Genomic DNA, 251,408 nt, shown 5'->3' on the forward strand with positions numbered 1-251,408 from the left:
GTGGTTTAGTGGTACAACAGTTGCCTGGCATGCACTTGGCCTTGGACTTGACTTTCAAAACATATTATGATGCAACAGTTTAACAGATAATTCCTCTGCTCTGAATGAAGCATAAAGTCAACAAAAAGCTATCCCTTGTGTTCTGCAAACCTGTGGTATGACAGAAAGCTCACTGACATCTCTTGAAAGTTTTAGATCATTTTCCTAAAATTAGTAGGTTTCCTAAATTCTTGTCAATTCAGAAAAGAGTGGTTCTTGGAGTGGAAATAGAATCTTTCATCTCTCTCCCTCCCTCCCTCCCTTCCTTCCTTCTTCCCTTCCTTCCTTCCTTCCTTCCTTCAACAATATGTATATTTGAGCCTCTCTCTTCCTGTTATTTCTATTGGTTTGAATATGGAAGAGCAAGAATAGAGATCTGAATGCATTTTGCTTCTGTTTCATATGAGGAAGCATTTCTGATGCTATTGATGTGAGTGGAGAAACTCAGGGAAATATGGTTTTACAACAGAAACAGTGACAGCCAGTCTTTCAAAAGTGAAAAGAAGCAAGAAAAGAAAGAAAGAAAGAAAGAAAGAAAGAAAGAAAGAAAAATAAATCAGGATGTTAAGGTTAGTTTTTCAAACTTTTAAAGGGAAAACCACTTTAATTTATGGCTATTTTGGGGGAAAAGATGCCATATTTATTTTTTATTATGAAATAGTTATGTAGATCAGAACATATACAGACATAAAATTGTTTGAACAAAATTGCCTAAACCATCTACAAAAGCTAAGATTAGAAGTGCCAGCTTCATTTTATGGCTACATGAATTCACTTGATTTCTCATTAGTACCCAATTAAATAATAGTGGTTGATTTTTTGCACGTTGGATGATTCTAACAAGGTAAGAACATACATAAGTAATTCAGTAATTTTCATCAAAAGACAATGCACATACTAATGTCCAGCCACAATGATGATAGAAAGTGTCTGTTTCTATAATTAGAACATTCCTACATAGTATGAGATAAATCAGAATAGTTCTATCAAGTCAAGTGGTCCCTAGGGCAGTGTGTTTGTACAATAACTTAAATTGTTTAAAAAGATATCTTCATATAAGTAAGAAGTGGAGAGGAAGAGAGGAGAGAAGGAAAAGACTAAGAGAGACCAGAAGAGCAGGGGGAAAGGCAACAAAATTTCCTGTATATTTAGTCTATGGAGTTTATAGGAATAAAAGAGAATTCAGTTTATAGGATTATAACTAGAGGTTTAAATGTTAGTGTCTTGGAAGATACATTGTTGCTTCTGAGCTGATGGACTGTATTTAAAAATGAATACATTAGAACAGTGGTGAATAGGAAAATCAGATTCACCTAGTCCCCTCCTGGTCCTAAACATAAAGATCACTATACTTCACAGGGTCAGAGATGAGAGAGATGTATTGGCATTCCATATTGTTGGTTGCTTTTGACCTGAATTGAAAGGTCAAACTTCCATTCAAGATGTTCATAACTCAGAATTGAGACCAAAATATAAAGAGTGATGTAATGCTTTCTCACTTATAGTAATGTCATATATGACTGGCTCAAGGGAAAATATTATGTATATGCTTTAAAATACTTTCAAAATACAAGGTGATTATGAACAAGTAATTGTTTTTTTAAAAAGCATCTTTCATGCAGAGAAAACAAAGAAGAAAAAAATTGCTAAGAGTCTTTCTTGACTTGGGGTTTGCACAGAGGTGAGGCAAAGAGGTGATCAGGATAAGACACATAGACAAACAGCTAGTTAGCTGAACAAACAAGTTATAATTCTCTCCCACCATGACATTTATAGGAATGGTCTATAAATTCTTCCCAAGCTGATAGAATATCCACAATTCATAAACATTGAAGTAAACTGCATATTCTAGAGATATGCGCCAAGGGAAAAGCCTCACAGTGTAACCAGACACATATGCATCATACATACTTTCCTTCTGACTTACAACCCCCTCTTTTTCCCAGTTGGGAAGATGCATCTGTTTCTTCTCCCTCACTTGATAGGATCCAGTAAAACCCAAGCTTTGGAGATATTTCTCTGGAACATCAGTTGAGGTCTCAGCACATAAATCGAAGACTAACCCTTCTGGCCAGATATAAGGAAGTAATTTGGCCTGTGGCATCATCTGCTCTCTGCTTCTCTCTACCCAGAGATGCTTTGCAAGGGGCCCACTGTCGAGTCTTCCTCAACTGTTTCCCAGAACCTCATGACAGGAAGAACACACGTTATTTAAAGGACAGAAGTGCCTGTGGAGGTCTGTGTGTTTGTGCATGCCATCACTGCCAACAGTCAAGTCTGAGTTGAATTAAATTATATAGCACAATGCTTTAAGGGTTTAGCTGAATCCAGGAAGCCAGTCCTCTCCCAGAGCCCCTCATTAATACTTTCATAGAGTTCATCTCTATGTCCTTGACTTATATTCCTTCTTTTTACCTCTTCTTTTCATTATTAAAAGGTTTTACATATTTGTGACATTTTTTCTTTGACATTCATACATTCATAGTCACATTTTGGAGATTCTTATTTTAGGTCCAGAGCATTTCCAGGCCTTGCTAGTAGGGCAGGAGGTAATGATTATCTGAGGTCAAATTCTGTAAAATGCTATTGTTTTGGTTAGATACACACACACACACACACACACACACACACACTGAATTGGCAGGGACTAAATAAAGAGCTACCTTGACTTGACTTGTGGAATTATATGGCTGTGACAGTGCCATGTATGATCCATGTTTTTACGTTAACATGTTACAAGCTGGAGTCATTTGGGGAAGAAGGATTTTCAATTGAGGATAACCTTGTATGAGGCTCCTCTCTCGGAGAAACACCATTTCTCTTTCTCTCCGCACTCCCCGTTTGACTGTAGTTCTCTGGGGTTGAAGCCCCTTGAGCTTTCTCCCTTCTATGTTACCATACCCATTGGTGTCATCACTGTACAGATCTAGTTTAGGCAGCCATGTTTTTTTTCTCCTTTATTAATTTATTCTTGTTACATCTCAATGGTTATCCCATCCCTTGTATCCTCCCATTCTTCCCTCCCTCCCATTTTCCCTTTATTCCCCTCCCCTATGACTGTTCCTGAGGGGGATTACCTCCCCCTGTATATGTTCATAGGGTATCAAGTCTCTTCTTGGTAACCTGCTGTCCTTCCTCTGAGTGCCACCAGGTCTCCCCCTCCAGGGGACATGGTCAAAGGTGAGGCACCAGAGTATGTGAGAAAGTAATATCCCACTCTCCACTCTACTGTGGAGAGTGTTCTGTCCATTGGCTAGTTCTGGGTAGGGGTTTAAGGTTTACCGCCTGTATCTTAGGCAGCCATGTTAATAATACTTCATGGGTGTAGGCTCACTGACATTTCTGGAAGAAATCATCTCCCAGCAAACTTCTTGTTCCTTTGGCTCTTGAGATTTTTCTTCTTCTTCTTCTTCTTCTTCTTCTTCTTCTTCTTCTTCTTCTTCTTCTTCTTCTTCTTCTTCTTTGTTTTTTTTTTCCTACATTCTAAACACTTATCCTGGTACCCACAGACAAATGTAGTTCCCTCTCCTCATTGAAGAGGATTCTCTTTGTAACAGATGGTGACTCTTTCAGGAAACCACAACTGGTCAAAAAGCAGAGAATGAGAGATTATGTGGAGGCCAGTCTTCACTGATACATCTACAATGCAGTTCCTGCACCTAAGGCTCAAGGATCACTGTATAAGCATTTTGGAAGACCACCCCAAGGAGTCAGAGCACAGGGTACTAATTTGCTTTCTGTTGCTGTGGATAAGAAGCATGACCAAAAGCAGCACGGGGAGAAAAAGGGTTATTTGACTTATTTTCCCCGGTCATAGTCCATCAGTGAGTGATGCCAAGGCAGAAACACAAGCAGATTTTGAACCTAGAGGCAAAGCATCTAATATGGCTTCTCTATTTCCCACCAAGAGAAAAGGTAGCATTAAGTAATTCTTGCATTGGGTTTTGTCAGAAACATTTCCCCTAATCCCCTGAGAGTGATAAAGCAGTGTACTGCCTCTGGATTTGGGGAGTTATCAAAGAAATCTTTAAAGATAATGGTTCACAGAAAGCATAAATTCTAAAGCCATTCTTGCCTTTTGATTCTATCTTTGAAGTGTTGCAGCATTTCTTTGCATTTTGAAAAGGGCCAGAACCTTTCTAAAATAATAAACAGCCTGGCATGTTTCTTGGAATCGTTTGTGCTTCTCGGAATCTCCTGACTGTCTTTGTAGCTTCCCAGAATCTACCAGAACTTATATATGAGAGTCAAAGTATTTTGACTTTAAAACCTAGATGTCCTTTTCTGGACTATGTGGGCTTTTGTTAAAAGAAAGTGTACCATACTCATCAATAAGGGAATTCTTTTTGAATTTTGATGAATAATCAAAATTCTTCTAGTCCCCACTATTAAAGATGACATTATCTTTGTCCCACCTTGGAGATGACAATGCCTAGACTTCACCATTGAAGATAAAAACACCTGGGTCCACCATTAGAGTGACGCCTCGTAGGACTTATTATTTAAGATGCCGCTACTTGGGACCCACCATTAGAGATGACATCACCTGGGCTGCTCCTATTGGAGATGTCACTGTTGTCCACAGATGTCATTGCTTGGAGAAATGTATTTTGGAGAAAGGTCAGGGAACTTCCATGTCTCCACAAAGCTGAGGTGTCGCAGCTCTGCCAGGGCCAGATCTGCCCTGTCACACTCTGGGCAGTTGCTTTTTTAAGGGACCCAAGGGTCAATCGGGCATCAGATGTATTTTATGGCTTCATGTTCTCTCTCATCATTTGCTCATAATATGACATGTTCAAATATTTAACAAATGTTGGCTAGTTTAAAATTTTCTGTTTCTAGAAATCTGGAAAAGACTTCATCTAACTTTTAAGTAGGCACTACGATAGCGCTACAATTGACAGCATTGCATGATTAGGCAGTTCTCTGAGCATATGTTACAATTACATTACAGAAATGTGTCTCCTCTTCCTCCATAGAAAAGACAAGAAGCCAATTAATGTATTTGTTTAATTCTAATAATTATTTTTACCTTTGCTTAATGAATGTTTTTGGAGCAAAGTTATGTTTATTGTTATAACTTACTAGTATGTGATCTTGATCTGAAAATTTCAGCATATAGCTTCCAGATTCTCACAGTGTGCTTTTTTTGGGTGATGGTGGTGATATTTTGCAAATTAATAGGTACTTCCATGGCCTGTTGTCCTATGAGTGAAGATTATAAAGTTTTTACTATAGCAGATATCCTGCTTAAACCCAAGCTATGGGCATGGTGGTACATTTAATCTCTGACTGCAATAAGGCTGGGATCTTTTACTTTCTGCAGCAGTAGCCGGAGCACTTGGCGTTATTTTCTGCAGACTGGCATGGTGCCATTACCGTCTATCCTCCTGGAAGAACACTTGGTGTAGCTGTGACTGTTTCCAGGGCTCTTGCACTGTTTCAAGGCTGGCAAGAAGTGGCCCAGTGCCAGCTCTAATTAGGAAATAAGACACTCCAGGCAATATGTCTCAGGATTACTGCATGTCTGCCTTAAGTGTGTCACTACTCAAGAAGTGCAATCGTGCTTTAGAAACTGTGTTCTCTGATGTGACTTATTGGCATTCGGAAGGAGAGAAAACGGAAGGAGGGGCAGTCTTTCCAAAGCATTGGATGGCAGTCTTCTCTGTGTGACTTTCTAATCCCTGATATGAAGGAAACAACGTTGGCCCCAAAACATGACAGCCAGACGGTGAACAGACCAGATCTAACACAACACCAGCTAGTCCTGGGATTTCTCACTGATGCTTAGTAAACAGATAAAGTGATTGTGTGTGTGTGTGTGTGTGTGTGTGTGTGTGTGTGTGTGTGTATGAACGTTTATCCATATATGTGTATATGTATGCATAGGGGTGCAGGTTTGGATGGTAATATTGGATGATTTCTTAATCACTCTCAACATGATATTTTTGAGGCAGGGATTCTCCTTTAGCTCAGAGCTCAGCATCTGGCTGTACTAAATGGCCAGCTGTTTCCGAGTCTGTGTCTGTACTAACAGACAGTGACCATCACCACACAGTTAGCTTTCATATGTGTTATAGGCATCCAAACTAAGCTCCTTGGTTTGTATGGCAGGGATGTTACTGACTGAGCAATCACTCCAGGTACCTCGTTTTTAATTTGAAGTTTTTGTTGTTGTTGTTGTTGTTGTTTATTGTGTGGGTTTCTTCATCAGACAGACCTTTCGACATTAGAAGTCTTTTGATGTTTCAAGAAACACAAGATGGCACCAGAGTATGTGAGAAAGTAATATCCCACTCTCCACTCTACTGTGGAGAATGTTCTGTCCATTGGCTAGATCTGTGACCATGTCCCCTGGAGGAGGAGACCTGGTGGCACTCAGAGGAAGGACAGCAGGTTACCAAGAAGAGACTTGATACCCTATGAACATATACAGGGGGAGGTAATCCCCCTCAGGAACAGTCATAGGGGAGGGGAATAAGGGGAAAATAGGAGGGAGGGAAGAATGGGAGGATACAAGGGATGGGATAACCATTGAGATGTAACAAGAATAAATTAATAAAGGAAAAAAAAGAAAGAAACACAAGATGGATTTTGATGAACTGATAATAATCATGTGACTCTAATTCTCATGGCTGAGAGGCACAATGTTTAGAATGTTGTGGAGCCAGGCTGCACGGCTGGATTGTAGGCTTTGAATGAAGGACAGACCCAACTCCTTTTAGGTTTTTGGTCCTGTGGAAGTTGTATTAATACTTTTTAGTATTCATTTTTCTCTTATCTGTAAGATAAAGTAAGGGTTTACAACTTGTGGAATTGTTTAGCACACTAAGTGTGAGACATAAAGTGCTGACATTGCATGTGGTATATAAAGTGTCTAACCTTTATTTCTTGATTTTTCTTTTGGTAGGTGACGATAATCATGATTGTCAGCCAAGCATGGTATCTCAGAACTTCAGAGACCGAGGCAGGAGAATTACCAGTTTAAGGCCAGTCTGAGGTATGTAATGGTTTCCATGTAGCCTCGGGTATGCAGCAAAACCTTACCTTAAAACCTTAACATATTACCTGGTGCAGGGGCACATGCCTGTAATCCCTGCACTCAGGGAGGCAGAGGTAGATGTATCTCAGTGAGTTAGAGGCCAGCCAGGTCCACAAAGTGAGTCCAGGATAGCCAAGGCTACACAGAAAAACTGTCTCAAAAACAATCCTAAATATCTCTAAGCGCGCGCACACACACACACACACACACACACACACACACACACACACACCAATAACCTGAAAATATATTGAACATGTACTCAGATCTCCTTTACCCACTTTGAAAGTGTATTATTGAAGAAAGCGCCATCCCTGGCTTTTAGGCAGTTTGTGATGTACGAAAAGAATTCCTGTTTGGTCTGTTTCATTGTGTCATGTCTTCACTTTGTGTGTGTGTGTGTGTGTGTGTGTGTGTGTGTGTGTGTGTGTGTGTTTGTGGTGCAGGTGCTTGAGTTTCATGGTACATGTTTTGTAGTCATAGGACAAAACACAGGAATCAGCTCTCTCCTACTCCAAGAGGTACCAGCGAGTAAAGTCAAGTCTTTAGGCTTGGCAGCAAACACTTTACCTGCTGAGCCACCTCAGTAGCCCATGACTTATAAAGAGAATATCTTGTGTATTGTGTGGAAGCATCACTTGCCAGTAAAAAGCTAATGGCCTATAGCTGAGGTAGGAAATAGGAGGTGGGATATCCAGGGGGCAGAGAGGATGCTGAGATAGAGCCAGGCATGGAAGAGTTTGTTTGGCAAGATGTGAGGAGGACGGGTGTGTAGTCCCTGAACAGAGATAACCAGGCATGAGGCAGAACATAGATTAGAATAAATGGGTTATTTTAAGTTGTGAGCTAGTCAGAGAAGAGCTTAGCTATATGGCCTAGGTATTTGTAAATATATTTTGAATCTTCTGGAGCCATTATTCCCGGAGCCTAGGGCTAGGAGTAAAAACCACCACAACCAAGACTTACATTTTTAACAGTAATGATTTACATTGTAGGACTATTAATTTAGCGATGAATGCTGGTAACGAGTCTTTGCTTCATTTGGATGCTAAAACAAAATACATGATAGTGTAGCTATAAGAAAGTAAACAAACAAACAAACAAAAAACAACAAAAAAGAAAGTAAACAAGGAAGCTCTCCATAAGAATACAAGATTTAACTTAGTATCTAAAAGAGTAGAAGGAGAAAACCAAGTGAAACTGGGAAGGACTGTTCCAGCAGGGACCATGAAACTTGAGGCTGAAATGGCTCTGGTCCTCAGAAACCTCAGTGTGGCCTTCTCTAGGTCTTTGAAAAATGTGGGTGATTATGTCTGGTGGAGGCAGGAAATGATTTGGGTGTCCCAGCATACCTTGGTACAATCTGGTTCCAGTTTCATCTGCTTTTTGGTTTAAGTTGGGAAGATGCTTGCCAGCAGGAGCAAAGGGACGGGAAATAGCAGCAGGAAGGCTACTTATTGACATTAGGCTCAGTAAAATACTAAAATGTGTTTAACTTTGGGATAATTGAGACAAAGATGATAAAATTCCATTTATAAATATTATATTGTATGAACTTTGTTAAAGTTTCATGAGAAAGTCAGTGTATTTAAGTATTAGAGGCAAAAATGTGATTTTACTGGTACCACTGGGTACCAGCCCCATGAATCACTGCTTTCTGCATGACTTAGTGCCAAGTACATGTGTAACTGTACACAGACATTGTATGGAGACAAACACACATATGTATGCGGATACCAGGAAGCCTGTGTGTACACATTGTGTATGTGAGTACGTATAGACAATGAGGGAGAGATACAGGAACATATGAATGTAACCAGATGTTAGCAACTGGTCAGCCCAAGGAGAGACTGTGGTTTATTATACATACTTCTTGCAAAATTTCTGTAGATTATACATAGTTCCCTGTAGGTTACATATGTTTTCTTGAAAATTTTCTGTAGGTTTGGAGTATTTAAAAATTGTTGAAGGGAAGAATGGATCATTAGTGCATGTTTATTCAAATCTACTTTTCCTTCAATAAATATACTATGATAAAAATGAAAAAGAGGTGCAGTGGTGCCCAGGAGCTCTTTACTCTAGTGTTCATAATCTCTTCATTAAAATTCAGTAACGATGAGTCAGATCACTTATTTTTGAAGAACTGGCAATTTCCTAGATTATCATTTTACCTTATGAGTACTAACAGAAAACATTATTTACTTTTAAAAATAACTAATGTGAGGAAACTTGCTACAAAAAATATGAGCATTTAAATTAGGGAGAATATAGGTATGGGCCATTGCCGAGAAACCAGTTCATTTGGTAATGTGTAACCTGTCCACTACTTAAAAAACAAAACAAAACAAAACAAAACAAAACAAAACCAGATTGTGGGATAGAGATGGCCCAGTGGTAAAAAGCAGTTGCTGCTCTTGCAATGGACCCAGGTTCACTTCCTAGCACACATGGCCATTTGCAACTGTTTATAAGTTCTGCTCCATGGGATCTAAGTCTCCGAAGTGGCCTGCAAGGGCACCGTATGGCTTAGGGCACTAATCTAACTGGAGGATGTGGGAGTGAAGAAATCACAGACACACAGAGAAACTGAGATCGGGTGGGTTATGCACAATGATTGAACAGGACCAACAGTAGTCAGGAAATTCAGTTTATTCTACACAGCGTGAACCAGGAGGTGGTTTAGCTAATTTTGGTAGGAGGTCTGAGTTGGGGAGTGGTCTCAGGTTGGAATCACCCCAGAGGAGGAAGCTACTGGTGAGTTTCTGCCTATAAGGCTGACATCTTGAACAAGAAAACCACAGTTGACAAGGAATAAAATTAATTATCTGAGTATATAGGAAGTGCAGATGAGGTTGCTTACCAGATAGTTTTACAATTAAGCTTAGTAGTTTGGGGGTTAAGATGCTTTTAAGTCTAGATAGATGTTTTAAGGTGATAAAGAAGGGATACAATAGATATGACTTACATTTAGAATTTTAGATGCACCATGATAGGAAAGATGTGTTCTTCAAGGTTGCCAAATGCAAATAGCCAAAACACTACGAGTGTAACATTTATATAATTCCTGATTGGTTCGTGGTTCTTCTTGCTGTAGGTAGTTTATTGTATATATATGTAATAATATAAATGTATATATAAAAATGAAAAATGAAAAAAATAAAAAAAGAAAAGAAAACCACAGTTGACATTTTCTACACTCGCTGCTCTTAGCTAAAGGTCAGTGTTGGTCAGCATTTGAGCTCAGACAAAGCTAAGGCATCGCCCTTCCTCTGAGCCTGACCAAAGCAAAGCCTTGGTATTCCCATGGGTCTAAGACATTTGGGGTCCTTGATATGGGCATGCTTGTGTGAATACTCTACATTTATTCAGGACTTCATTTACTTCCCCACAAGCCCCTCTCATCCTCCCTAAGGGTGCAGACTCATGGGACCCTTTTATGTTGCCCAATCTCTTAACTTCCTTTTCTGTAGGCAGCTAGTGAAAACAGACTGCTTTAGAAGGGGCCATATGCTTAGCACAAGACCATCCATATAATCTCTTTGTTTTAAGGTCAATTGATTTGAGACCTTAATTATATCTGCAAAATCCCTTCACAGCAGTATCTAGATTAGTGGTTGATTGAATAATTGGGAGAAAGTGCATGTATAGCAGAGGTCAGAATCCTGTGAGTGTTTTTTCCTAGAACTTTGTCTGTCATGTAGCACACTCCTTAAACCGTTCTGAGTATGAACCATGCCAACATCCTATAATATAAATAATTAATAATAATAATAATAATAATAATAATAATAATAATAATAATAATAATAATAATTTGGTGCAACATACCTTTTGAACTATAAGCTTGTAATTAGCACATGCATTCAGAGGGAAATGAAGTAAAATTTGGCAGAAATTCAACTTCGCCAACGATGACATTATGTCACAGTTAATTGAGAAGCCAGATGAAAGTGGAGATGTTAAGATGAAGCAGCAATGGATTAGTCTGACCTCTAATTTAAGGGACAGTGGCCTGTGTGCCAAGGGCTTCATGGGTAAGGTGTAGGAGGGAGCGTTGTTGCAGTGCTATCTCAGTTATCTGATTACACTGCTCACTTTGTGTAAGAACTGAGCCTGAGCTGCGGGAAGAGTGGCTGCTTTCTTTTCCGTGGTGTTATTCCTTCCTGGTCTGTCCACTGCTTCTGCTTTCACAGAGGTTTCTTACCTCAGGACACCAGGACTGCTGCTGTCCCGCTCCCCACCCCTTCTGCCCAAGGCTGTCTCCTGTACTTTAGCCTCCTTAGGCCATGCAGGGAACCTTCTTAAAATGTTGCTGCTGTCCCAATAGGCCTTTTATAAGGCAGGAAGATGAATCAGAGGGGCCAGGGCATCTGAACTAGTGTTCTGGGTCGGCCTCCACCAGCCAACTCACTTGGACGTGTCCTTTCAAGACCCATTTCCTTCTCAGATGAATGATTCCAGTGTATTTCAAGGCACCTCCAACTCTAAAATTCCATGTGTCTGTAATAAAAAAATCTACAGCTTTATGACTGAGTTTGCCTTAAGCCTAAACTTGTCCCTCACTGCTCCCTGTTGAAGTCACTTCTGCCTTCTCTTCACAATCTATAACCACAGATATAAGCCGTTAGCCCTGCTCTGGACTATGACGGGCACTTGCCAGTTGAATCAAATCCAAATTCCTTCAAGGAGCATTCAGAACATTCTTAAGTCAGTGCAAAGTCTTCAGGGTGAAAGGCAGCTTTCCCACAGCCTGGTATATCGGAGGCTCTTGCCTAACAATCTTTTCCTGTTTTGCCAATGCTTCCTTTTAATGTCTTGTCATGCCCACCTCTATGTCTTCACTTCCCCTCACTTACGCTCTGCACCTAACATTGCTTCTTGCTCCTCTTATCATTCAACCTGACTTTCAAATTCTCCCTTATGGCTCATCTTTATGACTTTCCTGAGTGTGTGTGTGTGTGTTTTTAATGTAAGTGCGTGTCCTAATCAGGGTTACCATTACTGCAATGAAATGCCACATCCAAAAAGCAGGTTGGGGAAGGAAGGGTTTATTTGGCTTACATTTCCACTTTATGGCCTGTCACTGGAGGATGCCAGGACAGGAACTCAAACAGGACAGGATCATGGAAGCAAGAGCCAAGGCAGAGGCCGTGGAGGAGTGCTGCTTAGTGGCCTGCTCATCATGGCAGCCTGCTTTCTTATGGAATCCAGGAGCATCAGCCCAGGGGTAGCATCACCTATGATGGGCTGGGCCCTCCCTCATCAATCTTTAATTAAGAAAATGCCCCCACAGTCTTGTCTATAGCCCAGTCTTACAGAAGCATTTTCTCAATTTAGGCTCCCTCCTCTATGATCTCTGTACCTTGTGTCAAGATGACATAAAACTAGCAAGGACGACACTCTAGCACTTGCATTTACATTTTCATCTCTCTCTCTTATGGATTGTCTAAATGATAATGACAATCCATAAATTAAGTGTATTACATACCTATCAAGTGTTGAGTATAATTCATTCCTTAAATGCTTTGCTATCCCTATGCTTTATGGATAAAGAAACCAAGACACAAGGAAACTAAAGGCTCCTCTAGGTCTTTGTGACCCCTGGCTTCATATTCCTATAGATCAGAACTCACCATTAAGGGGCACTGACCGTTAAAAGTGCTGTTGATTTATGTTTATTATCTTGTGCTGTATTGCTACATTTGGTAATTAAAGTACTGTCAAGACTCCATTTTATATTCTTTGACTCCCAAACAGATCTGATCCTGGGGCTTGATAGGTACATGTGGACAATCAGCAATAATCAGTTGTTTAAGAGGGATGAAGCCACACTGCTCAGGGCACCTAGGTCTAATGGGTTAAACATAATCAGGCAGATATAAATGTCTTGTACATGTGGACAATCAGCAATAATCAGTTGTTTAAGAGGGATGAAGCCACACTGCTCAGGGCACCTAGGTCTAATGGGTTAAACATAATCAGGCAGATATAAATGTCTTGCCTGGGCAGGAAATTTACAGGGTCTTAATAATACAAAATGTTGAATACTATGATAAAATATGTGTATATTTATATATTATATACAGAAATTTAAAAACCCAACAAAATTTTATTTTGTGTCTGTAATACTAAGTGAAAGATTAAATTATCCTTTGAATATGTATTTAATAAATACTAGCAAGATTATGTCAGTTATTTTAACATCAACATGAAAGGAAAATAGAAAGCTACATGCTACACTTTAACATTGATTTGTAATATGACATCACAGAAGTTTTTGAGGTTGAAAGCTAAGAAACAATTATACATCGAAGTGCACTTTAAAGTTTTTTTTCCTTTTTAAAAATTTATTCTTTTTGGGTATCTCAGGCTGGCCTGGAGCTTTTGTATGACCTGAGCTGGCTTGAAACTTATGGTGATCCTCCTGCCTCAGCCTTTCAATTGCTAGGATTACAGGTGTTAACCACCATATGTATATGTGTGTGTGTATGCATATACACAAATTTTTATGGTGTAGAGTTGTCACATCAGCACGATTCTATACGTACATACATGCAGATGGTAAAAAGATTAGTATAACAACATAAGGAATCTACCCACCATCGCCCTTCACAGCTCATTTTCAGTTTACTCTTTATTTTGGTTTTATCTGGGATATTGTTACAGGACCCTTTTCTGAAATATGGCTTTAGTCTAGGTGCAGTGTAGCCTTGGATGACTTTTCGCAAGCTGAAGCAGGGTTTGCCTGATATTCATTTTGAGAAGGCTGCACTGTTCTAAGTGGAGATTAGAGAACCCGTTGGCACGTGTCAAAGCACAGCTTGTCACAGCCTCGTACTAACTGTGAGGCTGACATTCAGGACTATGAACTTTACCTCCCAACGCGTTCAACCATGCTGCCTGAGAATGCTGATGCTCATATATTCTCCACATGAGAGATTTGATTTTAATCTGTTAATTAATTCAAAAGACTAGTCATGAAAAACCTTTCTGGATCCTTTTACTTATAATTTTCACCAACGGTGAATGCCAGAAAACCAATATTTGAAGACAAAAGCTAAATTTCTGACATGTACTATTCTCAAATATTGTCTGTGAAATCCTCATAATTGGCACGACCCTTGGAAAATGTCATTAGGCAGTTAATGAAACAGGATGGGAGCTCTGTCTTGCAAGTAAGGGTGAGGGTGCAGGTGTAAAAGTACCAGAATGATGGGACTGGACACAGGACTGTAAAGCCACCACAATGGTGCCTGGAGTGGGACTCTAAAACTACCTACAATGGTGTCTAGGGATTTTCAGTGACCAGACAGACTCTGAAGGAAAGGAGGACATTTGTCCATCTTGCCTTCTTCTAGCAGACCTGCCATTCGGGTCAATATATTTTCGTCCCCAAATCTTACTTTTTCCAACATAACACTTTTATTGACTATTTGAGAATTTCACATGATGCATTCCAATCATACTCATGTCCTGGCCCTCCGAGGTCCTTGTGACCTCCTCCCAGAGAAGAGAAGAAAGAAGAAGTCCACATACTCACTGTTGTGTTGCCCATATACTCACTGGAGCATGGTCAAACTCCTAGTGGCCAGCCCCATAGAGAAATCTGAGTCCTCCCCATCCGCAATCCCACTGGAAGCCAATGGATAACATTCTCTAACAGTAAGAAGACTGTACTTTTGGATATGGTATTTTCAATCATGCTTGATAATATAAAGGATTAGAGAAACAAAATCACCAACTTTTTTATGGGAACAACCACATATTTTAAGAGACTAAATAGAAGTAAGTTGAAATAGGAGACCAAAACTGCACTATTTTATTAAAAAAAAATCAAATCAAAAGCAATTTCTTCACAAACAGCTTTTCGAATGGTGGTTGTTTCAGTAACCACAAGCCTCTCATCTTTTGTCTTTTGTAAGTCTTGACTACACATTGACGAAAAATCAATGCCTCTTTCATAAAGATAAATACTTATTGGAAAAGGATAAGCTTTTAAAGACGTGTGTTATATTTTTGGGCAGAGTGAAAAATTGGCACCATAACCATGGGTTTACTCTTTGATTAAAAGTATTTCTAGAACAAATAACCTGCGAGTGCGCATGTGTGTGTAACTAATACAATTAATCTTCACGCTAGATTAACTTGATAAAATATTGACCTAATTTGGGATTAAAAGATTACCAGTAACATTTTGCACTGGAGGCTGCAACATGCCTCATGTCAACTGAATAAAGACAGATTTAACCCCACGCCCTCTTCAGTTGGGGCGTTTCTGAGCTTCTGCTTGGGCTGTGTTTGGATGACCGGCAGGAGTGGAGCAGCAGGCTGCAGGACACTTTCCTAGGTCGCTCAGCTGCCCATGATGCTCAGAACCTCGCAAAGGGGAAGCACAACTCAATGCCAAGCTACACATGTCCAGCTTCTGTTTGTCAAGGGAGTGTGCTATTTGACTCAAAAAACAGATTGTCTGTGAGCCTTTAAAGCATTTTTCATTATGAGTCTATACTGTCCTTTAAAAATATTGTTTAATTGCTTGAAGGTGTCAGGCATTTTTCTATTACATTTAAAACAGATAAAAAGAGATTCCAATTATTTTTCGTCTCAGAAACAGTACTCTTATTTTTATTCCACACAGATTCTTACCAATTATACAAGTCTGGCTTACTATTCACAACACCCTTGGTCTCACTTCTTCAGTGCTGAGATTGTGGGTGTGGCTACTGCCGGGTGGATGTTTAATTGTTTTCTATGATTTTGGTTATAATTTTTTGGAGAGCTAAGAAAGATTTTTACCGACCGGTTACTGTGGACAGAAGAAAAGGTGTTTCTTTTTTTTTCCCCCTCATGGACAACGGTAAAACACGTAAATTCTGCATTACCCATGGAATCTGGGATAAGCCTGTAATAACACATAAAGTAAATAACTTTCAAGAATAGCATGAAAATTATAACTTTGAAAAAATGTGCATCAAACCTTTACATGGAGGGGGGGTTCCCATTCTACCAGCTTTTAGGTCAATAAATGCTTTGTATGTATTGATGGATGGATGAATAGGCCAGGCTGGCCCGAACACGTAGGGAGAATAGAAACTATGATCATAATAGTGCTTTGAAAGATTATAGCTGAGGGCTTCACAATGTTAACTATGAACCTATCCCCAATCTCCCGACTACCAGAACCCCCTCCTGTTGCATTTGAAGGCTCTTAGAAAGTAAACATATCTCTTAGAAAATTACTTCAGAGTTTCATAATATCTCTTATCCTATTTGCTTTTCTCATAATGACACTCACCATAATTAATTTAGTATCTGGAAATTAGTCAGTTAGCAGCGTGCAGTTAAGACATACAGATACACATATTTTCCTTGCTTATTGATGCTCACTTTTATTTTTAACATGTTTATTGAAATCCTTTGATGGGTCATGTTCTGTGCTATGTTTAACCAGGGATGTTTGTGTGACCATGGGTTTGGAACTATTTCCCTGGAATATGGTAGGCTCATTAGCGGATACATAACTGAAAACAATGTCTGTCCTTATCCCAGAATCCATAGTTTGACAAGGATGAATAGGGCTTCTACCACTCTACTTTCCCATCCCCAACTCTAATGTAAAATTTCCTGTTCTGTTACTTCTCTTTTTCACTTCTTATACTACTACACCCTATCACTCCTCCTTTTGAAAGATCCATCATCCCATGATTCTTACTAATTTTCCAACATAAGTGGGTATTCCAAATGAACCATACATGTCTGAAGAATCAAAGCTAGTGTCCACAGGTGAGAAAAACACAGAGAAAGCATCTTTTTGATCTTGGTTACCCAACTCAGAAGGATTGTTTGCACTTCCATCCATTTACCTGCAAATTTCATTTTTCTTAAGCCTGAGTAATATTCCATTGTGTAAACTTACCACATTTTCAGGATCCATTCATCGGTTGATGGACATCTAGGCTGCTTCCATTCCTAGTTGCTATGAATGGAGCAGCAATGAACATGGATGATATACAGAATCCTTTGGGCAGATGCTCAAGCTGGGTCCATGTGATAGATCTATGTCTATTTTTAAAAGGCACATTCTCACTGATTTCCATAGAGGCTGCACAAATTGGTATTCACACTGGTACTCAAAAAGGGTAGAAGATTAGAATAAGGGTACCCCTCGCCTGACTCCCTACACTCCTACAACCATCTGATTTTTGACATTTCACAAAACAATCCAATAATACACATCAGAGAAAAGACATCATCTTCATTAAGTAGCACTGGTAAAACTAGATAGTTATCCGAATGGATTCTTGATCCCAGCAGAAGATCTAACACCCTGAATGTGATAAAGGAATAAGGTGATATACCCTAACTCCACTGCACAGGAAAGGACTTTCTGAACAAGACCCCTGTAGCACAGGCACTAAGATTATCAATTAATACATGGGACCACATGAAACTAAAAAGCTCCTGTACAGTGAAGGACACCATCAGTCAAGTGAAGAAGCAGCCTACAGAATGGGGAAAAATTACTACCAGCTATAAATCTGACAGCAGCTTAGTATACAAAGATGTCATAAAACTAAACATCAGGAAAGTAAACAACCCAATTAAAAGGTGGGGCATGGGACTAAGCAGAATTCTTAACAGATGAAAAACAAAAGGTTGAGAAACATTTTAAAGATGCTCCTGATCCTTAGCCATCAGGGAAATACAATCAAAACTACTTTGATGCTTTGACTCACTCCAGTTGGAGTTCTAAAATGCACATTCTGCTTTGACTTACTTTGAATTTAATTGCTTTAACTTAAAATGGTATCATAGCCTCTTTAGAAAATACGGCCCGGTAAAAAGTAAACACCATCTACCTGGGCTCTGGTTGCTCTGGGAATGGTTCTTGCACTGGAGATGGGGGTGGAGAAAGATGCAGTTTCCTTTGCAGCACATTTACTAAAATGGATGGCCCCGAGGAAATAACAGCTTTTATAATGACTGAATGCTCTCATCTGAACATGTAGAAAATAGTATCTGTTACTTTTATAATTAGTAATAGCTATGGCATTTAATGCTGATTTTTTTTTGGGGGGGGCTTACATTCACAATTCAATATATATTAAAAACGTGCTTTAAAATCTACAATCAGGGCTCTGAACCACTATGGATGGTGGCCACAGGGACAGCTCTCTCACTGACTTCTTGCTTTCTGTTCTTTCAGTACTATTAGTCATTTCCTCCCCCTGTTCCCAGATATTTTTATTCATAAATAACAAAGTCATTTTGGAGTCTACATGGGTTTGCCATTTTATCTCTGCAAATGCATGACACACTGACCCTTTCTTCATTGTTTTTCATGTATAGAGATGCATAAAAAAAAAAAAGAAAAAAATAACAGAAGAAACGGCTATTTCTCAGAGATCCCATTATTCAAATCCATCGACTCTGTCACATATGGTGGGTTAGACTTCAGATGTTTTTTGCAGATAAACGTGCTTGCCTTTTAGCAGGTCAGAAACAGATTAATAGGAAAAATGAGTGGTAATCTTTCTTTCAGCATGTGCACTTGTGTCCGCAAGATAATTAGTGCTCACAGTACAAGAAAGGAGCAGAGAAGTACAGAGTCATAATTTGTACTGGTACAAAGTTCCAGTTTTGTACAAAGCACAAGATTCCTAGTGCGTGCCAAAGCAAAGGACAGAAAACGTGTTTCTCCTGACTGAACTTATCCTTGTGTACTATTAATATTGTTCAGTCTAGCAGAATTTATTGGGCAAGTGGCCATGACATTTGTACTGGCTATAACATAGAGACAAAGAAAGTTCTGTGGTAAGAGGAATTCTACTACTGTTTTCTGCCTGTGTCTGCTCAATGTGTTCATGAGTTTCTTGTTTCTATGTTTGACTTAAGACCCCTTTTCTCTCAGCATTGTACAATGTTTTTGTCCCAATGCTGTTTATGTTTTGGTCCTTACTCCTTGTCCTTACTTTAATTTAGGAATCTTTATTTTATACACCCCATAGCCTTTGGAAATTCTTTCATCTCTCTCTGTTGGTAGAATATTTTATTCTCTTGACCTTGACTAGTATAGGTAGGCCAATAGCATCAATAATTAACCCATGTTCTTAACATTCTGTTTCTGCCTTTTTCACTACCTTTGGCGTTTTTGCTGGCTTCAGAAGAACCAGTTTCTGGAAACAAGAATAAGTTTCTTGGTCTTTGGTTGCTGTTCTTGCAGGACACCATCTCTGGGATACTTAGTCAACAGGACTCTTCCGTTTTATAGCCTGTAACTATCTCAAGCATCATTATGTTGCTCAGATGATCAAGCCAGGATCACACCTCCAACCAGACACATCCAGGTGTGAAAGGGATTTTGTTCCTTTCTATATATGTGTGAGAATATTCACAAAGAGGGGGAAGTGATGATCTGTAATACAGGTATTGGATCCCACTATTAAAGCCAGTTAGTTTAAGGACTTTCAAGATTTTTTAATGTCCCCTTTATCCTTCAGCTTCTTTATTCAACACCGAGGATTTATTCCCATGACTAGTATAGTCATGAGGAAGGCAGATCGCCTTAGGCCTACAATATTTGGCGTTTCCCTTAGGTTTGAGAAAATGGAAAAAGGGTGCAACTTACTTTGAATTCTTCCCTACAGGGGGTTTTGTTGAGTGACTCAGTAATTGCTACCTATATAATATCTTTCGAAGCGTCTTTTTCCTCTGCCAGTCTTTTAGCATATTTAAAATTGTAAATATTTGGAGTTTTTAATATGACTCCAAACCATAGCCCATTTGTTTGTTTTTCCATTGCTTCTTCTGTGTACATAAAGTGAATGGCAGTTAAATAATGTTCTCTCATTCTACAAACATCCTTTGAGGTTTTCCATACACTTTCCTTCTATTTCAACATGGTTTTCTAAGTAGTTATACACGGGGTTATTTTCAATATTATTTTACTGCTTAAGATGAAATATATTTTAACTGCTTTTTTTTTAGTGCTTACATATTTTTAGAAACAAGCAAGCAAACAAAAAACTAATGTCTCTATCTTTGGCTAGCTTATTCTGAGATTTATAAGAAAAATTAATATATGACCTGAGATCCTCCTGTTTAGGGCAGTGGTCCTCAGCCTTCCTAATGCTGTGACCTTTTAAGACAGTTCCTTAAGTTTTTATGACCCCCAACTATAAAATTTTGTTGCTACTATATCACTGTAAAGTGCTCCTGTTACTAATCGTAATGGAGCTGCTGTGCAGGATTTGCTGATGTAAAATGTTGGGACATGTGGCTCCTGCCTAGATTTTAAAGGTGTGCAACAAAGCTGAGGCTTTTCTCATCATAAGAGAGCAAGGAGTCCGAGGCCACCAAAGCTTTCCCCTCAAACCAATGTGAAGGAAGAAATAATTTCTCTGTGTACTATAGCATACAGACAGGCAGGAAACACAGGAAGCAGGGTTCCCAAGGAAGGACAACATGTCTTTAGAGATCTTATTAGTGGGAAATCCAAGCCAACCATTTCTCTGCAGCTGTGTTCAGGACTACACATACATGATGGACCTAAAGTCTCGTTAGAAACAAAGAGGCCAGAGTTGTTTTTAATGGCCATTCATGGGTAAGGAAAGCCTGCATGTCTCCTTGTGCCAGTGCATCACACGCACCTTTAAAGGTGACATGACTGATGTCACTGATTCATTTTTACATAATGCATTATAAAAAGGCGGTCAATGCTGAAGTTGTTTACAAGTAAAAGCAGATCTGAACATTAGTTTATAAGGACACTGGATTAATTGACTATAGTAAAAAAACAATTGCATATCTTCAGGCCCAAAGCTTTTCTGTGTGTTAGAATTCCAAATAAGCTCTAGTGTGTTTATTTTTCTGGCCAGTTTTCCTATGTACTTCATATATGAATATTATTCTCGAGGGCAATACTGTGAAAAATAAGATTTCTAAGAGCATTACTTACTTTTAAAAACTCAAAGTGAATTAAATAGTTTTATACAAAAGCTCATTTTAAATTTTATAAAGTGGGAACGATATTTCAGATCAAGCCCAAAATGTTCAAAACTTGCAGTTTCTGATACTTTTGGAAACATTTAGAAAGCTTTTTTTTTTGTTTTTACCTTAATCAGAGGACCACTGACTACCAATAGCTAATGTTTACTTTAGGAAATGTTAATGTACACTGTTCAATTTGTGAGAGAGAAAAAACTGAGGTTATTATAGAAGGTTAGACATGTTAATAAACTGAAGTTTTGTTGCTACAAATACATTTCAATTCTCAATGAAAGTTTTTGCTCTTGCGTTAGAAACACACACACACACACACACACACACACACACATAGAGAAAGTACATTTCTTTCTATTAAGTCTGTTGAATATTCATAGCTATTAACTACCTCAGGTTGCTCCTGAGACTAATTCACAAGTCCTCTTACGAAGAAAAAGAAAAAGGGGGCAGGGGCGGGTGGAGGAAATATACCATTTACCACATTTTATCACCATAATAAGTGTGTTAACAGTGCTGTGATAGTTATTTTATTTTGGCTACTGTTCTAAGCAAGCCTGTCTGTTAAAAATTTATCACAGGAGGGAAAGAGAGAACATGTGTACTTGGCTATCTCAGTGTCAAAGTTGCCTTTCATCCCGAGTATGGAGTAGGGGGCAGGGTGGCATTAGGAGAACAAAGTGTCTTTCATAGAGATGGAGGTATTATTTTATGAATCCAATTTCATATCTATCTCACCATCTGTCACCAGGCAGAAGAGATATAGGACAGTGGCGAACTCATGTTAAAAAGGCTGTCTTGGGAAACAAAGAGAAAAGTTAATGGACACGGATTTACAAATTATTAATGATTTTTCTTGTCATGTCTTGAAAAATGGAAGCTATGCACGCTGCCTCTCTCCCCAAACAGATTGCATTTTATTCCTCTGCAGTTTGTCCATCAGCCTTCACTCTGACAACATAATCCAGAGCTAATCCAGAGCTTGTTGGCTCTCAGGCAGCCTGCTTAGACAAATCCTGCTACCTGTCAGCTCTCCTGTGGGTGCCAAGCTGGCTGCCAGGTTAACCTCTGGGGAAGCAGGAAGACCTGCGGATTTAACCCCTACTTCCCTCCCTGTAATCCACAGTAAATAGGGGGATGTGGGTAGGCTAACTGTTTTAATCAGGGCTGGATCCCTTGAAATCTGTTTCATACACAGCTTAAGAACTCGGGTTATGAACATCCTGATATGAAATCACATGGTACTTCCTCCCAAATATGGGCCCTAAAGAAACAGATGGATCAGCAACACTGAGTGGTCTTAATCTGCCAAAGTCTTCTGTGAAAAAATATACACCCCTTCCCTGAGCCCCGAGGTCACCCACCAATGCTTCCTAATTGTCATGACGAGGTCAAAAACAACGTACAGAAGAGAAAGGCAAAAGGAAAACCCAGTTTGGTTGTTACAAGGACTCACTCCTTGTTAATTCCTAATATTACTCTTCTAATTTACCTTTTCTTTCCTTCCTGCCTCCCGCAATACATGTATACGCACGCACACACACTAATTCTGGTGGCATGACAGTGAATTTGAATATTGTTTACAGTTAGGTCTCAAATGAGTCTGATAGGAACAAATAATTGGATGAAGTTTCCAAATGAATAAAATGTAAATTAATGTTGCCTGGCATTTAAACGACATCAAACTGAGCAAGAATTAAAATGGAGCAATTCAATTAAGAAGATAAAAAGTCCTTAAAAAAACATTCATCTCATCCTTTCTTCAAAAAGAACAACCATGCTACCTTCCAAGCAGATCTGAGCCCACCTGCTTCTGCAGCATCCAGAATCCACAGCAGGAAAGATCTTGCGTGAAGACACAGTTTCCAGGCATACTGGCAGTTCCACTAAGTTTGGCCTCCTAAGAGGTGTAATGAAACTTCACTCAGCTCTTTGAGAGTGGAGAAGGTGAGCCATCCCGGTTTCTCTAGGAAGAGATGAGCTCAGATCGCTCTCTGGGAAAGGAGTCTGAACTCTTCCTCAAAGCCTGGTGGGAATCACTATGACTACTAATGAGCATTTTTGGTTTTCTCCCATTTAATCACAGGCTTTCCTCTAAGAACAAAAAGGACTAGGCTTACCCCTCCCCACCAACTCCCACCCACAGAGCAAAAGATGAAAGACAGGAATGCGCTGTATGCAAAATAAACACCCAGATGTGGCTTCAATGAAGTAAATGGACTTGCAGATATATAAACACACACACACACACACACACACACACACACACACACACACACAGCACTTTATGGTTTCTTACCTAACAGGATTGAAGTTTTATTAAAATTTAATTATTTTGATGATGGATTTATTTTTACATGTCTAATTATAGCTTAAAGTTTATGCAACATAGACAAGCATTTTGTTCCCTTGAGTAAATAATTTTAAAAACAAACATGTGGCTTGTTTCTTATTTAAAAGGTAAAAGTAATAATATACTTAGAGAGGGGATTGTTATCAAACATTTTAAAATTGTTTTCGTTGGCATTCCTTTCAACTCCTCCTTTTTCTTCTTCCATGGCCTATATCCTTTCTTTTATTCCTTTTTAATTCCTAGAGTATTTGCTTTACTGCTGTTGGAACTCACAAGGTTGTGAGAAGGTAACCTAATCACTGCGGCTGACTTCCATGCTTCAGGCGACACCAGGGACAGATTGTCAACCACACAGTGTCAGATAAAGCTTGTTTTAGAGCTGTCCAATTTGTGTGTGTTTCTTTTGATAACTAATGAAATTTAAAACCAGAGAGACAAGATGAAATTTCAAAATTCAGCCTCTACAGTAAAAGTCTTCAATGAGTTTGTATTTAGCACCGCATAAAATAATTGTTGTTGTTGTTGAAATCTAACTTTATTACCACAATGAATGTAAAGTCTACGTTAAGATGCTTCAGGGGTCTAATCTGAGGATGAGTTATGGATATTAACAGAGTCTTTCCACTGGAGTCAGGGTCCAGGATATAAGATAGATTTTTAAAAAACAGTTTTGCACCATAAAGCAATCTCTGCATTATACTTATAACTTCTAAGAATATACTTTGACAGAATTTTAACACATAGACTCAAAGTACAAGAAAATTGTGTTACTAGTTCTACAAAGGCACTGGTGTGAAGGGCATGAACTGGCGAGAGAGACAGTCTAGTTTCAAACTTAACCCTACCGTTCTCTGGCTGGAACTTTTTATCCTTTATACCCCTCCCCACAATAATGGGGAACATCTTTCCCCCAGTGGCATTACATTTATTATTGGTGTAAAGCTTAGGATAAAGCTGACACACAGAATAGGATCAGTGCAGTTCAGCAATTGCTCCTTCGAACAAATATACTTAAACTCAATTAAACTCTCAGTGTTGAACTTCATAATCATGAATCATGGAGGGACACATTTTTAAAGGAATGTAGCCAGTTGCTTAAGATTCACATAACAAAGAATATATGGTCTCCAGATTAGAAGTATGTCTAGAGCTTTGTTTGTTTGTTTGTTTGTTTTTAAATAAGACTGAGTAGCAGGCAAGGTGACTCAGCAGGTAAAGGTACTTGTCTCAAGCCTGATTTCCAGGAAATCACTTGGTCAAAAGGAGAGGACTGACACTTGCAAGTTGTCTTCTGATCTGCACACAAAATAGACACATTTTAAGGTGAATTTAATTCTTTGAGATACTGAGAGAATTAAGTTTAAAACACTCACACTGAGATATAATTGAATAACTTTTATTTGCATTTGACTTAGGGACTGAAGAACATATTTTTAGAATGGAACTAAGGTAAGTGGCAAAATATATTATTGAAAATACTTATTAAATTAAAACCACACACACACACACACACACAGAGAGAGAGAGAGAGAGAGAGAGAGAGAGAGAGAGAGAGAGACAGACAGACAGACAGACAGACAGACAGACAGACAGACACAGACAGACAGACAGAGACAGAGACAGAGACAGATGCACACACAGGCACACACACTTACTAAAATCCTCCAATGATTCTGGGTTGCTGTTTGACAGTAACGCTGTAAGGAACTTTGGCTTAAACAGCCAAGCTGTTTAGAAGACACTGACTCTTCTTTCACCATTGATCAATAGCTATAAACAAACACTGAGAACATCAAGCCATTTTTGCTCATCTCCCCTTTTACAGCACCAGCTGTAAGGCATTATCTGGCTATTGATCACATCTCTTATCAGCTCTGCACATTATGGTGTGTTTGTAGTTAGTTCAAAATCTAAACAGCACTGGCCTAATTCATGGACCTTTGAAGTCCTGGTCTAAACGGTGGTAAAACAAGAACGATCACATTTAGGTCTTCAACGAGTCTCTCAAAAATTTGAAATAATTAGAGGCTTCAAAATAAACTAGATAGGACATTTTGTCCAAAGAGCAAAGGATGTTCAAAGAAACCATACTTGCGGGTTAGAAGAAAGATGAGGAAACCAATTTCTTTCAGGATTTTGTCTTTTTTCTGACAATGAATAATGGGGCAACTTTAGAATACTGGAGACCGAATGTAGATGCTTTCACTGGAAATGAAATCCCTCCAGGGAACTCGTGTGATCTGGGGCTTCCCGCAAGCAGGTTTACCCAATATTTGGGCCATGTTCTATCCAGGAAATGAACACATGATCCTTTGATGAAACGAACACTATTTGTGTTCAAAAATATAAATGAAATTACAAGCAAAGAATAGGTGCAAAGCGGGGAGAGCCTGAACTGAGTAGAAGGGATGAACAAAGAGGAACTGCTGACAAATAGGATCCTATTTTTGATCAGCCTCCGCCAGTTCAACATTTTGACTTTCTTCACAGGGTTATGTAGTACTTGATGTATAATGTGCTCTTAAAAATTATCCTGCATACCGGTTGCTTATATTTTGCAACTGTATTCTACTGTAAATGTATACACTGACAATAACTCAACATTGGGATAGATACATTGGCTTTCAACTGTTTGTTTCTCTGGTTCTACACTGTTCACATTTATTATTTCCTCGGGATAAGTTTTTTGAGGTGAAATGGATAAATTAGATCATATCTGTGTTTAAAGCTTCAGCCTACAGGGACAAAGTGTCTTTAAAAAGGGTGCATCTACTTGTGTCTTCACTCCCTTGTACGTTGCCGTTAGCCCCCATGCTCTGCTCCACTGGCCTGCCAGTCATTCTTTTTGTTGTTGTTGTTTTTTAATCTGGTGCATATGAATTTGTATTTGCTTGAATTTAGAGTACAAAAAATTTGCCATTATCTATTTTATTACTTTACTCTGACTTCTTTGCTTATTTGACATTATTCACTACTTGACTGAATTGCAAAAAAAAAAAAAAACCAAAAAAAACCAAAAACCTTTTTCTTACTTTGAGAATGCTCTTTATGTGGTAAGCATATTCTACTACCTATATGAAAAAAATCTTGCATGAATGAACTAGGCATTTTGTCATTATTTATTCTGCTTGTTTATCCTTTGGTATTTTAACTATTGCTGTTCTTAATTATAAGTTTGTTAAATGATGACCACAAACATGGTTATAAAATTTCTGCTTCTAGAATTTTCTGCTTCCTTGGTAATATGATAATACAGTAAAATGGTAATGTGCAACCATTTAAAAACAAGTGTCTTAATACTTAGAATACATTGTGTGTTGCCTCTGGATTTACTGTAATACAGAGGATGAAGAAGCAAATATGACTTTCTTTTTTAAATTTTATTTTATTATAATTTATTCAGATTATATTCTGATTATTATCCACTTGCTTGTATCCTCCCATTCTCACCCTCCCTCCCTCTTCTGCCCTATTCCCCTCCCCTAGACCTCTGACAGAGAGGACCTCGTCCTCCATCATATGACCACAGCCTATCAGGTCTTATCCGGATTTCTTAACAACTTAAAGATAACTTTACTAGTTGGAGAAATGAGGTTGATCTTGAACTCACTGAAAGAAATAAACCTACTTCTAAATACTACTTTACTTACCAAATAGAAAGCAATATGAACTGGAATTGCCATATCAACTACATTAAAGAAAATCTGTAAAAAAAAAAATACCCTACTGTCAGTGTTAATAAATAATTGTAAAATTAACTAGAATTTAACTATGATATCAAAATATGCCCATATTTTAAAAAGCAGTTAAATAGAGTATAAATGCATTAATTTGAATATATCAGTAATGGCCTTGATAGCAGACCAGGAAGCCTTTACATAGGCCAGTTGAGCTAAAGGAGCCATTGGAGTCAAGCTATGAAGAGAGTCATTATTCAATAAGTGCTATTTATTAGGTGGCCACTTTGGAATTGTACTAGGTGTTATTTGATAATTGTTAAATACCAATTTAACAGGTGTTAAATTCCAATTGGCAGGTGGTTAAACATTTTGAAGCTCAAGTTTTAAAAAATTACAAAGTCAATTATTTGCCAACTACATAAGCGCCTAAAAATCAATTGAATGGAATATTTAGCAGACTTATTTTGGTTAGAAAAGAGCACGTGACTGGCAAATTCTAGAAACTGCTAAAATTACCACACAATTGAATGACTATATCAGATATAAATAAGATTTATTGTCAACAAATGGGAATAAATAAACAAATTATAATGCAAGAGGAATTTGAAGGAGAGAATTAATTTTGTACTGCAGCAGTCAAGAAACATATATCAACTCTGAAGTTGGTCCTCAATGGAGGGAAGAGGTTTGTTTCCCGTGTGGCAAGGGACAAGAGTGTTGAGTATGTAGTGGCCTGGGATCCAGGGAGATACCGGGAGGGCAAAGAGCAGAACTGCAGCTCAAGTTTGGAAGAGTCCAACAGTGTCTGGAGTGCATGCATGTGGCTCAAGGTTATGTATGTAGCTCACAGTCAGTCATGCATGTGGCTCACAGTCAGTCATGCATGTGGCTCACAGTCAGTCATGCATGTGGCTCACAGTCAGTCATGCATGTGGCTCACAGTCATGCATGTGGCTCACAGTTATGCATGTGGCTCACAGTCATGCATGTGACTCACCGTCATGCATGTGGCTCACAGTCAGTCATGCATGTGGCTCACAGTTATGCATGTGGCTCACAGTCATGCATGTGGTTCACAGTTATGCATGTGGCTCACAATCAGTCATGCATGTGGCTCACAGTCATTCATTCATGTGGCTCACAGTCATGCACGTGGCTCACAGTCAGTCACGCATGTGATTCAGTCATGCATGTGGTTCAGTCATGAGTTGGAAGAAACATGAAGAGGAGAACTTGGGCTTGCTTTGGTTTTCAGTCTATTCCCTTATTCAGTTTCACCCCAAAACTTTGTTTCTCTGAAGAAACAGCCCATTGTCATCAGTAGCTCTATGGGAAAAGGCAAAAGGGCATGTTATGTCACCTCAGGAGACAAATGGCAGAGTAGAGCAAGTGTTTGCTGACTTGCACCATCTAGCAGCCTTCCTTTCTAACTTCATGCATTTCCACTAACAAACCCAGCGTGTTATAGCCATCTGGCCACATCCCATCATGCATACTGACCTAAAGGCAGCACTTATTAGCATCTGCCACTTCTGTAAATTATGATCTCCATCTTCACCCTTTTGTTCCTTCTAGATCAGGGCAGTTAGCTGGCACAAAGTAGCAAGGAATGCAAAAATCTGGAATGGATTTCTTTAAAGGATTTGGAAAGTTCTTGAAATGATGTATAAAGTGACTAACCTGTATAGCTATGTGTGCAACTACAGTAAATCAATAACTTACAAGTACTTTGATGTTTAATTATTTAAGCAGCTCCCTTTGCATACAGGAAACTAAGGCTTATACAGGTGAGTCTCTTGCCTTGATCACAGCCCTGGGGTGTGGTAGAGTTAGAGTTTAAATACAGACATTTGCAACTTTAAAATCCAGGCTCTCATAGCTCCCACCTTTTAGCATTGAATCATCCTTGTTAGTTAGGTTTAACCTTGTCTCTGATGGCCCCTCCAGTGTGGGTATTTTTGTTTGTTTGTTTGTTTTTTGTGGTTAGTACTTTTGACTTACAATTTTGTTGTAGACGTGCCATGATGCAGTTGATTCTGTCTTCTGTTTTCTATGGTTTGCAAATGGTATACTGCATTGGACTGATTATCTCAAGCTACGGGTACAATATTTTAAAATGTTTTCTTCGAATACATCTGTGAAAAGTGTGCAATCTATAGTTGTTTACAGTTCCCGCTTGCCTCAATGATATCCATTTAGCTAAGTCAGAGTTTACATTGCCTTCATGTGCTCCCAACCACCTTTGCTTCTGAGTTTTGTGTTGTGTGTTTAGTTTAATCTTTCCTGTTCTGCTCATTTTTCTTCTTTTCCCTCCCACATCTTTAGACTTTTAGAATAACAGATCTAGAAAGACGGATCCTTTGTTGTTCCTTCTTCCTCCTTCTCCTTCTCTTCTCCCTTCTCCTTCTTTTAAATGTCACCAACACTTGTCGCAGTGCCTGTCATGAAGTTAACACATGAAGAATGTTACTTTTACCATTTCCTAGGCTGGTGTTCTTGATGCTTAAGATTATAGTATGTAAAGCACATAAAAACAGAAGTGTTCTATTTCAATATTTCTTAGAGAACTTGCATAAGGCATTGACCTGATGTGAGCTATTTTAGAAGGTTTAAATGATGCTTGTAAGTTGTACCTTTTGAACTTTGTCTCCTCCTTTTTGTTTAAAACTATATAAATAAATGGCCCTCCTCATCAGAATTGTTTGAATTTGCTCAACTGTCTGATCGTAATCTTCTCCAAACAGCTACTTGAGAAGAAATCATCTTTCTCCAGCACTTCACCAGTCTAGATACAATTAGAACAGCTTTATTTTGCATCTGAGACATTCCGTTTTCCTACTCTGTATTGACATTGAAAAAAGTCTGCAGAAACGCCACTTTGTTATTGGTGAATTATAAATTAAGTGACACCTTTTACAGGATTATACAATAATTGGCCATTTTCTTCCTCGTTAGTGGCAAAACCGTGGTTTTAAATTAGGACGCTATAGCTGTCACCCCTGTTTCTTTATTGCCATTTGAGGGGCAAAGCCAGAACAGGTGGGTCTCTGGTGTACTCTGCGGCTGACACTCACTGTTGTTTGTGTGCTGTGAGTGAATTGACTTACACTTTTGTTGTAGGTTAAATTTTGTCAGGCTAAATAGATACTATATTTTGAAAAACTGTACTAATTCTAGCATCAATATTTATAACATTCTAGGAACAATTGCCTGAACTAGATTTATGCCATAGATTATGTCCATGAACACACTGTGCTGGAATAGATGACTATACCTGTTGAAGATATATATATATATATATATATATATATATATATATATATATATATATATATATGACATGCTACTTCTAATCATTGTTATTGATTCAAATTATTATCCAGCAATTGAGCAAAACTTGAATTTATAAAGGTTTGAGGGAGATAATATGCTAAAACAGAAGAAATACAAATATTCTAAGCACTACATTCAAATGTGGGACTAGGGTTTAATTTCACATATAATCATAACATTTTTTATTGCCGCATGCCATCCATTTGCAGTATCTGGGATGACCAGCTTCGTTTACTGTGAACATCCCCTGGCTACTGCTGCCAGGGAACGCCTCTCTCCCTGTGGGATGCTGCCAATATTTTTGGCTCTAAAGAGGGAAAAATGTAAAGTCATAAGACCTATACCTTCACCAAACTTTTAACAGTGTGGGTTTAACTGAGGCCTATTTCAACTGCATTTATGGATTGAAATAAGTCATAAACTTTCTTTAAATCTTGGGGCAAACCATTTAAAAACGTGAAATTAAAGCTGCACGGTGATTGTCATGCAGGGCTGGAAGCAAGAACCACTTCAGCCCTTGAAAGACACTGCGATTGGTGTTCATGTGGATTACATTTTAATATTATCCTGGAAGCTTAATTATAAAGGATTATTAGCAGATCATAAGAGGACTACAATGAAATAGGGTTGTGCAGAGTGGAATATTATTAGCTGCCTAAGCTTCAAGGCATATCTTCCTGTCAGGGTTACATCTTTCTCCCTGTGACCTGTGGTCTTGGTTTATAAGGACTACACACTCTCCCCTCATGATGTGTTTGCCACAGTGTCCATCTCTGCACTGTTACTGTCTTGAATTTCTTGTCCACCAGCGGTGTCCCTTCTGCTAATCTATGCTTTGTAGAATCACAGTTTTCTTTCTCACAGTCCCTCAAAAACCACTTGCCTGCATTGGCTAAGGAGTGTCAGGTGACAAAGCATACACAAGACATAGAATCAGGGCATCTCTACTTTATTTTCCTGACAAAGGTAACAAATGAGATAAATTAATGCATTAATGCATGACCTTGTATTTGGACTCCACATTTTAAAATCACAATTAGGCAAAGAATTGGGGGCATCTGGTAAGCTTTCAACAGGCGCTAGGAGGAGCCTGGCTTCATCAGCTCTGTCTTTCATAATGTGGTACAGCATTGTCTTAAAATACCACATGTTGACTTTGCCGTGTTAACTGTGGGAATGTTGGAGGAAAGACATTTAGGCACTTGAAGACCATAAGTTAAAAGATAAGGCCAGCTGATAGCACGAACAGTGTGCCTGAGAGGTAAATTGCACTGAGAAACTAAACATGACAGGCTTAGATAAAACACTTATTATGATTAATACCAGAAGTAGTAACAAACTCATTTCTTTCTGCGGCTCCAGGAAACTCACTGTTAGCTGATAATGTTTATGGCTCCAACTCCATGACCCAATGCCAGGCACTTCTTAATGGCAGGCCACTAATCTGTGAACCATCAGGGCTTTAGGGTGGCTGTGCCTCTGGTTTTCACCTTTCTTTGAAAGATTTACAAATGGTTGCTGTCCAGGTTCCACACCAAGAGCTTAAACGGCACAAACAGGAAGCTCAGTATCCATGGATGCAAATGAGATTGGGCATCACTCCTTTTCCTAAATAGAGTTGAAGGTTGCCAATGGCTGGTTCTTAAAGAACTCCGAGGAAGAGATCGCTACCCACGGCTGATGGTAACAGATGAAATAGACCAACGAAACTAGTGTCTGAGAACTTGCTTTTGGGCATGTCTGAAGTCACAAGAGATGCAAACTCAGAGCACTGTGAATGTACACAGAAGGCAAATTCTCCTGTCCTTGTCCCTGTCATCCACAAAGAGAGCTCCATCTTTTCAGAACCAGTGGTGAGACATCAGAATTAAAATCCGTGCACTCTAGCCCTGCTCTCCTGATCCTGTAGCCTCACACTTGTACGCGGCTCATTGTTTTCTGGAAGCACTTTAGTTCTCTGAAGAGCTTCCTGTCTTGTTCAGTTCCACCCAGGATTGACCTGACGCTGTTGTTTTTTGACCCTCCTTATTCTAGCTTGGGACCTCAGCATTGTACAGGAAAGGCAGGATTCTTCTTTGTTAAGGCGACTTCTCAAAATATTGTTTTTCCAAGGTGTGTGTTCTACTTACAGAAAATGTCCAGTTCCTTGGACTGTTGTTCAGGGAAAATAGTCTTTGGGTAGACACATTGTTTTTTTTAAGACTATGCAGCACCATGTTCATTTTCCATGTCATAAGCAGGGTTCAGAGTGAGTATGCTACCTTGTGACCAATGCAGATGCCATTTATGACCCTTCTTTCCTTAGTGAGCTATCAATTGTACATCATGTTTTGGGCATCCATTTCCTGAGAGACTCAATTTCAGTGAAATGTGCTCAACAGTACTGAAGTGAAACAAGCCCTAAGGCTCTCCCCAAAAACATGTATCAGTATCTACTATTTTTGTTTGGGCCTCCCACTAAAATTGTTTTATTTTAAAAAGTCTAAATGTAAGTCCTTAAAGTCATCTCCTCTATGTGGTAGAAATGTTCCAGTAATTGGGACTTGCTTAAAATCTTTCCCTTTAAGTTCACATTAATGCGTGGTTAATAGTCTTTGGTTTTAATTGTACATGTATATAATCTTATCAACTACATAACCTTTTGGGCACATGGCATTAGCAATCATTGCATGCAAGCTGCACAGGATGAAGGAACCTTTATTGATTACATTTGTTATTGTGTCATTAGGTCTTAGAAAATTAGCAATTCACTGCTGATAATGAACACTCAACATGCACTAGTTGAATAAGTGACTTAAGGAACAGATACAGGAAAATTGCCATGTCTGAATACTAAATGAAATGTATAAATAGTGAGGCAGGAATTGGCAAGTCCTGGAAAGCAGATGTACTTATATGAAGTTTCTCTCGTTTCCCAGATGACAGGCCAGGGAGATGGTTTATATGAGAAAAGTGGTCAAGTAAGTGGTGTAGACCTTTGTTTCCATGTTTATTGCCTCTCCTCTGCCCATAGTATGTAAAGGGTCAGAATTCTACACTCTCCTAATAACTTCCCTTACCTCAGGAGTAGCAGGGCATTTCCTACAGGGACAGCTTTCAGGGAAAGTTGACAGGCATTGTGGCGTTCTGGGGACCAAGATGATGATACAGTTGGGAGCAAGACGTTCAGATGTATTTCCTAGGAAGATAAGCATCGAAGAGGCTGTGAATGCCAGCGTGGGTAGAAGGTGTGTGTTCTACCAGTTATCAGATCCCTCCGCTTGGTAACATTTTTATCACATGAAAGGGGCTTAACATGTAACCTCTTTGAAATTCATGAAAATGAGCCTTGCAGGTTTTGTACAGTTTACAGTAAAATTTTGTAATCTGGAAACCACCCAAAGTAGGAATTTGGGACACCAAGCATCCATGAACACCGCAGTGAATCATTACAGGTTAGATAATAAGAAGGGTTCAATACTGACAAAGTTTGATGGCTACAAAGAGGCTTTACCCTATGGCGCATTGCCTGCATCTCTGATACAGCATTGTGCTATCAGTGTTGTCTGTTTCATACAACGAAATAGATTCTAGAATGTTTAAAGAGAAAGGGATAGTTTAGAAGAATTACATATCACACAGAATTAAGGGAGGATGGTGAGACTGGAGGTTAAGCCACCTACAGCTGTTACCAGAATCATGGCTGTGGGCCCTGATGCCACCAAAAACTGAGTGCTATGACTGTACCTCAAGTTCAAAGACTAGGACCACCAGTGGCAAAGGACCCATCCTTCTGATCACACACTGTGGTGCTGTCAGCAGCCTCCGAGCCCCTAGATCCCACACCACCTCTGCTCACTGTGATGTTTTTCTAAATCATAGTGACTCGCTGTATAGGTCTTGTCAAGCAGGCAGGAAAAGCTCTGGGGTTGGTCTCTAACACTAAAAACAGGGAGGCAGTGAGCCTGGAGGATGGGAAAGAGCATTGCTTTAAATGTATGCATAGAGTGATAGTATCTAAGTCCTTACTGTTGAAAACAATTTTTAATTTTTACACATGTACTTTCAGGCCCTTGTGCATTTGCCTAATTTTTAGGAAGGGCTAATTTATGGAAATTCAGTTAATAGGAAAGATTTTTTAAGCCTTTAAAAATAACACAGTATGGATCACCAACAAGAGATTAATGTATACCATGACTGATAGTAAACGAATATTTGTCCCAATGTTCTTGTTTGCACAAGAATATCTAATTTTAGTAAAACTATTTTTCTTCAGAAAATATAGTATAGACTGAATAAAAGATATACAGAAGGCCCTTGCTTGTATGCTTGGCACATATTAGCTTTTTGATTAGCTGGTTAATTATTCTATCACAGAATTTATGGAAAGAGGATAAATTACCCATTTTAAAATGAGTTCTCTATTTTCTTTTCTTTTTTCTTTTTTTTTCTGGACAGAGTTCTCTATTTTCTATATAACCTTAGCTTTCAAGAAAATTTGTCAAAATAAATAGACAGCTCCGGTGTGCTTGTCGTAGTATCTGTTTGTAGCTTTTTGCTTTTAAGCTTGAAATATAGTTTTTAAGTGTAAAACCAAAGCATGCTTTTTATATCAGTCCAACTTTTACTAATTGGCGTTAAATAAAATGTTAATTAGAGAGGATTCTGAAGCCTTAAAGTGAACTGCACAATTTTGCAAAAAGTGACATATAGGCAAAAAGCCAAGAGAAGATTTCAATAGCACTAGACTGATGAGCTTTTCTTTATGTTCTGAAATTGTTTCACTCCTAAAAAGTATTAAAAGTATATACAATGAAAGCTTAGTTGTTAAACCCCCTTCCACTGCCGTTTTAAGTGGCACCAGTCTGTGTGTTGGCCCTTCACACATTCGTTCTTCCTCTGATGACCCCAAGGATAGCACAGTAGCTTCCCAGAAGTTTTTACTGAGTGCAGCTTCTGGGAATGTGTTTTTCCAGGCATGGGGACCAGCCCTGCTTGAAAAGCAGCTGAATCATTAGCTTTTAGCTCCTTGTCTATTTTGAGTATGATAGTCCTGGCATTATCAGCTCTGTCTTTTCCCCACCGTGATCACATCTGAAGCCAACAGCATTGTTCTAGTGCTCTCAAAGACTGGGCCTGGCCCCTCTTATGTGTCCTTTCTTCTCACTGAAGTGCACTACACAATGCCTAAATGATCAACTGTCTGAACAATAGAACCCTGACAAGCCCCTGAATGCTTAACGACGCAATCAATGCTGTTGTTACTGTTGCTGTGGACATTGTTGTAATCTCAGCTTGGCTTGGCTTTCATCTTTTCTGTGATACTCCCAAGAAAGCTAGTCCCAAGTGCTTCCTCCTTTCTGTTCACCCTTTCTTTAGTTCATCTCACTGTAGATCAAGTTGCCTTTCATGTCCACGGTTGTCGTCTATAGACTCTCACCTGCCTTGATCACTTACTGCTTTGGGATTCCCACTTTGATCCACCTTTCACTAAACTGAAGAATGTTCTCTTTTAGTAACCAAGATAAACATTCCTTTCTCTCTGCAGATAAGTTGTCAGTGGGGAACCTGTCTGCTAGTGCTCTGCCAATTCTTTTCGTTTTTCTATTTTATGCCATATTCGTTTCTTCATTTCTCAAAATGACTACTAGGAGACATTTGCATGCAGATTCTTTCTAAGAGATATCTTTATACAGAATAAAATCTCACTTGGATCCTATCCCACAGGTGTATACTCTTGTATTTACATGTGTCATTGCAGGGTAAACTATAAGAAGATGTTAGTCTCAGCATCTTGGTATGGAAATTGCTATACAGAAGGAGACACCTTCAATCCAAGCTGAAGATTGCATTGAAAGTATTCTCTGAAGCGTTTCCACAGTGGAAGCTCTTGCATTGCATCCAGCCAAAGCAACAGCACAGAAAAATTGCTGGAAAGTGAGCTTTAATGTTTAGTGAGAGATAGTTTGCTCATTTGGGTTCTATTGTAGATCAAATAAAAAGAAACATCAGGAAAACAGCTTGCAAAAATATGTTGGCCCAGGGGCTGGAGAGATAGGTCAGCAGTTATGGTCACTTGCTTTATGATCCAGAAGACTGACATTGAGGTCCCAGAAGTCACTGACAAGCCAAGTATCCCACAAGCACCTGTAACCCTGGCTATGAGGGAATTCAATACCCTGTACTCACACATATGTGCACATATACAAACAACAGCAGCAGCAACAACAAACACAAAAATATATAAGGAAAAATTTACAAAACTTATAAAAATGTTGGCTTAATTGAAGACTAACTTAGGCTAAGCTTGTTAGGTTTCATATTGAAGATATCAAAAAGATGCTGGAGATTTTGGTTTTATATCAAATCCAACTTCAATCTGGAGGAAGAGGCTAAATGGATCGAGGGTGGTGCAATGCAGACTGGAGGAGTCAGGCTGCCTTTTAGAGAGGTGAAAACCATAGGATATGTAGTTTAGGTTAGTTAATGAAGGGGTCCATGGGTTTCAAGAGAACAGTACAGCCATCTGAAGTAATAAGTAGGGAGGGTTGGAAGACTTAACAGTTTTATAGGTAATAAATATGCATTAAGGGACGGGGACTTTACAGAGAGTTTGCAGTTTACACACTAGGTAAAGATGTTATACTGCTGTTCAGCCACAAGGCTGCTGCTTGATAAATCCCATTTGTCTTGAAACACTCTCTGATGTCCTCTGCTCAGTTTCCTGGGGACCCAGGCCATTTCTCTTTTCCATGCCCCACCCCCTCCTCCATCCCAATAGCTAAAGGATTGACTGCTGGGCCACGGAAAGCCACAGAGACCTGGCTGTGGGTACCCACTCACTACTGCTTATTAAATAGTTTGAACATCACCTTTGACTTGAATGGATTTAGTAAAATTAGGTTCAAAATACCATTTCTCCATTCTCGCCTCCTTAGCTTTCTGAGAAATGAAATTATCAGAAAGCCGAAGCAAGACAAGGCAGGGATTTATCAGACGTGCTGCTCTAAAGGATGAGAATTCCAAGTGGTCGCCAGAAGGCTAAGATTTTTCCATCATCAATATATCAGGCTTACGTGTCAGCTTTGGAATTTAGATTAGGAAAATGCCAATTCTGCTTTCTGCCCAGCGAGCTGCGCCCATGGCTGTAAGCAGGTCAGTTACCCTAATATTAAAGCTGCTTTGTGTTCCCTTTTAAGTCATTTTTTTCTTCAGACTTGAACCTCTAGAACAACAAAAGCCTGTCTGAATTGTTATAATAATAATTTCAGAGTTTGAATAGCATGGACTCACATTATTTGTTTCTTACTTAAAATGATCAGGAAGCACTTTAAGCCAGAGGACAAACGCTAAGCACTGACACACTTTTCCCTCCTGCGTTGTGAGTTACTTTGAATAAGTTTCTGTTTCCTTGTGGCCTGTTTCCCTTGAAGTCTGAGGGTGATACTTGGAGGTGATGCTTTTGTGTTCTGAGACATGGCATCCTTTTTATTTGTTTGTTTGTTTTTGTCCTTTGAGGCAGGGTTTCTCTGGGTCACCTTGTCTGTACTGCACTCCCTTTGTAGACCAGGCAGGCTGGCCTCGAACTCACAGAGAACCACCTGCTTCTACCTCCCGTGTGTTGGGATTATGGACGTGTGTCACGTCACTGCACCTGGCCGAGACACTGAATCTTTTTATTTCCTTTTTAAAAATTTATTATAGTTTATTCAGAGTATAGCAGATTGTTATCCCGTCCCTTGTATCTTTCTGTTCCCTCTCTCTTCCATCCTATTTTCCCTCCCTAGACCTCTGACAGAAGGAGACCTGCTCCTTCACCATATAACCACAGCCTATCAGGTCTCATCCTGACAGCTTGCTTCCCCTTCCTCTGTTTGCTGCCTGGTCTCCCCACCAAGGGACAGAACACGGGTGGATCTGACCTCAAGTCACCTGGGCCAATACTCAGAGACACTGCATCTTAAATGTAGCAGTCCACAACCAAGTGGCAAAGTCTGGATGCTGTAACTCACACTTCCTCACAGCAAGGCACATGAAAGTACTAAACACAGCAGAACTTTTGAGACAATTGGTACAGGAATGACCCTTAGAGTTGAAGGAATTTATCACCTATATTTTAATAAAGCTATAATTGAAGAGCTTTTGGTGTAATTTCACTTTAATGTAATAAGAAAGTGATATAATTAATTACTGTTTTACGGAAATGAATGTGTAGATACACTATTAGGTCTGTCTTCTTTTGTTTTACATTCATACCACACTCAAAAAACAGATCTGAGTATATCAGGGGAAGATAAAGATAAATAAAATAGGTGAATGATAACACAGGAAAAAAAGAAACAACTTTGGAGTTACATTTAAAAATATTGAGATAAACACACACATACATGGTTAAAGAATAAATAATTTTTAGATTTAATGTATTATACTTTGAAAGCCAAAGCAACATATTTGAGGTAGTTATCTTTATAAAGAAAAATAAATTTAGCTCATTGGTTTAGAGATTCAAAGTCCAAGATGGAGCTAGCCATATTGGGTTGGCCCTGGCAAGGGTCATGTGTGCTGACGTCATAGCTGAGGTGTGTGTACGAGAATTTACCTTACTAAATAGGGAGCCTGGGAGACAGCGATACCCTAAAAACTTTTAAAGGGCACACCTCAAATGTCCTAAGAACCTTTCCCTAGGCCCCTCTTTTCTAAGTTTCCAAGAGCAGCTGTCTCCATCAGAGTCACCCTGGAGACCCAAACTCAGCAAACAAATAAGCCAAAGCACACTAGTGGGGGAAAGGGTGATGCAAACAGCATCTAAGGTGTTAGGGCAAATGTACTGGTTTAAATCCTTAGCTTTTTAAAAGGAATTGCCAAATAATTGTGTATATGTATAGGGTATAGTGTGATGTTTTCATCTATATATCCATTACAGAAAGACTAAATCAAAGTAATTAACAAACCAATTTCTTCATTGGATTGTTTTTATTTATTTTTATGTGTGTGCGTGCAGTGCCTGAAGAGCCATAAGAGGGCATTGGACCCCTGTAACTGGAGTTAGAGGCACTCGTAAGCCACTTGAGGAGGGTTCTGGTCCCAGACCTCTGCGAGAACAATAAGTGATTTTTAACCCTCAGCTATCAATTCAGCTCATCAGGAACTTGTTATTATTACGTTTTATTGTGGTTATTTTTGAGTCAGTCCTTTCTCTAGCCCAAGCTGGTCTGCAACTCACTATCATGCTGAAGCTAACTTGGAACTCACAACAATCATTTTTTACCATCACTCTGGCATCGACTTGTTTCTTGTGGTGAGAATGCTAAAAATCTATTCTTTGCAGTTATGAAATATGAAGTGCATTATGATTAGCTATGGTCACCATGCAATGTGGTAAATCAATAAACAGAATCCTTCAGTGTAATTGAGATTTTTTTGTACCATTAGATTAAGGCTTTTCTGTATTCATCTCTTTTCAGCTTTTGTTAGCTGACATTTTTAGTCTCTGTCCTATAAAATCCACTTTTTAGGGACCTCATGTTTATGAGACCTTACATTATTTAAGTGCCCAACTTAGCTTGCTCACTATACTATCTCCTACCACAATCCAAGTTTTGTTGAAAGACATTGTGTTCATTTTAAGACATTCCACAAATGCCATCTTTTCCCTATTTATTGTCGATAGAAATGCAATCTTATGAGTTAGAATGAACATGAAATATAGATACATAGGTTACATACTCATTGCGGTTATTTGTGTGCTGGGTAGAATGGCTGCTCATTTTATTTTTAATCATTAATTCATCTCTCTACCATTTCCTGGGATCTATTCAATGGATGTTTCTATGTCCCTGTCAACACCCGCTCTCACTCATATTTGATGAGAGCTGTTCTGACTTGGAGGGAAGTGACATCTCATTGTGTTACATTTCTCTGATGACTGGAGATGCTGGGGATATTCAGATGACTATTCATGCACAGTCTTTGGAGGACTGTCCCCAGGTCAATTGTGTCTTTTTAAGTGGTATTGTTTGTTGTCTTGCTAAGGAGTCATTTGAGTCCCTTACATATTTTACACATTGGCCTCTTTTGAGATGCACATTTTACAAATGCTGCTTCTCATCCTGCATTTCTGCTTTTATTCCGTCAACTTTCCTTTGCTGGGTAGAATGTTCTGTATGTTTGTTTGCTGAGATGTCTGCTTTTGTGAATTTTTGTTTGTACACTTTTGAATCCTAGCCATGAAATCATTGTCCAGAGAAATACCCGGGATTATTTCTGTGACGGCTGCTTTGTGCTGTGGCCACAGAATCTCTGCAGCCCAGTATCAAACTTTAAAAAATTATAGTAATAGTAACATTGAAGTGTATTAAGAAATTGTGATGCCTCCAGCTTTTTGGGTTTTGCTCAGGATTGCTTTGGCTTGTCTCCACTGCTCCCATGTTGTACCATTTACTTTTCATAACATGTTGTAGTGGAGTGACAGTCACATCACTACTTTATGGGCAAAAATGAAACAATTAGTGAAATTAACTTGCTCAAGGTTTAATGTACAGTAATTATAGAACTTGGGTTTCACACCCAGGCAATATTACAGCTAAGTTTGTATTGCTTACCATTTATTTTCCTACCTGACATAAAGTTTTAAGAAGATACATTTTGAATAAGTCAGGGTTTGGGACTCCATATGTATAAGGGATTTTCAAGTACCAAGCCCCTACAGTTATTTAAAAAATCATCTATTTCTGTAATTGTTCAGAGGTCAGTTTGGGAGATAATAAGTTCCTGACAGATCTAGAATAAGAATGACGTTTTTAAAGAGCTCCTTGTTGAGCTAAGTCTCCAGAGATAAGAAAGATTATTTTGACTCTTAAAGTTTTTCCACTGACAGAATTCTGCCTACAAGTGGGCAAGCTTGGAAGCTGTCAGAGTCTACGGGCAAACTCTCTCAAGACAGGGTAAACAAGTCCTCAATGTTTCCTGTCTTGCAAATATGTTTGTCAGATATAATGGGTCAGAAGGCTCAAGACAATGCTCCAACGTTTAGAGTGTTTTGGGTGACTGCTCAGGTAGCAAACTGTCTCTGTCATCTTCTCATTTCGGAAGCTGCTACGCTGCACTCCCTGTATACTCAGGTAATTAACTTTATTCCTTCTCAAGTCTCTGATGGGGGTTGAAGAACAGTTAGTTTTACAATTAAGCTTGGTTGTTTAGGGGTAAAGATGTTTTTAGATCTAGATAGATGTTTTAAGTTGATAACGACAAGATATGGTAGATAATGATTTACATTAAGAATTTTAGACACACCAAGATAGGAAAGATGTTTTTTTCAAGACTGCCAAGTACTAATAGCCAAAAACACTAAGAATGTAACATTTATATAATTCCTGATTGTTTTGTGGTCCTTCTTACTGTATGTAGTTTATTGCATATATGAGTAATAATATATATATATATGTAAAAAATATAATAAAAGAGAAAAAAGTTTTTCCTTGTGGTGAGGGATGAGAAATCGAGTGAAATTATGCTATGCATTTGTGAAGGCATGATGGGTGAGAGCTGTGAGCAAATCTTGTGGAAAGCTGGAAGTGTGACTGTCAGCCTTCTCTCATTACATTTACAACTATATATAGTTACACACACACACACACACACACACACACACACACACACACACATATTTTAAACAAGTCAGAACTGACTTCTGTGAACAGTTCTAGATATAGAAATTCATCATTTTTTATGTGAGTTGATTTTCAATAAAGGATGTATTTTATTTTTAGAAGGAAAACAAGAGAAAAAATGCTTAGAATCACAAACTTCTGTAGGGTATATTCAGGAGAGGCAAAGTGGATTATTCCCCAGTATTAAATTGTTAACCAAATTCTACTGTGAATGTTGGACGAGTGTCTCTTAAAGGTCAACAGAAGAAGAGCCGCAAACAGTATCACCAAAGGCACTGCTCTCCAGAGGTTGACATGAACAAATAAATGTGAACAAATGCAAATATACAGGGTGATGTCAGTGCTGTAGAGAAAATGCAAACACAGCTACAGAGGAAGAAGAGGGACACCTTTAATACAAATGGAGGTGGGGCAGTAGAGATTGGCGTTGCAAATTGACTGATGGTTGTGCTATTTTCTGCCTCCATGTCTTCACACATTTCATGATAAGATATGAGGCAAAATCCACTGGCATCAGAGGACACAAAGAGCCATTTGTCTTTGCAGTATGGGATTGCGAAATTTCACGGTTGCTATGTCACTAACCCTGTTGAATTTGGTCATGTCTGGATCAACTGGGTATGAGAGCTGTCTAGTCCCCTGTAATAGAAGAATTTATAAAATTGTTAGTCCGTTAGTTCTTAGATGGAGGACTTGAATAGTATTCGTAAGAGGAAGCATTTTATTTTAAATGACAGCCCTTTCATAGTAGCCAGAACCTGGAAACAGCCTAAATACCCTTCAGTTGAAGAGTGGATAAAGAAACTGTGGTACATTTACATTATGGAATACTACTCAGCTATTAAAAACAAGGAAATCCCAAATTTTGTGGACAAATGGATGGGAATAGAGATAACCATAATGAGTGAGTTAACACAGAAGCAGAAAGACTCACATGGTATATACTCATAATTGGGCACTAGCCAAAAAGGCATATCCCATGAAAGTCTTCACTTACCAGGAGATTGGGATAGATGTGAGAACATCCTACAGAGACTCTAGGTAAGAGAAATATAGGAGATGGGGTAATAGAAGGACACAGAGGGTCCTAGAAACCTACAATAAGAACATCATGATGGGTGGATCGGAGTCCAGGGGGTTCTGCTCAAACTATTGCACTAACCAAGGACAATACAAGTAGTAAACATCGAAACCCTACTCTGATCTACCCAATGGACAGGACATTCTCCACAGTAATGTGGAGAGCAGGGACTGACTTTGACATGAACTCTGGTGCTCCATCTTTGACCACCTCCCTTTAGTAGGGAGGCCTGGTGGCACTCAAAGAAAGAATAAACAGGCTACCAGGATGAGACTTGATAGCCTATGACCATACAGTAGGGGAGGAGGTCCCCCTCAGTCATAGACCTAGGGAAAGGGAATAGGATGAAAATGGGAGGGAGGGAGGAATGGGAGGATACAAGTGATGAGATAACAATCGTGTTGTAAGCTGAATAAATAAATAAAATTTAAAAAAAGAGATGCTAATATTCACAAAAAAATAAATAAATGACAGCTCGAGGGGGTGAGATTAGTATATACCACCATTAGGTGTCCAGAAAGTTGCAGAAGTAGTAAGATGAGACCTAGGCCATGACTAAGAAAAGTTTAAGGTATTTTGGTTAATATTTCTATTGACTTAGACTCACTTTATGATGAGGACAGAGCTCTGTGAACCTTGTCAAGCTGAGAAGGCTAACCTCTCCTGGGAAGTTTGAATTCTGTAGAATGAAGAACAGCACTAGGCATGTCCATAAGCAGTGAATGCTTTACTAGTAGGAATGCTATGGATTGAGAAGGTAAAGAAAAAAATAAGTATGGGAAGGGTCAGGGCCAGTAGCTCAGTGATATTGCACTTGCTTGTTCAATAGCATATGCAAGATTCTCGGTCCAATCCCTAGCACTGTAAGGAAACAAAACAATCTAAGACAAGAAGCAAAGCATAGCAAATGAAACATAACTCCCAGTGTAATAGTATATAACTTTAAACCCCTAATTCAGGAGACTGGAGCAGGAAGATCATGGCTTCAAAGCCAGCCTAGGCTATATGGGGAGTACTTTTTTTTTCAGGTTCAATCTTTTTATTGGGCATATTAACAAAAGAGGTTTAGTTAAAAAAGAGCAAAGCCCACGTCATCATCAGACTCCTCAATTTCTTCTCTACTTGCTTCCATTTTTTTTTTCCTTAGCTGGGCCAGGACCTCCTGCTGGTGCAGCTCCAGCTGCTGGAGCCTGCGGCCCCTAGTCCCTCCTACATTGCAGAGGAAGCTCCCAATGTTGACATCGGCCAGGGACTTTGCAAACAAGCCAGGCCAGAAAGGTCGACACCGACTGCTTTAATGAGGACATTGATCTTATCCTCCATGATTCTCACCTCCTCTCCGAGAAGGATGAGGGTGGAGTAGATGCAGGCAAGCTCCTACACGGAGGCCATGTTGTGGACTGCTAGTCACGGATTGAAGTGAAGGTCTCACCACAACAGGGCCTTAGCTTCCTCTTAGCAGCAGCTGAGGAAAAGTACATGGTGAATTTTTGATCAGGCTGAACTACAGAGTATGACTTAGGTCAAAGAAGCACAAGGCCCCAGACAGACAGACAGACAAACAAACAAACAGATAAAGCTGAAGACCACAATTCATAGTTCAAATAAAATTCAGTGTGGAGATGAGCTCAGAGTTCACTGAGTAGAAGTATGAAACAGCTGTGAAATTTCTATGGAAGGAACACTTCAGAAGTTGGTATTTGAGAAACAGGATGTACAATTTCTTCTCTTCATTGGGTTCCTTGTAATAGAGTATGCTAATTGGTCAATTAAAGGGAAATGCATGAAGATTAGAAAGCATTGTACCACATAGCTGGCGAATGGCCTGATGATGGGCACTGGGTGGGTGTGGTTAGTAAGGACCCTCCCTGGAGTGAACTCCTTCTCCACAGGTTTCCTGGCCTCAAAGTTCCCACATAATTTATAGAAACCCACACGTCTGAGGGCCTGTGAAAGATAAAGCAACTCTGCTTGTCGAAGCTTTAGAAAGCACTAACTTCTTCCAGAAAAATGCCACTTCTGTACCACACAGACTGTTTATGCAATTAATATCTTTGAATAAAGTTTCAGAAATCATGAAATATCAAGGCTCAGTCAGGTGCTTACCATGGCCATATGCCCGCCTTGACAGTCTTTTCCTCAAGACTTCTTGGCGATATTCATTTTGAGAACAGGAAACATTGCTGTTACAAATACAATAAAAATGTGTTTCGTGTGAACAGCCTATTAAAACTATTTCAGTGAAACACAATTTTTGTTGTTGTTTTTTTTTAATCTTCTAGATAATAGATGTAAGCTCTACTTGGAAAATAACTATGAAAATTGGCTGTGACAGTTTGTGTGATAGGTTTAGCCAAACTACAGATTCCTCATCACTTGGACTGTCCAAGGGAGCAGGGGTCTTAAGAGGGAAAGTTTGTTGCCGGAAGTGTCTGACACCCTGTTTGTTGGGGAGAGGCATAAGGTTATACATTACACAAATGTTGATTTTTTTCATTTCTGGGAAGGAAGGAGTGTTAGCAATGCTGACTAACTGATGGGACACTGGCTGGGTGCATGTCAGATCATCGTTAGCCTTGGGTAGTGAGTGGAGAAGACTGAATGCCATTGGCAGTAGTGTGCTCAGAAGTCCCACACTTGCAACTTACTGTGAGGATTCCGGACACGTCTCAAAGTGTCGTTGATCTTGTTATGATGACACCAAGATTTTAACACAGGAGAACCTCCCAAGTGATGTGGCCTGATTGTAAACACTGTGTAGACATCAGAGAGCCATGGTATCTTGTGAACTGTCAAGATGGGTCACACACATGCCCTTGTTAAGATGAAAATGAAATGGATCCAGTGTCCCAACTGTTTCTGTGATACCAGGCGGGTGTGAGTGCTATGCGACCTAACAGGGACTTGTCAAAATAGCATACTAGCTAAAGTTCATATTTATACAGTGGGTGACAGAGTAAGTGCTATTCAAAATAAATGTGTGATCTTAGAACACCTATTTTGATAATTTGATTTTAAAAAGTTCAAGGCATTGTGTGATTTTATTGTCAAAATGAGGTGCCACCTATAACAGCTCCACAGAGCCACAGTTTAAATTTCTCTAAAAAGTAGGAACTTTTAAGCTATACGAGTTTCCCAAAGGAAGAGTTTCAATAGGTTTGAGTTATGTGCTTAAAAATATTAAAGGAGAAATCTACATAGTTTGGAAGAATAACTGGTTTTCTCAAGAGAAACAAAACATTCACAGCAAACTTAAATAATATTTATTCTGAGTTACACTGGTCATCTGTAGCACCATTGTATCAGACAATGGCATCAAGTCTAGTTGCAGATTGATAACAGGTAGTGATCACACATACACTATCCTGTGATGCAGAAGAGCATGTATTCCACGCTGATTGCAGAACACCATGTCAAGGACTTATACACATAGGTATGAAGATTTGGTAAGTGCAACCACACACTTGCATGAGCATGCCTTCACCTTGAATTGAGCTATCTTTTGGCATAACTCTTCTAGCTATGATTGGAAATAAAATCAAATATATGTTCAACTAAATTTAAAGACAGAACATGTTTCTTTTTTTTTTCTATTTCTTGGATATGTGTGTATGTATGTGTCTGTGGTATGTGTCTATCTATGGTGTGTGTGTGTGTCTGTGCTATGTGGTGTGTATGTGTGTGTGTGTGTGTGTGTGTGTGTGTGTGTGTGTGTGTGTGTGTTGCAAAATAGAACCTAGGGCTTTGTGCAAACTATGTAAATGCGTGGACTTAGTGACCTTCCCCACCCATTGTTCCTGCTTTAAAATGGTGGCGTGAGTCAAGATTTTTGTGGGAAAAAAAAGTCCTTAATATTGTTAATAGGTTTATAGAACATTATAGAAAATAATGTTTCACCTTATTTTCAAATTAATTAACTTAAGTGAATATATTTAAAGTTTTAAAATAACTCACTAAGACTAAATTCATATAACTTAAAATGAACACAAATTAACTCAGTGGCAAATACTGCAAAGTGCTGTATGAATACCAGACACATCTATTTAAAATAATTTTTTATCATTCAAAGTGAGCTGTCCATTCCTTCCAGCCCGTGGGAATCACCAGTATGCATTCTGTCTCTGAGTATTTGTCTATCTTGACTATTTAACATAAATACACTTTTGTAAAATGTTACTTTGTTTGCCTCCCTTCTTCTACTTAATGTTTTTTGAAGTTTAACTCATGACGTGGCTGAAAGACATTACACACACACACACACACACACACACACACACACACACACACACACCGTACTTATCTATTGTTAAGCATTTGAAGTCTCTCTCCCATTTGGCTATTGTAAGTAATGCCATCATGAATACCTGCACATCCACATTTGACTAGATGTTTTCGGTTCTTCTGGCCACACACCTAGTAAGTACAACTGAAGAGTCATAGTTTAGATATAAGAAAGAAAAAATTCGGATAATCTTTTTTGAAGAATTGCCATTCTGTTTTCCACAGTTGCTCTGGATAGTATTTCAATATGTACAGGTTTAAAATCATTACATTGTAATCATTCTGGCCTGATGTTATTTAGTGACTAAGAATGAAATATTAAGGGCCCCAGAGCCAATCTCAGCGGGCACTTCTATGGACAGTGAGTGTGCAATCAGGGGCTACAGGACTGGTGTGAGGTGAGACCCTGTAGGTAGGAGTGGGGTCTGAGGCTCACACTTAAGCTTCTCCAGCTGGGATTGGGAAGGGCTGAGACCGAGCTGTCTTTCCCAGGCCAGCTTTTATCTATATTACTAATGCAGCTGTTTCTATGCCACCATACAACAAAGGTCAAAATGATATGGAGATGTGAGCTTGAGTGAAGCACGGAATGCATTATTTGCAAACATAATCTTCCTTGCCGTCAGGACCCATGGAATTAGGCACTACAGTCTCTCCTTTAAAAGGGAAGTAGAGCCCAGTGCAAGTGACTAGGCTTGCTGTGAGATGAGGTAAATGATCTTGAACAGGAACCTAGGTCTGTCCATTCTAACAATAATTTCTCTTGCCATTGTAGAAACAAATAACTTTGATGGTTTTATTAAATGTTCCCATCAATCACTTATGCCCCAACTTTGACCTTGGCTTAACTGAGCTTTGCTGTTGAACTCTAAGGAATAATAGCTAAGGGACTTTTGGAGTCCCTTCCAAAAGTCACCGATAGCATGCTGGGCAGACTGCGAAGACTCCATGATTCTGCCTTTCTCCTGGGAGGCAGGTGCATGAGGATTCTGTTATTGCTTTTCATTTAACTCCATGCTTCTGTGAGGCCAGCTGTGGTCTTGCTGAATAAGCCCAATGCAGGCTAATGATAGTCTCTTTTGCCTTCATAGCAAGCACCATGCAATAGCAGCCAAAATGATGCACATTGTGAACTTGAGTGAAGCACACTGTGTGTTATCTGCAAACGTAGTCTGTGTTCTGGCATCACTAGAGCCCCTTCCCCTCATGGTTCATTTCTGTTTTCCTGACATTCAAGTCTAAAGCTACATTTAGAAGCAAGCAGCAGTCAGTTGAGTGAAGAGGAAGTCCTCAGAGCGGGAGAGAATCTGTGCCGGGTATATATCTGACAAGAGCTTAATATTCAGAATATACAAAGAACTAAAAATTCAAGGGACCAAGAAAACAAATGACCCAATTTTAAAAATGGGTTCTAGGTCTGAACAGAGAGTTCTCAAAAAAAGAAAAAGAAAAAAAGAAATAAAATGGCTCAGAAATGTATTAAAATTAAAATCCTTAGCATTCAGGGGAATACAAACACAAAAGCTTTTTTGAGATTTCCTCTCACCTCTGTCAGAATGGCAAAGCTGGAGAAAACCACTGACAACCAGCGCTGGTGAGGATTCTGGGACAGGGGAACCCTCAGTCACTGCAGGTGGGATTGCAAATTGGGTGGAGCCCTGTAGAAATCAGTGTGGAGAGTTCTCAGAAGGGTAAAAGTTGATCTATGATCCAGGTAAACCACTTGCCATCTACCCAAAGGAATCAATATCCTACTACAGAGATAATTGTTCAGCCTTGTTCACTGCCCCTTTACTCATAATAGCTAGGAAGAGGAAACAACCTAAATGTCCTATAGCTGACTAATGGATTATCAAAGTGTGGTACATATTCTGTGGTAGAATTCTGTTCATCTGTAAAGAAAATAAGATAATCAAATTTGAAGGTAAATGGATGGGACTAGAATATTATACTGAGTCAAGTACACAGAGCCAGAAAGACAAATGCAGCATATTCTTTCTTATTTGTGGCTGCTAGATTTTTTAATATGGATAGATTTTTTTCCCAGAATTGTACAGATATGACTAAGAGACCAGGAGCTAGACAGATAGCTTGGTAAGCAGAAAGATAAATAAGGAAAGGAGCCAAAACTAGGTAATAAATGTGTTAAATTTCCAATATGGCTGTCTTTTTCCTTACCCTCCTGACTTGAGACAAAAGCCTGGCAGCTTAAAGCAAAGTTTGTATAGGCTTTTTTTTTCTCCTCCTGAACAAGTTTGAGCACTGATTAGGGCATGATAGAGAGCAGCTGTGGGCTAATCGGCCATCTTTCTTCAAAGGGACCAACTCTAGAGTAGGGAAGGAAAAGTCTTTAGAGGCTTAAAACAAAATATAACACACAAGCAAACAAACCTCCAAAACAACACAAAACAAAACACACACACACACACACACACACACACACACACACACACACACACACACACACACACAAAACAACCAAGAAGAGCTTGGATTTTTTGGCATTCCTAGTTTTCCCTCTGCTTTTTCTCCTTTTTTCCATCCTCCCACCATACAAAAGGTCTTTTTCTCTGAATATCTGCTGTTGTGTATGTTTTCCACTCCCAACAAATGCCTTTCTTCCACTGTTGGTTCTGCTTCTGTCCACGAGAGATTACTCTGTGCTACCTCTGGAGCTCAAGGTTTTTCCTAACTTTTAATTCTTTAGCTGGCAGGGCAAATGAACCTTATCAAGACCCCCAGACTGCATCACAACCACATCCTTATAACTCTAAGGGAGAGACATGGACAGATGGTACTTATCTCAGTCACCTCTCATCTGCCTCTCTGGCCTGTACTCCACCCCCTCCTCCCCTACTGACCACTCATCTTGCTGTTAAGGCATGGATGACATCCACAGGTTTCCTTTTCTGTGCCAAACATATGTGAGACCCTGGGGCAGCACCAGGGTAATGTACAGATAGAAGAAATAGAACTGGGAGAAAGAGGGAGGGGTAGAAACAGAGAAAGGGCAGGGAAGAAGAGAGGAATTGAGAGAGAGAGAGAGAGAGAGAGAGAGAGAAAGAGAGAGAGAGAGAGAGAGAGAGAGAGAGAGAGAGTGAGTCTGGCTCCAGGCAAACAGCTATGCACTTTGGTTTGGAGACAGTGTATCAGTATTACAAGGCCCTATGGGGTACAGAGTTTCAGACAAAATATAAAACGCATTTTCTGGATCCAGGTTGAGTATAAGAGGATTTAAGTGCATTTGTAACAAAAAGGCTTTCAGTGTAGGACAATTCCAGAGCACTTGAAACAACCTCTGTGGAGCAGGCAGGAAAAGGAGCCCCTCTGTGGATCCTAAGATCCTAAGGGAGGAAAAGAGGACTAAAGCAACAATGATGATTTCATGATTGCAAATGTTTTCCTCCAAAAACAAACAAACAAACAAACAAACAAACAAACAAAAAACCAGATAATCAGTAGACATCATTTTACTGCATTTACCGGGAACTCCTTTGCTTAAACAACCTGAAGCTCTGTTTTGTGTAGCAACCTTGTGTATATAAACATTTTCTTCAGCTACTGCAGTATCAGTGAGGTAGCAATCATTTCAGCACAACTGCTGTTTTCAAATAGCACTGTGTATGCTCTGTTTCTTGCCCCTCCCCCTTTCACTTCTGCAGGGCACAGAAGACAGACATGAGGGCATGGTGTCCAGTCACCAAGGGTCTTTCTTTTTGTTTTCCTAGATAGGGTTCCTTAGTTATAGCCTTGGCCGTGCTGGGACACACTCTGTAGACCAGGCTGGTCTCAAATTCACAAAGATCTGCCTGCCTCTGCCTCCCAGTGCTGGGATCAAAGGCATGAGCTACCATTATCTGGCCCGCCTGGTATATAATTTATTTTTAAGATTTTTTTTGAAAAGATGGGCTAAAGCTTGGATTATTTTTTCTTTTTCTTTTTATTAATTTATTCTTGTTACATCTCAATGGTTATCCCGTCCCTTGTACCCTCCCATTCTTCCCTCCCTCCCATTTTCCCCTTATTCCCCTCCCCTATGACTGTTCCTGAGGGGGATTTCCTCCCCCTGTATATGCTCATAGGGTATCAAGTCTCTTCTTGGTAACCTGCTATCTTTCCTCTGAGTGCCACCAGGTCTCCCCCTCCAGGGGACATGGTCAAATACGAGGCACCAGAGTACATGTGAAAGTCATACCCCACTCTCCACTCAACTGTGGAGAATGTTCTGAGCATTGGCTAGATCTGGGTAGGGGTTTAAAGTTTACCGCCTGTATTGTCCTTGGCTGGTGCCTTAGTTTGAGCGGGACCCCTGTGCCCAAATATGTCTATCATAATGTTCTACTTGTAGGTTTCTAGGACCCTCTGGATCCTTCTACTTTGCTATTCTCCCATGCTTCTTTCATCTAGAGTCCCAATAGGATGTCCTCCCCTCTGTCCCAGGTTCCTGGTAAGTGAAGGCTTTCATGAGTATATACCATTTGAGTCTTTCTGCTTCTGGGTTAACTCACTCATTATGATCATTTGTGGACAAATGGATTATTTTTTCATTTAGCAAGTTTCAAAATAACTCACCTTCTGGGTCTGCTCTGAAGATGAGCAGCACCTGTTCCTGTCCTTTGTCTCCTGAGTTCTAAGATATGCCTTCAATAATTACTGAACCCTTCCTAATGCAGGGCCAGGTACGTCCACTTCTTCTCCACCCTGGAGGTGGGATCAGCTATTTTCTCCAAGAGCCCAAATTTCTTCTGGGAATCATCTGTGTTTAGAGAATATAATGAGACTGTTTGGAAGCCAAGCATTTTTTTCTAGGACTGATTGTCATGGTCTATTTCAAAATTCTTAAAAATATTGCTCTTTATTATAGGCCTTAGCACCTAGCATAATTTAGACTAGTGATTTTCAGCTTTTTTTTCTTTATATATACTTATAAGTACAGTACGCTCATGGCGCTCTATTATTATAGATATGTTTGTTCATTAATGAACAATACACAAAGTATTATTATGTTAATTCACATTATTAAAAGATTATCTCAAAATGGAAATGAGGCTTATATAATATTTTTGTGTCCCATTTACAGGCATTGTGGAATGTGAAGATTTGGTCTCCAGTCCAGGAAAGACTGGTATAGACTATGAAGGTCAATGTCACAGACTGTACTTTATAGACTACAGTAATCCAGACACTTGCTCATCTTTCTCACCTTAGATACTGAATCTGTAGTGGTGACTCACTTTTTATTTGACACAATCGTGCAATGATGACTATTCCTGGTCAAAATGTTCTTTAGACCTGTACATCCACACTCCTGAGTGTGGCTGATGTGTCTATTCTGCTTAAGTGCAAACATGCAAATGATAACAAGTAAGAAGCCACTGTTAGTCTCTACGCAACAGCACTGCAGAATATAAGAGATTTGTCAATCTTTCAAACATGCCTCTTACATTCAGCCAAGAGCTGAAGTTCATATAGTCCTGGGAATTTAACACATGGAACTTTTGTTTAAAATTAAACTTTGAATTCTTACCTGAAATATACGGTTAATCATTCCTATATAACTTTTCTTCTCTTAAAGGGGTTCTCACTTTCTCCTTACAAGCACTGAGTGAATTAGGCTCGAAATCAATTGGGATGGTCAGTGGTGGTAGCTGTCATTTTTTTTAATCCATGTAGGAAATGGAATTATATAGAATGTTCTCTGAACTGTATTAATGATGAACAATTTCATAGCACTTTAACTTTTGATTACTTTAACAAATTTGTCTGTGTCTAAGGCTTGTGAGGCAAATATGGTTATTATACCATTCTCAGTGGAAGAAATTCAGACAAATTTAAGCAACCTCAAATAGGCTAAGAGAGTAAAATGACAACCTGAATAATTTCTCTTTGCATTCGAAAACTTTCCATAGTGTGTGACCATTATAAAAGTCTAATCACACTCTAATATATAAGCAGCATGCTTCATAACCTTAAAAAACCATCTGCCCTTCACATGCTCGAGAAGAAATCCCAAACAGCATGGAGAATTTATTACATGAACATGAACTAGGTAACTTGAGTCATTTCTCTAGTGATTTTAAAGAACGTCTCCTCAGTCGTTCTTCTGATTCAGAAACCAGGTTCTGAATAATTACCAATACAAATCCAGGAAGCCAGCATTTTCTCAAAGAAACCCATTCTCTTGCTCATTTTCCCCTAGTTTAGAAAATGTTTTTCTTTCTGTGGAAATATGGGCCAATATTTACGACTGTGAAGGAGACATGAAGAGGGGTTGAAATGGACAACACACTCACAGGTACACAGAATCAAAACTACTTCTGGAAAAAAGTCTCTTTAGATGCTTCCACTATGAAAAGGGTATATACGTATGGGCAGAGAAAATCTGTCATTACTAAGATAATCTGAATTAAATGTATTTTTTTTTCCAGAGGCAACACATATCTTTCCATGTGAAATGTAACCCCCATGGTTTCTTTCTTCCTTTCTTTTTCTTTCTTTCTTTCTTTCTTTCTTTCTTTCTTTCTTTCTTTCTTTCTTTCATCTTATTATCCCAGAGATTGTCTATCCCAATTCATTACATTTTGCACTATTGCTTGGGTATATTCAGTTCTAAACACTGGTCTCCATGGGCTCTCATTCTCTTGACTAGAGGCCTGACACAATATGCTCACATCTACTAAAATATAAATAATATAAATTGTCCTTGCAGGTTATGTCAGTGGCAGAGCACATGAAACCTTGGCATCAGGCTTTGGCTTCATAAATCATTAGTACCCAACCCTTCCATCCTGTACTGCAAAATTCATTAGGACAAGCGGTTATGGTCAACCATTACAGCCTTATTTTAACAAACAAACAAATAAATAAATAAAGTAACTAACTTCTTTCATTGGCATGCTTTGCTTATATAAAGGGTATTTTACAAATCAAGTCACTAAATTTAAAAAAGAATACTTTTTAAATTTCTTTCTTTTCTTTTCTTTCTTTTTTTTTTTTTTTTTTTTGTCTTCTCATTTTACCAAACACAAGAAAATTCAAGCTTCACTTGGTAACTGTTGCTAAATTGCTTGCCTGTACTGTGGAAAGGGTGTACCAGTCTATCTATCTAGTTTTCTCTTAAAAAAAAAAAAGAAAGAAAGAAAAAAAGGAAACAAGACCTTGGGAACATGTGGAAACACTAAGCCAATGCTATGCATTAACAGCTTCCCAGGCTTCTAGGGAGAGGTGGGTTTAGAAAGCAGCTTAGCACTTGAAGTTGGAGAAGGCTGCTTAGGCAAATGCAGAGGGACCAGTGGCTGCCTTGCTTTTTCTCCAGCTATTCTTCCCATTTCATTTCAAGCTGTTGCAAGAAAATTTCTAATACTTTTAGACAATGGATTCATTGAAAGGTTATTTTCAAGACTACGTAAATCACAGAGATGGCTAAAACGTTTATTTCTGACATATATTGTAGCTTGCATTAATTCACTTGAATGAGAGAACTCAGTAATTAAGATTATTATCGTAACACTTTACGACTAAATCATGTATTTAGTCATGTTAATTTACTACTCTCTTATATGCTAGAGGACTTGGTCCAGAATCAGGTGGATTAACTTAACTGTGTTGTGGTTTATCAAGTCACGTGGAACATCTCTGCCAGTCTGCTGTTTTTCTGCACCCAATTATATATGGAGTCAATTCTTCTCACTGTACTTTATATCATTCTCCTTCAGCTTTTAGCTTGGGAGATATGATCATGAGAAACTTAAAGAAATGCATTTCATCTTCACTTCTGGCTGTTAGCAGTAGTCCATAAAACACTCAGCAACCGCATGTCGGCAGGGCCGCTACAGTTCTTCAAACCATTTTTTTTTCAGTCTTTAGGTTCCTGGGGAAACTGATGAAGGGACTTATTTGATTAATGTTACCTAAGCTTTCAGCAAAAGTCACGTGTGTCTGCTCACTAGAGACGGCACACAGACTCCAGAAAACCGATTAAGGGCGGGCACAGGACCATACTCTTCTTACGTCTGTCGCTCAGCTCTGCTCAGTGCTGGAACACTGAATGTTGCCTGCTTCCAACACTGCCTCTTTGCTCCAGCACTTGCTAACCCTGAAGGCCTTTGTGATTATGACTCTTTCCCAGACCCGTCAAACAACTGAACAGCGAGCGTCTGTGACATCACAAGTCCGGGTTTAAAGACGAGGAAGTGGCGCGACCCATTGTGACTGGCATTCAAGTCTTGTCCCAGACTTGAGCATTTGTTCAAAACCTAGCCCTGTCCTTGGTGTATCGGCACTGTGGCCCTGGTCTTAAGATGCTGGCTGGGCTGTCAGTGATGCATTAGGAGGGAAAGCCTGGGAAGCAAACCACAAAGGCTTTTGTCCTTTAAGCTCGGAGATTGACTCTTAACACATAGTGTATCTTAATTTAAATCCAAATGGGATCAATTGCGGATCACATTTCTTTCCCTTCCACATCCATCCTATAGAGCCCTTCTTAAAGGGAAAATGATTAGGTCTAGACCTGCACCCTGGCTGTGCTGGTGGTATTTGAAGCCGAAAAGTCACTCAGCGATTATGAATGGGAGGGCTTTTGAGGATTTACACAACTCAAGGATAAAAGGGGTTTATGGAAGTTCCTTCTCCACCTCAGCAAGCAATCACTCATTTTCATCTCTAATAGTGTATAATATCAGACATTTTTAACTTTTCCTCTCTGAGGCATTAGTGCAGTCCCAGTGGGGTACAGAAATTTGGGGTATTTTAATAGCTAGCAGTCATATAGTTTTTAAATTACTAGTCAAAAGTAGTAGGGACAATTTTTATTATTAAAAGTCCAAAAACAAGATGGTTAAGAATAATAGATAGTGATGTGCCTTCCTAGGCAGCTAGGATAACAACCTTGAGTATTTAGGCTATGTTGTTTAATTTCTCTAAGATTTGTCTGTTAATTGAACAAAATAAATTTTGGTTTTCCCCAACGTTATTGGTTATTTATTGAGTTTAATGAAATATGGTCCTGGAAAGGCACAGGTGTGTAAAAACTATCCTCTCTCTTCGTGTCAAATCTTTGGTGATGGAGGCAAATACTAGATGTGACCAAGAAGCATTTGGTTTGAAGAAAGCTCATCAACAGAATAATGCAATGAATTTTATAATTTCCTGGAATTGCTTCTTTTGCCAATAACCATATTATGTTCCTACCATTTTTCACAATGTGGGTTAAATTTCTTAGAATAAATGTGTCAAGATACTAGTTTTAGCAGTGCCAGATAATATTATTCTGTAGGCCCAGCAGCCAGACTCTCAGTCTCTCCAGGACAAGCTACTCACTCATAAAACGGAGATAATGCTGTGCTATTTCACAAAGTCATTGGAGAGGTGCGACGAGGTATTACACAAAACAACGCAATTGTTATGTCAAGTTAAACAAAGAATTAAAGGTGTGCACATCTCAGAATATTGAGAAATTGAATCAAAATATTTCCAATGCACCAGGCAATTCTGCATGCTCAGATTTTCCTTTTATGTGGAAAATAAAGTGTTAATGAGCATGAACGTGAGGATGTCCAGTCTGTTGTTTAAACACCTTTTGCTACGAATCTTTCAATATTGATTATATACAAGAGTTCTCATATTTGCATCTTGATATAGTGTCTGTTCTCCAGTTTATTATAACAAATACTTAATGGTATAATAAACATAACCCTGAGCTGAGAATTATAGTATTAAATTAGAAGTCCCAATCTATGTCTCTTGTTTGAGTTGTAGAGCATTCTTCTGGAAAGAAAACAAATAAGACTGATTATAATATTTACATTTTTCACTAACTGGAAAGAATAACTGACCCCAGCCTAGGCACGACATATACACAAGGTGTTATATCTGGCACTGTAGCAGTGCACACCAGGGACAGCAGTGAAGGAGTTAAAACTGTAGTAAATTCAACTTTCTGGAATGTGGAACTCCTTCAGATAATAGAAACTTTCCTGGCATTTCTTTCATGTCAGTTATTTATATAGGAATAATAGCCATGATTCTCTGCCTTCTCATGGGTCCTGGGAGGCGGGAGCCTTCTGAAGAGCATGTAGATGTGTCTGCATGTGGGCAGAGCTGCTGCCAAGAGTGACGGTGTCGAGCTAGATACTTGGCAATGGTCCAGCTGCAGAAGATTCCACTTTTAAAGACTTAAAAACATGATCAGTCCCAATGCAACTTGATGAGCAGGGGTGGGGGGGTGGGAGGGGGGTGGGAGGCGGTCCCTTTTTCTGAGGACTACGGGAGGGGAAAAGGGGAAGGTAGGGCTGAGAGGAGGGGAGGGGCTACAACTGGGATGTAAATTGAAAAAATAAATTAATAAAAGGTGAATTGAATATGAACATGGCATAAACACATGCTTTGGTCAGATCCAAGTGGCCATTTCCAAGGCTACAGGCATTATGTGGTCTAAATAATTCAGAATAGATTTGTGTAACAACATAAGGTCCTAGAACAAAAAGCAACAACCATTTCTAGCTAGAGCTATACTTCTTACAAAATGACTGCCTAGGGAATATTCAGAAGCCTCAGCCATATTTATATACTCTGAAAAACTGGTATGCATTATTTGTTATTTTGAGTCATGAGGTGTTACGATATGTTTAACGTCTTAGCAGAATTCAGTTATACATATTAGGTCTTCAAGTAATGTATAAGATATATTCAGATCCTTATTAATTTATGAAAATGCAATTAAAAAGTAGGTGGCTTGAGATGGAGCTGTATTAGGTGGCCAACAGAGAGAACATAGTGTGTGAGTTGGCTGGGGGCTGTGCATAGCATATCCTGATTTTCTTGTCTCATCTCATATTTCTCCAGCAGTCTAATTTCAATTTCACATGTTCCCACACTGTCATTTGGAACTTATCGAGCATGACAGACTTTGTTGAAGAGAATAATCCCAAAGGACACACAGGCATTTCTTTGGCTCCATCAACCTATCAACTTAAATCTAAATTATTTTTTTATAGGCATGTTATATAACAAACAGTCTAGCAGTCACATATTTTCTGTGATATATTTTTCATTTGGTAATCTAGGGTGGTTTAAGGGGCGTATAGAATTCTTTGTTTAGTTCTCGTACTTTATGAGCATTGTGCAACTACATGGAAGAATTGAGGATAGGATCAGCAATCTGAGATGCTAAGAGGAATCCCGATCAATGGTTCTCAACCTGTGGGTCATGACCCATTGGATGGGCTATCAAATGACCCTTTCACTGGGGTCTCATATCAAATGTCCTGCATCTCAAATATTTATGTTGCAATTCATAACAGGAGCAAAGTTGCAGTTATGAAGTAGCAACAAAATAATTTTATGGTTGGGGGTTTACCACAACATGAGAAGCTGTATTTAAAGGATCACAGCATTAGGAAGGTTGAGAACCGCTGATATAGATGAAAAAAGTACATTTTCCTTCATAAGGCCTCCTAAAGAACAGGGATGAAATACCAAGAAATTTAGCATGTTAACGTTAATGAGTCAGAGGGGCAGTTTTCTGGATGTGGTAGAAAAAAATAGCACTGGAATGAAAAACTCTAGTGTTTAATCTAAATGTATGTACATACCTTTATAGGCGACAAAGGCAAAGCAAACAAAAGGCGACAGCAATATTCTCTCAGTAATCTCAGGCACAAAACACTTGTGTTTTAAATCTATGTGATTTTTAAACACAGCCAACCTCCTGGCACTTGTAAGAGTTTCCTCTGAGGAAAGAAAAGACGTGGTGGAAGAAGTTTCTAAGTGAAAAGAACATGGTTACACGTACACAAGGACTGTGGGTGGCTGGATTCAAGCCAGCGTCTCCCAACTTTTCACAAGTCCCTCAGCTGGCAGAGAAACAGCCGTCTTGATTATTGACACTTCTTTGCACATTGCATCATTTGCTTACCTTCTCTGAAATCTAAAAGGTAGTAGTAGGTTTTCCTGTTTTCTTTAAAGAGGCTGGAATGTGAGATGGATGTGTGGTAAAGAAAGATAAGTTACGCTGACTGAACTTTTTCTCGATAAAGTAGTTTGAAAACACAGCATATACTACACTCCAACTGCACATCAGGATTGTCATTTTTTTTTTCATCCAGAGACGTTAAACCTTTCTTTCATTCTTGTGACGTGGCTACTCCCTTCCTACTATTTCCCACAGCTGTAGTAAGCTAACTTTATGTGTGGTTTCTTTATCTTTTCATTTACTCTTTTCTCTTCCATCACCTTCGGCCTTTCGTATACAGCTTTGTTTTCAGTGCTGCTGTGACAAGGATGTATACAACTTGGAAAGATGTATCACGTCTCTGTTACAAACTCCCAGTGCCTGTCCATCAGAGGTGGACGAGCCTCTGTCATTATTACTCTGACTTTGATGTTTGGGATTGGCTTAGGCTTCTTCAGTTGCTTATTATATAACAACTTGCGAGTCTGGTATTTGTGGTGTGTCTGATCCTACATACAGCTATTAGATTAAAAGCCCTTAATTTTGTTCCTTAAACACACATTCGCTTCAAATAGCCTATATGCTTCTAGGGAGAAATGAGGGGAAATCACTTTGAAAGTAAGGAAATTGTTAGTTTTACCCTGTTATGTTACCATGCTTCGCTCTAAAGGATTTGAAGAAACATTTCATATAAATATTCATTCTTATGATTGTTATTACTTTTGGAGTATTACCTCTTTTACTATTTTAATAGCATCATGTTAGCTTTCTATTAGTTCTTGTCTTTTATTTGTCAAAATCAAACATTATTTTGGTCAATATTAGTCAATATTCATCATCATTTTCTGCTAACATTTGTGTTGTTGTGTTGCATACCTGCATTTGGTAATGTTTTAATCTAGAAGGCAATCGAGCCTAAGAATCTACTTGAATAAGCTTAATTAATTTTTGTATTTGCCCTTGCTACCATATTTGATTATCATTCATTTACCTTTTTCTCTCCTGTCTAGATTTTGTTGTTGTTGTTGAAGGTTTTGCTGTTTATTTATTCTCTGTATTGGTTTTGCATATTTCATGAACACAACTTTGAAATTAAACAGATTCTACTTTAGTCTTCTGTATATGAACTATGGGCCGGAGCTAGTATGCCCCTGTGGTATTTATATCTTCTTAAGTGAAAGGAGCCAGGGATGGTCAAAACTGTGACAATAGAATTTTCTTCCCTAAGTTTATTTCCGTAATAACCTTAGAAATTTAACTGTTTCTTGAGCACTTTTGTTTTCTTCTTGATGTACTATTTCTTTGCCTTGAGGGCAAATGTGAATTTGTATTCTATTTTCTTTGTTTATGCTAGATAGCAGTTGTAGTTTAGAATATGTAACTCGAATCTCCATTTCATCTCTGTGATATTGGTCAGATTTAAAAATTAAATTCGTTTTCATCTTTTCAAGGATGAGAGAATCTCTTTCTGGTTTCTACATTTGTAGATAAACATTGGTTTCTACATTTTGTCTTTTAGCCTGAATATGTAACATATGAAATGTTGGTGTATGTTCTGACCTGTTTATGAAAGCTCTGTCTTAACTTAGTGTACCAGTTTACTTAATTGTATATTGGAATATTTATTATCTTTCTAAATATATCTACTTATCCGTCTTCTATCTTGATAATCATTTGTAATTAATTCATTTACATATAAAATGTTTTCCTTTTTCATTTCTTCTGTTAGTACAATTTTAAAATCTCCTTTTGTCTCAGTTGAAGACATTTCAATTTTCATTATTTATAGTTAAACATTTTTTATCATTTTTTCTCTACATATTCCTTCAAGGAATCATTTTTGTTTTAAAAATTCATTTAAAGTCTATGTGCCTATTTATAGGAAACATAGGTGAATATTAATGCAACTGGTGTTTAGGATGATAGTAGAGATGCATACATAGACACAGAGAGACAGACACAGACACAAAGACATGCATATACACAGACACACAGAAACACACACAGAGACACACACATATTAGAGTGAAATAGATTTCTAACTAGTTTAAATAAGACTATCAGTTTTTTTGAAAAGTATTAATTATTAATTTATTGGTGTGTTGTGTGCCTGTGTCTGTATGTCTGTGCATGTGGCATACCTTCCTGTGGAGGTAAAAGGACAAATTTCGGGAGTCAGTTCCCTCCTCTCATAAAGTGAGTCCTGAGATTGACCTGAGGTCACTAGACTTGGCAGCTAATGTCGCACCCACTGAGCCTTCCCAAGGTCAAGCTCTCATTCAGAAGTACTATGTCCATACAGGACATAGAAGAGTCCATGCACAAGTCAACTGCACTTCTTTTGAGTAACAAAACAATGACAGTCACTACCCAGCCACATCTATATGTCTTGATTTCTGGAGGAATTTCTACAAACATTGGATTTTCCTGGTCTATGTACCGGGCTCATATTGTGAGTAAGATCACATGTTTGCTCTAGGAGACATAAGAGTCTAGCTACAGGTATTGTGAATAATTTTCACCTGTCAGTTTCCTACTGTCCTTCAAAACGTGTTTTGTGCAGATTTCTCCCTAACTCTCTAGATGTTTGAATAATGTATTTGATCCAATTCTCCCACAGGAGAACTCACCAGCAAATATTTATTGAGAGCGGACTAGATCCTGTATAGAATATAGATGCCAAGGAAAGGGTTGAGCCAGACATCATTTCTATTTTAGGCAGAGCTCCTTATTATATAATATAAGGTCATGTGATGACATAATTTCTCCTTAGATAATGAGGATAGTGATGATAATGGCTGACAGTACTTAACAAATACCACCGCACCTAATGCAGGTTACAGAGAAAAAAGAAAAATACAGAAAAGGCTGTTAGGCTCAGTAATCTGCAACGATCATTGTGCTATGTATTTATTTACTTGTTTATTTATTTATGTACTTACTCCTTATTCACTTGTCATGGGCTAGAACCATGTTGCCCAACTGTCTTAAACTCCTGTCTTCAAATGTCTTCAAATTGTCCTTCCACCTTCACCTCCCAGTTCACTGGGGTTACAGTTGTGCCTCATGTGCCCACTCTGGAGCTTTATGCTTTAGTGAGAACACACATTGCTACTCTGAAATGACCAAGATGCTGGAGGGACTTTGAGCCACATTATGCGAACAATGGACAAAGGGATTGGAGAAACAGAGTTGCTCGTGATAAAGGCCAGTACACTTGCATTCATCAGTCCCTACACACCTCTCTTCATGCAAGGTGATGATATTCAGGATGAAATGCCTGTAATTGTTCTCTTCTTTAAATGCAAAGGCAATGTTCACTGTTTGCTAGATACGTCTTGTGCATGATGAGATGGTCCCAGCCTAAGAACGGGGATCAAGACCTTTTCCTGTTTATTATTCACCAAATACCAATGCCAATGGTAGGCTCGTAGGCTTGAGTTCTGTTTACTTAAAAGGATCCCAAAGCTATCCTCATACCCCAGGGAAGGCCTTTCACATTTGTTTCTGGTCAAAGCCAAATGTGAATGGTCTTTAATTTATTTGTTTACCAAGGAATAAATTATAGCTTTTCACACTAAGAATAAACTCTTTCCATCTGTCTCTTTTCAAAATTGTGCTATGCCACGCATGGGGCCCTTCTGAGCCACAGATAGAGTCACATTTCTTTCTACTAACCAAGAAAAAAAAAAGTCAAAAGCTAGCCATCAGAAAGTTAAGTATTTGTTATGGGTTCTACAAATGGAAAATATGGACACGGAATCAGTTTTTCTTTTTCTTGAAAATATGATCTGTCTATAAAATAGTAAGATGGGAATATAAAAATGATTTCAGTGTATGATAAATTCGTAGCTCTCTACATCAATTTGGGGGAAGAGGTAAAAAAAATTGGAATTTTGGCTTGTTATCAAATTTAAATCATTACCAGACAAGATCATGCTAAAGCTGAAATACTGTGGTTTGGAGCTAGCTCAATCTACTCCAAATTACCCAACATGAGGTGGATTTAAATTCATTGAGCTTATATAAAAATTTATTCTTTTCTTGGATTATTCTGACTGTTCACAGTGAACACACTCCAGAAGTGCCTGCTGTCTAGAAAGGGTGTTTCCCAGGTGCACATGGGCCACTTGTTGGCAGTAGACTCACAGGGATTTCTCTCGAGCTCTGGTTTTAAGTTTGACTCTTAGTGCACCAAAGAGAGAAGCAGAGATGAAAGGGAAGAAGACTTGGCTTCTCAACATCAAAAATGTTATGTGTATTCTTTTCTCTCTTTATCCCCTGAAGTATTTGGACCTATGAACTAGTTTATACTCAATACTCCAGTCAAAGCATCTCTGCTCATATGTTGCTTTAGGTCCTCTTGGATCTGCTGCCTCTGTACAGGGTTGTGCAGGTTAGTGATGAAGATGCAGAAAGCTGGGAAGACAGACAGTGTGAGACACTGTGTCAGAGAGTCATTTACAGACTCATCTTGGACAGAGCACTTTGATCACACTCCACAGGTGTTTTGTATATTGGAAACCTTTAAAAATACGTTAGCACTCAGAATATCCATCATCCACATGCAAATATTCCTATATTACAGAAAAAAATATTAAGTCTTTCTCCCTATGAACTGTACATTCTTCTGTCTCACATAAACATTTAAATTCCATTAAACCTTTGGAACAATGCATCCTGTAAGCAAAACAAGATGAATGCCCCTCCCTGTCCTTAAAATCTCATTTGCTTTATCTCCCACTACTGTTTTTGTCACCTGGAATTGACCCATGGCTTAGAGCAGTGGTTCTCAGCCTTCTTTGTGCTGCAACCTTTTAATATAGCCCCTCATGTTTTATTGACCTCAACCATAAAGTTATTTTCATTACTATCTCATAGCTGTCATTTTGCTGCTGTTATGAATTTTTATGTAAATATCTATGTTTTCTGATGGCTTTAGTGACCCCTGTGAAAAGGCCAAACCCAAATGGGTCTCGACCCACAAGTTGAGAACCACTGGTTTAGAGGACCACAAAATGTAACATTTTTTTCTGGATGAATGTAAGTACATAGATGCTCAGTGCACTAGCCAATGTGCTGTATGAATGTGATGGATGCTGTCTTTGTCCTTTTATTTTCATCTCTCTCATTTGTGTCTGTCTTTGGCATAAATAGGAGAGCAACGTAAAATGGGGGAGCCACAGCATCTGCATTGTTGCACAGGCCAGTGGACAACAGTTCATATAAGAATTTTCCCCTTGGAGTTGTTTGATGCAAGTGCTTTTAAAAACTGTTCTCAGAGGACTTTGTCAGGCATGACTACAATGTGGGTGACCTTTCCAGCTGAATTTGTATATGTGAGAAGTAAGATCTGGGCAAGATGCACAGCATTTTACTATAAACAATGTGTTACACATGCTATAGCTCAAAACATTTTATGTCAAATTACAAATGAACATGAATATATAGGATTACAGAAAGCAACTGCTAAGCCCTGTATCAACAGGTATAATAGTAAATTAAATTATTATTATACTACTGGAATGTTTCAAATCTTTCCCTTCTTAGGAAATAGACATAAAGTGAGAACTCTATAACATGTCATAGAAGCAGAAACCAAAATACGTTGGTGATGGGAAGCCGATGAAGAGACTGGAATAAAGGGATAAAAGTGGACTATAATAAAATGCAAAATGGGGGAGGCCTGGGAAATGGCAATACAGATGCCAGAGGAGGCCCTGGCTCTGTGTACTCAGAGTCTGTGGGGCGGGTAGTTTGTGCTGTGAAATCACGACGTGAGTTTTACTTACGTTTCACAAGTTACTCATGCCTTTTCGCCACGCAAGTGAAAAATCCCTGGCATATGTACACATATAGTTATAACTTATCTTTCATTATTTAAAAAATTGTCTCAAATAGCCCTCTACTCTCTCTTTTTTTTTTTACAGGAAAAAGTAACCGAGTAACTTGAAATAAATATGATTTGTTTAACAAAACTTCAGACCCATTTTGCATCAGGAAAGAATAATTTGCTCTGAGTTTTCTCAGAGCTAATTTGACATGATTATGTGATTGCCTGATGATTGCCTATAGTAATCCAAGGCCATTTTTTACTTTTTTCTTTATACCATTGGGAGAGTCTCCTATATGTTTATGTTAATTTGTGTGGATTTAGCCTATTTATTTGATCACACTTTAATATAGATGTAGTTTTACTTCCTGTGCAGCCACTGTTTTTATTCTTAAAGGCAGTCAAGTGTTAAGACAAGTAATATCCTTTAAATAGGGAGCTTTGTACAGTGTGATGTGCTAAAGTATGTGTGCTTAATTTTCTCAAGAGTCTGTAATGGAGGTGGGCTCATTAAAACCTAACATCATCTCACCTGGGACTTGTTGAACAGATAATTGAACATAGCTTTTATTATTTCTAATTCTGAAGTGTGATGTGAATGCAATTTTTTGGATGTGTGAAACCTAAATTATACAATGTTCTGGGTACTCCTCACAAAAGCAATCCAAAATAACAACTTTAAAAGTTAGTTTTAGAAGGGAATAATTACTAACCAAGAATAATACTATAGTAAACATCGAACCCCTACTCTGATCTACCCAATGGACAGGACATTCTCCCCAGTTATGTGGAGAGCAGGGACTGACTCTGACATGAACTCTGGTGCCCCATATTTGACCACCTCCCCTTGGTGGGGAGGCCTGGTGGCACTCAGAGAAAGGATAAGCAGGCCACCAGGATGAGACCTGATAGGCTGTGACCATAAAGTGGGGGAGGAGGTCCCCCCTCAGTCATAGACCTAGGGGAGGGGAAATAGGGTGAAAGTGGGAGGGAGGGAGGAACGGGAGGATACAAGTGATGGGATAACAATTGAGTTGTAATCTGAATAAATTAATTAAATATAAAATAAAAGAAAAAACAGACAGAAAAAAAGAAGGGAGCAATTGTTCAAAGTAAGAAGAATTATCATGAATACAACACTTCTTAAAAGCCCATAATTCGTATTTCCAAATTCATATTGGACTAGAAATTTCAATTAACTACATAGCTATTTTGACTTTTTTAATGCTAAGCATCTGCACACTTTCATCTATCTCAGAATAGTTTGTGAAAAAAATGTTTTTAGGTATCTGAAAAGTTCAGTTTGCCAATTTTGTGATGTCATGTAAATTTTAGGCCTACTGTCAAGTGTGTGTGTGTGAGAGAGAGCAACTTTCTTCCATATTTGTGCTATAAAATTTCATGTCCTCTCCAGGACACAGATGAGTTGAGAGATCTTGTTCCCTCCTGTACCACTTGGCTCTTCTCCCTGAGTCCACGCTGTAAAGCTCACTATCACTTTTGGAATTAATTTGCTCATATCATTAGTTTTTATTAAATCGGCAGAGCATGTCTTACTCTGGAATTTGGCATGTAGTTAAGTATTCCAGTGAATATTTATCATTTATAAAGCCTGCAGAGATTTATTCCTCATTTGCTGATTTCAAAATATTAAATCTATTCATGATTTATCAACATCCCTACCTTCCTCTTAATGGATCGTTCCTATTGGCATCACCTATTTTTTTCCAGACAGGGTTTCTCTGTGTCGCCTTGCCTGTCCTGGACTCACTTTGTAGACCAGGCTGGCCTCGAACTCACAGAGATCCTCTTGTCTCTGCCTCTTCTGAGTACTGGATTATAAGTGTGCACTACCTCACCTGGCAGCAAGATCTATCTTGTTGTCCTGATTTACTTTTCAATAGCAGATGACTGTTCTTCATTCATCTTACCATTGGCTTGTATCCTAATAATATTTGGACATCACTTGGGTATTTATTTTCTTCAACTTCACTGAGCTGTTTCTTTGTGTCTTAAAAAAAAAACTCTTTGAGCTCTTTGGTAGAGTTTATGATTGTTCTGTTAAATTCTGTGTCATGGGGGCCATCTAGGAAATTCTCGTTGGTGAACATTTAGAGGGCAGCACATTGCCTTGCTCTTTTATATTGTTTGGTTTTTTTTGGTGATGAGAGCTGGGCACTTTTCTTAGTTCTGAGTCTGGTATGTATTACCAGTACGTTGAGGCAGAACACAGCCTCTGTGGGCCTGGTTGGGCCTAAATAAATGTTGTCTGTGTCTTCAGTGGAATGAAGTCAGGTTAACATAGGGTGCTGAGCTGGCAATGCAGGATCTAAGCCTGACATTTAGGGGACAGTTCTGGGGGTTGTGGAGGATGTATGAAGAGGAAGATCAGTCGGACTCACTTGGCTAGATGCTGGACTAAAAGTTTGGGTGTAGCGCAAGAAAAGTCTATAGGCTGGAGGGTGGTAGCAGATATACTGACTGGCCACAGCCCGGGAAATGCGAACAAGGTGTCCAACCTAGGACAGGGCACTAAATGTGGAACCCTGACTAGATGTGTGTGCTTAGGAAGGTGCATGGGAGGAAAGTCTGGATGACTCACTCTTCAGACACTGACACAGGATATAGGGACTGGCTAAGTAGGATAGAGTCTGGCACAAAAGGCCTACCATACTAGTTTTTAATCAGACTTCTATGAATAAGGTCAAGTCAGAATAAATCATTTAAATTTAAAAAAAATTAAAAAATATTACATGCGAAGAAAAAAAAAATAATGCTGCCATTCATTTGTTCCAAATCAGAAGCCTTGATTTATTTACTAGATATGTAACCAAACCCTGGTGTTCCATGCATGGCCCAGTTGAAGGTCGTGTGAGGAATGTTGTTGGCCGATAGTTTCTGCACATTGGCTCGCAGAGTCCAGAGCAATTTCATATGCTTTTCCTTTAGGAACCCTGAGATTTCATCAGGCCACAATGATTCAGATACATTCAGACGTGAGGCAGTGTATTGGCATGCTGAACTTAGGTGATTTCACTCAGAAACTTGGCAACTGAAGCAGAGCTTCTCAGTTAGTGTTCTACAAACAGGACTCGTGGTAACATCTAACACCATTCTCAGACAGAAACTGCTTGCGGAGCTTAGAGGTCATGAGCTGGAGTTCTGCGTGTTCTCTTTTTCTGACTGAGAGAATGGAGGCTTTGTTTGGCATTGGTGAGAGGCAAGTCTTCCACCTAGAACTCCATGTGGTGATTGGGAAATTATTAACATATAATCTCTTTCTTTCTTTCTTTCTTTCTTTCTTTCTTTCTTCCTTCCTTCCTTCCTTCCTTTCTTTCTTTCTTTCTTCCTTTCTTTCTTCCTTTCTTTCTTTCTTCCTCTTTCTTTCTATCCTTCTTCTTTCTTCCCCCTTTCCCACCCATTTTCTTTTTCTCATCTCCCCCTTTCTGCCTTTTCTCATATGCACATATTTTTCATGTTTAGTCTTGAAGGACTTATTTATATCATGATACTACATCTGGCTCTGTAAATTTTGAGTAGGAGGACTTATGAGACATTCCTATGACTAATAATAACTTAACTGCACAGACGTTTCTGAAAATCTGCACTATATATTTCACTTAATCTCAGCTAAACGTTCCTTCAGGTAATTTTCCATTAACTTGATATAAAAGTGTCCTTGGGTTTCTGGAGAGATAGCTCCGTGGGAGTGGGCATTTGCTCCACTAGCTTGAGGACCTGGCCTTGGATCCCCAACACTAGAATAAAATCCAAGAGTGGACATGGACAATTGCCACCCCAACCTTGTTGGGGCACAGGCAGGAGAGCCTCTGGGGCTCAGCCTCGCTCTTATCTCAAAGGGATAAGGAGAGTGACAGAGCCGGGTGGCATGGAGCTTCCTTCCTCTGGCCTGTTACTTGCGCACAGCATGCATATAAACCACCCATGTGTGTTCTGCCCCACCCTTGGGTGTTTGAAGTGGACAAGTGCTGTTGAGGATTTAGAAAGCAGGGGATAGTTGTGATAATTAGTGAGGACGAAGATAAGACTAGATGGAATTTCCTCAGAAGAATTAATAATATGATGGCTATGAAATAGCACCATCTCCTCTCTCCCTCTCTCTATTCATATATATGAGTGTGTGTGTGTGTGTGTGTGTGTGTGTGTGTGTGTGTGTGTGTGCCTATCTATCTGTCTGTCTGTCTGTCTGTCTCTGTCTGTGTAAAGAAGTGAAATCAGTATATCAAAGACACTCATGTAATCTTGGAATTTCTGACACTAAAGTTGAAGTTGAGGAGGGTTGCATGGCATGGTATGAGTGAGGTGCAAAAAATGTGAGATCCATGCACTTTTATCCATCTGTGGGATATGGATTTCATATAAGCTTAGCAGAGAACGCTGGTTTTTCCAGGCCGGAACTAAGAGATGGGAAAGATTGACCAACTGGTCAAGTTATAGTCAGATAAAAGCAAGAAGTTCTGAGGTGTTCCCAGTAGGGTGGCTATCCATAACAATATGTACTGTTCTTTTTAAATAGATGTATTTTGATTGTTTTCAGAGTAAGGAAATGGTATCTGATGGCATAGTGATACTTAACTTTATTTAATCAATATGATATATACTCATATACATACATATATGTATAATCATAATGTCTCATTGTACCGAAGTATATATAACCTTTAAACTTTCATGTACCATTTAAATTTATAATTTAAACTTCAAAAAGATGAAAGAGACAAATTTCTTAATAAAATTAAGTTCTAATACTTTGCTTTGGAATAATTTTCCACTTCTTTTATTTAATAAATATTATTTTTATTTCTTGTGTATTGGTGTTTTGCCTGAGTGTATGTGTTTGTATTTGTGGGGGGTACCACATCCCCTGGAAGTGGAGTTGAACTCCATGAGAGTACTAGGAATTGAACATGAGTCCTTTGGAAGAGCAGTCAGTGCTCCTAAGTACTGAGCCATCAAAACTCCATAGCCCTTGAGGTCATGGAAGTGTTTAGTGCAAGGGAAAGATGCCAACGTTTTCACAACTTTGCAGCAAAATCTGCAGTGCTATCATTTTAAAAACAAAAGCATTCAGTTTGAGCTTGAAATAGTTCAATGCCATTGTTCTATAGAAGCATAAATTGAAACTTTTTATTGAGGCTGTTTCTAAGGCTAAGTTTGGATATTTAATTTATGATCTGATTTATGTATTCAGTTCTGTCTTGCCTCTTTCAGAACTGGATGCATTCTGCATTGCATTATGCATTTGAATTGTTTGTTGGCTGCTAATACATTCAGAAGTTAATGGCATGTTTAGATTCTAAACAGGTTCCCCCAATGCTAGTGACTTCATTCTGTGCACTTTATCAAGTATACCAAGACAGAGTTAGAAGGTCATTTGTATTCCTTCGTTTTTCTTCTTAAATCTATGAATTTGGATTATCTTGCAATGAGTAAGCAAAAATATTGCTGAGTTCCCTGCCTGTAGTATGCATTCCTATTGATAAGCATGTAGTATTTAAAGGGTTATTTTTATCACATGAGCGTGCACAGAGTTGAATGTGTTGCATGTTGCAGATGCATACATGCCCTCATGCAGTCACACGTTTCTTTAAACTTCAGTAACACTACATATTTTGTCAGCTGAATTCCAAAAGAACAACACCATATTCTCAATAGGATGCTTTCTGCCTTAGTCTATTGAAGTGAGTGCTGTACCGTCTACATTATGAAATATTGGAATAAAATATCTTTTCTTGATTAATCTCTTCAGCTCAGTATTTATTGAAAGTCTTACTGGACAAGAGTACAATTAGGCTGAAAAGTCTCCTTAGAAGCCTGGTACCATGACCCCAAATTTCACACATTTTTTGATGCTGGGAAGAAAACATAGTTTTTCTGGGGTTAGTTTATAATAGTTGGTGGTGATACATGATAAGGGCTGGGTGTTTATATTAACCATGTCAGGATCCCCTTAGGTCTATAATTAACACACTCACCAAAACACTATAGAATTTCCTGACGAAGGTGCTCAGCCTTTTAACTGACTGACTCAGGGATTTGATGCTTTTTAATCCCCACCTGACTCCCACATTCGCTTTTCCCAAACATTTTATTTGGCGTTTATCACGTGCGGTATCCTCCCATCCGTTTCATCCTTCCTGTTTTATTGATGAACAATGAGACTGTTAACACGGCTTATCTTGACTTGGGCAAATGGAGAGTGGCTTGTCTAAGAGCCTCTTGTCTGAATCAACGGGTGGTTTCTGTGTGTTTGCTTCCAGTTTTAAGCTATGATTGCTCGCACCCAACAGTAGTTATAAAATACACATTTGTGGGAAAGGCCCTAATCTCACAGTCAACGAAAGTAATCTTATTCTGTGATGTGACTGTCAATGAAATCCTACATTATAGTGGCTAGTCTGATGCCCGTGAAGAACACCAAGGGTTTGCAACACAGCAGAAAGAGTTAGCACAGCAGGAATTTTACCTATCCCTCCCTGTTTTTTCATTTCAATAGCTGCTGAGGTGAATATTTTTTATGACATCCATATAGTTTTTAAGTTTTGAGTTTTATTTTTTCTATTTACAAAATCAAGACCCTATTAATCTACTTAGTCACACTGGACTGTTGTTTTGTTATCATCTGTTTTTTTTTTTCAAGATAGGATTTCTTCCCTTGCTGTATTGGACTCACTTTGTAGACCAGGCTGCCCTTGAAATTACAGTGATTCCACCTGCCTTTGCCTTCCTGAATGCTAGGATTAAAGGCGGGTGTCATCACACCCACCTGGCTATCATCAGACATTGTACTTGGAGATGGAATGAAGGCTGAGTTGGTGTAGTGCTCGTTGTGCACACATGAAGACCTGAGTATGACCCCTGGGCCCACGTTAAAGTAGGGCACAGGGGCGCATACCTATAGTCCCAGTGCTGGAGAATTAGAGATAGCAGAAACCCAGGGCCTTGCTGGCCACCAAGTCTAGCCAAGTTAGTGAGCTTCAGGGTCAATGAAAGATTCTTTCTCAAAAATTAAGGTGAAGATCAGGGGCGGAAGGTATCCAAAGTCCACTTCTAGTGGCCATTCACATGGTACACGCATGTTAGGTATGCACACACACATACATGCACACACACACACACACACACATACACACACACACACACACACACACACACACACACACACACACAAAGATTTTATTGGAGCAGATCCAGCGCACATCCATTTACTTTATTTATTTTTATTAAATTTGGTACTGTTCTGAGAAAAATTTATTAGCAGATGTGAGAAGCTGTTTTTTTTTAACTTTTAAATTAATTTCTGCTTGTCTTTTGTAGTGTGGAGCTTTAACTCTGCATATACTCCATGTAGCATTTGTTGCTTTAAGACAGATTTCATGTGCTCTCTGGAATTTGATGAAGATTTTATGCAACATATATAAATTTAAGCAACATACATTAAAGTAAGAGAACCGAGCCAATGAGAAAACTGGCCATGTTTAAAAATAACACCAGTATCAAAATTAAAGAATCTTCTTGAGAAAATACATGCTCTCTGTATGCTCTAAGAACTTGCAGAGAATGCTATTAAAGGGAGCAGAGCTGAGAATAATGTACTCTTGGTGCTGTCTGTATTGTTAAAGTGAGTGTAGAGGTTTGTGGAGGAAACCCATCTTCACCTGTTTTATTGCTTCTGGAAACCCTGGCCCTGTCCTGTGTCATGTGTAAGTACCTCTAACAGTGTAAACTGTTCTCTGTACTCTAAATAGAGATTGTTGCTTTTCTTTTTGGTCCAGGAAACAAAATTATATTGCATCTATAACAATAAAGCTATCATTTCACAAAGTATTTATAATTGTCTTTTAAATCTCCTAGTTCTCGTAGGTTCTATTTCAACTGAACTTTAGGCACGTTCAAGAACTATGTTTCTGCTTATACAATGCACACTGCCATATCATCAATACCATGAGCCCACCAAATTGTTTTTTAAAAAGTAGAAACTTTTCCATCTGCATCAATTAGGTCTTTTGTTTTATAGTTTTGAGCTTGAGCAGAACACTAGAAATAGTATATTAGTGAAAATATCTGTAATCGAAAAACTTGGGTTGGAGTCTGGCTTTATCACTACTTAGGTGACAGTTTGGCTGTCTAAATTAGAAAGTGTAAGTGCCATAGTGTTTGATTTGCACGATGGTTGAGAGAAAGAAGTAACATTTATACCATCTTATGTACGCACCATGATGGTTTGATTTGACAAGAGCTAGAATCATCCAGAATACAAGTCTCTGGAGACACTGGTGAGAGACAGTCTATATTAGGTTTTTCATGGTGGGGAGGTAGGCCCTGACTGTGGGCATCAGGATTTCTAGTTCCTGGACTGAATAAAAAGGAGAAAGCTGAATGAGCAAGCCTGCATCTCTCTTAGCTTTTTGACTACAGACTCAATATGACTAACTGCCTCAAGCTCCCACTACATTAAACTCCTGGCCATGATGGACTAGGCTCACCACCAACCGGGAGCCAAAATGATCTTCTCTTTCCATAACTTGCTTTTTTCAGGAATTTTCTTACAGCCACAGGCAAATGACCAATAAGTAAATTGTGGGTATATTATGCATATGTGCATTACCTATAATTCTTTATAAAAATAACATATTTAAGACATTTTGATTGGTATTGGCAATCATGTGGTAGTCCACACCTGGTTCCACTCTCGTGTTTAAAAGGAATAGATCTACGTAATTATGTGCGAAGCCATTCAGCTCGATCCAGGAGGGGAGTGTCTGAGAGCGCAGGGAGGAGATACGGTTACTCCAGTCAGGGGAGCGCCTCTAGTCAGCCCTCACACAGGTGGGCAAGCAAAGGCTTGAGCTCAAGTTTAACTCTGGCTTTAAGATGGCATTCTTGATGGAGATGAAAAAGAAAGGAAATCTGTTTCTATTTTGTCAGTTCATGTTAATAATTATTATTTGTACTAATAGGTCCGTAAAAATTGTTCAAAATGTCTTGAGGAGACCAAGTACAGCTGTTTGGCACACTCTCTGCATTGATAATAAATATGTTTGATAGCCACTGATAGAAAACAGCAGGCAGGAGCTGAGCTTAAGCAGCCCACCTTTGTATGCCAAGGCTGTAAATCTCCCTGGGGAATCCTGTTATGTAATGTCATAGGAAATCAGCTGGGAACAACACTGAAAAGTACTAACCCAGCAGGGCAAGTAGCTTAATTTTTTATCAATGTCCTCATCTCAGCTTTGTGTTGCATTTGTGTAAGCATCGAAAACAAAGAGAGCCAGTTTGGCAGTCTTTAAAATCCATTTGTAATTTCAGGACCAATACATAATCTGCGAAACAGTACAGCTTCTTGACTACCTTTGAAATATAAGCACTGATTGTGCTTATTTACATAATTATGCAGATGTTTATGAACTGTTTTTTTAACAAGTGGAACTGTTCAGCAGAAGGGAAATACATAGATTTACTATATGTAAATGTTACTAAGGTATAGCTCTGGAAATGATGAAGTGGGGTGTGTGTATGTGTGTGTGTGTGTGTTGTTGTTGTTGTTTTGTTTGCATGCTCACATGCCATGTTATGTAGAGGTCTAGGGACAGCTCCAGGTGTTGGTAATGAGCATCCACCTTGTTTGATGCTGGCTTTCTTGTTCCCTGCTGCACATGTTAGCTAGGTTGGCTTGTGTACTTCTTGTACTGCTCACGTTTCTACTTCCTGTCTTGCCACAGGAATGCTGGCATTATAGACCTGCGCTGCCACATCTAGCTTTATGTGGGCTCTGGGGTTCCTCTCCCGGTCCCTGTTCTTGTATGGCAATTGCTCAGTGCACCCAGCCATTTCCTCAGCCCTCACCACATGGATTTAAAGTGTCCTGTTAATTTTGTGTCAGAGTGACTTAGCCCACTGTGACGTTCGCAGTTTCTTGAGCATTTGCCTTTGGTGTGGCTGCTCTTCCCAGAAGCTCACTAGGAGTATATCATCTCACAGAGAGGCTTCGTGTTTTGCTCCTGTAGCAAGGATGTTGCTGTGTTTTCTTTCCAAAGTGCAGTGTGCAGTCTGTAGGACTTGGCAGTCAATCATCTCTTTTCTATAGACATCTATAGAAGGACATCATTTAGAAGTACACCCAAGCATTTAAAGGGAGAGATAACCAGCAGTCTCCTGAGGATAATCAGATCAACAACAGACAACCACTGAAGGAAAGGATTCTGTCCGTCCTTAAATCTGTCCATAAAAGTTGGTTTAGCAAATGGGGTTTGTGACTCCTTCAGCCCTTTGTCCACCTATGCCTGGCTGCTGAGGGAGCCCTGTTTTGCAGACAGAGCTCAGTCATTGAGAGTTGTGATTATAATGACTGTATATTGACTAGGGAATTCATTTACCTTCTCTCTACCTTCTGGCTAGACCTTATATTTTTTCTACCTGCAACATTCCTTGGCCAGAGATTTATAGCTTCACAAGGTCTTGAAACTATGTGAAGGTTGAGTGCTCAGTCTTAATGTGGAGTTTAACATCTAAGCTTTGAGCTCTCATTTACCTTAAATCATGTTCTTTCTATGTATTATATTATATATGAAGAAAGTTGGATGGGCAATCCATCTATTTGTAGTTTTATATTTTCTTCTCTTTGAATGGTTTGGACTTTCCCTTACAGTTGTGGGTATGAGTGATCGCATAGCAGACAGGGGAAGTGGACTGATTCCAGATGTCTCTTAAGCAAGACTCAGGAATTTGGCTCCAAGAAGGAAGGCAGAGACTGGGGGTACCCTCATCCTAGCTATTGATGGCAGCAACTCCCAAAGGTATGGAGATGGGCTGGGAGGAACGTCTGATGGACACATCAAAGACAAGATAGGGAAAGCCTAGTCCTCACTAGGAATAGTGGCTGCATACAAGAGGACAAAGTGGGCTGGGAGAAAGGGCTCAGGTGTGCAACATAACATATCCAAAAATACCTTAGAGACAGCAGAATGAGGAGGGGAAGGAGGGCACAGGTATCCTCCCTGGATCCCAGCCAGGTATGTTGGCTATGCGATTCTTGGTAGTGAGAGGTCCTCCAGCCAGCGGGGAGTCATAGAGGAATAGAAATGGTTGGGAGGGATGACCAAGGCAGGTGATATGGAAGAGCTAGAGCGACCATGGGTCTGCGCCTAGAATGTCAGCTGATTCCCAAGGGAATGAATAAAGTAAGTCTCATGTGCCCCATAGCTCTTCTCTAGCTCTCTCTCAAAGACAGATTTTCCTGTTTGTTTTACTTGGTTATTCATCTAGTTTTGAAAATGAAGGACAAGGTAGGCATTTCACACAGCTCTCGAGGACGTTCTGTTTTTTTTTTTTTTTTTATTAAAAAATTTTTTTTTATTGTGCAGGAGATATATCTGAGGTAACATTTTCCACTCTTTGACAGGTTTGATTCAACCTACAGACCGATGGATGGACTTCATATTGTCATGTAGGATGATGGTCAAAACAGACTGAGGGGCTCCTGAAAAACACAGACTAACTAAAGGTTGTCAGTTCCAACAATTGAGTGTACCCATGTGGAATGCTGTCCTGTAGGTATGAAATGACCATTGCTCCCTCGAACTCTCAGGAGCTGTGATTATTCACATTAGATGTGGCAGATTTTACCCATTAACATCCTTTCAGGGAGAGCCCCACCCCCCCTTCACTCTCCAAGGATAATCAAGCAGTTAACAGTTGTTGGGATGCGGGGAGATGGCTTTTCTTCTGTGGTGTAATCGCCCACAAGTGGTCCACCCTCTTGTCATTTAATGTCAGTTAAACACATTGGTACAATAAGCTATATGTTGGTAGAATAATTTCTTTGATCTGTGGCTGCTACCTGGTCTCAAATGACTAGGTAATTGCTTTTATTTCCCAAGGAAAATTTAACACAACACTTGGCACCCAACATATTCATGACAGAGCCAAAGGTGAGTTTAGGAGAGGCATTTACATTGTCTTGCTGGGCTCATGACATTTGCAACTGAAGCCAAGCTATCTGAGGACAGAAGATCCTTGAGGGCAATTCCAACATGGGCATCATTCCCCATGTAGTATGAACAGGCATGCCTTCTTGTATTTCCCTGTAATGGATGAGATGGCATCAAACAAAACCTGATATGTCTAAGAGTACAGTGTCCATGAGAGAAAACCACAGGTTGGTCTTTTTTCCTGTAATAAGGATTGGCCTGTTTTATTGGTAAGTAGGATCTGGCTCATAAGTATAGGGATGCCCTCTAGCTGGATGATGAACTATAAAATATATTGTAATTTCTGAAAGTGGTACCTATGGAATAGTTTCACAAGCAGGCTCTGGATTCAGGTGAATGTCTCTGAGAGAAAAGGTTCTCAACTGAGGCTGAGCTGTTAGTCCAAGAAGAACTTGCTCAGGTGAGGAAAGAAATACAAAGAGAAAAGAACTTGTGGATTCTGTCTCTACACTAGCCTCATATCTGGCAGAAAAAGTGAAAATAAGGGACCATGAAGATGGAGGTGTTGGCTTATCATTCTTTCTGGCTGAGAGAAAAAGAATACAAATTCAGTCTTGGTTAAATAGCTTCTCCATGAATCTTAAAATATAGAACCACTGAGAAAAATGAGAGACAAGGTATACAAAAAAGCATGCCTGTTCATACCACATGGGGAATTATGCCTATGTTGGCATGCCCTCAAGGATCTTCTATCTTCAGATAGCTGAGCTTCAGTTGCATATATCATGAGCCCAGCAAAGACAACATAAGCCTAGACTCACCTTTGGCTCTGTCGTGCATGTATTGGGCACCAAGTGTTGCACTAAAATTTCCTTGTGATATAGTGAGGCGGATGTGTTAGAAGATGCCTTTTAGGTATATTACTACAGAAGAAGGACAAATCCAAGACACAGCATGTAAATGGGGTTTTTAGTTATAGCCATGTATAACAAATTATGCCAACCATGGATCTATCTTCCTTTTCAACACTTGAGTTGGGAGCTTTTCAAATAAGATGTATAAGAGATGCTCACAGCCTGTCCTATGAGGTACGCGAACAGATGTGATCAATTTGAACACCATGGAAGCAGAGATGCTAAATAATGAAACTATCGATTGCTCCTTGAAGCAAATATTGCGTAATCTAAGTCAGTAGTAGGAAAAAGTATTAGATCACATGAGCCATTGTGGGCATTTGGTCATCACCAGCTGACCTTTAAACATCCCTTTAAACATCAGGGACTGGAGGAGCATAGAGAAAGAGCTCTTTTCTTCAAGAGGCAGTTTTCTTAGTTTGCCCTTTTTAAGGCAGAATTCTGTCTGTGGTAGGAATGAGAACATTTTGCCCAGTGGCTGGTTTGCTGAATTTGAAGCCATCTCCATGCTCCATGAACATTCTTTGATGCTCATAGTCTTCTTTGAGGTAGGCTAGGTGTTGCCAGGAGTTAACCTGTCTCACTGTCAATGAATCTTTAAAATAATAAAAACATTTTAATGCTGTATTCTGTATGTCTTTGAGGTTTTTGAAGAGCTTATCTAACTATTTTACTTTATCTATCTATAGAATCATATCTATTTGTTGCACTTGAGATGTATATTCTTGTGATAAACATAAACTTGTAATTAATATGACATCATTTGATCAACTAACAATTAACTTGTATAATTTATTTATCCTAAAAAGCCTGCAATAGCACTTTCAAAGTATTGGACTTAAACCTTGTATTATAATTGAGTTATGTGGGTACAACACCTCATATTAGAGTATATATATATACATATATATATAATGTATGTAAAGAATAATCTTACATTTGAATACTATACCACTGTATCTAAAGTTAAACTTGTTTTGCATCTATATACAAAATTCTATAGCAGTGAATTGAAAATAACCCTGTGAGTGACATTAAGGCATTAAGTTGAGGAGTAGATTCACTAATCTACTCTTTGTTCTAGCTTCCCTATATATTTCTATATTTCCCCTTCTTTCTTTTCAACTCTTTGTTAGGTTTGGAGATACAGACCTAACAATTATCAGTTACTCAGGACAGACAAAACTTTTCACAGGAGGGCTAAAGAAAAGAAAAATTCATCAGGGATTTGGGAACTTAGATGGGACTTAAGTGGCTTTGCTGAACTTCATTGGAAGACATGATCTTTATGATTTAGGAAATGCTCTTCCAAATTTTAATATGATAAATTGGTATGCAAATTAGGCTCATTAAATGCTAAAGAAATCAAGAGGAGAAGAAAATCATTTACAAAAAAAATCCTGCTCAGATAGAGACACGAATATTATACTATTAAAATGCCAAGGTATAGTAGTTGATTAACTGTTATGGGTAAAATCAGTTGTTGATTTGAGGTACATTCCACAAGAAGAAATTTATGTCTGCTACTCTAAACCCAGACAAAGTATGTGAAGACATAAGCCCTAGCAGGGAAGCTATTGCTGATACTTTGTTCAGTGGAAATAATGTCACTGACAAACTACCATCTACATATTTGATTTGTAGCCATGAGTTTTTGCTGCTGTTAGCTTTAGTCAGGGAAGTTGCTTCATGCAGTAGGCAGCATCTATTGCAGTCTTAACCCTGGTCAAAGTGCTGAAATTAGTGACTGTTTAATTTTGGAATTAAATGAAACATCTTTCTCACACTCTATAAAACTCAGTGAACACTTCACAAAGAAGGGAAAGAAAAACGGAAGCAATGAAATGTTATGGAATGTTGTTGTCTGGATATAAAGATGGGTTTCAGGCTTAACATACACATTTAGTTGAGGTACAAACCAAAATAAAATAACATACTGACATGTCTGTATTATATTTTGTGAAAATAAAACCATGCTTTCATTGTCTTTTTATGATTGTAACTGTGGTGGTTTAATAAGAATGGCTCCCATAGGAACATATATTTGAGTGCTTAACTCACCAGGGAAGGAACTCTTTTAAAGAGTTAGAAGGATTAAGAGGTGCAACATTATTGGAGGAAGTGTGTCACTGGTGGTGGGCTTTGAGGTTTCAAAAGCCCATGCTAAGCACCGCTCCATGACCCCTGCGAACCCCCACCCTCCTGCCTGCTTCCTGTGAATCAGGATGCAGAACTCCAGGAGCATGTCTGTCTGCATGCTGCCATGTTTCCCACTATGATGACTATGGCCTAACCACTGAAACTGTAAGTAAGCCCCCAATTAAATGCTTCCCTTTGTAAGAGCTGCCCTGGTCATGGTGTCTCTTCAGAGCAATAGAAGGGGAGCTAATACAGAAGTATCAGGAGCTGGGTTTGTGTAGATTTATAATGAAAAAGAGGAAGCTAGACAAAAAGAAATACAAAGTGTAGTTTAAGGAGAAAGGAACACTAGGAAACAAAATGTCGGAGCCAAGCCCTGTGCTCAAGGAGATGAAAAGTTTAAAGAAAAACCTGATGCTGAATGGAATAAAGAAACGGTGACCTCAGGGCATGATCCCAGCCAGCTAAGCTTCCAAGTTGTGAAAAGGCATTAAAGGGGAACCTTAAGCACTGACAGAAACCATCAACAACAGAAAGCTGATGTAAATGTAATTGAACTAAGGGGCCAAGTTCCAGCTCCATCCAGCAGGAGAACTTGGCAGTTTCAGCCATGTGCTTCTGGGTTTAGAGTCAGGAACACACGGGAAGGATTGTGGAGTCTCTCTGGGTGGCTAAAGAAAGCTCCTGGGGCCAGGTACGTGTCAGGGGTGCCTATGCTTAGAGGTCCAGAGAGGCCATTGCATGAGTCTATGAAGGTGAAGTCTGGATTTTGTTGGAGACTCCAAGATGTTGGAGGTGCCAGAGATGTGAGATGCTTGTCAAGAAGAGCTGCAGACCAGGCTTGGAGAGAAAATTATGTTGATGTCAACAAAGCTGAAAGGAGCCTGAAATCTGAAGAGTGCTTTGACATCAGACACAGAGATGCAGTGCTTGGAGTTTGCCTGGCTAGTTTTAGGTTTTGATTTGGCCCAGTGTTTTCTCACTAGGCTTCCTTTTATCCCTTTTGTACCAGTAATGTATATTCTGTGCCGTTGTATGTGGCAAGTATGTGATCTGCGTTTTGATTTTGATTTTGGTGGGGTTGAGGAGTTATGGTTAAAAGATTGCTCAGAAGAGGCCTTTGAACTTTGAACTTTTAAAGTAGTGTTGAGACTACAATAGACTACAATAGACTACGGGGACTTTTGAAGTTGGATGGAATGCATGTTTGTATGACAACATGGATACCAGACTGTGGGGGCCAGGTATTGGAATGTGGTGGTCTAGGTAAAAGTGGCTCCCAGAGACTCATGTATTTGAATGCTTAGTCACCAGAGAGTGGCACTATTTGAAAGGATTAGAAGGAGCATGGGGTATGGCATTGTTAGAGGAAGGGTATAAATGGGCGGGGGTTTTGAGGATTGAAAAGCCCATCTCAGAAGCCGACCCTGACTGCCTTCTGCTACCTGTGAATCTGCTTTCAGCTACTGCTCCAGCTTCACGTGCGCCATCGGGCTCTTGCTGTGATGGCGATGGACGAAGCCTTTGAAATGCAAGCAGCCCCTAATTAAAGGTCTTGTTTTTCTGAGGTGCCATGGTCCTGGTGTATCTTCACAGCAACAGAACAACGGTTAAGAGAATACTATCTTTGATTGAATATCATTGTTCTTTGTATGTCATCCCTTTAAAGAATTGGGGAGCTTAGGCACAAAGTTGATGAAGTTAGCGCTAAAACTTGGTTGGTACTCTGTTGACTTATCCATGGAAGACCACACTGTGATTGCACTAACCACAGAACAGGAGAAACAGTAGTGACTCGTTCGAATTTTGAAAACATCTTCAGTTGACGGTGAATTTTACTGCTTTTAGAATTACTGACGTGGCTGCAAAATCAGGGATTTGACTTTTTCCCAGAGGGCATTTAACTGCCTGTAGCTCTCACACTCACGGATTAGTCTTTTTTTATACTGATTGTTTTATTTAGTTTAGCAGGGTTTTCTGTTTATTCGTTTTTTGTTTTTTAAAATTCGGATCTCTCCATTTCAGAGTGTTTTTTTTTTTAATGAGGTAAAAGGCATATTTTGATCTCAGTACAGTGGATAGTTGAGTTTCTGAGGAACATGTTTTTGTTAACCTACAGCAAAATAATAAATAAATAAATAAATAAATGAATCCTGGAACTGATTAAGTTTCCACTCTGAAATTGTTACGTAAAATCTTAAGAACCAACTTTGTTAGCTATCTCCCAGTAGGCATTATTTACAGTAAATCTTATTTCTGGCTTCTTTTTCATCATCTTTATTGTATTTTCCTTTTGTTCATATGTGCACTTAAATACAAAATACCCAGATAGAATATCTATCAGTTTGAATCACAGAGAAGAACTATCTTACTGCTAAGACTAGGAGGAAGGAGGGAAAGAGAGAGTCGATGAGGAAAGAAAGGGAGACTGAGCCAATGGAAAAGGCTGCATTCCCCAAACAATTATCTTACCACGGATTCTGGTGAAGTCATTTTTGGTAGTTGTTTCCTTTTGCACAATAACAGGGGCCGAGCTCTACAGCCATGGTCTATGTGACATTCAACAGGGAAGGCTCGTGGGTGGGTATAAAGTGAAACAGAGGTGCAGCTCATGACAAATATTTTATGGTGTGTGTGTGTGTGTGTGTGTGTGTGTGTGTGTGTGTGTGTGTGTGTGTGTGTTATTTCTATCTTAGGCATTTTATTTTAAAATTTTTCTTTGAAAACTATACTTGTTGCTGCTACGGAGATAATTCCTCTGTTAAGAAAAAAAAAAAACTGAAAGAGGAAGTACGAAAATTTAAATACCAGTGGAGAAGAAAGCACAAAACTTCTGAGAAAACGTAGAGTCTTGGAAGAGGGAGCAACAGTGTTAGGATTCTTAGACAACTAAGTGGACACGCAGATTAGATCCAACACTGCACAGTGTGCTTGTGCATGCGGTTGTATATTGTGAAATTGTAGCAATCCACAAAACCCGTCAAGATCTATTTTCAGCTATCAAGATATTCATGTCTATTAAGACATCTCTAGATAGTTGTTCTACCTTCATTGCCTCCTGTGAACTCAAGGGCTGGTGCCCAGATGCTTAATTGAATGGCTCAATTAATCTTTTATAGGGAGAGTGGACATAAGTAACCTTTCAAGGAGGGAGAACATGGATTGCAACAGGTATTTTTCCATACCCTGCCTCCTGTGAATTTTAGAAAGTCCATGCATCATATCCACATAGAAGAATTTGAAATTAGCAAAGAATCTCACCCCAAATCCCCTACATGAAAAATCAAAGGTGACTAGCCTTTCCCCGCTAAAAATAAATGTAGTAAATAGACAGATAGCTATTGCTGCAGCAGAGAGCTTGATAGTAGAGGCAGGGGGGGTCAAAACAAGCCAGTTGCCTCTGGTGGCATGATTAGCACTGAGGGGCCTCTGACAAGCTGGCTAGTCAGACTCAGGGAGCAGGAAGATAAGGCTGAGTGCTAACAACTTAGCAACAGCGTGCCAGGCATTGTCAATAACCGCCGCATCAGTGTGAGCTGGGGCCAAGCCATCGGATGTGATAATAGTGCTCAATTGAAGCCGCACTTCAGTATCTAATCTAGGGATTAGAGAAGATCTGGGGTTCACACCACTGAAACCATGTCAAGGTGGAATTTATAGCTCTTCTCCATTGATAGTAATAAAAGGCACAGATTATGGGAGGCAAGCGTGATATTGCAAATGGCATTATTTCTGTGATGATACAGCCTGGAAACTTACTCTCTCTTAACCACGGGCAGACACAGGACCCACCTCCCAGATGTGCTACAGCAGAGAAGGAGGCATCTGGTTCTCACTAGCACCATGTTTTGTATAAATGTTTCCAAAGATCTAGCTCCTTGATAATGGCCTTTGGTAAATTCATTTAAGAAACACTTGGCCCCACACCCACGTTTCCCTCCCCCCCCCCCACCTCTCCCCACCAACAATGGCTTTACATATGTGAAAGCTGATTTCCAGCCCAGCCTTCCAGAGTTAGCATAACGTTGAGACGATTTGCATTTAGTTAAGTAACAAGCAAACAGGAAGATCTTAGGGAAGTGTGTTACCTACCACTCCAAGGACAGTTGGCCAAGAAGCCAGGCAGGAGGAGGAGAGGTGAGTGGAGAAGGGGAGCCAGGAGCCAGGAGAGAGTGGCTCACAAGAGGGACTGCAAATGAGAAACAGAAGCTCAAAGGGGGAAAATGCATTTTGAGAAAGTAATCTTTTAAATTCCGTTTTTAAAGTCATGCCGAGAAACTGTCCAAACTACAGCCAAATAATAAGATTATGTCTGATTCGTGATCCTGGCACTGTCAGGCTCGGTTAGTGAGATGCCCGTGATGCATTTGGTGTGACACTTTGTTTTGTGGCAGCAGCCCGGGTCCTCTGCTCTAGACATAAACTGTTTACAGGGTTTTCTTTTTCTTTTTCCTTTTGGTTGCCGAATTTGCATGAACATTTCAAAAGGAACATTTTTACTTCACACACTCACTCACACACACACACACACACACACAGTCCAACTCAGAGACACAACTACTTGAAAAGCTATAACAACCATTGCACAAGAAACTTCATATTTTATACTGATTTTACATCAGCCAAAGAAAAACCTTGTTTACTTCTTAGAAGCACATCTCTGCCCCATTATTAAAAAACCGCTAATAGCAAATACTGGTATTAATAGCTCTAACAGCACAGGACAATGGAGTCATCTTGGGAAGACTGCTGTCTTCTAGCGTGTGCCATGCCTTCTGCTCGTGTCTTCATGTTATCTCAGGAAATGTTTAGTTTTGAAGTTAACAACAGAAATAGTTGTTAGAAGGAGATACTGGGCTAAAGCATGTGACACTGACTTGAATTTTTGAGATTGAGATTTTACTAATTCATTTCCACAGAGAAAATATTCCACTCTTCTGTTTTCTGAGCATGCTCACAGGACTAGTCTACAAATTCCCTGATGTCCAAGTTGTCATAGTGTGAAGTGTGTTGACTCCCCATACTTCAAATCATTACTAGGTAGATAAGTCCATGCAGGAGTGCCTGGCACATTCTATATGCTTGCTGCTTGGGTCGACACAACTTGACAAAACAATGTCCATGTTTCTAAGTAGATAAAAATGTCATGATATTTGTTGTGATTTTCTATTTTGGTCCTTTTCTTTTTTTTTTTAATATAAATATTCTTTAAAAATTATACCGACAATGTCTGAGGATATGGCTCAGTTGGTTGAGTGACTGCCCAGTAAACATGGAGACCTGAGTCCAGATACACAGTGCACATGTAAAAGTGAGGTGCAGCAGCAAGCACTGTAACCCCAGTGCTGTGTGGGGGATAATGACAGGCGAATCCTAGCAGTTCACTGGCTAGCCAGTCTGCTTAAATCACGTGAGTGGCACAGTTTAGTGAGAGGCCCTGTCCCAAAACACAAGGTAGAGACTGACTAAAAGAGACACCGTACCAAGCCCTGTCCTCTACATGAACACACACACACACACACACACACACACACACACACACATACACACATGAAGCTGTACACATCTACCTGCCACATATGCCCCCCAACCTCCCAATTATATTGTCAAAGCCAGGCATGGTGACTCATGCTTGCAAATCTAGCACTCTGGGTAATGAGACAGAAGGTTGTCATAGTGTGAGGCTGCCTTGACTACACAGAAAGTCTCAGGCCAGCCTGAGCTATAGGTTAAGAACTTGTTTCCAAACAATAAGAACAACAACAACAACCAGACAGACAATCAAACAAACAAAAATAAAGAAAGCCTAAAGAAATGAACAAATAAGTTAATTAAAAGTACATTCACATTTTTCATTAGATAAAATGTCAACTATTAAAATGTTCATTACCTTTTGCTATTATTTTTTACTCTTAAGTAGGATACATTTTGATAAAAAGCACCAAGGAAAATGAAATGTTCTAAAGACCCCAAACCTCCCTGGATTACTGCATTTAGTAACTACGCTTTTCAGTGTAAGTTCTAATGATCATCTGGAATGTTCTGGGGGGACTTTGTAATGAATTAGCTTCAAACATTTCTTCACTCCTTGGTGACAAAGACTTTTAGCTTTCTTGCTTTGTAAATCTGTAGTGTTTCTTTTTTTGTCAATAGCACACGGAAAGCCTTAAAAAAGACACATTTATTTCATTTATGAGAAATTAAATCCAGATTTAAAGTTCTTGTCTCACCCACTACTGTTGGCTCTCTTTAGAATGGTTCTGTAGTGGTGCTGGGCCCCAGGAAGCATTGTAACATGTGTTGGCAATCTTGCACACTAAATTTAGAGTCCCTTAGATTCAATATCAGGACATTTATTGGGAGTAAAGCTTGCCCGGAGCTCTTTCTGTGGGTTGATGTTAGGCCCCGGGCAGCACCCCTCTGATGACTTTTCTTGTTTATTCTTGTGATATTTAATGCAAAGCTAATGTACTTCCTGGGACATTGAACAGAGGACAAGCCATTCTCTCAAAGCCCAGGAAGCTGGACTTTGAATTCCAACTGGGCTATGGAATGAAAGTCTGTACTTCCGTTCACTTAAAAAAACAAAACAAAAACAAAAGCACAAATCGAAAGTGTCTTGGGACAATAGAGAAAATATGAAATGGAAAAGTAAAACTTTTGTTATTTGTGATATCTTTCTATACATTACGTTAAATGTATAAGCTGCTTTACATGAGCTTTAATTTCTTGTGATTTGCTCTCAAAATCAGTTCTAATATACATATATACAGATATATATGATATAAGCCAATCACAATTCAAACATTCCAAAAGCATTGCTTAATATTCTCCCTCCCTCCCTCCCTTCCTCCTTCCCTCCCTCTTTCCTCCTCCCTCCTTTCAACCTGCCTCTCTCATGTGTGTGTGTGTGTGTGTGTGTGTGTGTGTGTGTGTGTGTGTGTACAAGAACATGAAGGCGATAGGTTTGTGCTGGGCATTTTACCCAGACTTTCTCCATCTTAATTTTGAGAACAAGTCTTTCATTGACCTTGCAGTTTACTGTTTCTTATAAATGGACTGGCCAGCATGAGCCACGATTGCTCTCCTCTCTCTCCACAGTGGGTGGCTTTTAAGTGGGCACTGGAAATCTGAACCTAAGTCCCCATGCTTGTGTGGCAAGCACATTGCTAACTGAGCCACTGTCCCAGTCCTTTGTGGCTTAATACACTGCAGTTGAGTTTCAATATAAAGACCACTGGTGTGACATTAAGTTTTAACAACTGGTCATTAAAACAAAAAGCAGTTACATAATTGGTAACATTTGCAAGTTTACTGGGTGTCAATGACCTTATTATGATTGGTTTCAACCTAACAGCTTGATGCTAATTGTTTTTTTAATATTCCTATTAATAGTAGACTCCAGCTACCATTGACTGACTCCAATGTATTTTATTTTGTTGTTTGTTTCTGAGACAAGTTCTCACTATGTAACTCTGACTGTCCTGGAACTCACAATATTGATGAAGGAGGCATTGGACTAACAAGCATCTATTTGTTTCTGCCTCCAAAATGCCAAGATTAAAGGTGTGTGCTACCATACCTGGTATGTTTGTTGTTATTTTTATTGTATTGTTAAGTGCCAACTTTAAACTATGAAGTCAGATATTTTACTGATTGAAAAAAAAAAACAAAATTGAAGTTAGACTTCAAAATGATAGTGATGGCTGCAGAAGCAGGCTACTTGAAAGTACCAGCTTTGAATTACATCATAGGATTCAGGTTATAGAGGTGAGAAGAGCTTCTGGCTTAAAAAGTTCATCTTGAGAGACTGGGGTATAGAGCAAAGGGATATTATTTTCAAAACCACAATGGCAACAATAAAATTTATACAAATTATAACAATCTCTGTTCAGTGTCCTTTCCGTTGACATCTTTTGGCTCTATAATTGAATCACATAGATTATCTGACAGAGGAAGTTCACTGTTCCACAGCTGCTAGCATGAGTTCTCAAAGCCCAGGAGAATTAAGGCATGCATAAAGAAGTGATTTTACATTTACTTAGGGAATCAAGATAATGACTATGAGATCTAAAGACAAAACAAAAGCAAAATATAAAGCCCATATAAGGAACATATACGCCTATGGGGCTATAGAGATGAGTCAGTGGTTAAGAGCAGTTGCTGCTCTTTCAGAGGATCAGAGTTCAGGTCTCAGCACTCACATTCTGAGTCTCACCTGCAACTCAGACCCCAGGAGGCCATCTTCTGTCCTTAGCAGCCACCCACATGCATGTGTACATATACACAGACACATACACATAAATAAATAACATAACAAATCTTTTCAAAAGAGTACATGGTCTTATAAGACTGGTGCTCTTTTCCAAGTGAGGGCTTCAGACAAGATTACTGATATTCAAAGTGGTGGGTGTGGTCAGAGTCCACCTCAGGCCTTTAACATGTCTTGCATTTTGATTTCTATATTTTATTTATTTTTAATCACTTTTAGCTAAAATGCCAATTTACTGTTTCATCCAAATTCTTGAGCTGCTGATTCTATTAGCCATTGCCCTCCTATGTGTATCTTCCACTATATCATTAGTACGTTATTGACCCCTCCCTAGTCAGTGCCATCACACTATTTTCCTGCTTCAAAGAGTCAGGGAGGACTTTTCCACCATCAAATAAACCCGAAACTTTCTTCCCTGAATTCCTGATGACAGGAGCCTAGTGTGGTTTGCTCACTTAAGTCTCCAGTGCCAGAAAAGCTCCTGGGCCAGGCAATGTTAGCAGTGGCCTCACATGCCTTGTCTATCCTGCTTTTAGGGTAGGCACACCTACCCTGCTTCATACATACAGAGATGAGTGCAAGCAACATTCTCTGGAAAAAGTAGTAACATTCTCTGAACTTCGACTTGCCTTTTTACATTATACCTTTTTTATTACATTTTTTATTAATTTATTGATATTACATCTCGATTGTTAGCCCTTCCCCTATTTCCTCCCATTCTTCCCTCCCTCTCACTTCCCCCCTTCTCCCCTCCCCTATGTCTGTGATTGAGGGAGACCTCCTCCCCCTATATATGCTCTTAGAATATCGAGTCTCTTCTTGGTAACTTGCTATCCTTCCTCTGAGTGCCGCCAGGCCTCCCCATCCAGGTGACATGGTCAGAAAAGGGGCACCAGAGTTCGTGTGAGAGTCAGATCTCACTCTCCACTCAACTTTAGGCATCTTGTCAAACTGTTTGTGGGACTTTATGAACTTGCTTCGTGGTTTGATCTAAACCCAGGCCCCCTACACATATGAAGCAGATGTGCAGCTTTTTCTTCATGTGAGTCCCCTAATAACTAGAGCAGGGGCTGTCTCTGACTCTGTTGCCTGCCTGTGGACCCTTTTCACATAGCTGAGCTGCCTTGTCTGGGCTTAGTGGGAGAGGATGCACCTAGTCCTGCTGCCACTTGATGTACCAGGGTGGGTCAGTACCTACTGATGGTCTCCCATTCTCTGAGAATAAGGGGATGGGAGGATGGAGGAGGGGATGTAAGGGTGGGACTGGGAGGAGAGGAGGGAGGGTGCTGTGACCAGGCTTTAAAGTGAATACATACATACATACATACATACATACATACATACATACATATATACATACATATATACAAACATATAAAAACCGTCTTCCTATATGATGTCTTTCTAGTCTCTGGATTACTTGTTTTAAGCATCTGACCCTGTCATATGGTCCAAAAGGTGTATGGAACACCATGCAATTGTTAGGTTTGTTCTGTTCTTTTATTTATTTATAATATGTTTTATTAATGTATTCATATTACATCTCAATTGTTATCCCATCCCTTGTATCCTCCCATTCCTCCCTCCCTCCCATTTTCCCCTTACTCCCCTCCCCTATGACTGTGACTGAGGGGGCCTCCTCCCCCTGTATATGCTCATAGGGTATCAAGTCTCATCTTAGTAGCATGCCTATTCTTCCTCTGAGTGCTGCCAGGCCTCCCCATCCAGGGAACATGGTCAAATATGGGGCACCAGAGTTTGTGTGAAAGTCAGTCCCCACTCTCCACTCAACTGTGGAGAATGTCCTGTCCATTGGCTAGATCTGTGTAGGGGTTCGAAGTTTACGGCACGTATTGTCCTTGGCTGGTGCCATAGTGTTCTGTTCTTTTAAATTCTCCCCTTTCAACTTCAGTGCCATCCTGCTAAACCTTCCTTCAAAGTTGTCCTTAGAATTTTGCTTTAAATTTCTCCTCAATGGATGCTCATCTCTCATGAACACCCTCCTTTATGATTGTGTTTGTCTCTACATGTCTGGCTTTCCCAGGCGTGGAAAGATTTGGACTTCTTGGAATGACAACAATGGACCGGCATCCTTTTACTGTCTGCTGTGATATGCATGCACCATGATATAACCATTTATATCATGGCGATTGCATTTTAGTGGATTTTGATGACTGTTTCATTTAGAAAGGTTTTCACTAAGCTGGATGTGATGCAGTGGTACAGATCTTTCAGCCCAGCAAAGGCAAAGACTGCTGGAGCTCAGTGAGTTCGAGGCCAGCCTGGTTTACATAGCAAGCTACAGGACAGCCAGGACTACAGAGACTCTGTTTTCAAAAACATAACAAAACAGAGCAACTACAACAAAATGTCTTTGACAAGCTGAGTGGCCCTGAAAGGGGCCCAGCATTTCAGAGGAAGGCTACAGTAAAAGAAATATACTGGAATTAGAGTGGAGATATGCAGGTGGCCTTCATGAGCTACAAATGAAGGAGAGCAGAAGTCTCTGCCAATCCTCTTGCTAGCTGTTGCTCAGGTCAGCCCTTCCGAGGAATAATCCACCAGCTCAGAGTTGTTCTCTTTCTGTGGAAGTAATGAAGAAAGGATTGCCACAGTAAGAATTCACATTGCATTTTACCCTTCAAAAGCCTGCAAAACCATAGTCATAATTTTGCAAAAACCTGTTCTCAAACCAACCCAGAAATGGTGGTGGTTCTTGTCTGTAGATTTCTCATGGCTTTCAAGTTCCTCTTTGAGCCCTGTTTGGCTGTGGGCATCCAGGGGTAGCCACAGAAAGCTCATCCTATATTGTAAGGCTGTAATTCAGGGACAGACAGTCCTATAGGGTGGGGCATGCCCATCTGAGACTACAGGACTTGCCAAAGAGGACCAGAGAGCTGAAGGTATAAAAGCCTTTTGTAAAAATTCTGTTCTCGTTTCCTTTCAATTGTTTAATCAAACCAGTGCTTAGCCACTGCACAAAAAACAACATGGAAGAGACTGATGCTACCTTTAGTCTCAGGCAAGAACCTGTTCAAGTAGCCTACACGCTACTGGTGGTCAGCTTGGGGAGATATTTTGGGTGTGTAGGAATGTCTTCCTGCTGGAATGTCTGGCCTTCTGATGCGGTTTTTAATAAACACGGGGTGATCTTTATGGATTTGGTAACTTGCACACTCATTCTCTCTGATGACAGTTTTCTGAAGTACCTGTTACTTTACTAGTAGATAATGAAACAGAAGTTAAATATCTATCTAATGCGAAATGGCTAACATATTATCTATGTTTTTTGGTCATACTACTGGATTATTGAGCCATACAGTAATTCCTTTTTGGCAAGGTCAGCAAACAGTTTTTATGAAGAGATTTCTTTCTTTTGTTTTTTTTTCTCTTTAAAAGCAAAAAGATGCTAAAACAAAACTTTCAGAGACTAGCACTGTATTCTACCGTTGTGCTGACAAGTGGGGGGATCTAAGTAAGACAAATAGAGACAAGTAAGATATACTGTGGATTTGAGTAAAATAGAAGATTCTAGGTGCTAAGAAAAACATGGTAATCTGGTCTATGTGTTCTGGAGGTGCTAAGGGAAGCAGGCCTTACATCCTTGCAGATCCTGGTCTGTGTTCTGCTACCTCCTTTACTGTCACAGGTGGTTTGCTTACTCAATATCATCATTTCCTTTCCATTAGTGCTCCCAAGCTTTCCTAAAGTGTTGGCTCTTTCTCTTCAATGGGCCTAATGGTAGAATAACTTTACAATGATCCTCCCTTAAATGGCTATCTCTTGACATACTAATTTTTTTCCCAGGCTGAAACTGCAGCCTGCTAAAAGTAAATGCATTCCTTCCAGGCTCCAGCACTGGATGGAAGCTCAGATGACCCCTTGACATTCTGCAGGCATTGATGAGGTTCTGTCTTCTCCCTGGAAATAATCTAAACATTGATCCCAATGCACTGAGTGGAGCCCTAGATAAGCAGGAGAAAATGTGTTTATGGACATTTTCAGGTCAAGGGAACTGTATTTCTGAAGGTTAAATACTTACACTTCAGGGGAGTGGTGCATCTTCTAACATAATGAAATGTATATATTTTATCCTCTCATGGAAAGCGTTCCTTGGACATTCTACTGTCCAACTTAATAAATGCGAACACTGCATTCTTTCTGTGGGTGGTGATGATGCTTATGCTGTTGAGGGGGTTGGGGATGTTTGAGGGATGGGGTTTGGGGACAGTACATCACGTTACACCAAATAGAACTCTCATTCACTTCTTAGATATTCAGGAAAGATAGAGAAATAGACATTTACTTCAAATGGGCCAGAGAACACAGTATACACTAGACTTGCTTGAATCCACACACTTTTACAATAAAATATTGTAATGACTTCTGCACTCATAAAAGGACTTAATCATTTAGAACTCACACACTGGCATGCATGGCTTAAAAATTTTAGATACCTGGCAATTTACAGTTCTTAACCTCGTTTTACTTGCTGATTTCTAATGGAATGGTTACCATTTGAAGTGAAGTGTTTATGCTATTTTTCATATCCACATCGTTATGAATATCTCTTTTGGTTTTAAAATTTTTATTTTAGGGAGCTTAACTGCACGCTATTATCTTGTCTTAGACTGTAGCTTCCTCTAGGCTTTATTCCTAATAGCTCTCACATGGTACATGCTTGGTATGTGTTTCTGAATGAAGGAAATTTCAGCGAAGGAGGGGTTTATCTAGCACCATCTGGGAAAGAGTAAGTCTGACCTGGGGCATTGTGGGCTAGACAGTGGGCACAACTGGGTGATCTTTGTTGTATGTATGGGATCATGAGAGTCTCTTAGATTCCTAAGTCATTTAAACCGTACAAGTAACATTTTTTTTCCAGATCAGGCTTTTGTAGCTGTAGTGGAGACAGAGTCTCAGGTAGTGCAGACTGGTTTCGATTTCTTCATGTAGCCCAATCTACCTTTATTAAACTCTTGGCTTTCCTGCCTCTACTTCCTCAAACTTTAAATAAAAGTTGCCTTTTCATGTCAATTGCCTACAGGTTAAAATGTCATGTATACAGACTATTCTCTAGGTTTCAAGAGCCTTGCACATTGTCTTTGTCAGTAAGGGTTAGTGAGCTGTGATTGACATTTAGCTAGATGCTTTCACAGCCTGGTAATATCCATGTGCCTGTGGGAGGCAGTCAGATATGGGGTAATGCAGTATACTAAGTTTTTTAATGGAACTAGAAAGCACATACACTTTAATACAAGCTCTCAGGAGACAGAGGCAGATCTCTGAGTTCAAGGGTAGCTTGGTCTACAGAGCAAGTTCCAGGCAAGTCAGGAAGTCAGGGCTACACAGAGAAATTCTGTGGTGGTGAGGGTTGAGGAGAGAGAGAGAGAAACAGAGGGGGGGGGGGAGAGAAGAGAAGAGAAAGAAAAGTTGACGAAGGCACAAAGGTTACTATATCCTAAATAAACTGCATATCATCGAAGCTGAGGAAGAACAGAAGTGGAGCTGAAGAAAGCTTCCTTGATAAAAAGAAAGAGATGGGCTCCAAGAAGCAAGATTATCAAAGGTCACAAGAATGACAAGTCAAGTTAACTTGCTGAAATACAGTAAAGAATCTATTTTAGGAAAATGTAAGGATGTGCTATAAATGACATTAGCTGGGTATTAAATTTATCTTTGATTATATGTCATTAAAACCATTATATTTAGTAGAAGTTTTTTTTTTTTTAGCTTATTATACAATCAAACACCTCACAGTTTAAAAGAATGGTTTCTAATTTCTTGTGTTTCTGTGGATAGACTGGGGACTCCAGTAGCTACTGTATACTAGTCTCCCTTGGGGTAAATGGTAGCCAAGACTAGAACATTCTGATGGCTTCTCAAATTGTGGAAGGAAAGGTTGGGTAGATCTGGAAAGATACGCAGGCCTCATGATCTATCTATCTATCTATCTATCTATCTATCTATCTATCTATTTATTTATTTATTTATCTGTCCTTGGTGGCCTTTTTCACATAAACTCTACTTGTTATTTCTTTGTTGGTGAGCCTCACTTCTGATATGATAGCTAATGAGCTCCCCAAAGGCCAAGATAAACGGCCAGGCTTTTTAAAATTGTAGGCTCCAAGTTGGAGTGATGTAACAGCTATCAGATTCTGCTGGTTAATTCACAAGTGCAGCCAGCATCCAGTATGAAATGGGTTATAAAAAGGCACAGATACTGGGCTCTTGGTCATCTGAGGACACCTTTGGTGATGAAGCATTAAAAGATTCTATCGTTCTCATCAACATGATCACAATTACAGCAGTAACCGGAAACCTTAACCAAGGACCCTTGTTGTGGTAGGCACTATTCTCAGTATTTTTAGCTTTTGTTAATTTTCTAAATTTTGTGGAAACAGCATTCTGATTTTACAGATAAGGAAACTGAGTCCCAAAGAGATTACAAAATTCGCTCAAGATGACCTGACTTCTCAATGTGTGCCCAAGCCATGCCACTCAGAGGCTGCTATAGAAAGTGCAACACAGTTGAGTTCCACTGTTTCTGTTTCCATCACCTATCATTTGCTATTGGGTGATGTAGGCTTTCATCTTTAAAAAAACTTTCTTTATTTGGGGGATTCTTTAATGCCTATACTTCCCATCCAACCCACCTATACTAGCTAGGAGAGAGAGAAGGTTAATGAGGACAAGAGAAGCAGACCTTTTTAAGACTCAGTTCCTTTGGGCAATTGCACTCTTCTTCTTCAGGATTCCAGAAGACTCGTTAAGCAGTAAGCCAAAAATTCAGCAAAAGCAACCGCAACAGGAGTAGTTGAAACCCTGATAATCAAAGCATTCTCTGGAATGTTTCTGTCTAGGAGCATCTTGAAGCAGAGCAATTAACAGCCAAGTGATGTGAAGCAATGCAAAAGCCAAAAGCCAAGTCTCTGTTTTGGGGCTCATATTTATCTCCTTTCAGACTCCATACCAGGGTGTTTCTTAGCTGGCAAAGACCATGCACTTGTGTGAGGCAGTTCCCCTTCTAGCAGACAAACATTATGTGCCCGCTAACAAATCTGTTCCAAGTGGACAAACATGCCCTCACACAAGCCTGTTTCACATCCCACATTTGGGATCAAAACAAAAACATGTTTACATCCACTACAGGGTGGTATTTCAGAGTGATATGCTGTTCCACATTACTTTAGCCTTATCCTGTACAAACAGGATCTTGGTTTGCTCTCCCTTTCCTATTGCCTTTTTTGTGGATCACCTCATCCTGTACAATACTCACCTCTTTCTTTTTTTTTAATGTCACATGTGCTCCACTAACCTCCTTTTACCCACTTCCTCAGCCCTGAAGATATTATCTTCCTCTCCCATGATGCATTTCTACTTCCATCTCTCTCTCTCTCTCTCTCTCTCTCTCTCTCTCTCTCTCTCTCTCTCACACACACACACACACACACACACACACACACACACACACACACACATACACGCACACACATACACACTCACACACACATGAAAGGGGTAGAGATTGCTTTAGACTGGGATTCTGCATATGAGAAAAGACATGTGGTATTTCTGAGTCTGTCCTGTCTCGAAGAAAATAACTATCCTAGGCTCTACCCATTTCTTGCAAATGTCTTGATGTCAGCTTCTTTAGCCCTAAATAAAATTTCATTGTCTACATGTACCGTCTGTGGATGGATATCTATGCTACTTCCATTTTCTAATTATTTTAAAGGATGTGGCAAAGAACATGGGTGTTAAAAGTGTGTGTGTGTGTGGTGTGTTGGCTTAGAGTCCTCTAGATGTACATCCACTAGCAGTATAGCTGGGTCCTGCGGTAATTCTGTTTTTAGGCTTTTGAGCAAGAGCCACACTGACCACTATAGTGTCATTATCAGTTTATATTTCCAACAGCAGTTTGTATGTGTCCCTCTTTCCCTTGCAACCATTTTTTACCTTTATGTTCTCGCTTTAATCATTCTGATTGGGTGACATGGAATCTCAAATAGTTTCTAACTTGTAGTTCAGGAATGAATAATGGTATTGAAGATTTTTTTTCCCCACATATTTACTGGTCCCTTTGCATGTCTCTCTCTCCTCTCTCTCTCTCTCTCTCTCTCTCTCTCTCTCTCTCTCTCTCTCTCTCTCTCTCTCTCTTGAACTGTCTACTTAGTTCATTTGTCTACTTGTTGCCTGATCTGTTTTTTGTTGTTGTTTAATTTCTATTGCCCTTTATATATTCTAGGTTTGTCTCTTTGCCTCTGCTGTGCAGCAGCTTTTGTATTTCATGTAATTTCACTTGTTAAATCTTAGGATTGTTTCCTGTATTGTTGGAGCTCTTTTCAGAAAGTCCTTTTCTATGCCTATACCTTGAAGTGGCTTGTATGTGTTTTCCTCTGGCAGCTTTAAAGTTCTAAGTCTTATCTTCAAGATTTTGCCCTGTTTTGAATTGAGTTTTTTGGGAACCAGATGAGAAACCTGAACCTACTTCATTCTCTATGGGTAGTGCTAAGTTTTCCCAGCATCATGTTATTGAGAAGGCCTATCTTTCCAACAATGCGCATTTTTTCACCTTTTAAAAAAATGTTGGCTTATTTAAAAATCCTTTATTTATTTTTATGTGTATCTGTTTTATGCCAATAGAATTCTGGTTTTGTTTTGTTTCTATGGCTCTGTAGCATAGTTTGAGATCAGACATTGTGATAAGCATTGTCTTTTCTCCATAAAGTTGCTTGGCTATTTGCAGTCCTATGTAATTCCACATGTACTTATGATCATTTTATTCAAGGTCTATGGAGGAGGCCATTAGAATTTTGGTGGGAATATGCTGATATTGCAGGTAACTGTTGGTGATACAGTGCATTTTACAGTATTTTTTTCTACTAATCCATGAGCATGAGTGCTTTTTCCATCTATTTTCTCCTTCAGTCTCTTTCTTTAATGTCTTAATGTTTTCATTGCAAATATTTTTTGCTTCTTCAGTTATGTTTATTTCTTAAAAAGCTATTGGCTACTGAGGAGAGCCAGGAGAAGGAGAGATAGACTTCCCTAGAGTAGAGCACACCAATTAGATATTCACTGTCAAACAACTTAGATTATATGAACTGATATGAGAAGGTTATGCTTACAAATATATTACATATATGCATGCAATAAAATTAATAAAAAGAGGCTCTGAATTTGAAAAGAGTGGTTGGGAATGAGTATATGGGAAAGTTTGGAGGGAGCATGTCATTTTCTTGGTGTGTTCTTTTACTAAGAATTTCTGTAACTATACTTATCAAGAACATTGGTCTATGGTTTTCTTTTTATTACAATCTTATTTGGTTTTGGTATCATGGTAATACGGTAATACTTACCTCATAGAATGTTCCTCCCCCTTTCTACTGTATGAGACCATTTGGATGTAGCAGGGAATTCAACCAGTCCTGGGATTTTCTTTGTTTGGTGTCTTAATTATTGCTTCGATCTCATTGCTTGCTTAGGGTCTAAGTGTCAGTCTGGAGACTGGGACCCACTTCTTGTGGGAGCATCCAGGCACCTCAAGGTACAGGCACTTGAAGGAACAAAGTTTAGCCCTGCAGACGGTTTTGAGGACGCCAGTCCAGTGGTGAGTGCTGGCAGGGAGAAAGCCTTCTCTGAAACAGCCCTTTCAGTGTTAGTCTTTTTAGCTCGGACTCTCCCAGTGATACAGCAGCTACAATATTTAGTGAAATAGCTTGTGCATTTTATTGGGTATGAACAAGGGCTATATGAACCTTGGGGAGAGGAAAGTAGTTTTCAGGGTGGGCGTACATCATTGGCTGGGGCTGAGATGCTATGGGAACTTTATTTGCATGAAGAGGAATTCCAGGTACTTAGTACAAGGTATTTGACTACCTTGAAATTGCAAGGGTGAGGGGTCTTAGAGTTATGTGCACCAGGACACGCAGGTACAGAAGGGCATGGAGGCTCGATCTTTACTCCTGCCAGTCTCAAGATTGAGATTTTCCTGGTTTGGGTGCCTCAACCTCACTCTAGCTCCATGGTGGTGGCATAGTCCATGTGCCCCACATCTAAGTTGACTTTTATCCTTTGGTTCTCAGGCTCTGGGTTCATTTCTCAGGGAAGTAGCTGAGCCTTGTTTCTAATCCAGGCATTATGCTGGTCTCTTTATTAGTGAATTGATGTCACTTGCACTAAGGTTTGCAGTTGAGGTTATTATTAAAAGATGTTTACAAATTCCTGAACTTTGCTAGTCAGTTTTCTGGTTCTTTGGATGACTGCTTATTCTTTCTATCTGAGCAACAATAGGCACTTTCTTGTTTGCCATGCAGCATATGGCAGAATCCTTTTTATCTCTCCACTGTTTGTCTGCCGCTCTCAATAAACTTACTCTTTTCTGTGCTCTCTTGACTGCAGCTTCTTTTTCTTCCTGCATGCGTAGTATTCCTTCCACTATTTTCTCTGTCTTGGATGTTGTGATCTGCCTTAGTTTATGCTTTTTTTGAAACATAATTATTTCCTTGTCAATTTTTATTGACGCTGGCGATGACCAACTATAAAGCATAGTTGGGGTAGGAAATGAATTTGTGCACTATGCCTTTTTTTAAATCAATTATGCTGTTGTTGAGCCTGTATTATACTTCAGTCTGGAGTCTGCCAGAGTTATGTTTACTCAAGTAGCTTCCTTCTGATCACTGTTGTCTACACCTAGGTTTGTACTCTGTGAGCTAGGCAGTACCTTTCTGATACCCTCTATTATGCGTCCTATGTGGTTGATGGTCAAGAAAGGAGTGTCCCTGGGTGCACTGGGGCTGCACAAAAACCACAGCATTGAGACCTGCAGAGCTGAAGACGTAGTCTCTATGCTTTCCCATTTCCTCGAAGTACTGGTCATCTGCTGGAAGGAAGTAGCTGGGTGTTAGACACACTATGGGAACTCTAAAGGTAAACCTGTGGCTTCAAAGGTCAACCTCTGACCTTTGACCCAGGGGCTACAGCATTAGTCTCAGAAGATGAGACTAGGTCCAAGTTACTAACAGTGGGATTATTGGTTCTTTTTCTTTCCCCATTGCTGCTTTATCAGAGCCTCCTGCTGCCTGTACCTTTTAAGTTGTCAGCCTCTGCTGCCCTGATTTGCTTCCCTGGGCAGTCTCTCACCCAGGAGCTGTGGTGGGTGAAATTTGGTCTTCTGACTTATCATTGTTGCCTGTGTTCAGATCTCCAGGATATCTTGGTTTTAAGGAACTACCTCTCATGATGTCACCCATCCACTGCCTTCTGGGCTGTACAGAGTGGCAAAACAGGATTCCTCTCCATTTCCCAAATGCCAAACAAATCTCTCTTTTTCCAGTCCTCACAACTAGATTTAAGGTACATGAAAGCCGTGGGCTTGTCCACAGAATAGGATTTCCAGTGTCCTTTCACCAGTTTGGTCTAGTTACCTTCTGCATGAGGCTTTGGCATGCTCCACCTCTGTTCTGTGGCTAGAGGTGTGTTCAGCTCAGACAATTTCTTTCTGGTGAATTGCCTATCTCATTCTCAGCTGTTTTCTCACGACATTGTGAATTTCTGGGTTTCTGCCTCTTTTTCCTTTTGGAATAGAGTCTATCTTTATTATCCTGACTCTCCTTGAAAGCTCATTTTAAGGAAGATTCTAGTCTGCCATCTTAGCAGGAAATCCCTGTCATTAGTTTTGAAATACCCAACACAGCTCAATAGACTCAGCCGGATTTATTGTGGAAAGAACCCAATACCAAAGTCAAGGTGGAGTTCACCAATGTGAAAAAGACTCTGATGTTCTCTTTCCTATATAGGATTTAGGGACAAGACTGAATAAGGCTCAAGCCCTGAGTGTGTTGTTAGTTCAGCTACTGTAAACTTCCACTTAACTCCTCTAAGTGTGAGCGTGGCTCTTAATGTGCACAAGCCTCCTGGTGTTGTCCATGTGTTTCCTATCACAAAGCAGGGTCAATGGGCTTTGGTTCCCAGAGTTTTAGGATTTGAAATGAATATGCAAAATTTGTAAGCTAAGCTGGGGTCATATAATTTAACTGATACTATTAAAAAAGTACTCTTGACAACTGAGAAAAGTATAACTGAATCCAACATTTTAAAAATTGTTTTACTAAAAGCCATGTGTGTGTATGTGTGTGCGCATGCACACGTGTGTGTGTGTGTGTGTGTGTGTGTGTGTGTGTGTGTGTGTGTGTAGAATTCAGAGGATGACTTTCAAATTGGCTCTCTCATTCCACTTTTACATGGGTCCTAGAGATTAAGCTTAGGTCTCCAGACTTGTACAAAATGCTCTTTTACCCCCTGAGCTATCTTGCTGGCTCCTTGAATAGAATATAAGCCTTATAGTAATAGAAACAACTTTAATCATGCCAGAGGACCAGTTGAGTGGTCTTTCTGGCATGTGTGTATTAAGAGACATGCCTCAAAGCTGCAAATGTAGAAATCAGAAAAACATATATATTTCCTTTGAAAACAAGTTTTGTTGACTCTTAACCAATCCAAATGCTTATTAGCCTATTTATTTTTCTTTTCTTCAGTTTTTACTAGTACCCACTACCCAGCATGCATTATACTGCTCAGACCTTGATAAAGAAGCTTTCTACAGGATGGGAAAGTTTGGCACCTATACTTTTTACAAGGCAGCAGCACCCAACCATGTGTGACCACTGAGTAACTGAAATGAGGGTATTGCAGCTAATGAACTGAATATTTGATGTTTTCTAGTGTAAGTGTGCACACATGGTGATTGCATGGCTACCATATCAAATAGAGCATCACTAGACAATAGCCTACCAATCTCTAGATCCTAACTTACTTGTTTTTATTTCGGGGAGTGGGATCCACCACTGAGATGATTCACCCCCCCCCCCCCCCATTTTTCAGTGCTAACAGATTTTGTTTTTCTATTTGTTTTAACATTGTTCTTCCATTAAGGGACACACTGTCAAGGTTACTGGCGAGTGTCAAACAGATCACCTGGCATAAAAGGTGTTAGTAACTCCATTCTAGGCCTGGGGATATCTATGAATATCAGCCAATGTGGAAAAATACATACAGTCAACCATCAAACAAGTGAATCTTTAATCCCCATTCATAGTATGAGAAAAAGATAGAGGATATGGGTAGATATAGATATATAGATAGACCCACTGTTAGAAAGGCAAGAGCCCATTGAATTCTTTAGTCTGCAGAGGGACTCACATGGTTTGATGTTTTGCATTGGTGAAATTATAAATTCATTTTATATGGCACTCTCTATTTGTTTTTATAGCCTAGAAAAATTCAACCCGCGTTTTTATTTTGCATGTGCACCTCTCTACAGTGTGTTCAGAGGGTTTCTTGGATGCCCAGAAATCCCTTGAATCATTTGAATAAGGGAAAAGTCAAGATCAGTTCTTCATAAAATTCCCATATGGCCAGAGGTGATTTAGCTGAAAGTCTGGCCACCTCCCAGGTGAGTGCTAAGGCAGTTCTTCCCTCCCCAGCTGGCTATGTATGTATTCAGGAATGTTACCTCTGCATGCACAACACGGGGTATAAAAACATCCAGCTCTTCATGGTTAATATTAAACATACAAGGACTAAAAGTAACATGAAAGTCTGGAAAGTCGTCAAGAGGGGAGATCGGGGCTTGAACCCAGGCCTCCTAGCTGTTGGTCACGATTACTTTTCAATGGAATCTATCATCTCATCTTCACTGAAGGTTAGAACATAGCCAGGGAGCCAACTCTGTAAGAGAAGAGCTGAGTTCAAATCCCTAGTACCCACTTACAAAATCAGGAGTGGCTGTGAGCATGCCTATAACCTTAGTGCCATGAGAGGTAGAGATACAGGGATTCTTGGGGCTGGCTGACTGCCACCTTAGTTCCAGGTTCAATGAACAACCCTGTCTCAAGGGGGTAAATTGACTAGATGTCCCTCTCTGGCCTCCACAGATAGTGTGTGTGTGTGTGTGTGTGTGTATATATATATATATACCACTTCCTCTCCCCACTTCTCTGCCTGTGTCTTTGTCTCTGTCTATCTCTCACAAAAGACATACATATACAGACAGACACAGACACACAGACACACAGACACACAGACACACACACACACACACACACACACACGTGCACTCACACTCATGCCACACACACATGCCCATGCCCACACAGAGTCTGTGTAGTGACAAACTCTAAAAATAATCTAGTATTATTAGGAGCATACATGAATATTATTAATTTTCTCGAGTAGCCCATGACTTGTCGGCATTTCTATGAAATATATGCCAAAAGGTATTGTGAAATATTATATTTTAATTGAAAAAAAAAGAAAGGTACATTTTTCCTGCTGAATATCTCATGCGGAGGTTTTGGCAGCTATCTGTTTTGTTTTTCCTAATCTCTTTTCGGAGGAAGAGAAGTGGAGTCCTGGTCTGCATGATTTGTTAACAGGGCCTTAGAGGACGATGTGGTATAATTCCCGGGATGAGTGCAGCGCAGGTCACACCTGATGCTGTAAGATCTCAAGGCTTTTTTAGTTTTTTTGTTCTGGGGATTTTAGAGAAGAGATGTCACTTAAACCCTTAAGTGCTATCAGTCTGTTGGGAACGCCTGTCTGGAGGAATCTTCTGTCTCACATTCTTCTCGCTGCTGTCATCAGTTCCACAGTACCAGGTTCACCCCTATAAACTTATACTAGCCCAGAACATCAGCCTGAAGGAGAAAGGCACCCATGTGCTAGAGACCATGTCTGTTACAGAGATGTCTGTATCTGAAGACCTCCAATACCAAGACCATTCAAGTTCCCCACAGTTGCAAGTACATTTCCTGAAAAAACAAATGCTTTTAAAGAGACAGAGAGTTTAGGGAGATGAGGATAGAAATCTAAGCATTGACTTTGAGTCAGAGTTGCTCTGCAACTCTCAGAAGGTTAATTAACCTTTCTATGCCCTCTCTTTTTTGGTTTTCTCCTGATTCAATGAAAATAAAAATCCTGTTAGTAGCAACATGATAAAATGCAGTGGAAACACTACATGCTATTAAAGGTCAAAGTGTGCTATAAACATCTGAATAGAATATCTCCCTGGAGAGGTTAGTTGTTGAAAATGAAAATATGAGGCTTCCATATATTTTCAGTCAAAAAACAAATAAAAAATTAAGCTGCCCAGGCAATAAAAAAAATGGAACCCCCCCATAAGCTCTACTGATAGAATTCAGGCTACAAAATAGTCACATAGTAGAAAAATGGAGGAGGAAAGTCTATTAGGGTGTGGGAGGAGGAACCATTACAAAATACGAACAAGTACAGTTAGAAATATTCTCCACCCCCAAAGGGCTTATTTTAAACTATCGTCAGTAGTAGTTCTAAGTAAAATTTCTCTGAGGGCCAGAGTGAAATATAAAAATTTTAGAAGCAATATAATATATTTATAATGCTAACATCAAACATGGAGACCAAACGTGCATTTTTGTGTTTGCAATAAAACAAGCATTAAATGAACTGATCTGTGGGTGAGCAGGCAGGCGTTCACCCCTTGTCTACTTCTTCATGAGCATTCATGAACATTCACATTTTGTCACACTAGAGGGATGCTTTTCCACCTCCGATAACTTTATCAGTGTGATTAGCTTTTTCCAGAACCTCAATTCTAAACGAGAATAAAGCTTCAGTAATGTCAAATCAAATGACACTCATGTGTAAATGGCCTTGTCCTAGGCCAGTACTATCTTGTCATTATATTCAATGATAAGTTTGGGGGGGGACTCTGCTTCCTGTGGTTTCTATGCCCTCTGTGACTTAGCAGCAATGGCTTTCTTCTAGTGACTGCAGATTTAGAGGATTACCGAACCCTTCTGATGGGATTTTTTTCAAACAACAGAACAGCCACCGGGGATTTTATTTCCAACTCCTGCTGAGTTCGTAAATCATGAAGGAAGAGGGTGAGCTGCGTGTTCTAAGGGCTGAACCAGAGCCAGCCAGAATGTGAATTGTAAAAGTGGGAACAAATTGCCCCTGCGCCCCGAAGAAGATGTCTTAAATGCAAACGTGCTTATAATGAAGAAAGTGCATTGAGAGGGGTGGGGGCAGTGTGAGGTATGCAGTGAGTTAGGAGGTAGGTGGTGGCTCAGCCTTCCAAGGATCTAAAGCGTTAATGTGTATGTAGTTCTCTTTTGAGGATTCCTTGACCTGTGGAGTAAGTGCAGATTCTTGGTTCAGCTATTCTAAGAACTGTGCTAACAGCATTCTGGGTTCTTTTGTCTGTTTGTTCTTTCATCTAAAACAATGCCAAGCTTTGAAGCCTGGCTTGCTCCAGAAGTTAATCTCTGTGATTTGGATGGACTGCATTTAAAACGGACCTTTAGGTTTGTTCACGTGATGGGTTTATCTCTCTCTAGGCAACTGAGTTCTCTGTCTCCCAAGTGATAGCTCTTTATCAATTTTATTGCCCCTTTTAACCTAACTCATTTTCCTGCTTTTAATATGACCTTATCTCATTCTTTGCTATAAATTAAGCTAACTTATTCAATCCACTTTTCTCCTAACCCTGTCCTAATACAATGAAAAGTCCTCTGTGTAGCTCACTCCTTTGCTGATATCAGCCCCTAGGCTTCCCTCTCCTCTCTCCTGCCACGTGAGGGCCCATTTTGTGTCCTTCAGATCTTGTTCTGTGGTTTCATAGTAGGACATGTTAAAAATATATCCATCTTTCTTTGTCTTTTTTCCTCCTACATACATTATTTCCTCCTGCATGCGCCACTTGCTATTGATCTCCAACCTCTGTTCTCTCTCAGGCAGCCTGCTCAGTGGCCTCTTCCGGGTCATCATCCTGATCAATTGTGCCTGCTCAGCTGGAGGCTGCGTGTGCATCCTTGCAGTTCTCTCTCCAGGAGTCTGAAAGTGCCTCTCTGCTAGGTCTTGTCTCTTGATTTCTCTGTCTAAAGATCCTAGTGTCCTCCAGTGGTGCCTGTCGTGTTATCTCTCCCTGATGAGAAGATGACTTTCCAAAGGTCTACCTTTTTTATTGTTTCATCTTTTCTTCCCTTAAAAAAATCTTGTCCTTTAAAAAATTCATTTGGTGTGACCTTTCATGTATGCGCTGTATTTTAATTTATAGAATACATGTTCGTGTAAGATAAATTATGAATACACAATGAAGGTGACACTTTGAATTCTGTGGATGACCTGTCAGCTGTTCATCACCTATCACTGACTCTGGTCCTTTCTCCTCTCCTTGGAGTGACAGCACACATTTCTAAAAATGGAAAGGCGGCGAGACTGGGTTATCTTGAAGGCCTGTCTCTTGGCCTCCAATTACTACCCACTTGCCTCCCAACTTCTCCAAAAATGCTATACCGGGAGATTTTTACATCTTTGTGGTCTAGTTCCATTCATATTCCCATTTCTTTTTACTGTTTCAGTTTCTTCTATTTCTTTTTTTCTTTCTTTTAAAAAAATAATTAAAATATAATACAAGTTTCCCTGCTATCCTCAACCCCCTGCCATATCCCTTCTCATTTTTCCTTTGAAGTTCATGGTGTTTTATTATTTAATCTTTATTGTAACATACCTATGCAAATAAATGTATGAATGCAACCTGCCAAGTTCCTTTTGCATTGCTTGTATGTATGCATTTAGGCTTTGTACTTATGTTTTAGGGTTTGTATTTATGTTTTTAAGGCCGAGCACTTGAGATTGGATAACCATTTAAGTTGCTCATCCTCGGGGAAGACTAATTCTCCTTTTCTTGATAGCTTTCAGTTGTCTATAGCTCTTCCTTTATGGGTAGAACTGCATAAAATTAATTGTCCCTGTCCACATTGGCATGTAAATTGGTGCTGTACTTGTTTAATACTTCTTTAAAAACATCCATACTGCTGAGATTTTGCTTATTGTATTTAGATAACTCAATCTTGCATCAGACTTTTGGTTCTGTGGCTGTTACAGTCTTTCTGATCCCTCTTCTGAGGTGTTTTCTAAACCGGAGGTGTGGAAATTAGTTGTAGACTTACCACTTGGGGATAGTTGGCCCTGTGGTCAGTTGTTCTCTGCATGTTGCCTAGTTGTAGATTTTTGTTGTGGTCCTTATCTTCTGGGAAAAGAAGTTGATTTGATGAGGGGTGAGAGCTACACTTATATGGGTGTATAGTGATAAATAGTTAGGAAGCCCTTTTGGATTATGCTCTTTTAGGGAAAAGCTTGTGGTAGGTCTTCATCTGAGATTCACAACCTCCCAAGTCACAGGTTAAAGTCTAGGTTTTCAGCACTAGGCTTGTCTCTCCTTCTGTTCAGCAGGCCTTATGTCCCATTAGAGAGCGGTTGGTTACCACCAGGATGTGTCACTCTTGGGCCTTAAGTGATATCTTGCTGGGTTTATGGCTGTTGTAGCTCTAAGTGTCACAACTGGATAAGGGCTGTTAAATGCTTTTTTTCCCTTGGCAGCTTACATACTGCTGTGTGGTGTTTTGAAAGCTAGTCCTTAAAGAGGAGGCTTTTGAGTCACATCCAAATGAGTTCTGATGTACATGCTACCTTCAGCATTAGGGACTTACCTTCCAGTCCTGAGAGGCATCCAAGGGTAACAGCAGTAACTTATATCGCTTTTGAAGCCTCTTGAACTTGTCTGACAGAGACCAGTTCAGCAATGTTAATGGGGACTCTGTGCACAATAGTTAAGAAAGAAAAACCCTCTCAATAGAAGAATGGATAAAGAAACTGTGGTACATTTACACTATGGAATACTACTCAGCCATTAAAAACAAGGAATTCCCGAAATTTGTGGACAAATGGATTGAGCTAGAAATGATCATACTGAGTGAGTTAACCCAGAAGCAGAAAGAGTCAAATGGTATATACTCACTTATATCTGCATACTAGCCCAAGTGGCATGTCCCATGAAAGCCTTCACTTACCAGGAAACTGGGACAGAGGGGAGGACATTCTATTGGGACTCTAGATGAGAGAAGCATGGGAGAATAGCAAAGTAGAAGGATCCAGAGGGTCCTAGAAACCTACTAGAAGAACATTATGATAGGCAGATTTGGGCCCAGGGGTCCTGCTCAAACTAAGGCACCAGCCAAGGACAATATAGGCCATAAACTTCAAACCCCTACCCAGATCTAGCCAATGGTCAGAACATTCTCCACAGTTGAGTGGAGAGTGGGGTATGACTTTCACACGAACTCTGGTGTCCCATATTCGACCACATCCCCTGGATGGGGAGGCCTGGTGGCACTCAGAGGAAGGATAGCAGGCTACCAAGAAGAGACTTGATATCCTATGAGCATATACAGAGGGAGGAACCCTCAGTCACAGTCATAGGGGAGGGGAGTAAGGGGAAAATGGGAGGGAGGGAAGAATGGGAGGTTACAAGGGATGGGATAACCATTGAGATGTAACAAGAATAAATTAGTAATAAAACAATTTAAAAAAAAGAAGAAGGAAAACCACCTAAATGCTCTTAAATGATGAATAGTTAATGCAATGTGCATACACACAGTGAAGTATTATTCAGCTATGAAGAAGAATTGATCGTGAAAATCTCAGGTAAATTGACAGAACTAGAAAATATTATACAGAGTGAAGTATCCCAGACCCAGAAAGAAAACCAGTGTATGTTCTTTTGCATCTCTGGTTCCTTGCTCCACACCCTTAGCTCTGAGTATAAGATCCAGAGGAACTGTAGAGACCAGGGAAATAAAAACGTACCATGGGGAAGGGAAAAGCAGTGCCAGTGAGGTGAATAGCAAAATAGAGATGATATGAAGGATGAAATAGAAAAAAATTGGTTAGTAGATTGGGAAAAAGGGGTAGATGTCAGTATAGAAAGAGAGAGGGGGGAGGGATTTAAAAAAAAACACCAAGGATGTTTGAGAAAACTATGTGGAATCATTTTTTGTATTTACCTAAAATTATATACAATAATATAAGAGTATGTGTATACATTGTTTAAGTGAAATTATGCTGAATGGGGTGATAATGTCCTCCTCTTCCAAGAGCCGGGCACAAAACATCGTTTTGGGTTTCTTTTGTTTTTTAAAGTATTTGAGTAATTCATGCATTTTGAAACATATATATTTACTTAAGAAGCACTGATTTCAACCTGCCTTCATCATCGTAGCAGTTTCTCTTCTCTATCTCCCGTCATATATAATTGTCTCTTCATGGCCCTATGGCTCGGTTATCTTCCCAAAGAACATGAATTCAAATCAGAAGGACTCACATCCAAATCTTCTCAATGCCTTGGCTTTACAAGGTTTAAAACACTGATCTTGATACCTTTGGAATATCTAGTAAATATTATTCTTTTTTCCTTCTTTCTTTTTATTATTTATTTTTCTAGCATCTAACACCAAGTAAATAGTGAATTCTCAGCACTTTTGTGTTGTTGACTTGAAGAGGAACTTCTCAGGAAAGCTGACAGACTCTACTTAAGCAGAGCTTCTGGATGTAAGGGGTTGCAACACTCCCCTGACAGTATTCACAGCGGTTGTAGCTGGCTTCGTTCTTCACCACAACTTGGCACACTGTGCTATATTTAGAATATTCACTAAGCACTGCCAAGCATAGCACTGAGTACTCCATATAATTCCAGGAGCTTCATCTCCAAATTATCCCCATAAACAAGGGTTTGGTATCACATTCCAGGCCCTGCAAAACAAACTATGAATACAAAACCAGGCTTGTAACTTGGTTTAAGTCCTTAATCACTATTAATTACTTTATCTATTTACTATTCTGGCCTCAGTTCACTTAATTTATTTATATTGACCAATTAATTGAAAAGAGGGCATTTGGGATCTCCTGTTTGTGTAATTGAGTAGCAGCAGACATATGGATCCGGAAAACAGAAATTGAAATATTGGAATATACGGCTGCTGGGAGCACTTGAAGGAGTAATGGGGCAGGTTACTATACTGATAAAAAAGTGAAATGGTGTGACAAAAAAGAAAGACTGTTTCAATAGCACATATAAACTCAATCAATTCAATGGAAAGTTTTCTCATGCATCTTTTCAGAAAGTCAAAACTCATTGGTATGACACATCATTGTGGTCTATCCATGTGACTAGGTTCTGGCTTGTTGCAGAGGCAGACAAACTTGAGGAGTCTAATTTACAAGCGTGTACTCCAAATACTATGTACTAGAATTATTTCTCTTCCTTTCCTTACTTAAGACATGATTAGGTGGTAGAATATTTTTCTTGCTGTCACAAAAAATACACATTTATAATTTCCCAAATATCCAACTTCATTACAAGAAGACAGTTGAACATAATACTGAGAAATACAAACTTTTTTTTTGCCAAGTTTTAAGAAAATAAGGTTTTAGAAATAAGCATTTGTTTCTTCACTCACGATGAAGATTTTATGTGCTCTTGCAAAGAACAGAATGTGCACTGCAAACAGTTTGCACTCAGTTATTTCTTGATTGCTGTGTAACTTTCCCCTGAATGAAAGGTACAGCTTAGTCTGCCGATAGAGTAGGTCATTCATGCTCAAAGCCCATCTCCAGATAGCATAGAGGAATGCTTATTTAAGCACAAAAAGTGCACCTCATGGAGAACGGCAGGCCTTGGGAGAGATTAGGGAGGCTTTAACATGTTTGTAGGAAGAAAATAGAGGACAAAGCTCATCTTAAAATTTCAGAAAACCAACTAGGAAGATGCCACGACATTAAAAGCTTTTAAACACAAGGTATTTTCGTCGCTTGGATTAGATGTGAAAGTTGTATCTGGATTCAAGCATTAGCAGAACCTTAGAAGCTCTAGTGCACTTTTAAATAGCAGTTGCTAACTGCTCTGAGGTGATGTGTGCAATTTCTCATCATAAGTCCATTTTTTTTCTCCCAAGTAGATTTCTCTCTACTAATAGAGACTTTTGGCTAGTTGTTCCCTGTTTTTAAAGGCATACCAAACAGGCTTTCCTTTCAGGGTAAACTAGCATAGACGTGTTTTTTGTTAAACATTGCACCTACTATCCAAAATGGAGGAATGTAGTATTGTCTAATCATTTCAAAGATTTAAGTTGGTAATGATGAGATATGATAGATATTGACTTACATTTAGAATTTTAGACTCACTTAGATAGGAAAGATGTTCTCTTCAAGGCTGCCGAATACAAATAGCCAAAAACACTATGAATGTAACATATATAAAATTCCTGATTATTTCATTTGGTTCTTCTTGCTGTAGGCAGTTTATTGTATTTATATGTAATAAAATAAATGCATATGTAAAAATATTTAATAAAAGTTAGGAAACGAAAAGGGAAGAGTGAGGATGGCTGTCAGATGATCACATGGATTAAGGAGAAGAATGACCACTGTCCACTTACAGACGATGAAGTGGCACTTGGCACTTACCATTTTCTCCATAATAAAATATGTACTTATGTGATTATATATTTATTTATTAATTTACTTTACATGCCAGCACAGCCACCTCTCTCCTCTCCTCTCAGTCCTACCCTCCCTCCTCCTAAATCCATCCTCCTTCTCCTATTCCTCAGAAAAGGGGAGTCCTCCTACCCTCACTCACCCCCGCTCATCAAGTTACATCAGGACTGAGCATCTCTGTCTCCACTTGCTCTGTGGTATGGTAAGGCAGTCCCTTCAGGCGAAAGTGATTTTAAAAAAAAGCAGGCAACAGAGTCCTTGTCAAGAGAGCCCTCACTGCCCTTACTAGGGGACTCACATGAAGCCTGAGCTACCCGTTGGCTCCATCTGTGTAGGGGGCTTAGGTCCAAATCATGCATGGCCCTTGGTTGGTGCTTCAGTCTCCACAAGCCCCTCTGGGCCCTGGTTAGTTGGCTCTGCTGGTCTTCTTGTGGAGCTCCTGTCACCCCTGACTTTTATTTTCTTCCTTTGTAAGTGTGGATAGTGTTTCAATTAGTAAGCTGAGAGCCTGTGCAGTCCAAGAGGTAAGGATACCTGGAGACCAGTGCTTGTGTGCACCCTGCAGCTCTAACGCCTAGATTCCAAAACTGTGTGTTCTGACTGCAAGGAAAATGCAAGTGTTTATGCGATTTTTTTGTGTTTTAAATGTTGTTTTGAATTAAAGGAAACAAAAACATGATTACAGGTTTTCCATGTGAATTATCCTCTACACTTTTGTATGGAAGATAGGAGAAATCTTACACCAAGGACGGACCACTGGAATTGAAGCCGTCTCAGAAGGCAGCTAGGTGGTTTGCGCTGTGGTCACAGGTTCTGGACAAGGTCATCGTTTTCCCTAATTAGAAAGCATGAGACAAACACTTAGAAATATGTCCTTATCATTTTTTTTTCTCTTTGGCAGGCAAAATTGATCAATCTTCGACAAGAACTTTTTTGTGTGTTGTGAAAACTAAACAATAGAGAATATCTGACCATATGTTATACAGCTCACTTCATGTTTACAGAACTCTGTAATGTGCGCCACACACTGACAATTTCCAAACAACTCCAGCTCACCCTTTTGTGTGTCAAACCATTTCATGTAGTTAGTTTTATTATCCTGGATTAAACTTTCCTAAACTATATTATGCATGTCTGTGCCGTCTACCATTCATGCTAGAATTCTTTAGTTACTCTTTTCTTGAGGACTCACATTCCTTGTTTGGGGTGAAGATTGTCACATACCTCGGTACGTGCCCTTAGGGGTGAGTTCTTACTGTCCTCATGAAGACCCAATTCCTAACATCCATTTCAGGTGGCTCACAACTGCCTGTCACTCCACCTGGAGGTGTCTAGTTCTCTGGCTTCAGGTACCTGCATCCTGTGATGCACATGCACTCATGAGTGCATGGACATGCACATAAGAAAGTTAGACTTAAATTGCACCCATTTCATCAAGGAAGATGTTAGCCTGTCTGCATCACCACATTACTGCTTGAGAAACTGGTTCTAAATGTCCATTCCTGCCCCCATATATACAGTCTAGCTTACATTATGCTTTGAGTGGTCAGAAGCCCTTTCACAATGTTTTTTTCCAATTATAGAATAACACATTTTCATAATGCAGGTGATCATGGTTGACATAGACGTAAAAACATCAAAAGTTTCTTCTTTCTACATGTGTGATGGGAATTGAAGTTAGGATCACACACATAATAGGCAAGCACTCTTCTACCAAGCTATGTCTCCAGCCTTTGATTTTGTTTGCTTGTTTGTTTGTTTTGCCAAACATATATATATATTTTTTTTTTAAAAAGATTTATTTATTTTATGTATATGAGTTTTCTGTCTTCAGGCATACTGGAAGAGGGCATCAGATTCCAGTATAGATGGTTGTGAGCCACTATGTGGTTGCTGGGAATTGAACTCAGGACCTCTGGAAGAGCAGTTGGTGCTTTAAACCGCTGAGCCATCTCTCCAGCCCCTATAATTTATTTTAAAAAGTAACTCAATTATGCAGGGTGATAATATAAGCCTCTAACCTCCACACTAGGGGGACAGAAGGATCCTAAGTTCTTGGGCTACAAAGTGAAATTCTATCTTAAAAATTTGATTAACTACCTAGTTAACTAAATATCATGATTAAAAAATATTTGAATGAAGATCAAAAGAATTGGTTCTGGACATCTGTAACTTTGTTGCGGGGGAGGTAGCCAGAGGTTTGGAGTTGGTATGTCGCCTGAGCAGGGACCATGATAGGGGAACCTTTCAGTCCCACTCAGAGATGAGCATGTTTTTGAAAAGGAAAAGACACTGGGAACTAACTGGAGTAGGCAGAGAAAACAAACTGGATCCAAATGTGGGTCAAGCAAGAGGGACCATCTTCATATTTAGAGCCAGAACTAAGTGCATTCTGAGTGCTATATAAAGTGACTGTCCCCTTGGTTGTAAGTAAATGTTAACATATAGTTCCAGACCTCTGTCAATTTCAAAATGGTAAAAAAGTGAATAATTTCTGCACTGTGCAAAAATGTGCAAAAATCTTACATTTGTTAGAAATAAGCTACCAAAATTGCATAAGAGCACAGATTGTTTAGACACTATTATAACACGCCATTTTGACAGTGTATACTATCTGTATGGCCCACTGTCTACTGGTACACACACATAGACACACATACACACATGTGTGTACATATACAATACATATATGTACACACATGCACATACACACATAGACAAGCATATACACAAACACACACTATACATACTGACACAAACACATTACACATTACACACGTACACACACACAGATACACAAATGCATAATACACTCAGAGACACATACACAAATGCATGCAAACACACAGAAACAGGAATGTATGCAAACATGCATACATAAATAGACACATACACACCTAAACACACTCACACAGAGGCACAAATACACAGTATTCCTTTGGCAAATAACTTAGTAAACATTGAGAGCTATTTTTTCCCTTCTTGGAGATTCATGATGCACAACATTGTTATAAAAATTGTAAGTTCTGAAATAAACAGAAATCTATTTAACTATGTCTAAGCAAACATTTTCTAAGTCTATTTGGAGACAAGGCATTTTGTTTGCATTGAGCACAATTTGAAGTCTTATATGGAACAACTTGTAGTAAATGCAGATTTCATCCTAAAGACTCTTTAACATATAAAATATTGCATCCATGAAAGTTTATTAGAATTAATAGATCCAGAATTCAGATTCTGTAATCATGGAGCTCTTTTTTTTTAACTGTTGTACATTTTAAAAAATTAATTAATTTATTCAGATTACATCTCAACTGTTATCCCATCCCTTGTATCTTCTCGTTTCTCCCTACCTCCCGCTTTCACCCTATTCCCCTCCCCTATGTCTGTGACTGAGAGGGACCTCCTCCTCTATTATATGGTCACAGCCTACCAAGTCTCGTCTTGGTAGCCTGTTTATCCTTTCTCTGAGTGTCACCAGGCCTCTGCACCAAGGGGAAGTGGAGAAAAGGGAACATTTCTTCATTGCTGGTGGGAATGCAAACTTGTACAATCACTTTGGAAATCTACCTGGCACTATCTCAGAAAACTGGGAATAGGGCTTCCTCAAGACCCAGCTATCCCAGTCCTTGGAATATACCCAGAAGATGCTTCACCACACAACAAGGACATATGCTCAGCCATGTTCATAGCGATCTTATTCATAAGAGCCAGAACCTGGAAACAGCCTAAGTGTCCCTCAGTCGAAGAATGGATAAAGAAACTGTGGTACATTTACACTGTGGAATACTACGCAGCTATTAAAAACAAGGAAATCCCAAAGTTTCTGGACAGAACCATGACGCTCTTTCCTTGCTACTTTTCATGCTACTTCTTCCTATGGTTTCTGACTTAGCTAATTCTACATTGTCAGCTCCCACTGCATTCTAGATTCTTTCCTTTTTTTGTATCTCCACCTTTAAGAGTCCCTCAGCAATCACCTCTGGGACTGTTCACCAGCCCATGGCTTCAAAAACCACCTTTGTGTGTTGCCTCCTTCATCTCCTGCTCTGGTCCTAACTTCTTAGCCATGTCACTCAGAATTATTGGGATCCTATTAAAGTTCTTTAATATCTTGCCTTTTCCTAAAATGTAGTGTACCTACATTCAGATTCGTGTTCCCAAAATTGACTTTCCTTTAAACTCCTTTATTTCTAGTAGCAAAAATCTCTCTATCTTGGAGACTTGTTATTTTATTTTATTAATTTTTTCATATTACATCTCAATGGTTATCCCATCCCTTGTATCCTCCCATTCCTCCCTCCCCTTTTCCCCTTACTCCCCTCCCCTATGACGGTGCCTGAGGGGGATTACCTCCCACCTTATATGCTCATAGGGTATCAAATCTCTTCTTGGTAGCCTGCTATCCTTCAGAGACTTGTTTCTTGATACCAATTTTTTGGAATGGCTATGCCTTTCATTATTCACATCTAGTCAGTTTAATTTCTCACAGTATTTTTGCACTTAAAAATGATACCAATTCACTCACCATTTTCTGTCTGCTCATCTCCATTTTAGAAAAAAATATATATATATAACAAAATTCGATATTTTCTATCTCTCATAAAAGTCTGCATTTAAAAAATAATTTAAACCTGTTTCCTAATGTATTTATCCAAAAGGAAATTACCTTGTTAATTTCTTATTTTAGAACCTTTCTGTGTTATGCTTTTTGAGTCTTTATATTTTGGCCACATGCCATGAGGACAGTAAGGTTTCAGGGCTTGCTCTACTGTGAGCAACTTTGCCCTCTTTGATGATGGGGCATGAAGTCTAGACAGGGAAGGTGTGGTGAAGGGCTAGTATGACAGCATCTGGACATTGAGACCTAGGGCAGAGGCCCGTAGGAAAGGATATGGTAGGACTTCATTTCACAATACCACCGCAGGCTCTGAGCTAAGAAAAATGGAAATTCAGCAGACTGGTGGTTATTCTACTCCTCTTATAGCTAGCTCCCCAAATACATGAATCCCCGCAGTTACTGAATCCCTTACCACACAGTGAAGGTGAGTGAGATGGGATGAGGAAAAGAATATGGTGCTTGTTATTTATTATGAAAAAGGACAAGAGAAATGTATTAAATAAAAGAGGCATCTAAGTCAGGCTATGATCAGAATATCAGTCATTCCTAGATCTTTCTGATGATCTAGCTTGATGAGATTACAACCATCTTGGTCATAGCTTCTATTTTGCCCTGCCAGATGACACTAGTATTTGTCCCAAATCCTATAGAATAGTCAACAAATTAGCTAGAGATCATGTTGCACAGGCCACTCCTTCCCAGACTATTTCTTTTTCTTTTTAAAAAGGCCTTATCATTTATTTGATACTCTTAAGGACACTTTTGACTGGGCTTGGATTAAGAAATAGAAGCTTTCACCAAAGACAGCCTATGTCTGTTGGCAATCTGTTTTTGGCCTGTTTCACTGGCTTCCTTTGTTTTCTTGGCCAAAAGTTTAGCATATTCTGCAGCGGTCTCTCTCTCTCTCTCTTTTTTTATAGTGCATTGTTTCTTCAGAACAATATGTTGGTGTTTATGTTGCAGGACATGTGGGGTGACAAGATGCTGGCTCTTGTGATATTTGGTCCTGGGCTTCTTACCTTCTTTGTTTAAGGGATTCCTAACAATTTGGTGGACAACATCCTTCTTAGAGAGATTGAAAATAATTCAGATCCTGCTAGGTTTTTTTTTTTGGGGGGGAGGGGACACTATCTCAGGCACAGTAGTATCTGTCAGTTCATGAATATCCTTGTCTTCTTTTTTACAATAGCAAGTTGGGAACACTCAATTTGGCATCCATGATGCATCCCTGAGAAACATGCTCTCCCTCTCTCTCATTCTCTGTGGTCTATAACAAAAGTTCCCCTCACTCAACAGGAGGAGCACTCTACCAGGGGTCAATATACGTTGCTTCCTGGGAAAACCTAGTGTTTTGCTCCCATCAGTGATTTTGACCACATAACCTGTCCACTCTTTACCTAGAGCACCAGCGGCTTCTTCTGTGGCCCTAAGATCTCATGTAAAGTACAAGCTTACGTTCATCCTTTACTTCAGTGAGCCTCTGGCAGTCAGTGGCTGAGAAGAAGATAGTCAGCTTCATCTTTACACAGAGAATCACCTAAGAGGTACCTCTAAAAAATAACCTACACTATTTTTTTTTGCTGATGTTGGAAATGATAAGAATTTCAGGGGAACCTCAAGTACACTAGGATTGTCCATCATCTTCTTTTGTCTAGGTCAGCATATAAGCTCTGCCTCCTGCTTCGGAACAGGCCCAGATGCCTACCTTGTTGCCACCCAAGGTATACTTTTGTTCCTCAAGTCTTCAATAAACAGCCCTTTGTACACCTCTGGATCTAGTTGCGTCTTTTTTCAGTCTTACAACATCATATGCCATTGCTCTCATACATCTGGATCAGGTTTTTCTAAGTCTTTGTTGGGTGTAGTCTGTGCGTGTCTGTCAAAGGCCACTCTTGGCTCCAAGGCGTGTCTTTTCATTATCAATGACTGAAAGGACTTTGTGTATTTAAGACATCTGTTGCTCCTTCTAGTGTCTCGGAGCACTAATTTAGATCTCTTTCACTAGAACGACATCCTCCCTATGTTTCTTAGAAAACCAGACTCATTTCAGAACAACCTCTCATTTGGTTGATTGAAGCTTTACTGTATTACTTAGATGTACAGAACTAATTGAGCTCAGAGGTAAGGGCAGGAGAATGGTCTAGAGCACCATGTGCTATGCCATGTTATGATCACATGGAAAGAGACCTTTTGGGAGATGTATATAGAACGGTATTAGCTCCCTGCCACTGAGAAAATACCTGAGAAAAATCAATGCCAGTGAGAAAGGATTGAACTGATCTTGTGGTTTCAGAGGCTTTAAGTCATTGCTCCTTTGTTCCCATTGTATTGGGTCTGTTGTGAGGTTAAATATCCTGGTGGAAAGCACATCATGTGGTAAGCCCACATACCTAGTAGCAACAAGTAAAAAAAATTGAAGGATAATAGATAGAGATAGAGATAGATAATAGATAGATAGATAGATTGATAGATGGATAGATTGATAGATAATAGATAGATGACTGATAGATGATAGATGGATAGATAGATAATAGACAGACAGATAGATGATAATAGATAGAACATTCCAAAGGCACAACCACAGTAACTAATGTCTTTCAGCTACTCAAGACATATCCATAGCCCATTGAGTTACAATACCATCAAAAGAATAAGAAGAATCCTTTGACAATGTTAGCACTCTCAGGTATGAGCCTATCATCTCTCTAATAGAGCCACCAACTAGAGAGCAAGCCTTTATCAGATAGAACCCTTTGGGAGATGACATGTCACATTGGAACCATAGCAAGAGCCCTCATGAGCTCTTTCTTTTGGCTCAGAGGCCTGTACCAAGTAAACCGAGAGACACAGAGTTGGTTCTGAAATACAGCAGTTGGTATGCACACTCTTTCAGAGGTTCTAGAACAGATGATTGTGTACTTTGAATGCCTTAGATTTGGGGGTTTCTTTCATTCTGTCAAGATAATTAGTTATCATACAGAAACATGGTGTTATTTGAGTAAGTTGCCTCAGGTTATTTAGATATTTTTCTTATTGTATTTTTCAAAACAGTCATTGAGGGCTTGATAAAAACCAGATTTCTTCCTTACATAGCACAGGCAGAAAGGGAGCAGCATAAATATCACCCACTTCCTTACACAGATAACAAGAATGAGTGGTGGAAGGGAAGAGAAGACCACTTGTCTCCATTTTGTAGATTTTCTGGAAAGAAGCACTTTTAAATAAATTACTTTGTTTAGGTTTAAGCAAAATTGTCAGTCTCTAAGCCTCATACGTATAAAGAAGCACTTATGAAGCAAAAAGGGAGCACTTATAATGTTATTTACTAACAGGATTCCAGGTAAAGGCAGCTGACCTTTCTCTATAATGCTTTCTCCTCCTTTTCTGTGCTCCTCCCCACTTGGCCCATTTCTCTCAGTTCTTCCACTGAGCATTCAGGAGAGATTAGCTTTTCTTTATAGCTTATGTGTTTTATGTAAGAAAGACTCACTAGGAATGCATTATCTATCAGGTATGTATGTATGTATGTATGTATGTATGTATGTATGTATGTGTGTGTATGTATGCATCTGTCTACTGTCTATGATCTATCTATCTATCTATCTATCTATCTATCTATCTATCTATCTATCTATCATCTATTTATCATCTACTTATCATCTGTCTATCTATCATCTATCATTCATCCATCTGTCTGGCTGTCTTTCTAGTCTATCCTCTATCTAATATCTGCATACTTATCTAATTTCCAATCAGAATGGAAACAAATCGTCCATACAGGAGAGCACATGCTATGAGAGCTGGCGGGACTGCTTGCTCTACGTGCTACAGAATGAAATAGACTCTGTGATAATTGCTGTTTCTGGCCTTTGATGTATCCAGGAGAGAAGCAGCTTTTACTGGCCTCTATGCATTTAGATGGTTGGTGACATCAAATCCAATTATCCTCAGCTGCATGACCACTGAAGGTGCTCTCATCTGTGAGTGATTCCTGACAGGAAGAAGAGGGAGGCAGTGCTCATAATTCTCGCTGTAAGGCAGGCGTGCACGTGGGGCGGAGCAGAAACCCAATGAAAGCACGTTACAGGAGGCCTAACATATTAAAGTAAAGCAGAGCAGATTAGGAGGAAAGGAAGCGAGGCTGATGGTGAGCTAGCATTGAATGAATGGATTTTGAGGCTGCCGTCAATTACAAACACCTTTTACAAAAGGCCAAACCATAGCCTGCGGTACTGATAGTCATTGCCACAGAATGTATTCCCACAAACATTTTCACTTTTGTGACTCTCAATTTGACAGTACTGGAGTCCTGTAAATGTCAGTGCTTAGTCCCAAGCCTCAATCAATTAACTGGGGAATCTTTTGATGCTAGGACGCTTATGTGCAGCAACAATGGAGGACCACTTACTGTGGAAACATGGACAGTGACACCCCAATCTTTAGTATGCAGAATTTCCCACTGGCAGAATTGGCTGCCAAGTTCCTCTACTAAGGGGATTTCTTGACATAAATGCTCATTTTCATACCCATTTATGCATATGTACATGCCCATGCATGTGCCCGAGTGCAAGCAAGTGTGTGTGTGTGTGTGTGTGTGTGTGTGTGTATGTGTGTGTGCACGTACGTGTACATATCTTTGTTTGGGTCCCATAGATTGACTGCATGTCTTAGTACCAATGTTTCCATGATGCTAGCTAATATAACCAGTGGTCAGGTATGGTTGGGAATGTGTTTATGGGGAAATCCCCCCCCCCTTTTTTTTTTACAGCATTTGTGTCTGTGTTCTTTTTATATACTAATAAGTAATTTTCATTCCCATTGTTTCCTACTCTTGCTTGACTAAATAAATATTCTGCATGGATAGAAAGTATCTACTTAGTAGTATGCCCTACAAAATACGTTTTGTATGTTAGGGTGAGCCTCTGCATTCTCCATTCCCTATGTCCTCATTCACTCTGCTCATTCATGTCCTCTGGTTTCTGACATCGACTGACGAGAGTTATCACATTCTGATTATAACTCTGCATATGAACAAAGTATTGCCGTCATAGTGACTTATGTGAATATGTATTTTTTCATAATACCTAAATGAATATAATGTTTACCCAGTGGGCTATTGTTAAACCTTTTAAGCCATAAATAACTAGTTTATTTAATATTAACTTCCCCAAAGTCACACTATTGCATTATGGCTAACACACGGGTGAGCTAGTGTTCCTATCTTAGCTAAAATGTTGTTAGTGCCAAAAGACTTGTCATTGGAATATCATTATATTCTATTTCCCATTCAGTCTGCAATATACCCACACAATTGATGTCGACCTTGAGATAAGCAGAGGGCTGTCAGGGCCATCAAACCACCTCCCTTGCATGCTTCTCATGTAAGCCAAACAGAGTATTTAAGCAAGCATGGCAAGAACAAATTTGTTTTCCGTGTAGTATAACTTGAATTTTATGATAATAGAGATGGATTTTTTTCTTTCAATATTTGTCAGGTTTTTTACTCATGATATTTTTCAACACCTATATTTTTACTCTTCTTGTTTTCTTCTTTTCTTCATAATGGCTGGCATGTGTGTAATTCTCTTGAGCATTTAAATGCTATGAATAAGTTCTATCTCATGATGTAACATTGTAATGAGCAGACCCTTTATTACTTAACAGCATTGTTCACAGTGGGAGAAGCTTCCAGAAGCAAAAGTGTAGTAACTAAGCTGACCAGATATGCTTATTGTCTTGGATATCAGTGTCATCTTACTTAAATATGTAAGTATTTTATAGTTACATGGTAGTCAGTTTTAAAGATAAGTTATAAGCAAAAAGAACAGTCTGTAAAATATGTATGTATTTTAAACTTTGAATGGATTTCTCCTAAGTAAAATGGTGTGGATGCGTGCCTTTTCTAAACATAAAAAATAGTAATAATAAAAGCCAGTGTCATTCTAAGATATATTTAAATATTTTCCTTGGAAAATACTTAGAATTTTCTTTGAGATTGTAGGTACTTTTCTAACTACGGGGTCTGAGAATTCAGCTTCTTGAGCTCCCTGCGCACAGATGTTTTATTACCCATTAGGGCTTTTCTACCTTTTCATCTTTACAAAGTGAATAAATGGTTTTCTCTGAAATATTCAGTCTGTAGATCTTTCTCTTGGGACACAAATCTTCTTTTTGTAGACATGTTTCTCGGAGTCCTATGATATTTTCCAGAAGTGCTGGGTTTTAACTGTAGCCTCACTAGACTCAAATATTAAGAATCTAAACGAAAATTAGGAAGTGAAGATCTTTACAAATCCAATTGGTGCATTGCTTGGGGAGATGTTTTCTTAACATACTGTCTTGAGTGTACAAAGTTGTTCAAAGTTCTAGAGAGAGTTTGAGGTGGATCATCTCACGAGAATCCATCCTTGTGTAAATACAACATCACTTCTATTAAACATTAGTTCTAAAGAGAAAAATATGGTTTATGAGTATGGGACAGCAATCCCTCCCCCAATTTCCATGAAGGACTATGGAGAATTTCTTCCTGGATCTATTTCCTGAATGCTGGTTTCTGTTCTCAGACGTCTCCTCATATGATCAGCCAAAGAGGCAGTAGCATAAAACAAAACAAAACAAACAAACAAACAAACAATAGAAGTAAGTCATGAAGGCAGGAGAATGGTAGCCTTGTACTTGAGTCTTGGTATGAGTTAGGTTTCAAAATTTGAAAATGTAAATACAAAGACTGTAAATAAATACTTCAAGCCCAGGAAACTTGAAATGATGCAGTGAAGTTCATGAACTCTTTTTTTTTTTACTTTTAAAAATATATTTTATTAATTTATTCTTGTTACATCTCAATGGTTATCCCATCCCTTGTATCCTCCCATTCCTCCCTCCCTCCCATTTCCCCCTTATTCCCCTCCCCTATGACTGTTCCTGAGGGGGATTTCCTCCCCCTGTATATGTTCATAGGGTATCAAGTCTCTTCTTGGTAACCTGCTGTCCTTCCTCTGAGAGCCACCTTGCTCAGCAGCGAGGATTCTCTTTTTCTGCACCTCTTTCTTTCCTGTCCCTTCCTTCTTTTCCTTCCTTCTTTTCCCATCATATTTATGTCAATCATGAAGATGCGAAGTTTAAAACTGATACAATGGAGAATTAATGCTATTTAAAACTGAACTGAGGAGTAGTGGGTAGGTAATTACTGTAATGTTAATCCTATCCTTAAAGAAGGCCCCCTTCCCTCTCCCATGTGACATTCCAAAATAAAAGCAATTGATGATCAAGCACTAGAGATTATCTGAAAACAATTCTATAAGAAATTGACCTCTAATGCGTAACTGTTCTCTTGAATAGCAAATCCTTTTTTTCCTCATTTTTTTCTTCGAATTTAAATTAAAAAAAAAATTAAGTTCTAGAGAAAACAAGTAGACAGAAATGTCTGGATTTTGTTTTGTCAGACCTGCATGTTCTGTGTCCCATTGTGTGATTGCACTGAACAGAGATATTTGAGTCTATTGGTTATTATGTGTTTTTAAAGTAACAAGGACCCAGGGGGCTCTGCTCAAACTACTGTACCAACCAAGGACAACACATGTAGTAAATCTAGACCCCCCTATTCAGATCCAGCCAATGGACAGCACATTATCCACAGTGTGTAGCATGGGGACTGACTCAGACATGAACTCTGGTGCCCCCTATTTGACCATGTCCCCTTGGTGGGGAGGCCTGGTGATACTCAGAGGAAAGGTAAGCAGGCTACCTGGACAAGATTTGATAGACTGTGATCATATGGTGGGGGAGGAGGTCCCATTCTGTCACAGGCCTAGGGGAGGGGAATTGGGTGAAAGAGGGAGGTAGGGAGGGGGGAATGGGAAGATACAAGTGAGGGGATAACAATTGAGATATAATCTGAATAAATTATTTTTTTTAAAAAAAGAAGACTCCCAGGAGACACATTCAATTCTGAAGTGCTCCTTTCATCCCACTGTGTGTGGCCCACTACATTTATTAATCAGAAAGAGTGTGCCAAACCATTATTGACAATTTTCATATCACCAAAGGTGCTTTGGCAAATTCGATTATGTTAAAAGTTGTGATTTTAGCATGAAACGATACTTGTTGCTTTTTGTCTGTCTCTCAGGATTCAGTTCAGTGATGAAACAGGTATGAATGATCAGTTTACAGTAAGATAACAGCAGAGACATGCTTAAAGACACACTCTCTGGGATAACGCTGTCAGCTTCCCCAGCAGGAAGTACTAAGTTAGTTCTTATGATTGATTGACCACAGCTGGGTCCGTTATACACAGGGCAGAGAACGTGGAGTCCACAGACTAGGGATACAATGTGAATGGAAAGAAAAATGTCTATGTCTGGGTCCAATGACTTTTAGTGTCAGAGAATCTGGTTTAGGATCTTTACAACACTTTTACCTCAGCCTGCTCCTGAGTGCTTAAACCAACTTCAATTCCAACAGCTACTACCTGCTGGCTGTACGTGTGAAGTGTCTTAGATCCTTGTTCAGATTTAATCTCCATATGAGGTACAGACTGTTAACGAGCAATTTGTAGTTTGAGGAAGTTAAGTAATTTCCCCAAAGACAGATGACTAGCCAGGAGCTGGAAGACTCAAGGTTTGTACTCCAACTCAAATGGCTTTAAAGCTAAAGCTCTTTACAGTGTCACGGGGCTATCCCAGACTGCTATAGAACGTATAGAAGCATCTGAGAGGAAAATAACTATGCTTTGTTATCAGAAAAACTCAAATAATAGCACATTGTTACATCCCATGACTCTAGCAGTATATAAAATAGGGGGAGTTGCACCTTAAATTGCCAAGGTCAAGTCTGTGTGAACTTTCTCTTCTACAGACAGATGGTTCTCATAAAGTTAGGATTTACATGTCACAGTCCAAATTTACTTTTCTTCTCTGAAGATGGGGAACAATGCCTATAAAACAATGATGGACACCGACATCTTCAAAATATAGACAACCCAAGATATGACATTTATTTCCCGTTGGCACATATTGGTTGGCGGCGGTATGTAGAAATTGGAATGGTGCAGTTTTCATAGAGACCGAAGTGATGTATCCTGCAATGTTAATTATTGTTTTGACAAAATAACTGACAAAAGCCAAATATAGGAGGGAGCGTTTATTTTGGCTCATGGAATCGGAAGCTCTCAGTCCATTGTAGTGGGGGAATGTGCAGCAGTCTACATGGATGCGGAAGTGTGGGGGAGGAAGTGACTCATACTACACTGGACTAAAAAGAAAGTTGTGTTTAAAAAGGGGCTCAGGATGGAGCCTTTAAATTCCTGTCCCAGCCATACCCCCACATTCTAAACCTCTCCTGCCCTCTAAAACATCACTACACTGTGGCCATGTTTTAAAAAAAAAATGATCCCAGGGCTGGAGAGATAGCTCAGACACTGTTGCTCTTCCAAAAAAGGTCAAGGTTTGACTCCTAGCACCCACACGAAGGCTCACAACCAGCCGTTCTTCCACTTCCAAGAGACCCAGCACCTCCTCTGACATCAGACTCACAAACATACATACTTGTAAGCAAAATGCTCATGTACATAAATAAATAAATAAATAAATAAATAAATAAATAGGTCAATAAATACATCTTTAAAAAAGGAATAAAAAAATCATGAGCACATTGGTGACATTTCAAATACAAGCCACATTTTACTCTCAGGTGCTTACTTTAAATCTCAGTGTCTTCAACAGAGTAATGGGATGAAAACGTGTTTGCACCTCTGACATAGTTCCAAGAGTGGTTAGTTTTCATTTACAGTGCAATTTTTAGACTTCTATTCTCGTTTTCTTTCCAATTTAAATACATATATTTAATGGTGATTGAGGGATCACGTGGTAAATGCTGCATCTACCCTGAGAATCTGGTATGCCTCTCATGGTCATTATGATAATCTTGTAAGATACCTTAGTTGTTGTGAGGAGAAATTAAATCCATTCTTAAGGCTCAGAGAGCTGGGTAATGGTGGAGACAATTTGAGTTTGGAAGCAAAGGAGGTGGACAGGAAGCTAAATGTGACTGCTATAGAAGAAATCATCTGCATAGGTAATAGACAGAAGTACTCCCCCTTGCAACAGCATAAAGAAAGATCCCAAAGCAAAAAGCAAATACACCAAAGGAAACAGAAGGTTTGGGAGATGTTGACATCAACGTAGATGATTTCTTCTATAGCAGTCACATTTATTTTCACTTAATGAAATGACATCTTCCTACTAACCCGTAGAATTTTCCACATTGTCCTGAGGGCTAAGCTGCAATAAAGAAAAGAAAAAAAAGAAAGCTCTCTATGACAAATGATGACAGTGCAAGAGGGAAATGCGGCCCCGCGTTCAGATTCCAGATGGAGTCTGTGATGTTGTCAGGTAGAAAATTGTTTGACTTATAGCCTTAGTCATCTCAGAAGAGATGCCTTTGGATACCTGTAATATATGCAGAACATTGGAGCATAGCTTAGGCTTTTCCTAAATCTTCTTTACCGTAGTTTAAAGCTCAAAAGAACTTTTGAGATTAAACCTTAATGATAGTTTTTTTTTTCCTTAACAGTAAGCGTGATGGCGAATCCATATGCATGGTTCAGTGGCTCTGGAGTCTGACTCGGGGGTTTGGCTACACTTGGGAAAAGTTTTTAAAAAGCTGTTTTTTGGTTTCTTTGTCTGGAAAGTACAGGCTGATAACCTTTAGGAATTTGAAGGAAGGAGGAATAAATTAATACAAGTGAAATATGTGACACTGTTTAGTTCTACAGGAAGTAGTTAGTGATCATGTTAGGTCTTAAATTGAACTTTTAATAAAAATTAGTCTTTGGCTTTCAATTTACTCTTCAGAAGTTATGAAAATGAAGTTGTTGGTTTTCTCTTTTTACACTGTCTTGTAATATCTGCCATGCATAATTATTGGGTCATGTCCTTTACTCTAAATATCAGTTTCACTTGTCAGTGATATTCAGTGAGTAGAACTTTTTTTTTAAAAGAAAAAGCAATGTATTAATTTCTTCTGCAAAATGCATGACAGAAAAAAATAAAAGTAAAAAGGAGTTTGGTTCTGGCTCATTGCTTTAAGGGGATTTCATTTTACCATGATGGAGAAGACTTGGTGCTAGGACCAACTGCCTCAGGGCTGTCTGTAGTGTCCTATGGCAGTGGTGCACATGTCCAGATCAGGAAGCAGAAAGTGCTGGAGAGGACCAGGGGCTGGGATAGCCTTCAATGATTTATAGAGTAGCAATCTGCTTCTGCCAATGGGGTGTCATCTCCTTATGGCTCCACAACTTTAAACAATCCTGCTTACTGGGGATGCAGTATTCAAAGCAATGTAAGAGACATTTCACATTTGAAGCATGGAATTGCCTATGAAATAAAATGTAGTATTTCTTAACAGCTATCTTTAATGGCTTTCTCTAACAATCTTCACTCCACTCACCAACAGTGTTCCATGAAGGCTGAAAAAAAAAATCCTTGTGTCAGAATAACCCAGCATTATTCTTGCACACTCAAAATTATTTTTCCTAGGCTGAAATACCGAGCTACAATTACCCAATTTTAACTCTTCATATATACAATCTTTACTTACTTTCTAGTTGTTGTTACTAATATATTCTTTAATGCAGTACCTAAAATATTAGGTACTTCAACTGTTAGGCAGAGGTGAGGAGAGTAAGAACTGTGAAGTAGTTAAATTTCTGTCCTGTAGTTTTTACCATAGTAATAATCCTGTAAATGGAAAATATAGAACACATAGACATTTAAGTAAAAACAGTCACATGACTCAGACAGGTATTTACCAAGCTCTCTGAGTTTTTCTGTCCCTGAAGAAGATACCTGTTAAGTAGTTCCCATTAAAAGGGATGGATGGAATGGACCACGCCCATGACCTCATGCCTTACTTTCTCAAGATAGCACACAGACAAATGCTCAGGGCTTACCACAAAGGTGACATAGAGGGAAAACAAGTATTTTCCAGGATGTGCTCATTTCCCCTCTATTATAAGATCTTATTACTTCTTTTTGACAGAATGCTATGGTTTTAAAAAACAGGCAACATAGCAAAACTAAGACTAAGCAGAAGCAAATGCCATGGCTTTTCACATTAGCCCTGTTACTTGGTCAGTTTTTGCTTCTGTAAATCTAAATATTTTTCAGCTGTAAGACAATAATAAAGTAGCATCCATCTCACCGACTTGTGGTGAGAATTACATTGCATTATGTTACATAACCCATAGCTAACATTTATCAAACTCACATTTTTTCAATCTTTAAATTCTTTGTACCTTTTCACATTAAATATTCATTTCATAAAAAGCATCAAATGAAATATGGGACATAATGTGTTTCTCAATCGTTTGGATCACCAGGCTGGTGTTTGGAAGGCATTTAAACAACCTTGAAACCTCAGGGCCATGTACAGCCAGAGGTGTTGATTACATTGTTCTCTTGGTATTGCAGGTCAAACAAGGAAGAGATAAGCAAGTTTGTGCAATTCTTCTGGCCCAGAAATTGACACCTGTTTGTGGTAGTAGGCCAAAATGAGTAGGAGAAAACATTTCTTATTCTCTCTAGGTTGAGGATGTTTCTCTTTCTTGAGGTTTACATTTTCTTCAAGAATACACACACACACACACACACACACACACACACACACACACACACACATCTCCAAGCATGGTGGCTCACACCTGTAATTACAGTTGAGGTAGAAAGTTCATGAGTTCAAGGTCAGCCTAGACTATATTGTCAATAGCCTTGTTTGAAAACAAAACAACAAAATAATTTTTTTTTGTAAATCAATGCTATATGTGCACAGTTAACATATATACAAATCTACCATTTTTAGTATTAAAGGTATATATTTGAAAACAGTGTCTTAAAAGTACAATTTAAAAAAACCACGGAAATGAAAAATTCATTTAGTAAAAAATTTAAATAAAACATCAAATACATTCTTTGTCACAACACAGTCACATGTTTCTTATATATTTATTTTTCCAGTGCTGGTAAAGTCATAATAAGATATTAGGGAAGCAAATATTTTTCTATTCTGTAAGAGCTATAATTCAATGTAGTATAACATTTTTTAAAATCTTATTTAAATCTAAGGTTAGGATTTACTGAAAAATGGTAGGCATGAGTGAACTCATTTTTAAAATGTTTATACTTTGTCCACTAAGCTATATATAGTGGCTATAGCTTTGCTGGCTTATGGTGAAGTGTAATTACAAGTTACTCATAATTAGTATTTGCAAATTTAAAATTAACAGCATCACCGAACACTTGGACGCAAAAGGTCTCCTCCTATACATGAGCCTTCCAGGGAACTGAGAAGCTAGAAGAAGCTGAAATGGAGTTGAGTGAACTGGCTTTAACATCGGACTATTGTAGAAAAAATATATACATTAAATTTGCTATTCAGTGAATGTAAGTCCTGACCTAAACCTTTTAAAGTGGATTTTGTTCACATACTGCAAGACAAAGACTGTTTTACATGGAAGTGCTGTACATATGTCATCAAAATATTAAGATTGTGCATTATGTATTGCATGTTGGGATTTCATAATAAGGTATTTATATAGTGACAGAAAAACACTAATAAAACAAGAGCTTTTAAAAAATGAGTGAGATTTTCATAAAAATTGTTTGACTTATTAACTATAAAATAGTTATAAGAAGTAAAATTGGTGTTCACTTTCAACTGAAAGTAAGATTTATCTTATTTTGGAAGGACAGCGACTCCTGCCACAACTGTTAAAGTAATCCAGGCTGATGAGAACAAGTTTGGGATTCAGTGCTTACACGTTCTTGTTGAAATCTAAGTGTACCAGCATCTCCAGTAGAGGGCACTGTGCACGAATCTGTACCCTGAAGAGTCTTTGTTCTGCCCGCGTTTAACTCGTGCAGGAGCTCCCTCTGCTGGCCTTTTAGACCTCAAGACAAATATGTCGGTGAGTGCACCCCAAATCTCAAAACTGCACTTATAGTTTCAAGACTATAGTGTAAAACAGTTCCAGAAGAACCGGACTTCAGCACCCAAGCCTGAAAAGTTAGCATGCAAACGAGTGAAGCTTTGTAAATGCTTCTGTAAATACATCCTGACAGATGGAATTCTTTCTAAGAAACGTGGGTAGGCCAAGAAGGGAAAGTGAAATGCCACTTTCATATAACACAACAAGAGACTACAATGACATAGAAATGGAAACTGCAAACAACTGTGGTCAATTAAAACATTAAGGTGTGTGTGTGTGTGTGTGTGTGTGTGTGTGTGTGTGTGTCTGTGCGCACGCGCGTGTGCTCAAGGAGAAAGGGAGTGTATGGGAGTGGGAAGACAGTCCTTGTTTGCCATCTTGTCATTTTGATCTACATTATTTTTGTTATAGTTTTTATTTGTATTTATTTGTGTGTTAAATGAATCCAGAGAATAATATTTGGCAAGCTTTTAGGGCTTGTGCACTTACTCAGCAGGATAAAGGAAAGTCATTCACATTTGGACACATATAAAGAAGATATCTGTTGGGGTAATTATGTTTATAACTTTTTCTAAAGTCATTTCCATTTCAAAGAGGGCTGTATGCCATAATATCATTCTTTCATGTGCTATGTATTTTATTACAAACTGGATAATGTCCAATTTCTGTAGCAAAGCAGTGAGAAAATTCACGAATTATCCTTTCTTTTTTATTTAAAATCAGTGTTATAATTCATTCTTACCTGGATTTATCTTAAAGCCACATGTTAGCAAATGAAATTGTTTTGGCTTTTGTACCTTCAAGCTAACGACAGGTCACAGAATCAAACAAAATTGTGGAAGTTTTAAGAATGGTAAAACCTACTGGTCTCTTAAAGTGAATATTGATTAGTGAAATCTTCAAGCGTTACAACACAACAATAGTAAAGTTGGTTCTAATAATTTGTGAAGTGAGTTTTATGATTGTTTGTACCTGAGCAGTGGTAATAATATATGTTGGCTACATAGCAATGGCGAGACAGCAGCAGGGGCTTTGCAGTATAAGAAAGAGATTTTTCAGATCTGTTGTTCAACTTCAAACTCATCAGTCATGTGTTCTTAAGGGAGAAATCTGACTTTCTATTTTTTTTTTAAAATCACATTTAACTTATAGAGTTCGAATTAATAGAGTTTAGAGGCTAGATGTGTTTGGCAGCCTGGATATGTAACTTGTTGTGAAGGACACACCAGCAATCACAAAGTCTTAGTTTCACTCCTCACAAAACAACACACACAACTTCAGATATGTGTGTGCACCAACACCAATCGATTTCCCTGTTGGCATGAAGTTTTCATATTAGATGTATGGATTCTTTGTGCCACCAACTCTGATATAGTTGTAAAATGGTTCTGGGACCCACATTTGGCGAAGAGTAGAAAACTGTTAAGATGATTTTCTTTTCATTAAAATGTTTGTTCCATTTCTATAATCTATACGCTAATATAGCCTACTACTTTATAAGCAACACTTCCATAATCTGAAAAGAAATGGGAAAATTCTTTCAGAAGTTTACATTTTAAGTGACGGGATCTGTTTGCTTCCTGTTTGTTCTCATTCTGAGGGATTGTAGAAGTGGAGGAGCAAATAGGCTAACTTTTATTTAGTATTTTGTTGGGGGAGTCAAAGAGGAAATAAACCCTAGCTGGTGGTTTAGTGTGGGTCTTTACATTTGCACATGACACAGAATGTACTTTTTCCTTCCAGCCTGGGATACATTTCAGCTATAGCTTACATTTCTTTCAAATGAGCACACAAAATAATGGGCTTTCTTATGACAGTTTCATGTGATCAGTCGTTGTGGAAAACTTCGGTTACAACCTAAGTTTAATATCTGGACCGTAGTTAAAAATTGATGGCAAGGCTGAATTTCAACCTCCTAGCTTCATGAAGTTTTTCTTTCAAAGCAAAAAGAGGCCATACAGAGGAAGCATGTTTAAACCAAACGAGACAGTTTATTTAATATTACACCACAAATCACAGCGAGTTTGTGTGTATATCTGTGTGAAGTGTGCTCTCTGTACTACACATGGAGGCCAGAGATTGGGTATCTTCCTGTAACGTTTTCCTCTACCTTATATTCAGAGACAGAGTCTCTCTCTCTCTCTCTCTCTCTCTCTCTCTCTCTCTCTCTCTCTCTCTCTCTCTCTCTCTCTCTTTCCCTCCCTCCCCCTTTCTCTCTCTCTCCCTCCCCCCTCTCTCTCCCTCCCTCCCCCCCTCTTTCTCTCTCCTCTCTGTCCCGTGTGTGTGTGTGTGTGTGTGTGTGTGTGTGTGTGTGTGTGTGTGTGTGTGTCCCAGTGGATTGGCTGCTCTGCCTGGCCAAACACTTCTGGATCTCCCACTCTCCCACACACCCCGCCCAGTTTCCTAGATTCCCATCCTTAGGGTTACGCCCAGCCTTTGGACACAGCAATCATTTTACTTAATAAGTTTTCTCCCCTGTCCCCCACATCACATCTTACTCAAAATAAGACTTTACTTAGATTTCAATAAAATATTGGCAAGAGTGTAAATTATCGACACAATTCCAATTAGTTTTGAATGATTTGAGGGGATATTTTTTTTTGGAAAGAATGATTTAGCATGCTTGCGTATATATGAGGTGTTTCTTTAGAATAACCATAATTAAAACAAAATGAAAACTGATTCCACTTCTGCCAGCAGCCTCCTTAGGAGAACTGTCGTCTCCAGATCTGGCTGGGTGAGTGGTACTGGCTGGAACTCCTGCCTGAACACACCATCTGAAGATAGAAAAATAAAATAAAATGACAAAGATTCTTGGCATTATTGTTATTCTTTAAGAATGCCAAACTTTCTTGTCATTGCTTTGAACTTCACGTGTCTCCCTGTGTCTACACCATTATCTGGCTGCAAAGCCCACCCACCCACCCATCCTTTGTCTTTAGGAGAAGGGAGTACAGGATGCTCTCCTAAGGAATGTGTCAAACAGTGCCCACATACTGCAGCACTGGGGAGGCTCTGCAGGTCTGGGAAAGCAGAGCAAGTCAAACTTGCCCTCATTCAGAATTACTGACAGAAACATTTTAAAGCCTCAAAAGACTTTTTTTTTTTTAAAGAAAACTCTTATAAAATTATCTGCTTTAAATATGAGTGATTGTTCTTCATTTTTAAAAAGATAAGACGGATAAAGACTATAGATAATTTTCATGGATCAAAGTGGATTGGTTTAGCTATCTGTTGTAAGGTTTTAGTTGAATCTCTTACAAAAGATTTTCAGTTAAGTCTTGCTAGGTCTCTGTTTCGCAACTCTAAGCTCTGTGCTTTTTACAATATTTTAACAGGGATTAGTGGAAGTGAGGTAAAGCAGTAAGCCCCCACATTTAAATATTTTTTTCTGGCAGATTTTAGTTAAATGATCACAGAATATTTGCACAGAGGGAACGAACTGATAGAATGTCATCTGCTGTGACTCACGTGTCCCAGACTCTCTTGTGGGCGTTTTTTATCCCATGGGAGTCACTTCGCAGCAGCAGACATAGACAGGTGTTCATGGTCTAACTGCGAAGGATCTTGCTTACCAACAAGAGTAACACGATTACGCCATAACCGTGATTAGACATTTCAGAAAATTAAAGCAAAAACTGCCCCAAGATGATATGGCTCCATCATCCTCTGAGTCTGAAGTCCTCAGAGGCTTCATCCATCATCAATGACTCCTTTGGTGTCACAGAAGGCGTCCAGCTTAGTCTTCCTGTGAATACAATATTTTAGCCTAGTATAGAAACATTGCTCAGTAAATGTTTGTTGAATAAATGAGTAAATAAGAAAATTTATAAATGTCTAGCCACGCGCATTGTGTGTTTCTTAGTTTCACATTAGCCAGCATACAACATAATGACATATGCTTTGTAGTTATCTTCCAACCTGTTTGTTTTGTTTTTCTCTGCAGAGAAAGGTGTTGCATGTTACCTGAAGGACTATGTGGCCATTTGTCCCACCCTTGTTTAGGGACTTTCTGGAACTCAGATGAGAGATTGTAATTGAAGTGGGAATGGAAAAAGTACAGTTTAAATGCTAGTTTAACAGTGACCCCAAGTGTCAGTTACTATGCTAAACTTTGAAGTTACTCATTGTCATTTCTTAAAATTAAATGAGCAGACATTGAAAAATGTTTAAATTCTGGACTGGAAGAATACTCAAAATTCCTTCCATCTGCGTTCCTGCAGATCTCGGTAAGCATACTTGCAATAAGGCCAGGGGCGGGCAATTTTTAGCTGTAGGTCCCAGTGAAGAGCATGGGCTGTTTATTCTCCCTGATACCAACTTCAGCATCTAAAGGTATAGGAAGTCTCATTTGTGTGTGTGTGTGTGTGTGTGTGTGTGTGTGTGTGTGTGTGTGTGTGTGTGGCTGATCTTGGGGATTTAATAATTATTAACAAAATTTGTATAACTAAAGTTTTGACTTTTAAGGAATAGCTTTTAGAAACCGTGTTGGTTTTCAAGGTGTAGCTCATTTGGTATATGTGCTCATGACAGACACAACCAACAGAATTCAGATACGGTGTGTCTGAACGTTTACATAGCCATATGACATGCACGCACACACACACACACACACACACACACACACACACACACACACACACACCTCTTTTCACTTCCAGGTTGGCCAAATGCATTTCTGCCTGTGCGTGCATGAACTCACAGGCACGGGCTTTCACAGACACACCCACACATTTCTCCAATTGTCATCCTTAGCCTTGCACATTATTCTTTCCCAATTCATGGCCTCAAGCATAAACATACCTTTCCTCCCCTGTTTACTGATTCACTCCTCACCTGATAAACATTATCCTGTGGCCATGACCTGCCCTCTCATCCTGCCTGCATTTGCCAAGCCAAGAACCAGTAACTGCTTGAAATCCCTAAGTGGGTGGGGGATTGGGGGGTATGGTTTATCAGTGGCAGAGTCTAGAAATTGCAGAAGGGAAGCTGACACTTGTGAGCAGTCCGTCCACTTCAGTTCTGGAGCCAGCAGATGTTGCCGCTTGCCGTTTAAGCTTAATGATGCCTCCCACCGTGCAAAGATGATAATGTTTCATGTCCAGTGATCTTATGTGAAAAGCCATTATTTCAGAAAGAATATGGCTCATCCAGGGGAAACAAATCAACACCCGTTCTCTAGTTTCAATCCTCACAGAAAGGCATGCCTCTCATACTTTCACAAATAAATTTCAATGCTCACTAAAATCTAGTCTGGGGCAGCCTGACTCTCTAAGAACACTGTGAAGGCAAGGCTTTCACACAGAGATCGTGTGCACGTTTTGCTCACACTGGATGAAACTAATAATCAAGAGATCTGGCTGAAAACATGGTTAGCATGAATGACCACAGAAGTTTGCCTTACAGCGTTTGTGGTTGGGCTGACAGCTCTCGCATACGAGAATGCTCAGCTTCAACTAGTCTTCCCAACACCCCGACAGTGAATTACCACACATCTGCAGCAAAAAAATAAAATTGTTCAGTCTGAAGGAGTAAGCTTAACCCTTGCTGTCTAAGCTAAGTCTGATTCATTGCTCTCTCACTATTGACTGCGGAAAACCCCTTCACTACTAGCGTGTGTGTGTGTGTGTGTGTGTGTGTGTGTGTGTGTGTGTGTGTGTGCACGTGAGTGCATGCATTGACTTCAAGTTAATTGTTCAGGATATAGATTTGCAATCCATTCTTTAAGACATTTCATTCTTAGAATGAATTTCTGGTGTGTAAACAAAATAAAACAAAAACAAACAAACCAACAAAAAGCTTGTCTGGTGCGGTGATGACATACTCCTGTAATCCCAGCACTCAGGAAGCAGAAGCAGAGGCAGGTGAGTCTCTGTAGGCCAGCCTGGTCTACAAAGTGAGTCCAGGACAGCCAAGGCTACACAGAGAAACCCTGTTTCCAAAAACAAAACAAACACAAAGGAAAGAAATCTCAGCAGCAGTTCATTTGATACTAGGTTTCCCAAGCGAGTGAGACGCTTCACTTATGTCTGTAGTCCCATAGGACGGTAAATGGAGAGAAAGCCACAGGTACTCCTCTTGGGGAATAGATCCATACTTGCCCACACTGTTGGTTTCCAGTATGCATAATGAGATGGGCCATGTGTTCCCTAACGTGCGGCTGAAATGTACACACTTACCACATTCTCTTCCAGGCTGTGCTCTCCGCTTCTTCCCTTCCTGCCTGACAATATGCCGCCATGCTATAAAAGTCCCGATGCCCATTTTCAACGATTGGCTGTAACATCAGCATTACTACCCCAAATCCACAAGTTTCACATCAAGCATTAAATGGGATGAATATTGATCTGCTAAAGAGGATTTATTTATTTCTAGCTCTATCCAAAGATCAACTGCTAGCAGCTTTTGGGGGATCTGTGAAGCTCTCACAGCACAAAGCTACTGCATACATGACACTGGACTTGACATTTCAGTTCTGGAAGAAAACCAAACAGTAAATTCAGTGCAATAATCCTAGATAAATGAGATGATCACTGGAAAAGCTGAGATAGTTAAGTGGTCTATCAGACAAGTCCAACGGATGCTATTGAACAGTTGCTACCTAGAAGCCTCACTCATGTCAATATGGTCCAAAGCACCATCATATCAGATGCCAATATAATCACATTAAAACTGTCTCTACCTCCTGCCTGGCTTTGATTTCTCTCTTTCTCTCTCTCTGCGTTTTTGGGGATTTAAAGTGACTGTAAATAATACAAAAAAAATGAGACAAAGCTTTAGCCCAGCAATTGTTTTGGATATGAATAAGCAGCATTGTAATGTAGCGTAACATATATGAGATGCATTAAATTGAGTTATACTCTAGAGCAGGGCTGGGTGACTCCCTATTCCTCCCACCGAAGCACAGCTTGAGAGAGCACATCTGTGTAAGCTAAAGCTGATCGTTTTTATAAAGCAAGAAAGGTCAAACAGGGCCATAAAAATTTAAAGACTTGCTGAGTTACCTCTTCCCACAATGATTTAAAAATACCTACTCTTCTCTGTACCATTCAAGTCTTGTATTCAGTTAAAACTGATGACTGGATGTGGGCTCAACCAGATAAATGCACAGCTGAGCGAACTGTGCTTGAACTATTTAATACAAACCCTAATTTACTTTTACCCATATAGGCATTTAAACATGGTTTTCTACAAGTTTTGTTATCAGAAAGTAGGCAACCTCACATTCATTCAGATGGTTTAAAAGTATTGGGCTAAATGCTAGTAAATATATACTAATATTTAAATGTAAAAACAAACTGAATTAGAGCATATTTCTTTATTGTGTTTATAAATATAAAGTGTTAATTATTTACAGTAGGGCAACTGGTCCAGTAATTTCATTTGAAATTCTAGCAATCTCAGTGCAAAACACACGCATATAATTTCTGATGATGATGTAGTCACTCTGGTTATGTATGGTTTGTTTTTGTCTTTACTTACTCGGAACACATGCATAAGCTTCATCATGTCAGAGGAAGAGGGCTGTGCAAGCCCTTGAGCCTTATGTCAGTTTGCAGATGAGCTTTCTGAAGATTAGAGGGCAGGCCACTTGTCAACAATGGAAAAGGTTCCTTCCTCCAACCCCCATATCTGCACTCATAAAACTTACACCCACTTGAGTTGTGCACACCAGACAAATTGGCTGGAAAATGGTTCACTTCCGTTTTGCTTATGGAGACGCCATCTTAGAGGCACATTGAAAGAGAATGGATGGAACTTCAAGCCACGTCCTCACCAAAGAGGAAACAACTCTTAGATTTCTTTCATGCCAAGCTTGATCCTAAAATAATGTTTTTCTCCCTGACTGTCTAAGGGGAATTTTAATTATTAAGCTGGAGAGTTAAAACATTTAAAGAACGGAAGAAATGAAATGAATACAGTGGGAGTTGGACTGGAAGTTTTGTTATTTGAAAGTTCTAAAAACAATATCTCAATTTGTAATTACACCTTTAGAAAAAGCCCTCTATATTAATTATGTTTCTGGAAACTGAAATATTATACTTTGTTGTGGGTACTTGAGACTTTTGGTAGCAGATGTCCCCAGGAGAGGTTCCACTTACCTTAATTAGAGTTTGTTCCAGACCTGAGGGTCTAGATTGCCAAGGCTCAGTGATGTTTATCAGTCTAAACAGGGTCACTGGAAGAAAGGAAACTGGGATTAAGCATTGTGTATATACTTCACTTCTGATGGCACACTTTATCTTAAAACATCTTCATCACCTTGATAATAGGGACCACATACTGACTCTTAAAGAAGGATTTTAAGATGTACTTGGACCACATGGGAGCAATTGCTTAGGTTGATTCCTGACATCTTTCAGTTAGTAAGCTTGAAGACCTTTTAGGAAAAGGCAATACATTTCTTTTTTTTTTTCCTTTCTTTTGATTTTTATAAACTAAGGTGAAACATGATGATAACAGTCCAGTGGTCCATGGGTGATGAGTACTTTCTTTCTCAGAGATGAATTTTATACATTTCAAAATGATATTCTTTGGGGAAATGCAAAACAAACAAACAAACAAACAAACAAACTTCCTTTTAGTTGAAGACCCACGGTAGACTGTGATGCAAGATTGCACAGCTGTATTTATGCCTTTCTCAAGCCACTGTCTTGGGAACTGGAAAAGCCATGCGCTCTTCAGTGCATTGATGCCATCATAGAATACAGATGCCTTAGTTAGCATGACCCATCATCAATCACTTCAAAGTTACTATGCATGAAGACAGCTTACTCTCCCAGATCTTTGTTACTGCCATCTTCAAAGTTCAAGGTGTGTTGGGGCCAGAACTCATTATATATCGAACAGTTTTGTAGAAACCAGAATCTTAGAGATTGCCTCTGTTTCCACATAACAACCACTCTATCTCTGCCATGCATAGAAGTTATGGGTAGTACGTAATGGGTGTCCAGTAAATGGTCTTAATACCAAATTCAAATGAAAGCTTACTAAAGCAACTGAATATGCCCATGATCACTGCCACTCCATTTGTTAAGAGAAAAATCCAACAACTGAAATATTTAGGAAATTCATTCATGGATGATTCAAATGCAAATGTTTCAGTAAAGATATATACATACTTATATATAGGTCCGCAATCCATATGTCGACTCTAAAATTGCTTTACAAAAGTCCTGGTAGATGTGGTTTTAGTACTCCTGGGGCAGTCTTATTAAAACCAAGAAGACACAATATTTGCTGCACTTTCCATGCACACAATGGTGTTAACTAACAGTTATCTGCCGTGCGGACACTGACTGTGATGCATGGCATTAAGGTGGTATCTCAAAGGGAGTGAAGTATAGCCTTCCCCGCTTTAAAAAGATAATGTGATCAGACACATGTATTTTCCTTTCTGTGGGACATGAAAGTCAATACCAACCCTCTGTTGGTCACAGATAAATAAGGCCACTTGGCTTCTGTGTTGCTTTTGTTTTCTTCCTTCCTTCCTTCTTTCCTTCCCTTCCTTCCTTCCTTCCTTTCTTCCTTCCTTCCTTCCTTTCTTCCGATGCAAGCTTGGGACAGTGGTTCCCAAACTGTGGGTTATGACCCCTTTTGGCAATCCTCTATTTCAGAAAATATTTACATTACGATTCATTAACAGTAGCAAAATTGTAGTTGTGTTGCAGCAGTGAAAATAATGCTATCGTTGGGGGTCAGCACAACACGAAGAACTGTATTAAAAGGTCACCTTAGGAAGGCTGAGAACCCACTGGGTAAGGGCAAATGTGCCTGAAAGATATTAACAGGAAGTCTGGGGGTCATTGCACTGAGAGCTGGGCGAGAGATTAGAATTGGATTGCTTAGTTAATCAAATGCTTTGGCGCAAAAAAAGCAGAGGCTGGAACACGAGCACTGTTTTGTTGTTTCAGGGACAGATCTGCTCAGATCCCTAAGCTACCAGGTTGTCAGCATTTTCCTACCAGGAGTAAGTGGGCTTCTTCTCATCAGTGCTTTTTCTCACGTTTCACTTGGTCTCACCAGAGAAAAAGGCTCAATGTTGTAGCTACGGTTTGGAGAATACCAATGGCTTGATTGAGACAACAGGTTTTGATTTCTCCGCACTATTGTTCTGGGTACTTTTTTTTTCTCCTTTTAAGAACTAGAACAAAGGACCATTGTTCTTAGTCTGCACTGTGTGTGCTAGTAACATTTATGGGAAAATATAACAGGAAGAGCTTTCTTTTCCAGTTACACATTATACCACCACTCACAGAAGTGCCAGCAGCATAAAACGTCTCTAACAGTAGCTGATTTGTATGCAACAATGACCATAAGGGTAACTCTCCAGCAAACCCGAATCTCATATATAATGCATAGCAGTTAATAAATCATAGTAAAATCAGATGGCTTAGAGCCAACAATACCTAACTAGTAATGGAAAGGGGTGGAAAGATTTATGGAGAGGCAGATTCTGTCTGGATTTTGCTTTAAAGATGCTTGCCAAGTCCAGTGCAGAATCTCAGTTTCTAACTCTCTGCCTGGAGTGCTCTGTTGATTCACTCCACCTTTTCCTCCTGAGGGTCCTTTTCAGAAAGACATTACCCCTTTTCTTTCTACCACCAGGTGGAGTGTTCTCTGCTTAGCATTAAAGATTTTATGTTTCATAGCAAGGCATCATATGGGGAGAAAATGTTCTATTGCAGTCTCTGGTTGTTTAAATCATCAGTTTTTTTTTTTTTAGAATGCCGCCTTCCTCAATCAAAAACATACAGATAATTCTTCCTTGAAACTTCTGGTCAAAAGCGAATTTATGCTTCAAATGGCATCTCACACATCTTGACAGAGAAATAGAATAATGTTTTTGCTTTATAGATCAGAGGAAACTGTTCCTACATGTGTTTATTGTATACCGTCACCATTGTTTCACTTGCTGCGCCAGCCATCTGAATCGTAAAAATGCAGAATTTGCAAATTTGTCACATGTCAAGGGAAAGAATATTGAAGACCACATGTGCCGCCCAGATCTTAGAGAAGTGTTCACTCTGAATCTGTTTCTGGTTATTAGTGGGTCTTGGCCAATTTCCGGTGCTGACACGGACTGTTGAGATGAGTGGCAAACATGTCACCTCAGAGTTAGAACTATCTGAAGCTAACAAATTAATGATCCTATGGGGAAAAAAAATAACATTAAAGTTGAGGAAAATATGGTGAGGTGGGAAATGGACGGTTGAAATTCTGTTAGTGCCTCCACTAATTTGTTTGTCGATCTTTTGTAGAATTCAAGTTCTATTTTAGACTAATATTACGTTTATGTTCACATTTTATGTTAACAACTTCATTTTACTGAAGCATAGGACAGAGTTTGTCTTCTTGAATGTTACGGTGCCAACACATTGCTGACACTAAAATAATGTGGATTATGGTGCTACTTAATGTCATGGGGCTAAAGAATGAAAGATGAAACCTAAAGCAAACCAGTTGTTTATTTATTTATTTTTCGTTCTTTTCTTCCATGGTGCTTTGGGGATAGATGCCTTCCATTTCGAAAGCCACTAGATGGCAGTAATTCCTCATTAAATGGAGAGAGTCGCCTCTGCCCTGGATCGCAGAGTGGTGACTGACTCCTGGTCAGAGAGATTGACGAAAATAAAGGGAATCTTCTTCGGTAAAAAGTGAGAACAGAGCACTTTGTAATTAGAAATAATAGGAGTGGCCTAAACTAGAGGGTAATCAGTTTTATTTTAGTGTCTTCAGGGTATTTGGATGGCAGAAATGTCCCTTGAAATGCTATCATTAGTCAGAAAAGTCCTCTCGAACCAATATTGTAAAAGGATTCCTCTGGAATGATTCGGGAATGTGACTCTCTGTCTCATCTCTGTGTGGAGTAATTAACTTCCTGACAACTGTGAAGACTTAGGCTTGTTTTGGCAGATTCCATCTCTGGCTTTCTGCGATGTGCTTCATTAATGATAGTCATGGTGATGGCTGGCAATAGAAATAAATGGCTCACGGTAATAGGATTTCATGTCCCTGAAAGAAGATATTAATTTAGAACAAAATAACTGAAGACAAAACTACATAATGCAGTAGGCAAGCAGGCTTGTCCTAGAACACCCTGTGCAAGAAAACAGAACAAACAGCCCATCTTCCAAGGTAGTCATGACATGCACAACACGATTCTGAAAGTAGTACATCTTTTTCCTTGTTTAGTCTCTGTAAATGGTACTTATCAGTAAAGTGATCTTCATTTCTGTAAATATTACCTGATACAAATAATATATTTAAAAATCAGAGAATTAGAGATAAACTCTTTAAGAATTTAGAGAATCATCATTGCTAAGTATGTTTTTAATGCTCCTGTGACTCAGCTAGATTACATTTGCCTTGAAGAAATGATGCTGGAAGAAGCAGGGTAGGGAGCCTATTTGCCACAGAGATTTGACAGATTAAATGTGGGAAAGGTCTGCACAGTTCCACAAAAGCTAATGACGCTACAACCAACATTATGTTTTATGTATTATGTTTTAATGTAAGATTTATAACATTTCATGGAAAGGACTTGGGCATATTTTTGTTTGTAGTAATAAAGTCTCCTTAGAGTCCATTTGGTCTTAATAATCTTTTACTTCCTACTGGATTTTGTAATTCTGATCCTAGAAATTCATGGTCATGACAGATTTTCTTCATGTGTGCTCGTGAAATGCAAAAGGCCAAGAGATTTATACTGACATATCAGCCTTAAAATGTTATTACTGGGGCAGGAGATGGCTCAGTGACAAAGATCACATACTGCTGGACACGAGTCTTGTTTTCAGCAGTCATTATCAGCTCACAACCATATGTAACTACAGCTACAGAAACATTTGCACGTCTGGCTGCTATGAACATCAGCCCCTTATGTTCACATGTACCTGCTCACAGACACACATGTGCACATAAGTAAAATATTACTTTCAAATGCAACGTACTAGATACTGTAATTTGTATTTGAAAGTTCATAAGGAGTATATCTTAAGTGTTCTCACCACCAAACTACACACACACACACACACACACACACACACACACACACACACACTCACACAATCACACACTTAACTATAGTAAGTTTGGGGGTTCACAAATATATTAATCACTTGATGGTGCCTATCAATTCATAATGAAGGTATCTATCAAAACATGCTGTGCTTTATTATATATATTCATATTTAAAATTAATTATAATTTTAAATATATAGCTAAATGTAGTTAATTTACCTTCAAGAGTCGAGAAAGATGTTATTACTGAGAATATGTGATTAACTAGAGAACTAACAGGTGTTGCAAAACTATTTCTTAGGATTTTGACTCATCTTGCTTGTATTGTACCTTTTTCTGGCATAAATCCAGTGACTGAAAAACCGTACATTATTTCCACTCTCTCTATCTGTAGATTACACAAGATGCCCGTTTGTGAAAGAAATATGATGACTTTAATTGAAATTTTCATTTTTAAATATGTAGGAGCTAAATGTAACTCCTAAAATTCATAATACTTTCTGTGTGCTGTGATTTTTCACATTTATTTATTTATTTATTTATTTATTTATTTATTTTTCCATTTTTCGAGACATGGTTTCTCTGTATACCAACTCTGGCTGTTCTGGAACTCTCTCTCTCTCTCTCTGTAGACCAGGCTCACCTCGAACCCACAGAGATCCTCCTGCCTTTGCCTCCCAAGTGCTGGGATTAAAGGCGTTCAGCACCACCGCCCGGCTGATTTTCACTTTTATTAAAGTTATTGGAGTATAGCTGCTTTTATTTTGAGCCAGGGAAAGTGTGAATATATCTAATCTAGTCTAAGGACTAGAGAACTTGATCATATGATTTTCGTGCAAACCAAGTTTAAACCATGTTTGAAGAGAGAGATCTGCTATTGAGAAGGGAAGAGAAGAGGAAGTGGCTAAGTGAACCTATGATTTCTTTATGGTCAACTTACAATTGTTGGCTCATTCATGATGTGCTATTCTAGAAGATTACTTTGAAAATCTAGAAAGAGTAGAAGGTTGTAAGCCCCTGGGAAGTACACCTATGGAACCTTCAAGGAGGGAAAGAAGATTTATGACCTAGATTTCATTCTTAAAATATCTTTTCTAATTATAATCATCAAAGCCTTTTAAAATGTAGCTAAATTTTGATCAGGAACACTTCTGGAACTTCCTAATAAACTCAGAAGTTATTAAAAAATAAGGTATTACTTACCACAGCAAAAGATCACAAGTCACATAGCCCTGCAGAGTCAGCCCATGCATTGAAGAATAGCAGCAGGATGCAATCTGTTATTCAACCATTCGAGCAACCATATTCTGATAAAGAAGGTAGCACTAAATAGAATGTATTCCACAGAAATACATTGGGAGAGCATTTTTCCTTTTCTTTTCTTTCTTTCTTCCTTTCTTTCTTATTTTTTTTTTTTAAATTTAGTTTACATTCTGGTCATAGCCACTTCCCTCCTCTCCTTTTAGTCCCACCTTCCTTTCATCTCCCTCCTCCCCTATTCCTCAGAAAAAGGGGAGACCCCCTTACCATCCATCCCAGCTCATCAAGTCACATCAAGACTGAACATGTCTTCTTCCCCTGTGGCTTGGCTAGGCAGTCCTCCCAGGGGGAAGTGGTCAAAAAGCTGATATCAGAGTCCATATCAGAGACAGCCACCACTCTCTTTACTAGAGTACTCACATGAAGCCTGAGTTGACTATTGGCTGCATTTGTGTAGATCCAGTCCGTGAATGGTGCTTGGTTGGTGCTTAAGTCTCAGCAAGCCCCTCTGGGCCCTGGTTAGTCAGTTCTGTTGGTCTTCTCGTGAAACTCTTGTAACATCCAGGTCCTTTTCTCCTTCCCCCTACTTTTCCACAAGACTCCCTATACCCCAATGTTTGACTGTGAGTCTCGGCGTCTGTTTTGAAGCAAAGCTGGGTAAAGCCTATCAGAGGACAACCCTGCTGGGTTGCTGTCTGCGAGTATGGCAGAGTGTAGTTAATAATGTCAGGAATTGGCTCACTCCCATGGGATGAGTCTTGGGTTGGACCAGTCATTGGTTGGACATTCTCTCAATCTCTGCTCTATATTTATCCCTGCACATCTTGTAGGCAGGGTGAATTTTGGGTTGAAGTTTTTGTGGGTGGGTTGGTGTTCTCCTTCTATTAGGAGTCTTGTCTAGTTAGAAGGTGTCCTCTTCAGGCACTATGGCCCCTGATACTAGGAATCTCTGCCAGAGTCCTCTCATATCTTCCCAGGAGCCTACCCTGACTTAGGTCTCCAGCTTGTCCCAGAGATTCCTCTGCCCACAGTTTCTCTTTCTTCTGCAGGCCTTCTGTTCTCCCCCTCCACTCCCCAGGCTAGATCTCCACCCTCATATCTTCTGCACTTCCTCTCCTACCTTGTTTCCTCTCTTCAACCTCTACTTCTGTCTTTTCCTTTTTCCCTTCTGAGTGACATTTGAGCATCATTCCTTGGATCCTCCTTGTTACTTATCTTCTTTGTGTCTGTGCAAAATGTAGTATGTTTATCCTGTACTATATGGCTAAAATCCACTTATAAGTGAGTACAAACCAAATGCATCTTTCTGGGTCTGGCTTACCTTACTTATGACGATCGTTTCTAGTTCCATCCATTTGCCTGCAAATTTTATGGTTTCTTTGTTTTTAATAGCCCAGTAGTATTCCATTGCATAAATGTACCACGGTTTTTAAAAATTCATTCTTCAGTGGAATTTTTAATTCAACCATCAGTTGCAAAGATGAAAGTTATTCTTATTTCATGTGTATATTGTACTTAGCCTTTTTAAGTGAAATGGGCAAAGTAAAATCTCTTATTTTAGTGACACAACTTTAGGCAAAATGCAAGAATAATTATAATATAGCCATTATGATATATCTAAACTACTATGACATGCACAGCTGCAAGTAATCTAACATGACTAGTAAAACCATGATCCCCATTCTGATTTCAAATATTATAGTGAGAAGAGGTTATTTTTGCAACGCATTGTTAGCTTAACAAATATCTCATGCATTGCCATTTTGAATCTGTTGTCACTTGGTAGCCTGTGCATTGGGCAGTGTACTTCAGACCTCCCAAATTATTACAGAGATTTACTTGTTATCTACTTTGATACCTTGGAATCAGTAAACAAAATAAAAATGCTTTCTGGAATTGTCATTAGAGTGGGCATCCTAATTGAGGGAAAAGATGTTTGATAAGTGATTTTGGATGATATCAGGTATCATGTATAATCTTTTATGTTGGAATCCATTTTCAAGAATGTAAATATTCCATGGACCACCATCTTGAATTCATTGCCACTTGATGACAAAGGCAACAAACAGATTCTAAAATTAATTCTTTTCAAAGTAGTTTTTGTAATGAATGGTTTTCAAGAGAAAAGTAAACCTCTTAGGCTATGAAATACAGCAAAACCAAAACAAGGGGGTCAGTGAAAATGAATATTTCATATTAGGTAAGCTCTTCTAAAATTGTATGGCAGAAAACATATTTTGGGAGTTACTGTATGAAAAATATTTTATAGCCTGTGAAAAACTGTCAATTTATCTCATACCTTAATAGTGAAATCATTTAATCTTCTTGTATGGAATGAAAACACATGCAGGCACCAAGATTGGATGCAACTTTCTGTTCTGGTTCTGCACACCAAAGCATACTTTGATATGAATGAGTTCAAGTCCTTCTTTAGATGACCTGTATTCTGGGAAGTTCTTATCCAAAAGATGAGATGAAAGAAAGGAACTCATTAAGTCATTCAAGATTATTATACTATGACTCATTTGCATTTCACTTTCTGTGGTGGCACAGGAAATCATATCCACTTGGACTCTTCTCTCTTTCTTACTCTGCCATTCTTTTGCTCTCTCTCTCTCTCTCTCTCTCTCTCTCTCTCTCTCTCTCTCTTTCTCTCTCTCTCTCTCCCTCTCTCTCTCTCTCTCTCTCTCTCTCTCTCTCTCTCTCTCTCTCTCGGCCTTTTGGACACCTACATAAATAAATATTCCAGGTTCCATCATCTTGAATTCATTGCCACTTGATGACATATACAGTGAGCAAAGGCAAACCAAACAGAGCAGAATAAAGGGCAGAGAGTACATGGTAGTGAGATCATAGACTGAAGTATTAAAGAGGATACCAGGCTAGACATTATCAAGTTCAGTAACTGTGTGAAAGAATTAACACAGTTTTTGAAATAACAATTCAAACTTAATAACTACGATGGAAGGTCTAAGGAATTTTTGGAGACCTGGTACCTTCAAAGGTCAAGGACAGTTTCTCTAAGTAACTGACATTTTATTTGAAGCTTGAAGGGTGCAACCTGGAATGACCTCAAGTTTTATTGTTTAGCACTGTGGTCCCCCAAACCTAGTATGAGGTGTTGTAGAGTCTTAAGTAATGGCTGCTGACAGTGTCACTTGACTGCTTGCTGCCTTGAAGAAGTCAGCATTACAGTTTAGTTCTATGACACAAAAGGGAAAACAAATGAAATCCCAAAGCTTTCAATGCAGTTCCCCAAAGGCCATTTAATATGGTCTGGACAACTTGGAGGCTTGGATTTGTGTTGGATTATTGCCAGGCAGATGTGGGAGAAGTTCTTTGCTTGCCAGATAGAGGCTGCTTTATCCGTGTTCTCACTGAGCTGACATCAGGGAAGGGAGGATTTGTCAGCACTATAGAGGGTTCCAAGTGTAAGGTCAAGACGAAAAGAAGCTGGAGAATGAACAGAATCATTCTTGTGAACCCTAGTAGAGTCTAAGGGGTGGGCAAGGGAAGATCATCATCTGATCCCAGTGGTAGTTCAGCATCTTTCTGAAATGGCCTCTCCTTAGCTTAAGGTGCTAGAGAATAGAAATTGAAACCAATTCTGAACCAGGATGCAGTGTCTCTGGAGATAATGGGAAGGATGAGGAGGTAGGAGTGATGCATTTACAAGGTTATAGCCTTTATGCTAAATAAAGCTTTTGGAATAGAGCCGATATATTAGTGAAGGAGACATGGGCCTTTCTACATACATGAGGGGACTATGCAGAAAACAGACCCAGGAATCACTTTGAGCTTTTCAGGGACCCATGCAGAATCTTGTTCTCATGATCTTCAAAGGAAACACGAATGGAAGGGAGGAAGAACACAACTAGGGTCTCTATGAATAAAGAAGTTTCTAATTTTAAAATTAATTTATTTTGTATGTGTTTCAGTATACACAGGTTTACACGTTCCACTATGTACATGTTGTTGTGCATGTCTGCGTGTAGATGTACATGTACATATGCACAGATGCATACATGTGGGGACCAGAGGTCAATGTTTTATCACTTCCCATCTTGTATTATGAAAGAAAGTCGGCTAGTGAACCCAGCGTCCACTGGTTCAATGCTCTGACCAACAAGCTCCAGGGATTCTTCAGTCTTTCCTCTCAGTACTAAGATTGTAGGCATGTACCTCCATGCTTCCCTGGTCATGTGGGTTCTGGATAGACAAACAAGGCATCACATGATTTTACTTGTGAGGAACAGAGTTTGCCAGCCAAACAGTCTTCCTACCCCAAGTAGAGTCTTTAACCCTCCTTCTCTAGCAACTTGTCAAACGGCTCTTTATTATTTTTCATTTCTGCTATTCTTCCATCTTCTTTCCACATTCTCTTTCTTTTTCCTGCTTCTGGAAAGATAGTTAACCAATAACTATGAATACATCCCATGAGTAGAGTGAGTTAAATGGGAGAGACAGCAGGTTGCAGCAGGAGCAGCAGTGGCAGCTAACATTTCTGTCAATAGAAAGCCAATAGGAACGGCAGGGCTGATAGCAGGCTCCAGAATCTCATTAGTCTTGAATAACTATTTTTCCAAGTCCTTCTATACCTTCCTTCCATGCCCTCCTCTTGACTTTTGAAGCATTCACTGTGCCTTCTGGTTTGACTGATGGGTCCACCATTCAAAAGCACCCCAACTTTGTGTTTGTTACTTTGCTTCTCTCTATTTCTATTTTCTCATGGAAAAAAAATTGTGAATAATGATAATATCTAAATAATAGAGTTGTGTCAGTAAGTAAAATAATGGCTTTATGGCTCCTAAATCTTTAAAAATATTAATGTCTGCTGTTGCTACTGTCATTAGTTTTTGTTATATATGTATATTAATACCAAAGCATTCATTTTGGTGTATTTAAGCACCTGGTAGAGTATAATCATATTGAGAACATGGGTGGATTGAGAATACAGAAGTGCATCCCTAACTTCAAAACCCATACGAATAGAATGGGTGGTGGTGTTCACAGATACTTATCACAAAGTAACTGTTGTCATCTCAAAGAATGGAGCCGTTGGAGTGATGACCTGGACTCACAGGAGGGGTCAGAGCAGAGTTACAGTGTAAGTGTGGGTGCTCTGTGTCTCTTCTTTGCTTCAATTTTTCTGCGTTTCTTATTTAGAAAATACTTAGGTCAGTATCTTCAATGTTAAGATAGGATCTCAATGAAACAACGAAACAATCAAGGGCCATATATAGGCTGGACCTAGGCCCTACACATGTGTGCCAGATGGACAGATTGGTCTTCATGTAGGACCATACTGAGGTGGGAATGAGACAACTGACCAACTCACAGTGAGCTGGAATCAGGCTAAAGTCGAGACCACCGTCTCCTTAAGTCAGAACTATTTACATTCAGCAGATAGATTTTACAACATATCAAATAAAAATGACAAACTGGGTAGATCAGAGTAGGGGGTTAGATGTTACTACTTGTATTGTCCTTGGTTAGTGCAGTAGTTTGTGCAGACCCCCCTGGGCCCCGATCCACCCATCACGATGTTCTTCTTGTAGGTTTCTAGGACCCTCTGGGTCCTTTTATTTTCCCATCTCCTATATTTTTCTTACCTAGAGTGTCAGGGGATGTCCTCACATCTCTCCCAATCTCCTGGTAATGAAGGCTTTTGTGGGATGTGCCATTTGGGCTAGTGCCCAATTATAAGTGAATATATACCATGTGAGTCTTTCTGCTTCTGGGTTAACTCACTCATTATGATCCTTTCTAGTCCCATCCATTTCTCGATTTCCTTATTTTTAATAGCTGAGTATTATTCCATAGTGTAAATTTACCACAGTTTGTTTATCTATTCTTCAACTGAGGGACATTTAGGCTGTTTCTAGGTTCTGGGTATTATGAATAAGGCTGCTATGAACATGGTTGGGCATACATCCTTGTTGTGTGGTGGAACATTTTCTGTGTATATTCCAAGGAGTGGAATAGGACATTCTTCACAGTTATGTGGAGAGCGGGGACTGACTCTGACATGAACTCTGGTGCTCCATATTTGACCACCTCCCCTTGGTGCGGAGGCTGGATGGTACCAAGATGAGACTTGATAGCCTATGGCCATATAGTGGGGGAGGAGGTTCCCCTTGGTCTTAGACCTGGGGGAGGGGAATAGGGTGAAAGCAGGAGGGAGGGAGGAATGGGAGGATACAAGTGGCGGGATAACAATTGAGTTGTAATCTAAAGAAATTAATTAAATAAAAATTAATAAAAAGAAAAAACAATAAATAAATAAATACTGAATAAAACGACAAAAATGACAAAATTATGTAACTTTTAAAACTGAGTCATTGTATCTTTTAGTGGGAAAATATTTGGCAGAAATGTTTATATTTTGTTAGACACTTCCTAAATTAAGGTGCTTAATATCACAAATGGTGATTATTTATAAGTTAGCAAACACATATGGAAGAAGGGCAAAGCATGCATTTGAGTAAAGTTGGTATTCTGGTAGTTTAGAGATGTAAGAATTAGGATCAATAATTGGGAGGAAAAGGTGAGAATTTAGTATTACGTACAAAATAGTCTACTAATTTTAAGGAAAGCATTAAAAATGTTTAATTGTAAAACCATCAGAAATTCACTAGCTATGCTGCCCTATATGTGCTGTATGCTGTCCTTCAAACTATCAATAAGGCGTGTTTCTGCCCGAAGTGAGTTAACTAGTAAACATGTAACCACAATGAAATGTGCTAATGTTTAAATTGGCTCATTAACTTGGTGCTTTGAGAGTCACAGAGATGCTTTCTATTTGACCTTTGGTCAAAGATGAGTACATTTTCATCAAGCAAAAGAAGAAATGGAATGCCCATTTAATAATTTACAAGGGCTGCTTTGTACTAAGGCTCTGCCTTCAACACATCACCCTCATCATCAGGGCCGCCAATCTCAATAATGAGATTACTTATTTCATCAAAGTGTGTGTGTGTTCTGTTTTGTTGTTGCTTTTGTATGTACAGGAGGTAGTTTGAAACTCTATATACTTCTGAAGGTGAAGTATGATTTAGAAGTTTTGTCTTCTTTTTTAACAAAAATTAAATATGTTTTGAAAAATCTTTTGAGAATATTAGTCTGAGTAAAAATGTATCTCAGATTTACAGAGAAGTTTTGGAACGCAAATGAGTCTGTAAATATAGTTCAACCACTGATAATCATAAACCTAAGTAATTTCAGTATTTATCTGTTAACCTTTTTAAGTTTTAACAGTTTTTCTTATCCTTTCATATTATGATTTTAAGCCACCAAGTAAGCTTTACTTTTTAAAGGAAATTATTCGTAAAGATATTTTTTCTTACATTATTATATTTTTACTTAGAAGTGTGCTCTTATTATACTTTGCTTTGAGAATTTATTTGCACAAAACTCTGTGTCAAGGCAGAGGTAAGTTTTGTCTAGACTGCGAGATTATATTATTTAATTTAAAAAATCTGAACAACAGTCACAGTTAAAATATGTAACAATCATGTGAAAGATTCAGAGGCAAGGATAGAAAAGAAAATACTAAGAATTCATAGTTGAACAAAGAAAAGTGAAATTTATAAAACAAAGACTTTTAAAGCGATAGTTTATGTAGACTTGACTGGTAATCAGCACCATAAATGAGCTTCCATATCAAGAAAAGGCCTGGAATAACATGAAATGTATATTACCGAGTCAAAGAAAACTATTTACAGAAACTACAGGCAATCTGATTCAAGCTCCACGATGCTTTAGATGATCTAAAGCTTTGGAGCTAAGAAATAAAGAGTAATTGCCAGCAGTCAGGAGGAGGGAACTTACTACATGAGCGCTGAGGGTGTTTTAAGGCAGAACACCAGATGGCACAACTCTGTAATGGCGGACTAACGTGATTACTTATATGCTCAGTCATTGGCTGCACAATCATAAACTACTACAGACCATGGACTGGCGGCCGTGGGAAGGGCCTACAGTCAACACACAGCAGGAAGAAGCTGCTGGAAGAGATAGAGACACCAGCAAGGTCAGGTTCCCAGGGAGGACATTCAAGCTTCAGAGCAGTTAATCATTCCTAAAACTATGTCAACATGTTCAAAAGCTGTCATGAGCAGGCAGCAAGAGGCTAGCGAGACAATTAGATGTGTTGGTGGGCTTTGGGATACACGTCAAAAAGATTAGAGATTCAAGCGTTTGGGAACAATATACTTGTGACAATTAAATTACATGTTTGAGAATTCTGGCAGAGCAGCTTATGGGTTAAAGTTACCAAAACTTAGCTTGAGAAACATGACCTGGTTGTATTTTTATAGAGTCATTATTGTTAATTTTATATTCAACCTAAAAAAATGTTGTGTTTGCTTTTAAAGATGTTTCAGCACAGATAAAACCATGTTAAAGAGAGATTGGACGGGATATGTTAAAAAGGATAGAAGGGAGTGTTAGAAATTTGAAGAATAGCTGGAAAGATACTGATTATAAAAGCAAATGCTGTAAAGGAAAGATACCTTGAAAGAAACCCAGTTCAAACGTCTATGTTCAATTTATAGTAGTCTACCTAACCACCATTTTACACATACACACACAGAAAGAAGAAAACAGTTATTTATAGCAGAAGGAATTTTGGGATCGAGTGGTAGGAAAATATGGAAAGGCTGACTCCAATTTTGAATTGTTCTTAAAAATTAAGATGAGGTTCTACACTCAGAAATGATTGATAAATTTCTACACTTTTTCCTAATAGCTTGGTCTCCTTTTTTCTATTTAATTATCTAGAGGGCTGATTTTTAATTCAATAGCTACCTATCTGGAAGAATATTAGCACTCTTTTCAAAGATTAAAGATTGTAAAAATTTAATGCTATCAGATTATGTGTATGAGAGAGAGAGAGAGAGAGAGAGAGAGAGAGAGAGAGAGAGAGAGAGAGAGACAGACAGACAGACAGACAGAGAGACAGATAGAGACAGAGAGACAGACAGAGAGAGAGAGACAGAGAGAGACAGAGAGAGACAGAGACAGAGAGAGAGAGAGAGAGAGACAGAGACACAGAGAGAGAGAGAGAGAGAGAGAGAGAGAGAGAGAGAGAGAGAGAACATATTTTAGTATATAGTATAATGCGTAGAAATGAAAGACATTTCCCAGCTTCCCACATCATACAGATCATGTGACTAACCAGGGCCGTGCTCTCTATCAGCTCACACATCTCTGCAAGACTCCACATGTTTCGTTGCAATTGTGACTTCAACCCTTAAAGACTTTTCAGACAAGAAGACAACACAAACTAGGCATTACCTTCTAACCACTTCCTCATTTGGAAGAAGCTTGCTGAGGTCTCTTTCACAAACCCATCCACTACATCATCAAAGCACTTCTGAAGTACCCCACCTACTAATGTTAGCACATTAGGCATTAGGTTCTGGGGTGCAGCCTTTATGACCTATCTGGCTATCACAGTTTTAAAGTTTCAAGGTGCCCACAATATAAGAAACTATTCAAAAGCCAATACTTCCCAGAAGGGTCACATGCAGCCCCCCCCCAATTCATTCCTCACCTGAACACAGTCTAAAGCCAGTGCTGTGAGTGAAGGGGCCCCAGCAATTCCGAGCAGCCAGGCTGCTCTTCTCTGCTTAGCTAGTTAAGGCTTTCACAGCTCAAACACTGGCCTGCCTGTTGTAGAGATGAGACATGCTTTCAACTAAGCTCTGTGCGCATCTGGGCTTCCAAAGCTGTGGCCAAAAATAAAAATAAAAATAAAAAAGGTTGTTATGATCACTGTACTTTATAGTGATGTTTACATCGCAAGAAATGATCAGAAAGCCAATGTGAAACATCAGCTGAGCACCAGCATTTGGGATCTTGCAGAGTGTCATGAGATTTGTTCCCCAAGAATTTTTGCCTCCTTTTCTTTCTCCTTTTCCATGATTTTTTTGGAAAATTTCAGCCAATGTATTTGATCATATTCACCCCTAATATCCCATCTGCTACTGAACACACCCACCCACTCAATTGAATCAATAGAGAAGTTGGTCACTCTGCATCATTACTGGTAGGTAATAAGCACTTGGCAAATGTACATGAGCCTTTGAAAATAAATATTGACAAGGGCATGTGAAACTAAACAAACAATACTAATATGATTATTAACTTAAGGATTAATTAATAAAGTATTAAGAAAAGGTCTGGAGGTACACAAAAAGCTAAATCATAAACTATCAAAATGCAAAGTCATTAGATAACAGCTAAAGCTGATTTAATAAGTAACGAGAAATGACGTTATATAGATATGTGGGCCCAGAACAAGAAGCAACAGGTATGACAATTGAACTATTTGATTATGGGGGGAAAACCAGTGTAGGTGACCCAGCTAATGGAACTGTATCTTAAGAGTTTTCTGGTCCTCTTTCAGTCAATCGGTGATCACATTTCAAAGGCATACAGTGCACAGGAACACTCATCAAGCAATACAAGCCAGCAAGTTGTATGTGGCAAGCAGAGACCTAGTTTTCCTGTCAGGAGATTGTAATCTGCAGGCTGGCTTTTCCTCTTCTTGTGGGAGACATCAGCTTTGGCTTCTGTATGGGGAACGAGGGATGTTAATATGTTCTTCATTATAGAATAAGGCAACCACAGCACTACAGTTATAGCTCGGCGACTTCACTTTCTTCATTTTGTTTATAGTTATCTGAGTCATCATAATTATTTTAAATGTCCAACATTAATACTTGAGATACAAGGCCAAATCTGAAATGCATGTGGTTCCACAGTCAGTATTGCATTCATATCGGGAAGGTAAAAACATTACACCACACCTTAGCTTTCACTGAATGTACCTATTCGTTCTTAATTAGAACTCCTGCTGCCTGACAATCTCAAATTGCCTCTCTCACCTCCAGACACAAAGCAGAAAAATGATGTGGTGCCTCCCTAGAGCTGCAAATGTCATGTCCTGCACCTTGCAATGCATTGGCTTCTTGGGACAACCATAGAAGCGCAAACACAAAGTGTGTTTTACTTAATGGATGGCTCTGGGCTGTGCATTGTTTACTGGATCCGATTCATCCCGCCCATTCCAGAGGAGATCTTTCACCCTTTCTTTTGCAAGCACCAATGATACCTTGCGTTACAGATGTGCAGATGAAAAATTCTCTTTTCTTTTTAGTCAAAACACATTTCTTACAGCTGCGGAGCTGTTTCACTCAGTAAAGTACCTGGCATGAAAACGTAAGAATGCGTTCAGATCCCCAGCATCCTTATAAACCAGGGCACGGTGACATACATCAGTAACTTCAGCACTGGGGGCTCAGGTGTCAGTGAAGTAGGTGGATGCCCAGTGCTTTCTAGCCAATCAGTGGCTTCTACCCATTGAGCCATTTCATATATATGAAATATATAAGAAAGCAATAGAACAAGACACTGGACATGCACCTCTGACTACACACACACACACACACACACACACACACACACACACACACATACACACACACACACACACATACACACACACACACACCTGAATGGTCACTTGTAGACTCTCTCCCATATTTATGTACATATGTGTATATATATGTACAAAAAATTAAAAATGCAGTTTTTTAAACTTATTGGGCACAGACACTTGTCTATGTCTAAGAAGCTATACCCACAGAGATAAACAACAGAAGACATAATATTTAAGTCCAAAGCATCCCTTGACTCCGGTACCAGCATTTTATGAACTGACACGTAGAGGAGTCTCGTGGGATCTTTCTAACATGCACACTGAACCTTGGATAGATTGCGAGTGTGCAGAGCTAAGCATCTCCCAGGGGCTGCCACTTCAGCTGGTTCTCATAGCACATTTGAGCATGAGAAGGCAGTACCACCCTGCTAATGTGCTACAGACCATGCAAATACCTTGTACCCACAGTGCTAAGCATTAACCATTTCTCACCGTCTCTGCTGAGAGTCACCAGAAGGTCCCCTCATTTTAGAGAGGCGTGCATCGTGCCCTCTTGTCTAGAAGAAACAGGCAGTGGGTGAGCAGAGATGCAACGTTGTGCTCTGCTCGGGGCAGGCAGTGCTTGGCTCTGCTCAGCCCGGCTTTCTTCATCCTCCATTAGCTCCCTTCGTCTTGTTAGGTTAGGACCGTGGTTGATCTCTATCTCTGTCAAGACAATTGTTGCTGATTAACTATAATTACCTGTAATGGGGCCGGCGTTCTTTCAAACTCTAATGCCCCCAGCTCATCCGTGCATTGTTCTGTCATGAAAGGTCCAATCTGCTAGTCATTGCCTTGTTTATTCTTTAAACCAACAAGTTACTTCATGTGTGGGCTTTTAAATATTGACCAAGTCTACCCAACTATTCAGTACACGCTTTAGGTTTCTTGTTCGCATCTTCCCTCCCTCCAGCTCCCCTCCTCTTTAATTTTTCTCTTGTTCCAATTTGAGATGAGGCAGGTGACAAGATTTTATTTAGGGTTTTTTGTTTCTGTTTTTGTTTTTTTGTTTGTTTTTCAGCAAAAGGCAAGGAAGCTACTGACACCACCTATTAATAACTTCTTCAATACCATTCATTTTACTAACCTGTCAACCCATAAGTATGATTATTCAGCTTTTAGTTTTAAAAATATGCTCTTAAAATGAGTGTTGTCCCTAAGACCCCAGGCACACATTCCAGTCCCTTACTTTTTATAAGTAGTTCTAAGTGGTGAGCAGATAAAACTGAATGACATTGTTTTACATTTTTCATTTTCAAATTTTACATTATTATTATTATTATTATTATTATTATTATGTGTGAATGTGGAAGTCAGAAGGAAGTTTTCTCCTTCTACCATGGATTCTATGGGTTAAGCTCAGGTAGTCAGGCTTGGTATCAAGGGCATTTACTCACTGATCTATCTTTCTTGCCCCTAATGTTATTATTTACTGAGGCTCTGAGATTGGATCTTTGCCAATATAAACTCAGGGAGTGTTGAAGAATACTTTTCTAAAAAAGTTGGTGTTTGTGAAAATGGCATGCCAACCCTTTTCATGAAGATACAATCACTGTGAAAACCATAGTTGGGTCCAATCAAAAACAGATGAGTCTTGGGAGAAAGCCAGAAGACGTATGTAAAACACATGAAGAAGGCCCTAGCACGTGGTACTGTAACAACAGTAATACTCAAGGCATATACATTATGGGTGTGGCTGGAAATGGTTTTCTATGAAAGAAACACAGAGGCTGCCAGTTCAATCATCTAGTCTCAGTTGCTTTTTCATGAACAACAAATTAGCCAAAGTCCTAGGTGACATAAAATAAAAATGAGATACATAAAACTAAAGTAGGAAGTATACATGATAGTGGTGACATTGAGAAAAGCTCGATAATGTGCTATATGCATTATATAACCTATTGTCTTCTGGAATATTCTTTTTATATACTTTCAATTTTTATTCTTTTTTTATTAGTTTATTCAGATTACATCTCAATTGTTATTCATCACTTGTATCCTCCTGTTCCTCCTTCCCTCCTACTTTCACCCTATTCCCCTCCCCTAAGTCTATGACTGACAGGGACCTCTTCCCCCACTATATGGTCATAGCTATCAAGTCTCATCTTGGTAGCCTGTTTATTTTTTCTCTGAGTGCCACCAGGCCTTCCCACCAAGGGGAAGTAGTTAAATATGGGGCACCAGAGTTCATGTCAGAGTCAGTCCCTGCTTTCCACACAACTGTGGAGAATGTCTGGTCTATTGACTAGATCTGAGAAGGGCTTCTATGTTTACTGTTTTATTGTCCTTGGTTGGTGCAGTAGTTTGAGCAGAACCCCCTGGGTCAGACCCATCCATCATGATGCTCTTCTTGTAAGTTTCTAGTACCATCTGGGATCCTTCTATTTCCCCATTATCCTATATTTCTCTTACCTAGAGTTCCAATAGGATGTCCTCACATCTATCCAAATCTCCTGGTAAGTGGAGACTTTCATGGGACATGCCTTTTGGGCTAGTGTCCAATTATAAGTGAGTATATACCATGTGAGTCTTTCTGCTTCTGGGTTAACTCACTCAGGATGATCCTTTCTAGTTGCATAGGTCCACATATTTCAGGATTTCCTTACAGTCTACAGACTGGGAAAAGATCTTCACCAACCCTACATCTGACAGCGGGCTAATATCCAAATATATAAAGAACTCAAGAAATTAAACACCACCAAATGAACTAACCCAATTGGGAAATGGAGCTCAGAACTAAACAGAGAATTCTCAACAGAAGAATATCAAATGGCTGAGAAACACTTAAAGAAATGCTCAACATCTTTAGTCATCAGAGAAATGCAAATCAAAATGACTCTGAGATTCCATCTTACACCCATCAGAATGGCTAAGATCAAAAACTCAAGTGACACTACATGCTGGCAAGGATGTGGAGAAAGAGGAACACTCTTTCACTGCTGGTGGGAAAACAAACTTGTACAATCACTTTGGAAATCTATCTAGCACGTTGTCAGAAAACTGTGAATAGGGCTTCCTCAAGATGCAGCTATTCCACTCCTTGGAATATACCCAGAAGATGATCCACCACACAACAAGAACATATGGTCAACCATGTTCATAGAAGCCTTATTCATAATAGCCAGAACCTGGAAATAGTCTAAATGTCCCTCAGTTGAAGAATGGATAAAGAAAATGTGGTACATTTACACCATGGAATACTACTCAGCTATTAAAAACAAGGAATATTCTATTTTGATTAAACCTCAGAACAAATGCCTTTACTTGTTTTGAATGCCCTCAACACTATTCATTTCTTCCAAGCTGGGACTAGGGTTGTTCTGTTTCTTATATGATACCAGAGAGCAAGTCCACACTCCAGAAACTTATGTGTAGGGGCCCCAAACCTACCTAGCCTGCAGGCCAAACAGTTACCCTACCCACTCTGCAACCTGGCACTACATGGAATATTACCTGGGACTCTGGAATGTCCCTCTGGATCCATTCTCGTCTGCGTATCAACCATCTCACGTCTCATGCCACTACTGTACCACACAGAGTCCAACCCAGAACTACTGGTATAAAACTCCACCATTCTACTTACCAAAGTGTCCACAGGCCACATAGTGTCTTGTGGCCCTGACCACAGATAATAAGCCACAGACTGGCTTGCACCCCATACATGTCCACGTGAGGAGAGTGTAGTGTTCTGTGCCCTGCCCCAACAGAGCACAGCCCACCCCACTGCAAATAGCCCCTACTACACAAAGAAACCTGCAGAACCTGGTAAGTCTTCCTCCACAAATGTCTGAAGAAGATCAATAAGAATCTTCTAAGCCCATAGAAGTTTTATTTTTATACACAGGCCAAACCTGACATTCCATTCACACATCAACACAGATTGGCTCCAAGACTGAGTGAACACCATGCACCACTCACCTGATCCACAACCTGACATGTTGGCATAACGATGAGCAAGATTCCAAACACCCAGTCAGCAAAGGCAGTGTCAGACTCTACATTAACAAAACAAAACAAAACAAAACAAAAACCTACCAATGACCTAACTCCAGACACCTAGGTCCCAGTGAATATAAAACAAAGCCATGAATAACCAAGACATATATCTCCTCTAGAAATTAGAATCCCATTATAATGTTCTCTAAGAAATAAATAAATCTTAAAAAAGAAAATAGAAAAGCAATTTAGCTAATGTACAAGACAAGTATTTCAAAATAGTAATTGTACACATGTTCAAGGAACTCAGAAATGACATGAACAAATGCCTGTGTGAAGACTGCAAAAACGAACAAAAAAGTTGAAAAAATGATGAAAACAATTCAAGACATAACAATGGAATTTAATAGAAATATATTTTTGAAGAAAAGCCAAAATGATATAAAAATTGAAATGCAAAACTAAGGAAGTCATATAAAATATTTAGTAGAGAGACCTCACCAATAGATTGGGTCAAGTGGAAGAGGAAATATCAGGCCTTGAAGAGAAGGTAGAGAAAAGGAATCATTAAGTTAAAATGATTGGTAAATGTTATTTTTAAAGAGGAAGGTGGGACAGAACACACAGGAAAGCTGAGGCACTATAAAAAATGAAACCTACAGCTCATAAGTAAAGAAGAAACCCAAATATAAGGCACAGAAAATAATTTCGACAAAATCATAGAAATAATTTCCCAGTTGTAAGCATTAAAAAAGCTATTAAGGTGTAAGCAACATACTGAAAACTAAATAGATTCAGGATCAGGAAAAAAAAAATAACTCCTCATGTCACACAGTTGATTTTTGAGTCAAAGCGTTTTACAGACATACAGAGGAACTATCTTTGAGCTATGGGGCAGCTTTATAATTTATTGTCTGTACATTAGCATTTTTATCTATTTTTATTTTAGCCCATTATTTTGTAAACTTATTTTAGAACAGTTTAAGCTTCACATCAATGTTGAATGGTGGTGCAGAGACTACTTATATTGTCCTGCCATGTAAAGTCATAGCTCACTCCATTATCAGCATCCTCATAGAGTGGTGTGTTTTCTGTGGTCATATTCCCCATAATATTCCTGGAGAAAGAGAGCTCTCAGTTACTGGACATGTTCCGGTTATTTTAATGGTCGTTGGAATCCATAAGAAAATCCTGAGGATAACTTATAATTAAAAGTACATGACATTATGAGGATAGAAAGACCTGTGTGAGGCAGATCAGAGAAGGTATTTTTGAGCACACAGCGTTTAAAAGAATCCTACCAGTTACATGGTGAAAAGGACACAGGCAGGGTCTGAGGCAGAGGGAAAGCATTAAAGATGTAAGCAAAGGCAGAGCTTCAATTTTGATCTCCCCAAGGGCTGTTGACTTGACAATTTCCACCACTATAACACTTTTTGGTAGGTGTTGTAGTTGATGGAAATGTGTTCAACAAGTGGCTACCACTGCAAAAGAATAATCGTGTTTGTATTTAACAACTTTTATTTCTTTTCAGATTTGGAACATATTTATCCCCTTATTCTAAATCCTCCCATTACCACCACCCTCTCCACCTTCCATCCCATTTCTCCATTTCTCCTTCTTCTCCTCCTCTTCCTTCTTCTGCTTCTTCTTCTTCTTCTCCTCCTCCTCCTCCTCCTCCTCCTCTTTCTCCTCCTCCTTCTCTTCCTCCTTCTCCTCCATTTCCTCCATGTACTACATAGACGCTTCTCTGATAAAGGATGAAAGATGCACTGGTGTGTGGCTATCACAATAAGTGATTAAGGGCTATTAAAATGTAATGTCTATTTAGCAGAAAAATAGTATTGGATTTTCCACCTAGAGTTTATGATCTACCTAGCCATAGGTTTACGCAGGGTATAAGTATTTGGTTATGGTGGGTTTATATCCAAGGCACCCAAAACAATATTTAAAACAGGCTTTCAGTGTTCAGTTTCCTCATCTGGAACATAATGTGATATGTGTAAAATGTGGTCAATGAAGTACTCTGCCTCATGAACTTATGAAAATTGGAGAACTTCAAGCCCAGCCTCTGATTCCTTCTATCAAATGCATAGGTTTGAAGTATTCTGTGTAATTAATGCACCTATTAAATTTTGAGAATTGTTATTTTAGATGATCTTCCTTCTAAATTCTGTACTTTTTTTTTTTTTTTTTTTTTTTTTTTTTTTTGGCTAAGCCTCTGTACTAGGATTTATGTGAATGTGCCTTATCAGGAGAGGCCAGAACACTGTTGGTATGCTCAAGCCAGCACTGGAGACAAGGTGGAGTTTATGTATGAGAGCCGATATTATTCAGGAAGAAAAAGGAGATACTGTATTTTAGCTTATGTTTGATTAACTGTGTTAACAACCAAAAATACCTACGTTAGAGTAATGGGCCACAATTAGGCTTCGTATTTCCACTTATCCTATTTGATAGGAAACAGTTAATCAGTGGTAAATTGGAAATTCTTCCTTTTTTCTGATCAGTAGTCTAGACAAGGACAGTTACTGATACTATTGCATATAGTTAGCAATTCTCAATCAATAATAGATAGATGACCTCCTAAAGTGTACTAGTATTCATTTGAATGTAATGATAACAATTATATTTTCAAATAAAAATTGGCATGTATATTTGGACTGAAGCTACAGATTCTTGTTAAATACACTCAATCCATGTGTCAAAATCATATAATTAAGAGGAAAAAAATCTCACTGCCAACTTATTTTGTTATGTGTTTTGATAGAGCAAGTGGATGATTAAAATAGAAAATTATGGTAAATTGTTTAATTTTGTTTTATGTTCAAGATATTTTATTATTTATGAATGTATACATATAATGGGTTTTGATAAAATCTAGTTGTTCTGCGCTCTTAAGTCCTTCCCTGTATTTCTACCATTTTTTCCTTCAAAACTAGATGTTTCTTGTGCCTCTACATATATAACATATAAAATACTAACCAAATATTTTTAAGTATGTATATTTTTTGCAAACTCTTAAAATCAAATTTAAGAATCTTTGTAATTCATTGGTTCTAACTAAAAAGTAATTCTCACATTCCCGCAAGACTGAGTTTGGGATTTTAGACCCTAGTGTCATCTTTTACTTAAAAATTACTTAAATTGCCAAGCTGTGGTGGCACACGCCTTTAATCTCAGCACTTGGGAGGCAGAGGCAGGGGGATTGATGTGAGTCTGAGGCCAGCCTGGTCTACAGAGTAAGTTCCAGGACAGCTGGAGGTGTTACACAGAGAAACCCTACCTTGAAAAAAATTGTTTAAATTTTCATCAGAATATGAACAGCTATTTCAGTGTTAAAAGTATAGCTTCACAAGTATTTCTTATGATTCTTAGGTCATTCACACATTGGTTTTTTTTTTTTATGTGAGGAAGAAATGAAGACACTTTTACAACTTTCTAATTTTTATTAAATTTCCTTAGGAGCATTTGACTTGCTTGCATAAATTATTGGGTCCTAAAGCACTGAATACTTTTAAAAATAGAATAAGCAACAATTAATGAGATTATTCTGGTATCCTGTAAACAAACAGTTTTCCATAGATTTGTTCTAATTTTTGTGTTGAGTATTTCTCTATTCTGTAGTTAAAAATCATTTGAGCAATTTTTTTTTAACTTCAAACATCTCCAAAGGTGATTTCTATACTGGCATGTTTTACGTATATTTTACTGAAGAAAAATTACAGAGGTAGTCTTATATATGGTTCAATTCATCAAAGCAGACACAAATCCAGATATTTATAATTCAATGCTGTGTCTAAGGGTTCACAGCACCGTCTTTGTAAAGTTATTTATTTTTTAATTTTTTTGGTTTGATGAAATGATTGGAGACACTTTAATCAATTTGATGTGTTCATACATGCCTAATACGTCTCTCCTTTATTAATGTACTAATAAGTCCTATAATCCTTGGAATGGATTGCAGGCTCAGGCTGTCTTTGTTTACACCTGGGTACGCCTTGGCAACCACAGGCACAAATGAGTAAGACTCCACATGAATTGGGATTCCGGATAGCACAGTTAATAATGGCTTGTTATCATGTCAGTGTGTCCTTCTCTTCCTCTGTGTCTCTGAACATCACAACTCCAGGCTGAATCCAATTCTATCAATACAAGGAATGGTGTGTGTATATAATGCCGCTTTCTAGGACAATCATTTGAAATATATGCACACTATTCTACATTGTTTTGATGCCTACCATAGGACAGCATCTGTAAGTCTATATAAAAGAAGAAGAAAAAAAAAGGACAGATGTTAAGAATAGTGCAGTAGAGTTTTGGTTTTTAACTAGTACGAACACTTGAAAGACTGGTAGAGACACTGTAGCTCAGCCCCCAGCTGAGCAGAAGCATTGGCAGTGAGCTCTTTAGACATGTAACTATCATATTATTTTAGAAAGTGCTTATAAACACTAGATATTACTTCCCAAGGATGCCTAGCTTACTTAATTGTTAAAATAGAACTGGTTGTTAAAATTTATGGTCTCATATACTTTATATGGTGGTCTCAATCAATATTGAGAATATTGTAAACATTTAACTGTAAGGAAAAAGGCAGAGAAATATTCTTGTTCATATTTTACTTGTCATAACAATTTATGTTTTAATTTTAAAGTTAGATATGTAGACTTTTATTAGGGAGATTATTAAAACAAAGAACTTTGCAATTTGATAAAGAACTGAAAATTTAAAGTTTGTTTTTACTTGAATAAATATATATCAAAATTAACATTAATTAATATTATCTATTCCATTTTATGAGAACTGAATTTATAATACAATGTGATGTCTATATCTGATATATACATATTTTATGAATATTTAGGAATAAAATATGCTTGCTGGAAAAAATTAGTTGTAATATTCATAAATGAATCTGATTACACAATTGAAGCATACCAAAAGGTATTGTGATGTCTAAAGAAACATTTGAAGAGCTTATACAGAATTGAATGAGATATTATTAGAAAGCCTCAAATGCATCTTAAAGATACATTAACTTAAAACTTGCATTTTAATGATTTGTGCATTACATCGCTCTGAGGTTTTAAGTTATATATTTGTTTGGATGCCTTTGGATATTTTATCTTAAAATGAACAAACTTGAAAAAAAGCTTAAAAGTAACAAGACTAGAAATTTAATACTTGCAGGGGAATCTTCTGGAATGTTACTCCCTTTTTTTGGTCACTTGAAGGTTTTCTGCACAAAAATTTGTTGTTCTCAGACACATATCATTTAGTTGGTTGTAATCAGTCTAAATACTTCAGGCAGTCAAGATGTATTTGGTGTAGGAAATACAGCAGAGCTTGAATCTTGAAAGAAAATATATAAAGTATATATTATATTCATATTTTTAGTTTTAATATTTTGTAGGAAATAGCTACAGAATATCTGGGAAGTGACATTTTTGTTTTATTTCATCTTTATAATTTTATTTGGAAGTTCTTTAAAATGAATGAATGTTATGTTTCAGTAAGTTATGAAACTAAGTGGACAGGACCTTAGAAGTTTACTATCATATTATCATTTGCAATTCTAAATTGGAAAAAGTAAAAATTTGAAATGAAGATGTAATAATCTAGGTCCTCTATAGTTTTCCATCTCGTCAACATCTCAAAATAAGACATATTACATGTTTTAACACTTTAAATTTGTGTTAAGTGTTTACACCTGTCTGAATATTGACTAAGACCACTCTACGAAGTGTACAAGCTATATGCACATGCACTCGCATGCACACGTGAACACACACATACATTTACATGCACACGTACTATGACATGAGTAGAGGTCAGAGGACAACATGGTAGCTGGTTATCTACTTCTATTATGCATGTTCTGGGCATGACACTCAGGTCCCCAGGCTCTATGTCAAGAGCCATTCCTACTTGAGCCATCAAGTGGGCCCAGGACATTTTTTTTAAACATAGAATGTGACTGCAACATTAACATGAAACATCCTACTGGCCTTGGTCATTTGAACTGGGCTATGAAATGATTATCATGCTATAAAACCATAATATTGAACAGCTGTTGAATAATATGTATTGTGATTTCCATCTTCTAGTGTCTGCAAATGAAAACCTGAAGCAACAATCGCTGTTTCCAGAGTAGAGGCAGATGGGAGAGCATCAGGTAAACTCACTTCATTTTAAAATTGTTTTGATGAGCAATTTATTTATATCACTGAACGATGTCATTATCATAAAGATCAGAAGAATTAGGGAAGTATTACATTCAAGATGCTGCATGACCCAGTTTTAAGGATTCAATATACGCCCTGGCTGGTTTTCAGTGGTTTTCAAAAACTTGATCCATAGTTGTCAACGTCCTGTGAGTGGAAATGTTTTGGCATGCGGTATATGGCGTGCCTAGATTTTTCAACATATCAAGACAGGTTTTCAACATCAGTCCACATTCTTGTATCAAGGCACTTTTACAGACCATATTTTAGTAAAAATAATTCTATTAACACCCCACCACAAATCCTAAGAAATTTACTAAGTGGTGTGATATATTTTGTTTTTACTTTTTCAGAATTAAAAAAAATGTATAAATGATATGTTCTTGGATTAATAAGAAAATTCAAGTTACCATAATAAATGGATTTTTAAAATTCTAGGTAGGATACCCAAGTGATACAGCACAATCAAGCCAACACAGAAAACTGATATAAAAATAAATCATTGTAATAAATAAGCTCATTTTATTTTTGCAATTATTAAAGAAACATTTATTATTTTCATCTATTTGATTAAAAATTCTGTATACATATCTTGACTTGTTTGATACAGGAGTAGTTAATAGAGAAAGTGAACACCAACATTAGTCCCTGAAGTCTGCAAAGTGAAATTTGTTTTAACCTGTTGACCTAAACAGCTTCATACCATGACTTGAGTGACAGGAATATTGGCTTGAACACTTCTAACTATAGGTTAGGAAAATGATCTGTAATTAAAGGGTAGGAGAATCATTCATAAAAGTAAACATCTCTCATTATTCAGAACTGCTTGGTATGGAAACCATTCATAAAATAATCACTAAGTGCCCTTAATTGATGAGCAAGTGTATAATTTATACTATTTTCTTCTATACCTGCTCAACAAAGCACTTATTTTCTTTCTACTAGTGGCATTTGATGCAAGATTAGGGACATTTGGGAAATATATTGAATGTAGTGGTTGGCATTTCAAATTGGATTTGATGCGTTGATGAGACGAAATAAAATAAAATAAAAGCTCTGTGCTTCAAGGTTTCTCACAACCAGTTCAAAGTATATCCAACCTATGTGGGTTTTTGAAAAAAAAAATAGAGAATCAATACATGTTTTCAACTTATCTATTAGTAGTGTCTGTCTTGTTCTTTATCTCTCTGGCAGAAAAGATTTATGACATTTAGATTTCTGTGTTCCCAGTTTTCGTCGATTTTTAATATAAAAACCCACACACATATAGGTAGTTATTCCATGTAAATATAGGTTTAATCTTTTTCATGTTTTTACTCATAAAATTATCCTCCCTTTGTATTTATCCATTTTTTTGCTGTCATTAATAAAAACTTTAACACTAAGTTCAGCAATATTTTTTGGTGGGAAATGAATAAATTAAAGCTCCCTGCACCACTGTGGCTGTTTTTGTAGATGGGCAGCACTTGTCATAGAACATTGCACTCTGATTCTCTACCACACTGATGGGAAGATGCAGTGTGCCAATTTCTTTATGAGACTGTAAGTTTAGAAAAAAAATGTGTGGCCAGGTGTAAGGCTTATTGTGTGTTTGCTATGAATATGCTGATAGTTTTTTTTAAGCAATTAAAAGATGTCTAGGTTTAAGAGCTGTTTCTATTTTTAAGCAGCCTGACTGGGAGCATTTACCACACCCAGAAAAGGGAACTATCATTCTTGTTTTCTCTTGAGCCTGAGAGAATCTGGAAGAAACATCACCTGCCAGTTTAAACACACATTTTGGGGAAACCTCTCCCGTGTGTGGATTTAGCTAGTTCAATTAGCAAATGAAGTTACTTAGTTTGCTTTAGTCCTTTGGCCTCTTGTTATTTCACCACTAAGTCCATGGTCTTGAGAGTTAATAAGTGTCTCCATCTTACGTGAGTTTTCCAAGGGAGACAGCACTGATCATAGCTGTAGCTGTCTTCCTTCCTCCTTCCCTCCCTCCCTCCCTTCCTTCCTTCCTTCCTTCCTTCCTTCCTTCCTTCCTTCCTCTTGATATTTAAAATGTTATTTATTCAATTTTAGAATTTATTCGAATTACATCCCAATTGTTACCCACTTGCTTGTATCCTCCCATTCCCACCCTCCCTCCCTCTTCAACCCTATTCCCTTCCCTTAGTCCTCTGACTGAGGCAGGCCAGGGGCCTCCTCCCCAACTGTCTGTCCACAGCCTTTCAGGTCTCATCAGGATACCCTGGATCTCTTTCCTCTGTGGACCCACAAGGCAACTCTGCCAAGGGACAGTGATCAAATCACAGGCACTAAAGCTCCTGTCAGAAGGAGTCCATCAGTTTGTGCAATCCTCCCACCCTGTCCAGATTCACAGGCCTTGCTGTTCACCTTGTGTAGCTTGGGACCCCTCTAGGTCCTTCCATCCTCCCACATTTCCATATGACTCTCAGTGCTCTGCTCAGAGTGCCAGCATCTGTCCCACCTCCCCACTGGGTGGAGTCTCTCAAGGGACTTCTATGTTGGGCTAGTATCCACTTATACATGCGTATATACCATTTGTGTCTTTGTGAGTCTGGGAAAGGTCACTCAGGATGATCTTTTCTAGTTCTATCCTGCAAATTTCAGGATTTCCTTATTTTCGATAGCTGGGTGTTATTTTCAGTATATGAGTAAGAAAACGGAATAAATAAAAACATGAAGACAAAAGCCAAAGACAAATTCAGACTAAATAATTATAATAATTATGTAAAATAGATATTTAAAATGCTGTGCCTCTCACTGATTTTAAGAGGCTGAGTATATGTTTTCCATTTTTGAGAATATTATATATCTGTTCCTTAATGGAACACACATTCATATACTATGAAAATAAAATACATTTATCCATAAAATTTACTTATATACTCCTCTAGCAGGTGTGTTTAAGGATAATTGGCATGCATTCTTTCTACTAGATACAACAAAAGCAATATCCTCTTTTATCTTTACAGAATGAAACAAATAAGTTTTTCTCCCCTAAGTGTAGGCTTACATACTATCTCTACTATCTTCACTGGAAATAGTGCCACGTCAGTAGTTCATAGTGCTTTTAGGAGTCAAATCCAGATGCCAGTCTCACCTTTAACTGTAATGTACATTTAAACAGTGCCCAAATGGGATGGAAACCATTACTACTATAGTCTGGGAACCTAACGTACAAGCAAGGCAAATCTCTAACCTTCAACCACCTGAACACCTGCACTTTACCTTAAACATGAGCTTTAAGTGAACAATGAGACGACTTCAGTATCTCAGTTTCAGAACAATTGATATTGACTCAAACCTGTGAAAACTAGCGATTGGATGCTACACACTGATATGGGCCTCAGGAAAGGAAGAGGGAGTAGCTAATCACAGATGAAGAGGGTGCTCCAGGAGGAGAGACGAGGAGATAAGTAGAAGGAGTGAATGTCCTGGAATGGTTTTGAATGTCCTGGAGTGTCCATCAGTTACTGTAGGGAATCAGGACTTCTGACTCTGTATGGTGAGCCTGTTAACCCTGTCTGATATCTTGCCTTTTTCCAAACTCATATGCAAACCTGACGACCACTGTTGGTTTCACAAGTAGGTTTTGAGGGTGGAACCACTAAAAACAAGATTAATGGCCCAGTAAGGACATCTAGAGTGTCCCCAACTCCTCCTAGTACATGAACATAATGGAGAAGAGGGGGGTTGGATGGGACAGTAGCCTTTTAATAGACACCAACCTGCTGGTCTCTCGATCTGGACTTTCCTGTCTTCAGAGCAGTAAGGTATACATTTCTGTGACTTACAAGCAGCCTGAATAGGCTAAGACCCTCTCTTTCTTTCATTTAGGTTTTAGAGATGCTTCTTCTGGTTGTATTCATGATAAAGCAAATACTGAATCTTTTTCTTCTACTCACATGGAAGTGTAGTTCTTAATCCTCTCAAAGGAGCTTCTTTTGGCAGAATACTTAGACCATTACAGAAAGCCACAAGTGGTCAAAACTGACTATCTTGTGCCCAACTCCGTGCTCTCATCTACAGTACAATCCCTATATGTAAGGCACAGGGAACATTAAAAGAGAGGGGTGGAAAGAGTGTAAGAATTAGTCTTCTTCAGGGACAAATTCCCTGATAAGTTGTCCAGCCCTATGTAGTCATGCTTACACACACACACACACACACACACACACACACACCAGCAACAGTGAATAAATTCATGTGTAAGAATAATTTTAAAAAGAAGAGGCAGTGAATTTGTGAGGGAATGGGGGGCCAAGGGAAGAGGAAAAGTGGAAATAATGTAAATGTAGCACCCATGTATAAAGTTCTTAAAATTTAAAAATAAGAAAACTACTTCTTTTGGAGGAGGTAGACACAAAATCACTGCTTTAGTCTTTTCAGAAATTAAGCATACATGTCTGTGAATTATCTCTTCTCTACAATAGACATAATAAGCCACTTCAATAGAAAAAATATATAACATAGTCCAGGTGACTATGAGAGACTTATTCTGCTTGATATTCATGATTCATGTTACATGATACCCATGATTCATCTTGCATGATAAGTATGATTCAGGGTCAAGTTAGTACATTAGTATTTTTTTAAATTACTGAAACAAAATAGCTGAAGATGGAGAGTAATTGTTCAGTGTTCTGGAAAACCAAAGCTCATGGACCATATGTATCAATTGGCTTCTTTTTGGAGGTATCATGAAATTATATATTTTTAATTGCCTTACATAAGACCCACATCAAATATCAAAGTTGTATTGAGTTTACAGTCTCTTAATATTTCCCAATGGGAAATCTCAACATAAGAGGGGCATGTTCAACTCATATGCAAGTCATAGAGGTTAGTGTTCAACATGAGTGGAATACGTGATTTCTTTTGGATGCAATAAATCATATGAAAAGTAACTTTCATTGATTCTAAACATTCTAACTTATAAGTCTTAAAATGTATAAATATTCATTTAGATTTTAAAATTTATCCAGTATTGTATCAAATAAAATTATTTTATATGCAGAGTATATTGCATATTTTTATAATTTGAGGAAATTAAAGCATAAGAATAATAGTGAACTGTAGATTAATTTCAGAATCAGTAGTAAAATATATCTTAATTCAGTCTTATCTGTTTCTTGAGTAAACTGGACTTCAAAAATCCTCCTGTATCCTTAGGCCAGGCTCAGGGCAGTTCATTCCGAATCACAGTTGGTGTTGGGAAGAGGGAAGGATAGATCAGGACCCTGAATATAATGTATCAGTGCGGTTGTTATGGCTCCTGGTCCTTCGTCTTCTTGAATCTAGAGATAGAAAGAATGTTTCCTCTTTTACTTCTGGCTGTTGCACTGTGTTTCTTTATTCTTCACTTCTAAAATACCTTGAGAGGTATTTCTTCATAATCACATAATATTAAACATACTAACTTACCATCTCCATCTTCTAATATACCACCAAAACATATCAAATGAGAAAAAAGTATTAGCCATTAATCACCACAGACTTGGTGATCATAACTGTATGTATTTTATACATAATTTAAGAAAGGTTAGAGAAAAAGGGGGCAATACAGAATTGCAATTGACTTATGTGCACAGAAGTCAAGATCTAAATGACTGCAGAGGGTTGGCACCTCCCAGACAGGGCTAAGTGGCCTGGGATAACCTCTGAGAGGCAGCCCCTAGAAGGAGAACAGAGCCTAGTTAGACCTTGTAGGAGCTGCCCTTCAGAGGTTATTCCAGATCACACCTGTTCCCATCTCCACCCCTTGCAGACAGGCAATTACCCACCTACCTATGCTAATCCCACCCACACAAGATGGCAGAGGCTTGTTTCTGGAGATATAGGTCACAGGGGTAGCTGAGGGCAGGGGTGGGGCAAAGATCTGACACCTGGAGGATTAGGTAGAAGTCTCAGCTCTGACTAGTGAGTCCTCTTTCACTCTTATAGGCATCAACTAGGCATGAAGCCCAAGGAGAGGAGATAACCACAGAGTAATCCAGGCCAGGGAAATACCTCAGTGATAAGTCTGGACAAATGGGTTCAAGAAGTCCAGTGCAGGGCTCATTAGGAAACAGTAGTGCCTTCTACTCTCTCTACACAGAATTTTTAAAACTACACTTATTTTACTTACTAAGTTTTAAATGAGTATAAGCGACAATAGCGACACCCTGTCTTTTTCACACACGCACGTTGCTTATTCCTAATTATTAACAGAGCTGAAGCGTCCAGGTACTTAAAGGAAGCATTCAAAATAAGAACCAAAAGTTTAGATTAAGAATAAAGGTAAGAAAGAGAGAGGGGTATGTGTGCTATGAACAGAACCATTTGAAAAAACATATTAAAAACTAAGTGAATAAAAATGAACCCACTGCGAAAAAAGATAAAGCTCTACTGAATAGAAAACAAATCAGAGAAATAGAAATTAAAAGGCAAAGCTCTTCCCTCTAAGCCTTAGATATCAAAAACTTACAACAAAAATTAAGAAATAAATAAAGAGTCTTCACGATAAGATCAATCAATGGTATAAAGGATGTGACCTGAGAAGCACAACAAAGCAATCCAAGCATAGTTAGAAAAGAAGCCATGTGAAAGTCAGCTCCCACTCTCCACTCAACTGTGGAGAATGTCCTGTCCATTGGCTAGATCTGGGTAGAGGTTCGAAGTTTACTGCACGTATTGTCCTTGGCTGATGTTATAGTTTAAGTAGGACCCCTGGGCCCAGATCTGCCCATCATAATGTTCTTCTTGTAGGTTTCTGGGACCCTCTGGATCCTTCTATTTCCCCATTCTCCCATGCTTCTCTCACACGAACTCTGGTGCCCCATATTTGACCTCGTCCCCTGGAGGGGGAGACCTGGTGGCACCCAGAGGAAGGATAGCAGGCTACCAAGAAGAGACTTGATACCCTATGAGCATATACAGGGGGAGGAGGTCCCCCTCAGTCACAGTTATAGGGGAGGGGAGTAAAGGGAAAATGGGAGGGAGGGAGGAATGGGAGGATACAAGGGATGGGATAACCATTGAGATGTAATATGAATACATTAATAAAAAAAGAAAAAAGAAAAGAAGCCATGAAAGGAATGCAGAAGACTCTGCGGCCCAAAGTAAGAGCACCTATTACCTGACACCAGTGAGCAATGGTGAAATCCCCACAAGGAGTGTGATGTATGTAAGAATATGGGTAAGCAAGTATTCACACCAGAGACCCATGCAAACGATCCATGCAAATGGGCAAAGAAAAATTATCACAGTAGTAAGGTAGAACAGAATAGTAATCTTACCCTCCCCCTCACCCTCTCTCTTTGTGTGTATGTGTATGTGTGTGTGTGTGTGTGTGTGTGTGTGTGTGTGTGTGTGTAAGTGCTGAAGATTCAGCCTGAGCCTTCCCGCATGCTGTACATTCTTCAGCTGTGTCCCAGACTAAATCACCTTTTGAAGTGGAACAAAGTTTATTTCCTAGCATATGACAACATGGAGGGCAAGTAGCATAAGAAGGTGCTAAATGGTGAAAACTACTAAACCCTGAGCTATGTAAACCAATACATTAAGTATAAATTAGTGAACACGCATGCACACACACACACACACACACACACACACACACACACACACACTATGCCCTTTTATATACCTCCTATCTGCCTGCTTATGTTGGATATGCAACCGGAGCTCGAGACATAAGTAAGTATCTTTAAACGTATTTTGGAAATCACTAAAGAGCATAAACAAATGCAGGTGGTGTGGCTTGTGTGGGTTCACCACACAGGAGGAAGCCTTGTATAGTGATCAACGGGGGTGGGGGGGTGGGGGGAGGATGCTATGCAGTCTCCAGTGGTGTTTTCTCACAATTCTCCTGTCCTGTAATCCTATATGCAAAGGTCACACTACACATAGGACAATGTTGGCCTTTCTTTCCCCTGCTTGAATCTCACTTGTTCTGGAGATTAACTTAGAGTCCTGACAATGTTGATCTGGGACCCACACTTTGAAGGATGGGAGCATTCACTTATTTCTTGTGGAAAGGTTCTTTTATGCGTCAAGCTACTACGGTGTAAGAGAACCCGCATCCATGACAGGAGAGTGAAATACAGAACAGGGACACCTTTAGTTAACACTTCAGCTAATCTTACCAGGAGGCCATTGCTGAAATTCTTTTGGAATTTCCATCTGTTCGGAGCTCCAGTAGACACTGTGGAAAGTGAAAGAATTATGCAGGCAGCTTCAAGAACATATTTTGAAATAAGTTGTTATGTAGCACCAGGCAATCAGAATCAGAGCAGGGACCTAAAAGCCTAAATAAGTGTGCTTGATGACACTATTCCTCTTGAATTTATAATAATTTCAATAAAATAAGCATTTACAATCAATAAGTATCATGACAAAAAAAAACAATATACTATTTGAAAACATCTAGGTCAATATACACTATATATAGGAAGCAACAGATACTTTAGACACTTATAATACAGTCTCAAAATACGTGAACAACTTGTAAAACTATAAGAAGAAACTACCTGTTCCTTATGCAGGTCTAGCAGTTAAAAATATTTTAGAATTGTTAGCATCATACAAAATGACTAATTTTATCTTGGGGCTTTCACACACACACACACACACACACACACACACACACACACACACACACATTTATGTCTAGAGTCTGAATGTGACAAAAAATGTGCTACTTGCCTTTCTGAGTCTGACTTATTTTGGAGAACATAATTGTCTTCAGTTGAATGCACTTTCATGAACAAATAATGATTTTATTTTCCTTTGCAGCTAAAAGAATCCATGGCATGTATGTGCCACACTTACTTTATTCATTTTTTTATTGATAGACATCAAGATCAGTTTCATTTCTTACTTATTTTGGATAGTACAGTAATAAATAAGAATATGTATTTCCCTGGTTTGTTGAGTTCTATCTTTTGGACATGCTCAGCGGTGGTTTTCACTGGGTCGGATGGTAGTTTTGTTTTCAGTACTTTTGCATTTTGAACCCTCACACTAACTTCCATATTGGCCACAACAGTTTACATTCTTGACAGTGTTGTCTATGGGTCCCTCTTTCAAAACATGCTCATCAGTATTCATTTTCTTGAAGATAGCCACTTTAAGGTGAGATGAAATTTCAGGGTGGTGCGCACATGCATTTCTCTGACAGGGATGGGTGCTGAACACCATTTCAAGCATTTATTGGCCTTTTGTATTTTTCTCTTTGAAAATTCTCCACTTAGTTCATTGGTCCGTGTTTTACTTGAATGATTTAGTTTTGTCTTTGATTTGTACTTCTCTCTATATTCTAGATAGTAATTTCTGTTTGATCTAGGGTTGGCAGAATTGTTCCTCTTCTGTAGGCTCTCTTCGCTCTGTCTATTGTTTTCTTTACCGTAAATTTTGTCCTTAAGTCTATTGCATAAGCTATATTTATTGATTTATATATGTTTATTGTATGCCAGAACTTTTGTTGGCATGATGCAACATACATGTCTCCGCACCCCAGATAGGAAACTCACAACAGACTAAAGTATGGATGCCACCCAAATCCAACTTGGTGAAACAATGAGTGTTATTGGTGTTGCATACAGTAATGTAGGTTAGGGGTTACTTACAGGGTCAGAAATGACTTAAAGAAAGCTACATCACTAAGGTCCACCACACCATGGGTGACAGCTCATAATTCTGGAAACCTGGAGCACACTGCACAGCCTACATGTAGTCCAACATGTTGGAGAGTGTCCTGTCTAGGTGACTCAGTTGGTTAAACCTCTTCCAGGCAACTTGTCTGGTTTCTCCTTCTTTTAAGCAGCTGGTTTTATCTACACCTTCTTTGCAGCTCAGCTCAGCTTATCTGAAAGTGACTCTTTTATTGCTTACTTTAGCAGGGAGTGGAGTTAGTAAATCTGGTCAGTTTCAGGGACTTCCTGAAGCTATTTTGAGTTGTTTATTTTCATGATCAAGGAGTTTCCCTAAAGAATGGAATATTCTATCTTGGAAACTGTTACAGAACAATTTATTGTTTTGATTTGGTTTCAGAAAACACTGGCACCATAGAGTCAATTTGGTAGTTTTCCTTCCCTTTGTGTCTTACAGAAGAGTTAAAAGCGTGTGATTTTAGCTCTTAAAAGCTTGGTAAACAGTCAATGAGACTTGCAGAGTCTAGACTCTCTTTTGGAGTGGGGAGGGATAAGAGCTTCAATCTTCTTTGTTGTACATTTGTTTAAGTTGTTTATATATTATATTTAATTTTGGTAAGTTTTATGTTTCTAAGAATTTATTCCTCAGAATGGCCTTGAGAAATATCTATGGGGCAATTTATTGATTAATGATTGATGAGCAAGGGCTGAGCTTATGGTGAAGGGGGCAGGGTAGTATGTCACCTTTGGGCTGTTGGTTCTGGGGTGTATAAGGAAGCAGGCTGAGCAAGCCATGCAGAACAAGCAGTAAGCTTTTGTTTCAGTTCCTGCCTTCATGTTCCTTCCTTATTTTCCTGACTTCTAGGTTTTCTAGTATGTTTTCATTTTTGTTTATTTGTTTGTTTTTGCATACAAAATTTCAAAGTATTTAACAATCTTGTAGATTTCACCACACTCTTTTTGTCATCTACCATTTCAGGTCTAATTTGTCTTAACTTGAACCTTTTCTTTCTTTTGGTGAGTATGCCAGCGAACCAAGTTTTTTTTTTCTGTAGTCTTTTAGTTCCTATTTAATTAGTCCCCCCAATACTGCTTTTGGGTTTGGTTTATTCATATTTCTTTAAGATTTTGAATTGTGTGACTAAGGTGTTCGTTTATTATAGCTCTTATTTTTTAATGTAATAACTCATAGCTATAACTTTGCTTCTTAAAACTGTCTTTCTCCCACATGTCCTAGTGCACAATGCTTCTCTTTCCATTTCATTCTAGGATGTTTCTAATGTCCTCTCTGACTTGTTTGATGACTCCCTTTTCATTCAAGAGTGTATTGTTTATTCTCTGGGTACCTGTGCACATTTTCTTTATATTAATTGATATGTTTACTCCACAAGTAGTTGTTTTGATTATTTTGTGTTTGTTAATAGTAGCACCACAGTATCTTAGAGAGGATTCCATAGGCTACTGAGAAGATATGTATTTTTCATCTGTTGGATAGAACATTTGTAAGGTCACCTGGTTTAAGATACAGCTTAACTCTAAAGCATCTTGATGTTTGGTTGGATGGCCTATGTCCTGGTTAGTGTTTTGTCAGTTTTACTCAAGCTAGAGTTATCTAGGAAGAGAAATCTCAATTGACAAAATGGCTCTATCATATTGGCCTGTAGGTAAGTTTGTGGGAGCATTTTCTTGATTAATGATTGATGTGGAAAGGCTCAGACCAGGGGGAAAGTGGATATATGTGTCATCCCTGGGTAGCTGGGCCTGGGTTGTATAAGAAAGAAGGATGCACAAGCCACATGGAACAGACAAGTAAGCAGTGTTCCTCTATAGCCTTTGCTTCAGTTCCTGACTTAAAGATCCTACTTTAAATTTTCGCCTTGGCTTCCTTGAACGACTTGTCATCAGAATATGATAGCCAAATAAGCCTTTTCCTCCATAAGTTGCTTTTGCTTATGGTTTTATCATAGAAATAAAAAAGCAAACTAAGGCAGCCTATCAAAAATAAAATAAAGAGTAGAATATTGAAGCCACTTACCTTTGTTCATTGTATTAGTACTTGTGAAAATTTTGAATCTCTCCTTTAACAGTTAAGAGTGTAAGGGTAAAAGAATTCAACAAAGTCATGGGAGATCAGAAAAACCGTATAAAGAGCCAAGATCCCTTTTATGGGTAAAGATAATTTATTTAGATCATATATCTTTTCAATCTATGTGATATATGCTGTCATGTTGACCGTAGACCCAATATTGGCCATACTTACAAAATTATGTATAGTACAGTATCTGAACACCAATATCTTTTAATTGGAAATAAATATAACTAAAATGTTTAGAAAGCCTTAAATATGTATTGATTAATCCTCTACTTACCAAGTCATTCAACCCCCTCCAAAAAAACCACAATGTAAATTGAACAATATAATCAAATCAAAATATATTTTGAGGATGGAGAGATGGTTCTACAGTTGTGTGAACATGAGGACTAGAAATCAGATGCCTCCATCTATGTAAAATCCAGGCAGGATATGCATATATATGTTTGAGACAGGGTTTCTCTGTGTAGCCTTGGCTGTGGCTTCGAACTCACAGAGATCCACTTGCCTCTGCCTCCTAGAGTACTGGGTTTATAGGCATAAGCCATCATCCTTGGCTCTAGGCATGACCTTTTAAAAAAACTTATTTAAGTAATTTACTCAGATTAAATCTCACTTATTATCGCCTCACTTGCATCTTCCTGTTTCCTCTCCTTCCCTCTTTCATCCTATTTCCCTACTCTAGATCTATGATAGAAGGGGATTTTGTACCCACTAGAAGATCACAGCCTATCAGGTCTCTTCGTGGTAGCCTGCTTACTCTTCCTCTGAGTGTCACCAGGTCTCCCCACCAAGGGGAAGTGGTCAAATAGGGAGCACCAGAGTTCATGTCCAAGCCAGTCCATTGTATACATAGAATTGTGGAGAATGTGGTGTCCATTGGCTAGATCTGGTTAGTGGTTCTAGGTTTACTGCGTGCATTGACCTTGGTTGGTACAATAGTTTGAGTTGACCTGCTTGGGTCCAGATCCTCCAGTCTTAATGATCTTCTGGTAGGTTTCTAGGACTCTTTGGATCCTTCCATTTCATTATTCTTCCTTACCTCTCTTACCTAGATCCAGACATGATCTTATGCAGACCTTTAATCACAGCTTTGAGTAGAGTAGAAACAAGTGGATGTCCCGGGCTTACTTAAAAATATGTGCTCCTGGTTCAGTGAGACACTGTCTCAAAGCATCAAGTTTTAGTATGATATAGAAAAACAATGGGGCCACTGGATGTCCTCTATTGTTCCCTAGATATATGCAGATATGCATCCCACCTCACACATATGACTAGAAATGATACACATATATTCCTCTCACAATTACACATAATTAAAAAATCATTTCAGCATATCAAAATCTGTGAGCTAGTTCTGCACATGTACTGTCCTGATTTTTATATTACCAGAGAAGAAATCTATGTGGCCAAAGTTTCATCTTAAGATGGAGAATAAGGGCTGAAGGGACAGCTTAGAACAAGGGCATTTACTGCTGGTCCAAAGGATTGGGGTTTGGTTCCTAGCATGTATGTTAGGTGACGTGCAACTTCTAGAAGTCCAACTCCAGGAGACTCGTGTCCTCTAGCCTCCATGTTCACCCTAATTTGTATGCACATTCTTGCACATACACACCATTAAAAGTGATAAAAATTAATTCCTTCTCCAGGGGGAAATGATCAAGGTGTGGGCACCAGAGTCCATGGCAGAGGTAGCCCCTACTCCCTATATTTTGGGACCCACAAGGAGACTGTGCTGCCTGTCTATTACATCTGAGCAGAGAGTCTAGGTCCTCACCATGCATGGTCCTTAGTTGGTACATCAGTCTCTGCAGTCTTCCCCCACACCCATCACTTAATTGCTCTCCTTGTGGAGCTCCTATTCTCTCTAGTTCCTTCTATCCCTGAGATAATTCATAAGACCAATTGAGCTCTACCCCAAAGTTTGGCTGTGCATCTCAGAATCTGCTTCAATCTCCCATTGGGTGTAGTCTTTCCGAGGACCTCTATGGTAGGTTCCCATCCTATTTCTTCTCCCGGTGTCTATTCTATTTGTCCTTCTGAATCAGAATTAAACATCCTCCTTCTTGTTATTTAGCTTTTTTGGGTTTCTGTACTGCAGAGTGGTTAACCTGTATTATGTTGCTAATATCCACTTTTCAGTGAGTATATACCATACATGTTTTTCTGAGTCTGGGTTGCCTTACTCAGTATGATCATTTCTAGTTCTACCCATTTGTCTGCAAAATTCATGATTTCCTTGTTTTAAATAGCTGAGTAGTATTCTATTGTGTAAATAAAATACGACACAGTTTATTTATCCATTCTTCAATTAAGGGACCTCCAGATTCTGGCTATTATGAATAAGGCTGCTATGAACATAGTTGAGCAAATGTCCTTGTTGTATGGTGGAACATCTATTGAGTATATGCCCAGGATTGGTATAGCTGGGTCTTGTGCTAGCACTATTCCCAATTTTCTGAGAAAGTGCCAGATTGATTTCCAAAGTAGTCATACAAGTTTGTATTGCCACCAACAATGGAGGAATGTTCCCTTTTTCCTACATCCTCTCCAGAATAAGCTGTTACTTGAGTTTTTTTTTATCTTAACCCTTCTGATAGTGTAAGATGGAATCTCAGAGTCCTTTTTATTTGCATTTGCCTGATGACTATGGACATTGAGCATTTCTTTAAGTGTTTCTCAGCCATTCCATATTCCTCTGTTGAGAATACTGTTTAGCTCTGTACCCATTTTTAAAAATTGGATTATTTGGTTTGTTGGTGTTTAGTTTTTGAGTTCATTATCTATTTTGGATATTAGCCCTTTTTCAGATGTAGAGTTGGTGAAGATCTTCTCCCAGTCTGTAGGATGTCATTTTGTTCTGTTGACAGTGTCCTTTGCCTTACAGAAGCTTTTCAGTTTCATGAGGTCGCATTTTATTAATTGTTGATCTTAGAGCCTGATGTGTTGGAGTTCGGTTTAGGAAGTTGTCTCCTGTGCCAATGAGTTCTATTCCCTTTCCCACTTTTTCTTGTAACAGATTTAGTGCATCTGGTTTTATCCTGAGTTTGATGTTGGGTATAGGCCTGCTATTTATTGCCTTTACTATGTTTAGGTATGTGTTTGTATCCTAAATTTCTCCATGACTTTGAAAATTAATTCTTTAAAGAAGTAGAAATATAGAAAAGAAAGAAACAAAGAAAAAGTATTTAGTCATGACTTTATATTCATGCAAACCTAATTTCTACAGGTAGACATATACCACAATCTCTTTGCTTCCCACGAGTAGGCAATGCTTTGTTAGATCACAGCAATATCTAAGTGTGCACATCAGTAACCATCATGAAGTGAACAATTGTATGTGGAGGGGAATTCTTAAGCTATATATCAGGCAAAGAACTCAAAGACATAATGAGCTCCCAGTATTCAAAATCAGAATTGCCAAATAATCCAATTAACCATGGATAAAAGTTTATACAGATATTCATAATATAATGGCCAGGAAGGATATGGAAATATAATTAACACAATTAGCAATCAGGAAAACCTAAATTAGCTCCACTGTGGACCTTCCCTCCATGTTCACAAGAATCTTCAAAGCTTAAACTGTGATGATGATATTCATGAGACTATGGGGTCAGTAGAACTATTACACCCTCTTGGTGTGATGGCAAACTGATACTGCTATACTGGACAAAACTCTAGCTGTCAGTTATAAAATTAAACACATGTCTATTTTAAAACCTGAAATTCTACTCTGGAGAAGATATTTTAAATGAAACTATAGCTATTTTTTATTTTAAAGATGTTAATATTAGTCCCAAAGAGAATGGATGAAACACTGTGGTGTGACCGGGCAATGAATGTTATTGATCAATAAAAGTTCAACTTCCTGATAACACATAAGAAAATAGATAAAACTCCCAAATAGTATCCAAAGGAAATAAGTAGGGCATAAATATTCAAGATATAGAAAAAAAACTGAAGAAAGTGGTGTTTGGAAAATCACAGAAGTAGTCACCTCAGAGACGGGTGAAATAGTGAGGAGGCAATGTGGGAAGACGAGCAAGGGATATTCTTGGACAATAAAACCACTCTATGCCTGAGGGGTATTTTCATGACCCACCTGTGTACTTTTACCAAGTATACTTAATTATAATTTTTTTTAGAATTTTTTCCCTCCTTTATTAATTTATTCTTGTTATATCTCAATGGTTATCCCATCCCTTGTATCCTCCCATTCTTCCCTCCCTCCCAATTTCCCCTTATTCCCCTCCCCTATGACTGTTCCTGAGGGGGATTACCTCCCCCTCTATATGCTCATAGGGTATCAAGTAAGTCTGTCTAGATGTGGTGAAGAATGTATCGGAAACTCTAAGACTCTGGAGCTTAATTGAAATGCATAGAGATATTATGGGGTAGTTAGTAGGGGGCTAGGTGGACAGAGTATATGAGGTCAAACATGAAAGGCTAGTTGATGGATTACACAATATAATATTATTTCAATTTAGTTATATATTTGATGAACATTTTCTTTTTAAGCAATTTTATTACATATTTACATATATATTTATATTATTACACATAAATAAAACAAACTAGATACAGCAAGAAGAACCATGAAAAAAATCAGGAATTATATAACTGTTAATTCATAATATTTTGTCTATTTGTATTTGACATCTTTCTTATTTTAGTGAGTCTGAAACTCTGAATGAAAAATTAATATCTATCATATCTTATCTCTATCAACGTAAAACATCTATCTAGAGCTAAAAACATCCTAACCCCTAAACAACTATGCTTACTTATAGGACTAAACTATCTGGTCTTCAACTCAATCAAAGACTTGAGAAGGAATAAAATTTAATTACCTGAGTAAATCAGAAGTGCAGGTTAGCAGCTTCCAAAATGAAAAACAATGACAGAGACAGTTTACTGTCTGAATAGTCACCCAAGCTCTCTATAGCATTGTAGCATCATCTTCAGCCTTTGGGCCCAATATATCTGACAGACATATTTGTGAGACAGGAACTATTGAGGACTTGCTTACCTGGTCTTGGCAGAGTTTGGCCATCCACTCTGCCTGCATTGAAGCTTGCCCTTTTCTGGCAGAATTCTGTCTGTGGCAGAAATGAGAACATTTTGCCCAGTGGCTTGTTTGCCAAATTTGAAGACATCTTCAAAAAGAGGTTCTTTAATGCTCATCATCTTCTTTGAAGTAGGCTGGGTGTTGTCAGGAGTCAACTTGTGTTGTTATCAAAGAATCTTTAAACTAAAAAAAAAAATTAATTCATTGATACAGAATTTTGTATATTGATAAAAACTTAGTTTGCATCAAAATAATTTTGATACATTGGTATAGAATTCAAATGTGAGATTATTATTCATGCACATTATGTATATTTCTACTCTAATATGAGGTATTGTACCCATGCAACTCAAGTAGAACACAAGGTTTACTTCTAATACCTTGAAAGTGGTATTGCAGGTGGTTTAGGGTAGTTAAGTAATAGAAGCTAATTGTTAGTTGATTAAATCATGGTTATGTCAATTACTAGTCTATTTTTATCACAATAATATACATCCTTGGTTTAACAGGTAGATATAATTCTATATTTTCATAATGCAAAATAGTTAGATAAGGTCTTCAAAAGTCTCAGAGACCTACTGAATATGGCATTTAAAGGTGAACATTTTCTTATCAAACTGGGGAAAATAGTTTGATGGCAAGTCTTGTACATAGATACAGATTCACAGCTATTAAATCATCTCTTAAATATTCATGTTTAGGCATCATTATACATGCTAAGAAGTTCTCCCATAGCGAGTAATCAAAAGCCATGAATAAAGTTTAGTGTCCATGAGGTGGTGCTTTGGGAAAAATTAAACTCATGGTGTTAAGAATGGTTCTGTAGTATTAGGGTAAACAGTTTTAGAGTTGCTTTTGATCTACATAAAGATGTGAAATTATAGAAAAATAATCCAACATGTTTACCATGCAGTTCCTCATTCCATTACCCATGTAATTCTGTTATAATTAACAACCAATATGTTAAAATCTATGCTTTAGTTATATTTCTTTAGTTGTATATAATTTTTGGAATGAAATACAATTAAGTCTTATTAAAATGCTTGTGGTAAAACATCAAGGAAAAGACTTGATTCTTTGTTGCACTTATATAGTTTAGGCAGATATGCACATTCATAGTTAAAATGAGATAAAAAGGTAAATTTTTGTTTAAATTGTCTAGTTGCAATGACTTTATAGTTAAAATTGATATTTAATGTTCCCTGGATGGGGAGACCTAGTGGTACTCAGAGGAAGGATAGCAGGCTACCAAGAAGAGACTTTGTACCCTATGAGCATATATACAGGGGAAGTGGGTCCCCCTCAGTCACTGTCACAGGGGAGGGGAGTAAGGGGAAAATGGGAAGGAGGGAGGAATGGAAGAATACAAGGGATGGGATAACAATTGAGATGTAATATGAATAAATTAATAAAATATATTTTTAAATGTTATTTAAAGTTCGATGCAAATATTCCAATAATTGTCAGCAACGTTTTTCTAAGGAAAATGAGTATGTAAAATAATGTTTTTCCTAATGTAGCATTATTTAAGGAAATATAGCTAATGAAAGTCACCTGGAGGAAGGTGTTTACAGTATGTCTCAACGTTAGAAAACAGGACGCAGACCGACACTTAACGACACCCATCAAAATGTAAGGGGAAACTGGAAACAGATACTGTGCTGTGGAGGACAGACTGTGCTCCTGTTATGTGGTGTGATTTGAAGACTGTGCCTAAAATGGGATGCGTAGGTCTTCTGCCCCAGGATCACGACTGCTGTGCTTGTGATTTATATCAACTCAAAGCATTCTATAATGTTCTCCCTCCATAAAAATCATCCTTAGCCAGCTGGGTGATGTTAGCAAGGAATTAATCATAAACATCTGTTTGGTTTACACAAATGCTGCCTTTCCCTCCAGATACTTTTTTTTTTCTCTATTTTGGAGAGGAGGGTTTGAGGAAAGTATCTACTCACCTTTAACACAATATTTTAGTTTTCTTTATCTTCTAATAAAGGTAAAGAAAAAGTAAAGATAAAAATGTCTCTTTTAACTTGGATTGTTTCTCTTTGAAATACAGACTCTTCTTAATATTGAAAAGAATCCCTAATACTTTCTAACTAACTTAGTGGTCTTTTTTTTAATCTTAAAAAATAATGGTCCAGGATAGTATTTTACTAGAGGAAAATTGTTGGTTTTTCAAATTTTCCTCTGGGAGTTGACTTGAAATCATACTCAGTTTGTGAACAGTGGCCAACACCCTCACCTACTTATCTCTGAGCTCTGGTCTGCCGCACTTCTGTTCTTGCCTTCATCCCTTTTTTCTCTTTCTGACCCCTACTCCTTTGAATGCATCTATTTATATTTTAAAGTTGTCATTGTTTTTCTTACATTTATTTACTCTCTTCGTGTACATGCAGGCACATATCTCCTTCTAGGGCAGTGGGACAGTGGTTCTCAACCTTCCTAATACTGTGACCCTTTAATATAATATAGTTCCTCATGTTGTGGTGACCCCCCTGTCATAAAATTATTTTGCTACTTACTTTATAACTGTAGTTTTTCTTCTGTCGTGAACCTTAATATAAATAGCTCATATGCAGGATATCTGGTATGCAACTCCTGTGAATAAGTCATTCAAGCCTCCAAAGGGATCATGACCCACAGGTTGAAAGCATTGTTCTAGTGTGTTCTAGAGCTAGGGCGCAGATATGTAGTCTCGTGGCAAGCTATCTGATAGGCTTTCTTCTTTCTTCGTACTCACCATCCTGCCATAGTCTTTATTCATCATCCCAATTTACCATTTCTTCTTCCACATATAAGAACATGTGGTTCTTGTCTTTCTTTGTCTGACTTATTTACTTAACATTGTATCTTCCAGTTCTACGTATTTGGATACAAGTTGCAGACTGCTGGACACTGTTCTATTGTACATTTATATATACACCCAGTCATCATTTGAATTGGCATCTAATTGAATCCATCTTTCACTACTGTAAATAAAAAATACAACAGTAGTTATGGATGCTCATATCTCTGTTTTGACATGTTAGCTTCATGTCCATTGGAAAGATACCTAAGAGCAGCATAGCTGTGCTAGTCATTTTGGTCCTAGTTTTGTTTGTTTGTTTGTTTTTTGTTTTGTTTTGTTGAGAAATCTCTTCATAGTTTTCTATGATGACCACTCCTGTGTATATTTCCATAACCATGTATAAGAACCCCGCCTCTCCTTATTTTAGCCAGCATTGTTACTCTTTTGACTGTTTGATAATAGCCATTATTGGGAGATGGAATCTCAATGTGATTTTGATTTGCATTTTCTTCCTGACAGCTAGAGATGTTTAGGAATTTACTTTAAAAAATTTTAAACCATATCTTATCTTTAGGTCAGTTCCATTGTGTCCTTTGCAGAAAGTCCTGTAGAATCTTATTTCCATTAGGAAATTCCCCTTAGTTTGTCTTTCACAAATATGAAAATACCTTTCCCCTGCAAAGAATTCTGTGGCTGTTTTGCTTTTTTTGTGTATTGTTTTAACTGGGTGGCTATATTTTCAGAGAATTGGGGAAATTATTTTTTTGTAAGTAGAATGCTCTTCAGGGAACATGCACATTGTTAACACTAGGTCCAGCATTGCAATGAGCTCTGTGCACCAACTGGGTCTTGTTTTTCTATTAGGTTACTCTATTTAAACTAATATCTTCAGTTTATTTGGTTTGTGATAAAATATCTTGGAGCGGGAAATATGAGCATTAAAAGTCAAACCAAATACAATGTAGTAGGGAAAGAGAAAAAAATGGATTTTACAAATGCTGCCAATGGAGAAACAGAATGCTGGAATTTGTTTAATAAAAAACTGATTTCTTCGGTCTACCACTTGTTACAGATGCTAGAGAAATAAACTTTTTCCAGGATAGTTTTACATTTTCTGACTGCAAATCATTTTAAAAAGGAAAAAGACCAGGATCCATATTTGATAAGGGGAGAGAGATATGTAAGTCTCATGACTAGTATCTTTTCCAGAGTTAGGCAGGGAGAATAGTCTAGCAGTACAAAACCACACAGAGAGGCCCTGTGCTTCTAAAAACAGGCTATTGATCTTATATTAATCATTATTCCAGCACTGAGAATGAAACCCAAGGCCGCTCATATGCTAAGCCAGTCTCTATCTCAAAAATCATATCCCGTAGCCTTGGAGATATTTAAATGATTTATATACTTGAGTGAAAAATGTAAAAACAAAATTTCTTTAGTGTTGAGGATTTTATAGTTGCATACAGTGTAATATCCACCCTTAGTTCTCCTCTCAACTCTCTCCATATATTTCCAATAGTCCCTCACTCACCTTCATCTTTCTTGATAACCCACTAAGTCCTGTGAGTGCTGTCCATGTACTCATGGCTGCGCACTATCCATTGGAGCATGAGAAGCCTACCAATGGTTATGCTTTCAACAAAGAGTGATCCTCAGTCTTGCTGTCAGCTGCCAGTGGATCCTCAATAGGGGTAGAGCCTGAAGAACGCCTCCATCTATGGTGGCGTTTTGACTGGCTCCATATTGTGTAGCTTTTGTACGGGAACCCACAGCTGCTGTGAGTTCATGAGCCCACTTGCCATGTCTTCTCCAGAAGACAGCATTTCACCACATTCCTCCCCATTCTCTGACTGCTTTTCTTTTCCACAATGTTCTGTGAACTCTAGTGGAAGTCTGAGCAGTTTAGAGAGATACAGTGTTAATAAAGATATCCTTTTGCAAGCTGCTATTACCAGTTTAGGATGATTAGGAAATGCATATTTGCAGTCAGACAACCAAACCATGGTCACATTGGATACTAGTTTAGTTAATTACAAAATATGTTTTCAGCCAGGTGTGATGGTACACGCTATTAATCACAGAACCCAGGGAGGCAGAGGTAGGCGTATCTCTGTGAGTTCGAGGTCAGCCTGGTTTGCAAAGTGAGTCCAGGACAGACAAGGTTACACAAAGAAACCCTGTTTCAAAAAAAAAAAAGTCAGGTTCTTCACATAAGAAAATGAGACGCTTCAAAGAAATAATTAAAAACCAAACCAAAACAAGAACAACAAAACCCACATGATCAGGAAGTCATGTGACAGTAGGACCTGTCACCTCCATTACAGTGTTAATCTGGATCCCTAAATTGAGAAAGGGGTTATCAAAGCCTGAAAAGTTTATGGATTTAGCATTTTAATCCACACAACAATATCTGGGAAAGTTAAAGTGATGAGTCTACATCTTCTGTGCAACCATGAGCCTTCAATATTTCTTTATCTGTTTCCTAGCTCTTGGTCAATAAGACAAAGACCTATGTGAAATTGTGTTGTTCCCCCCTTGGAAAGTTCAAGCATTTGTCAAGAAAGCATTATAAAATAGCTCAAGTCTTCTAGGCAAACAGAGAGATCTCCTATATAAACACAAGTTAAGGAACGAGTACACGGTTGCGATGCTGGTAAAACATCGAAGTCCATCCAGAGAGAGCAATGGAGGAAAAAGAACATGTATTATAGTACTACTTGATTTCAATCTAAACTCTGCTTGAAGAGTTTCAATTTAGATAAAAATTCACCAGATTGAAATTTTGATTCCAATGTAGAACAAGATAAATGTGTACTATTGACCTCATGGCTCAAAACAACAACTCTTAGTGAGTTCAGAGTAGCTTGGAAGTTGTCACATAGGATGGGAATTTGACAAGCATCCATGGCTCGAAGTCAAGGGTTCATAATGACTGTCTTTCAGAAATGTGACTTTTTTTTTTCAGAGAAAATAGAGTGCTGAGGCCAGCATGGTTCCCTGTTAGTCAGATACTTCATAACTTCCTGCATTTTCTAACGTTTGATTAATTTTTCTGTCATTTGGTGACTAGAAGAAATTTCTGCTAATGGGAGATTGTTATTGCTTTCAATAATTATAAGTCAAAGCTCTACTCCATTCTTGTCGTGAGCAGAAATGATCATAGAAATGACATATGTTTTTTTAATATTAAGTAGTACCGAGTTTTAATGAGGTTGTATTGACAGTTTTCAATGGCTAGAAGTTAAATTTGCCATTTTTACTTCCTAGAGTTGGGTTTGTCTTGTAGCACGCCTTCTCCTATGTGATTTTCCGCTTCAGCATCTCCTCCAACTGCTGATATTAATGAAAGGTACAAGCACAGAGGGATTCCGTCATCCCATCAAAGCAGAGAGCAAAGAGATAGATAGCCGCAAATCCTAAAGGGAAAAACAGTTCATTGCACAAATTGAGTTTATGTACTGCAGAAAAGACTGCGCTAACCACAAGGGGGTTCAAGCCAAATGTCCAAAGGAGTCTCAAAATGTCGAACCTGGTACTTCAGCCATGAACCATTCTATTTTGTGTTTGTCCAGTGTGATTCTTACACTGACCCCTGGATATTAGAAAGACCCCATGCCCTTGTGAAAACCTTTCCACACACTTCCATTATAAAATGAGTTTGTTTAGCTCTGACTTCAATTGTGATAGTAAATAGTATACCCTACGTTGAAAAGTGAGTACGAACTCAGGGCGGGAGTAGGAAACGCCTCCAGCGACTTTCTAGTCTGAGAAAGGAGTGTGAATGTCGCAACTCACTGCCCTGTGGAACACAACGTTTGAAAACTCCCTTACGCATAACTTAGGAACACGTTTCGTTTTACTGGTGCCCTTTGATTTTTTTTTTTTTTTAACAAATTCTCTGGAGTCTATTTCATAGGATTTTTTCATTTGTTTTCTTTTTAAAAGTCATTTCTTCCAGGAGAAATCCTCAAATGCGTGAAAAATTTGTATTCTATTCGCCCTCCCAGCTTCGTGTGAGGAACAACACTTCAGAGACCACTCTGAAGCTTCAGGCCCTGGAAATGGTGTGGTCCGCTTGCTTAACTAGATTGGCTGCAGGGAGCAGGTTCCACCTGTGCTCTGCCGTCGGCGCTGATTGCCTTTTAGCTTCTGAGTGCAATTCAAGGTGATCATTTTAATCTCTCAGGCCCTGTATGGCTTGGGACCCAGTTATCTGATAAATTGCCTCTTTCCCTGGGCATGACAATTAATATCAGCCCGAGTGCTGCTACAAGCAGTTCCTGTTCTTAAGCTGAGCAACTGAAGGTAGGAGAAAGAGTGTGTATACAGAACCGGGGGCAGCCTGTGAGAGCCACATCATCAGCTGTTGGCACTTCCCACCCCTTTGCCAGCGAACACGTACGCACACAGAGTATATGTGTGTGCATGTATGTGTATAAGTATAATGGATTTTCACCTAGCTTGTCCGATTAGCACTCACATTTTCCTATGATCGATTTTTACATGATTTCACACTGTTTTAGCCCTTCTTTTCTGATTTTCCTCTTTACAGTAATGAACATATTGCTTTGAGAATATGAACTTAAATTTTCGGTGTGTGAGTGACTTTTTTTTTTTAAAGCTGAAAGCCCCTTCAGTACTTACTTTCTCCGAAACATAAATCATAGTGAAAATAAATGAAAAGGTAAAGTATTCCCTTAATGTTAAATATGACGATACATACAAATGAAAAAAGAGTTGTCAGCCTCAGTAGCTCTTGAGTGCTATTTTAAGACTAGGAGGCGGGCTTTAAAATACCCCTACATGATGAAAAAGAATTGTGTCTGAGGATAACTGCATATAAGTTTATGCAGTTATACATTTGATGGCATTTGATGATATTAGCATTACTCTCTAGTCTCCATGTGTTAGCCCATATTTTCTCAAATATGACATTGATGGCCATTACTTGACTCTGTGTGTTAGGAATATGCAGAAATTAACGATCTTGATTCCAATTTAATTTCTTTAGCAGAGTAAAAAGGTATTTGTTGTTTAAAAATGAGACTAAAATAAAATTATTTTGTCTCAGAAGACTAGGAATATGAAAAATGCAAGAGCTAAGGGCTGGTTATGAGAAAGACTTCTAGAAGTTTCTTCTTTTAAGGGGAACCATGTTAACAGTTCTGAGGCACCATGCCATTCTATTTGAAGTCCAGATATTTGACAGCAAGGCAAAAGAAGCACCACAGCACTGACAGAACCATGCAGAAAGAAGATGCCAAGATCCACCCATTTGAAACTGGCAGAGGGAAGCTTCCTCCACTGGTCGCCTATATATCCACTCCTGTCACAGTGATTGACTCTACTGTTCCTCAGCTTCTGCATGGCTTCTAGCCGAACCTACAGGATGACTGTTATTTCCAGTGGGAAGAACATGAATTGCTTTTCTATTGCAGGGATAAGACACCATGACCAAGGCAACTTATGCAAGAGTGAATTTATTTGGGTTTATGGTTCCAGAGGTTTAGTGTCCTTGACGGTGGATTGAAGTGACAGGGAGCAGGAACGGGATGCTGAGAGAAGCTGAGTACTCACATCTTGGACCACAAGTGCAAAGCAGAGGGAATTAAATAGAAATGGCACCAGTGTTTTAAACCCCAAATGCCACTTCCAGTGACCAAATTCTTCAATCAAGGCCACTCTTCCTAACTTACCCAGATGGCACCACCAAGTGAGGAACAAGTATTTCAATATTTGGACTTACTGGAGGGCATTCTCAATCACCACAGGGAGGATACTGAATTTCTCACTCAACATTCTGATCTTCCTATTTTGGCTTCCGTAATTGGCTTTCAATTGCGTATATAAAATTGTAGTGACAAAAGCTACCACATTATCACCCATTCTTTCAGCAACTAGTGATCTGTGGTCATTGAAATCCCCTTGCCTTATAGACTCTCGGAGCATTGCTCTTGCATCATCTGACAAAGCTACTGAAGGGAGGAAGAGCCTGATTCATATTCATCATGGTGGGGAAGATGTGGCAACAGGAGCTACACGAGTGGTGGCAACAAGCGGTTGGAGCAGCTGATTGCATTGTGTCTGCAGTCAAGAACAGAAACAGTTAAACGCTGATACACTCAGCTCACTTTCTCTTTTCTTAGTCCTGGGGCTTCATCCCATGGAACAGTGCACACTCAGGGTGTCTCTTTCTTTTCCAGTCAAACCATCATGAGAACTTCCTTACAGACACACTAATGTTTATTTGTAGGTGATTCTAAGTCATCAAAGTGACAAGGAAGGTGAACCCTCACACCCATTAATATCTCTGTGTTTCTAGTCCCTTCTGCTTGAAAGGACAGCAAGAAGTTGGGCTCTGCTATGCTTTGACTTTGGTTGGTGGGTAGGACTTACCCTGTATCCCCTGCACACTCTGTTTATGAATTAATTTCTACCTAAAAGTTCAGTTCTTGGCTTATCATTTATAGTTAACTACATCTTTCAAATTTAGTTTTCACTTGAGTGTATTTGCTTCTATTAAAAACAGCCATCTAGTCACTCCAGATTTGCTAGTCTCTCAAAGTTTAGAACTAATGTTTACCTTTATGGTGCTTCTAGGAAAATAAGAAGTGAGTTCCAAAGGGGACCATGGGGAGGGTTCCTCTTTATTGGCCTCCTTATGATATTAATGCCATTTAGTGGATGTGATGCTAAACAATACATTATGCTACTCAGTGGGATTCCTACTAGAAGGTGGGTCTCTATGACTATAATACTGATTTCTGGTTCTGTGAGATCTAGAGCACGTTCTTTAGCCCTTCCCCTTCCTCTTCTTTTTCCTCTGATTCTCCCTTTCTTCCCTCTGTCTTGTCACATTAGTACTGAGTTAGAAATAAAATAGTATAATATTAGCAACTGCTTAGATCATAACCCTTTAATAAATCTCATAAACAATATTAAGATGCCCATAGGATAGCCATTAAAATACACAAAAGAATTAATTGTTTCCTTTCCAAAAGATGTTATTCATCATCAGTGACAGTACTGAAGACAGGGATTGACTTAATTTTAAAAATTGATATATGGTATCTAAATGTTACATGTTTATACTCTGAATCAGATAAATTGAAAGATATGTTTGAAAAATTAACAGAGAAGTACATATTTTATATTAATGTAGCATTGCAGTATAATTGAGTCCCTAGAAATTGAAAAGGAGAGACGACGTTCATCATAGAAGGGTCTAGGTCAGAGAAATAGATCTGACTGGGGATAAGTAGACCCAAGGGTAAAAGATATTCTAGAAGCAGGATGCATGCCCAAATTCATGGGCATTGAGGAGTCCAGATTGAAAAATCAACATAAAGGACTTTTTTTATATGACCACAGTACATGGGCTAAGAGAAATAAAAGATTTCCAGGTCTAAGCAATCTTTGAATATCAAGAATTTGAATATTATAAATATAAATTAGTTTATTTTGAGTTTTGAAAGTATTCTTTATTTCAATAAACCTAATATACACAACAACTAAAGTAATGGATGCCATGGAGGAAATTTTCTCACATTTTGTAGAAATGAATGAACATGGAATATTTTTCTATGCTACATTACTTTTCTTTGTTAACTTTCTCTTTGACAATATTTTGAACTCCCCTTGACTTCAGAATAATCACAAATAATAGACAAATTTAGTGCTTAATTATTCTATTTTCACTAGTGTGGACTATAACAATAAGGGGAAACAAGGGTTTTTATTGTTGAGACCACGTTGAAAACTAATGCATAACCACTGTGTAGTGAAATGGGGTTCACTAGAGGAACAGAACAAATAGAATATATGTATATATATATATTACAAAGCAAATTCACCAGACTGGCTTACATAAAACAGTCTAGGTAGTCCAAGTGTGGCTATCTGAACACTTGAACACTACAGAGGCTGAGAACCCATTTTATCTGCTCAGGCCATGTGGCCAGTTGCGTCAACAGTCTCAGTCTAGTGCAGAGGTTCTGGAAACTTCTTGCAGAGTTGCTGCTTTTCTGTCCTCATTGAAAATCCTAGGAAACTAGGTCCTGAAGCATGGCAGCAGAGCAGATGCACTTACAAGCAAGAAGGGAAGGAAAGTTGGCCAAAGAAACTCTGCTTATCTCTCAGGGCACTTTATACTGCAGTCAACACCTGAAATGCTTCGCCACTCTTGGAGAACATCTCCTTCTTCCAAAAAATATATTCATAGACCCATCTAAAGCCACAGTTTTTAGATGCGTCTGGATTCTATCAAGTACAGACAGTTTTAACCATCACAATCAGGATGATTGTGATTCAGAAAATAAAGTGCAATATATAAACAAACAAAAACAAAAAACAGGCTTGACTATGTGATAGGAATTTGTTAAGACCAAGTGAAAGGACTAAGAGAGGTCTGTTTGTATATTTGGCTCGCAGTTATGAAAATTAAAAGCTAGGATTTTAGTTGTTTCTACAATGTGTACAGTTTTAGGGACTAATCAACCGATCCTACAGGAAATAGTTCTGGTGTGTGCCCTGTATATCCAGGGAAGGAGGATTGGCTAGCACGTGTCTTGTTTCAAGTATCAAGAAGCTTATGTGCTCTAGTTCTGCAATTTCAATAGTGTTTCTAAGACAAAGTGTTCTGTGAACTCTTTAGTAATTATATTGAGGGTTATAGTAATGTATTAATTCTTAGGGAGGAGAATTTAATGTTGTGAGATACCCAACTGCAATTTAAGGAGAGAATAGGACTTCACACCTGTCTTAGTTACCGCTGAGACACCAAGACTAAGGATGTTATAAGAGAAAGCATTTAGCAAGGCTTATTTACAGTCTTAGAGGGCTAGTCCATGATTGTCATGGTAGAAAGCAGGCAGGCATGGCTCTGAAGAAGTATTTTAAAGCTTTTGACTCATAGGCAGCAAAGAAAGACTGGGTTTGGCATGGGCTTTTGAAATCTCAAAGGTCCCCCTCCTCCCTGTACCCCTCCCCCCCCAGTAATGCACCTCCTGTAATATGCCACACTCCTTATTCATCCTAAACATTTCCACCTACTGGGGATCAAACCATCAAACGTGTGAGCTTATTGGGACCCTTCTTATCAAAACCCCCACTTTCCATTCCCTGGCCCCATAGCTTTTAGCCATATCATAATGCAAAACGCATTTAGTCCAATTTCAAAAGTCCCCATAGTTTGTCACCGTCTGAACCGTTTTTAAAAGTCCAAGATTTCTTTTGAAACTCAAGACATTCTCTTAATTGTAACCTCTTGTAATAAAAAAGTAGATTATATACTTCCACCAGATATGGCACAGAATATATATTTCTATTCCCAAAGGAAGGAAAGAGGTACAGTGAGAAAATATTGGACTAAGAGTGTATCTCAGTGTCATACTCCAAATTCTGCATCTCATCATCTAATGTCAAAGCACTCTTCAGATCTCCCATTCCTTCAAGTTTTATTGACGATAACGTTCTTCTCTCTTTTGGGCTGGTCCAATTCCTGGTGTAAAAAGTCCTTGGCAGGTATCCCATGGTTCTGGCATCTCCGACATCTTGGGGTCTTCAGTGCAACCCAGACTTCATCTTCACATCATCACAGGAATGTCTCTCTGAGACTCTACTTCCGTGCCACACACAGGTCTGGCTTCAGTGGCTTTAATAGCAAGGAGGAAGATTCCACGACTCCTTTCCTGTATCCTTCTTGATTCTAAATCCAAAACAATGTAGCTGAAGCTGCCACGTTCTTCTGCTTGCTGGGGCTGGAAACTGGCTCCTTTCTTGGATTACATTCACAAAGGATTCCCATTGTTGCTTAGGCATAGGAAATCCCTCCAGACTTTTCCTTTCATAGGGTGCAGGATTAGCTGTGTGGGGCCTTGCCCTGAAGTTACCACATTCTTTATTTCACTTAGCATCAGGCTTTTCTTTAAACTTCTTGAAGCACAAGACATGGCTCCAACATTACATTTCTTGGTGCTGCTGATTCCTGTTCAATCTGTAGATTTTGCATTTCTTTTGCCCTGATTGCTCTTTTTTTTTTCTTGTAAATCTGCAAAAGGGTGATCACAGTCAATACCAGGCTATCTTGAAATCCCCTCTGCCAAGGACATTAGTCTCAAACATTTTACTTTATCCTCCAGCAGGTTTCTAGGACAAAGGAGGTCAGAAAGCAGCCACATTCTTTACCAAAATGTCACAAGAATGGTCTGTAGGCCACTTACTAATATTCTTACCCCCTGAAACCTCTTGATCTAGACCGGTATGAATCACCCTCGTCATAACTATCTCCCGCGCTATTACATGGATAGCCCATTAAGCCATGTTTAAAGCTTTCAACTGTTTTTCTAATCTAAAGTCCCCAAAATCTTTTATATTTCTATGACAAACAGCACAGTCAGATTTATTCCAGTAATACCCCACTCTTGGTACCAAATTCTGTCTTAGTTACAATTCTAGTGTGATAAAGAGACACTATGACCAATACAACTCTTACAAAATAAAGCATTTAATTGCAGGTTTTGCTTACAGTTTCGGAGGGAAGCAGATAGACATGGAACTAGAACAGTGCGTTCTAGTCTCCATGCAGCTGGGACACACACACACACACACACACACACACACACACACACACACACACAGGAGAGAGAGAGAGAGAAAGAGAGAGAGAGAGAGAGAGAGAGAGAGAGAGAGAGAGACAGAGAGAGAGAGACAGAGACAGAGACAGAGACAGAGACAGAGACAGAGACACAGAGAGACAGAGACAGAGAGACAGAGACAGAGAGAGAGAGACAGAGAGACAGACAGAGACAGAGACAGAGACAGAGAGACAGAGACAGACTGGACCTGGTAGCATGGGCTTTTGAAACCGCAAAAATCTACCTCTAGTGGCACACAGCTTCCAACAAGACCACACCTTCTGATCCTTCTTAAAGAGTTCCACCAACTGGGTAACTCACGCTTAAATATATGAGCCTATGGCTGTCATTCTCATTTAAATCTCTACAGTATTTATCATGGGAATATGATGAAAGAAGGATTCCTCCTAGAGGAGAAATATGAAAGAAGCTTAAAAACTTCAGAATTATCAGGATACATTCCACCCTCATCACACCTATCTCTGTGGGAAGGCCAAATACATACTGGATGAGTTTATAGAAAGAAGAAAATGGAAATCAGAACTAGCCAAACGACTTTGCAAGTAATCCTAGGAGCAACTGATGACAGTGTCCGAAGCAGAGGGCTCTCATAGTGAAGGGCAGAAAGATGTGACAGGGATATTTGGATGGTAGAAGGAAGATGAAGAAAATGTTTAGATGATCCAGGTGATAAATGAGATAAAACAAAAGTTTAGAATATAAAGAACAAAATGACCTAGAAATGCCAGAATTAGGCTGAAAACCAGCACCATAAAGCTATCTTGTTTTTTACTTGGTTATTGTAGTATTTTGGTTTTTTTTTTAATCATAAAATTTGAATTATCAAGACACATCAAGGAAACAATGCTTTTTTTCTGAGTTGAAAGAAGGCTTTTCATATTTCCATGTACTTGGAGATGGATTGGTTTCTTTCCCACTGCTGTGATAAAGCACCATGGCCAAGGCTACATATAAAATGGTGAGTTTATTTTGACATTGGTTCCAGGACAATGAGTCACTTCACTGCAGAAACATGGAGACAGGACCAGGATGATGAGAACTCATACTTTGAACCTCAAGCATGAAGCAAAGAGAGCAACTAGAAATGTTGTGAGGGTTTAAACTTGTAAGTCCACCGCCAGTGACATACCTCCTCCAAAAAGCGTCACGCCTTCTAAACTTCACCGAACAACATGGCCACCTGGGAACTCCGTGTTTAAATGCATAAAGCCCATGGAGGGCACTGTCCTTTAAATCATCATAGAGAATGATCACACAAGGAGAAAACAGGGAAAGAGAACAATTGTCGACAGCATCTTCAACAAATGGTGCTGGTCTAACTGGATATCTACATGTAGAAAAATGAAATTAGACCCATATTTGTTACCATGCACAAAACTCAAGTCCAAGTGGATTAAAGACCTCAACCTAAAACCACAGACATTAACCCAATTAGAGGAAAAAGTGGGGAAGAGTCTGGAACTCATAGGCACAGGAGACAACTTCCTGAACAGAACACCAACAGCCCAGGCATTAACATCAACAATTAATAAATGGGACCTCATGAGGCTGAGAAGCTTCTGTAAGGCAGGTGACACTGTCAAGAGAACAAAGCGACAGCCTACAGACTGGGAAAAGATCTTCACCGACTCTTCATCTGACAAAGGTCTAATATCCAAAATATATAAAGAACTTAAGAAATTAAACACCACCAAACCAAATAACCCAATAGAGAAATGGGGCGCAGAGCTAAACAGAGAATTCTCAACAGAGGAATATCAAATGGCTGAGAAACACTTAAAGAAATGCTCGACCTCCTTAGTCATCAGAGAAATGCAAATCAAAACGACACTGAGATTCCATCTTACACCCATCAGAATGGCTAAGATCAATAACTCAACTGACACCTCATGCTGGCAAGGGTGTGGAGAAAGAGGAACACTCCTGCATTGTTGGTGGGAATGCAAACTAGTACAACCACTTTGGAAAGCTATCTGGTGCTTTCTCAGAAAAATGGGAATAGGGCTTCCTCAAGACCCAGCTATTCCACTCCTTGGAATATACCCAGAGGATGTACTACTACACAACAGGGACATATGCTCAACCATGTTCATAGCTGCCTTATTCATAATAGCCAGAACTTGGAAACAACCTACGTGTCCCTTTATAGAAGAATGGATAAAGAAACTGTGGTACATTTACACTATGGAATACTACTCAGCTATTAAAAACAAGGAATTTCCAAAATTTGTGGACAAATGGATTGAACTAGAAATTGTCATAATGAGTGAGTTCACACAGAAGCAAAAAGAGCTAAATGGTATATACTCACTTATATCGAGACACTAGTCCAAGGTGTACGTCCCCATGAAAAACTGTACCTACCAGAATAGTGGGTAAGAGGGGAGGACATCCTATTGAAACTTTAGGTGTGAGAAGCCTGGGAGAAAGAGGAAATGGAAGGATCCAGTGGGTCCTGGAAAACTACAGGTGAGTCTGGGCCCTGGGGCCCTCCGCAAACTGTGGCAATAGCCAAGGAAAAAATAGGCAGTAAAAACCTTGAACCCCTACCCGGACTAGCCGATGGACATTCTCCACTGTTGAGTGGAGAAGGAGATCTAACTTTCACACAAACTCTGGTGCCCCATATTTGAACATGTCCCTTGGACGGAGATGCCTGGTGGCACTCAGAGGAAAGATAATAGGTCACCAAGGAGAGACTTGATACCGTATGAGCATATTCAGGGGGAGGAGGTCCCCCTCAGACACAGACTTAGGGGAGGGGAGGGGAGTAGGGGGCAAGTGGGAGGAAGGGAGGAATGGGAGGATACATGGGATGGGCTAACAACTGAGATGTAATATGTATAAATTAATAAAAATGTATTTAAAAAAAACAAGTAAAATTGACATTTTTTATTAAATATTATGAAGTGATACATACAGACACACACATGGTATCCTAAATATTACATATGTATGCATATACATATTTGAGTGTCAACAATCATATATGACATTTTTATTAAATATTATGATCTTATACATACACATTGACACATGCACATATATGTGGTGATTTAAGTATATATTTGTATTTTATACATATGTATGTGAACAATTATGATACCTTTATTAAATATTATGAACTGACAAGTACACACATGATTCCATAATATTACATATATTTATATAATTCTGTATATATGTATATGTGTATGTTTGTATATATATAAACTATATTCATTTATTTCCAGTTAACAGTCCTGAGATATAAATACCATCTTTATCTTCATACATTTGGAATCAGAGACATAGTTGCCCCAATTGAGTTGCTATAATAGAGTTCAAATTGTTTCTGTTCTCTTAATGTTTCTATTATACTTTTCTGGAATACCTCTTAACTATGGAATATGATATAATTATGCTAACATTACCTCGTGTGCAAGAAAAAAACCCAAATCATAAATATTTCATTTAGAAAAGGTTTAGAATGAAGTAAAAGCTTCAGATGCTATTTTCAATTTTACTTTTCTTACTCCACATTTGTTCTATTAAGCAACCAGTAAATGATGAAAGATTTTCTATGGCTTCAACACTATACAATGTGGATCACCTAGATGACAAGTTAATTTCCAACCAAATGTTGTTCTACATTTTCTTTCAATGACACTGAAATTTATGCTTTCCAATTCATGGTATAGATAAGATTAACATAGGTGACGACATCAATTCTAATTTGAGGAGAACAAAATAAGACCCTATTAAAGACATAATAAAAATATTGACTGATATTCATTTTTTATTAATTTATTCATATGACATCTCAATGGTTATCCCCTCACTTGTATCCTCCCATTCCTCCCTCCCTCCCATTTTCCCCTTACTCCCCTCCCTTATGACTGTGAATGAGGGGGACTTCCTCCCCCTGTATATGCTCATAGGGTATCAAGTCTCTTCTTGGTAGCCTGCTATCTTTGCTCTGAGTGCCACCAGCTCTCCCCATTCAGTGGACATGGTCAAATATGAGGCACCAGAGTATGTGTGAAAGTCAGAGTCTGACTTTCACAGTACTCTGATATTCATTTTTGAATTATTCTTGAGAGAGAATGATTTAGCTCCACCTGCCATTTCTTATTCAAATTAACAGGAAGACTGCATTCTATCCCCTGTATTTCTGAAGTTAGCTTATTTACTGAAAAGAGACGTCTGTGCTGCTTATTGCAAATCATTACTTTGTCAGTCCCTTAACCAAGGAAGGCACTGTCTGCCATAGTGCTGGTCTCTCAATGGACTTGGGAGTGCTGAGTGCATGAGTTCCTCCCAGGTCTGCCTATGACTGAGAAAACCAGACTGCTTCTGTAAGACTCCATTCTCAACTCATTATTCTCATTTTCTTTGGGATGACTAGAAAAATTCTCTCTGATGGACACGTCCTATGGTCAGAAAACAGAGATTCTTTTCCAAGATGATATTCTGTGACTATTGATTGCATTTGCTGGAAGAGAACTATTAGGTGCTCACTCTCCTAGGATTGTTTAAAATCCCAAGTCTGATGTCCAGAAATCTGGGGTGAATATGGCATGGATCTGGGGAGCAGCCTTTTGTTGGCTTTGGAGGAGTCCACCTACTCTGCTTTCATGGATGGAGGGGTCACATGGAACAGCGCTTGTGCCTTTGAAGCACTGGGGAACACTGTGGCTGGACCTTTGTGGCCCTGCTGAGAGTACCATCCTTAGATCAGGTTTATACTAAGCATAGTATGAATAACGTAATTGAATGGAAGGTGACTAAAAAACAAACAAACAAATAAAAAAACCCAAACTCCATCATCTCTAGTGCTCCAAAGTGATTTCTCAGCTCTTACTGAAAACTTTAAGGCAGAGGCTGACTTGCTTAACTTTGAAATGACATTCTCTCTTTTTTAAAAATATATCTTATTAATTTATATTACATCTCAATTGTCATCCCATCCCTTGTATCCTCCCATTCCTCCCTCCCTCCCATTTTCCCCTTACTCCCCTCCCCTATGACTGTGACTGAGGGGGACCTCCTCCCCCTGTATATGCTCATAGGGTATCAAGTCGCTTCTTGGTAGCCCACTCATTCTCTTTTTTAAAAGCATAGATTTCAACATTTTTTACAATGGTGGTTTCTCAACATAGAGTAATTTTTTGAAATGTTGTTTGATAAGTTAAGTGTAAATGAATCAGACCCCATAAATGAACTAGGATTTAAATATCTCTCTCTCTCTCTCTCTCTCTCTCTCTCTCTGTGTGTGTGTGTGTGTGTGTGTGTGTGTGTATGTGTATGTGTGATTGGCTCCAAATCATTTGGGATTTTATTGACTATGAAGCATTGGAAAGTCAAATTGGACTTTGCAGGCCACTGGAATGCAGCTATTGTTCCAGCGAGAGCAACTGATCCTCCAAGAATATAATTCTCATCCTTCTTAATCTTAAAAACCATTTTGCAGCCAGTTAATAATAGGTTATTATATAAGAAGAAAAGCAAGCATTTTCTCCTTGAATTTTTAAAAAAAAACAAAATCCTGTGCTAACTTTATCTGGCAATCGACATAACTGGCTTCTCTTTTCATTTTTTTTGTTAAATTCTGCTTCTCAATTAAACTTGCCTTTCCAGAATTGTTGAGAGTCCAGGGTGATGAGGTCCACAGGGACGTGTGCAGCTGTAGAACCAGGAGTTTATACCCTTGAGAAGCCCTGCAGTTTTAATCATGGGGATCTGACCCATAATGACTGATAAAAACACCCTGCCTTCCGCTGGTGACTGGCAGATGGTGGGGCTGTTAAACTCATTGGGACATCTTTCTCCTTTATGTTTTCAAACATGAGCTTGTACGGATGTAGGTATATGATCACAATATTAGATGGTTAATAAAATAAAACAATTCCAACTGAGGTACAAGGTATGATTTTTCCATCCTATAAATATCTTTCACCATGCTTGTAAAATCTTAAGCTCCCTTTTTTCATATATGTGTGTGTGTGTGTGTGTGTACAAAACACACACACATACATGTGCACACACATCACATTGACATACAGACATACATTATTTTCTTTAAAACCTTTGTCAATTGTCCATTAGTCTTAGATTGACAATAAAATAGTAAACTTTTTTACACCTCACATGTCTACATGTATACTGAAAGAATACCTATATGAATACTTATATGCACCTGAGAACATATGGGATCAGACTGAAGTAAGACACATAATTTTAAATTCTAACTGGCATTTAGTCTGTTGTTCTAATATGATTTGTAAGGTGTTTGTGTGTGCAGGTGATGATTGAAGAGATACAGACTCGGCAAGCTGAGAGTGTTCAGAATGATCCTTTCTATATTCTCCCACACTATGTAATTTGTGTTTATATTACTCACTTTTGGTTTGAGAAGGCAGTGATTCCCATCTTATTTTCCTGTTTTACAAGTATTCTAATTAATGAAAAAATTTATCTCAACTCAATTAAAACCGAGACATCACTGAAATAATATTTTAATATAGATTATATTATTATACTTTTAATTTTTATCATCATAAAATAATAAGCTCTGCATTGGATAACTTATTATTGTAACTAGTCTCTGTAGGAGACAATATCTAACATAGTTTTTAAATCATGTCACTATTTTTGGTCATTTGTGAAGAAAACTAAATGACTTATCCTAGAGCCAAATAAGTAAAAAGTTGTTTTGAACCAAATTATCACGATTACTATGAAAGTTAATACTGTTTTGTCTTTATGTATTTCTGGATATACAAATTTATATTATACAGACACACAGACACACACACAGACATAAACACAGACACACACACAAATACACAGACACACATACATCTGTGTGTATGTGTTGGGAGATGGTCTGATGTATTTTGATGCTAATTACTGCTTGCTGTGTATGACTGACCTTTTGCTTAATAAAAAGCCATTCCACTTGGGCAGGGCAAAGGAGAAAGGTGGGGCTAAGAGACAGAGGAATTCTGGGAAAAAGAAGGATTGCTACCAGGAGAAGAAGAGAGACCTGAAGTAAGGAGAGGAAGGGAGCCATTGGTTAGCTGGAGAAGCACATGGCCAGTGGCATGGATGAGGAATCCGGCCCAGATAAAGAACATGAACAAGTATTTGGGATTATGGATGGGAGGTAGCTTGATAGAAGTTATTAGAAGTAGATGGCATGGGATTGAGACAGGGGTCCCACACCTGCCCCACTATGGGAGGCAATTTAGAGGATTGATACCTGCCCTGCCCCAGGTTAACTAAGGCTATCTTAAAATATAACAACTGTCTGTGTCTTGATTGATTGCTAGCTGGGCCTACAGACAATACTTGTAATTTTAAAAACAATAAGTGGCGCCCAACGTGGTGTATGTATTTGAAATCTCTAATTTCGTTTTCTTGCTTTATATACCAGCAACGTATAGTCTATCCCTAGATTCACTATAGCAGGCTGCTGCAAGGCACGCATGATCATAAGGACATGCTCTGGGCCTGCTAATGCCTAGAGTCACCTCACAGTGGTATGCTCCCATTTTTCATTCCTACCCACAGTCCATTCCATCTCTTATGCACATAGCCTATTGGTTGACCAAATAAACAGGTATTAATGCTTCACAATGTGAACACAGGTTGGTGGTGTTACCACCTAGAAACACATTACATGTTACAGACTCTACCACATGTCGTGAGAAGCACAAGTGCTCTTCAATTCGATACAGTTAAGATATTACTCATAATAGCTTCACTGTATCTTTGACTTCACACATTTTTTTTCCAGTGCAACTCATAATCTATCATAACTGCACTGCTTGACTTCATATGGCTTTGCCATTTAACTATATGGACCGTCTTTATAATTGTGTATAAAGTTCTCAAAATCAGCTACTTGGTAAAAAGATAACTATCTGGTACTGCTTCTTGTATTATCAGTGAAGAGCAGTTTGGTCATGTCTGAGCTGAGCAGTAACTTAATCAAGTTCTCCTGGACTCCTGCCGATTTCTGAGTGGAACTGAAAGCCAACAGGAAAATGAAACTAAGGGACCTTATAATCAGAAGTGTATTTTTAATATATTTATCATTGAAATAGATTACATCACATCCACTTTCCTCCCTTCAGTACCCTGCAAGTACCCTCAACCAACCTGCCCATGCCCAGACATAGGTGTCTTAAAGTTGGAATGCACTTTGAAATTACTGATAATGTAATCACAGTGAGCTCAGAGATCTGAGCAGGAGAGGAATTTCAGTTACCCCTGGTCCCTCTGATGTGGGAGGAAAAGATGCATGGTCCCCAAGCAGGTGAGCTTACTTGGAGCCACAGTAATACCAATTCGTTCTCTCTTCTCAAGCAATCAGTATTGTTTTAACTTCTTGTACCAGGTCTTACCATGTCACAGTGGATCACTGGCAAGGCCAATAATCCAATAGCATTGGCCAATATCTATGTTAAGAGCCCCAGCTGGTTGTAAAAGTGTTTTCATTCCTTGGAGATAGACCAGAACCAGGGCTCCAATTGATTGGGCTATGTGGTCCAAACTCCTCTTCAGCTGCGTGGTCTCTGTGAGATGCAGCCGATTAATTTTGTGGTTTATTTATTTTGTAAGGACATCATAACAGCAACATGTGCCCTCTTGGCCCACACAGTTTAATTACTGTCAGGACCTCCTCCCAGGGCTCAGAGCAGAGCTTCTTCTTAGCTCACAGCTTGAGTGGAATGCAGAGGCTGGGGCACAGCCTGTCTGTGGTGTGAGTCACCAGGATCAGATGTTGTGTCCCTACTGCCTGGTTTGGTTTGAGCGGCCCGTGGGGTGGACTGGCTTTCAGTTGGTTTCACAGTTTTAATGAGGAGCAAACATTGTTTTGGAGTGCCGCAGATGAGGAGCAGGGCACTGGCGGAAGATGTTGGTTTTGGCAGGGGTGGTATGATCAGGCATAACAGCTGGTAAGAGGGCACACTGTTAAAAAAAAAAAAAAGCATTTACTAACTAGAGCCCTCCCACCCCGCTGCCTGCTGAAATTTCAGGAAAACACTGTGAATATTTCTGAATCCAGAATGGTTACCTCTTAGAATCCTACAAGTGAGGAAAACAGCTGTAACCATGCAAATTAAATGTGTGTGCACACAACGTATTAGAGGAACTCAGAGGGATTTTTGTTGTTTTTCCCATCTAAGAAGATTAAGATTGAGATAGTATTTAAAATTATATTTGAATGATGAGTCAAACTTGGAATCTTAGACATAGGTTGGATAATGTCACTTGGAACGCCTAGCCTGGGCCAAGTCAGGGACAGCACGGATAGGGCTAGTCCTGAACATTCACTAGAGTTCAAAGGCGGACAGTAGGAGGTCAAGAGGCTGGTGCCATAGGCATCTCGAGGGCCCACAAAGCTCCTTGAGAAAGAGGTTATACTTTAATGAAAAGAAGCTTAATTTTTCTGAAACAGAACAAAACAGATTTTGTAAGCCCAATCCTGTGCAAAAATACAGACCATGTTAATTATTCATTAGCCTGCTATATATTCAGTTTACTATTAATTGTCTCCACTCTCTGCACATGCGCATAAAGTGATAAACATTATTTCAAATCAATACCAAAAATGGAGTTAAGATTATATAGGAAATGTTAGGTAAATTTTAGTCCTTCTTGTATTTGATATAGTGAGGCAGAAGTTTGATGATAAATACAAAAAGATGCTTCTGTATGCTTTCAGCTGTTCAGTGTAGAACTTTACTTTCCCTGTTTGTATACATTTATATGTGGTCAAATTTGCATATGTATTCATATGTATCTAGAGGGAACATATAAATGTGGAAGGAGAGATCATATATAATGTTGTTAGGATGATAAATCATTTCAGGTTTGAGATTCAGCTTTCAGAGAAATGGTTAAACTTCTAAAAAATATTTTAAGTATTTGACAAAAATGTTTTCAAGAACTTCCAAAGCATCCAGTTATTCAGATACTGGAGTTACATTATTGAAAAACCACTTATCTCTTCATTGGTCAAAGGTTGAGCTAACTTTGGCATTCATCTCTGCATCTGCCTAAACAATTTCAATAATTCTCAATTGCTCTGTGCAGGCTAGCATCTCCTCACTAGTTCAGGAGAGGGGGGCTTCACAGCCTCTCCTTAGATTGAATATATCTATCACTAAGATTGTTTAATCAGTGTCACAAAATCACTCAATGATCTTTAGCAAGCAGAACTTAGTAATTTATTTGTAAGTCTTGCATTGATTAAAACAAGAAGCAGGCTGTGTAACACTATAGTTCCCACCAGAGCATGGTATTATTTGGGAACTCATGGATTTCACTGTAGTTCAGACAGAACCCATTCCGTTTAATTGCATTTTCCCCAGCTGCTCATTTGGCTAACGTGCATTTGACTCCTTGTACAGTGTGCACATTTAGTAAACTATCTTTTAGAAAAAGGTTACTGAACATCATTTAACTTTCTTTCTCCATGTCATGGATATAAACCTCATGTGAATTCTTAAAAGCATCTTTCATTTTAGTGTTAGAATACTATGATTTATGAAAAGGTGCTGTAAATTATTTGTGGGAAAAAGAGCCTGTAGGTACTATAGTTGTGGCTCAATGCACAGAGAAAACCCCAAAGATATACAGCATAAAGCATGATATGCATTTGTCATGTTTGCTATTTCTAGGTCAGTCTTAAAATATTGGCAGTTGAGTGGATGCAATTAATATTCAGTGACAACAATACCAGCATATTTTTTTTAGAATTTTAAATCACATTTAAACTATCTTTTGACATTTTCACTCAGAACTCCTTTACGTTTTCTACAAATATTGTTTTTCCAAAATATCCATAAAAATACTGAAAAAATACAAAAATGTAAGAGCAGAAAAGACCTTACTACAAACATGCAAGGATCATTTCTAACTGTAAGTTTCTTTGGATTAGAGCATTCTTTGTGCTTACCAAGCAAGTGACTGCAGGAAGTCATCTAGGAACACTGTACTTCATAATGTGAGGCATGGGAGAAATGGGAGGCTGGCATCCTGTGAGGGCACATCAGAGATGTTGCTAAACACAGTAAAATGCACAGAACATGTCCATCAATATTTTATTCAGGCTCTCCATGTTGCTGCAGATTAGAAACCATATACAGTAACAGCAGACATAACATTCTCTACTATGGGTGGTCCTTGGGTTCTTACTCTGTTACTGTAGTTAAATACTCTGATGAAAGCAGCTTACGAGAGAAGGATTTATTTCAGTTCATGGCTCAAGGGCACAGTGCACCATGGAGAGAAGCCAAGGTAGTGACTAGTCACATGGCATCACAATCAGGATTCAGGGAGCACTGGTTGCCGGTCCATGCTTAGCTCATGTTCCTCATTGTATACAGTACAGGACCCCACCCAGGGCATGGCCCTGCCCACAGCTCTGCTTGTTCTTCTCACGTTAATTAACCTAATCAAGATAATTATTCACAGACATTCTCAAAGGCTCACTTTAATCTAGATAATCTCTTACAGATGTGCCCAGAGGCTTAGCTTGTAGATGATTCTAGCTTCTGGCACATTGGCAATTAACATAATATCACAGTAGGAAGAGACTTATGTGCTCTCCTATCCTGGCCCAGGCAACCAAGAGTACAGAACTATCTCAACAAGGTGCAAGAAGAAGTCCACTGAAGTCCACTCTTTGGCTACCAAGGAGGCACTCCCCTGCTTCTGGTACAGTGAGAGAAGGAATTGTAGGTGGAGTCAATCACACAGCAAATGTCTTTGTACAGGACAAGGGGAAAGTAAAAGTTCCACATATACCTAACATTATGGTCCCAAATGATAATCCGAGGCAAAGAGAAATAAAGGGGAAAAAAACGTGGTAAGTTTCAGCTAACACAGACAAGCTTAATGGATCAAACTAATAATAATGTTAATGTAAGTCAAAATGAATACGCAAAAGGAAAGTGCATAGACATAATGAGGAGAAGTGTGACTGTTCATAAGAAGGATAAAAATCACTGGTTAGTTTCATGACCTGATGGGTTAAATCAGAATGCTCATTTTTCATAAAACTATGGAGGTGAAAGATCGGAGGAAATGACTCCCAGGAAATAGATGTAGCCATACTAATGAGAATACAAACAATACTTTTACATTGAGTGAACCCTATCTATGGATAAGTCAGTTTACCAGGGAAATAGAATGGTTTTAATTTCCTTTGTAGTGAATAACACGGTCTTCAAACATGAAACACCAATAAATGCCCTTCCAAGAGATACATAAAAGCAGCGTATGCGGTGGAGGATTGCGAAATGAAGCAGAAACCAGGGAGATAAAAAAGGATGAAATCCTCATGAAAATATAGATGCCTTTGTAACAAAACAGGTTGTTTCTGAGCAGGTGATGAAAAATTCAATTACTGCAAAGTGCAGGTTATTTCCAAGCAGATGCGGTGCTGAATTTTCAGCACATAATGGCCTGGCAAGCAAAACACCACTATCATGTTCTCTAACTAAAGAGCAGTCAGCCTGAGAAACAGACCTAAACAAACCCACCATCAGACCCAGAAACCAATCATATTTAGAAACTTAGAAACATACATTTATTTAATTATAGTTCTGATGAGGTTTCATTGTTTGTTTTGAGAAAGGGCTTTGCTGTGTAGCACTGGTACCCAGACCAGGGAAAATGAAACTAGAAATTTAAAAAGAGAAAGATTTGGATTAAAAAAAAAAAAAAAAGAAAGTAGGTTTGAATGATCTTGAATGTAGCGTAAGGGGAGTTCAAAACATGATTTTGGAACACAGAAGGAAAACTAAGAGCTCTGCTCACAAGACAAAGAAAACTAACTGAGATTCAAACAAATAAGAAAACAAACACCAGAGTCTAAGCCAAGGCTCTAACATCACATTAAAAAAAAAAAAAACTAGAAGAAACTGTCACCAAGGAGTGCTATTCTGACTCTTTTTAAGAAACTTCCAAAGTCCCCTTAAAATTATACATTGTAGTGCTAAATCAGACAGAGAAAGCCCCATTTCCTCAATTATTTAACCCAAACCACTTCAGATTAATAGAGATACTGGGCAAAAATTCACACAAGACATAACTTTATAAATACTTCTGCAAAAGAAAATACCTAATTAGCAGAAAGATTAACTATAAAGATTGAATTTTTTCTTGTGCCCTTTCCTGCCTCTCTACCTCATTTCTCAGGTACAGTGCTGTGTGATATATCCCAGGAATTTTTCAAGTTCTCAGTTCTCCTGCCTTGGCCTTGAGAGTGGTGGGATTCTAGGAGTGTGCCGCCTACCCTTGCTGAATTTGTTCCTTTGAAGAGGGTTGCAAAATAAATATGAATTTTGTCCTTTTCTGTTACTCTTCCTAGGGACATAAAACAAAGGCCCATTCATCCAACAAAGGCACCGATGATAGACCAAAGGTACAATTTCATCTGTGTCTAGCCTAGTCATTGAATGAGTTTATTTCTGTAATTTACAGGCTCATGTAAGGCTCAAGTCAGTGTTTCAGCCATAAAGCCAGCACGGGACATGATGTATACAAGCTGCTTCCTGGGCTCTCAAGATAGGGCACTTGCTACCCATCCTGATAACCTGAGTTCAATTCCTGGAGGGAGGGAATTAACTCCCCAAAGCTGCCTTCTGATTGTCATATATGTTTTGAACCATGCACACGCACACATACATGTAATAAATATAAGTGCTTAAAAATGTGCATTTCTCTGCCTGCCCAGTTTGCAGGCAGCAGTTGTGTATTGCTTTTATAAGCTTGGAAAAGGGCCATGTGAGTGTTGTAACTGAGTTTTCTGATCCTTGTACATTTCATGTGAGTCCAGAGTCTTACATGCTTAGCCTCTTGAGTCATATGTGCCTCCCTCCAATAGAGAATGTTTCAAGTTGTATGAACTAGCTATAGGACAGTCCTATTTTAGTGCTTACTTAAGATATCCTGATAAACTTAAGAAGGCATAAGAAAATTTAAAAATTCAAAAACAAACAAACAAACAAACAAACAAACAAACCAAAATACATCAAAATCCCAAAGACTATTAAAAAAAACGAGCTACTTACATACAAAAACCATTTTAGTACATAATTACAAAAGTTAGAAAAGTATAAAATATTGTACTTTGCAAAGGCAAGAAACCATAATAACACCTTGGAAGACATTTGAAGGAAATCACAAAAAATTATCAGTAATTAAATGATATATCTAAACAAATAAGAAGAGACCCCCATGCTTCTGAAATGCAATTGTCAATCGCCAGTGTTGTTCTTTGTTGTTATTCAGCCTCTTTACAATTATAACTTGGACTTTGAAAATGACTCAGCTACACTTTTTTTTTTTTAAAAACTAATGATTCCTCATGGCTCCTGTGTTTAAAAACTATAATAAACACACACTTACACACACACACACACACAAATCTTTGACCTCTTCTGGCTAGTTACTTTGGGGTTACTTATAGGCTCTTGGGAAAGGCTTCTGACAGTAAGCATTCTGCCTTTGTGGATCACTGTCAGTTGGCTCATTTGTACACCATCTACTTCCTAAATGCTCACTATGATTTCACATGCTTGCCTAGGCCATATATTGAAATTGCTCAAACAACTCCCATGAAGTTTGGGTCACTTGTTCATTAGTTTAGGTCACTTGTTCATTAGTCTATTTTTCAATATTTGTGTTAATTATGTTTGCTGGTTACTGACATGTTTTCTAGGTTAAAAGAAACATAGAAGGGGGTCTACAACTCCCACCCTGATCCTTTTGCTTACACTACAGCTACTCTCCACAGTAGAGTGGAGAGTGGGATATGACTTTCTCACATACTCTGGTGCCTCACCTTTGACCATGTCCCCTGGAGGAGGAGACCGGGTGGCACTCAGAGGAAGGACAGCAGGTTACCAAGAAGAGACTTGATACCCTATGAGCATATACAGGGGGAGGTAATCCCCCTCAGGAACAGTCATAGGGGAGGGGAATAAGGGGAAAATGGGAGGGAGGGAAGAATGGGAGGATACAAGGGATGGGATAACCATTGAGATGTAACAAGAATAAATTAATAAAGGAGAAAAAAAAAAAAAAAAAAAAAAAAAGAAAATGGAGAATTAAGTCAACCACGATGGCAGAATGGTGTCTGAAAGGGCAGTGCTGCCTGGACCTAGGCCAAAGACAAAGAAGGATGACTGTTTTGATACAGCTTGTGCTTGAAATAGCTTGTGAAGTTTGAGCAGACAAGAGAACTGGTCATATATGCCAGAAAATCAAGACAAGTCCTTGTAAAATGAGAACTATACCCATTCGCACATCAGGAGTGTCTGTTTAGCCATACTTTTACATCCTGTTCCTTAACTTTCCCTTTGTCAGCTTCTGACTGTCAGGCAAGCAAAGTTGTGGTGTGGATGGAACTCAGCAGCCCTAGGCTTCCATTTTAGCTACTCATCAAGCCCAGAGATGTGACTGAGTTTTCTTCCAAACCATCTAACAGATGCTCACAGCTGTAGTTAAAGAAGGTCCAGTTCTTGCCCAGATGTTACTGTGGAGGGCATGCTCATACTTAACGTACGGTTCAGCCGAGTCACCTGGATGCAAAGAGAGGAGGCAGTATTTCCCATAGCAAGACTATTTATATGGACTGCTCAGAAAAGGAAAGCAAATATGGCTGATATATAATGGAGAGAGACTGGATAGATTTCCAGGGAAAGAAATCAGCACATATAAATCATAAAAACATGACAATGTGTAAGTTTGGGGAGAAAAAAGAATTTGAAGTATTTAGCAAAGACTACAATGTGGCAAGAGATGCTTGGAGGATCTGAGGGAGAAGTTGCTAGAGAGCTTGTCTATCTGGAACATTCCTTCCATTTTCAGGACAGGGCAGAATCTCTGCCTGAAAAATGCCTAGTCTTGTGGCATGTCTGATGGCCTAATTTAGGATGTGTCTTGTATTCTGTGACTCCTCATGGGTGCCCTGATAGTAATTTCTTCTTCTCAACAATTAAATTTGTAATTTAAATTGTGAGAATAGGTTTCAACCCTTCCTTGTAGCTTGATACAGAAAAGATAATGCAGAAAACATTTTACTTCTTCAAACATAGTCTATAAATACATTATTTTTTTTTCCTCTATAGCACTTTTGGAAAAATCGTGTTGCTGCCCTAATCTGCATTAATCCCTTCATTATCTTCCAGATCCTTCAGCATCTTTATGTTGAGTCTGTGCTTTCTGATACACTCCTATCTCTGTGTTTCTGTCTGGGATCTTGAGCTATAGGAAGACACAGAAAAATGTTCTTTCTAATTTTTTTGTGTGTACTCTTACATAAGAGCTATCTTCTTGGCCATCATCATTTCACAGTAAGTTTTACTTTGAGTGAATTTTATCCCTCAAAAGTTGCATGAAGTTATTGTCATTTTTCACATTACGATTCCTACACTAAATTGATAATTTATACCCATCTTGCTCCTTTTACTTTACATAGATCACTACTCATTTACCACATAGTAGAAGAAGCTTAGGATCCCAATATGGGACTGAAGAAAAAGATGACTGTCAAAAATGTCAGTAAGTTACAAAAAATAGAAAATAAAAGCAAGAATAGACCTCATCTATAAATGTCCAGCCACAGATAGTAGAAGGCAAAATGACAGAAAGTGCCACAAACGGAGGAAACCCAATGCTTTGCATCATTATACACTTGACAACTGGTGTTTTGAAAGATAGGAAAACTTAAATTTTTATCATAGTGACGAACAAATATGTAGCTAAAGTGCAAGTTATCAGTGATTTTAGAATTACGTCACATTTGGAATAATGAAGACTGTTTATCATTAAGTACCAAAGCATCAAAATTACCCTTAAAAAATCCAAGCACCCAGAGTTCAACAAATAATCCTCCCTCTGCTACCCAGAATAAGGAAGCATCTTTAGTGATTCTGATCCATTCACTTTGAAGGTGCTTCTGGTAGTTTGGTTTATATTTAAGGTTTGTGCTCTATTTTTAAAAATCAGAAATATCAAACCTCATCATACTGGAAATGTTATTTACCCCCCTCTTGATCATTACACACTAGAAATGAAATACTACTAATACACTGTACCCCACCCTCAAATAACAAAGAATGGAATAATCATTCCCACCCAGAGGCTGAGAAGGGTGGCATGGAGAGGGACGCGAGCTGGCTAATCAATAGCTACAAAGATACAACCAGATAGAGTGAGTAAGTGTTTGATTTCACAATTGCGGCCTATAATTACCAATAATGTATTGTATGTTTTAATTTTTGTAAAAGAAGGTATTTTGAATGTTCTTACAAGTGGGAGTCACTGAAGGTGAGCTGTGAGGGTTCAAAAGACTAATTTAATTTTGAGTTAGCCCTCTTTATTTCCTGACTGTGCTTTCAAACGTGAGCTCTCAGTTGTTGCTTTAGGTCCCTGCTGTTTGCTGCCTCTGCTCCACCATCACGGACTCCCTCCTAGAAACATAAGCCCACTGACACTCTTTACTCTGTAAGGTCCCTGGGTCATGATGCTTTGTCACACCAATAGAAACGTAGCTAATATACGTTGGAAGATAACACTGTAAAAGACACAGAGAAAACATATGACTGACAAGGAGCAAACTCGTATCTTTAATTTAAACTTCACTCCTGTATGTAGGCTAATTTAAGTGCAGGTTACATTAGATCCCATGTATCTACAACATGGTAATTTCAAATTAAGTGTATAAAAATGACAAGCCACAATATAGCCACATTATTTAGAATCTTCTTAAGAAAAATCAGCAAAATCATGGTTAGAAAGAACAAGTGACTCTCGTGTAACTCAGAGCTTTATTCTTTGACCTTCTTGCCCAGCTCTTTCTACACTGTCCTTCACTATGTTTTGTATTTTAATCCTGGCCTTCCATATTCGATAAATATAGACACATGGGCATCATTTCTGTTCTTCTTGACCCCAACATTACAGATTCAGTTTGTCAAGAAATCCTCATAGCCCAATATCGTGGTTTGAATGAGAATGGTCCCCATAGGTTCACGTATTTTGAAGGTTTGGTTCCCAGTTGGTGAACTGTTTAGGAGGGGTTAGGGGGTGTGGTCTTGTTGAAGGAGGTGTGTCTCTTGGGTTAGGCTTTGAAGTTTGAAAAGCTCTCTCTCTCTCTCTCTCTCTCTCTCTCTCTCTCTCTCTCTCTCTCTGCATCCTACTTGAGTATAAGATGTAAGCTCTCAGCTACTGCTTCATTACAATGTCTGTCTCCTTGCCACCATGTTTCCCACGATGATAATGGTCTAACCTTCTGAAACTGTAAGCAAGCCTCCAATTAAATGTTTCACTTTATAAGCTGCCTTGTTCATGGTGTCTATTCACAGCAATAGAACAGCAGTTAAAACATCTAGCCTTCAGATTGTCTTCAGAGTGCAACCACTTTCTACATCTTCCATTTTCACTCATCTGATTCAACCATTTTCTTTGTTTTATTATTATTATTATTATTATTATTATTATTATTATTATTATTATTATTTATTTTTTGCCTTCTGCTTTCATAATGTCAGTAGACCTTTGGAGGCCAGAAGTCAGCCTCTAGTGCCATCTGTTAGGTGATATCTGCTCTTTATTTTTGAGGCAGGGTCTCACACTGAGACTGGGACTGTCCAATGAGACTAGGCTGCCCCAGAAGCAAGCTCAGGAGATCCTTCCATCTCTGTCAATTTATAGAGCTGGAATTACATCCAGCTTCTTATGTGGCTTCTGTGATTGAATTCAGGATCCCATGGCTACAAAGCAAGTGCTTACCCACTGAGCTATCTCCCCAGACAAAAAGTCAATGCTACTGGCCACACATATCTGTCCTTTAAGTTCACCAACTTTGGTTTTGTTTTTCAAGACAGGGTTTCTCTGTGTAGCCTTGGCTGTCCTAGACTCACTTTGTAGACCAGGCTGGCCTTGAACTCACAGTGATCCGCCTGCCTCTGCCTCCCGAGTGCTGGGATTAAAGGCATGCGCCACCGCCACCCAGCCAAGTTCACCAACTTTGGAAATGCTTTCTCTCTGACTCTTTGGGTTCCATACCTTGTGCATCTTCTTCAGACTCCATTTTCTACCACTTTGTTTATGAAATTCACTTTTTCTGGAAATTCAAAAATTTAACGTCATTCTAGTTTATATTAATTACTATATTATCGTCAATAAAAAATAAATCTGAGATCCAGGAACCACTTTTTATAAAGGAATAAGGAAGTGTGGAGCTTGCTAACATCTCCCAGTCAAATTTCCTGATTTTTGTAATGATTGTGTGCATCTTTAAATAGACTCATTTGCTAGGCAGATACATTGTTCATGACAAGGTGTTAAGAAGAAGAAAAGTTCAAAAATAATAAAACTGAAAATTTATTGGATTAAAGTGAACTCACTTAACCTCTCAATTCTGTTTTCATCTGAGCAGTTTGTATCAAATATCATACAAATTTCCATGAGAATTAATTAATAGTATTTATGCTAATACTTTACTAAATAAGATAATTGAGATTTTAGTTAGCATGATGAACACCAAAGGGAATATTTTATACATTTCAAACATGTTATTATACTTTCACCTCTTTATGCAAATTTAATTTAATCTGTTTATTAATTTGGTAATTAGTTAAGTTTATTCCAAGAATTTTTCTTCTGTCCTGCAAACTTGATGCTATTTTTGAAGAGTGTCTGAGCACTGATTTTTATTGATATTTTAATCTAGATGGGAAAATGCTCAGTTCGTAATGTTCTTATTGTGCAAACATGAAGACCTGAGTTTAGATTGCTGGGCACAGCAATGGACACCTGTCATTCCAGCATTGAGAAAGCACAAACAGAATTTTTTCTAAGGCTTGGTGACCAGCCAGTCTAGATAAATTAGTAACCTAGGTTTGATAAGAGACCTTTTCTCAAAAAAACAATGTAGAGGATAGCAGAGAAACATGTCCTGATGTCAACCTCTGGCTTTTATGTGCATGCACACACTTGTGCATATGTACCTACCTGCATGTACACAGACACATGACTATGTGCACACACATACACACACACACACACACACACACACACACACACACAAAACCACTTCTTCATATTCACCAAAAAAAGAGAATTGGTGGCATGATAGAAGTTAGAATTTGGGTTGTGAGTAGAAAACTTATTAGAAATACTACAGAAAACATAATTTTGAATGGAAATTGATATAATATCTATGCTAAAGAGATCACAAGGCAACCAACCAATTTCTAGAACATAATTCTGGGAACAGAAAGAAATCAGGGAACTAAACTATTACTGAAGAGCCTTATGTGAAAACTTCCCTTACTAGACTTAGCAGCCAAATTTTAATAGTATGTGCCAGAGACCTGTATATGGTTCCTGACACCAACCTCATAAATGTGTGTTCAAAATGTGACCTAGTGTTGAGAATCAGTCCTGTTTATATTGTATGTCTACCTTGCTGGGGGGAAAGCATCTGGCAGACCAGAGGATAAGTCACGGTTGTTGATCAAAGGCTGTATCTTGAGTATATTTTTTCCTATGTCTTATGTGTGATAAAACATGTCTCTCATTGAACAGGAGCCAATAAGCAAGTAACCCCATGGGAACATAACTAATGGCAAGATGATAATTACTCAGCTTCAGAGAAGATAAATTCGGCAATGTCTATGTGAGAGGAGGAAATTTTACTGATGATATGAAACGGTAAGTGATGCCTCTGTGTGCAGAGAGGAACCAAATTAGACTATTAAAATATTTCCTCAGTGTCTAAGTGATTCTGCCGCTCCTTCTCACCTGTTCATCAGAATGCATGCAGCGCCACATGCAGCTACTGGAATGCTTCCAATCGTTTTTCAATTTGGGAGCATATTATGATTTCTGTTAAATAGGGACATGGATAGTTGGGAATACTTTGGATTAATGTCTAATTTACTTTATTTGCTTTTCTTCTTATAACTGGACAACTCCTTGCAGTTTCATAATTTTTGAATCATCACCCAGGAGCCTAAGGTCTTTAGGATGAGCTTCCAGAGGCCTTGTCATTAGTTAGCAAATTTAAAGAGCCCGATGCGGGCCGTCAAATCTCCTTATGCAAACCAAGTGAGATGTGGGAATGAAGTGATCTAATGTAACAAAGGAGCAAAATGGGATGGTTTCTCACAGCTCTCTCTGTTTGTCTACTCTTAACCACCATCCTCTGGAAGTGTAAATGAAAAGTCGGCATGATTTATTTCAGAAACTAAATAAATAGAGCACACCGTCGTTGCCTTTTCGGTTCATTGTGTACCTTCAGTTCTGCTGTCTTTCCTCCCTCCGCAAAAGCTATTTCAACAAGACCATGTAAATGTCTCTAATTGTGAAAGAAAATGTTAATATAACATTTACACAGTTCAACAGTTTCAAAGCAGTTTCATTGCCTGTGCTTAAAAATGCAACTTAAACACAGAGACCTCAAGTCCACCTAAATGCCAGTTTAGTGGGACATTTGGTGACAGAGCCTTAAAAACTGAAACAAAGAGGAAAGGAATCAAACAGCTCCATCCTCTAGGCTAATTCAAGCCCTTTAGAAGCCCCATGCTTAAGCCAAGGATTATTAGTGATACTATCTACGTCAGCTTGGGTGTTCAGGAAGAAACAGCTCTTGGGTAGGGAAAAAGGGGGGAGGGGGAGAAAAGAGAAAAGAAAATAGTTTAAAGCTCAGTAATTCAGGCTTGCATAAATCTTTAATGGCTTCTGTCTTCTTATGATTGGCTATGTGTTCTATTCTCTGCCCAAGGGAGACACTATATGTCTTAGGGGAGAATAATAGTAACTCCATCTTGTGTGTTATATGATATCTGCCGGTAATCCTGAGGATTTGGGCTTTGTCTGCCACAAACAAAAGGCCACCCATCCATAATGTGTCTGAGCTATTCCAGACTCTTCAACTTAGCAGGTGACACCACAAAATGGACGTGAGCAGCTAAGCCCATTTGTACCTGCAGGCAATTCTTCCCCCAAGATAAGTCAGAAAATGTAAGAACAACAACAACAAAAGCATATTTCTCTTCTTGCAAGAACAAAGTGGGACCGGTACCCTGGAGTCGGATACATTTCCTAGGCTTTCCTCTGAAGTCAGGATGAAATGTCAAATAATACATGTTTTGTGAGTTGATGAAAAAGGCATCATGCTGTGGATTAATTTATTAGAGATATGTTAATTGCAAACCATTATATGAAACAGAAGATAATTGAGGTAGAGGGGCAAAGTATTTATGATTTACATGTTAAGGTTTCACAAGTAAAATTATGTTGAAAAGTCTATTTTATCATTATTCCTCCCTGGGGCATTGCAGACTGAGTTAGGCTCTGGATGGCTAATCTTCCTAAATTGATGGATTTATTCACTCAGACGAATGTATACCTATTACCCCTACAGGTCTTTACTCAACTCTGAGAACCTAAGAGGGCCTAGCTTTTAGCGGACTACAAGAAGTAACTGTAGAGTTTTTAATCTAAAAGAGTATCTGATATGTATATTAACAAGTCTGATGCAGCAATTCTGAAAAAGTTTAAGCTACTAATTATGGTCTGATAGGAAGAGCATACCTTTAAGTCATGACTCACTTAACAGTGCCAACAACATGAGAAAATTCCATGGCTGGCTGGGTGAAGAAAACCATTTCATAAGCTAGATCTTGAAAGGAAGGAAAATATTTCTAATGGAGCGCTGAAGCCATGCTGCTCTTCGAGAATACCACAAAGCTGGCACAAGCACATGCTTAACTATACATTTCTGCTTTGTCAAATGCCACTTACAAGTGAAAGGGTAAGTTGTAATTTTGAGTTAATGAATTTTAACAAAAGGTAAGAAATCCATTCGTAATTGGACATAATTCTATTCTTATAAATTTGTGGCATTTAATAATACACTCTGGCACTTACAGTCAATAAGAAAGCAAGACTGGCTGACCGGTATACCATGTGACTACTCTCAGTATAGATTGCAAATATCCTTTCCACAATACGTGACCATGCAGGGATGATATGTCTGAATAATGTTTTCTTAATCATCAAAATTATATTTATAATTTATTCTTGGTCTACACATCATAAACTAACAAGAGGATTGACTTATTAATTATTGAGTAGATCAAGTGTTGCCTCACCATGTTCCTTCTAGCATATGCAAATTTTATAAAAACAAGTTTCAAAAACCATGAAATGAGTCCTGGAACTCTTGTCTTAAAGAGATACATTGAGAATTTTATGTATTTCCATGTTTTTGCTACTTTTATTTGATTCTAACCTGTTATAATCATGGACCAAGTATTCTTTGTGCTGTTTATACTTCAAACTATTGAAATATTATACCCTGAAGTATTTTCTTACATTGCTTATTTGAGCTAAATTGGCTTCAGTTTTACTCTATACAGGATAAAATAAATCTCATAGCATTTTATTACTTAAAACAATTTTTAAATTTAAATATAATTTACTCATATTCTTCTTCCCCAAGTGTTTCCAGATCCTCGCCCCACTCCTACCTACCCAACATTAGGTTCTTTCTAAAAAAAAAAAAAAAAAAACCAAAAACCTAATACACCAAACTATAACTAAATAAAAGGACATAAAAAGAACCTACTGCAATCCATTATATGTTGGCCAACCATTCTTTTTTTGTGGGTTTCTTGAGAGCTGAGTGGAGGGATTTGATAATAACATCCCATTTAAGGCTGAGTGTTCCAAGGTCCCTCACTCTCTGTGTAATTTCTGGCTGTGGGTCTCTATAATTGTTCCCATTTTCTGCAGGAGGAAGTTCTCTGATGATGGTTGAACAAGGCAGTCATCTAGGACTATAGCAGAATAATATTAGGAGTCATTTTATTACTACATTTTTTTTTATCTTTCTACACCATTTCATTTGGTTTTACCCTAGGTCACTGGAATATCTAGTGTTAGGTTCTTGGTCACCCAAGTAATGCCCAGTATGGGTTCCATCTTGTGGAGTGGGCTTTAAGTCAAATCAATTATTGGTTGGTTACTCTAACAAGCTTTGTGCTACCACTACAGGTTATGTAACTGTTATTGAGTCATGGCACTGTTGAGTGAGTCAAGAACACTGCAGATAAAATGTTTGTGGCTAGCTTCATGTTTACATTTGTCTTTTGACAGTGTGGAGATTACCTTTCAGTAACAAACACACTGGAATGTAAGGGTGAAAGCTCTGTGTAGGCACCAGCTTGACATTTCCCTTTTCGATGAGTAAGTGTTTTCCTCAGCAATGGGACTTTGCTTCCAGATCGTGGAGAACAAGCTATGGATTTACTAACAGCCTTGATGGTTTGGGAATTCTCCTGAAGCCCCTTTGGCCAACAACTTTAATTGTTGTAATCTAATCCTAGTACTGGACACTTTGGTGATAACAGATGTCCAGTTGGGATTCTATCTTCCCCATTATTTGGTCTTTTCATTTAGATTGTCTTCATAGATGTGTATATTTTAAGAAGTGTCTGATCTATTCCTCAAATGGCCCTTAATTTTATCCTTATCTCCCTGCATTCTCTCCTACAACCCCTTCATCCTTCCCCTTCATTACTTGATCCTTCCATTCCACCCCCCCGCCTCGAATCCATCCACATCTATCCATTCCATTATCCTTCCTTAATGAGATTTGTCTACTCCCCCTACTCCCTTAATCTCTACCTACTCTATGTGGTTCTATGGGTTATAGCATGGTTATTAAGTAAATACTTAATTACTAATGTCTTAGTCTGTGTTCCATCGCTGTGAGGAGAAACCACGACGATAACAACTCATAAAAGAGACCATTTAATTTGGGTTTGCTTACAGTTTCAGAGGTTTAGTCTATTATGCTCATGGCTAGGAACACGGTAACATACAGGGAGACATGGGAGCTAAGAGTTATACATCTGGGTCTGAAGGCAGTAGAGAGAGAGAGAGGGGAGAGAGAGAGAGAGAGAGAGAGAGAGAGAGAGAGAGAGAGAGAGAGAGAGAGTTGCTGGGCCTGGTTTGGGCTTCTGAAACCTCAAAACCCACCTCCAGTTACATACTTTCTCTAACTAGGCCACGCCTCCTAACCCTTTCAAATAGTGCCTTCCCCTGGTGACCAAGGATTCAAATCTATGAGGCTATGGGAACAATTCTTATTCAAGCTCTATAGCCTGTTATTCAAATATATGGCCTCATTTTAAGAAACTGTTCATAGTTATACACTTGTCTCCACAAATGTGGAAAGGCAAACTGCTGAGTCAATTTAGTGTTACTTGTATGTATATAATTTCAAGACTGAGCACTTGGTGTTTAATAACCAATTAGGGGGGCTTATCTCAGAGGGAGACTATATTTTCCTCTCTCACCATTCCTTAGGTGCCTGCACTTCTTTGTTCAGGAGTGGGACCCCATGCAATTCCCTTCTTCATGTTAGCACGCCTGTTGATATTGTCCTTGTTCCAGTCTTGGTTAAGTTCCCATTCCATTGAGATGGCCTGGATGTAGCTCCCCTGGCACATCTAGAAGGTACAGTCTCACAGCTGATTTCCTGGTTTTCTGACTTTCCCAGTCTTCTTGCCTCCTTTCTTGTGCATGTTGTGAAGGAGTTATATTGTTGATGTAGCAGTTCAGGCAGAACAACCGTGGTTAGTTGTTCTCTTCATTTTGACTATTTGTAATTTTTTTTTTTTTGCAATTGTTTCTGTCTGCCGCAAAGAGAAGCTTCTTTGATGAGGGGCGACAGTGAAGTTAGGAATTGTGCTGGTTTAGACACTGAGGGTCGTAAGTTCTCCTCCATCTACTTCAAACTCCACATTTCAGATGTGAAACTAGAGGCCACAAGGACAAAGAAGACCAATATCCAATATTCAAAAACCGTGTATTTGTCTTCTCTAAAGTGATGATCTGTTGATTCTTGCCATGCCTTTAGAGTCATGCAAACCATTCTAATTCCTTGTCTACATACTATTTTCATATGTTTAAAACAACTGTCTTGTTTTCCTGTATTATTTCCTTCTCTGATGCTGTTTAATTTTCTTTTTTCTAAAGATTTTATTTTAGGCATATACATTTATATAATTACACATAAAAAAAAACTACCTTCAGCAAGAAGAACCACAGAACAATCAGGAATTATATAAATGTTACATTCATGGTGTTTTCGCTAATTGTATTTGGCAACCTTGAAGAAAACATCTTTCTTATCTTGGTGAGTCTCAAATTCTGAGTGAAAATCAATATCTATCATATCTCATCTTTATCAACTTAAAACATCTATATAGACCTAAGAACATCTTAACCCCCAAACAACTAAGCTTAATTGTAAGACTAAACTATCTGGTCTTCAACCTCATCAGAGACTTGAGAAGGAATAAAATTTAATTACCTGAGTGATGAGGAAATGCATGTTAGCAGCTTCCAAAATGAAAAAAAAAAATGACAGAGACAGTTTGCCACCTGAACAGTTACTCCAAAATTCTCTACAACATTGGAGCATCCTTTGGGCCTTTTCACTGCACCTCATTAACGTTCTGCTTAAGCCTGCACTCCATATGAGGTCTGGCCAGTGCAAGACACAATGGGAATCAGTTCAACTTACTGTTTAGTACTCTCCTTCTGCTAACTTCATTTAAGATTAAATTCGTTTTTTTTTTCTTTTTTCTCTTTTGGCAGCTATATAATACTATTGACTTACAATGAACTATTCAACTTGTCATTATGAAACCTTTCAGGTTTTTGTAAGATGAGCCACCACTGAAAACAGAGACATGGAAGGTCAAGAGTGTCCACTGTTTTATTTAATTAACTGCTGGGAAAACTTGTGTGTGTCTGAGGGACTTACCAATAAGAGAACAAGTTATCATCCCTGAATTCTATCTCCACTGTGTTTACTCCAGGAGATTTGCCTGTTGCATATTTCATATCATACATATTAACCCTCTCCAGGAAATGCATTCAGAAAATGTCATTTTTCTCCTCTATGTCTGCGCTGATGAAGAGAGAAGCATTGGCTAGGGAAATAAAAGTGGGTTTCCTAGAGGCAATCTGCAGTTGGTTTAGTGACCACTGTGTAATGTTGAGCTTCTCCAGAGATGAAGCCAACTCTAAGCACTGCTGCTTGGACACCTCTCTGTTTCCTGTCTACGTGGTGATGATCTGGCACACAGTTTTGGTGAACCATTAAGGGATTTTTTCTTCCTTCCTCCCTCCCTCCCTCCCTCCCTCCCTCTCTCTCTCTCTCTCTCTCTCTCTCTCTCTCTCTCTCTCTCTGCATCTGACTTTCAGTTTCATGTGCCGCCCTCCTCGTCTCAGCCCCCCATTTGAGGAGACTTTAGGAAAATAAATTTCAACTTGGTGTGTGTTTCTAAGTTAGTTATATGTTTTCAATAATTCAAACTTGTTATAGAAAGAAGAAATTTGAGTAACATGGTTCAAAAATAAGTAGAAACTAAAATTTCAATTCACAGCAAAATGAACAACTATGGAGTTTTTTTTGAAACTTGATTTTTGTTGTAATTTGTGTTGTAGTATATACAATAGTATATCAAATTTAACAATTTGGTTTGTGTGTGTGTGTGTATGTGCGTGTGTGTGTGTGTTTATGCACGGGTTCAGAACTTGATATACTATTTTATTTCTATAGATGACAAAGCACATTGCAAAGAAAGAAAAGTAAAACACATAAGGTAACAGGGTCCTGTAAATTAAATGATCTTTTGATAGACTTTAACAGCACGGTTAGAAAAAAAAAAACAGCATGGTAAAAACACATTTTGCAATCAGATTGTGTTTTTAGCTAGGTCTTGAGATATGAAGCTGAATATCTTTCTATTGAGATTTCACTTTTACTTTTATGGTGGGATTTGACTCTTCTCTTTGGAGTATGGAACAATCCCAAGAATTTGGTGACCATTTCATTGAAATGCCAATGTACTTTCCTTTGTTTTTATTTACTCACTTTACATCCTGGTCCCTGCCCCCTCTCTCTTCTTCTTCCAGTCTCACCTTTACTCACCTCTCCCCTACTCCCTACTCCTTCTTCTTAGAGAAGAGTAGGCCCTGAAGAGGAAACAATCTGCCCTGGCACCTCAAGTCTTAGTAGAGCTAAGTGCATTGTTTCCCATTGATGCTGGATAAGACAACCCAGCTAGGGGAAAGGGACCCAGAGGCAACAGAGTCAGAGACAGGTCCTACTCCCATTGTGAGGAGCCCTATATATTGACCAAGCAGCACATCTGCTGCATATGTGTAGGGAATCTAAGTCCAGGCCATGCTTGTTCTTTGATTGATGATTCAGTCTCTGCGAGCCCCCATGAGTCAGGCTAGTTGACTCTGTAGGACTTCTTGTGGTGTCTTTAACCCCTCTGGCTCCCTCTATTCTTCCTTTCAATCTTCCACAAAGCACCCTAGCTTGGCCGATTGTTCATTATTTAGCTGTGGGTCTCTGCATTTGTTTCCTTTAGCTGCTGGATGAAGCCTCGTAGAAGAAATTATGCTAGGCTCCTGTCTGCAAGAATAGCAGAGTGTCATTAATAGTGACAGGAGTTGGCTCTCTCCCATGGAGTGGGTCTCAAGTTGGGCCAGTCATTGATTGGCCACTCCCTAAATTGGTCACTCCCACAATCTCTGTTCCATCTTTATCCCTACACTTCTTGTAGACAAGAAAATATTTTCTTAATATCAGCAAAATATTTAAAAATTTTAAAGATTACCAATAATTTTACTAGTGTAATTTTTATTACTTAATCTTTTATGGTACTCAGGCACAAATTATTTTTAATAAATATATTGCTACTCATTGTCAATCTGTGTTGAATAACAAAATAATAAGTTTATTAAGGAGAATTATTAAGCCATAGAAACCTAAAAGTATCTGCTGAATAAATTGGAGTTTTGCCATTTTTTTTCTTATTAGGGTGCTTCATAATTTGGAGCTTTCTACTTCAAGCTTAATAGCTGAGATTTGATAAACTCATTTAGATCAATATTTATAAGCAGGAGTGTAGGCAATCAGCTCCTTTGTAAACGTCGAGCAACAATGATGTCATCAGTGACTTAATGGCAATTTCAAGAAATATTCAATTTTTTGAATGAGTTTCTTTGAATAACTATGTAGCAATTATCCTCAAGTTTGTAAAGAGAAAGGAAGAGGAAGAGGAGGAGGAGACCCCATAAATTGATGACTCTTTCCAGTCCACACTTATTTGATTGTTAAGATTTCATCATTTGATCTTCTCAGCATTTTCTAAGTTCTTGTCAGAATTCCAGAACCCTGTGTAAATCATCTGTTTCTGAGCCTCTTCTACCTCATCCATACACCTGCACTCTCTAAAATGTGTGTTTAATGAAGTAAATGTTGATCTCAATTCTATTTGGCATTCTATCATTTTCTTCAAAAGAAAGAATAAATCTTAGATTAAAATAAATAGATGTATGCAAGTGTAATCCATTTTATGTAAATTTAAACAGGAATTTATTTCTCACAGTTTTGGATTGCAGAGCCTAAGACCAGAATGAGATAGGGCCCCTTTGTGTCCTTGGGTAGTGTCTTTGTGGGAGGAAAGGCATGTTGTGCTCCCAATGGCAGGAGATCAAAGATGACAAGAAAAAGAAAAGGAAGCTTCTTTTTTTTTTTTTCTTTTGAAAAGAGTTTAAATTATATATCCGTTTAACAAAACATCAGCAATCAATTCTCAGAGCCATGTTAAAGGTGAATCCATCACAGTTTGTTTTGGGGCATAAACATTTATATTATTACATAAATAAAATAAACTACACACAGCAAGAAGAACCATGAAACAATCAGGAAATATATAAATGTTACATTCATGGTGTTTTGGATAATTGTATTTGTCAACCTTGCAGAAAAACATTTTTGTTATCTTGATGAGTCTAAAATTCTGAAGGTAAATCAATATCTATCATATCTCATCTCTATCAACTTAAAACATCTATCTAGACCTACAAATGTCTCATGTCCTAAACAACTAAACTTAATTAAAAAGACTATAAACTATATGGTCTTCAGCCTCATCAGAGACTTGAGAAGGAATAAAACTTAATTACCTGAGTAAACTGGAAGTGCAGTTAGCACATTTATAATTTTAGGACAGTGTAATGCTTGTGAGAATTTATGTTTTCAGAACAAAAGAACCGGACACTGGAGCTGGATCAGGCCTGACAGGATTCATTCCTGCCAGCATGCTGGATGCTAACACCCTGCATCCTTCATGTTACAGTCCCAAGTGCTTCAGTTGCTGTAACTCATCAGAACAGGACAGCTTCGAAGAAAGCTTCAGATTCCAATTTGTCCAGCATTCCAGACTGTCCCACATAGGACTCCTACTAAGTCTGGAATTTCTCAACACTTAGAAACTGGACCACAAATACTGTTCCTGGATTGTTTAACCATTTTCCCCAATTTTATTTGGGCCTCTACAAAGGTACTATTTGCCCCAAATCAGCCAGAAGAAACCTTAAGAAAACATTTGCTCTAAGGGGGATTAGGGGCTTGGGTAGGTTTTTGTTTGCTCTCTTGGGCCACAGATACTTATTTTCATTTATAAGTTATTAGTCTTATTCAGAAAGAAAATGAGTTTTGATTCAGTGATGTCTCTCTTTTCCTTAATCTTCCCTTCATAGATATGGAGATAGTGGTTAAAAAGAAAGAAGAGAAAATATAGTAATATACAGAGATTATAGGACAAAAAGTAGATTATTGAATCTACTCCTCAACTTAAGGCCTTAATTATTACTCACAATCAGCAGATTAAAATGTAGCTTTCCTTTTCAAATCCTATAAATTTTACTCTATCACTCCCTGTATCTAATATAAAGTCTTGAAATTTTCTTTTTCACAAGTAAGAATATCTTAAGTGGACTCTGGAATTCTTCTGAAAAGAACTTAATAGATTTTAACATCTCTCTTGCTATCTTATAATACTAAGATGTTTACCTTTCATCTTGTATATATAGTTCATCTTTTGAGATGTTATTATTAGCCATTAATCCAATAAGGCCAGGTCTATATAAGCCTTAGAGAAAATATGAACACTGGAAATGTTCATTAGTTCTGGAGTTTTCAGTTTTTCTAATTATTTTTTGTCAAAAGAAGAAAATATATTGACTTTTAGTACTATTATAATATATACTTAGTGCATACTGATATTCCAACCAATTTCAGAACTGTAGGCATTTCATAGCCAAGGGAGTTTGGTGACTATCATTATTTCTCTGAAGATCCCAGTCTGTGAATCCTGATTCACCATGCAAAAATCAAGTTGCGTTAAGGTCATCACAACACAAACAGTTCTCTCTCTCTCTCTCTCTCTCTCTCTCTCTCTCTCTCTCTCTCTCTCTCTCTCTCTCTCTCTGTGTGTGTGTGTGTGTGTGTGTGTGTGTGTGTGTTTGTGCATGTGTATGTCCTCAAGGTCAGAATTCTTTAGACACATTTTCTCTGCTTCACACACACAGATTGTAGAAAAGTTGTCTAGAAAGAATTTATTTCTCATATCTTAAAACTACACTGTTTTGAACAAAATCAATGATAATTTTGAACTGGTACATTTTAGATAGTTCCTTATGTAACATAAGGTAACCAAGGGATGCTTTGTTTTTTGTTGTTGTTTGTTTGTCTTTATTTTTTGAAGGCAGGTTATAGTCTTATGCTTTTTGATATTTCTTTGTCTTAAGTTCTTCGAAAATCTCATATACATATATAATGAAATTTGGCTACTCTATTTCCCACACTTTTCATCCTCTTGATCACCCCTACCCATTCTCCTTTTCAGATTCATTGCATTTGGTTTGGTTTTGTAACTCATTTATTTTAACAAGTGCCGTATGTATGACCATTAAATTGATACTGTCCATTAGATACTGGTTGGACCACCGCTAGGAACAAAAGTGAAGACACTATCTCCCCCTTTCACTCAATGTATCTGTTGGAAATACTTCAAAGGTGAGAGGTAGGGCCCTCAGAGTCATTTCTTCATTCATAGCTGACTGTTGTGAGCCCATTGTTGTGCCAACTCTGGGCAGTTAACCATAGATCATGAAAGTCATTTATTAGAGTCTGTTACTGTATATCGCTCAGTGGTTGACATTCTTCAGCTCTTCATTCTATATTCAAGGTCTAACATTCTTCCTACTGCACCTCCCACAATTCCCTGAAATGTGGAGGAGATAGTATAAGTGACTTTTTTTTATGTCGCTTATTCTCAGCACCTGATGCAGCTACTATCCTGTGTACTTACAGTTCACTGGAAAGAGAGATTTTTCTAAGTACAGGACAGTTGGATACTGTGTATGTCAATTTAGCAAACCAGCAGAATTAAATTGCTTCCTAAAACCTATGACCTCCCCTATCATGGGCTTTTCTGTGTGCTAAAGTACCAACTATAGGTTCCTTTCTATGGCGTAGGTTTCAAATTCAAGCTGAGAGTGTTGGTTACCCGCTAACAGCTGTGCTATTATTGTGCAAATGGACATATCTTGCCTGCCAGTTTGGTATTACAGTTTATGGGATTGAAAGTTGAGTAAGACATATTTGTGAGGCAGGAACTATTGATGCTCCAATTTTTTTTACCACATTTTTATTGAAAAATAATAATTCATATTACATCTCATTTTCTATCCCATCCCATGCATCCTCCCATTCCTCCCTCCCTCCCACTTTCACCCCAATCCCCCTTCCCTATGACTGTGACTGAGGGGGACCTCCTCCCCCTGAATATGGTGGAAGGGTATCAAGTCTCTTCTTGGTAGTCTGCTATCCTTCCTCTGAGTGCCATTGGGCCCCACAACAAAGGGACATGGCCAAATATGGGACACCAGAGATCCTGTGAAAGTCCCCAGTCTCCACTTAACTGTGGAGAATGTTCTGTCCCTTGGCTAGATCTGGGTAGGGGTTTGATGATGACTGCACGTTTTGTCCTTGGTTGGTGCCTTAGATCAAGCAGAACCCCTGGGCTCAGATCCACCCATCATAATGCTCCCCTTGTAGGTTTCTAGGACCCTCTGGATCCACCTACTTCCCTATCCCCTATATTTTTCTCACCTAGAGTCTCAATAGGATGTCCTCATCTCTATTCCACTTTCCTGGTAGGTGAAGATTTTCATGGAACCTGCCCCGTGGGCTAGTGTCCAGTTATAAGTGAGTATATACTATTTGAGTCTCTCTGATTCTGGGTTAGATGCTCCAATGTTATAGAGTTTTTGGGTGACTGTTCAGGCAGCAAACTATCTCTGTCATGTTCTCATTTTGGGAGCTACTAACCTGTACTTCCTGCATACTCAGGTAATTAATTTTATTTCTTCTCAACTCTCTGATGGAGTTGAAGAGCAGATAATCTTAGTTGTGTAGGGAGTAAAATGTTTTTAGGTCGACAGAGATGTTTTAAGTTCATAAAGATGAGATATGATAGATACTGATTTACATTCAGAATTTTAGATACACCAAGATATGAAAGATGTTTTCTTCAAGGTTGCCAAATACAAATAACCAAAACACTACTAATGCAACATTTATATAATTCCTGATTGTTTTGTTGTTCTTCTTGATGTATGTAATTTATTGTATTTATGGGTAATAATATAAATGTATATATAAAAAAGAAAACTAATAAATGAGAGAAAAAAGAGCAGAAAAAAGTGGAGTAACACTTTTTTTGATGCCTTTTCTTCCCTAGAAGGGTGATATTAACTTCAGTCACTAAGGAATCTGGTTGTCAGGACCAGGGGGTGGGATAGGTGGATCGTGGGTAGGGATGGGTGAGTGATGGTGGCGTAGGCTTCCAGATCCATTCAGTCTCAATTTATTTATATAATGCAGCCAAAATATGTGATATCTTCAGATTCTTTCTACATCTATCTGGCAAATAGTCTTGGATTGTAAGAATAATTTTCATTATTCACCTTTTATGCAATATCTTCTTAGAGAATTTGACTGCAATACCCTTCAATTTGTCCTTGTTGTTACACCTTTTTTTTTTCCTCTTCAATTTGCAAGGACTTTTGAGCTCCCTAGAGATTCACTGCATTGGCCACTTACTCTCAGACATTCCCTACATCTGTCTCTACATCTTTGCTCTAGACTTTCTATACTCTTAAAACTGACCATGATACCTTTTTATTGGAGAAGTCCCTGACATTTAAGATAGTGTGCCAGGGTGGAATAAAAACTGAACAGAGGATTGTTGCTTTTACTATCTAGTAGGTGTGAATGTTTTCACATCAGAGTTCAGGAAGTTTAAAAACTCTATTACTGCCACGATTATGCTCTTAGCAACTTTGTAATGCACTCAATTATAACACTAAAAGGTCATTTGAGAAAAGGTGTGTGCAATTCAGCATGTATTGTTTGGATAAGAGATCACATGGCTCTGAAATTTTACTCTTCATGTATAAATACATAGTTCTCTTTCATTTATCCTGAACCCAGAAGAAATATACAAATAAAGCAGGCAGAACTTGAGCACTTTATTAATTATAATTTTATTTGTCTTAACATTTGGAAGAATCTTGAGATAAAAAAAAATCAGAATATCAGGATAAATTCCTATGATATAAGAAATTGTGTGCAATTTCTGCCTTTTCTTCAAACTTGGTGTCATTTTTGTGCTGGGGTTGCCTAACCCCAGCAGCAGTCACCATATTTTTGTTGTTTTTCAACTTGACACAAGCCAGTTAACTGGGAAGTAGACCCTCAGTTGAAGTGTGTTGTCAGAAAGGGAAGCATGGTAGTGATTCTTGGAGTAATTCATTCACTCTCACTCTAATTATCCTGAGCAGTCTACACATTAAGGTCCACCTACCTCTGAGTTGGATCCTTTCCTGTAGCCTCCACTGATGATTACTCTATCCTCTAAAAAGTCATTTTTTTTTAAATTGGGTTTTTCAAGTTCTGTGATGTAGACACCTCTTTTGCTCTCCTCCCAGACACACAAGCAATGACACAAAAGACATTTGTCTGATTAATTTTACCTGTTAACTCATAGCAGTAATGAATGCCATCTGTGTATTATATGCTAATATTTTAATAAATAATAGATCTCTAAATTGAAAGGTATCTTCAACTGCACTCATTCCCTTCTGTTTCCTTCATACCTTATTGGAATTATTTTCATCATTCAGTGTTGAGTTTTCATTGAATTTTAGGAGTAATGTCAGAAATTAGGCAGTCTACTCCAAACCCCTTTGCCAGGTGAGAACTTGGAGTAGATCCATCCCACACCCTGGTCAATGCTGTTTTGTATCCCATGGGTACTGGCAATAGATTAGCTTGATCTCTATCTAGTTTCTATATTTCAGTGAAACCATATGTACCCTTTGAAGGCTTTCAGAGTTTTTCTCCTCCTTTTTAGATCTAGGGTACTTGGTAATGGAAGAGCTTCCTTATCATCTCAAATGCACATTTATAAAGACTTGGGATATGGAGGGAGATGGGCGTCCTCTATCCAGAGCAAGCATTTTGGCTTTTGCTTCAGTTATTTGGAACAGTTTGAGAAAATAATTGTTCTTTAAATAGTTCATATTACCTAGTGATGTCCTGAGGAATTCCTTGGTAAGAGACTTAATTGTCAAATCAATCCTTTTTAAAAATCTACTTGTTAAATGTATACTTCTTCATACATCGATCTTGTCAAGTTATATATGTCCAGGTACCAATTTAGCTTTTTTTTTTTCATGTTGACTAATTTGCTGGACATAAATATTCAGAATTATAAGTAAAATAATCCTTGCTGTTTCTGTTGTAGCAGTTGCACCATATCCTTATTCACTCTGGTTTAGAGCTCTTTCTACATTGCACTATAATTTAAAAGGCATTGATTCTGTTTGCATTTTCAAAAGCTGCACTCCTTCTCCATTTTATTAATGTTTTACTTTCCTGTCCCTGTTCTTAATTTCATATGTGTGCTCAATTTCATATGTGTGTTCTTCTGTTTTTGAGTTTAGTTATTACTTGTCTCTTCACTTCCTTGAGGCTCAATGCTAATATTTTGGATCTCATGTGTATGTTTGTGTTTTGCCCGTACACAGGGCTGTGACTCACTTGTGTGCCTGGTTTCCATGGAGATCAAAAGAGAGGAATGGAGTTAGCATAAGGTTGTAAGCCACCCACCGTGTGGGTTCTGAGAACTAAAGCTGGGTCTTCTGAAAGAGTAGCCTGTGCTCTTAACCACTGAGCCATTTCTCTAGGCCTGGATAGCTGTTTATTTTTTTTTTTCTTCATCTCATTGTTTTGGTGGGTTGCATTTTGGTTTCTCCCAAGAGGCTTTGTAATTATTCTTTTAACATTTTCATTGGCTGTTATTTGTTGCTTTGTACCTGCAACGCTTCTGAGTTTCCTCCTTTTGCTAATTTCTAGTTTCATCCCACTGCGGCTGAAGACATGCTGGATATGATTTCCATTGTCTTCACTGAGTTGGGACTTGCATCTTGGCCTATCATATGATCTGTCCTGGAGAATTCCATGTGTGCTTTAAAAGAACACATATTTTGCAGCTGTTGCTAGGAATGTCTGTAAATATCTGTTGGATCCATTTGGCCTAGAGCTTAAATATGATGACTCTTTGTAGTCTTTGAGTGATCTGATCATTGTTGAAAATGGGATGTTGCAGCCCTCTCATATCATGTTACAGTTCATCTCTTCTTTCAAACCTATTAACATTTGCATTATGCATTTGGGTACTGCAGTGTTGAGTGCATATGGATTTATGAGTGTTCTATTCTCTTCTTGAATTTACCATTATGTCATTATATGATGACCTTATTTGTATTCCCTTATTGTTTCAAACTAAAAGTTCATTTTATCAGATGTAAGGATAGTTTCTTCAATGTCCATTTTTTTGGTATAGCATTTCCATATTTTTAATTTTCAATTTATGTGTGCTTCAATGTGAAGTCTTGTGCAGCATTCCCCTTATCATTTAACCAATTTCTCCCTAAGTAGACTGATCCATTTCTCTCACAAGGGGTTGTGAACGGGATGGCTTCAAATCAGTAAGCATATTCAAAACCTCACAAGGTACTTGACTGAACCTATAGGATTTATGCTTATTCAGTGAATGTTTTGGGGACAAAATATGCAGTGTTAGATGTTGAAATAATGAAAATGGCAAATTAAGCAAAGCAAAACACACATTTTTGTAATGTTAAAATGCGAGTTTATTTTTGTAGATATTGACACCTTTCTTCCCACTTGTCCATTGATTACCTGTTTTACAATAAAATTTTTTGTTCTGTCTGAATTACTTCTTGTAAAACCTGTTCAATTTTCTTACCAAAACCTGCTCTACACAAGCTGAAGTATCCTGGAGAGAAGTGTGTTAGCACTTTGAAATGACCCCAATTAATAAACTTGACAATTGCTTCAACAGATGCAGTCAAAAGTGGAAAAGGTCCACTTCTAAGTGGCACTTGTGAGAAGTGGGAACGCATAATGGAAAACAATCACACAAATCACTTATGAAAAAAAATCATCTTGAAAACTGGCCCTACACAAACAAGTTAGATGTAAAATTCTGTGGTTTTTATAATGTCCACAGGAGTAGACTCCCGAGTGTAATATGATTCTTCCCTGGGTTGGCAGCCAGAGTTGATGAGCAGGTGCTGTGAATGAAGCCCAACGAATAGGAAATCCAAGTCAAGTTCAGATGTAATGAGTCTTACATGATTTAGAGCAAAAAAGAGTAAGCTGTAAGACATGTCTTGTTCTAACTTCAAAGGGATTACTGGTTAGAGGACACAATGGAAAGCAAGACTCAGATTCAGTACTTTGGTACTTAGCTTAGTGATCTCTTCACAGGTCTGAATGAGTTTCAAAGTAGGCAATTGAGTATTGTTGACACATTAATTTATGTACCCCAGTGAGTGACGTTGCTCTTCCTATCACCATACTAACAAAATCAAAGACATAAAAGATAAGGGGGTCTTTTCCACTAACAGACTTATCGTGGCTACAGGCCTTGATTAACCATACATCAGGATCTCTTTAAAAGTCAGATTATAGAACCAGGCCCTATAAGCAATGAAAGCGTTAACTCGATTTGTTAATGCAGAGAACATTCAGGGATTTCCACCTAGGAAGAACAGACTCTGTTGTCCCTTTAATAGAACCCTGCTGGAAATCAAAGACAATTTTTATTCTGGAGAATGATCACTGTGTCTTGTTTAATTCTCCCCTAACAAAGGTCAGTACTAATGCATTACAGATTATTCACTCAATTTGATGGTTCCAGGTGAAGGAAAGGAACACAAATCTCTTCTTTTAGTGTGAAAAGGGTCAGCAGATGACTTCCCCTGCAGGAGCTGAGCTGAGGCTTGACATGAATCAATCAAGAAGGCTCAATTTTACAGTTATAGCGCCTAATGCCTAAACATGAGCGCACGGGTGGAAATTAGCACCCGATTATGAGCATACATGATCTTCCCCTGGAAGACAATAATATTGGCATTAAGCTTCTCAAGAGGGAAGATGCTGCTGGTTTTTAATATGTCTTAAATTATGTCAGGAAAAACACTGGAACATCACACAAAAGCCACAGTCAGTGTCTATTGCTATCTCATAAAGCTGGAGATCTTTACAACAATATTGACACAGGAGCAGGCAAGCAAATGTCAGCCAATATAACATATGAAATACTTAACGTAACCAATTTTCACCTGTCAATCAGCAGGGAATAATGACTGATGCAAGGAATCAATACGCCACAATTGAATTCCAGCTCACAAACTTGTTTCGTTCTGTGCCATAAAAGACTGTCAAATGTCACACCCCAAGAGATGCAACAGGATTCCACAGATTTATTTATTTCAAGCTCTGAAGTCTATTAGCAACAGTGCCCCTTTGCTGTTGGAAATGGAGCTTCGATGACATTAATTTCGGAGATGACAACTTGCTTTTCTGACAAATTAATGATATGTCTTCCTTAGTCCCTTATTTATTTATTTGGTGAACATGAAGTACAACCACACTCAAGCAATTCTTTAGATTTCTGAAAACAAATATTTGACATAATTTGTCAAAAAACTGCTCACTCAACCAACTATTCTTAACCTAGTTGTCCCATCCATGTGAATAATTGGAAATGTTATGACAAATCTTGAACTTCTACTAACTCTGAACCTTAGCATCATACAAATGTCTGGCAGCAAATTAAATCTACAAGTTTATCTTCAGATAACAATGGGAAACTTCTCTCTAGAAGATGGTAAACTTTCAGGGGAGATGAATTGTATAAAAATGGATAGCCTTGCTACTCAGAACATAAGGGACTGATTTTAGCTTTGTCCATGACAGAGTTTTGAAGTGATGGACTGGAAATGTTTTTTAAAATATCTTGTGGTATTGATTAATTTTGAAATTTTAACATTTGTATATTATACTAATTGGAGATATACTTCGCATAACTTGAGAAGAGATAAAACAGAATCACTGTCTAATTACTCTTGAAAGAAATATTTCATCTTATCAACCCTATTATTTTATGTATTGATATTTTCCCTAACTAAAGAAGATAATCATTGAAAATTAATGTGTGTGTGTTTGTGTGTGTGTGTTTGCATGTGTGTAAAATGCACAGTAGTGACCTCCTGCCACAGTCTTTCTCTCTTTCAAGTGGAGAAAAGTGCAAGTTATAGTATACTTTCTCTAAACAAAAGGAAGCAAGCTTGTTAAGCACAGAGATTCAAATGCATATGGCAGAAATGTATACACTTTGATTCACAGTTGATGGCTGTGAGGTTGGTGGAAAGTCAAAACTTGCTGCCCTGTGGTAGGACCTCACAGAGGTACTGCTCATTGAGGTCAACAGCACTGGACCCTTGTCTGGTCAAAACTTTGCCTGTGTCTCCTTACTAGCTATACATGATTTATAGACAACTGTCACTATAAAGATGATCTGGCCGAGGGCTGAATGTTTGAAGGGAAACTATTCATTTAGATGCACTTGCCATAAAGAGCAGCTGATATTCAAATAAAGCCCATTGGGAGTCTGATGTTTGTTTGCCAACAGATCGGCAAAACAACATGTGCATTGCTTGTTAATGGGACTAGAAAGCCTGCTAGTGCAGAGTTACTCATGTGGTTGAGTGGGCTGATTAAACTCAGAGAGAACAGCCTGGCAGGCGCTGTACCCTTCATTTGTTCTTCACTGAAGATGATAACATCAAACTGTAAATCTGAGATTGGAAAGCCACCAGCGTGCTGTCTAATTCCAGCTGCTGGAGCCAGCAGTGCTCACAGGTGACTTTAGAAGGGGATAAGATTATAGGTCACAAGAGCTTCTTTATTTCCCACCTGTAGCTTCTAACAACATTTTATTAAGGATTTTCCCATCTTCTCTCTCTGACCTATTGGGGTTGAAATCCTAACAGCCGTTACAAGACCCTGACCAAAATGGCATTAACTTAGGTTAGTGATTCTAAAGTGACCTCCCTTTCATTAGAACACCATTATGGATGGTTACTTATATTTTTTACAATGCTCCAAAGATAAACATTATATATTATTATGTAAATGGAAAGGGAGCCCTTAATACAGTTAAATATTTAGAGCTTGGTGTTTGCCTCAGAGGAAATCCACACCAAGCTATTGTTATTTGAGGGTTTAATGTTAATTTGTAAAACAAACATGTTGGAGTGTGGCCCACAAATGACTTCTTGACATATGCGTTCTTCCCATCCTTTTGAGATGGTTTCTTAATCACTAACTTGCTCACCTGTCGCCAACATAAAAACCAAAGGGAGGATTTTAAAGCGCACATATAGTATACACACTTACTAGAGGATATAAATTCGCACTCACTGTCAAGGATCATTTTTGAGATGAGTTGTATGATTTCTTGTCTGGATAGTTTTGAAGAGTAATGGGATGATATTGGTGAGGCACTTAGAAAATAAAGGAAGGAGCTAAGTACCTGGGCCATCGTGGGTCTTCTCTCTGAGACATACTTTAACTGAATGTAGGTAAACAGAGGAGTACAAGGACTCCATGTCCATTACACTGCTTGAGTGAAAATTAGAGAGCTCACAAGGCTCATTGGAATGTGTGGGGTTAAGTTTCATATTTTCTCAATGTTTTTTTTATGCCCAGCCAATGCCGCTCTTTTTTTTTTTTCTTTCATTTCAAGAGACTAAATGGGTTTTGCAGACACTGTGTCATCAATCCTAAGTCAGTTTGGCTCCAGATAGTCAAATCTGAATATCTCAAGAATTGTGTGTCTTTTAGGTTTCATCCCTAAACCTATTGGTTCAACAGACTAGTTCTCTTTGGCAAATTGATTATGGAGCCTGCTTTATTGTTTGTCCTTTTAGTCAAATCTGAAAGAAGGCATCAGGATTTATTCTTCCCGTAGTCAGATGGAGGACTGGAGAACACTTTAACAATAATTGTGTTTATATGACACAGATCAGAAAAGAGTCAATCTGGTGTTTTCAGTTGTCTTAATGACAAATTGAATTGCCTACAGAGCTGATTCCGTCGATAGTGGAGGAATGAGTAGACGTGACTGTCAGAGTGGCTGCAGAGAGGACCTGCTATTCCAGTAGCTATGACCTGTTTATTTATCAGCAAAATAGCTAATGTGCTGTTTGTATCAAGGATATTTCTCTCATCTTCAGGTCTTTTTCTGAACAAAAATTCTATAAGGAGAAGAGAGAAACAAGTATTCCTCATAGTCTGTAATTATTAAAGTGGGTCAGTTTGACAAATCTTCAAAATTGTCTCAGACTGTTCCTCTCTTCAAAATTTGGATTTCATGGGTCAATTAATTAAAAGTTTAATATGTGTTTACAGTGAGATAAATAACAGTGATAATGAAATATATGGATGTTGGTCTGTACCCTACTCTGAATGGGGCAGCACTCGGCTCCATTTCCAGTGGATCCTCTAAGGCTAAATGACTCTGCACTTTGTGTGCATAATCAGGAGCCTCCTGACCAGCATGACCTGTGAGGCACAGACTGATACAAAGCTGATTTACACAAATCAAATACTACCATCTATCAATTTGTCGAGATAAACCAGCAACACATGGACACACAGATGCATCTAAACTATACTTTGGAACTCAAGGCTATGAGTTCATAAAAAATACCAGGCTAAATAATGAAACAGTGTGCGTGTGCCTGGATTATATAATGTGGAGACAATCAGCACTGGAGAACTACTTGCTCATGCTCAGACCTGGTTGTGTCTTTTTCATTGGATGCACAGGCGATGTTCTCTGACTACTACAGGTCTACAGCTTATCAAGACATCTCTGCTTCACTCACATTCAGATCTCCATTCTTTTAGATCCTCAGTGCCAAGAGCCAATTTTGTGGCCAGAAGCAGTCCTGAGCCCAGGCAGCAGGCAGTTTTGTTAATATTTACCCACCTGTAGTACTGGCTTTATCTTTGGTATGGCATTTTTTTTTCTTAGTTCTCTGTTCTCTCTCTCTCTCTCTCTCTCTCTCTCTCTCTCTCTCTCTCTCTCTCTCTCTCTCTCTCTCTCTCACACACACACACACACACACACACACACACACATACACACACACACATACACAGCATTTAGTGAAGTATAATTTGTGGTCCAAGAGTTAATATTACTAACTTTGAAATAAACGAAATGAAATAATCTGTGTTTGTGAATGGCTACCGGTGCCATATAAAGTCAGGATTATTACTCCATGACATAAAAGCAACAAAAAGTGGGTACCACACATGTATTATTATGCTGTGAATATTGTGCTATTTGGAGATGGATTTTGCATATGATCAGATTCAGTCAAAGGGATAATGACTAAACTGATACAACTGCATACTTAGGAAAAGAGAAATTAGGTCATAGGTAGAAAAGGTACCAGGTGATGCGTTGCTCTGATAGGGACACAACACTGAACACATCTCATCTCAGACTTCTAGCCAAAGAGCTGACAGAGAATGCATTTCTGTTTTGAGTTACCAACTCTGTCCTCTGCTACGGCAGTCTAAATCAGTTTTGTGTAGAGCCAACTTGTTTTCCCAATAATTATAGGCCAATTTATATCATCTGTTTTTTGTTTTTTGTTTTGTTTTTCTTTTTCTTTTCTATTTTTTTTTTTTGCCTTTTCCTTAAGATATAAGGGCAAAAGTTGAAATAACAGAAGGACCTCTGAACATCTAGAAAGTTGTCTTTTCTGGTGTTCAGATGTAAAATGGCCTCAGTTCTGTTGATCTTATTGGGCAGTGTCTATAATATTCTCCGTGTTATGCTGAGCGCAGCATTACGTTTGACATCAAATGGAAACATTTTGTTGTTTTCTGTTCATCAATAAAACAAAGGGAATTATTCCCACAAAAGTCCAGTGACAAATCTGAATGAGTGAGCTCAACAGCCTTTGATGTGTGCAACAACTGAGTCAAAGAAGCCATGCCACTGCAGCCAGTCACTGAAACCAAGACAGAGCAAACCCTTTCCATTTGTGTTCAGTGGGGGCCATCTGAAGACTAAGTATCCAAATCAGTGTCTTTGTGATTAATCTATTCTTCCCCAAACACTTTTCTTTTATACGCTGACTATGCAAATTAAAGTGAATCCCAGCCCCTGAGATGTACAGTGAATTCCATGGATGAAAAGAATGTTTTTGGTTAGTAGTTCTCAATTTTATAGGGAAATTGCATAAGCATAGTATTACTTAATATACTCATTTCTGTCATATTGGATTATTGTATTGAGATCGTTACTAAAACAGACTTCCCAACTCATGTTTACATAATTAAACGCTAGAGAAACTATGGCATTTACTTTTGCTGACATGTGTTTTTCAATTTCGCTCCATTTATTCTCTCTCAGCTCTTCCCTCTTTCACTCATGTTGTCTGTGTATCTCTCATTTCTAAAGAGTTCTCTTGAATAAAATAATGTAGATAAGCCCTCTGATTGGTGGCCTGATGTAAGTATTTTCCAAATAAAACTTCCTGTCCTATACTTAGCATGTGATATGTATTGGGTTGAAAAATGATATTTTCAACCCTCCTTACAATGCCAAAAGTAACCTACCACTTTATTAAAAGATAATATTAAAAGGTTATATAAAGACAAAAGATTAAATCATTTAAAATAAAAATAAGGGCTCTTTGCAATTGAATTCTTGCCTGCATCTTATAAAACTCAAATGAGTTTATTTTGCTAAGTCAAGCAGCAAAAAGGAGGAAATGGTTCTCTTTTACAGTCACGTACCTCTAAAATCACTGTCCAGGAATTTTCCAGCACAAGCATTTTTATTCTACTGAGACCCAAAATATGCAGATAAAATCAAGATAATGTAGCAAGGATTCCACAAATGTAACTAAGTTTTACATACAGAAGAAGAAAACAAACTCATGGATTTAGTACAAAGTTTGAAAAATATAACCTCATAAAACTGTCATTCAGAAGCCAGAAATGACTCCACTTACCTACGTGCTCTGTGATGGTGAAGGTCGGGTTGTGCCACAGTTTCTGTTAATGGGCTAGCAGGCTCGAGGGACACGAAGAAATTCTCTCTCTCTTTTTAAACAAATGCTCATTGTTTGACATAATGTTCCAGGAAAGCTACTTACTCACTCTGAGACTTCTGAAAAGTTTGAACTGGGAATGTGACTGAACTGGAAAATTGATCCAGCAGTCATTGATTGGGGACCAAGTTCTAGAGGGGACCCAGAACATTTTGCCAGCCCACATGTTTTCCCATTGTACTAAAACCAGGATTGTCACAAAAATCAGTGTGCCTTATTTCAAAATGTTCCACTTTACCAAGAACAGTAGTCATTTGGCAAATACCTCAGTCAGTCTCAATTCAGGCAACTCTACCAAAGGTGGCAAGACAACATTGATTGATTGTGTGTGTGTGTGTGTGTGTGTGTGTGTGTTCTAGAAAGTATATGCTAATTAATTTACAACATAATTGGTATTGTCCTCGGTATTTTATTAATCATTTATATTTTTAAATAAAATCTGTTGTATGAATTTCAGATAATATATCATTTAAGTTACTTAAAATTCACTTGTTAATAAGCACCAGACTGGATTTAACTCTAAATTTTATTCATTTCAAATACTTTTTTTTAAGAAATACTATAGTAAAAAATAGCATTTATCGTCTTTGTTATTGTTCTTATTAATGTGTAATACATCCTAATTGCTAAAGAAGCACTTTAGATTGTACATAGAATGTACATTGCTTTTGGTTTCTTTTGGCAGAAATGATTATAATAGCATTTAAAACTAAAGGCCTCTAGATTTTAGATTTATGGAGTGAGGTCATTTTGTTTTAAAGAACATAGAGGTGTGTTATATAGCCAGACACTATCTCAAGATTTTAAAAAAATGTAGAGAATTGGGATATCCACGAGTAATGCAGGTTTGATTATATTTTCCTTTGACAAGTAGGGTGTTTATTCCAAAAATACAAAAAAAGTGCTGACGAGATGGTTGAGTGGTTATGTTCTGTGGCTGATGTGTGGCTGGCAAGGTGTTCGAGGTTCCTTCTAGAATTAGATACTCAAAAACCACTGCACTGTCATAAGACAGGAAAGCTCACAACCCAGTGCAAGGGGGTTCTGACACCTTCGTGGACCCATGTGGCCACTGGACACTAGTGGTGCACTGACATACATGCAGTCAAAATACCATGCATGCAAATAAAAAATAAGCAAGTAAATAAGAAAGCCTGAGTGAATTCTTGACTACTTGTCTACTTCTGGTGCTCAGAAGAGATTTAAGAGATACCCTTTCCACACTGTCCTTTGTACAGGCTGCATTTGCAAGACTGCTGGAGTTAAGATCCTCGTTGGATGGCTGTTAGACAGGCTGCAGAAGAACAAATCAGGCTGTGAGGGCTGGACTAGAGGTAATCTTGGGAAGCTAATTGTATTACCTTTATCTGAGGCTTATGTTTAGGAAACCAAAAAGCATATTTTCCATCAGGAACAAAATGTGGATACTGCAAATTTCTCAGAATTATTCTGTATTAAAAAGAGACTTTCAGGTGCTATTGACTTCTTGTCTATTTATTACAGATTAGAAATATAACATCATATCTCTGATTTCAGTCATCAGGAGAAAAAAAAAGGGGTCACTTTTTGAATAGTTTCTTCTGTAAAAAGAGAAGTCAAAAGAGCAGGATACATGTACTTTTAATTTTTCTTGCTTTGCCTTTATTATGTGTCAGAAATAAAATAACAGATATGAAAATCATGTTTTTACACATATATATTACACATACATATAACATAGTACACTAGATATTTAATACTAAGATGAGGCAATGAACTAATATTTCAGTTGAAATGACTTAATGAGTATACAGATTGGCAACATCTAAAGTTCTAATCTAGACCCTTAATACAAGAATATTATGTCATTTTTTCTCAGTCAAATTTAAAATAATATATACGGCATAAAATTAATTAAAGCGGTAAAAATAGAGGATTTTAGGATTATATCTAAATTCCAGAATCCTGACAGAACCATGCTATTAAAGTTTCCCCTTTTAGCTTGATCCGAGCTCTGACACCACTGCTGCAGCTCAGACAGAGGGGCAGGGCAGTCTTCCCACTTGTCCCAAATCTTACCTCTGTGGGTTTCACTCAAGGCCTTAACTTTATTTTTTAAACAACCCAGTATGGTATTAAATAGCAGACAACTTAATTCCTGTGGGAAGACGTTTTTATTTTTAAATTAATAGTCAGGTCATAAAACCGTGTGAAGATACTGCCTCGATGAGCCAGTTAGAGTGAAAGCACTTGGCGCTGGCTTGGGGAGAAAGGTCTATCACGCAAGAGCTGCAGGTACCGTACGCATGCTCCAGATCTAGGGTGAATGATGTGTGCCCAGGCCAGAGCTGTGGCTCAGAAACTCCCCACATTCCTCTGATAGCATGACAAACAAGGAAGAAGCGAATGGGAGTATTTTATCATGTATTTTGTAATGTCTTCTTTTTTTAAAGAATATTTTATTGGAACTGTAAGAAAGAAAATCGTAGGTGCCTGGCACTAAGTAGTCTTCCAGGGTCCTTCCCATGCCTACGGGGGAAAAAACACACACACACAGTTTATGAACTCTGAAGCTCATTAACCTCCACAGAGGACTGGAGAGCTTGGTGGCAAATGTTACTCTCCTCAGTTCACAGACGGATGAATTGAAGCACCGGGAGGTTAACTGATTTTTCCAATTCGCAAAGCAAGTCACGGCATGAAGGGAGGTCACACAGATTTCTTGACGCTGCTTCACCCGGGGCTCTACTCTCTGGACCAAATGATTTATTAAATAAACTCCTATTGATTATAATTTGCTGGATCATGTCACTCAGAATTTGTCCAAATGACTTTCTCTGGACATTGTTATAGTATCAAATCTAAAAAAAAAAAAAAAAAAAAAAAAAAGGCACATAACTGATTATTTTACTCAAACGTACTGATAATTTGGACAACTGTGACTGAATTAATGGAAAATCTGATTTTTTCAGTGACAAAGGCACAAAAATGTGAATATTTGGATATCATTCATGGTTTGTGTTCAGCAATAAGTAAGATGAATACTACAACTTGAATGTACTGCCTTGATGGAATTTTCAAGAAATCTAAGAGTGGAAAAATTGCATGCTTTTTATTCAGGATTCTAATACACAATCAGAAGTGTGTCTAATTTTTATTTAAACAAAAGCTATAAAAGTAGTAGTTTATTTAGAAATATTTGCTACAATCTTGTTATTATGTTATAGGTATATAGTTTCCATTCAATAATTTTAGCTTTTTTTGTAATTTTCAGTCCCATTTATGTATTAAAATAAATAATTAGTGGTGCCTCATGTAAAATGTTATTATTTCAAATAAAATGAAACACTGTAATATAGATATTTTAAAATGTGCATAAATTTGACATAATATAGTCAATGGTATAAAAGTAACTTTTATTTACCAGATGAAATTGCTGTCAGGGAGGCTCACTGCCTCTGTCTGCTAACCCAGGCCTAGTCCTGGAAGCTTCTAGCATCTGTACAATATAATCTAGGCCTAGAATCTTTTCTGACTCTAAGATTTACTACTGAATAAGCTCATTCTTTCTAGCTCTTTCTGAGCTTTGGATAGCTGATTCAGTTCACCTGTTGTGGTTCAAACTACTCTCCAAGCTGACTGATTCAAACTGGCTTCTCTCAGCCTCTGATTGAATTGTTCTTATTGGACTCATACTAACTTTGACAATCTATTCTCATCTTCTGGCTTCTTATCATTCTCTGGCTCATTCTGTCTTCACCTGTGTCTGACTTGTTCTCTCTTCAAACAATTTTGTTAAAGTCTCCCAGTAACACTGTCCCCCACACCAGTCCTGATCTCTCTCTTTGCTCTCTATTCTTATCAGAGTTTGGCATATCCTATTCTGTCAAATCTTTCTCTTCTTTGTCACTTTGTCTTCCTCTCAATTAGACATCAGTTTCAAACATGGCTACTTCCTTCTACAACCTAACTTTACCACCACTGTTCAGATTAAATATATGGACTATGGATACGCCTTCATTCCATCTGGATCACACAGACTTAGAAGGTCTTTGGATGTGATCAGAGCAGCCATTTTGCTGAATTAAAATTCCCCTACACAATGGTCCACTGGTATGATATACTAAAAACTATTAAGACGAATAGAATATACTCAAACTAAGAATTATAAGAATGCTCCAGTGTGTCAGCTTGATTGCTGTGACAAAGTAAAATAAGTGGAACCATGTGTTTAATATGAAAAAGTGTGGCTCCAGAGAAGCCTAGAATAATGCTTCTGTAGAGTTCTGGATCTTGTTCATGTGGTTTCTGACAGACAGGGCCCGTCTGTGAGTAATATCCAACAACTTCACTGTCCTTGATTAACGTTATATTCTTGGCAGCTTAATTGTAGCCAGAAATATTAGAATGACTACAGGGAAAGGGAAGAAGAATGAGTGTAGGGAGGAAGTAAGGGTGAGAAGAAGAAGGAACCAATAGTTACTGCTAGACAGAAGAGAACTTGACAAAGCAGTTACCATCACCTTTCTGTTCTTGATGTCATCACTTTAAACACTGCTATTATGATGTATCCCTCACAGTTTTTAAGTATTGCATTGTTTTGTTAGTGTGTGTGTGTGTGTGTGTGTGTGTGTGTGTGTGTGTGTGTGTGTATACATGCACTGGAGCCATAACAACCATTAGAAGTCACAAGACATTGAACCTGAAGAAACTTAAGAGATTGATGCCCCATTCTCTCAAAGCAGGGGGCGGGTTGAATAGGTTCCTGTTTGCTCACTTGATTTACAAATGTTTATTCTCATCGGGAGGTGGTCTTAAGTCATTATTGGTCTTATAGAGAGAATAAATTAGGGGAAACGCAGGAATGTCTCTCTTTGCCTTTATTTTGCATACATAGGCAAGGAGATGGGAGCTGAAAGGAAAGAGAGATTTAGAAACATAGAGGCAGAATAGAACAAAAGCTAGATGATTGAACCTACTCTTTAACTCAAGGCCTTAATTGTTACTTATAATGAAGGTTATGTCTAAGTCATTGTCATAGATTTAGTATACTGATACAAGACATGAGCATGTCAAATACTTGGCAGATTTTAACACAAGAATATATATCCTAACTCTAACAGATAGATATGACTCTATTGATATATGTGGTAAATTAGTTGAATAAGGTCTTCAAAATCCTCAGAGACACACAGAATATGTCATTTAAAGTTGTTCTTATAATCCTAAATGTCTTCGACAACTAGACACATTGACTCCTGACAACACCCAGCCAACCTCAAAGAAGATGATGAGCTTCAAAGAACCTCCTTATGGAGATGGCTTCAAAGGTGGCAAACCAACCATGGGGCAAAATGTCCTTGTTCCTGCCACAAACAGAAGCTGCCTAACAATGGGCAACTTAGATACAGGCAGCATCGATGGCCACACTCTGCCAAGTCAGGGTAAGCAAGTCCTCAATAGTTCTGGCCCTGCAAACAAGCCTGAAGATGAGGCTCCAATGTTATAAAGTGTATTGGGTGGCTGGTCAGGCAGTAAACAGTTTTAAGTCAATTTGTACATCTTGGAAGCTGCTAACCCACACTGCTGGTTCACTCAGGAATTTAAGTTTTATTCCTTCTCAAGTCTCTGAGGGGCATTGAAGACAAGATAGTATAGTTTTACAACCAAGCTTAGTTGATTGGGGGACAAGATCATCTTAGATTAAGTTAAAGAAGTTAAGCTATTAGAGTTGAAATAGGATAGATATTGACTTTCATTCGGAAATTTAGACCCAACAAGACAGGAAAGGCACTTCAAATGGGACGAATGCTGATAGCCAATTCACTATGAATGTAACATGTATAGAATTCATTATTCTCATGATTGTCACATGGTTCTCCCTACTGTATGTAGTTTGTTTTATACATGTGTAATAAAATAAAATTATTAATAAAAATAAAATAAAAAAGAAAAATAATAAAATAAACAATAGAAAGCAGATGGCTAAAAGCACAGAAGCAATGCAAAACAAAAATTTGCAATAGACTTATGTTATATGGCTAAAGCAATTATGGGACTAGACATAGTTCATAGGCTTAGCTAAACAATAGAATAAGTGTCCTAAAATGACAAAAGCAGTTATATTTGGTGGCAAAATTATTGTTCTTCTTTGTAATAATCTTTGTTTTAAAAATTACTTTATGCTAGGTGTGGTGGTATATGCCTATAATCCCTGCACTCAGGGAGACAGAGGCAGGCAGATCACAGTGAGTTCAAGGCCAGCCTGGTCTATAAAGTGAGTCCAGATAGCCAAGGCTACACAGAGAAACTCTGTCTGAAAAAACTTTTACAATCAGATTATTTATATTACTTATAATTATTTTTGTAATCAGAAATTTTTTCTTCAAAAATGAGATGAGGTAAACGAGACTAATTTAGATTATAGGGAAGAGAAACTAAAAGCATAGGAAAGTTGAGATAAACTTAAACATTTAAAGCAAGATCTTAAAGGTGTACGAAGAGACACATTTTTCTTAGCATGAGAGATAGAAGGTTGTCTTTATTCCCAATTTAAGGACCGATTCCCTTAGAGCAGAATTTAGGTGGAGAGCAAACATAGGTGGCTATAATAAAGTCACTAATAATTTTGGGCATGTCTTTCTTTTGCTTTCTATGCAATGTTATAGTACTAAACATAGGCATTCAATGGACAAGCACCCATATGGAAACCAATACAACAAAGAAAACTACACAGACTTGACGACAGTATAATTTAGCATATTGAAACATTGAATATATGGTATGAGCTATTTCAGTGAGCACTGCCCTTTCCTCCTAATTTCATGTGTTTTGTTTTTTTGGTGGGGAGAGTAGAAATTTTATGCTGAATTATTGCAGAAAAAATGCTACCTGCCTTCTCTTTGCTAGTATTTGTACAAGTATTTAGTGATCAGAACTATAACTAAAGCCTCCCTTACTCGAATCATTGATTGCCATTGCGATTTAAGCAATCCATCAAATGTTTGAGCCATATTTTAACCAGGAATAATGTCAGTCAGCACTATTCTTTTTGTGTGTGTGTGTCATCAAAGGAAGAGAGAAATCGAAGAGAAGTTCAAGATTTCTCATGAAGACTACCTTCTGGCCTAATCTTGTCAGTCACCAAGGGTGTAAGGATACTTTGTTTCTTTGTTTAGTTTTTCTTTCCTTTTTCTTTCTTTCTTTCTTTCTTTCTTTCTTTCTTTCTTTCTTTCTTTTTTTAACTTGAAAAAAACCTAGGCCTATCAGGATAGAGAGTCACAGTTAAGGAGACTGTGCTCTGACCATCTCTGTGGGATGTCTTCTTGATTGATGATTGATGATTGATGTGGGGGGGGGGCGAGCCCTCCCCACTATAGATAGCACCATCCTGGGTAAGATGTCCTGGGCTATCTAAGAAAAAACAGGTTGAGCAAGCCAGGGAGAAGAGCAGTTCAGGAAGCAGTGTTCTGCCACAACCTCTCCTTCAGTTCCTGCCTCAGCTTCCTGCCTTAAGCTTCAAGGCTGGCTAGTTTCCATGGTGAGTCTGTAAGCCAAGTAAACTCTTTTCTCCCAAGACTTTGATTGTTGTTCATGGGTTTCATCTCAAGCACAGAAAATAACTAAGATACAGAGCAAGTAGCCCCTCCCATCCTCCTCCCCGTCTTTGTCATATGAAGTCAATGATGTTTATAGAGTATTTATGTACAATAACATAATTCACCCAAAGATGATGATACAGAGATGAAAGACGGGGTAACTGAGACTTGTCACACAGTGTTCTTTTGATGGAACTTCAGTCAATTTTCTTGTCTTCTGCTAATTTGGGAACTTCGTAGAGTTTGTTTAAACTTTGTAAAATAAAACAATTAAACATTGTTAATTAATTTTTTCTTCTAATATTTCCATATACTTTTCCTTAATCTTGAGTAACAGCCACTTTTGCTTCAAGATGAGGCAATAATGGCAAAAACAAAACAAAACAAAAAAATCTCAGCCCTCACTGTGGTGCTCAGTTTCACACCAATACGTGTTCCACAATTTGTGGCCTTGGTGTGTCTTCTACAAGTATTTGAGAAAATGTGGAAGAAAGGGTAGGGTGGCAGAATGTATATGCAATGAATGGGATTTGCCCCAGATCTCATTCCTTCTTTTTGTTAGTCCATTAGTTAGTGTCTCTGAAATTACAAGGTCTGTCCAAAAGGCAGACCTCTCTGCCTCCAGGGGTCAGCGTCTCCTTGAGAATCTTTCCTCAACTTGCCTAGAGCTGCATGGGAGGATTTCACACATAGTCAGGTGAGAAGTAGACTTCAAGAATTTTATTCACCAGTGGAACCACTTCTAAGTTCATTTTCAGACGTGAACTGAATCTCAAGCAAGTTTCTTCCTTTGATTGAGGTGGAGAGCTTGGGAGGGTGCATGCCATTTCCACATTTCCACGTACTTTTATATGTCTTTGAAACCTAGACAAAGATTTTTGCCTTAGGCCACTAAGGGAGTGAATATCACAAAAGGGATTAACATTCTGTGCTTGGTAACATCAGATCTTGTATTCCGGTATTAGGTCATACTTCTAATTCGAATAACTTCACATATGTTCAGTTCGAGTCAGAATCATGAAGGCATATAACTTAGAGGAAAAAAAAGATAGGTTTTAATTTACAGTGACTGTATCACTGCAGTTTATTTGTAAGACACTTTCCAAGATGCACATTGTCCATAGTAGTGTCCAGACCCTTTGATGAGGCTGTCCCTAATGTAGTTGTACAATAAGGAAAATGTGTCCTGTGCTTAGGAACCCCTCCTGTCTTCAATAGGGTTCTGCAAACAGCAATTAATAAAATGAATGCTTTTCTTTTTTTGGAATTTTGACTTCAGAAATAGGAATTTAATTTACAGCCTTGTCTGCACTTGACTGAAATGAGTAGTTATTGCTGATTTGAAGTGGGCTATCTTGGAGAATATGGCAATTCCGATAGGCAAAAAGGGCTTATGACTCTTATATTTTAGAAAAGAAATTTGCAAAACCTTCCTAAGTTTTAAATGCTTATTCTGTTCAGTGAACTGATGCTCATTAAAACTAATGTATATGAAGTGGAATGCCACAGTGAACATGATTGGCAATAAGAGGCTGGTTTTAATATGTGGATACCTTATTTCAGATGATTTTTTTTACAGGATCTTAGTCCTATTATTCCATTATGTCCTACTTTATTTCTTTAACCATGATTTCTATTGTGAAATAAACAACAAAAAGATGGGCATTTGTATTATTAAAATTAGTTAATAAATTTAAAATGTCTTAGTTAAATTTCTTTCATGTTTATTTAAAACTTGTTTTTCATACAATATTTTTTATTATAGTCTTTTCTCTCCTTTAGTCTTTCCCACCTCCTCCCTGCCTCCACACCCAACTTTTTCTTATTTTTCTTAAAAACAAAACAAAACAAAACAAAACAAAAAAACAAAAACCAACCAACCAACAAACAAAACAACCAAACAACAACAAACTCAATAAGACAAAAGAAAAAAAGAAAAAAAGAAAAGAAAAAGCACCCAAAAATACATGCACTTTGTTGTGTGTTGGCCAGCTACTTTTGGGCATGGGGCCTGGCCTGAATTATGGTTGGTATAAGCAGTGACACCCCATTGGAAAAAAATGTATTTTCCCTTTCCGAGGATGAATCAATTACAAATACCTTCCTGTTTAGGGGTGGAGCTTGTGTCAGTTTCCCTTCTCTGTGCTGGGATTTCACCTGATGAGCCCAGACAGGTCCTGCATGTATTCTCACAGTCTCGGCCGCGGCATATGTGCATTGCATCAGCCCTGTTGTGTCCGGAAGATGACGCTTCCCTGGAGTTATTCACCACCTCTCGCTCTTATGGTCTTACTTTAATGAATAATATCACTAAGGCTTTGCACACTTAATCAGTTTAATGTCAGGGTTCAGTCAGGTAACCAGTGTATGCTAATAAGAAAATGTGCAACAGTCACTTTGCCACCTGGCAAACAGATTTCTATCTCATTGACTCCTGAAGAATTCTCAGGGATCCAAACTTTAAGGAGTTTAATTAAGAACTTCAACATTATCACATAGAAGAACTTTGTGGACTTTCCTCCCTATGTTGATCAGTTTGAATAGACTAAGCTGCTGTAATTATAATTAAGTAAGTCTATGAATATTTGCCATCCTTAATAGTTGTAGAAGGTTGATACCAGGATATATTTGCAATGCATCTCCTTGGATATTCAATACTTAGTTATTTCTTTTTAAGGAAATTAATTAACTACCACAGGCACTGAAGAATAAAGAAATCATAAAATTTAAATGAATTTGATATTCCAATACAAGTAGTAGGACCTATTGATCATAAATATGATAACGTAAGCAAACCAATCATTTGCATGAGTTTAGATGCAGACAAATGATGCACATTGAATGAATTTATGTCGCAGGAGAATGATGCACCATATTTTTGTAGTCTTTTCACTGTTTAAAGGAGTCATTAGTTAATTCTTCTTTAAAAATTAATTTATACCATAGAGAAAAGTTATGTTCTTAATTGACATTCTATTCAATTTTTGAAGAGAGCTGAATGACTGAGACCATAGACAAGAAATTACTACTCAAATTACTTACTCAACTTAATCTCTGGTAGAAATGACCAGTACTGTTCCACAAGATTGGATCGCATAGTGATGTTCTAGCTGTAGCTTTGGCTCAGCAATTACATCACTTACCAACTTTCCAAAGAATCTGGGTTTGACTCTCAGCTTATAACTGTCTGTAATTCCAGTCTTAGAGGATCTGAAGCCCTTTTCTGATCTACACAGACATCAGGTATGCACATGATGTGTACACATGTGCACACACACATGTACGTATTCACAGGCGAAACACTCATAAACAAAACAATAAAATAAATAGATATACAGATAATGTCTAAGTTGTAGATGGAATATGAATTAATTTGGCTAGTAACATTGTTTTCATATTTTTGTTCACATATCTTCTCTGATAGATTACTCTTTCTTAAATTTTATTTTATGAAACAATATCCAAAGCCAGAGGAGTAGAACCAGCACACTGGAGGCCTTGGCTGTGATTCATCTGTTTAGAACATGCCATAGCTTGTACACAGATGAAAAGAAAAGTCAGTGTACACTATGCAGGACTGCACATAAATGATAAAATAAGGAATATTGAAAGGATA

The 251,408-nt window shown here is 38.5% G+C and overlaps 1 long non-coding RNA gene across 1 annotated transcript; it reads left to right on the forward strand.

Annotated features, from left to right (window-relative positions):
- The first annotated feature begins 6,948 nt into the window (after positions 1-6,948).
- LOC311583351 lies at positions 6,949-241,587 on the forward strand. Its single transcript, XR_014774469.1, has 4 exons — positions 6,949-7,039; positions 165,311-165,378; positions 216,279-216,404; positions 241,454-241,587. It is a non-coding gene; the product is annotated as an uncharacterized lncRNA (long non-coding RNA).
- Positions 241,588-251,408: the final 9,821 nt, after the last annotated feature.

The sequence above is a fragment of the Acomys minous genome (genome assembly GCF_964271855.1).
Source record: "Acomys minous genome assembly, chromosome: 14".
Lineage (NCBI taxonomy): Eukaryota > Metazoa > Chordata > Mammalia > Rodentia > Muridae > Acomys > Acomys minous.